Source organism: Acomys minous, assembly GCF_964271855.1.
Source record: "Acomys minous genome assembly, chromosome: 11".
Classification (NCBI taxonomy): Eukaryota; Metazoa; Chordata; class Mammalia; order Rodentia; family Muridae; genus Acomys; species Acomys minous.
The window spans coordinates 96,445,060-96,733,417 of NC_140492.1; the positions used below are offsets into that span (position 1 = coordinate 96,445,060).

General features: G+C 43.2%; 6 protein-coding genes across 12 annotated transcripts in view; 4 read left to right on the top strand and 2 right to left on the bottom strand.

Annotated features, from left to right (window-relative positions):
• Window positions 1-17,031, top strand: part of LOC311609455 (baculoviral IAP repeat-containing protein 1b-like) — a 107,215-nt gene extending 90,184 nt beyond the window's left edge. For 4 of the 5 annotated variants that reach the window (XM_084802571.1, XM_084802570.1, XM_084802573.1 and 1 more), the window contains exons 12-16: window positions 1,566-1,733; window positions 2,984-3,136; window positions 3,386-3,472; window positions 7,803-7,967; window positions 11,971-14,014. In XM_084802571.1, coding sequence (XP_084658697.1) covers window positions 1,566-1,733; window positions 2,984-3,136; window positions 3,386-3,472; window positions 7,803-7,967; window positions 11,971-12,335 — 938 coding nt within the window. In that variant the 3' untranslated portion in view covers window positions 12,336-14,014. Of the gene's footprint in view, window positions 1-1,565; window positions 1,734-2,983; window positions 3,137-3,385; window positions 3,473-7,802; window positions 7,968-11,970; window positions 14,015-15,830 lie in introns of those variants that run through there. The other variant, XR_014783393.1, reaches the window with a different exon arrangement.
• A 1,126-nt stretch (window positions 17,032-18,157) lies between these two features.
• LOC311609456 (survival motor neuron protein) lies at window positions 18,158-29,900 on the bottom strand. The gene is made up of 9 exons (XM_084802574.1): window positions 29,781-29,900; window positions 28,062-28,133; window positions 27,766-27,885; window positions 26,749-26,949; window positions 26,388-26,534; window positions 24,211-24,303; window positions 23,143-23,253; window positions 20,788-20,838; window positions 18,158-18,463 (listed from the first exon to the last, which is right to left on the bottom strand). The coding sequence occupies exons 1-8, from the start codon at window positions 29,850-29,852 to the stop codon at window positions 20,791-20,793; spliced, it is 864 nt and encodes a 287-aa protein (XP_084658700.1). The 5' UTR covers window positions 29,853-29,900; the 3' UTR covers window positions 18,158-18,463; window positions 20,788-20,790.
• Window positions 29,901-35,827: 5,927 nt separating this feature from the next.
• Window positions 35,828-41,161, bottom strand: LOC311608717 (small EDRK-rich factor 1). Its single transcript, XM_084801341.1, has 3 exons — window positions 40,985-41,161; window positions 40,059-40,167; window positions 35,828-36,103 (listed from the first exon to the last, which is right to left on the bottom strand). The coding sequence occupies exons 1-3, from the start codon at window positions 40,989-40,991 to the stop codon at window positions 36,031-36,033; spliced, it is 189 nt and encodes a 62-aa protein (XP_084657467.1). The 5' UTR covers window positions 40,992-41,161; the 3' UTR covers window positions 35,828-36,030.
• A 5,625-nt stretch (window positions 41,162-46,786) lies between these two features.
• On the top strand, window positions 46,787-143,115 carry BDP1 (BDP1 general transcription factor IIIB subunit). The gene is made up of 40 exons (XM_084801342.1): window positions 46,787-47,242; window positions 51,995-52,451; window positions 53,772-53,881; window positions 55,222-55,281; window positions 57,229-57,360; window positions 59,295-59,428; window positions 62,533-62,627; window positions 71,123-71,177; window positions 77,812-77,952; window positions 79,220-79,495; window positions 83,706-83,841; window positions 84,942-85,100; window positions 86,833-86,992; window positions 87,643-87,734; window positions 87,829-87,981; window positions 90,097-90,316; window positions 91,778-91,908; window positions 96,827-97,982; window positions 99,005-99,186; window positions 99,758-99,980; window positions 102,013-102,191; window positions 103,449-103,653; window positions 105,463-105,596; window positions 106,492-106,693; window positions 106,989-107,182; window positions 108,002-108,389; window positions 111,163-111,282; window positions 113,503-113,539; window positions 114,156-114,248; window positions 115,842-116,070; window positions 116,623-116,792; window positions 119,908-120,058; window positions 120,255-120,444; window positions 121,160-121,223; window positions 121,671-121,857; window positions 127,971-128,172; window positions 131,932-131,968; window positions 133,934-134,201; window positions 136,139-136,385; window positions 140,242-143,115. Exons 1-40 carry the CDS (start codon window positions 47,031-47,033, stop codon window positions 140,371-140,373), a joined length of 7,713 nt encoding a protein of 2,570 aa, XP_084657468.1. The 5' UTR covers window positions 46,787-47,030; the 3' UTR covers window positions 140,374-143,115.
• A 4,411-nt stretch (window positions 143,116-147,526) lies between these two features.
• MCCC2 (methylcrotonyl-CoA carboxylase subunit 2) lies at window positions 147,527-212,104 on the top strand. Its single transcript, XM_084801155.1, has 17 exons — window positions 147,527-147,799; window positions 166,913-166,979; window positions 170,072-170,156; window positions 171,512-171,613; window positions 174,039-174,166; window positions 176,011-176,123; window positions 186,942-187,055; window positions 189,674-189,738; window positions 194,385-194,484; window positions 194,588-194,683; window positions 198,195-198,267; window positions 201,386-201,462; window positions 203,626-203,692; window positions 205,390-205,546; window positions 205,921-206,035; window positions 207,840-207,925; window positions 211,676-212,104. Exons 1-17 carry the CDS (start codon window positions 147,671-147,673, stop codon window positions 211,791-211,793), a joined length of 1,692 nt encoding a protein of 563 aa, XP_084657281.1. The 5' UTR covers window positions 147,527-147,670; the 3' UTR covers window positions 211,794-212,104.
• A 3,889-nt stretch (window positions 212,105-215,993) lies between these two features.
• CARTPT (CART prepropeptide) lies at window positions 215,994-277,062 on the top strand. Of its 3 annotated transcripts, XM_084801157.1 has the most exons (5): window positions 215,994-216,165; window positions 274,491-274,600; window positions 275,047-275,265; window positions 275,676-275,798; window positions 276,777-277,062. In XM_084801157.1, the coding sequence occupies exons 3-5, from the start codon at window positions 275,107-275,109 to the stop codon at window positions 276,882-276,884; spliced, it is 390 nt and encodes a 129-aa protein (XP_084657283.1). In that variant the 5' UTR covers window positions 215,994-216,165; window positions 274,491-274,600; window positions 275,047-275,106; the 3' UTR covers window positions 276,885-277,062. The 3 variants fall into 3 exon arrangements, with proteins under 3 accessions (XP_084657283.1, XP_084657282.1, XP_084657284.1); XM_084801156.1 differs by having other exon boundaries at window positions 274,491-275,265; XM_084801158.1 differs by having other exon boundaries at window positions 215,998-216,165; window positions 274,491-275,265; window positions 275,715-275,798.
• Window positions 277,063-288,358: the final 11,296 nt, after the last annotated feature.

Genomic DNA, 288,358 nt, shown 5'->3' on the forward strand with positions numbered 1-288,358 from the left:
CATGTAAAACAGAGACAAAGCAGAGCTGAGGATGCTCCTTGGAGGGTAGAAGGCTTCCCTACAATGCTCTGTGTTCAGCCAAGCGCTGCAGAAACTGATTGGTGATGCATGTGCACTCAGGAGGCAGAGGCAGAGGACCAGGATTTCTAGAGTCAACACTATTCCAGGGTGTGCATATCTATCCTGGTGTGTGCTACATTCTGTTCATCCTTTCATCCATTATGAACAGCGGTTGCTTCCATCTCCTGGTTGCTATGACGAACGCTGTCATGACCATGTGTGTTACAAGTGTCAGTTAGATCCCTGCTGTTCATTGGCTTAGGTATATGTCCAAGAGTGGAATTGCCTGCTAATATGGCATTTCTAATGGTTTTAAGACAGTCTCACTCTATAGCCTGGGCTTCCCTGGAACTTACTATACAACACAGGCTAGCCTTGAGCTGTGGTAACCCTCCCGGACACTGGGGTTACATCTGTGAGCCACCACACCTTCTTTGTGTCTCACTTTTGAGGACATTCCCAACTGTGCTCCATGGTGGCTACTCCATGGTACCTCCCCAACTCCAATGTGCAAGTCTTCCCTTTTTCCACATCTCCTTTAGTCTCATTTTCCCTTTGCTTTGCTTCATCATAAACATATTCCTGTAAGTCAGTGTTCTCTGCTGTGGCAGGGATTTACATTTGCCTGCTGACTGAATAAGACTGAGAAGATTCTCAACTGCTCATAATGGCTTTTTCTTTTCTTTTAGAAATCTCTATTCGAATTCTTTGTAATTTAAAAGATTTGAGAAGGCATTGCAGGTTGTGCTTTTAATCGTGACACTCCAGAAACTATAGGAGGATTGCCATGGGTCTGAGGCCATCTCGACAGTAGAGTGAGAACCTTTCCCAAACAAAACAATGCTGCTCTACTGTAGGAGTCCTTTGTTACTGTGCATATTAACCCTTATGTTACAGGGAGGGTATCTCACTAGAACAGCATTTGCCTACCTAGGTTCCATCTGCAGCATGATAATAGTATCAAACACATGGTTTGAAAACCTTTTTCTCTCATTCTGTAAATTGTCATTTCACCTCTTTATTCTGATGCATGAATAACTGTCAATTTTGATGAAGTCTAATTTTTCTTTTTTTTCCCTGCTGCCTTTTATAGCATATCTAAGTATCCATGGTGAAGTCCGAAGTCGTGAAGATGACCTGTTTTCTTCTAAGAGTTCTATAGTTTTAGCTCTTACATGTGTCATTAATCCATTTTTTATCTTTTTATGAGTTGGAAGCAGGAACCCAACTGTGTTCTTTTGCATGTGCAAACCAGATGTTTCCACACTGTCAGTTGGGGAGATGTCTCATTTATTTTGTGATCCAGAGACCAGCACAGGGCTCCCCTATAGTCTATGATCAGCAGATGCTGCAGCTGGCACCATCTTCATGATGTGCTTCCTGGACAGATGTTAGGATGTCTGAGAACTTCCATCTTGAAAGTATGGAATGGATGAAGGTCACAGCACACTTGAGGACTCCCCCTTGGGACTCTTGAGTGATGGGAACTGTGTGCTGCTTTCCAGATCAACTCCTCTCTAACTTGGACACGTTTCTGGGCCTGAAAGAACTGTCTGTGAGACTTTGTGACAAAGCTGATGTGCTTTCAGTCCTTCCTGAAGAGTTCCCAAACCTCCACCACATGGAGACCTTATCCATCCAAACTTCCACCGAGTCTGACCCCTCCAGACTAGGTAAGGATGGGGCTTGGGTCTCCAGTTCATGTCTCAGCTGGAAAAGCTACTTGGCTAGTAACTGCTGGATGCAGTAAGTCATCATTAGGGAAAACATTGCTGGGCCTGACATGTGAACCGTGTCCATGGGAAGATACGGGAACAGTGTTCTTCCTCATTAAGAGGGCAGAGATTCATTTGTTGCCTGAGTCTTTAACGAACCAGGAACTGTTCTGAGCACTTCACAAATACTAACTCACTCTTCAGACCCAGTGTGTGAGAGAAGCCACGGTGACTGTTGTTGATTATCAACCGGGGAAGTTGAGGTCTGCAATTGCTCAGCTAAGAAAATGCATCTTCAAACAGAGAAGGTTTGCATTCATGCCTGAGCTTTACACTCCTAACACTTCCTCTCCAAAGCAGTGTATGGAGTTCTCTGCTGCTGCTGTGTTTTAGTGGCGTGTGCCACTGAGGGAGAAGGAATCTAGCTGGGAGGAGCTTGGACCTTTCCTCCATTTCTGTCCATTCAGCCTCCTGTTGCTGGACAGCTGTGCAGCCATCTTTTGAGAACATGTCATTTAACAAAGTGACGAAAGCACCATGAGATCCTTAACTTTTAAAACACTGAACACTAAGTAAATGTAAACCAGGAACTGACATGGCAGATCTGCATGCAAAACAGTCACTAGGGTGGGGCGCGGTGGCTCCTGCCTGTAACCCCCAGTGCTTGGGAGGCTGAGACAGGAGGACTGTCCCATCCATTAGATTGGAACTGTGGAATCCCATGTCAAAAGGATAAAACAGATTTCTTCAAAGCTGTCCTCTGACTACCACATGTGAGCTATGGTACTTTGTGTCTCACACACACACACACACACCAAATACTTTAATTAAAAAACATTTTTAAGTTGTACTTCAGAGTTGCCCTCCCCTTTCTGTCACTCCGTACAGAATTCCTATTGTGTCAGAGCAGGGTGCACACACAGTGACCTTAGGATGCTGACACTGCTGGTGAGATATAGGGAACAAAAAACGGATCCAGAGAGGGTCAGGAACTTGCCCCAGGTCATCTGCTCAGTAGTCAGTTGCAGAAGCTGAGCAAAAGCCCAACATAGTCTGAGCCGTAGAATCTGTGCCACGGCATCACTACAGTATGTGCCATGTGTTACTGCTTGTATAATCAGTGAGGCTGGAGCTGGTGGATTGAGGGTCTACTTGAGATAGAATTTTGTAGCCTTCTCTAATTTCCGAAAATCCTTCATCTGTTCCAGTTGAATTGATTCAGAACTCTCCAGATCTACATGTCTTCCATCTGAAATGTGATTTCCATTCGAATTGTGAGTCTCTCATGGCTGTGCTTTCTTCCTGCAAGAAACTCAGAGAGATTGAGTTTTCTGGAAGATGCTTTGAACCCATGCCATTTGGTAAGAACTGTACAACTTTGACTTCAGATGCACCTGATCTTCAATGAGGCTTTCATAACCATGAAGTGCATCTCTGACTACAAATTAAACCTTTCATTTTCAGAGTTATGCCCTTTGCTTAGTCATAATAGTTTGATTTGCATATTGTATCACCTTTCATCACATTTGAAGTACTCTTTATTTCAACAGTGCCCCTCTGTGTCATAGGAAATGTATCTGACCTGACACTATTTTATTTCTTTTTCATAGTCACCATTTTGCCAAATTTTGTTTCTCTGAAGATTTTGAATCTTAAACGCCAACAATTCTCAGATAAGGAAACTTCAGAACTGTTTGGTAAGTTTATAAAACAGTGTTTTTTAATTTATTCTTTATCTCTTTTCCTCCCCCTCCTTCTCTTCCAGTACAAAGCAAGCTGTGTACACTTGTCCCTTTACTTTCATGGCAACTGGGTCCAAGCCCTGCCTCTGCTGCAAGCACTAGGAGATCCTCCATGGTATAAAATGGTGCAGTGTTTTCCTATGACCCCACACATCCTCTTTATATTTTAAACCACGTCTCCATTGCCTGCAATACCTAATGCCATGTAATTGCTATGTAAACAAATGTGTCGTTCTGGGAATAATGAGGAAGGGGAAATATCTGGACACATTTAGCACAGACACAATTTTTAGAAATTGAACGTGTGGTCGGCAGAATGTGCTGATACACAGGTCACGCACCCGCCATGCTGGTCCTTAGGCTGACATCATAGTGATGCTCAGTCTCACCCCCCGCCCCAGATGCTATTGATCCCACACATCCTCATGCGTGATCTCATAAAACACACTACTATCAGACTCACTGGCATCCTAGGGTAGAAGTTGGTCATAGTGGCACCATGTAACTTTATTGTTGGGCATCCACTCTAAATATGCTGCATCCGTTTTGTTTCAAAGGTTTCAGAATACATATAAAAACTTCTACCTACATTAAGAAAACTACTCCGTGATGAACCATATTAAACACAATGATAAGTATAGAGAGTTGATATATACTTTTAGAGTTAAAAATGTTTAGTAAAGTGATATGCTTTTGTGGGAAATACTAGCAGGGAGAAAAGGGGGAGAGTGGTGATATGGGGTGCAGACTTCTGTGGGAATGAAAGAGGCTAGGCCCCTCCTTCCTCTTCCCTTCTGTGGAGGCAGCTGCTGTGTGTGTTTGCTTTGGCCTTGGAGGTGCTGGTAAAGCAGCAGAGACCAGGCATTACAAAAGCCACTGTCATTGCCTCAGGTTAACTGTGTAAAAGGCACACTGACTATAAGAGAGTCAGGTTTCCACACTGCTAGAAAAGAAAACTACAAATATTAAAGCAGAAGGCTAATCAGTCTCAGACATAAGGAAACAACACTTTGGATTCTTGTGCCTCGCTTGAAAACGAAGCCTTAATGAAGCAAATTATATTTCTTCTTGAAAAATGGATGCAAATATATTGTCATAAAGTGAATTTCAAGATTTTCCTCACAGAGAATAGCCAAAATTATAGATTTGTCAGGAAAAAAGGCCTGAGAGATGGCTCAGTGCGCAAGAGGCCTGGCACTAAGGCTGATGACCTGAGTTGGATCCCTGGGACCAATGTGATGGATGAAGAAAGATCCCACTTCCAAAAGCTGTCCTCTGACCTCTAAACCCTAACCCCATACCATGCTACACATATGCCAGCACGCACACACACACACACACACACACACACACACACACACACACACGCTATATATATATACACATATACACACAGAGATGTGTGTTGGAGTCCAGCCTCGGCAGGGCTCAGACCCGGAAGAAGGATGTGTGCAATCGGTGAAAGAAGACTGGAAGCACGAGGTGCCGTTCACATACTCTGGCACCGAGACAGCTCAGGCCACCTTTATCTACACATCTGTTTCCTCATAGCTGGAGAGGTATACATTCATTTTCTCACGTACAGTCTCTTTTAAGAATTTCCTATGTTTAACAATAATGGGTTCCCTCCCTTCTCCTCCTCAATTCCTGTGGTTTCTTGCTAACCCATGAACTGTATCAAGAAAGAGGAAACATAGCTTCAGCAAGCACACTAGCCCAGCACACTGCCACATAATCAAGTGACTGTGGTTGGCAGCAGTGGCTGACATTAGCTGATATACCCAGACTAGGCCCTTGTGTTGACTCAGCCGTGTCATCACTATTACAAACAGAGGAGCAGTGATCAGAGACAAACAAGAACGAACCATGCCTGAGCTTTCTTTTCTAATTCTGGGGAAACATCTGTCACGGACAAAGTGAAAGTAACAACTGCCAATAGCAAAGCCAAAAATGCAAACTCAAGGCAAAAACTCAAGGCAAAAAGCAAGCATTCCCTCAGGAAAGGCCAGGAGAGTCTGCAGGAGCAACCCCACAGGTCCTTGCCACGTGGGCACGCAACTTCTCAGGGCTTGCCGGGAGAACCGTCTGAATTATACTCGCACACCATTCCCAGAAGACACTTTGCCACTGTCAGGTGTAATTTGTTTTTCAAATGTCAGAAAGAAAGAAAGAAAGAAAGAGAGAAAAGAAAGAAAGAACCACAAATTGGAAACATTGGTGGAAACTCATGTTTGTTATTCCACAAACATACATGGATCTGTATTCATATATAGAATCTAAGTTTCTATACACAGGTGTCTCAGGACAGTCGCGTGAGAGACCAGAAAGCACTTTACTACTAATGGACACCAGTGCTCAGCTGCTTGTTTCTGTTCTATTTTGAACAGTTTTGTTTTCTGTACACAGAGATAGGATAATTTCTTTCAGTGGGTACCTGTCTTAAGTAACCCATTTAAGAAAGATCACTTAGAACCTGTGTTGGAGGTTGGTCTGATCTATGTATTTTGATGCTAATTACTGGCTCACAAGCTCTAGTTAGTGCCCTCAACTTTGCCTCCCTGATTGGCTGAATACCTGGGCAAGGCAGAAAGAAGGGACGGAGTGAAGGTTTGTGACCTTTGAGCAGAGAGGATCTTCGGAGAGAGGCAGACTGGACAGAAAAGGACAAAAGAAGAATAGCCATGGGATAGGAAAAGAGCCAGAACCCAGAGGAGGAACTCTGAGGTTCCTTGTGGACAGAGATGGCCAAAATGAACAAGCCTAGCGAGTATTTTGGGATCATGGAGAGGAGGTAGCCCATATAGAAATTAATGGAAGCAGATGGAATGGGATGGCGACTGGGAGATAATGGAGGATAGTTTAGGAGGAAATAGGCTATTCTAAAATACATCAGGTGTCTGTATCTTTATTGATGGTAAAAGTGGGTTAGATAATACTGCCATAATAATTATAAGCCTAGCCGGGTGTAGTGGCGCACGCCTTTAACCCAGGCACTCAGAAGGCAGAGGCAGGCAGATCTCTGAGTTTGAGACCAGTCTGGTCTACAAAGTGAGTCCAGGACAGCCAAGGCTACACAGAGAAACTCTGTCTTGAACCCCCACCCCCAAAAGCATCTAATAGTAAACATTTATTATTTATTAGGTCATACCTTAAACTAACACCAACAAAACTGAGAGTGGTAGCATATGCTCCTAATTCCACCACAGGGAGAATGTGGCGGGGGTGGGGGTGGGGTTATGAGTTCATAGCTATCCTGAGTTATAGAGTGGGACTCTGTCTTTTAAAAGCCCCAAAATAAATCATTTAACCCAACTAAATGAAACTTATATCCTGTGCATACTAATATAACTACCATCAGTACATATTGAAAGTAAAATTTTATATCCAGCTTTGCTGGCTTAAACAGATATGACAAAAAAAAAAAACAAAAAAACAAAAACAAAAAACAAAAAAAAACTCCTTGAGTTTTCATAGGTGGCTCAGTAAAACTGCTGGCTACCCATCTTGCTTTGCTTTTATAGAAACAATGGAACAAAACCAAAGTTCAGTTATTTAGTATGTTTGTGCCTGTGTACATGTATGCGTGTCAGAAGCGTGGGTATGGGTCCCAGGGTCTGAAGCATGCTCAGCAAGCACCGTGCCACTGTGTCGACTGCCCAAATACCTGGGCTGGGCTCCTAAATACTCTTCCCTGAAAGCATCAGAGTCTGTGGAGACACATGTCACTCAAGGACTGAAACAGGGAAAGCCAAAGGTAAATCTGGAACATTGGTCCATGCCAGAAAGTTTTCAAAATAGTTTCTATGGGGCCTCGGAAATAGACATAGTGATCATGTGATCTACAAAATGTCCTGCTGAGCAGGGGTAAACTTGGGAAGGAAGGCTGCCACGGTGGTGGGCCGTGATTTAGTGTCTGGTGTGGGTCTCCTCGGTGTGACCTCACTGGGGTGATGGCGGGAGGTAGAGTGATAGCAAAGAGGCGAGCTGAAGAATCTGTGCGATCAGCAGAGTGACCTGCAGCTGGAGAGAGCTGGCTGCTGCAGAGGACGTGGGAACGGAGAGACAGCCTGCACCTGGGTGAAGAGGTGGATTAGGGGAGATGGAGGAAGCAGCTGCAGAGAGCACAGGGAGCTGCTGTGTGCTGACCCCTTCTCTAGCCTGAGGAGAGGACAGTGATAAAGATGACCTCTGTTGGGTTGGGCCTCTAGGACTCCAGAGTGTCACGGGCACACGCTGCTCATGGTTGGAACACCCACAGGAGATGGCTTTGTTGTGTCTCCCACAGCACAGGCCCTGGGCTCTCTCAGGGACCTGGAGGAACTGCTCCTTCCCACTGGGGACGGGATTCACCAAGTGGCCAAACTGATTGTCCAGCAGTGTCTGCAGCTTCAGCGTCTCCGAGTCCTTGCCTTTGGGGAGACTTTGGATGATGACAGTGTGATGGAAATTGGTGAGTGTAAGAGGGTTTCCCGTTGTGCGGCAGCCTTTAGCATTGCTAGAGCTGCCCGCTCCATCTGGCCTTCCAGACGGTCCCGCCTACCTCACGTCCTCTATCATGCCGCATCCTCTCACGCTGGCCAGGCTGGCAAGGTCAACAGCCTTGGTTTTGTGGGGGTGGGTGGGCTGGGAGTGGGGGAAGGGAAATAGAGAAGCATCCAGTCTGTGGTTCTGTTTTCCCAGTGCTGGGGACTGACCCCAGTGCCTCACTCACGCATGCTAGGCCAGGGCGCAACCCCTGCGCCACAGCCCAGTCAAGTCTGCATGGCATTTGATGGTCCACAAACCTGGCAGGGCACTCCTTTTATGACTTGAGTATTTACAATGTGCATAGGAAGGTGTTAAAGTCCCTAGTGGAGAGCCCAACAAGACTCCAGTTTGTGGTCCTGGGGATTTGGTTACCTTAGCACAAAAAAGCTAGAATTGGAACACAAACCGTCACCAACACCAGAAGCCCAGGGTCAATCGCCCAATAAATAATCAATCTATCGATCCATCTCTGCTACCTTGTCCACCTTCCTTATAGTTGGAGTTTTCTTTTATATCTTTAATCTAGGTGCACAGCACGTGTAGATTGGTATGACCTTTCTGGTAGACCAGTGCTCTTCACCTGTGGGGGCACTTCTTGCTTTATGCTCACTTCCTGCATATTAATATTGGCATCCAGTATCATTTTCATGTCTTTTTTCCTACCTTTTAAGCTAAAGTCTGTCTCTCCCACAGTTACATAGTTAGACTTAAAAGTTGACCCTAGGAAGGAGTTCAGTTGGTAAAGTGCTTGCCTGGCATGTATGAAGCCCTGGCTTGGTCCCTAGCACCACATACAAGCAGGGCTGGTGGGTATAACTGCACATCTCTGTATGCCAGAACTCAAGAGGGAGAGGCAAGGGGATGACCATCATCCAGATCATCACCATTGGCCACACAGCGAGCTAAAGGCCAGTACGTGCTATAGGAGACCCCGTCTCAAAACAAACAAAAAACTCACACTCACCAAAGTAGTGCATGACACGAATCCAAGATTGCAGAGATGGCTTAGTCTGTAAAGTGCATCCAGTCCATGCAAAAGGCTCTCAGTGTGTTATGCAGCAAGTGCCACAAAGAGAAGCCACTGAGGAGCTGGGGACGGGAGAAGTGGTGGCACTGACTAGCCACACCATCCAGTGGAACCTTCCGTCCTCAGGCTCAGTGAAAACTGGACCCAAAAAGTAAGGTGCAGGGCTCCTGAGAAGACAGTTAACTGCTGGTCTCCACAACCTACATGTGCATGATGTGCCACCACATACACACTTAGACACACTCACACACGTACACATACAAACATTTAAAAGTAAAAACCCAACCCATTAATCTTTTATCTATATTTAATATACTATATTATTTAAGTATGTTATATTACTATAGTTAAATTTTTACTTTTTTTTTTAGAGTGTCTGTTGATTAATAATCCAGTCTGGACTTTAACTTGCTATGTAGCCCTTGATGGCCCTGAACTTGTGATCCTCCTGCCTCAGCCTCCCCAATTAAGATGACAGGAGTGTGTCAGCCCTCTGTGTATTTTTATTTGGTATTGATTTCTTTATTTCTTCCATAGGATATATTTTTTCTCTGTTTTTTTTTGCTTCCTACATTTATTAGCTTATTAAATGCACATATTTTTTTCTTCAGGGGTTGTTAGGTAGTGTAAATGTAACTTTTATTCCCCTGTTATTATTGTCATCTCATAGGCTTACTGCTGAATTGAATAAACTCACTCTTTCTAGCTCTTTCTGAGATCTGGTTTGGTGGTGCAATTCAGCTGTTCTGGCTCAAACTACTCTCCAAGCTGACTGATTTAATTTGGCTTCTCTCAGCTTCTCACTGAATTGCTCTGCTCAGCCTCACACTAACTTTGGCAATTTGTTATAATCTCTTGGCTCCTTCTTATCCTCTGGCTTCAATTGCCTCTGCAGGAACTCATGAACAAGCTCAATTCCACTGCAGTGCACTGCACTAACAACTGATTGACTCTCTCTGCTTGCACTGCTCTTAAGTAGCCTCCCCTTCCTCATGGGAGTTGGGCTTATGCCTTCTCTGACTCACTCAGTCAAATCTTTCTCTGATTAGTCACTTTGTCTGCTCCCCAATTAGTTGTCATTGTTTTGGATTAAAGGTGAGTACTAAGGGAGTGTTTGTATTCCAGCTGGATCACACAGACCTAGGTCTTTGGATGTGATCTCTTGCCAGAGCTGGATTAAAATTCCTCTACAAGGTAGGGCCTGCTCTGTAACCCAGGCTGGATTCAAATTCACTATGTAAGTCAGGTTGGCTTTGAACCCATAGCCATCCTCCTGCTTCAGATAGCAAGGCTTACGTGGCCATGCATAGTTCCAGCTCTACATTTTCTTCCTTCGCTCTTATCTTGGATAATATTTGCAATTTGAATAACAATGTAAATTAATATATGAATGGTTTTGCCACTTTATGAATCAGGTAGGCGCCCGTGGAATATTTAAGCTGTATTTATCTGGGTTGTTGAGATGGCTCAGCAGGTAAGGTGTTTACTGCCTGAACACTTGAATGTGATCCCAGAAGGTGAAAGAATTGACTGTTCAGAATTGTCTCCGACCTTCATACACATGCTGTGGCACGCAGACACATACAAACACACAGATACACGCACACAAGGAAAATCAAAACACTTACATGATGCGTACGTCCTAGCCTTTTACGTGCCCCTTATTTTAATTTCTACATGCCTTTTGACCCTTCAATTACTATTTCAAACAGTTCTGTGTTTAGTATTCACGAACTAGGTTTGCTTATTGATTTATGGTTTATTGTTGTTGTTTTTGAGGCAGGGTGTTCTGGGTAGCCCAGACTGGTAACAAACCTGCAGTAATCTTCCCCTCCGCGTCCTAAGTGCTACAATGGAATGATTGGCAGCCGCCTTTGCTGCAGAGCCTCTCATGTTTCCCGTCACCAGGGTCCTTTTCCTCCTCCCTGAAGGACTCTGTTAGCATCTCATTTCTTCTACTCTGGGCTAGCCGGCCGTGACTTTTCTCCCATTTCCATGAGGAGGAAATGGCTTTTGCTTCATCTTTGAAAACTTTTCTATGATATTCTATTTTGAATTGCTTTCACTTAAATTTCTGGCCAGTATCGTTTCTTTTGTTTAGTGTCAGTTCTCAATGTTCTCTTGTTAGGATACCTTTAAGGGTGTGGTGTCTTTTTCCTCTCCTGGGTAGCTTTTAAGATTTTTTTTTTTTCCTGATAAAGCTATGTAGTCCAGGCTGGCTTAAAACTCCTGATCCTGCTTTGGCATCCAAAGCATCAGGAACTAGAGGCTTTGCTTTGTGGAAGTCAACATAAACTTCATTTTGTCTTTTCAAAGTCCACCTGATGAAGCCCTAAGTGACTGCACTTGCAAACAGATTTGTTATGGCCACCATGCCAACTAACACAGCACTTGTGTTCTGCGTGGCTAGGGGTGGTTACTGGACTTGGGGTTTGCAGAACTAATGGGGGAGGTGGGCTAGTAGCTTTTTGTCAGTTTTAGGGCATTCTTAGCCAATAATACCTTCTACCCAGTTCTCCTTCACCATTGGCTCCTGCATTCGGCCAGAGACCTCAACCTGATTTGGGGTCAGGGAAAGTCTCTGGAAGTGAGATTACTGATAAGACCTTATAAAGATGGTGGTGGCACAGCTGGGAGAGGAGGGAATTGAACTTGGGACCTTTGGAAGGGCAGGCAGTGCTTTGAGCCATCTCTCCAGCCCATAAATAAATCTTAAAAAAACAAACAAAAAAAAAAACTGAAGCAAAACCAGTTAGGTCCCCACTTTCAGTCATGGACTTGGATTAAGAACGTACCCAGTGTGTGTGAGGTTAACTACAAATAACCTTATAATCTTTACTCAAGTCTTTATAGCATTTTGTCTTCATGAATATTTTTGGTTGGTTTGTTTGTTTTCCAGCCAAGGTAGCAACCAGAGGCGGTTTCCAGAAACTTGAGAACTTAGATCTTTCAATGAATCACAAGATTACAGAGGAAGGATACAGACATTTCTTTCAAGCCCTGGACAACCTGCCAAACTTGCAAGACCTGGATGTTTCTAGGCATATCCCAGAACGCATCCAAGTTCAGGCCGCCACTGTCAAGGCTCTGAGTCAGTGTGTGTCCCGCCTGCCCAGCCTCACCAGGCTCGGGATGCTCAGTTGGCTCCTGGATGACGAGGACATGAAAGTGATCAATGCTGTGAAGGAAAGACACCCCCAGTCCAAACGCTTGCTTGTTCACTGGAAATGGGTAGTGCCCTTCTCTCCTGTCATTCAGAAGTGACGGGTGCAGTGGAAGATTACTGGCAGGTCTGAAACCCTGATTTCCTAGTACATTTCACTCCAGACAGTCATGGTGTAATCCCAGTACTGAGAAAACTGAGGAAAAAAGATCAAGAGGTTGAGTCCACCTTGGGTTACACTACAAGACCTCACTCTAGACCTAAATCGAAATCAACTGTATATACAAAAATATTCATTCCAAGACTGTGTCAGGCTGGCAACTGTCTGAAAGTCTGCATGCCCACACTGTGCTATAGCGAACAGTGCCTTGGCAGTCTTTCTGTGGTCCTGTCTAAAGATTACAGCTTCAGTCAAGCTTATCAGAAAACTTTCTATTGCCAAGGTCAACAGGAAGGGGCTGGAAAAAAAAACATTGACCTATGTTAAAGCTACAAGGAAGGAATATTTGATGAAGGTAAGAAACAGGTTTTTTTGTTTGTTTTGGTAGACAGGGTTTCTTTGTGTAGCCTTGGATGTCCTGGACCCACTTTGTAGACTAGGCTGGCCTTGCACTCACAGAGATCCACCTGCCTCTGCCTCCCAGAGTGTTGGGATTACAGGTGTGCACCACTGCTTCCAGTCAAACAGACTGGTTTAGTACGGAATCAGTCCCACACATGAAGCACACGTTGACTTTACCACAAGATGCAACTGACTCTTCCTGGGAGATGCTTTTTAGTTTTTGCAGAACTTTTGTGAATTCGCCAGCCTTGGTGTGGCTGTGCTGGCTTACACAATCTCATTGCCAATGTGAGGAAAAATTGGGCTTAACGAAAACTGCTTTTGTTCCAGAGGCTTTTAGGAGTTACATATATTAATAGTTTTATAATTTTGTTGGAAATCCACTTTGTTTAGGGTATATGATTTAGTTTTGTAAGTATCTCTGGATATATTAACTTGATCATGATAATTATTTGTCATTTTGTAACTGTCACCTCTCTAGAGGAAGTGGGACCTGGAAGAATGGAGTCAGTAAATGAGGCAGACTAAAGTCTTATGCAGTAGCCAAGTTTATTCAGAGCATCAGACAATTCCATGCTCTGAGAGTTAAGAGAACCCACCTGAGTAAAGTTCTGAGTTCAAGCTGTATACAATCATAAGGACAAGTGGAAGAACATGTTTTTCTATAGAATAGTGGTTCTGAAACTGGGATCAAATGACCCTGTCACAGGGGTCATTTAAGACCACCAAAACCATAAATATGTATATTATGATTCATAACAGTAGCAAAATTACAGTTATGAAGCAGCAATGAAAATAAATTTATGGTTCGGGGTCACCACAGCACGAGGAACTGTATTAAAGGGTCATTGCATTAGGGAGGCTGAGAACTGCTGGTCTAGAGGTAGATAAAGGGTAAACATTTAACTGAATAACAGCAGCAAGCAATGAGTAATCTGATGTAAGCTCACTCCTATCCACTACACCTGGGAGAGGCGTGAAAACACACACCAAAAACAGTTTCATGTTTTGAAGAAACTGAGGTCACAATCTTCGGACTGTTCTCACAAGCACTCAGAATTTCTCCTTCCACAACTCCATTCTTGGACCATGTTTCAACACATAATGTATAAAAAAATACCTTTACAGCTTAATTATATGCTTTTTATTTTTCAGTTATAAAATGAAGCTTGGAAAAGATTTCTAATGTTGAAAATAAAAAAAAAAATTAGCACTGGTTATCTCTGAGTACCGAAGCAGGTGGCATTCCTGATCATCATCTTCTCCTTTTTATTTATTTTTTGCTTTATAATTGCCTGTTATTTTGATATTTAAAGTAAAAGTTTAGGCTTGGGGTGTAGCTCAAAAGTGCATGCCTCCAGAGTATTTTTGAGACCCTAAGCACCAATCTCCAGCACCACCAAAAAATACATAAGAAAGTTAGTGTAAGATTTAAGAAAGTTAGGGTTAGAGGGATGGCTCAGCAGTTAAGAGCACTGGCTGCTCTTCCAGAAGACTTGGGTTCAATTCCCCAGCAGTCACATAGAGGTTCCACATAGACATATATACAGACAAAACACCCATCCACATATGTAATTTAATAAGTTAAAGTATCTTGTCATCAAAACAGTAACACAACCTCCCTCTGCAGGAACCTGACCACACTCAGGATATTCACGCTTGGTTGAGAAAACCCTGGTGTTTAGAGCAATGCCTTGCAGGACAAAACCATGACACCAAAGCTTGCAGGGCCCTGAAGCTGCAGTCTAGGAGCTGCTGGGCTGTTTGGCTACAGGAGGCCTCAGAAGGAGCAGCTAGCCACTGTGTGCTGCCCTAGGTGCCTGCAGATGGAGCTGGTGCTGCAGGGACCTCCTCCCCAGCTCTCCAGCACCAGCAGGAGCCCCTGGCGCCCTAAGTGTCTCAGCAGCGCCCTCTACTGCCAGCACTGTGCGTGCAGCGATGACAGGGCAGTGATGTTGAGAACAGGAAGCCCGGAACTGCATGGATGCTTAACTTAAAAAGAGGAGTTTGGTAGCTGATTTAACTCATTAAAGTTAGTAGCACGAGTGGAAAGGAACCTAGGTGAGCTGTGTACAGCAGCACACGTGTGTAAACCCAGCTACTCTGGAGGCTGAGGCAGGAGAAGCACAAGTTCAAGGCCAGCCTGCAAAATCTAGAGAGACGCTGTCTCAAAATAAAGTCAAGGACGAGCTGGGGAGGCTGTTCAGTGGCCCAGCCTGTGCAAGGCCCTGGGTTTGATCCTTAGTACTGCAAGGACAAAAGAAACAGGGGCTGGCGAGATGGCTCAGTGGTTAAAAGCAGTGGTGGTTCTTGCAGAGGACCAGGCTCCATTTCCAGCACCCACATGGCAGGTTGCGACCATCTGTAACTGCAGTTCCAGTGCCCTTTCCTGGCCTCTCTGAACACCAAACACATGGTACACATGTGTATGCAGACAAAACACCCACATCCATAAAACAAAAATAGAAATATTTTAAAGGAAACAGTTCTAAGAATTCAATGGTTCCAGTTTATTCCTCAGCACTTAAAAGGAAGAACAAAGCTACTGCAACATCTGATCACGTACTCCATATATCCCAACTCCCCAAATCCGTCAAATGGGCTGCTTTTCTGAACGCTGCCTGTGCCTTCTTAGAACACGTGCTGTATCTTTACGTCAAAAACAACAACAACAAACAAAACAGGAAGTCAATTTTACACCAAAGCATAGTGCACACAGAGTACAACTGATACAAGTAACAAATAACTGTGAACTCAAGAAAATGGATATTAAATATTTTATTAAGCTCCAAATATAACAAGTCTAGAAACAACTTTCACTGGAAGAGTTCTTTACAAGCACTGGTGTGTGTTTTTTCATTTATATCCTCTCCCCCAAGCTCTCACGCCTTCCACTGCACCAGAGACCTCCACTCGGGTACATCCAGTGACTGTGGTGCGGTCTGCATCTTACCTGTCCAGTTCCCAGCAGCTGAGCTGCTGACGGGGCTCCTCACTCCTGCCCTGAGGGCATCACTCCTCCTCTCCTCCTCAGGCAGCTCCAGCTCAGCCCTCTGCTCTCTCCTCTCTCACCACGGAGGTCTGCGTTCTCCTGACTTTCCTTCTATGGAAGTGCACTTCCTGGACCACCTCACCCAGCTGAATGGCTGTAAGTTCCATGCCTACGCTACCTCCTCCAGGTCCATCTCTAGCCCCGGACTCTTTACATAACTCTAACGGGCACTGAAATTTCACATCTCCAAACCACTAACGTTCCTCCTCACCAAAATACTCTCTACGCTGGCTTTCATCTCCCAAAACTCCTACTTCACTCCTCCACTTGCTTACTGAAACCCATAGAGTTATCCTTGGCTCTTCTCTTACACCATATATAATCTACTGACAAATTCTGGCAATTCCACATGGTCCCCCATGGCTAGCCCACTTCTGTGACATGTGTGGTGTATCATGCAGTCAGAGGCTCCTCCTGGAGGTCAGATCATGCTTCACCTCTGCCTCAGTCTTCTCCACTGGGCTCCCAGTTCAAGGGAAACGCTGTTGACCGCACAGTGGCTATGTATGGCCTGCCTCTTGGCTCCTGCTTATCCCCATCTCCTTAATCTCTCCTTCCTCACTCAGCCCCAGGCCTCCTCGCTGGTCCTTGAATATCCCACACACTTTATTTATTTGAGACAGTGTTTCTCTCTGTCGCCCTGGCTGTCCTGGAACTCGCTGTGCAGACCAGGCTGGTCCTGAACTCACAGAGTGCACACGAGAGTGTGCATATGCAGTTCCCTCCTGCACAAAGGCCACTGGTGTCGTTGTCACTGGCTGTGTTATTCCCTTGAGAACCTGGAACCTGTGGGTTTGGGGCTAGGCTGACGGCCAGCAAAGCACAGTGATCCTCTTGCTGTACCTCTCTCCTATCCTTTCCCTGTGCTTTTACTCGCTGAGACATCTTTACTGCCTTGTTTTCTTTGCTGTTACTGTATTACATGTGGTCTCATTATGACGGCCAGGCTGGTCTCAAACGATAAATCCTACCACCTCAGCTTTCCAGGCAGCTGGAAGTGCACCACACGCCAACACTCAATGCATCCTTCTAGTTACACCAAGCGCCATGCCCAGCATATGAATGACATTGACTATTTGCTGGAATGAATGACCTCAGTCCAGTTAATGTATTGGGTGCTAACGGGAGTTAAAATAAGTGTTAATATCTAATGTCCGGTGAGAAGGTTAACTGGATATGTTAATAATTAAACAATCTGCAAATTAACCAAGTTATGTTGAATCTATAACAGAAAATAGTCATGAAAGGTAATACTCTCTTCTAAAAGCTCAAGTCATAGAACATACTTTTACAAAGCTACTTACTAGCTTTGTAATAGTATTGACTATTTATTAATTTAATAATATTTACTTGGTGGCTAATATGCTAGGCTTAATTTAGTTCACCTAGCAGAAACTTAGGAAAGGCCAGCATTCACCATATTCTGTTTTATAGTAGTGGAGATGCACACCAGGCAGTGTTCTACCAACGGGCTCCATCTTCAGCATAAAATACTGATCGCATTAACCTCTTCTTCTAAAGGTAACTAAACCAGGGAGAACCCAATGGTGATAGCACGTGGAACTTCAAGGTCACAATGAGAGAGATGGCATGAGCACTGGGTTAGGAAGTGTACATGATGAGGTAAGGGACACCGAGGGGAGAGAGGGAGACTAGAGACAGGCAAGGGAAGGTGCCAGGGCAACAACACAGTTAGGTGTGGCAGGCCCTGCGATGCCAGCCTCTGGGAGGCTATGTCAAGAGCCCTGTGAATCACACAGAGGCCATGTGAAAACAAGACTCTTTCAATAAAGTAGAGAACAGGGCTGGTGAGAAAGAAAGCTCAACAGGTAAAGGCGCCTGCCACCAGATGACCTCAATCCAATCCCTAGAACCTACATAGCAAAAAGTAATGAGCTGGGTGTGGGGCGCGCACGTTTGACTCAGGCACTCAGGGAGACAGAGGCAGGAGGATCAACAGGAGTTTGAGGCCAGCCTGGTCCAGAATGCAAGTCCAGGACAGCTGCACAGAGAAACCCTGTCTCAAAAAACAAACAACAAAAACAAACAAACAAACAAACAAAACAGCAAGCAAGAAAGAAAGGTCTTTATAAGTTGTTCTTTGACTCCATATTTGAGAAATGGAAAACACACACACTAAAGAACAACAAAAAAAAAACAACAGATCACACAATGGTTGGAATATCAATTTGTTCTACTTTCAGAAATTACCCTTTACCCAAGTAATAAGTTTGAGTAGTTTTCTTTCTATATCTTTAGACGCAACTTCACTGGATATATCCCAAAAGAAAACATTTATAAAGTCAAGATTTCAAAAAAGGACTTTTATTTATCTTTAAAGGAATGAATAGAAATCTTAACACACTGAGAAAATTACTGCTCTACAACTGTGCTCAATCAGTTTTGGCAGATTGGCGTCTACGCACTCACATTTCCCCCGTCTGGTTCCTCAGACTGCTTATGCTCTAAACACGCTCCACTGGTGATTTAGGCATGGACCCCAGACTGGGAAAACGCTGGTGATGCCATTCAAAGAAAGAGTCCACAAAGATGACGATGAGACTTCTGTTCTTATCGGCCAGGGAAACCAACCTCTCCTTGGGAGAGAGCTGAACCTGAATTTGAAAGAAAAAAGTTTAGGCAGTTATAAGATATAAAAAAGAAATCGCATGTGTGCATATGTATCTAAGTGTGGAGGTCAGAGACAACTAGGAAGAGTTGGTTCTTTCCTTCCACCCTGGGGACTGAATTCAGGTCATTAGCCCTTTGGCCTCTATAGCATCTTGTCAGTTCCCAAATCATATTTTTATACAGAATGCAAAAACTAAAACTATGTTGACATAATATTAGTTTAAAAATTAAGGAGTACTGTATTTGATCTCTATTATGGTTTAAACATACTTCATATTATCAAATCATGTGTTTTCATTAAAAAATAGTGACTGAGCCAGGCGTGATGGTGCACGCCTTTAATCCCAGCACTTGGGAGGCAGAGACAAGCAGATCACTGTGAGTTCAAGGCCAGCCAGGCCAACAAAATGAGTTATAGGACAGCCAAAAGTACAGACACTCTGTCTCGGAAAAAAAAATAGTGACCGCAACAGTTTAATAAACATTTTTTTTCAATGTAGTAAAGCTAGAAATTAAGTCACTTGGATTATAATATCAAGTACCTCTAGAGTTAAAAATGAACTCAAATTTCTAGGGCCTCCAGAAAGTTACAGTAAGAATGACAGGTACATAAGCAGCATTCCAGAGCCATGCCTGTCTGCTGCATGATATCTGAGCACGCTGTGAACTCTGCGGGGGTGTTATTTACTGGAAAAATCTATTTCTAGTTGTGGTGTGGCTCAGCCTTAGCACACACATCTTTAATCCAAGAGCTTTCTGCCTAAATATTGTAAACAGGATTCATTGGCTCAATAAAGTCAACCATAGGTCAAGATGTAGAGCAAGCAACCACTTGACAGGGAGTGAACACAGGATTAAGAAAAAGCCATAGAAAGTAGGAGGAAGTAGGAGGATGGGGAGAGAGAAGCACAGGAAGTAGAAGGCAGGGACACTCAGTTTAAAGAAGGTTGTTTGAGACAGCATGGGGGAGAGGCGCCTGCTGAGGAGGAAGGTCAGCTGGGTGCTTTCTCTGCCTCTCTGAGAGAGCAGGTCTTCACCCCAGCATCTGGCTCCCGAGTCTTTGTTGGTAAAATTAAACGATTGATATTTTGTTAAAAGCAATGCCTGTCTGCTTCCTGCCGTGATGATCACGGGCCCACCCTAGTTTCTGTTAGGAGGTGCCTTCATCACAGTGTCTCTTCTAAGCAACAGGTCAGTAACTAAGACAACAGATAATGCAATGTACTGTACACTGCAGCATATCAAAAGAGGGGGTGGGTCTAGAGAGATGGCTCGATGGTTATAGCACTTACTCTTCTTGTTAGAGCACCCAACCACCTTATATCCGCCTATACATATCTCAAGTTTCATGGGATCCAATACCTTCTTCTGGCCTCAAGGGCACCAGGCATGCACATGGTACATAAACATACATGTACACAAAATCTCCATACACACAAAAAACATGTAAACCTGATGATATGGCTCAGTGGCAGAATGTTTGCTTACTACTTTTGTGTGAGGCCCAAGGTTCACTCCCTATTACCACACCTTAACACACACACACACACTCCTGAGTGCAATGACACTGCAATTATCTTCACACTCTATGCCAGATTCTAAAGCAGGTATGGTGGTGCGTATCTACAATCCTTGCACTACAGAGACTGAGGCAGAACAGCAAAGAGTTCAAGGCCAGCTTAAGAGTCTGTTTTGCCAACATAATCAAACCAACCACCAAGTATTTGGGGGATGATACTTTGATACCATGAGAATTTGATTATGTGAATATAATTCAATATTTAATCTAATTTTTGGCTGTCTTTAGTGGGGCTGGAGAAGAGGGCTCAGCAGTTAAGAACACTTGCTGTTCTTCTAGACTACAGTTCTGTTCGTTACACCAGGTCACGCCACTGACAAACACACGTAACTCAAGTAACTCAAGCCCCAGGGGATCTAATGTCCTGTTCTGGCAGTCATGCATACCCCACCCCCACCACAGCACACAGGGACACAGGCACATGTGCAAATCTTAAAAAAGAAACTATCTTTAGTAGTTTTAAATGTCCAAAACACTCATTTCCCATATAAAAGTTATACAAGGCTAAATCAGCTTTTTTTTTTAAAGATTTATTTATCATATATAGTGTTTTTGCCTGCATGTACACTTGCCCACCAGAAGAGGGCACCGTATCTCATTCTAGATGGTTGTAAGCCACCATGTGGTTGCTGGGAATTGAACTCAGGTCCTTTGGAAGAGCAGGCAGTGCTCTTAACCTCTGAGCCATCTCTCCAGCCCCTAAATCAGCTTTTTAAAAAACAGACTTACTGCTTAATTTGTATGTGAGCACTTTCCTTCTTTTTTATTTTGTCTGAAACCCTGTAAAAAACACAAATAAAAGGTTAAAAGAACAGAGTACACGGTAGATAAATGTGTGAATAAACATTTCAGGCCAAGCTGGATGCCGAGTGTGGTGATGCATGTCTACACTGGGAGGCAGAGGAAGGAGGACCAGGAGTTCAAAGTCATCTTCAGATCCACAGTGAACCTAAAGTCAGCCAGTGCTACAGTAGCCCCCGTCTCATGTCAGGAGCCCATGCCTTAATTCCAGCACTTGGAAGATAGAGGCAGGTGGATCTCTGAGTTCAAGACTAGCCTGGTCTCTCCTTTAAAATCAAAACACAACAAAACAATAATTCTTAAACCCAACTTAGTGATGTATACCTAATGACCCTGGTGCTTAGGAGACAAAAGCAAGAAGTCCTTGATTTCAAGGTTAGCCTGGGCCAGTAAAAGGCTGAGCTATACAGTAAGACTCTGCCACAAAAACCATGAGACTAGGAACAGTTTGATGCTAGAGCATTTGCCTAACATGTGCAGTGCCGTGGGTTTCTTCTGCATGGCAAGAGCCAAGTAAGTAGTCTGTTTCATGTCAGGCATTAATTTTATTTAATAAAATGCCATCAGAAAATAAGTTTATATATTTAAAAACGTAACTTATACTACTCCAATACACTTTAACAGTCACTGATCCAAGCCAGGCATGGTGGCACACACTGTAACCCAGCAACTAGAAAGCTAAGGCAGGAGGACTGGTACAATTTGGAGGCCAGGCCAAGCTACACAGGGATTCAGGGAAGCCTGAGCTACACAGTGAGACCCTGTATTCCCCCTGCAAAACAAACAAACAAACAAACAAATCAAATCAAAAAAGGATCCCAAAGTAAAAATACTAATTTGGAATTAAGTTTTTCTTCCTTTATTACTAGTGATACTCCTGACCTCAGTCACCCACTAAAGCTGAGAGTATGGCTCAGTGGGACAGACTTCCAAGGTCCTGTAGTGTAACCCAGCCCCCAGAAACAATGAACAAACTCCAGAAATCATTAAGCACTAGAACTCACTAAGTGGAAAGTGCTAAAGTTTTGTTTTGTTTTGTTAAAGCTAAGGACTCAAACATTGTCTCTCCTGGTCAGACTAGCCCAACACCTCCTTCTCACTTCAATGCCATCTGCACTTATCTCCACGTACACCTAAACTCACATCTACCCAGCCACGAGATGTAAGCAAAGTGACTTGTGCCTAGTGAGGAGCAAAGCTAGAGCACTTAGGCTACCGCAAATGCTCACTCATTCTTGCTCTGCTTTGATTTCTGCAAGACAGGATGGACGAGGTGAGCCCTGACCTCCTGCTGTGACATGGCAGGAGACACTGTGGCTTGGGCCACACTGGGTGAGGGCTAAGGATTGCTCACCTGAGTCAATGGGCTCCTCACAAGTCTGGGCTACTGGAAAGCCTGACTCACAGGCTTGCTTACTCCCCTCAAAGGTGAACAGCCCTCAGCACTCCTGCTCCAGGAAAGCACACCCCCACACTTCTGAAGGTCATATGCTTTAAACTAAACACACTAATGGAATGAAATGTCCTTATGCACACACACAGCTGCCACTCCTAAGAAGGAGCTCTGAATTTGGGGCCAACACTCTGAGGACCATGGCTATCTAAAACTGCTTCTTAGGCTGGAGTGAAAAGTACTGACCAGCGAGTGGGCTGAGCCAGTGTGCCAGTTAGAGCCAGGGGAATAGAGGCTGACCTGGAGTACACACAGAAATCCTACCAAAAGGAACTGTGTGGTTGTGGTGTAAGCCTTGGAGGCAGAGGCAAGTAGATTTCTGAGTTCAAGGCCTGCCTAGTCTACAGAGAGAGTTTCATGACAGCGGGCGACACACAGAGAAACTCTGTCTTAAAAAAAGCAAACAAACAACAACAAAAACTAAAAAACAACCAGAGCCAGAAGTTTTAAATGAACTACAACCATATTCAGAAGGGATGATAAAAGAGGACTGTCAATTTTTAAACTTTACGGTAGTCTTAAAAACTGCCCTAGCCGGGCATGGTGGCACAGGCCTTTAATTCCAGCACTCTGGAGGCAGAGGCAGGTGGATCTCTGTGAGTTCAAGGTCAGCCTGGCCTACAAAGTGAGTCCAGGACAGCCAAGTCTACACAGAAAAAGCCTGTCTCAAAATAAATAAATAAATAAACAAATAAAATAAAATAAAATAACAGCCTTAAATTTTTAGGCTCCACATTACAAACCACACTTTTAGTCATGCAATAGTTCTAGGTGCAAAACTTGGCACCAAAAGTTGTACAGCTGCAAAAAGGATGTCAGGGAATCCTTACCATATAGTAGCCAGTATGATAGCCACTCATGTACCAAGAGATTAGCATACTGCCCAGAGCATCAGTGTCATCCAGACAGTCTGGAGATATGGGAGGAGGCGGAGGAATTATCTGGAAAGGGAAGAAATCCTGTTAGGAAAATAATGAAATCCAGGGTTCATTTTACACAGAGAATAATGGATATTAATTGAACCTTTCCCATACACCATGAGATGCCTTCTACTTCATTTTTTAGAAATCTAGCACTACAACAATAAATAAACTTAACAAAGATCAAAAGCATTTAATAAATAGTATGATTAGACTATTTTTGTTCCATTATGAAGCTATGCATAAGATACAAAACAGAGACTCAGTTTCTCCACAAAACAAAATGCGCACGCACACGCACATACTGAGAATTTAAGGACACTAAAAGGAAAGATTTGGGAAAGGACGCCTGCCTGACTCCCACACAAATACAGTCTGCCCAAAAATATCCTGTTAACTACTGTTAAGATCTTTTAAACATCTACCATTAAATTCCATTAGGGCCTGATGGTGGTGGGGCATGCCTTTAATCCCAGCATTAGGAAAGCAGAGGCAGTTGGATCTCTGTGAGTTCAAGGACAACCTGTTCACAGAAAGAAAGCCTGTTTCAAAAACCAAACCAAATCAAACCAAACTAACAAAAACAAAAAGCAAAAACAAAACCCCCAAACAAACAAACAAATAAAAACAAGAATAAAGCAGTGAGAAATTCCAGGCCCAGAAGCTTGCATCCAAGAACTCCAGAAGACACAGAATCTATCTTCTGTGTGTTGAGCACGGTCCTTTCTAACAGAATCCAGCACCAGTAAACTGGGTACCAACTACTGAGGGAGGAAACACACACGACACAACTTGGAGACGAGCCTGGGCAAGCACTGTGTCTGGGTAAGAGGGCTGCACAACAAAAACTTGAGGTTTACATTTTTACTTGTTATAATCCAACATTGGGGTGGCCGAAGCTAGCACACGCCAATTTCCTATATTCTGAAAAATTCCTAACCCCATATAAAAGTTTAATCTAAATTCTTTTATACTTACTGGTGGTCCTGAAGGGAACGGAGGCATCCAACACGGCAGGAAGGGGGGAGGGGGAGGCAGTGGTGGTGGGGGGCCATTGAATCTTACACCCGGCTGCAAAGAGGATTCCGAAGGAAGTTAATACTTTAAAGAAAAATTCCTTCCTTCACAAAAGAAAGAGTATTCAAAACCAAAATAATGAAAATAGGAACTGGAGAGATGGCTCAGTAGCTAAATGCACCTGTATTACATTCACACAGACATGCACACATACACATAATTAAAAATAAAGCAAATCTTAAGTGGTAGCCTCTAGATTTCTTCATTTCGTTTCTACATAAACATTCAGAAAATAAAATCACAGTAAAGATTTGTAACTGCCTAATAAATCGGAGACAATGCACTTACTAAAATAACTTAATCACAAGATTATATTCTTCCCCTACTGTCACAATAACACGGTGTTATACTGGGCTCACAAGATGGCTCAGCAGATAAAAGGTGCTTGTCACCAAGTCTGAAAGCCCAAGTTCAATTCCCAGGACCCACATGGAGGAAGAGAGCCAACTCCAACAAGTTGTCCTTTAACCTCCGAATGTACACAGTACCCACCCCAAGTAAATAAATGTAAAAAAAGAAAAAGTTTTAGTGGTCCTATCACTTACATATGCTAAAGTACATTGTACAAACTACCAGAAAGACAAATATTTCAGACTCAAGAAACTCTAATATAATACAACCTTCAATTAGGAAATTATCATAGAGAGTCTTTTTTTTTTTTTTTTTAAATTTTCTAAAACATTAATTTATTTAGTGGTGTGTGCCTGCATGGGTGGAGCATGTGTCATGGTACTCATGTGGAACCCAGAGACAACCTTTGGGACTTGTTTCTCCCCTTCTATCAAGAGGACTTGGGGGAATCAAACTCAGGTTAGCAGCTTGGGGCAGATGCCTTACCCACTAAACCGCTTTATGTCACTTTTTTAATTCTAGGTTTTAGTTTTGTCCTTTAAAACAACAACAACAACGACAAAACAAAACAAAACATGTCACTATGTAGCCCAGGCTGGTTCCAAACTCAGTAACTGTCTCCTCACAGCCTCTCCAGTGCTCAGAGCTGACAAGCCACTACTGTGCTCATTTCTCTTGATTTTTAAAAATTACTAACTAGGGGTGAAGAGATGGTTCAGCTGGTAAAGCACCTGCCTCACAAGCATGAAGGCCTGATTTTGGGTCCCCAGCACCCACACAGCCAAGCAGGACAAGGCAGCACACAGCTCCAGCGCCATCCCTGGGAAGATGGAGACAGGGTCCCTGGGGTTCAATGGCCTGCCAGACTAGCTGAGTCAGCAAGCTCTGAGCTCACTGACATGCTCTGTCCCAGAAAATGAGGTGGAGAAGTGACTGTAGAGCTTTGGCCAACACATGCACCAGTGCCCACACATAACATGAACATACACAAACTTATGTGTGCACACACATGAATTATCGAAGTAGCAGTTTCTCTGAGGAGAAACACTGTGGCTTAGTACAAAACAAACTAGGTAGTTATGGTTCTAGCCTTATTCTTTTTAAAGTTAACTTCTTCTACTTACAACCAAAGAGGCCATAAAAAGTGTTTACATCTTAACCCTGTAATATACTCTGGGACAAACCAGGTGTGGTGGCTGGCACATGCCTATAATCCCATAGTACTTAGCACATAGAGCACAAGGATCTGTGCAAGTCAGAAGTCAACTTGCAGAATAGGCTCTTTCCTTCCACCATGTGGGTCTCATGCACACACTCCATGATGCAATAAAGGTCTTTAAAACAGAAAGTATAGCTGGGCGTGGTGGCGCACGCCTTTAATCCCAGCACTCAGGAGGCAGAGGCAGGCGGATCGCTGTGAGTTCGAGGCCAGCCTGGTCTACAAAGTGAGTCTAGGACAGCCAAGGCTACCCAGAGAAATCCTGTCTCGAAAAACCAGCCAAATAAACAACAACAAAAAAACCCAGAAAGTATACTAGGTACTAGCCTACTATGCCATGGCAGTTGGAAGAGCCTTTTGCTCCCAACACCCTCACTACTACACTTTCTTTTTAAAGATACTGGCCTGGAAAAACTAGTTTCATAGGAAAGCTATAAATTAATGGAAAAGTTAGGGTCCCAATATTAATTACTTCCTACATACATAATGTTCTCAACAGAACATTTACCTTTCCTGGTCCCAAACCTGGCCCTGGCATTGGGGGTGGTGGAGGGAAAAACGCATTCCACGGAGCCGCTTTGGACTTGCTGTGTGGTTTGCCCCCGACAGATCTGGAGGAGTTTTCGCTGTCATCTGTTGAGGCTTGACTTTCATTCTTAAAAAAGAAAAACAATCATTTTGTTATGCAAAGGCAAGACACTTGCCTAGCATCTGTAGGGCCCTGGCCTCGTTTCCTAGCAAGGAGAATGAGACGACAAGACAGAATGAGACTATTATTTAACGGCTTGGTGGGTCAGAGTGACAACTGATTATAATGCTTTTTCCTTATTTAGCGTCTACTTTAGGAACGGACTCTTTCATGACCTTACCTCCTGAGCGCTCTGTTCTACATTATTAGCTACGTCACAGGTTGGGGACAGTAAATCAGACAGATTGTGCTCCTCTCTGTTTCCATATCCAGTATAAACCACCACACAGGTGTCTCTCTTAAAATCAACTGACGCAATGGTAGCTGGGTAAATGCAGCCATCTTCTGACCAAACGGCAGAACATTTGTCACCAACTTTCCACTAGAAGAGAAATGAAAGACTCAGACATACAGTACGTCTTTTGAATAGAACAAACCCTAACCCAGCTCTCCAGCTGAAATTCCTATCCCCCATCTACTCAGTCAGACACTACTTAGTCACTTCTTTTCTCAGTATATGAATGGTTGTAATGTATTTTACCACTTAAACTTGTCACTAAGAACAAAAGAGACCCAAAGTGCATCCAGCACTCTAGCTAAATAAAAGCAAATGCTCTCCAAATACGAACACCTTCCCTTTTGGTATAATGAGCTGGCTAATGAGGCATTAGACTACTTTCCCAAACAAACAAACACACAAACACACACACACACACACACACACACACACACACACACACACAGCAAACAGAATATGAGAAAAAAAAAATGATCATCTAGTCTCCAGGGTTTGTTCTGATTTAGTGTGGGTGTAATGCGGGACACACAGGGCTGGGCCTGCACCCAGCAGGTGCTCTATCAGTGCACTGCCCTCCCACCCTGGGGCCTCTGTTCTTGAATTAGCAGACCTAGTTACCCAGAAGTTTTGGTTTCTCATAATGATTTTTAAATTGTTGAAAGGTGTATGTGTGTATGCGTATGCATGCGCATGTGCGCTAGAGTTACAGATCAGGAATACAGCACATACTCAGGATAGAAGGAGCTCTGGGTTAAATGCCCAGCATGTCCATGTACGCATGTATGTGTGCCTGTGCATGTGTACACTGCTGACTCAGTTCACAGCTCTCAGGCACTCTAAACAGCATCATCAACCCTTTCCCCCAGACCGGGCAAGACTCTGTTTAAATAAATAAGTAACCTGTTTCAAGGGAGTTGTGGCATTCTTCTTTTGGTTTTTATTCTTCTTAGCAGGTTTTCTTCTAGCTGTGCCTTTTGGCTTATCTGAAGTTTCACAAATGTCACCATTCTTTAGAGCATTCTATGAAAACAGTGACAGAAATGTGTGTGTTAGGAAGGATGCATTTCTAGAGACTCAACACTTTCTAACATAACAGGTCCCAACTCCTAAGAAAGCCTCCATTTACTTTAGTTTTTTTTTTCCCCTAAATGTATGACAAGAGAAAATAAGGAAAAGAATGATTAAACGTTTCATACCTTAAAGGAAGCCACTGCTTTATCATAAGCTTTTATCAGTGCTGTATCATCCCAAATGTCAGAATCATCGCTCTGAAATGGGAAAGGAATACAAACAATTTATAGATAGATGTGTTTAATAAGGAAAAAAATATATATATATAATAGAAAGTACTGGGGATGTAGTCCAAAGCCCCAGTTCAACCCCTAGCACATGCCTACAGTCCAAATACTCAAAATGTATGTGTTACAGAGGTCTGCATTTTTAGGAAGTTACCACTTACTGGCATAATAGGTCCCATAACCAAAGAAAGCCTCAGTTTACTCAGCAGAGGCAGGAGGATTGCCAGGCCTGGCCTGGGCTACACAGAGTGGATTCCAAGACAGTGCAGACTACAACATAAGACCTTATCTCAAGAAAAAAAAAATCCAAACCACAAACTACAAATTATAATGGGGAGGTAGAGCCAGAAGGACGGCCAAGAGTTTCAAGCCAGCCTCGTCTATGTATTGAATTCTAGGCCAATTTAGGCCATGGAATTCAGCCCTGATTCAAAAATAAAAAAAAAGAGCCAGACAAACTTCAAAACCAGGTGTGGTGGTGGACCCCTTTAGCCCAGCACATGGGAGGCTGAGGCAGGTCAATCTCTGTGAGTTTGACACCAGCTCGGCCTACATGGAGAGTTCCAGGTCTGCTAGGGCTACATGGTGAGACCTGTCTCAAAACAAAACAACAACAACAACAAAACAAACCAATAACAACAACAACAACAAAACAAACCAATAAGTAAGATTACACCCGGGGCTTGAAGAAGATACCTAGATGACAAATAGCCACAGGGAAGTGTGTGGCTTAAGAAGAGAACCAGACCACCAGGGCTATGCTGAGGCGAAAGGCAAGGCTTTCCTCAGGCTAGGAACTGCAGGGCTGTTCAGAGAGAGGGAAGGGAGCATCATCAAATGTTGCCATGAATTCTCTTCGCCCGTCCTAGGCTCCGAGCAGAAATCGCACACCAACCTATACCAAGGCTGAACTCCTAATGTTTTAAACTTTGTTTTTTAGGCGGAGTAGTATGTTGTTTCTCAGGCTAGCCTCAGCCTCACAATCCTGCCTCAGTAGCTGGGATTGGTCACAGGCACGGCCTGTAGCTCTCCTTTCCCCTCCCATTTAAGAGCGTTTGTTTTTTACGGAGTCTCACTACAGTTTAGGCTGGCCTCGCGTTCACACCGACGACAGGCTTGAAATCCTGATCCTCCTGCCTCGGTCTCCCCAGTGCCTCCCGAGCGCACCACCAAGCCTGGCTCTGATCTTCCGGCTCACACACTGTAAGCCTTTCTCGTCTTCCCCACCTGGGTGGACGGCTGTCAACAGCAGCTTTTCAACCACCCGGGCCATCTTTAGATATCCTCAGAAACTTGGTCCTTCTAGTCACAAAACTATATCCAGAGCCCAAGACGCTAGTCTAAATTCACTGTTAACAACATCTTGATCCTGACCTAAATTTGGAGCATTTCAATGACTCCTAACTGGTTTCATCGCTTTCGGTCAGCCTGTCCCCCGCACACGCCATCACAGTCACACAGCACCGAAGCGTGGCTCCCAGCCTCCCAGGCGCCCAAACTGCACCCGGAGCCGCCTGCGGGTGGAATAGCAGCACGCAGCCCGAGCGAGCGCGCACTGGCTCGGTCCCCGGCAGCTCTCCGAGCGCTGGCGCCGTCCTGCGCCACCTGCGACCTCACCTGACCGGTGCCACGCCGGAACAGGACCGCGTCTTCCTGTTCAGAGACCGCGCCACCGCTGCCCATCGCCATGGCGAGCTACCACGGACGCTACCGGGCCCGCCCAGGGACGACTTCCGCCGCGTGGGGGCTTCTGGGACCGGAAGAGCACGGTGGCCGGGAAGCAGGGAGAGCCCGTCCGCACGCTTTAGGCAAATGGCTAGTAAGCTCCCAACTTGCTCCTTTCAAGGCTCTCGCTTTCTCCCCTCCCCTTTCTTCTAGCTCTTTCTCGTTTACCTCTTATTTTCTTCCAGCTTATTTTCCTTCCTCCACAGCCCCCTCTCCCTTTTTATTTCGTTTTTCAAGTCAGGGTCCCACACTGTAGCTCAGCCTCGCTATATAGCCCAGGCTGACCATTACTCCGTCAGTTTCCACAGTTCGGGGATTACAGTTTCTGTTTGCTTCCTATACAAACAAACAAACAAACAGTAGATTTCATATAAAATAATTGTAACAGCGGGTAGCTGGAGATGGCTCAGAGGTTAAAAACACTGCCTGTTCTTCCAAAGGTCCCGAGTTCAATTCCCAGCAACCACGTGGTGGCTCACAACCACCTATAATAAGATCTGGTGTTCAGGTGTACATGCAGGCAAAACGTTGTATACTTAATAAATAAATAAATCTTAAAAAGAAATAGAAGTTACCACGCCAAGATGAAGCTCCACTATAAGGGTGTCCTGTGTTGGTGCTCGACGAACACACCAGTCATTAGATGATGGCCTGGTATAGGGCTTTCCATTGCACTGTTAGGTGCCCATTTGGTAGTAGGTACCAGGTGAGGGTGGTTGACCCTTTTCTTGGTCTGGCATGTCTGGTAAGTTGTTGGGTCTGGTTTTCCTGATAGGAGTTTGATACAGCCATGCACAGCCATAGTTGCTCTTCATAGTTACAGACTGCCTGCCTTTCTTCTCTCAGGAACGAGTCACTTATCAGTCTGTACCAGATAGTTCCTGACAGGTGGTGCTAGGTCTGTTGTACCTAGAGGCTGCAGTTACCTTCCTGTGGGATCAGAAGCCGCTTGTAAGGGTAGAGTTTCCAGAGGAAAGCAGGTATGAGTTGGGAGCCAGCCTGGTCTACATAGGAGGTTCTATGATGGTTCATTATCAACCTTCGATCAAGAATGGCTCAGAGGTTAAGAGCACTGCCTGCTCTTCTAAAGGTCCTGAGTTCAATTCCCAGCAAGCACATGGTGGCTCATAACCATCTACAATGAGAGCTGGTGCCCTCTTCTGGCGGGTAGGCACACATGCAAGGAGAGTATGTTTAAATAATAAATTTTAACAAAAACAAAAACAAAAAAAAAAGATTTCTCACAACCAACCATCTACAATGAGATCTGGTTCCCTCGTCTAGTGTGCGAGCATACATGTAGTCAGAACACTGTATACATAATAAATAAATCTTTAAAAAAAAGATTTCTAGGTTCGTGTGTCCCAGAATTTAAAAAAAAATTTTTTTTGAAATAGGGACACACCAATGGAGATCGTTTGTTAAGGAAGAATGGCCAGGCAGTGGTGAGGCACGCCTTTAATCCCACACTTGGGAGGCAGAGGCAGGCAGATCTCCATGAGTTCGAGGCCAGCCTGGTCTACAAAGTGAGTCCAGGACAGCCAAGGCTACACAGAGAAACTCTGTCTCAAGAAAAAAAGAAGAAGAAGAAGAAGAAGAAGTAAAGAAAGAATGATCCCAGCTGTGGAAGTGGGCAAAATAATCTAGAGCAGTACCCCAGTGTTCTGGCACAATCCTCTGGAGAGCTGTGGTTCCACACCTCTTTTTAAGGAGCTGAAAGATGATCGGTCTTCTACCAATTCTATGCTAACAAGGGGAGTAGTCCCTGCCGAAGAAAGACCATAAACCTCCCCCAGCTGGCTGGAGAGGAGGCTTTGGCTTCTCTGTAGTAGGCGTTGGGAACCTTGTATCATAAGGCCCTGAGTTTGAAACTGTCATAGCCAAAAGATAAACATTTTACAAGACTAAAAATGTGATGCTTCAGCGAGAGTCATACGATGATGCTACCAGCGGCTCCACAAAGGGCCAGAGCGAGAGACCACGCTGCCATGCTTGTGTCAGGAGAGCGATCTTTGTGTTGCTTGCTCTCTGAGGTATCATCCCTCAGAGAAGGAACTGGTGAACGTGGAGAGCAGTGAAACCCTCACACGTTCATGGAGGGACTGTGAAATGGCTTGGTTAATAAACATCAAGCTAAAACAACAAAATACAACAATTTCATGGTACAGTAACATGTGACCCAACACACTAGGGACTTCTATTCTGAGAAATGTGATAGACTATTTTCTCATTGTGTAAACATATGGCATCCTTACATAAACTCAGATGCCTACATGTTGCTGCTGCTGCTAATTTAACTAAGGGACTTCTTTAAGATTTTTTTATTTATTATGTATTATCACTGCATGTACCCTGCACGCAAGAAGAAGACACCAGATCTCATTATAGATGGTTGGGAGCCACCATGTGGTTGCTGGGAATTGAACTTAGGACCTTTGGAAGAGCAGCCAGTGCTCTTAGCCTCTGAGCCATCTCTCCAGCCCCATAATAGGAGTTTTATAGTATAGGTTTGTCTCAAGTTCATGATCTTTCACAGCCTCCTCAGTATGGGATTACAGGACTACAGTAGTTCTGTGCCCAGCATTAGGCAATAAGGATTTTAGGAGACAATTGCTAAATATGTGGCCTATAACTTACTTCAAAGTCATTATATAGCAAATGACTACCTTTAGAAAGAGCACATACACTTCACGCTTAAGAAATTCCACTGCTAGGTATTTTTCAATAATTATGATTGCTATGACCACCAAATTTCTAATATATAAATGTTTATGTGGTGCTGTGTGTTAGTGGTAAAATGTTTGTTTAGTATGCAAAAGAGCCTGGGGTTGGTCCTCAGTGTTGCATGGAGAAAAAAAACTATGCTAGTATTATTCATAATATTCACAATAACCTTAGGCTGGGAGCACTGTCAGAGTCAGTGAAAAGCAGAGTGCCTTAGCTAAACTAGGGAATATTCACCCAGCAGAACACTGGAACAACGTCTCAAAACAACAACAATAACATGATTTATTTTTAAAACCGGTGTGTAAGGTAAAAATTGTAGGGAGATTTAAGTAATTTTAGAATTTAGACCTTTGTAGAATTTAAGCTGTTTGCCAGTCTGCTTCTCCGGTGGTTTTTGTTTGGGACAGGGCCTTGATAGGTGGCCCAAGCATCATCATCCTACTGCATCAGCCTCCCAAGTCCTGGGCTTATGAGTGTTCACCACCATGTCTGGTTTCAGTGGTATTTTTAGAGATGGGCCATTTCTAAAATGTGTTCCAGTTTGCAATTACTGATAGTTATTCTGCCTGATGAAATGTGCCCATTCAAGCCAAGTCAGAGCTTATAAATGCAGGTTTACTAGGGACAGTTTTCAGTGCGTTCACTGGTCCCAAGGAATGGGGCCAGGGAAGTTGCCATTCAGGGGAAGACAGAAAAGCAGGGAGTCATTATCATTTAAGGAAATCATGGATTTAATTAAGTAAGTTAATACTTTCCCTGTTTAGGGTGCACCTCTAGAAAACCCTGACAAAGATGATAGTATATACAAATCTCATAATCTGGTCAAGTCTATATTAGGGGAATATTGCTTCAGGACTATGCTTGTTTTCATTTTATTTGTAGTTGTAAGTGTGCAAGTGTGTTTGTCTGTGTTTGCACTCCCTACCCCCATGGGAGGAAGCCCATGGAGGCCAGAAGAAGTGTTAGGTCCCCTGAAGCTGGAGTTCCAGTTGGGGGTGACGTGGGTGCTAGGACACGAGGAAACCTGGAGGTGCAGGAAGCACTCCTAACCACGGAACCATCTCCCACCTCCCACGCCTCAAGCCTTTAGCTGCTTGATGTTTATATGTTTTCTAATTTATAATAGCCATCAGATCCTATTAAGCTTTTGTTTAAACATTTTATTGCATTTGTGTATTCACTTATTGTGTGGGAAGGTGTGCATCTGTGGAGGTCAGAGGTCAACTCAAGGGTTAGTTCTCTCCGTGTGGTTTCCAAGGATCGAACTCAGATCGTCAGGCTTGAGCAGCAAGGGCCTTTACCTGCTGAGACGTCCTTCCTGCCCCAAGTCACATTGTGTGGTGTGTGTGTGTGTTGGTGGTGGTGGTGGTTGGTAGACTGTCCAGCATGGACCAAGTCCTGTGTTCACACCATAGCACCATATAAACTGAGCATAGTGGGAGGTCTGTCTTCTCAGGTCTTGGGAGGTAGTCAGGAGGATCAGCCTTTGAAGGTCAGCTTCAGCAAAACCATCAAGTTCACAATCAGCCTGGGATACTAGAGGCCTTATGTGAAACAAAACTCAGATACCCAGCCCCAAGCCCCAGGTTTTTGTGTATGGATGTGTGTGGAGGTCAGAGGTCAGAGGTTGATATAATGAGTCTTCCTCAATCGGTATTTGCTTTTTTAACCAGTTTCTCATTGAACCTGAAGCTAGCCGATTATGCTAGTCTGGCTGTCCAGGACACTCCAGGGTTCCTCCTGTCTGTTTGTCCAGTGCTGGGATGATAGGTGCACCCCCACACTTCGAGCCTTTCCTGGGGTTGCTAGGCATCTGAACTCAGATCCTCATGCTTGGCTGGTAACCATTTTACCCACTGAGCCACCTCCCCAGATCCTCAAGGCCTGGGATTTTGAAAACATTAAGAATATAACATTTTAAAAAAGAAATGTCAAAGTCTAAGTAGACCTCTTGCAGAGTCCTCATTTGGTTCCCACCCATTTGGTTGGTCTTCCTGGTTTGTACTAGTGTGAATTATTGTAGTAAAGCAGCTGGTTACAAAGCAAAACAGTATCTAACACGAACGCACACAGTTTGTGTGTGGTGCCGGACACTGAACTAGGGCAAGCACTCTAATGGTGCTGGACCCCAGCCTCTCCAGAGAAAACCTCAAGACTGGGGCTCAGCTGGTGAAGGCACAAGTACAGGCGAGACAACCTAAGCTCAATTGCCAGAAGCCATGTGAAAACGCTAGATGTGGAGCTCTGCCAATGCACCTTTAACGCTCATGCTGCAGATAGGGAGGTGGGCATAGAACCACCAGGACAACGGTGCACAAACAATGGTCCTATAAAAAGGAAGGAAAGAACTGACTCCTCAAATGTATCCTTTGATTTCCTTCAGGTGCCATCTCACACACACACACACACCATAAATAGTTAAAATTTTAAGAAAATGTGTAACAAGCAGAAACTTCAACGATCTACTTTAGTCTAGAATTGTAGCCACACTTAATGAACTTCTAGAACTCAGAAGGCCAAGGCAGGAGGATTACTGTGTGTTTAATAATGGCCTGGGCTACAGAAAGAAACTGTTTCTGAAAACAACAAAACCAGGCAGGCATGGTGGCACTTGCCTTTAAACCTAGCACTAGGTAGGCAGAGGCAGGCCAATCTCTGAAAGCTCAAGGAGAGCCTGGTTTACAAAGCAAGTCCAGGACAGCCAGGACTACACAGAGAAACCCTGTCTTGAAAAACAAAACAAAAAAACCAAATCAAACTACTTAACAAAGCGTAAGACCAAACAAAATTCTAGATTTCTATGAGAGACCCTACTCTTGAATCCCGTCGCCCATGGTGCTGGCATCTCAAGTATCTCCAGAGCTCACAGTTTGGTGCTTGCCCCCCACTGGGGTCCTGTTTGGGAGGCTATGGGAGCTTTAGGAGACGAGGCCTACTGGACAGAGTAGGACTCTCAATGTTAAGCAGGTTCCTGCCCAGGCGTGGACTGCTGCTGTGACCTGACAGCCCTGCTATGTGCTCCGACTACCATGGACCGAGCTGCTCTGCTCTCCTATGAAGGAGTGAATCCTCTGAAGCCATGAGCCAATTTGTTCCTCCCTCGACTTCTTAGTCAGGGACTGTGGTCCTAGCAGTGCAAATGTAACACATAATCTATTTAATAAATTACAAACATGTTCTCTTCTGATAAAAAAATAATATTCACCAAGATGTCACATGCATGGTCAGTACTTTATTCCTCGAAGATGGTCTTAAATCATCACATTAAGTAAGGATAAAAATTAAAGTTTCAAATAGAGAGTTTTATGGGGTAAGTTATAACCCATGTAACATAGTCACTCTGAGAAATTTTGATCTTAGAGCCTATGATGCATCCCGCTGGCTGTAGCACCCGGGCTTTCCAGAAGGCCAGTCTTCACTTCTCTCTTGTCTGCATAGATTTCTTCTCATTGGCTGCCTTCTGCTTCTGCTGCATGATCTCCGAGTCCCTGCAATAGAGAAAAGGGTATTAAGTCTTCACAGGAAACTGATATTATGCTCTCATTGTTTCCTATATATAACCCCTTTGGTGCATTAGAAGAAGACATAAAGTCATGTTTTCCCATGACAGTTGGAAAAGCAAAGGCTAGAAAGCCATTCAAGTCAGACCAGGCTACACTTGTCACAGCTTTGGGCAAACAACCTCAGAGCTCTTTCATTTGGGTGGGAAGGGGGAAGGGAGAAGACAGTCTCACTGTGTAGCCATGGCTGCCCTTGAGTTCACTATGGAGACCAGACTGGCCTCCAACTCATGGAAACCCACCCGCCATTGCCTCTGCGTTTAGCAGTCCCCCATATGCCCTGACAGACACATAGGACTACGGCATAGATGTTGTAATTCTTTTCTTTTTTGAGGCAGTGTCTCATGCAGCCAGGGATGGCCTTCAAGTTGATAGCTAGCCAAGAAGACTGTGCGCTCTTGACCCTGTTGCCTCCGTTTCCTCGGTACTGGAATGACAACAATCCAGCTTTTTTTTAAAGCCCCAAATCAAATAGTCAACACTTAGTGGATTCCTCTAATGAAATACAAGGTATTTGAAGAGCTTTCTTAATCCTTGTGTCTCCCTGGTTGAATCTTTATATGTCATGTATGAACTCTAACCCAGCTGCCTGAGGCTGGGGGTCTCTGAGTTAGTGGGGCCCATACTTACATGTATATTTTTTAAATGCCTTTTTTTATAGTTAGTGGTTGCTAAGTGTGGTGATGCGCTCCCATAACCCAAGCACTTGGGAGAAGCAAGAGGATCAGAAATTCAAGGTCTGACTCGATTACACAGGAAGTTCCAGGCTAACCTGGAGCAGGTGAGTGCTTATAAATATTTTTCTTTTTTAAAAAAATCCCACAAAACAGAAGAATAGTATTTAGTGACAGTAGACATCAAATTCAGGGCCTCATTCACAGGCACAGGACTCCGTATCGTTAAAATATACTACATAGCTATGAATCCAGCATCCCCGGCTGGGTGTGGTGGATCACGCAGTGACTCCAGGACATGACAGGCAAATATTACTACCAGTTTTAGGCCAGTCTGAGCTGCATAATGAGTTCCAGTCAAGCCAGAGATACAGTATGAGGCCTTGTCTCAAAAAAAAAAGAGAGAGAGAGAGAGAGAGAGAGAGAGAAATCAAGCCAAGCCAAAGCCACCTTCTACTATGTGCCTAGCACTGTGTTTTATTTTTATTTTTTTGCCTAAGTCCAACAACTCTTAAGTTATTATTATTATCATGTTTCATATTTAAAAAACAGAAAGGGGGGCAAGATGGCTCAGCAGTTAGTTGCCCTTGCTGCTGTTGCAGAGGACCAGAGTTCTGTTTCCAGAACCCACATGTTGGCTTGCCACTGTCTGTAACTTCAGTTCCAGAAGATCCAATGACTTTTCTGACTCCATGAGCATCAGGCATGCAGGTAGCAAACATACATACATGCAGGGAAAATACTCGTATACATAAAATAAAAATAAATATATTTTTAAAAGTCTATATATAAAAGTAGGCACAAGACTGAATAATTTGCCCAAATCACATTTCAAAATCAGGGGTCTTTCCTTTGTTAACATATAAATTGTGAATGAGGCTTTAGTTCACTATTGGCTACATCTAAGATAAGAAGACTTTTCTATAAATACAATAGAAAAAGAAAGGGGAATCTACAGAGAAACCAATCACATGGAAAATAACAATGAAAGTTACTCTTCTGTTTCAAACCAAGCTCTGCAGTATTTGCTGTATGACCTTAGTAATACTCAGGTTCAGAGCCCCAAGCCAGACGTGGCAGCTAACGCCTGGTGCCCAGAATCTGCAAAGCCGAGGCAGAGGAATCCCAAGTGCAACTGTGCAGGATAGTGATACTCGGGGTCTCAAACAAACCAAACCAAACCAGAGTTTCACTTCCCTGTTCTTCACACTGGTGTGAACACTATTTTAGGGTGATAACGGATAGAGGTGACATGTCACATCTAGCACATTTTAAGGGATTGGGTACTAGCTAAACAATGACTATTTCTAAACAGGCTAGAATAGGGTCACTGATCTATGCTCTTTACTCCAAGGTGAACTAACAGAAACTTAAGGTGAGCTTATTGCTTTTTTAGTAAGTGTCACTGTGGCTGGGGAGATTTGTCAGTTATTAAAGTGCTTGCCATACAAATCCGTGTAAAGTCAGGGCATGGTAACATGATCTAAAGGCTCAGTGCTGGAGGCGCAGGGCTTAGGTGAAGCACGCATACACACATAAGCACACCTTGACAGTCATAAAGGAAAAGAAAGTGACATTTAAGGTGCAGGGTCTCTGTGACCACCAAAGCCAGCAAAGTAATTACTACTGCATGAGATAAGACTGCACTCTGGTTCAGAACAGCTCAGGAACCAGTGTTGGCTCAAACTTTGAGGGTCTACAATTGGGTAGTTTATTTTAGGCATAGTAAGCACAGCACAATCTGGAAAAGAGTTTCCTGGTGATACAATTAACTTAATTCTGTGTATACAACAAAACTTAAGACATGACTATGTTAAAAACTCTTAGTAAAGTACAAGTGACATTTTCCATAAAGATAAGTTCTATAGATTAACTAAGGAAATGGGCTCAAGATAAACAAGCTCATGATAAAGGTCTGGAAGAGGACAGAGCTACAGACTGACTGACCAAAAAGCTTGAGATAAGGGTCTTGGGGAGCCCCTGTGTCCTGGCCACCCAGATAGCACAAAGGTTATTCCCAGCCTTCTGGGCAGAAAACAATTTATACATCTCTCCCGGTGAAGAGACAACCCTGTGTGTCTAACACTCCCATTTCCCATGTTTATCTGTGAGCACAAGGACCTGCATGCCTCCTACATTAAGGGATTTGATCTCCTTAAGAAGTTTCAACTGTGGTTTAGTATCCACAGATAGGTATAATAAAACTGATTTAGTGTGCTTTGTGGGGAGGAGAGAGAGTAAGGATCAAGTTCAGAGCCTGGTGTGTGTGTGTGTGTGTGTGTGTGTGTGTGTGTGTGTGTGTGTGTGTGTGTGTGTGTGTGTGTGTGTGTGTGTGTTGGTTCCTGAGAATTGAACCTGCAGCTCAAGTATGGAAAGCATCTGTAACCTATTAAATAATTTTCTTGGGCCAACAAGACACATGCACCTCAAACACACACACAATAAATGTAAAAAAAGAAAATAGAAACATTTATCTTTTCTTGAGACAGTATCTTGTCATATATTCCAGGGTGGCCTCAAACTCTGGATTCTCTTACAACAGGCTCCTGAGTCCTAGGATTACAACTGATCAACACTATGCCCAGAGCATTATAGTGCTAATGTGGCTGTCATGTATTACTTGTCATACAAAGACATCTGAAGTGTAGGGATGGAACTTGGGGCTTTACAGATGTTAAGCAAGTGTCTTCTACTGCTGAGCTACATCCTCAGTGCGCAACTCCCCTGGATTTGAGACAAGGTCTGTAGGTCTCTTTAGCCTGTGCTGGTCTCTTGAGTAGCATAGGGTCTTCTATCAATCCTGTGTCTAAACACTCTCCCTGCAGGGGACCTCCAGAGCCCATACATTGTTTCCGTATTTTCACAACACTCATGTCTATAATTGTTAATCTGACTCCTTGGACAAGCTGTCCACTTTGGAAACACTGTATCCTGAGCAGTAACAGTGCTTACACAAGAAAAATGTTTGTTATTTTTCTACAGTAAAACTCTTAAAGAGTTTGTGGGAGCTGTTAAGATTCTCTGCAAACAGATGACAGCTTGGGGGCTTGAAATTCAGTGTGGTTTCAGCGTACTCAAGAGCTACACAGACACACAGTGTTCACTCTTACTGTAGGCGAGGCTCAGGTCTAGGGAGGGTTTAAACATGTTCTTCATTCATTCTGGAAACATGGCAATCATGACTTGAAAACCGTATCAGCACTACTCACCTCTGCTTTCTCTGAGAGGTAGTCAAGCTATCCTCTTTTCTTTTTCCTTTGCTAATTTCCTGGGTCTTTTTCATGTTTTTCTGGCGGGCAAGTTCCCTTTGATTTCCACCTACAACGATAAACAGTCACGCTCTTTTCCCATCCTCAAAAGTATTATTAATATTCAAGAGTCATTTTTACATAAGCCTTAAAGTTTTATTTATATTTATTAGTAAGAAACCGGAGTATTCCACAGTTATTCCCAGACTAGCAAGGAGAAAGCTTGAGTGGAACCTTCAAGAACTTAAGTATATTATCACATCGGTGTAGGTGTTAACTAGTCACCTTTAATCCCAGCACTCGGGAGGCAGAGACAGGTGCATCTCTGAATGCGAAGGCAGTTTCGTCTACAGAGATAATTCCAGGATAAAGCCAGGGGTACACAGGGAAATCGAAAAATCCAAAATAAAACAAAATAATAAGGAATAAAATATTTTTAAAAATAGCCATCGCAGTGGTTGTGTACACAGGTCACACTCGAAATAAATTCAGGCTTCTGATGGGTGCGGAGGGAAATGCACAGAAGATGCCCTCGCCAGTCCCCACCTTCAGCCCCCGCATCAGTTTGTCAGTTTCACGCCAGCAGAGGCTGAGCTCAAGGAACGTTCCCTTCGACGACCAAACAAAAGAGCTGGCGGGGACCCTGGGTTCCTCACCAGGCTTTCAGACCTCAGGCGCCCGCTGCGACTCGGCGGCCCGCCACACAGAATCTCGGCAGGTGCTGTCCTCAGGGACACCTGAGAGCCCGTACCTGTCCCTCCCGGAGCCACCGTCCCGCCCTGTGTCCCCCCTCCTCCCTCTCCTCCAGCTCCCGCTCCTCCCCCCAGCCGCTGGGCGCCCTCCCTCCCCGCGACCCCCCGCGTCCCCCAAACGGTCCGCGCACTCACGGGCCATGCCGACCACCGGCTGGAGCCTGGAAGACAGCGACCTGGAGAAGCAGCCCGGCAGCAGCCGTCGCCGCCCGGCGCCGAGGAAGCCTGCGCCCCGCGAGGGCCCTCGGTGCGGCGACGCCTCGCTCTGTCAGCCCGCCGCCCCGCCCACCGACCCACAACAGCCGCGGCGTGGCCCGTGAGCCACTGCGCGTGCGCGCCCGGGACCGCTCGTGGAAGAGCATCCTCGCCCACCGCCCCGCTCCGGGTGGGCTGAGGCCGGGGTTGGGGGGTTGGGGGCGGGGCGCGTCCTGTGTCAGAGCAGCGTCCGTGGGCTCCCTCGCTTCCAGGCGCCGAGCCACTTGTTTAATAACAAACAGAAACACTTTGCGCCCAACTGTCCGCCCACAAAGGACTCCAGCATTTGTTTACCCACCCACCCCCATCCCCAAACCCCCAGTGGCGGATAGGGCAGGAAGGTGGCTGAACCTTGCTTTCTAGCAGCCGCCTTGAAGTGAGGCTCACCGTCCCCACCTGGCAGGAATAACCTAACAAGGCGGAGACAGACTTCATGCAGGCTCAAAAGCCTGTTCCTCGCTCATTAATCCCGACCACCTCCTCCGGGTGGGCAGAACTTTAGGCGTCTTAAACTCAGGCTCTGTGCTTGAGTGGGATCCAAAATAGCTCAGAATAACTTCACAGCCTACATAAAAGCTGAGAAAGTGAGTGAAAGTGCTTGCATGGGCTTGGGGGCTGTGCAGCTCGGCTCGTGGGAGGCTTTTCGCCCAGCCTGAGCTCCATGCCCCGCATTCCGTTCTTGAGCTGACTTTTATTTTCTTACCTGCCCATCACTCCAAAATGAGATGGTCTAAACGCCCGAATTTGCCAATGTAGACTATTTTAAATACATACAAAAGTATAGATGATGCTATGGCGTACCCCAACGTATATGTTACCTATCTCTTACAATTATTAATGTATACTGTCAACTAGTTTAGAGAAAGTGTTGAGAGACGGAATGGCTGGATTGAAAGCGCAGCCCTAAAAGAGGAAAGAAGGAAGGAAGAAAAAAAAGAAAGAAAAGAAAAAAAAGTAAAAAAAAAAAAGTAGTCCAGTTTTACCAATTAGTCTTGTGAACTGGGGCACGTTATCTCATGGTAGAAATCACCTTTACCTAGAAAATGAGGAGGCAATTTTTCTTTCTTTGCTAATGGATGAATAGGAGTCTGGCAAAGTGACAATGACGTGAGTTCTTCCCAGAACCTGTGTTGAAGGAAGGATATGGTAGCTGCCTGATAGTGATCCCAGCACTGAGAGGCAGAGTCAGGTATGGATGCCTGGGGCCCCGTGGCCAGCCATCCTAGGCTGCTTGCTGAGTTCCAGGCCAGTGAGAGACCCTGTCTAATAGAATATGAACAGTTCCTGAAGAGTGACACCCACGGCTGTTCTATGACCTACAAATGCACTTGTGCACAGAGGAAGATACACATGTGTATATACATCTGCACATATGAAAAGAGAAATACCTGGTCAAGTGCAGCATACAGTAGCACTCAGTTTGCTACCTATTATTTATTGGTCTTTTTTTTTTTAACTTCAGAGACCCTTAAACACTTATTACTCCCCTCACATTATACCCTAGTCTGCTGCAAACAGCTTCTACTCAGCAAACCCTTTCTTAAGTACCCACGGAGGAGGAAGGTCTCTGGCCCAGTTGTATATAGAGATAAAAGATCATCTATGGGTCAGGAATACAGCTCAGTGGTGGATACTTTTTTAGAGTTTGCAAAGCCCTGGGTTTGAATCCCAACACCTAAAAAAATCACATTAAGAAGAAAGAGGAACCCAGTGTGGTATAGTGTGACTGTGATCCTAGGGCTTGGAAGACTGAGGCCGTAGGAGTGCACATTGGAGGCTAACTTGGGCTGCACACTGAGACTCTCTCTCTTGCTCAACAAAGCGATTATATTTTAAACTATATCTATATGATTGATGTTTACATGTATAGGTTTTGACTGCATATATGTCTGAAATTATATATATATATATATTTTGAGGGGTTGTGAGCTTACAACTGTGTACACATGTGCACAGAATACATTGAGAGCTCGTGCCAGAATGCCAGGAACATGCCTATAATTCCAGAGGGACAGGCAGGACGGTCTTGGTGAGTTTGAGTTCGAGGGCAGCCTGGTTTACATAGTATGCCCAGGTCTAGGGCAGCCGAGGCTACATAGAGAGACCCTGAAGGAGATTGAGAACACTAGAGAAAACTAGACTGTTTGTTTGTTTGGTACGTGTGTGTGTGTGTGTGTGTGTGTGTGTGTGTGTGTGTGTACGTACTACCTGACATAGGTACTGGAATGCAAATTCTGGTGCTTATGAATGAGCGCCGAGTGTTTAACTGCTGGCCACCTCTCCAGCCTCCAAATTGTAGAATTTGAAAATTACCGATGACACTAGCAACCTACTTCACAAAATTAGGTAACAACTGTCTGTGATATATTTAGTAGTAAAAATTAGTTTGGGCCGGGAGTGGTGGTACACATCTTTAATCCCAGAGGCAGAGGCAGGTGAATCTCTGTGAGTTCGAGGCCAGCCAAGGCTACACAGAGAAACCCTGTCTCAACATCCCTCCATTGATTTGGGTGGGGGAGCTGGAGAGAAGACTCAGTAGTAAAGAGTAAAAATGTTGTTTAACACCCACAGAGTGTCTCACAGCCCCCCATAACTTCAATACCAGAGACTCTGATTGTCTTTTTTATCATCCCAAGGCACAGGCACATGCAGGGTGCACATGCATACATGCAAGCAAACTTACTCATGCATATATAAATAAATACATCTATAAAAAACAAAAGAAAAATAATAAAACCTTTATAAATTTTTTGCTTTGTGCCTTTACTAATAGGGAGTTAAGTCTAAATAATTTTGATTTTCTTATCTACAAAATTGTGACAGTGTCTTAGATTCTTAGGTGGAACATAGGATTTATGAAAAGGCATGAGAACTTGCTGTGGAAAGCTGTATGTCCCAGCAGGGATACAGGATTCCTGAGATATCTTTGGCATGGTATTCTTTCACAGGTATTTATTTATTAATGAAGTCTCAGTGTGTAACCTTAGCTGGCCTGGTACTGACTACTCAGAACAGGCTATTTTCAAACAAATGAAATTCCCTGCCTCGGCCTCTGGAGTGATGGGGTTACAAACATGTGTCAGCACTCCTGGCATTTTGAGATTTCTTGAACATCTTCATATATTTTAGTATTGCTGACTGAACTCAAGACCTTGCATGTGCTCAGTACTGAACTGCACTCCCAGACTTCAGCCTTCAGTCCTCTCCCTCCCTCTCTCTCTCCCTCCCTCCCTCCCTCTCTCTCTCTCTCCCTCCCTCCCTCCCTCCCTCTCTCTCTCTCTCCCTCCCTCCCTCCCTCTCTCTCTCTCCCTCCCCCCTCTTGTGTGTGTTTACCTTTCTATTTTCTTTTGAAATAATTTTTAAAAGATTTATTTATTATTATGTACACAGTGCTCTGCCTGCATGTACACCTGCAGGCCAGAAAAGGGCATCCTATCACATTATAGATGGTTGTGAGCCACCATCTGGTTGCTGGGAATTGAACTCAGGACCTCTGGAGGTACAGTCAGTACCCTTAACTTCTGAGCCATCTCTCCAACCCTACCTTTCTATTTTCAAAAAGATTTGTGGACCCTGTGTGGTGGCTCATACCCTTAATCCCAGCACTAAGAAGGCAGTGGTATTTCTTTGAGCCCAGCCTGGTCTGCATAGCTCCAGATCAGCCAGGGCTACACAGAGAGACTCTGTCCTCCTCTTTTCCCCAAAATGTATCCTGTCAGCCTCTGGATGACCTATTTCTCCTATTTCTCCATCTAGTACAGGCTTTTGTTCCTTCCCCCTTTTTATGAATATGGCAGAATTTCTCTCTTTCTCTACCACCCACCCCATCCTTCCTCCTTCCCTCCTTCCCCTCCCCTCCCCCCCTCTCCTCTCCTTTGTCTCTCTGAAAGGGTTTCGTGTAGCCCAGGCTAGCTCGGAACTTAATACAAAGCTGAGGATGACCTTGAACTTCTGATCCTCCTGCCTCTATCTCTCAAGTATTGGGGTCAAGACACTTTCTACCATACCCAGCTAGGATGTTTTTTACAGAATCTTCCTTTCAAGTAGAGAGAGCTTTATATTTTTCTGTGTCATGAGTTTGTACCACAGGTTCAATACTGCCTCATTACTATAGTAGGGTTGCCCATTTTTCCTCTCATCATAAAGGCCTTGTCAAACTGCCTTACTGCCAGTACCCCGGGCTCTGAAATCTCATTAAATTGCATACATTTCTAATTATCTTGCTCATTTGTTTTATATTTTCTCCTCTGCAACATAGAATGTCTTATTTTTTGCTCTGTTGCTATCTCTGGAAGCAGATTAAGACTAATCACATTAGTGTGTAAAGTTATTGTATAATAATATTTGGGGGTGGTCCGAGACAGGGTTTCTTTGTGTAGCCTTGGCTGTGCTGAATTTGCTTTGTACACCAAGATGTCCTCGAATTCACAGAAATCCGCCTGCCTCTGCCTCCTTGAGTATTATTTTTAAAAAGATTTATTATATACACAGTGCTCTGCCTGCATGTACACCTGCTGGCCAGAAGAGGGCATCAGATCACATTCTAGATGGTCGTGAGGCACTAAGTAGTTTCTGGGAGTTGAATTTAGGACCTCTGGAGGAGCAGTTAGTGCCCTTCGCTTTTGAGCCATCTCTCCAGCCCGAGTATAATAATTTTTGACAAGCAACGTGTTCTTTATTTTAAAGTGTACAAAAGTACATAATGTATTTTTCCTATCAAGTGTTTTCTCTTTCAATAGGTGACCATTTGCAATTTCTTTATATAGAATTTAAAACTGTTTTACTCAATTGAAAATGTCTCGGTGGAGGTAGAGGGTTGGAGAAATGGCTCAATAGTCAAGATAATTTCCTGGTCTTTCAGTGATCCCTAGTTTGGTTCCCAGCACCTATATCAGGAGTCGGTCAACTACCTGTAACTTTCTGGAGTCCCCGGCACCCACACATACACACCCTTCATACTCATACTTAAACTTTTTATTTATTTATTTATTTTAATCTAGTAGGGTATGGTAGCACTTCCACGCCTGCAATCTCAGCCCGTGGAGGCAGGAGGAACAAAAATTGAAGGTCGGCATTGGCTATAAGAGACCCTGTCCCCCAAACCTAAAACAAACAGGTCTGTGCGCTGGGGATGCACAGGTAGTGTGGCACGTCTCTCATACTATTTTATCTTACTGTCTTTTTGAGATTAGGTCTTGCTAGACAGTCCAGGCCGCCCTGGAACTCTTCGCCATCTCTCTACTTCAGTCTCTCCACTGCTGGAACTGCAGGCATGCACCCTAGGCTCTTCAATTCTGCACACTTTGATTCTTCTAGGGAACTCCCTAATAGTCCATAAAAGATTCAGTTTAACAGGCTGCGGGCGAAGTTCCGCGGTAGCGTCCATGCCGTGCACGCTAGAGGTCCTGGGTTCAAACCCTAGAACCACGGGGAGGGGGAAGTTTGAGCCGGAGGATTCAGTTGCTTCCACTATCTCTCTCTCTCTTTTAAACAACTCCCAAGGTCTTACAGGAGAAAGAATATCTATCTTAGAATTAAAACAAACAAACAAACAAAACAAAACAAAACAAAAAAAACTCGGGTTCACAGGCAACCGAAACTATAGAGCGTTGCAGTTGCTATGGCTCCCGGCGCCCGGAACCTGACGTCATCAGAGGCGCCGAGTGATTACGCAATGGCTTCCGGCTCCTTTTTGAGAGCCGGGACGCGAGGAGGAGAAACTTAGCTATTAGTGTGGCAGGGTCATGAAGAGGAGGCGGTGGCGGGAGAGCGGAGGAGGCGGAGGGGGCGCGAAACTCCGGTAGCCAGCGCTGGGCTGGTGGCTGTGGCCGTGTGGGAGGGCGAGTGTCCCAGCCCTCGGGCAGCGGCCAGGGCTCTGGGCTGAGCGCGGCCGTGGAGCCGCCGCTCCCGGCCCCCTGGCTCCGCCATGTTCCGCCGGGCACGCCTTAGCGTGAAGCCGAATGTCAGGCCTGGTGTAAGCACCAGGGGCTCTGCCGCTCCCAATCCCCGGGGTGGACCAGGAGCTTCCAGGCCTCCCGAGCCTGCCACCAAGTCAGCTCCGAAGCCAGCGGAACCCACAGATGTGCCTGCGGTGGATTCCGGGGCAGCGGAGTCCCAGAGAAAGGTTCCAGGGAGCAGGTAAGGTCTGGTAGAAGCTGAGCTGTTGCGTTTTTACCACGGCGTACCTCTCCTGCAACAAGCCTTTGCTTTGAGTTGGATGGAACCATTCCTACCTTCGATTTTATTCCGTGATTAGAGGGTGCGACTACTATGATTCTGTCACTATCTTAAGCTTCTCGAGGAGACCGTGACTTAAAGGGATGGGAATCCAGCTTTAACACTTCTGAAGTCAAGAACAGACACACCACCAATTAGAAATTTAATTCATTCTAGAGTACCTAACACTGAAAACATTCTCAGTGCGATTTTCGTTTTGTGAATATTTATTTTTAAAGGGGGAGAGCAGCAGTGTGCCGATTGAGGTTTTTTCCCTCGCTACACGCGGTGATGCGGTTGAGCTGAGCGCCTCCACGCGTGTTAGGTTAGCACCCTGTCATTGAGCTGCGCTTGCAGCATTTGCCGAAAGGAAGAAGCTCAGGTTGCTGGCTTTGGTTGAGTCTGTACTCCTTTATAGTTACTTTGTTTCCCGAATTAGACACCTGGCCGAAGCGTCAAACATCACGTTAGGCTTTAGGGCTCTCCTACATAAATAACTTCAAGTAGGTTTTCCTCAGGGAAAAGTTAGTCCTCTGTTGAGGATGTGTTTATTTGCACGACGAAAGGGGACACCAGATCACATTATAGATGGTTGTGAGCCACCATGTGGTGGCTGGGAATTGAACTCAGGACCTCTGGAAGAGCAGTCAGCGTTCTTAACCACTGAGCCATCTCTCCAGCCCCTGTTTCTCTGTTAGATGAAGTTAATAGTACCTCCTTTGAGGCGATATTGTAAGATCAGATATGGTTATGTAAACTGCCTTGCTCATGACGTGGCAGGGTAGTTCCCCCAAATTTACTAGTTTCAGAAAACCTGGTGCCCTGTCACTCCTTTAGCCCTAACAGTTGGGAGGCAGAGGGCAGCCTGGTCTACATAAGTGATTTCTAGGACAGCCAGAGCTAGATAGTGAGACCCTGTCTGAAAAGACCAAAACATACAGAAGACCATGGTACAAATTAAAGACGTGACAGGTTAACATGGTGATTGTAGTTTTATACTACACAGAGAGGAAGCCAGTAAACCACAGTAAGCGACAGGGAGGCAACAAGAACTGTGTTTGCCTAGTCACAGTGTTCTTCTGTTGATCCAACTGGATGCTGTGTGTTAACTAGATATTTCAACGATGCATCATCATTTCAAAGTTTCTTACTTGAACCTGTTTGAAAACTTCTGCTTAAGAGGAAAATATAAATGTTGGTCACTGCTCAAAAGACTTTGGAGATTTTTTGGGAGCTATGTAGGAATTTGTGATTGCTATTTTGTAAATTACCCATAGGCCATGGTCTCAAAAACGTGCTCTAGAACTAGAATAGGTCACATACATGAATATGTGTGTATATACATGTATGTACACACACATACATTTGTTTGATTGTTTTTATTTGAGACAAGATTTCACTATGTAGCCTCTGCCCCTTGAGTGCTAGGATTAAAGGCATATGCCACCATACCCAGCAACTTTTTTTTTAAAGACAAGAGTTTCAGGCTCGAAAGATGGCTTAGAGGTTAAGAACACTGCCTGTTCTTCCGAAGATCCTGAGTTCAATTCCCAGCAACCACATAGTGGCTCACAACCATCTATAATGAGATCTGGTGCCCTCATCTGGTGTGCAGGTGTACATGCAGGCAAAACACTGTATACTTAATAAATAAAATCTTAAAAAAAAAAAAAAAAGAAGACAGATTCATTTAGCTCAGGTTGGCCTAGAACTCACTGTGCTTGAAAAGACACTTTTAAATTCCTAATCTTCCTGCTAGGTGTGGTGGCGCACACGTTTAATCCCAGCACTCGGGAGGCAGAGGCAGGTGGGTTGCTGTGAGTTCGAGGCCAGCCTGGTCTACAACGTGAGTCCAGGACAGCCAAGGCTACACAGAGAAACCCTGTCTCGAAAAACCAAACCAGCCAAACAATGAAACAAATTCCTAATCTTTCTGAGTTACCTGTAGAATATGCTGAGACTGTAGATATGTGCCAGCCATTATGCCTAGCTTATGTAGTGCTGGGCATGAAAGCCAGGGCTCTGTTGTGCGCTGTCCAAGCACTCTACCAGCTTAACAGCAGCCCTAGGCCCTGCTCCCTATTTGATGACATCATCTGTTTTGCTAGTTATAGAAACCAACTGAATATACATTTAACATATAAAATGCCAGTGGCTCAGGTGCTACATTGTTCTAAGAGCCACAGTTTTTGGATAGACGGTGGAGTGCTAGGGACTGGACCTCAGGGCCTGGTGCAAGTTAGAGAAGCAGTCTGCCATTGAGTTTCATCTGTCTTTGGCTTTAAGGAAAGAGCTTAAAAGACCGCAGAGAGACTAATTCATAGGTTAAGGCAGTTTTAATTTTTATATGGAACTAATGGTAAAATATGGTAAAACTAGACTTAAATTCTTGATTTATGGTTCCCTTTTACTACTACTACTACTACCACCACTACTACTGCTAATAATAATAATAATAACTACTATTATTTATGTGCATTGGTGTTTTGCTTGTGTGTATGTGTAAAGATCTTCGATCCCCTGGAACGCTAGTTACAGACATGAGCTGCCATGTGGTTGCTGGGAATTGAACCTGGGTCCTCTGGAAGAGCAGCCAGTGCACTGAACCACTGAGCCATCTCTCCAGCCCCTGTACTTCCTTTTAACATTAAAATTTCACTGGATACAAAGTAATTGTACATAGTTATGGAGTATAATGTGTTAGTTCAGTATGTATTTACAATGTGTTACAGTAATGGTATATCACCTTAATTTTTTTTTTAAATTTCTTTGTGTTTTGAACATTCCAGATCTTTTCTATAATTATCTTGGGATTAAAAAGTTGACAACTATGGTTATCCTACCATGCTATAGTCTATTATTAGAAACAGATGTTAATTCTATTTAGCTACATCCCTGTTCTCTTTTTCTTTTCTTTTTTGTTTCTCTTCTTTTTTGAGACAGGGTATCTCTACATGTAGCCCTGGAATCACTCTGTAGATCAGGTTGGCTTCAAGCTCACACAGATCCGCCTGCCTCTGCCTCCTGAGTGCTGGGATTAAAGGCGTTTACATTTTCTTTTTAAAAATGTTATGTATTCGAGTGTTTTGCCATCTTGTGTGTCTCTGCACCACTTGCATGCCTGGTGTCCATGGTAACTAGAGGAGGACTGCGGATCCCCTGGAATTAGGATTATAGACAGCTGTGAGCGGCCATGTCGGTGCTGGGAATTGAACCTAGGTTCTCTGGAAGAACAGCCAGCGCTCTTAACCTTGACTCCAGCCCCTTTTCTGAGTGATTTGTATCTAATCTGTCCCATAGCCAATATTTGATCTAAAGTGACTGGAGACTATCTTTTTGAGCCAGGGTCTCACATAGCCTAAGCTGGCCTCAAACTCACTATGTTGCTGAGGGTGAGCTTGAACTTCTTGGTTTTGTTTTGTTTGTTGGTTGGTTTTTTATTTGTTGGGTTTTTTGTTTTATTTATTTATTTTTTTCGAGACAGGGTTTCTCTGTGTAGCTTTGGCTGTCCTGGACTTGATTTGTAGACCAGGCTGGCCTTGAACTCACAGTGATCCTCCCGCCTCTGCCTCCTGGGTGGGTGCTGGGGTGACAGGTGTGCCCTACTGTGCCTGGCGATTGTGAACTTCTGACCTTCCTGCCTTCAGCCCTGAGTGTCGGGAGTTTAGACATGTAGCAAAAACAGCTTCAAACATCCAAACCTGTAGTCATTCACCATGGCGAGTTCAGCTCTGCTCTGCGACTTAGTTATTTTATTATTATTATTATTATTATTATTATTATTATTATTATTATTATTATTATTAATTTGGTACTTCAAGGTGCTCAGCATAATATTAATGTTTTTGATTGTGTGTAGGAACTGAAATTTGAAAAAGATTAAATATCCTTCCTTAGAATTTACATATATTAAAAATTGATACTTGCTTGGTTTTTTGTTTTGTTTTTCAAGCCAGGGTTTCTCTCTGTAACAGCCCTGCCTGTTCTGGAACTCACTCTCTAGACCAGGCTGGCTTCGAACTCACAGAGTTCTGCCTGCCTCTCTCTGCCTCCCAAGTGCTGGGATTAAAGGTGTGCGCTACCACCGTCTGGTGATACTTGTTTAGTTTTTATTTTGTTTTTGTTAAAGATTGCGTGTGTGTGTGTGTGTGTGTGTGTGTGTGTGTGTGTGTGTGTGTGTGTATGTGTGTGAATGCCACTTGTATGCAGGTGTCCGTGGAAGCCAGACAGTGTCAGATCTTTAGAGCTAGAGTTCAGGTGTTTGTGTCCACGTGATGTCAGTGCTGGGCACTGACTCAGGTCCTCTGGAAGAGTCGAAGTGCTTAACCACTGAGCTAGCCCACTCATTCCTTTTTGTTTATTTTGAGACAGTCTTGCCTGGTAGGTAGCTCACGCTGGTGGGAATTCCCTGTGTAACCCAGACTGGTTCAAACTCATGGTAATCTACCTACCTCATCCTGCCTAGTGCTAGGAATAGAATTGTGAGCTACAACTTCAGCTAAGAAAGTTTTAAACAAGTGTTTTATTACAATGCTGCCATAATCAACATAAATCTCAGTAGTTACTGGTTTTATGTTTGTTTTTCTTTTTGTTTACATCGACTTTACTGTTTTAAAGCAAGTGTATAAAAAAAGAAGTCACGATGCCTCCCTCTTTTCTTTTTAATTTCAATAGTGATGAGACGACTGGTGATGAAAATAATGTTGAAGAGTCCAGGAAATTGTCCTCTACTGTTTCACAGAGAAGAAAGCGAGTGTCAAGTACTTCTAGTGCTGTGCGGCCTGCTGTCAGTGTTCCTTTACAGAGCCATCCGTTATCTACAGTTAATCACGATGCTCCACAGCCAAGCCCTGCCCCAGCTAAAGACAGACAGCCAAGCCCTGCTCCAGCTAAAGACAGACAGCCAAGCCCTGCTCCAGCTAAAGACAGACAGCCAAGCCCTGCCCCAGCTAAAGACAGACAGCCAAGCCCTGCTCCAGCTAAAGACAGACAGCCAAGCTCTGCTCCAGCTAAAGACAGACAGCCAAGCTCTGCTCTAGCTAAAGACAAACAGCCATGTTCAGATAGATATCGAATATATAAAGCCCGGAAACTGAGAGAAATGTTGAAAGAAGAGTTGAGAAAGGAAAAGGTAAGTGAGTAAACTGTGTATCTAGGCAGCCCTCCTGACCCAGCCTTTCGGACCTTGTAATAGTCATCTTAAAATAGTTTATTCATTTATACTTTTTACTGGCTTAGGTTTGTTTTTGAGAGTGACTTTCTCTGTGTAGCCTTGGCTGTCCTGGAATGTGCCCTGTAGACCAAGCTGGCCTCAAACTGACAGAGATCTACCTGTGTCTGCTTCCCGAGTCCTGGGATTAAAGATGTGCGCCATCACAACCCAGCTATTTAACTAGTTTTTTGTTTTTGTTTTTGTTTTTGTTTTCAGAACAGGTTTTCTCTGGGTAGCCTTGGCTGTCCTGGACTCAATTTGTAGACCAGGCTGGCCTCGATCCACCTGCCTCTGCCTCCCAAGTGCTGGGATTAAAGGTGTGCGCCACCACTGCCTAGCTATTTCACTAGTTTTGGTGACAGTGATACTAAGTTTTTTTGAACATGGAGATAGATACACAAGCATATGAAAATGTTTTCATAAACATGTCTAATTGATATGGAATATTTATTTGAATTAAAATAATTATAATTGAGCAATATTAATTGGTACTGTTTTAAAGTGAACTAGACATAAAACTTAATTCAGAGTACCTCTCTTATCTCTTGTTGTGAAGCCCATATTAAAATGTCTGTAATTAAAATATGGGCCTGGAGAGGTGTTTCAGTACCTGAAGTGCTTGCTTTTCCATCTGGAGGCTGGAGTTTGGATCCCAGCACTTACGTAACAAGTCAGGCGCCCACTGATGGCTATAATCTCAGCTCTGAGGGGCCTAGGGTTGCTGGTGCTCGCTGGCTTCCACTCCAGGCAGGCCCCTGCCTCAAGGGGCAAGTAGAAAGTGTTAGAAGACCACCACACTCAGTGCCCTTCTGGCCTTCATGGGCCAGTGCATAGGCACACATACCCATGCCCACACATGTGTTGATATACACAAATAAAAATGCATCATAATAAAATTTAATAAAATTTCTAATTCACCTTCATTAAAAAGAAAAAAGCTATGGGTTGGACATGGAATCCCAGTACTCAGGAGGCAGAAGCAGGTGGATCTCTAAGATTGAGGCCAGCCTGGTCTACAAAGTGAGTCCAGGATAGCCAAGGGTACACAAAGAAACCCTGTCTGGAAAGAGAACAAACAAAAAACAAACATGAAGTTACTATATAATACAATATTTGAGTTATAAATGGTTTGTTAAAATTAGGCATAATTATTATATTAAAGTAGTTCAGGACAGTTGGTTGTATATTTGAGTTTAGTGCATCTGAAATTAATTCTGTTTATAAAATTTCTGTATATAGAAACAATGGAAAAACAAATTTGCCACAAATGAAAGCCAGGGGCCACCAGACCGTTCAAAAATGACTATGAGAGACTTCATATATTACCTGCCAGATAACAATCCAATGACGTAAGGAAAATGTGTTTATATTTTGTTTTATTGGAAATGTAGTAATATGCTATTTTTAGAGTACAGCTTCATTTTTTAAAAAGTTATTTTTATTTTATGTGCATTGGTGTTTTGCTTGTTTGTATGTCTGTTTGAGGGTGTCAGATCTTGGAGTTAGAGACAGTTGTGAACTGCCATGTGGGTGCTGGGAATTGAACCTCGGTCCTTTGGAAGAAGAGCTGGGTTCTCTTAACTGCTGAGCTATCTGTCTAGCACCCTAAGGTACAGGTTCGTGTTGTTCAGAAGTGTGTTGACAAAATTCAAAGCATTTATGTTATCTTTTTTTTTTTTTTAAAGATTTATTTATTGTTTTGTATACAGTATTCTGCCTGCATGTACAGCTGCAGGCCAGAAGAGGGCATCAGATCACATTACAGATGGTTGTGAGCCACCATGTGGTTGCTGGGAATTGAACTCGGGACCTCCAGAAGTGCAGTCCATGTGCTTAACCTCTGAGCCATCTCTCCAGCCCCCTATGTTATCTTTTAAAGACAAAATTATAACAAAATGAGTATAGATACTTATTCCTCTATGGTGCTAGGTCTAAGCTTATGCTCTTCTGATGTGTGGAACTCATAGTCAGGCTAGAGCAAGTAGCTCCTTTCTGGGGGATAACTAGATGCTCTTCCTCTTATTTCTGAGATTTAAAGGGGCTCCTTTATTGTTTTAGTTATCGGCCTATAGTGTAATTTCTGTTATGCGCTATAATATGATATAAAGGAATGTGTAGTTTTTATGCTCTATTTCATTAGTAATGGTACAGTTTGAGTAACAAGCTCTTCGTTAACAAAGCTTTAATTCTTTAATTAAAGTTAGCTTGAGATAGAAGGCAGACCTCTTATAAATCTGCTCTTTGTGTTTTTTGGTGTAGCAAGTGGAATTAGCATATTCTACAGGATAGGCCTCTTTTGCGTTCACTAGGTCTTTGGCCTTGTTGAAGGAAGGTCTGGAGATGCACCACCTGCCTTCGTTTCCCAGGACTGTGAGTCTCTCCTCATTAAGGAGTTAGAGAGTAAAGCATTTCTGCTTTGGGCCCAGCAGATTATTTGTACTTGATAAGTTTTTGAATGAAAAATTCTATTATTTGCTTTTGGCTGGTTTGTGCTGGGAATCAAACTCATTCTGAGCTGTCACTGAGCTAATTTCATAGTCACAAGTGAAAAAATGATTGCTAAGCATTATTAATGAGATGCTATAGTATATTGTATTAAAAATGGAAGCTAATATAATTTTTTCTTGCTATATGTACACCTGATAAATATCAATGTATTAAAAAGTATTCTTTTACTTGTACTTAACAGTTCTTCCTTGGAACAAGAAAAGAAAACTGAGAAACCCCTGGCTCCCAGCCCAGCGAGAGAGTGAGTAGCTTCTGTTACCTTCAGTCTGTGCGCTTAGGGCTGTGCCTGCTGTTGCTGGGCACCAGGTCGTGGCCACACAGTTCCACCACTGGCCTACACCCTGCCTTGGATACACTTTCTAAGTGAAACCTAATGGTCCTTTTTCTTTTCTTAGTGTGTGTGTGTGTGTGTGTGTGTGGGCGCGCGCGCGCGCGCGTGCGCGTGTGCATGCGTGTGTTTGTACATGTGTGTCTTGTATAAGCTCATGTGTTTGTCTTCCTCAGTTGTGCTTCACTTTATTTAATGAGGCAAAGTCTCCTGCTGATTTTGCCTTGTCCGTCTAGTCAGCTGGCCTTCTCTGTAGTTTTCATGTGTTTCTAAATGAGTTAAGAGGTAATGGGGCTAAAGAGATGGCTCAGCAGTTAAGAGTGTTGGCTACTCCTCCAGAGGACCTAGGCTCAATGGCTAGCACTCATGTGGTGACTCATAACCATCTGTAACTCCAGTTCTTCAGAAGGCCTTCCCGGAGCTAGGTGTGCACATGGTGCACAGAGATACATGCAGACAAAACACCCTGACAGGTGAAATAATAAAATAAAACTAGCTCCCGAAAAGATAAAGATTTTGCTTGGCTTTTAGTTCTGTTCTTTCTGATGTGCAGTCCAGAGCGAAGGCTCTCTAAGTCTCAGCTGAGCACAGCACTACTAACCCTGTGGGACTGGTCGGAAATGAGGTTATAGTCACAAGGATGTTGTTAATCCTGTCGTAACCGTGGCTTACTTGATATTCTATTGGGTAGAAAGATAACATTTGTTAAGTTACTTTTATTATTGGTCTCAAACCCAAGGTATACTATGTACCACCAAATTATATGTCTGATAACATTGCTTTGTTTTAAAAGAGAGTAAAGATTCCTTATAAAATAATTTCTTTAATTTTATTTGATGTGCACAGATGTGAGGGGATCAGATCCCCTGGAACTGGAGTTAGGGGCAGTTGTGAGCTGCCGTGTGCGTGCTGGGGACTGAAGGTGGGAATTCAGCCAGTGCCCAGAGCCCCTGAGTCACCTCTCCAACTCCCTTGTTTTTAAGATTCCTTATTAAATACCACCAAATAGCCAGGTGGTGGTGGCACATGTCTTTAATCCTAGCATTCAGGATGGCATAGGCAGGAGGAACTCTTGTGAGTTAGGGGCCAGCCTGGTCTATAGGGTGAGTTCCAGGATAGCCAGGGCTACACAGTGAACCCCTGTCTTGAAAAACAGAACAAAGAAACAAAAAGCTACTAAATACAATTTGAAAGAAAAGACCCCAGCGCAGTGGCGCATGCCTGTCATCCTAATACTTGGGAGGCAGCGGCAGAGGCAGATAGATTTCTGTGAGTTCGAGGCCTGCCTGGTCTACAAAGTGAGTCCAAGACAATCAGGGCGACATAGAGAAACTCTGTCTCAAGAAAAACAAAAACAAACAAACAAAAAACAAAAGAAAAATCTTCTGCCCCCACTCCCACCCTCCACCTCCCCCCCCACCCCCACCCCAGTTTTTCTGCCTGACTGTCCATCCATCCAATCATTTATTTTGAGTCAGGATCTTTTTTGTTTTTGTCTTTTGTTTTTTCAAGATAGGGTTTCTCTGTGTAGCTTTTCTTATAAACCAGGCTGGCTTTGAACTCACATCAATTGCCTGCCTCTGCCTCCCAATTACTGGGATTACAGGTGTGGGCCACCATGCCCAGCTGGAGTCAGAGCCTTAGTGTCAAGTGTATGTTAACCTAGAACTCTAGTCCTTTGCATTGGTGTCCTTCGTGCCAGAACTACATTGCGTACCACCATGCCTGGCAGGCTAACTGTATTTTCAGTTAAGTTATAGGGAAAGATTGAAATAGCTGGGATGCTGCTTGTTTTGAATTCCTACCACTCAGCATATACTGTGCTTTGTTGCTAAGACACTTAACTGTGTTTTCATTTAGTAAACAAGATAATCAGAGCACTCAGGATGCTGATGACAATGAAGACGTGGAAGAGGAGGCGGATGATGGGCCCCTGCTGGTGCCTCGCGTAAAAGTGGCAGAAGATGGGTCTATTATTTTAGATGAAGAAAGGTGAGTTAAGGGATGGGGAAGCAGGGAGGGATGGAGGTGATGGTAGAACACAGATGTGCTTTATCTAAGGAGAGAGTCTTCCTCCGTCTGTCAGCCTAACTTTTTAACAAACCCCCACTGTGCAGATTTACATCATGATGTTTTAAGCAGAACAGTGGACTAAGTTAATTGTAGTTTTAGCATGCTTGCATGAGATGGCTTCACTGTCCTCTCTGTCCACCTAACTGTTTTACCTGTCACCGTGCTGCTAATGCAGTCCAGCTGCCGAGGCAACTGCACTGTTATCCACTGAAGGTGGATTTCCAGGACTGAGAAAGTCTTGAAGTTAGTGTGTAGGTTTTTCAATATTATTCATTAATTTTACTTTGATTTTTTTTTCCTTCTGTTTTTGAGACAGCTCTCTCACTGTGTAGCTACCGCCAGGACTCATTCTGTAGGCCAGATTGGCCTAGAACTTAGGGGAACCACCTTTCTCTGCCTCCCGTGCTAGGATTAAAGGTGTGCATCACCATACCTTGCTTTAATTTTGAGTTTTAGTATATGTTCGTAATGGGCTATCTTTAGGAACCTGAGTTATATGTGGTTGTGAGCTGTCTGCTGGGGTCTGAATTTAGGTCCTCTGGAAAAGCAGCAAGCACTGTTTTTGCCTTTGTTACACACACACACACACACACACACACACACACACAATCATATTTATTTATTTATTTATTTAAGAGTTTTAAGTTTTGTACATGTTTGGTTCTATTTCCAGATCTACTTCCTTCCTTTGTGTCCTGTTTTTTTAAGCCCTAGTGAGTGCTACCCAGGCATTTCCAGGTGTATGGCACTCCACTGGAGCATGGCTAACTTACTAGGAGATAAACTCTTAGAGAAAGCTGTTTGTCAAGCAGCTGTCAGTTGCTCTTGGCTGCTCAGCTGGCGTGGGATTCTGTGCTCATCTCCCCTCAGTGTGCTGGGACTTAGTCTAGTTTGGGCTTGCACAGGTTTTGTGCAGGTGTCACGGTCACTGTGAGTTCCTAAGTGCAGCCGCTGCCTTGCTCTATGTCCAGAGGTTTCCTTGTCATCCTGGCTCTTACACTCTTCCCACCCTCTCTTCCATAGTGGTTCTTGACCTGTAGCAGGGGTGTGTGCTGCACATGTTCCATTGAGGGCTGATGTGTTGTCCTCTCTTCCCTGCACTTTGGCCTTGTGGGTCATTGTTAGCCATCAATGACTACGGATAGGTTTGCCAGGTGACGGTTGGGAGTTTCATTGATCTATAAGTCCTTATAATGATCTCCAAGTCAAATAATGATGGATGTAACAATAAGTCATTAGAACCATTAAGCAATTCTGAAATGAAACATTTTTGCAGTTTAATTAGTAAAAATAAATTCGACTATAATAAATATAAATGTGGTGCTGATTAGTTTTTATATGTGATGCTGATTTTATACGTCACTAATAGTTAAAGAGCTCTTAGCCCAGGAGACATTTAGGAATCAACAAAACAAAAGCAGATGGGATACACATGCCTAGAGTCTCCACCTTTGGGAAGTGGAGGCAGGAGAATAGGAAGTCAAGGCTATCTTCTCAGCTATATAGCAAGTTCAGGCTAGCCTGGACAGCATAACGCCTGGTTTGAAAAACAGACAGACAGACACACAGACAGGCAAAAAAGGTAATACAACAGTTCTGTTTTCAAGTGGTCCAAAAATATTTTGAAAATGCTGTAATACTGAAAACAGGCTGGCATTTATTTCTGCCTCTTAAGGATCATGTTTGGAAAATATATATTTCAAATTTACATATATTTTTCAAATTTCAAATATTTGCAATATTTCTGATATTACTCCTGTGGTAAATTTTAGAATACAGCCAATTAAATCTCATTTGCTATTTTTTTTATACTTGCTTTAGTGTGACTGTATTTGAAAATATCTTTCTTTCAGTTTAACTGTAGAAGTTTTGAGAACAAAAGGCCCCTCTGTTGTTGAGGAAAATGATCCTATATTTGAACGTGGCTCAACAACTACTTATTCCAGCTTTCGGAAAAATTACTACTCAAAACCATGGTCAAATAAAGGTAACTAATTCTCACTAAAATTTCTTCTGTTGTTCTTTTGAAATGAAGTGAGCTGTTCTGTTTCTGACTGAAATCAGACCTTGTAAATACATTGTAAACTGTCATATTGTTTTCCATCCAGTTAATTTTACTGGTTCCCCTCCCCCTTTCCCTACTATATCTCTGACTTTATCCTAAAAATCATTTTAAGAATTAACATTTTGATTATTTTGCCTGGAATCTTCATCTTCTTCAAACTGTACAAAGAAGCACCATTTAAGTCAATAATTGACAGTGTTCCTGTATAAGCACTGAGCGTTTGTGCCAGTGGACCATTCGGTTTCTAGTATTTCTAATCATAGCCCTTTCCTTGAAAACGTGGCATGGTAACTTTGTGCAGGCATCCCCGGCAGTGAAGGTGCCTGCAAGCCTGCAATGTAGGTAGGCATTGAGCACGCTTAGGCGGGGTGGGGGCGGGGCATAACTGTGAGGCCAGGCTGGGCTACATAAAGAATCTTACGTAAAACAAACCCACACACACAAAAAGCATGACAACAACAAAGCCTACACGATGTTTATATTTCATGATGGTACTTACTGCTTATATTTTAGTATAAAAATAGAGCTTTTTATATACTAAGAACTATTTTAATATAGCGTTTTTAAGCATGGCAGGATATAAGCCAAAGAATGACTCTGTAATTTCTTTCTCTGACTATTACCAACCCTTTTTTCTTCTTGACAAATTCTGTCAGGCTTGTCACATTTTCCCTTCCTTCCTCCCTCCCTTTCCCAATATGTTAGAAAACCATGGTCCTTTTGGTTCACTGAACAGTTTTTCAAGAAGAGTTTGTCTGTCTGTCTGTTTCTTTCTTTCTGCTACTCGCTGAGTATTTTATTTCTTATAGGTAGCCAAACACAAAAAGCCCCATTAAAGCCGGGCGTGGTGGCGCACGCCTTTAATCCCAGCACTCGGAAGGCAGAGGCAGGTGGATCGCTGTGAGTTCGAGGCCAGCCTGGTCTACAAAGCGAATCCAGGACAGCCAAGGCTACACAGAGAAACCCTGTCTCAAAAAACCAAAAAAAAAAAGCCCCATTAATTTTTAGTTTTACCAAATGTCTGCAAAAAGTGTTATTTTTCTCACAGCTTTGTCAATAATAATTTTCTAAGTTTTGTTAGCTTATGGAGGTCTAATATTCCAAAATATATTTTTTAAAGATTGATTTGTTTTTTATTTATTATATTCTGCCCGCATGTACACCTGCAGGCCAGAAAAGGGCACCAGATCTTCTTATAGATTGTGGTGAGCTACCGTATGATTGCTGGGAATTGAACTCAGGACCTTTGGAAGAACAGACAGTGCTCTTAACCTCTGAGCCGTCTCTCCAGCCGTCATGCCAAAATACTTCTTTATATTAATATACATTATATACATTTGTTTGATAGCAATAAGATCCAGCATCTACTATTTTTAAGTCTTTTAAAATATGTATCATCATCATTATTATTAAACATTTCTTACTTTTCAAGACAGAGTTTCTCTGTAGCCTTGGCTGTCCTGGGCTTGTTTTATAGACTAGGTTAATCTTGAACTCACGAAGATCAGCTTGCTTCTGCGTCCTAGGACTACAGGCATGTACCACTGCACCCTGCTGTGTTTTATTATTTAAAACAGTTTTAAATTTAAATACATTTTGATCACATTCTTCTCTTCCCCCAAATTTGTCTAGATCTTCTCCTGACCCACCCAACTCTTAGGTTTTTTTTTTTTCAAAAAAATAAACAAAAAATCCAATACAACAACAAAACTCCCCAAAGCAAAATGCATTATTCAAAAAGAAAAAAAAAACCCACAACATGCAGTTCACCAAACTGTAACCTAATAAAAGCACACGCATAAAAACTGAATTGTGGTGTGCATTATTTGTTGGTCAACTACTGCTGAACATGAGATCTGCCCTGGAGTGTTGATAGACCGAGCAGAGAAAACTGGGTTCCCTTCTCCCAGCAGGTATAAGTGAGAGTTAAGATAACCTTTACCCTAGTAGCTTGTCAGTCATTCATTTTTAAATATGTAACAAAATAGCTGAGCACGCACACCTGTAACACACACACACACACACACACACACACACACACACACACACACACACTATTATCAAAATATAATAAGATAAAAACTGTCACAGCAAAGTTGTGACAAACAGAAGAAAAAAAGCCCGAGGTCTTTAACTCCTTGTTCCCACCTGCTGATGATGGCTGAGCAAGGAGATGATCTATGAGCATAACAGGGTATCATTAGGAGTCATTTTCTCTCTACGTTGGTTTTTCCTTTTAAACCAGTATTTGATTGTGCCCCAGGGCTGTCTAGTCTCAGGTTCATGGTTAGCCGAGCAGTGTCCGTTATGGCTTCCATCTCCCAGAGTGGGCTGTAAGTCAGATCAGTTATTGGTTGGTTACTCCCTTCAAGTGCTTTTTATTGTGCTGCTGGTAGCTGTGGGAAGCTGACCCAGGACTGGCCCTTCATTTCTGCCTAGCATCTGCATGGTTCCATAAACTATTTTCAGAGACCCCTTTGTCTAGTTTGGTTTAATACCTGGCTGGGTAGCCCTCTGCCGCAGCAGGTGCATATGATGATCAAGCTTGTAGGGCCACTTTGGAATGGGAGTCTCCTGGACCACCTACTTCACTTTTCAGTTGTCCCTATGAGCTGCAGCACAAGAATCAGTAGTGGTCAGTGTAGACCAAGTTGGAGGTGTTACATTGGGCAAGGTACTACCAAGAACTCTGGTCCTGCCACGTGGGGTTCACAAACTATGGCTCATATTCCATGCTTGCAGAACTCAGGCCTAGAATCAAGAGTCCTGGAACTCATAGCAGTTCTTGTTAGCAGTTCTGGGATTATGGAATGTACCACCACGTTTTTGTTTTAATGTTTTATGGTGTTTGAGTTTCTTTTCAGTAAAATTAAGTACTGTATAACTTATTTTACTGTTTTTATATATAGTTTTGTAAGTTTGTATAATTTAATTAACTAAGTTTTTATATATAGTGTTATATAACTAATTTAGGTTATTTTGTTTGAACAGAAAATTAATTTGGAGTTAATCTTTTATTGTTACAGAAACAGATATGTTTTTTTTAGCCATCAGCATGGTAGGAACTGACTTTTCTATGATTGGACAACTTTTTCCTCACAGAGCAAGAATAGAAATTAAGGTAAAGTATACCTTTAACGTTTTTTGGTTAGAAAAGGTAAAAAAACTACTAAGAGTTCTTTCTTTTATCTTAGTTCACAGTCATTAGTTCCCTGTTATTATTTGTGAGTGTGTGTGTGTGAGTGTGTTTGTGTGTGTGAGTGTGTGTGTGAGTGAGTGTGTGTGTGTGTGTCTGTGACATTAACTTTTGTAAGATTTTTCAACTTTTGAATAGTTATAGCTTCAGAACTTTTGTATTACTTTTAAAATGTATTTGAGAACTACAGATAAAGATACTGAAATTAAGAACTAAAGAAGAGAAGGTAGATATATCAGAATACTTAGAGTAAGTGTAGCTTTATGATTATAAAAGTATCTTTTAGATTTTCTAGAATGACATGAAAAGTACTGAGTTGTATGTAGCTGAACTGACTATTGCTGTCTTAGTGCCCCTTGGCCTTGTGAGTGACCACAGACATGATGCCAGATAGAGATGTGCTTCTGCCTGAGAAGATGAGCTTTGCTTGTTGCTGAGAAAGCGCATGTAGGTTTCCTGGGGTGGAAAGTGTGTCAGCCCCTTCATATTGTAATGCCATAGTGCATTCCCAGGTAATAATGAGAGATTTGCCCCAACCTTTCCCTTAGTTCCGTCTCATCATGTTTGCTCCATTAGTGAAAATAACCAATCGGAAAGAAAAAGTTTGGGTGTCTTTAAAGTAGACCAGACTTGACTGTCTGGGAAAATAATGTAGTGGGCATCCTGTAATATAGTGCTATAGCCTTACTGTGTTGCTGCAAGAGTCAAGGAGCCTGCTTGGATCTATCTTATATCTGTCTATCTAGTCAGTCTGTCTGTCCATCCGTCCGTCCGTCCGTCCATCCATCCATCCATCCATCCATCCATCCATCTAATTATCTATTTATTCCTTCATTTGAGACAGAATTTCTCTGTGTAGCTTTGGCTGTCCTCAAACTCATTCTATAGGCCAAGCGGTCTTCAAATTTAGAGATAACCTGCATATGAGAGCTGGGATTAAAGGTGTGCTCCTGCAGGCCTCCTTCTGCTTGTATTCCTTTTTGGTTTTTTGAGACAGGGTTTCTCTGTGTAGCCTTGGCTGTCCTGTACTTGCTTTGTAGACTGGGCTAGCCTCAAACTCAGAGGGACCCACCTGCCTCTGCCTCCCTCATTTCTGCATGTTGAACTAACCTTCGATTCATGGGATCTATTCCATGTGGTTATACTATATTCCATTTATGTTTTGCAGAGGCTACTATATTTTTTCTTGTTTTAAAATTATTTTATGTGTATGGATGTTTTGCCTGCATGTATGCCTGAGAACCACATGTGTGCCTGGTGCCCGTGGAAACCAGAAAAAGTCATTGGATCACCTAGGACTGGAGTTATAGACAGTTAAGAGCTACCATGTGGGGCTAGAGAGATGGCTCAGTAGTTAAAGAGCACTGACTGCTCTTTCAGAGGTCATGAGTTCAATTCCCAGCAACCATGGTGGCTCACAACCATCTATAATGTGATCTGATGCCCTCTTCTGGCCTGCAGGTGTACATGCAGACAGAGTATTCATATACATTAACTAAACAGACAAACAAACAAGCAAATAAATAATAAATAGATAAATCTTAAATTAAAAAAGCCACCATGTGGGGGTTGGAAATTGAGCCCACGTCCTCTGGAAGAGTAGTGGTGCTTTTAACCCTTGGGCTGCTGCTCCCACAGACCAGCTCCGGAAGCAGTGAAGAGGAGAGACAAGAGGTGGATCCCCAGTAGGGAGAACTGAGCTGGCGGAGAATGGCTGGTTAGGGAACCACCTGTTGGTTGAACAACTAGCCAGAGGAACTAGTTGTTGAGGAGAGGTTGAGGAATGGAGGAAAAAGAAATTCTTAGAGACTCGGGTATATGTGATACATGCTGAAGGTCTTAAAGCCCAGGAAAGCTTTATTTTCTATCTCTCTGTCTGTGTCTCTTCTTGCTTGCTGTTAACATCTTTCTATCTCTCTCCTTGCTTTCTGTTCCCCATTTATCTCTCTTCTTGTTTGCTGTTCCCCGTCTCTCTCTCTCTCTCTCTCTCTCTCTCTCTCTCTCTCTCTCTCTTGTGCTGTCTCCTTGGACCAACCCCAGTGTTTTATTAAAATGAAGTTCAATTTTTTTCATTACAGATTACATCATGCTTTTTCTCATCTTTTACAATCAATAGGGCATTCAAAAATAAAGTAAGAGAACGGTCTAACAAGGAAATACAAAAAGTTCTGTATAATCTACAATAAAGCAATGGTCAGCATAACCTGATTATTAGTTCTTAAACAATACTCAGGAAAGTTTAATCATAAATTTCCTTGGGCTAAAGCCATTGTGGTTACAAGATTGTCATAGCAACATAGCTTGAGCTAAATGTTCTTTAATAAAAAACTTGACTTACTCCCAGTCCCAAATCAACACATGTGCTATCCAAGCCTAGGCTAACTACCAAAGGGTCCTTTATTGTAAAGTATCTGTAAAGCATGACTTTCCAAGCATACCTTCTAATGTTCTCAAAGCAGATTCTAAAGAAACTTCTACAGCTAACAGTAACTAGCCAGGTACTGTTATGCCAAGGTCTTAACTTTCTTGAAGTTTCTGCTTGGGTGCTCACAGTAGAGCAGAAAGCTCTCTCATTGTCTCAAGCCTTTGGCCAGATGCCCTCTTTCAATATTCTCTGTGGGAAAAAGTTTTCCCTGTATGATTTTCCTTAGGGCTCGGAAATAAAGAGAAAAGACTGTTTTAGGAGAAAAAAAGCAGATTTTTAGATAAAATTACACTTGGGCCATAGATAATATTTACGGACAATGGTGATCTTTGGAACTTCGTCAAGCAAAGCCTCAACAGCTGTTCTAGCTGTCTAGAGGTCATGTTGGAGTCGGAGATTTCTGGAACTTTGTCAAACAAATCCTCTGTGACTTGTCCTCATGTCTGCGACGTTGGACCATCTCTCCAGCCTCATTACATTTTCTTGAGGAATTTTTACAACTTCAATCATGAGGAATATTGTTTTGCATTTTTCTTTTTTCTTTTCCTTTCTTTTCTTTTCTTTTTTTGAGTGCTGGTGCTGAATATGTGTCTTATTGCTGAGCCATACCCCTGATCCCTGTAACTGTCTTTCCAAGTCCTTGAGATGAGCAGAGAGGTGTACCTTCTACTGTTTATTTAACAGTTTAAGATTAGCACTGTTTCTTTTTTAGTGTTTGGTGGGACTTACCAGTGAGACCCAAGTCGGATGATTTTGTGTGTGTGTGTGTGTGTGTGTGTGTGTGAAAGTGTTAGATTATAAATTAAGTTTTTTCTTACATACAGAGACATTCAGGTTTAGTTTTACTGAGCCTGTAGTCCCTGCTTTGAGGAGGCCGAGGCTAGAGGATCTCTGGAGCCTAGGAATTTAAGCCAAATTGGACAACACAGATCCTACACAGATCCTTTTCCCTCCACAAATAAAAATTCTTGTGTTGCTGGGCAGTGGTGGCTTTAGAGATGGAGCTTTGAGTGTGAGGCCAGCCTAGTCTATGGAGTACTAGGAGAATTCCAGGATAGCTAGGGCTGTGGCTAGAGAACCCATGTCTTGGAGGCGGGTAGGGAAGAGGTTCCTGTGTCAATTTTGATACTAAGCTGTGGAGTTCATATCTATAAATATTTCTTCCTGCTCTGTTATCGTTTTAACATTTGTAGGGTCTGTAGTAATAGCCCTCTTTGCTTTGCTTTCTTTTTCTCCACCACTCATCTGTCTTCTTTAAATGTGTTCTTGTTTATGGTGCTTTGAGACAGAGTTTCATTTTTAAGCAGGCTAGCTTCTAACTTATGATCTCAGCTGCCTAATCCTTCTCGAAGAGCTTATTCACTTTAAGAAAATAATAAACTTTAAAAAATATTAAAATGTTTATAAAATTTATAAAATGTTTATAAAAGAAAAATATTAAACTTTGAAATAAACTAGATGTGGTATGTGCCTATAATTGCAGCACTCAGGAGGGGGCAGGAGAGTCACTGGGTGCATGAGATCCTGCCTAACAGACCACAGATAAACAGACAAAACTCTCAGAACAGGCCTGGGGCAGTAACTTAGCTGGGAAAGCCCATGCTTTGAAATATCTGAGTTTGAATCCTGAAACCCATGTAAAATGTGGGGTGATGGCATATGCCTGTAACCTCAAAACTCAAGAGGTAGAGACAGGAAGATTAGGAGTTCAAGCTTATCTTTGAGTTGAATAGTGAGCTTGAGGCCGTCTGTATTGGAGAACATTAGTCCTTGTCTCAAAAAATAATCTTATACAATATATGTTATTTTACACAGATAGATGTATCAAGAGCCATATATTAATGAGATAAACTTGGGTATAAATTTTTGCTTACTTATTTCTGTATAGACTCTTCCCTATTACAATTAAAAACGTTTTGGAATATTGTAAGAAGTGTAACATTAGCAATATTTTAGGTTGCATAAAGTAAGTGTTAGCTTAATTGGCTCTGTTTTATCCGTTTGTGTGCTATTAATTTTGTAAAATTACAAACTGTTTAGCATGTGTGTGTGTGTGTGTGTGTGTGTGCGAGTATGTATGTGTATAGGCCCACTTACACCTGCTGTGTGTGTGAGTATGTATGTGCATAGGCCCACTTACACCTGCTGTGTGTGTGTGAGTATGTATGTGCATAGGCCCACTTACACCTACTGTGTGTGTGAGTATGTATGTGCATAGACCCACTTATACCTACTGTGTGTGTGTGAGTATGTATGTGCATAGGCCCACTTACACCTGCTGTGTGTATGAGTATGTATGTGCATAGGCCCACGTACACCTGCTGTGTGTGTGAGTATATATGTGCATAGGCCCACTTACACCTGCTGTGTGTGTGTGAGTATGTATGTGCATAGGCCCACTTACACCTACTGTGTGTGTTTGAGTATGTATGTGCATAGGCCCACGTACACCTGCTGTGTGTGTGAGTATGTATGTGCATAGGCCCACGTACACCTGCTGTGTGTGTGTGAGTATGTATGTGCATAGGCCCACTTACACCTTCTGTGTGTGTGTGAGTATGTATGTGCATAGGCCCACGTACACCTGCTGTGTGTGTGTGAGTATGTATGTGCATAGGCCCACGTACACCTGCTGTGTGTGTGTGAGTATGTATGTGCATAGGCCCACTTACACCTTCTGTGTGTGTGTGAGTATGTATGTGCATAGGCCCACGTACACCTGCTGTGTGTGTGTGAGTATGTATGTGCATAGGCCCACGTACACCTGCTGTGTGTGTGTGAGTATGTATGTGCATAGGCCCACGTACACCTGCTGTGTGTGTGTGAGTATGTATGTGCATAGGCCCACTTACACCTTCTGTGTGTGTGTGAGTATGTATGTGCATAGGCCCACGTACACCTGCTGTGTGTGTGGGAGTATGTATGTGCATAGGCCCACGTACACCTGCTCTGTGTGTGAGTATGTATGTGCATAGGCCCACTTACACCTACTGTGTGTGTGTGAGTTTGTATGTGCATAGGCCCACGTACACCTGCTGTGTGTGTGTGAGTATGTATGTGCATAGGCCCACGTACACCTACTGTGTGTGTGTGAGTATGTATGTGCATAGGCCCACGTACACCTACTGTGTGTGTGAGCATGTATGTGCATAGGCCCACTTACACCTTCTGTGTGTGTGTGAGTATGTATGTGCATAGGCCCACGTACACCTGCTGTGTGTGTGTGAGTATGTATGTGCATAGGCCCACGTACACCTGCTGTGTGTGTGAGTATGTATGTGTATAGGCCCAATTACACCTACTGTGTGTGTGAGTATGTATGTGCACAGGCCCACTTACACCTACTGTGTGTGTGTGAGTATGTATGTGCATAGGCCCACTTACACCTGCTGTGTGTGTGAGTATGTATGTGCATAGGCCCACTTACACCTACTGTGTGTGTGTGAGTATGTATGTGCATAGGCCCACTTACACCTGCTGTGTGTGTGTGAGTATGTATGTGCATAGGCCCTCGTACACCTACTGTGTGTGTGTGAGTATGTATGTGTATAGGCCCACTTACACCTGCTGTGTGTGTGTGGGAGTATGTATGTGCATAGGCCCACTTACACCTGCTGTGTGTGTGTGGGAGTATGTATGTGCATAGGCCCACGTACACCTGCTGTGTGTGTGTGAGTATGTATGTGCATAGGCCCACTTACACCTGCTGTGTGTGTGTGAGTATGTATGTGTATAGGCCCACTTACACCTACTGTGTGTGTGTGAGTATGTATGTGCATAGGCCCACTTACACCTGCTGTGTGTGTGTGAGTATGTATGTGTATAGGCCCAATTACACCTACTGTGTGTGTGTGAGTATGTATGTGCACAGGCCCACTTACACCTACTGTGTGTGTGTGAGTATGTATGTGCATAGGCCCACTTACACCTGCTGTGTGTGTGTGAGTATGTATGTGTATAGGCCCACTTACACCTACTGTGTGTGTGTGAGTATGTATGTGCACAGGCCCACTTACACCTACTGTGTGTGTGTGAGTATGTATGTGCATAGGCCCACTTACACCTGCTGTGTGTGTGAGTATGTATGTGCATAGGCCCACTTACACCTACTGTGTGTGTGTGATTATGTATGTGCATAGGCCCACTTACACCTGCTGTGTGTGTGTGAGTATGTATGTGTATAGGCCCACTTACACCTACTGTGTGTGTGTGAGTATGTATGTGCATAGGCCCACTTACACCTGCTGTGTGTGTGTGGGAGTATGTATGTGCATAGGCCCACGTACACCTGCTGTGTGTGTGTGAGTATGTATGTGCATAGGCCCACTTACACCTGCTGTGTGTGTGTGAGTATGTATGTGCATAGGCCCACGTACACCTGCTGTGTGTGTGTGAGTATGTATGTGCATAGGCCCACGTACACCTGCTGTGTGTGTGTGAGTATGTATGTGCATAGGCCCACGTACACCTGCTGTGTGTGTGTGAGTATGTATGTGCATAGGCCCATGTACACCTACTGTGTGTGTGTGAGTATATATGTGCATAGGCCCACTTACACCTGCTGTGTGTGTGAGTATGTATGTGCATAGGCCCACTTACACCTGCTGTGTGTGTGTGAGTATGTATGTGCATAGGCCCACTTACACCTGCTGTGTGTGTGTGATTATGTATGTGCATAGGCCGCACTTACACCTGCTGTGTGTGTGTGAGTATGTATGTGCATAGGCCCACTTACACCTACTGTGTGTGTGTGAGTATGTATGTGCATAGGCCCACTTACACCTGCTGTGTGTGTGTGAGTATGTATGTGCATAGGCCCACTTACACCTGCTGTGTGTGTGTGAGTATGTATGTGCATAGGCCCACTTACACCTGCTGTGTGTGTGTGAGTATGTATGTGCATAGGCCCACTTACACCTACTGTGTGTGTGTGAGTATGTATGTGCATAGGCCCACTTACACCTGCTGTGTGTGTGTGAGTATGTATGTGCATAGGCCCACTTATACCTACTGTGTGTGTGAGTATGTATGTGCATAGGCCCACTTACACCTGCTGAGTACATGCAAGTAATAGGCTCGCTCATGGGAGGTGGTTTTCCTTTCACCTTACATCAGGGCTGGATATTGAAATGCAGCGTCAAGCTTGACCTGTACTCCTCTCTCTGTGCGTCAATATACCTTTCATTGTTGTATTTTCATTGCTGTTGATAGCAAAGATAAATCAGGTAAATGTGTATGATTTTCATCTTTATTGGAGAGAGAGAGAGAGAGAGAGAGAGAGAGAGAGAGAGAGAGAGAGACTGTGCACACATGTTTATGTTCATTTGAAGGTCAGAAGTCAGCTTCTGGGTGTGTCAGTTCCTCCTTCCACCAAGTGGGTTCTGTGGATCAGATGCACATCATCTTTCACACGCTGAGCCAGTCTTGCCAGCTCCTCAGTCCTCATTAAAAATTTTAAAACATTGTTCTATATGTAGCTGTGTTCTGCCTGCTTCTGTGTGTGTGTTTGCGCCACATGTGTGCAGTGCCCTGAGGAGGCTGTTAATTCTCTGTGCTAGACTTATACATGGGTGTGAGCACCATGAGGCTGCAGTGTAGTGAACTCAGGTCCCTGGAAGAGCAGCCTGTGGTCTTACCCACTGAGCCATCTCTCCAGCCCTCAGTTCTTTATTTTGTTTGTTTGTTTTTTGTTTTGTTTTTTGAGACAGGGTTTCTCTGTGTAGCCCTGGCTATCCTGGACTCACTTTGTAGACCAGGCTGGCCTGGAACACACAAAGATCTGCCTGCCTTCCAAGCGCTGGGATTAAAGGGGTGCACCATCACGCCCAGCTTCATTTTTAAGAAACTAAAGTTTTAAGTAAGTTAGCCCATTGGCAAAGATACACCATTTAACAGGGAATAGTATGTTTTATAGAGTTTGACATTAATGCTTACTAATTAGAAAAATCCTTGTTTAATGGCAGAACATTACTATAGATCTTTTTGTTATTAACAGAATAAATTTAAACGTGAAGAAAAAGCAAATGGATGGAGAATAGACAAAGCATTCCGTAAGTATTAAAGCATTCCTTCACAAAGTATTTAATTAAATAACTAACTAATTATTCACCTTACATCAGGAACACACTGCTTTCACCCTTTCCCTGGGCCCACCTTCCCGCCCTCTTCCCCATTTCCCCACTTCACAAAATATTATTTGTAGAGATTGAAAAGTGACCAGTACTTTGTCTTTGGCTCTAGTGTATTTAGAGTCATCCTCATTTTGCCATAAAAATAAGAGTGAAAGCCTTTCCTTTTTTGCTTTGTGAAGATAAGGTCTTGCTGTATATTCCAGGCTAGTCTGGAACATTTGATCCTTAACAGTATGATTTTAGTAGTCGCCACAAATCTGATAGCAAAGAATTAGCCTGAATATCCAGAAGCAGGTAAGGGAGTTTTAAGTTCATGAATTATGATGGTGAAAAGGGGCTTTGTGTCTATGCATGTAGGGATGTGCACAAGCATGTGTATTAGAGGATAACTCGTAGAAGCTGGTCTTCTCCTCCATCGTGTGGTTCTGGGCTAAATTTAGGCTGCCAGCCTTGCTAGTAAGTGCCTTTATAAACTGTGCTGTCTCACTGGCCCCTGAGCTGTTTCTTTATTGGGAAGGAACTGTGTTCAAGAGGTAGTTCATGGAATGCCCTGAGATTAAATGATGAGGAATATTGCTAAGCAAGTTTCAGGTAGTGATTGAGTTCTTAGGAAGGAAAAGGAATTAGGTCTCAGTGTTTATATTGAGCTCAGTGAAGTTCTTTATAAACAGGTAACATTTGAATTTAGATCTGATTTAAAGGAGCAGTGGGAACTTCTCCCCCCTAACTATACCTTCATTAACATCAGTTTTTTTTTCTTTCTGTAAGTCTAAAGAAAGACTACAAGATATCTGTAAATAAAAAATTTACTGTTTAAGATAGTTTTAAAAAAATGTTTTAGAAAGTTTATTCTTTTTATGAACAAATAATTATCAGCATTTTATAATGTGTCTGTTTATTTAGCCATGAAATTAGCTGTAGTGCTAAATTTACTTATTTCTAGATTAAATTTTCAAAATTAATTTTTAAGACAGAGTCTCCTTATTTGTCTCTGGCTGCCCTGGAACTCTCTACATAGAGCAGGCTGGACTCAAACTCAGAGATCCTCCTGCTTCTGCCCCTCAAGTGCTAGGGGTAAAGGTCTGCACCATTATGCCTATCTAAAAAAGTGTGTTTTTTAAATATTTATTTTATTTTGCGTGTATATGTTGAGTGCTTCCCTATATGTGTGTGTGCCATGAGTGTAGCTGGTGTCCACAGAGGACAGAAGAGGGTATTGTACCCCTGGAACTGAAGTTTTTGGGTGGTTGTGAACTGCTATGTGGGTTCTGGAAACTCAACCCATCCCTCTCCAAGGGCAGCAAGAACTCTTTTTTTTTTTTTTTTTACCACCTCCGAGTTTTCAAGACAGAGTTTCTCTGTGTAACCTTGGCTGTATAGGACTCATTTTGTAGACCAGGTTGACTTTGAACTCACAGAGATCCACCTGCAAGTGCCAGGATTAATGGCATGCACCATGCATCACCACATCTGGCTTGCAGCAAGTACTCTTAACTGCCAAGCCATTTCTAAAGCTCCAAAATAACATTTTCTGTCCCCTCCCCTAATCCAATCCTATGGGGTCTCTTTATGTAGCCCTAGTGTGCTTAGAGCTTAGTATGTACCTCAGATGCACAGAGATTCATTGCCTGTTTCCTGAGTTCTGGGATTAAAGTTGTGAATCATCATGCCTAACTCAAAACAAAGTTTCTTAGTTAGTCATAGGGCTGGTTTTAGAGGAGACTAATCCATGTGTGGTTTAGAGAACACTCACTGTGTAGCATGTGAGTTTATTTTATGAGTAGACACTGATGGACGAGTGGGTCTGATGCCCAGGGTTGTAGTGTGTCTTCAGGGACAGTGTGCTTCAGAATGGCTCCAGAAAGATCTGGAATACTGTAAATAGAGGAGGTTCTCCATTTAAGAAAGGAAGGAACTTTCCACTGGCCTTAATATATTATCAGAAAATAATTTATAGATCTCATAGGTTTGTTTGTTTGTTAAATTTTATCTTTTGAAGTAGGAAATTAAAGAATTAAAGAAAAACTTCGGCTTTAAAAAAAAGATTTATTTTATGTATATAAATGTATGCATATGTTTATGTTCACCACATGTGTGTGTAGTATCTGTGGAGGTTAGGAGAGGGCATTGCATCCTTTTGAACTATAGTTAAGGATGGTTGTGGCCCACCATGTGGCTGCTGGGAACTGTACATGGGTTCTCTGTAAGAGCAATAAGTTCTCTAAACCTCTGAGCTATCTCTCCAGCTTTCTTTATGTTTTTTTTAAAAAAAGATTTATTTATTTATTTATTAAGTATACAGTGTTTTGCATGCATGCATGCCTGCATGCCAGAAGAGTGCACCAGATCTCATTATAGATGGTTGTGAGCCACCATGTGGTAGCTGGGAACTGAACTCAGGACCTTTGGAAGAGCAGACATTGCTCTTAACCCCTGAGCCATCTCTCCAGCCCGGATCCTAGGTTTTTAAGTCCTCTAGAACTACGTAACGATTCTTTATGGATTCCTTGAGTGCTAGTTTATTGTTGTGTACATTCAGAACAGACTAGCACTTTACATGTGCCGCTTTTCCTGAGGCATTTTTGTGATCTCTATGCACATTTACCAGAGTTTAGAGGTAAAGTCCTCCCCTCCCCCCCAACACCGTGTTTCTCTGTGTAGCCTTGGCTGTCTTGGACTCACTTTGTATACCAGGCTGGCCTCGAACTCACAGAGATCCAGCAGCCTCTGCTTCCCGAGTGCTGGGATTAAAGGGGTGTGCCACCACGCCTGACCTAGAGGTAAAGTTTAAGGAAGGATTTTTTTACAGATTCATTCCTGATTTGTTTACCAATTGTCTAATATTGTACAGTTGACATTTACAATATTTTTTATTTCATTGAATTGCTTTACATTTTATTGATGCTAAGAAGAATACATAGTGAAATGGTTGTAGTATAAAAGAGTGAATGTTGTAATTGTAAGGCATTTGGAGTATGTTTTAATTACCTTCAGTTATATTTAGGGGCTGAAAATTGAACCCAGGTTCTTGTGCCAGCTAATGCATGTACTCTACCACTAAATTACCTCCTGGCCCTATCCTTGCCACTTATAATAATTGATACATAGTTGAAAGTATAATTTAAATTTTAACAAAGATATATCCTAATAACCAGCACCCTGAGTTATACATAGAATATTTTTCTCAACTCAGAAGTCCCTTTGTTCCCTTGCTTTGGTAGCCCAAGAACACTGCTATTTCAATTTGAATTACCATGGACTAGTTTAGCATGTTTTAAATCATCTAATTCATTGAATCATACAATGTTTGAGGTCTGATTTCTTTTACTTTCATTTTTGAAATTCACTCATTTTATTGCTTGTATCAGTAGTTTGATCTGCTTATTAGGTTGGTGTAAAAGTAATTTTTTTTGCATTGTTAAAATTATCATTTTATATTGATTGCATTCTTAAATATGGTTATATTATATATCTTTTTAATACATGTTTCACTTTATGATCTTGTACTGATCACTTATTGCCTGTTTATACTATGGAAATCATATTAGACAAAAAGCAAATTCAACATATACTTTTAAATTGTTTGAAGATTTATTTTTATATGACTGAATGCCTGTCTGTGCAGTCCATGCATGCAGTTCCTACAGAGAGCAGAAGTGGGTATCAGATTCCCTGGAATTGGAGTTACACATGGTTGTGAACTACTCTGAGGATGCTGGGAATTTAGTCTTTGAAGAGCAGTGTCTTAGTTAGGGTTACTATTGATGTGATGGAACACCATGAGCAAAGCTACTTCAGGAGGAAACAGTTTATTTGGCTAACACTTCCATATTACTGTTCATTATTGAAGGAGGTCAGGACAGGAACCTGGAGGCAGGAGCTGATGCAGAGGTCTTGGAGGAAGACTGCCCACTGGCTTGTTCTTCATGGCTTGCTCAGTTGCTTTCTTACAGAACCCAGGACCACCAGCCCATGGTGTCCCCACCAACAGTGGGCTGGACCCTTTCCCATCACTCACTAATTAAGAGCATAGGCTTGCCTCAGCCTGATTTTTATGGAGGCATTTTCTTAGTTGAGTCTCCTTCCTTTTCAATGACCCAGGCTTGTGTCAAGTTGATGTAAAACTAGCCAGCATGGGCAGCCAGTGCTCTTAACTGTTGAGCCAGGTCTACTGCCTCTCAAGTGTTTTCTTCCTTGAATTCAAAATGGGTCAAGTGTATGGAAAAAATGCAACAATAACAATGCATTTGGTCCAGGAACTGTTAAGGAATATACAATTGCAATAATGGTTCAAGAAGGTTTGCAAAGAAGAGGAGAGTCCCGAAGGTGAGGAATGTAACAAACTGAGCAGTTCGTCAATCTGAAAATGCTTCATTAAAAAAAAAATCATCATTTTGAACTGTTGTTCTGATTCTACATACAACAATGTTCTCTCTCTCTCTCTCTCTCTCTCTCTCTCTCTCTCTCTCTCTCTCTCTCTCTCTCTCTCTTTCTAGACAGGCTTTTTCTGTATAGCCTTGGCTGTCTTGGATTTCACTCTGTAGACCAAACAGGCCTTGAACTCACAGAGATCCACCTGCTCCGCCTCCCCGAGTACTGGGATTAAAGATGTGCACCACCACCTCCCAACTAATGTACCATTCCTTAATTGGATTGTGAAATGCAATGAAAAGTGGATGGTGTTGTGGATAATGTAAGACAGCTAAGCAGTGACCAACACAGTGTTGGGCTGAAAAGGAGCTTCAGAGCACTTCCCAGTCATATTTGAGCTCTGCCCCAAAAAGGAGGGGGGCTGTACATTTAGTTTTCATTCACCTGAGGTAATTGTTGTCTTGGATGCTTACTGCTTCCTTCTCCTAACGTAGGCCTAGCTAGTCCTAGAAGTTTCTAGCCTCCCAACACTCTAATCTAGGCCCAGAACGGTTTCAGCCTCTGAGACTTCCTGCTGAATAAACTCACCCTTTCTAGTTCTTTCTGAACTCTGGCTGGCTGGTTCAACTCAGTTGTTCTGGCTCAAACTCCCCTCTAAGCTCATTGGTTCAATCTGGTTTCTCTCTCGGCTGCTGAGTTGCTCTGCTTGGTCTCAAACTAGCTTTAGTGATCTGTTCTAACCTTCTGGCTCCTTGTTCCCTGGCTCACTCTGCCTTCATGCGTGTCTAGCTTGTTCTCCCTTCAGCCTCTCTCTGTCAGCTCTCCTGGTGAACCTGCCTCCTCTCCCTGTCCTCTGTCAGGTAGCCTCTCCTTCTTGTGTTCTCCTGAGAGTTGGGCATGCCTTACTCTGTTAAGTCTTTCTCTGGTGAGTCACTTTGTCTGCCTCTCAATTAGATGTCATTTTCAAACATGTCTGCTTCCTTCTACATTGTTTGGGATTAAAGACGTGTACAAAGGATGTGTCTGTATTCCAGCCAGACTAGCTATGTTGCTGGATTAAAATCCCTGTACAGGGAGCTTATGATTACTGCCTGGTGGTTTGTCACTAGTCTGATCCACAGCTTTCTGAAGTTTGATGAAACTATTACATCTGAGAAATATGCCAAACAAATTTGTGAGCTATGCAGTCAGCACTGGTCAGCAGAAAGGGCTTGATTCTCCACAATGCCCAACCGTGTATCATACGACCAATACTTCAGAAGCTGAAACTTGAGCAAATTAGGCAAATCTGTTGCTTTGAGTCAAGGTCTCTCTGTAGAACTTTAGCTGATCTGGAGCTTGCTATGCAAGGCAAGGTTGCCTTAAACTCAGAGATAAGATCCCTTTGGCATCAGAGGTGTGTGCCACCACACCCGGCTCAGGCTACGAAGGTTTGCTTTATCTCCTATGTTCACCTGACCCTTGTCAGTTTACTGCTACTTCTTCAAGCATCTCAATATTTTTTTAAGGAAAATGTTTTCCAAGAGTTAACTGAATTCCAAGTATGAATTTTACACTACTGTAATAAAAACAAAACAAAACAGAACACCTTAATTTTAACTGACAAAAATGTTGATTGGAATGGATTCTATCTTGATTAAGAAAGATGTATTTGAGCTTATTTATTTATTTATTATGTACAGTGTTCTGCCTGCATATATGCTAGCACAACAGAAGAGGGCACTGGATCTCATTATAGATGGTTGTGAGCCACCCTGTGGTTGCTGGGAATTGAACTCAGGGCCTTTGGAAGAGCAGCCAGTGCTCTTAACCTGAGCCATCTCTCCAGCCATAAACCTATTTATAATGACATAAAATGCACTGTCTAAAACAGCAGTTCCTTTTTCACCAACCTAATATTTTAATTTAATTTACTTTTTACTGCTAGGGCTTGAACCCAGGGCATGCTATATAAGTTCTGTGCATCTAAGCTTTTCTACACTTAGCCCTTATTTGTTAAATTACCATTTCTTTTATTATTTGATGATGTTATATATTTATTTATCCATGCTCTGTCTAATAAATCAGTCCATTTGCTTTGGATGTTGTAATACTTTGAAAACAGAAAGCTTTTTTTGTTTGTTTTAGAAAGCTCTTTTTTAAAAAATAAAAAACTTAAAAATTTTCCCTTCTTTTTAAACAGAGGAAAAACGCCCTTTTGACTTCGATTTTTTTGCTCATTTGCTTCAGAAAGTTCTTGCTGAAGAGGAAAAAAGAAAGCAAAAATCTACTAAATGTCAGAGTTTAAAGGAAAAGACCTCCAAACCACAGAAAAACACAAAAGGTATTGATTGTGCAGTTTGATTTAGTGGTGAGTTTACAGTATTGCTTCTTAGGCATTGAGAGCTCAGGGTTACTCAGGTAGTTGACACTATCAGAGTGCACAGTTGGAGGCAATCAGTAACAATAACATTCATCATCTTCATCATCATCATCAGTAATGCTTTGCCAGTTATCTGGGCTGAGATAGCAGCTCCCTATTAATGGTTTATTTTTTTGTTTGTGTGTTAACATGTATGTATGTGTGTGTATCAGTTGGCGCTTTGCAGAGAGGCTTGAAATGGGCTGAAGAAATGGCTCAGAGGTTAAGAACGCTTTGTTGCTCTTATATCTGACTGGAATTTGGTTCCCAGCAATTGTGTTGGTGTGGCTTACAGTTCTGTGGCATTTGATGCCCTCTTCTAGCTTCTCAGATACCCACATACTGTGTGTGCATGCTCTCACACAAACACGTTTAAAAGAAAAAGAAAGATATTTCAGTCTGGGGATGTAATTTAGTACTTGTGAAAAATGCACAAGACTGCCTGGATTTGATCCCCAGCTCTGCAAAACAATAAAAAAGAACCTTGGTTCGGGCAGGAGGATCAGAAGTTCATACCTAGTTTCAGTTACATAGTTTGAAGCAACCTGGGGTGCATCAGACCTTGTCCCAAGATTGGCCAACCAAGCAACCAACCAACCAACCAACCCCAGATAATAAAAAAATAGAATTCTAGAACTCTTTGTTCTATCTGGCTATCTGATTAAAGTAAATTCTTCTGACATCCCAGAAATTACTGACACCAAGCCATTTCCTGTGCTGCACATTGTGTGTGTGTGTGTATGTATGTATGTATGTATGTATGTATGTATGTATGTATGTTTGTTTGTTTTTAAATGGAAATGTAAGCTCATGAATATGCAAACATTTCTTCCACTTGAAGTTTTTAAATAATATACTTTGCATCCCATCACATTACTACATCTAACCCTACTTTATTTTGTATGTATGAGTTTTTTTTTCCATTGGGGGAGGCAATGCTGGCAGTTGAACCCATGGCCTTGTGTATGCTAATAAGGATGCACTTTACCACTGGGCCATGCTCTAGCCTGCACCTGCATGGAGCTTTATGGTGTGACTGTTAAAACTGGCTTCCTATATTTTAGTCTGTCTTCAGTTTTTTACACAAAAGTAACATGACAGAATAAACTTCTGGGCATTTATCATCTTTCCTTTCAATAAGTTTTCTGTAAGTAGTTCATATAGTTATAACAATTTCTCTTGTTTTTAGCAAAAAAAGTAACTACTGAAGAAGTCAATGATGATCCAGATGAGTCTGTAAATAGTAACGTTTCAGACCCAGAAAGATCTCAAAAGGATGCCGAGACAGTGGATGAAGAGGAATCACCGAGCTCATCGGGACAGCAATTAGAACAAGTGGTGTTAGAGCAGGACCAAGGTCACGAGAAGAGGAGGGCCCAAGATGAAGCTAAGCAGCAGGAAGCAACAAGTCTTTCAGGAAATGTCCTTGTTCATTCAAGCTCTCCTGAAGCAGAAATACACAACAGTAGGTTTCTAACACATTCTAGAAACCTCTGTTTTACTTAAAAAGACAAGAGTAGTAATGTGTATAACAGATGCTATCCTTGTGGATGACAGCAACTGCTAATGCTTCCTGAGCGTTTGTGTGCTCAGTACTATGTTACATCTTGCCATCTTACTTTTAGTTAAAGGGAAAAACATAACTATAGAAAACAAAAAGGCGAAACGGAGAGTTTTTTCAAGATTACTCCAAAGATGTATTTCCCATGTGTTCCCATTTACAGTCATTGGTAATCACATTATGCTAATGAAACTCAGGATTTTATGGTCTGCCTTCATGCGATACTTCTGAGCCTGTATTATGTTCCTTATTGTGAAAGGAGCTAGTAGAATTTGCTGTTAAGAGTTATTTTGATAATACTGTGTTTGTTTCTCATTGAGACTCTATGATATTATTTGTTTAACAAGCTTCACAGCACAATATGAGCAGTTACTACTCTATTCTTCACCCTTTAAGCTAATCTCGCTTCCTCTCAGCTTAAATCCCAGAGATACTTGACCTTGATGGCCTTTCCTGCTTAGCTGAATTTCTCCTGATGTTTCCTGGACCTCAGCCTATGACTCAATCCCCTACTTCTTCCTCTAACTCCTCCTCCCTGGCTGACAGGAAGTCCAACGCTATGCTCTCCCCTGCTCAGTGATTGGCTATAAGCTGCTTTATTGGCATCTGGGGGATAATTGGGGAGCAGATACAACATTGAGACAGGAGATTTTCAGATCAAGGGTTGCAGCCAGATATGGAGCCATACAGAAGTCAGCCATTGAATTACGTAGTAACTGTATGTCTACAGTTTGCATTTCTGTTTTCCTTCTTATACTTTTAGTAGGCAAACTAACTAAAATTTAAGTGTTTCTTGGAGACAAACACTAAATCCTGGGAGGAGACTTGGGTCCTTCTTAAGAGTTTTAAGTGTTGCGAGTGCTTAGAGCCAACAGTAAGGCTGGAGACACTGCTCAGTAGTAGAGCATGTGCTTAGCGTGTGCAGGGTCCTGGGCTTACTGCCTGGGTCCACTCTGCCTGCCCCTACCCCAGAAGTAAGACAATGAGGCAAAGACAGAGGAAAGCTAGTACCAAACTGCAGCAACCTTTTGTTAGTTTATCTAGTTTTTACTAATATGATTTTTTTTCTTTAAAAAAGGCTATTTTTATTCCTTGGGAATTTCATAAATACGTAGAATGTAGTTGGATCATTTTCAAGCCTCGGCTCCTCCTGGACCCTCCCCAGTGTATCTTTCCCTCAGTTTCATGTCCTTTTTAAAACAAAGCAAAACACAACAAAACAAAAAACCCAAAATAAAACAAGAAAACAACACAGTGAGTCCAGTCAGTGTTGCTCATATGTGCATGGGTGTGGGTAACTGACTATAGCATAGGCAACCTTACCAGAGACCACAACCCTGAAAAAACTAACTCCCTTCCCCATAGCCATCACATGCTAGTAGCTCCTCAGGTGAGGGCAGGGTCTGTTGTGAACACCCCCTCCCCTCATGCTGCAACTGTTGACTCGCTTAATCTTGTGTTTGTAAATAGAGCTGTGAGTTCATAAGTAAAAGTCCTCCATCATGTCCAGAAGATAATCAACAATTTTTCTCGACCTCTGGTTCTTAGAAACTTTCTGTGACCTCTGTGATGTTCCCCAAGTTTGGGGGTGGTGGGGCTGGGTGACTTTGTTGTACATTTAAGACAGAACACTCAGCAGTCACTTACATTTGTGCATTTTGACCACTTCTGAGTCTTTGTATTGGCTGTGCTAACTGCAAAAGAAGCTTCTTTGATGAGGATTGAGAGCTGTAGTAATCTTTAGCTATGAAGATAAATATTTAGAAGGCAGTTGATACTATGTCTAGTTAGCCTTAGGCTGTCTCCTATGGTTTATGACATCCATAGCCATGGGCTCCTAGACAGGTTTTTTTCTGCCCAAGCATGAGGTCTCTGCTGTGCATCTGGCTATAAACCACATCTGGCTATAAACCAGACGCAGTTACTATCTCAGTTGTTATCTCTGTAGCGTTTGTGCCACTGTTGTACCAGTGGACTTACCTTGTCAATTCTGTTGTTTGCAGCGTTTGTAACAGTAAGACTTGCTAATAACTTTCTCCCTTGGTAGCCTATACAGAGAGCACCTTCCTACACTAGGAGAAGTAGCCAGCAGAGAGGGAAGTCAGTAATAGTTTAATAGACCAGTTCTGGTAGATGAGGTAATAGGATTTTTTTTTTCCTTTTGAGATAGGGTCTGATGTAGCCCAGGCTGGACTAGAACTTGCTGTGTAGCTAAGGATGATCTTGAACTCCTGCTTCTGCTTCTACAGTTTAAGAGCTGGGATTGCATGCATGTGCTTTTGTGTGCTGCTTATGGCTGCCTGCCTGCCTGTCTGCCTGCCTGCCTTCCTTCCTTTCTTCCCTCCTTCCCTTCCTCCCTCCCTCCTTCCCTCCCTCCCTCCCTCCCTTCCTTCCTTCCTTCCATCCTTCCTTCCTTCCTTTCTTTCTGTTTTTCAAGACAGCGTTTCTCTGTGTAGCCCTGGCTGTCCTGGACCTTTCTCTATAGACCAGGCTTGCCTTGAGTTCAGAGATCCCCCTGCCTCTGCAGCCTGAGTGCTGGGGTTAAAGGCATGTGCCACAACTCCTGCCTGACAGTTGTCTCATTTATAAGTATTAGAATATTATACTCTTGTTGTTTACCATTAACAAGAAACATATGTCGAGGCCCATGAGATAGCTCAGTGGATAAAGGTGCTTAAGTTTGACCCCAGGGACCCACAAAGGAGAAAACCAACTCCTTTTAGTTGCTTTCTGATCTCCAAATGTCCACTGTGCTAAAACGCATGCACACATGCACGCACGCACGCGCGCACGCATACGCAGAATAGATGAATAAATAAATAAATGAAAAATATTTTTAAATTAAAGAAAACTGAGTAAAGTTGCAAGTGCTTGTAATCCCACCATTTAGGTGGTAAAGATATAAGTAAGTAAATTCCGAAGTTCAAGATTATCCTTGTCTATCTAGTGAGTTCGAGGCTAGCCTAGTACATTAGCATCTGTCTCAAACAAAAGAAAAAGAGAGCTCTTGCGTATAAAGCAGAGGAACTTAGGTATCAGTTCTAGCTCTTTCTCCGTCTCAAGTACTGGTGAGTCATTTGAGATACTGAAACTCAGGTGTCCTCCTTTATCACAGGGTAAATATTAATACTTTTGTTACATATATTTATTTTGTTTCTGTTTGCATGCTTGTGATGCTCAGCAGGGAAAAGACACTTGGCATGAATTCTGACAACTTGAATTCAGTTCCCCAATCCTCAAATGTGAAGGAGAGAAGCAGCTATGCAGAGTTGTCTTCTGACCTCCGTGTGCCTGTGATAGAACATGTGGGCACTCGTGCACACAAATGATAATAAATAATAAAAACTTAAAAGAGGGCTGGAGAGATGCTGAGCTATTAGAAGCTAAGGCTTATAACGACAACAACAACAAAATGTCCAAGAAAAAATAAAACTGAAGTGTTAAGTGGATTAATGTTTTGTAAGAAAAGACAAATGTTACATGTAAATTCCTTATGCTTTAAATCTAGATGATGTCTGTTGAATGATTATTAATATTTAATATTGATTTATTTTAATAAACAGCGGTTATTCCTTAATTAGCTTTATGCCCAAATAACAAAAGAGAGACTAGGATCTATTCAATTAGCCTAGAGTACAGTGTTGCTCAATAATTGCTCCATCTTAAACCTCCAACCTAGTATAGTTTGCTCCTGTTCAGATTTCCCACATTATTCTGGTTTTTTTTTAAAACTCATCCTCTAGATCCAGCTCCTTTCTCTTGGTGCTTCCCCGTCCTCTCCACAAGCATCCCTCCTGTCCTTCCTGCTCTTTCTCCTTCCCTCACTGGACCCGCATGACCCACCCAATGTCTTGCTCAGCATTGGCTAGTTGGTTTTTATTGGCAATACAAAAAAAAAAAAAGAAAAAAAAAAGTAACACATTTACACAAACTTGAGACAGGAAATAATTAGAATAAACATCAGAATGCAAGGTCCAGATTGAAATCTGATAGTGGGGTGGAGAAACCAGCTTTTGAATGAACAAGGGCAAACTGTACACAGTCCACAGGAACGTTATGTCAACAAATATCTTTGCCATTTTTTTTTGCAATAATGTCTCTTTTATATTCCTAGATACATGTCCTGAGGAAAATGAAAGTGAATGCAATGTGGAAGAGATACCCTCCTTTACACAAAACACAGATGACATGGCAGGTTTAGCATCCAGTGAAAAGATGGAGATGAGGATGGAGCCCATCTCTTCCACATGGTACTCTCTACCTCTTAATTGGCTTTATCTACGTCTTCTGAGGAAGGAGTATTGAAGTCTTCAACTGTCATTCTGGATTTACACTTTTTTTTCCCCTGAGACATGGTTTCTCTGTGTAATCTTAGCTGTCCTTGACTTACTTTGTAGACCAGGCTGGCTTCTAACTGACAGCGATCTGCCTGCCTCTGCCTCCCTAAGTGCTGAGATTACAGGCGTGCACCACCACACGCAGTTTGATTTATACTTTTTTTTTTGTTTGTTTGCTTTCCTTTATTTATTTTCAAACTTTTTTGTTAGGCTCCTAAATAACTAAGATTGTTGTGTCTTGATGAATTTTTTAAAAAAGATTTATTTCTGTTATTTAGTTATTTGTGCATGTGTGTGCATCTGTGTGGATGTATGCATGCACATGAATGCAGGTGCTCACAGAGGCTGAACACGAGACCGCTGCCAGAACAGTATGTACCGGAACTGCTGAGCCCTTTTTCCAGCTGCTTGGTTAATTTTCTTTGTATAGTCATTGTGTATTATGTTTATGCTTGTGCACACCTAAAATGCCAGCACTGAGGATGCTGCGGCAGGAAGATTGCAAGGTCAGGGTGAGCTTGGGTGACCTAGCAGGCTCTAGGTTTCCTTGGACTATTCAGTAGTTTCTGCTCCTGAGACAAATAAGCACACAAACAAACAAATCCTCCTTTTGTAGCCTCCCAGGTGCTGGGATTACAGGCATGGACCACTGATCAAGTTTCATTCCCAGCACCCGTATAAAAGGCCAGGTATAGTGGCACACAGTGATCATGGCAGTGTGTAGGAGGCAGAGGTGAGATAATGCCCTTGGGCTTGCTTCCCAGCCATCCCAGGCTAATTGATAAGCCTCAGGCCAGTGAAAGATCCTGTCTCAAAAACACAATGGAGATAGTTCCTCAACAACGACGAGAGGTTTCATACCATACTAATATGTACGCGCATGCGCGCGTGCGCGCGCGCACACACACACACACACACACACACACACACACACACACACAGAGTATCTGTTAGCGGTGTGAAAACTTAACTCCAGGAATTCCTTTCTTCCTGATGCATTCTTCCTTCCTCAGTGATCAGCATGACATCATGCCACTAGCAAGTGAGTCCTCAGGGTCACCTGTTGCGGCTGTGCCTGTGTCCGGAGCCGGAGGGGCTGCCTCTAGTGAGGTGAAGAGTGCCGAGCATGCCTGTACAGAGGGGGGAAGTGCCGGCCCAGACAACAAGTCACCGTAAGTACTGTCTACACTAGCACCTCTTGTAAAAAACCATTTCATTCTTTTTCTGATTCTGAGATTCAACCCAGGACCTCACACATATTGGCAAGCCTTCGAAGATTTAAGGCTGAGCTGTATCTTCAGCCTTTGAGAACTTCTTTTTAAAAGATATGTATTTACCATTTTGAAGTGTGTGTGTGTGTGTGTGTGTGTGTGTGTGTGTGTATCTGCCTGCCTGCCTGCCTGCTTGTCTATGTATGTATGTGGATTTTAGTTAATTCCAGATGGAATCAAGATGACAACCCAAAATAGCCACCACAGGCCTACACCCCCACCCACGTCCACACACACACATGAATACACATGTATACCATATGCATATGAAAAGAAAAAGAAAACCTGTTCAGCTCATGAGTGCTTATTTTCATCAGTAAAGCATGCCACATTGAGAATCAATTTTTTTAAGATTAATTTTTGGAATAAACTGTGTTTGTTCAGCTAAACATAACAAAGCATAAAAAGACACAGACACCCTGTCTTCTCTCATCCTAACAAGTAAGCTGGGTTATGTCTTTTGTGTGTGTATGTTGAGACAAGTATGAGTTTCTTAAAAATATTTTAAAGGCTAATTGCACCATACTTATATAACATCTTACATGGTTCCCCCATGCCTTTCTGTAAAAGTTGCCTCCCTCCCCCCCTTCCTTTTTCTGGTCTTTTGAGGCAGGGCTTCTCTCTGTAGCGCTGGTTGTGCTGGACCTAGCTCTGTAGACCCGGCTGGCTTCGCGCTCAGAGATCCGCCTGCTTCCGCCTCCTGAGTGCTGAGATTAAAGGTGTGCGCCACCACCGCCTGGATGGAAAAGTCTCTTTATTTTTATAATTTGGTAGTGTTTCATTGTATGAATGTGTCCTGGTTTGTGGTGTTTGTTCTCTACTCGTGGCCACTGAGGTTGTTTATTCAAACAACGCCCATGATCTTGCAATCTTATGCTTTCACTTTTATGCCAGATTGCAAGTATGTTTTTAAGTGAAGGTTTTAAAAATTAAACTATTTCTGTAAAGGATGTAGCCCCTGTGTGTGTGTGTGTGTGTGTGTGTGTGTGTGTGCGTGCGCGTGCATGCATACTAGGACTATATTGTCAGCATAGAACAAGGAATGGAGCCAGCTTTATTTTACTTGTTAAACAATTTTCCCATCAGAATTTTGTTTTTTTTGTAGTGGTTATTTTAATTTTGATTTTTTGTTTTGTTTTTGTGTTTTGACATAGGGTCTTGCTGGGTAGTTCTGGCTGTACTGGAACTTATTGTGTATTTCAGGCTGGCCTCAAACTCAGATTCACTTCTCTGTTCTTCCTGAGAGCTTGGTGGAAAGATGTGCACTGTTGAACAAACTATTTTTAAGAATTCTGTGTTATGCATTTCAATTTTACTATTTTGAGATACTATCTTTATTCTGTTATAAAATCCGGTGTGTTTTGAAGTAATTTTTTATTTCATTTCATTTATATGTTTATACGTTTGTTCCACTATGCATCTTAACTAGTGATGGTGACGGTAATTCTTAACATCTGATCGAATGAGTCTGTTTTCAGTTCTCTTTGCTATTCTCTCTCATCCTCGGTAAGCTTTAAGGAGCTCTTCAAACCCACCTGCCTCTCTTTTTCTAGCTTTTTAGAGTTCCATTTGATTATGATTACTTGTTGGTTGCAATGTAAATAATACTACTCTTTTTTTTTTTCCCCTTAAGAGAGACTGAACAAGCAGAAAATGTTAAACCAAAATCAAGAGGTCGGCTCCAGAGACCTAAGCCTAATCTGTCCAGGGCAGTTGGGAAGAAATCAGTTGTTTCACAAGATAAACAAGATGAAAGGAGCAAGAATTCACCGTCAGAATCTTCAGCTGAAAAGGTGTGGCTTAAGAGATGGTGTGAAATTAAAATTATGAAAATACTTTCTAAGTTATTACAAATATTAGCTTGTAATTTCAAGCTATTGTTACGAATAGAAAAACATGAAAATCTAAGATCATATTTGTTTTTATTGGTCTTGGTTTCATTGTTTACTTTAAAATGTGGCCTATGACATTTGAAAAAAAAAATCTCCTTGATGATAAATTTGATGTTTATGTGCTGTTAGGGGTTGAGCCTGGCTCATGCTAGGCAAACATTTTACCACTGACCTACATCCCCCAGCTCACTTTTTAAATTGTATAAAATGTTTATTTATATTATTTGTGTGTGTGATTTCATGTTTGTGTTCCATGCATTTGTGTGTGTACATATATGTGCACATGTGTGTAGAGGCTGGAGATCAGCTTCAGTGTTAGTTCTCGGTAGCCATCTAGCTTGCTTCTGAGAAGCTTTTCTTTAAGCTAGGACAGCTGACTGATGAGTTTTAGGTGTCTGCTAGTCTCCCCACCTTACCAGGACTATAAGCACCCTGTGTACTGAGCCATGTCTTTGGCCTCAGGTTTTTTTTTTCCCCTTTTTGTTGTTTGTTTAATTAGTAAGTAAAGTACTTTTAGTAAATAGCTTAAATGTGAAAAATTACATTTACAGAATCACATGGAAAAGGAGAGAAGGAATGTATCTGAAAATTTTGGGACAGATAATACAGAAAGAGAGAACTCAGGTGCTGAAACTGTGTCTGAGTAAGTACTTGGGAAGAAATGACCTTCAGGAGTCGTTGTAATTATTAGGTTCTTCTTTCTTTTTAAAAAAGATTTATTTATTTTATGTATACAGTGTTCTGCTTGCATGTATACCTGCATGCCAGAAGAGGGCACCAGATCTCATTATAGATGGTCGTGAGCCATCATGTGGTTGCTGGGAATTGAACTCAGGACCTTTGGAAGAGCAGCCAGTGCTCTTAACCTCTGAGCCATCTCTCCAGCCCCCATAATTATTAGTTTTCATTTTAATGAAGTCTGAATTTTTCAACTAGGGTATATCATCTATTTTCATTTTAGATAGTAGCAAGAAATTTTCTAGTGCTCTGTGTGCTTGATATCATAGGTAGAAATGATGGTGTGGGTAGGACTAGGGCTGTGTCCCATTGCCTGGCCTGTGCAAAGCTCTGGGTTCAGTCGGGAAGCCCATGTAAACTAGGTATGGTAGCATATGCTTATGATGCCAGCTCTTGAGGTACAGAGGTGAGAGAATCAGACATTTAAGGTTATCTTCTGTATCTACAGAGTGATTTGGGGGCCAACCTGTGATACAGGAGACCAGTCTCAAAAATAAGTAAATAAAACTTTTAAATGACCATATGAATCCATAGGTAGCAGTTTTGTGCTTTCTTTCTTTTCTTTCTTTTTTTAAAAAAAGATTTATTTATTAAGTATACAGTATTGTCTGCTTGTAGGCCAGATGAGGGCATCAGGTTACATTATCGATGGTTCTGACCCACCATGTGGTTCCTGGGAATTGAACTCAGGACCTTTGGAAGAGCAGGCAGTGCTCTTAACCACTGAGCCATCTCTCCAGCCCCAGTTTTGTGCTTTCTTTAATTTCCTAATCTTTGCTAGTAAGTCTTGTCAAGTAAATGAATGATTAAGATATATCTGTGAATGGTTATATTTGTATCAAGTGACTTCTAAAGGACGATTTAACTTAATAGGGATATAAGCCAGCTTATCCACAGATATGGTTGTGATCAGTCGAGTCTGGGCTAATAGTGGGATGCTATTCAATAAGTTAGCACTTTTCCCTAGCGTGTTGAATGATTATTAATATCCAATATTGATTTATAATTTTAGTATAATCATGGTTACCCCTTAGCCAGGTATATACTCAAATATCCAAACACACTAGGATATACTTAATTAGCCTATAGCATAATGCTGTGCAATACTTGCTCCATACTAAATCTCCAGGATAATATCACTTCCTCCCATTCAGATTTCCCACATTATACTTTTATTTTTAACTCTTCTAGGTCTGGTTCGTTTTCCAGTCTTCTCCATCTGCATCCTCCTTTCCTTCCTGCTCTTTCTCCTCCCCTCACCGGACCCAGATGTCCCACCCTATTCTCTGTATTGCTCAGCATTGGCTAGTTGGTTTTTATTGACAGTACAGAGAGCAAATAATGACATGTTTACACCGAGGAGATAGGAGATACTTAGAAAAACACCACAATGCAGTGTCCTGATTGAAACTAGATAGTGGGGTGGAGAAATTAGCACTTGAATGAACAAGGGCAAACTCTACACAGTGCACAGGAACATTATGCCAACACTGGCATTATACGCTGATAGCCTGAAAGAAGTAATCATATCACAGGTTTTTCCATTTTTGATGTGAGATTTTGATGGTTGTTAAATACTTTTGGTTTTATTATGCATCATTAATGAATATACCAAATAACATTTTCTCAAATGGGAAATCAGGCATGAATAACGTTTCTCTTTGGTTCTCCTGAGAGCCTCAATATCACCTATCTTTTGGAGAAATTACTTTTTTACGATGTCTATGATCATTATGTCTGTAAAAATCAACAACACTGCTTACTTAAGAACATTTTGCTAAGCTGCTTATCAGGGTTTTGCTCAAGGTCTTCACCTATTCTCATGGTTTTTAGCATGTGACCACATGTTTCTTCATCATACACACACGAGGCCTGGTTGGGGGATATGTTTTATCTATTCATATGGAATGTCCAGAGAAGGTGGTGATAGTGTATGGCTTTCTTATCATCAGCTGTCAGAGTAAGTTCTACTGTACAGTTACATTTTCAGAGGGATTTCATCATCCCTCATCGATGGTGGGGAAGCATATTGGTAGTGGCAGATTTGTCTGTTGGGAGAGGCATGAGGTGGTATCTGTGGTTCTTATAGCTGGGCTTCCAGGATTATCTGTGAAAGAATGGGTTGTAGATGTCTAGTAAATATCTTTCAGTATACTCTTGAGAATACTTGGGAAATATTTTTTATTTAACATGATTTATTTACATATGTAACCAAGCAACTTTATGGCTTTGCTGCAATCATTGCTTTCATTTCTTTATAATTATAGTTTCAGTGAAAAATCTCATATACAGGAGGATAGTCAACCAAAGGTCTTAAGACCTGCACGACTAATGAGGAGCCGAATGCAAAGACCAAAACCAAATGTAGAGAAAGCTGCAGAAAGAAAAGAAATTCTCACATTGCAGGACAAAATTGGGGCTCATGTAGAGAAGAGTAAAGTGGATGAATCCTGTGTTGATAGAGAAAAAAATGAATCCTGTGTTGGGGTATGTTGATTCTGATAACATTTATTAAGCAATTACATAAGCCTTAATGTAAACTTTTTGCATTTTTAAAATAAGCTTTTGAGTTTGTTTTTGTTTTTTTGTTTGTTTTGTTTTTTTATGACATTTGTGGCCAAAATCTTAGAGTGAAGAGTTTTATGTTACGTCATTTCTGATATTTGAGCATTGTACATGACTATTTATTTGCTCTCAGCTTACTTCATATTTGGATGTGGTTTTCCCTATGGTTGAGATTGAGATCAAGCATGGTAAGGCAGGTACTCTACCCTTGAGCCATATTCTCAGCCTCCTTTTAAAAAAGTAGTCACATATGTGATTTTAACATTGGCTTAACTAAAATATTGAAAGTTCCTTTCAAGCGTAATTCCAAAAACGGAAATAATGAATATGTGTTTGACTACATGCATGTGTGCATGCAACGTGTAAAGGACCAAACTAGGAAAGCACCCTTGCTACCAAACTATGTCCCTGGCTCATTGAGTTCTAGATTATTTATATAGTCCTTGGAAAAAAGCAAGGCATTATTATTATTTAAGATTTGCTTTTCTTCTGGTATAATTTATTTCTTTTATTTTTGTTTCTTCACTTATTTTCATTTTATGTGCATAGATGTTTTGCCTACATGTGTCTGTATGAGGGTGTCAGATCCTTGGAACTGGAGTTACAGACAGTTGTGAGCCGTTATGTGGTTGCTGGGAATTGAACCCAGGTCCTCTGGAAGAGCAGCCAGTGCCCTTAAACTCTGAGCCATCTCTCTAGCCCGTCTTTCTTATATTTTGGACAGAATCTTATGTAGCCCTGGCTGGCTTCCAACCCATTGAATAACCGAGGATAACATTGAATTCTGATCCTCCTGCCTCCACATAAGCGCTAAGATTGTAGGCATGTGCCGCCATGCTTGTTCTTTATGCTGGGCTTTGTGCGTGCCAGACAAGCACTCTTTCCAACTGAGCTACATCCCTAGCACTGTCTAATGTACTTATAACAGTAAGACTTTAGAAATACAAATGCTAGAGGATTCTGACGAAAGAGATGGAAACAGACTGAAATAGATGTGTCTGAAACATTGTTTTCTGATTGGGCAGAAAAGAATAGGACTGTGAGATGAGTTAAAGTTGTAGCTTATGTAATTTTCTAAGATAGCTAACAGAAAAACACTAAAAGGTGTTTTTTGATTGTTACTTTATAATTTTGTCTTTTTCTTTTTTTTTTTTAACCATTTATTTAAACACAAATGAGCTGGAATCTCTTGTAGTTGGGGTGTTCTCAAATTCCGTATGTAGCCTAGGCTTGTTTGGGAATGTGATTGTCCTACACTTACTGCCCAGGTGTTGGAAAACAGCATGCATCATGATACCTGGCTAAGATGGACTTTTCAGTAAAAACTTCAAAAGTTTTGTGTTTCATTGTGAAATCTAAAATATGATCATTTTTGTTATTAAGATTCCTCAACAAATGGAAAATGAGTCAAATAAAAACTGCCAATGCGAAGATACCCTGTCACAGCCTGAAAAAAAGGATACTTTGGAACATGTGCAGTCTGATGAGCCCAAAGTTCTTAATGACTGTCCAAGGTAAACATTGTTTTTTCAGTTACATAATTTTGAAATTTTCATTAAGGCCTTAGAGCATAACAAATTATTTTAAACAAGTCAAGCTAATTATATTTATTTATTCTGTGTTAGACAGGTGGAGTGTGCGTGTGATAGCATGCATGGGGAGGCCAGTGAACAACTTGAGGCAGTCGGTCCCCCTCCCGCCACATGTTCCTTGGGAATGGCACTCAGGTCATCAGGCTTGGAAGCGCTTTACCTCCCGAGCCAGCTCCCTGACTGTACAAAAACAAACAAAATGGCCTCTCCATCTGTGTACCTATATTATGTTTAAAAGTAGTTAAGGTGCTAGAGAGAAGCCTCAGCTGTTAAGATTGCGTACTGCTCTTGCAGAGGAGCCAAGTTCTGTTCCCATCACTATACCATCCAGCTCACAACTAAGGCATTCGATACCCTCTGGCCTCCTTGGGCACCAAAATCCATGTGGTATATATACACACACATACACATAAAAATAAACCCTTTAAGCCCCTAAAAGGTGGGTAAGCTGGTTCACTGGGGAAAGAGCACTTGCTGTCAAGTCTGATGACCTGAGGTCCATCTCTGAGTCCCACATGGTGGGACAAGGACCAGTGCCCATAAGTTGTCCTCTGACCTCCATGTGCGTGTGGCAGTGCTTGTGCCCCACTGTCCCATTAAATCCACGTAAGGGTGAGTTGTCATTATGTAAAGCTTTATTTTAAAAATGTTGAAGAGTAACTCTTTTCAAGGATTTTATGTCATAGCGTTCATGTTAATGCTAAGCTGTAGGTGATTTGAAGAAGGCTAGTTAGTATAGACTAGGAGCTGAGTTAATAGGAATAGCTTTCCACTTAACATGCTGTGTTAATTAGGTGTCTGTGTCTAAAGAAGTGCTACTTCCTGGTAATGTCTGATTTTCTAAAATGAGGTCAATTGGATGGAGAGCCCATCCTCTCATAGCCAGGGTTCCTGTTTATTATTTTACCTGTGGTTTTACTAAACCAGACTGATGGAATTGTTAGGGTGCTTATAGTGTGGTTGTCTTAGTCAGAGTTTCTATTGCTTCATTAAAACTCCATGACCAGAAAGCGAGGTGGGCAGGAAAGGGTTTATTTGGCTTACACTTCATGTTGTTTATCATCAAAGGAGGTCAGGACAGGAACTCAAGCAGGGCAGGAACCTGGAGGCAGGAGCTGATGCAGAAGCCATGGAGGGGTGTGGCTCACTGTCCTGCTTTCTTATAGAACCCAGGGCCACCCAGGGATGGCCCCACCCACATGGGCTGAGACTGCCCTTATTAATCACTAACTGAGAAAATGCCGTACATCTGGATCTTATGGAGGTCTTTTTTCAATTGAGGCTCTTTCTTCTCTGATGACTCCAACATGTGTCAAGTTGACAAACAAAAGCAGCCAGTACAGTGGTACTATTTGTACACAGATGCAGAGATAACAGTGTGGACTTCATGTTTCTGTTCTCTCACATTTACATTTGCAGTTCAGCCTATGGTTCACTAACTTGAAGTATAGGCCTCCTTCACTTCAGGAATTCCCCTTATTCCTTCCTTCATCTATTTCTTTTCTTCATCTTGCTCCTCATGGCACGTTCAGAAGACAGCACTTTATAGCACTCTTCCTCATCCTCTGGCTCGTACGTTCTTTCTGTCCCTTTCATGATGTCCTCAAGTCTTGAGGGGGTTCATGTAGGTGTCCCCGTTCAGGGTTAGCACCAACAGTCACTTGTTTTGAACACTTTGACCAGGTAAGAGAGAATTACCTGCTACCCACTGCAGAAAAACTTTTCTGACCAAAGTTGACAGCAGCCCTAATAGGTGTGTCTAAATATAAGTACTTAGAAGACAGTTTGACACATACCCATTTAGGAAAACAACAGTAGAAGGTCCAAGCCGGAGCCTACAACCTCCTCAGTGATGGGTTTTCAAGCAGGTTTACAGTACCAAGTACAATTTCTTCCTGTGGTGGAGGACTCAGATCCAATCAGAAAGTTATTAGTTCACACACATGCTTGTGTGCCAACACACACACACACACACACACACACACACACACACACACCTTTATGGCACTGTTGTACCAGTGGGCACACCTTGGCAGGTCAGTATTGTAACCTTCAGGGTTCTCTGGGTAAGACCATTGATGACTTTCTTTTCCATGTCTGCGTAACATCTTGTAGCCATCAGAGAGGATGTTTCTGCTCAGTGCCAATTTGATTTCTCTGTGTCCTGCAACCATAGTGTATTGTGTCTTTAGCAATAGGGTCTTACCATCTACTTAGGGAGAACAGAGAGCAGTGGTGATAGCTTTTCCTGTTTGAGGGGCCCCGGAAGCCTTGCTGACCAATAACTCATAAAGAAGTATCTCATATCTGGCACTGAGGTTTCATTTAATAACCTTTGTCCTTGGGAAAGCATTGTCTACCCATACAAGGTGCCTATGTTAAAACTTCTTTAAAATGTGTATGTGAGTGTGTGCCTGTGTGTGTGTGTGTGTGCACGCGTGCACTCAATGTTCATGTTCCTATCGTGTGCTTTGGCATGTGTGTGGAAGTCAGTGAATAGCTTTCCCAAGTCTTTCTCCTATCTAGCATTCTCAGAATCACACTCAGGCCATCAAGTTTGTGGAGCAAGCATTTTTCCCCTCTGAGTCATCTTGTTGTCCCAGAACTTTTTTTTTGAAGATCTTGCCTTGGTTTTATTTGTAAAAACAGCATAGGACACTGGTCATCTGTAAATAGTGTGTAGGTAGGAGTGTCACACCAGTCCGTCGGTCTTGACATTGGCAGATAGAAGCCTTTTCTATGGGGCCTTCGCAGGGGCCTGGGCAGCCTTGGGAGCCTGAGCTGGGGCTGCAGCCTGGGCCTGAGCTGGAGCTGCGGCCTCTGCCTTGGTTTGAACCTTGGGCTTTGGTTGGCAGAGCCTGTGACCCTTGGCCATGTAGCTTCGAATCCATTCCCCCAGCTTGGGGTGAACGATGAAAGCAAGCTGGCTGAGTTTGCGGCTGGGGCCCTTTGGCATCTTGGCTTAATGGCCTCAGGCTTCACTAGGCCTTAATGGCCTCTGCTTGGGCACTCATTGCCTTTGTGTTGTTTGCCTGCGTCTTCTTCAGGCCTTTCTTGTTGTGTTTCTTGGCAAAGCGCATGTTCCTCAGGAGCTTGGGGTCAGCCCCCTTAAGAGATTCGTATCTTTGGGACCAGGGTTTCTTGATGCCATTTCTGTGCCATTTGTGGGACTGGTTGTGTGCGGTGTGGTTCTCGGACTTGGCCATGTCTGCATGATAACCCGCGCTTCCTCAGCGCCTAGAACCAGAAGAGTGTGTCAGAATATTTTAAAGCTCAGTAAATAGCTATACAGTTGTTCAGTATGACCTACTGAGTAAATGTAGTGTTTTATTTAGTGTAGTTTGTACCCAACCAAGATTACTGATTTTCCTCCTCTCCTGCTTCCCTTCTCTACTTCTCTTTCCCTTCTTTCCTTCTTCCTGCCACTGTCTTTCCAGAGTCTGGCTAAGTAGCCCCAGCAGTCCTCAGGGTTGTAATTCTCTTGCCTCCACAGCCTAATGCTGGGATTTTGGCTTATACAGTTCAATGACCTTTGATCTGCCTTTCTTCCTCCCTTCCTTCCTTCCTTCCTTCCTTCCTTCCTTCCTTCCTTCCTCCCTCCTCCCTCCCTCCCTCCTTCCCTCCCTTCCTTCCTTCCTTCCTTCCTTCTCCCTCCCCCCTCCCCCCTGCCATCCTCCCAAACACTGTGCAGTATTGGCTGGCTTGGAACTGCCTGTGGAGACCAGACTAGGGTGGAAGTCACAGAGGTCCGCTAGCTTCTTCTAAGTGCTGAGACTAAAGCCCTGCTCTACTTTACCCCACTGATGACTCTATTCAGTAGCTCTCTTCATAGATTTATTGGGTTTGCCGTCCGTTGTGATGACGAAAATACAAAGCAAAGAGTGCTGCTGCTCTTCTGGTGTGCAGGCCCTTGATATAAATGTGTGTATGCTCAGTAGAATCAGCAGAACTCTGCGTTTCCTGTCCTTCTGTCTGGAGCATGTGCTCTTAAGGAACTAAAGTAGCACACTCAAACTGTCTTATAAAGTGTAAAGGGCAGGCCTTGTTCTTGGTCATAGGCAACTTCCTATTAGAGTCATGCTTCACCTCACTGTTGACGTCGTCAGGGCCGTTATGACTCTGTATGGCTAGGTAAGAGATAGTAGGAGTAAACAGGTAAAAGTGCAGACACAACTTGAGCTAGCACCACTGCAGGTTTCTGTGTTTTTCCTAACCATTGTTTGCCTAGGATGAAATAACAATTGCAAAAGGGACATTGTGGGTGACTGTTCAAGGACAATTAGCTGATGTTCTCGTTGGCCTCAGTAATAGTTCTAAACATTATCTATGTGTAAATGCTACCACACTGGGTCTTATATTTTATTAAAACCTTATTTTTATTTTATCTTTTTGAGACAAGGTTTCTCTATATAGCCCTGGCTGTCCTGGACTCATTCTCTAGGCTGGCCTCAGAATCATAGACATTCTCCTGCTTCCACTGCCTGAGCCCTGGGATTAAAGGCACATGCCACTTTGCCTAGCGATTTTGTCTTTTTAAAAATTTGTTGGTTTTTAGTGTTTCTATAGAGATTTCTTTCTTTTTAATTTTTAAAAAAGATTTATTTATTTATTTTGAATACAGTGTTCTGCATGCACACCAAAAGAGGGCATCGGATCTCATTATAGATGGTTGTGAGCTACCATGTGTTTGCTGGGAATTGAACTCAAGACCTCTGGAAGAGCAGTCAGTGCTCTTAACCCCTGAGCTAGCTCCCCAGCCCCTGTATAGAGATTTCTTAGCTGTTATCTGTTCAACTGGTAATAGTCTTTCTTTCTTTCTTTTTCTTCCTTTCTTTCCAAGTATTCAAGAGGGTAATAAAGCAGATAAAGTGAAACAAGCCCCAGTTCTAAGGATTCGATTTCAGAAACCAAAACCCAATACAACAAGAAGAAGAGTATCCTCCAAGGATGGGGTACCAGAGGAGATTCCTGAATCTGGAGAAATAGCATTAACTTTGGAAGAAATTGCAAGACCAGACACGTCGCCCAGGGAAAAGGCACCAGATGTCGCTAGTCTTATTGCTACTCCTTCCATGAAGGAATTGGACTCAGATTTAAAAGACACTGGAAGAAATGACACATCTTCTAGTATAAAGATGTCAGAAATGACAGATGTCACTATGGAAATGGAGACAGGTTTGGAAACAGTTGGAAGAGATACTTCCCCAGGGCAGATGGGAGCAGAAATGATTGACGTCCCCATGGAAACAGAGACAGGTTTGAAAGCAACTTTAAATGAGAGTTCTCCTATGGAGAAGGTGCCAGAGCTAATTGATACCACTGAGGAAATTTACACAAATTTAGGAGAAACTGGAAGAAAAGAAATATTTTTACAGGAAAATGGCTCCAATGAGGTCAGCCCAGTTAGTGAAACGGAGACAGGTTTGCAAGAAGCTGGAGAAGAGTTGCCGACAAAAGAGAGGACCCCTGATAGCACTGAAGACAGGGAGGCACAGTCAGAAGACACTGAAAGACTAGAAGTTTCTGCTGCAATGGAAGACGCCGAGGAGGCCAAAGCCACGGCAGAAATGGAGCCGCCCCTGGAAGAGATGGGAACAGAGACTTCCCAAAGACAACAGGCTTTGGGAGCACCAGTGGAGCAGAGGGCGGGTGAGGTGCACATCTGCAGCAGCGCAAGCAGGGAAGAGGCAGAAGTGGAGGTGAGCCCTGCAGAAGAGAAAGACCTGACTTCCTTGATGGTCGTGGCTCCGGGGGAGATGACTGCCATTGAGGAAACAAACGAAGATTTGAAAGAAACAGAAAGAGAGAGTTCTGTCTCGCAGGAGAGAAGGTCTGGAGAAGTCTGCGTTGGTGAGGAAATGGCGGCAGATGTAGAAAAGATAGATGCTTCTCCCAGAGACCGTGAAGCAGAGGATCTCACTTCAGCGCAGCCTAAGACAGATGTGACCCAGAGCAGGAAGGATGACAGCAGCGCCGGGCCCTCACTGCACGGAAAAGTATGTATTTCTCTGTCTTACAGTGTTTTAGAAACATTTCTCAGCAAGGCTGCCAAGATAATTTTATTTTTACTACCCTTATGTCCAAAAATACTTAAAAATCTCTTAGCCAGGCATGGTGGTGCATACCCTTAATCCCAGCACTCCAGAGGCTGAGGCAGAGGCAGGCGGTTTTCTGAGTTTGAGGCCAGCCTGGTCTACAGAGTGAGTTCCAGGGCTATACAGAGAAACCCTGTCTAAAAAAGGAAAGAAAAAGAAAAATTGAAAATCTTTTCCAACGCTATTTTTTTTATTTGTTTGTTTTAGGTTCTGAAACACCTGTTTTTTCACTTAAAAATTTTAAAACGTTTTCTAATTGTGGAAAAGTTACTACTAATAATGGCAATTTGAAGTTACTCACTTAGATAAAAAGTACATAGAAAATTAGACTAAATTTGTATCAGTCTTAGTGTAAACATGGGCTGACAATTAATTATTTTGATCATAAAAACCTGTATATGTTTTCATTCTCCCTGCCACTTCACTGCTTCCACTTTTAAACCTTCTGGTAAAAATTTCCTTTTGTTTGTAGTTCATATTCTTTTTTAAAAAAAGATTTATTTATTTATTATGTATACAGTATTGTGTTTGCATGTACAACTGCAGGCCAGAAGAGGGCACTAGATTGCATTTATAGATGGTTATGAGCCATCAGATTGTTGCTGGGAATTGAACTCAGGACCTCTGGGAGAGTAGCCAATGTTCTTAACCTCTGAGCCATCTCTCCAGCCCTTTAGTTCATATTCTTAACACTTTTTGAGGATTTCTTCTTAGCATAGATAATGATGTCTGTGGTTTGGAATAGTCATAATATATAACATGAAAGGAAAGCATTCCTGAATCCTAAGTTTTAGTACTTGTGCTTTTTATATTTAACACTTAAAAACAAGCTTCTGTATGCACTGATTTAGGAAGCTTTGTTTAAAATGTATGAAATGCTTACAGAATTACTGTTTGTGATATATTGTGATTCTTTTTTCAAGAATATTAGCAGTAAAGTATCAGTGACGCCTACATTTGTGGAAGAACAAGAAAATGCTGATAAGGAAGTATCAAATCACTTACATCATGTGGAGTCTTCCTCACAGAATTCTGAACACCATAAAACAGACCAAGGGATACAACTTCCAGATGTTCAAGAAGAGTTTCCAGATGCTAACTTAAGGTACGATTAAGTAGATGTGCATGCCTTTAAGGGAAAAGACTGTAAGGTTCTGTTTGCAGATCATGTTAAAGGAAGTGAGCTTTTACGCCATAACAAGTACACGACAGTGTTAGAAGTTTTCAGATAGTGTATGGACGATTGGGAGAGAAGATAAGTCCATTCTGCTTGCCAGAGGTGAGATTTAATAACAAATTACATGTAACACATACTCATTAGTCAACATGGGTCTGACCAGTGTTTTCTTCATGCAAAAAACGATGTACCTGGATCGTACAACTCAATGTGTCATAGTTTAATGAATCATTCCATTGTTTCCCGTTAAAGATTGGAATTAAGGCTACGATTGTGCATGCCCACACTTGTGAGGTGGAGGCAGGAGAATGAAGGGGGATTGAAGGCGCGTCTGGCCTAACAGAGCCTGTTCCAAACCAGCCTGGGTCACATCGGAAGACCCTGTGTAAACCAAAACAAAAGCACATAGAAGCTTACCACCAGCCCAGGGCTGTTCTAGTGCTGCTCACGTTGACGCGTCACTGCATTCTAATCAAGTCTGATGTGCTTGTTCCAAAAGCACGCAGCCTCCTCAAGGGCCGAAGCCACTGGAAGTTAAACCAGCTCCTTTTCTGAGAAGTCGCTTCAAAAAACCAAAACCAAACTTGTCAAGAGCAGCTTTAAAGAGGGCACACACAGAAGCAGAGCCCTGTGTGCCTGGGAAGAAGTCAGAAGCGGACAGGATGGGGGGCCTCATACTCCAGCAGGACAGCGAACAAGCCGAGTCTCCCTCTCCTCACCACGTGAGTAATGGTTAAGGCGGAGGTCACCTTTCTGGGCTCTTGTTTTTACTGTGGTTATTAAACCACTGCAAGTTCATATAATGTTTACTGTGTGTGTTATTGCTCTGTGCTTGCTGCCGTTATTCCATCTAGTTTATGATAAGACACTGGCCTTCTGTGGGCAGGCCTGGGCAGTGTGTGTCTGACAGCCACCTACGGCATTTAGGCTCTACTGACTTAGGGCTTTGTCACCATGGGAGGACTACGTAACAAGTTCCTCCTTAGGGAAAATGGGAATAATACTGCTTTGTTTTATTCTCTTGTCAAGCTAATGTGAAAAACGGAATGGTCGGCATGAGTTGAAGTAGTTATTTTATTTCCTTACCTCATTACCTTAGTCCATAACAAGTTAAGATTGTATGTCAGAAACTAAAATGAAATGTTAATATTCAAACTGGTTCTTTGTTTTTGTTTTGTTCCTCGCAGATATTAGAGAGAAAGAAGCTATATCCTCAGCCTTCTTAAATTCTATTTTGAGACAGGTTCTCATAAAGTTTCCCCAGGCAGGCCTAGAACTTACACTATGACCTAGGCAAATCTTGAATATGTGACCTTCCTGTCTCCCAAGTAACTTACAGAACCTTTTATAAATAAAATTCCTATTTTGCATTTTAGAATCACATTCTATATTTGCACTTTCTTTAACTTTATAAAAGTTAAACTACTTTTCCTATTTTATTGTATGGATGGGTGTTTAGCCATGTGTGCAGTGCCCGCACAAGCCAGAAGGGGGCCTCAGATCCCCTGGGATTGAAGTTACAAATGGTTGTGAGTCACCATGTGGGTGCTGGAAATAGATCCTGAGTCTTCTGCGGACCCAGCTGGTGTGTTTAATGGCTAAGCCATCTCTTCTGTCTCATAGAGAAACTATTTTTTATTTACTATGTTTTCATTATGGAATCTTAAATTTGGAAAGCTATGTCTGTATTTCAAATGAGAGCTCCATGTTCTATTTATTTTTCTTCCCTAATTAATCTGGCCATTTTGAATATATACATGTAGCTGTATAAGTATTACATGCCACGAATGTCATCATTCCTTAGCATCTGATATTTCCACTTAATATAATATTTTAACCATCTTTTGGGCTTAGTACAAAGAAAAGAATTGTTAGTGTGGTTATGTACTGGAATATATCAGGTTGAACTTGGGTGTGGTACAGAGTCTAGCTATTTCAGAGGCTAAAGCAGGAGAGTTGCAGTTCAAGGCCAGTCTAAGAAATAGGCAGCAGGGTGAGACCCTGTCTCTTCATTGTAAAGAAGCTCAAGAGCCAGTGGTGGCGGCACACACCTTTAATCTCAACACTGGAAGGTAGAGGGAGGAGGGTGTCTGAGTTCCACACCAGCCAGAGCTATACAGTGAAATTTATCTCCAAAAAAAAAGGAAGAAAGGGCCCTGGAGAGATGGTTCAGAGGTTAAGAGCACTGACTGCTCTTCTAGAGGTCCTGAGTTCAATTCCCAGCAACCTTGTGGTGGCTCAAAGCCATCTATAAAGTGATCTGATGCCCTCTTCTGGCCTGTAGGTGTGTATGCAGGCAGACCACTGTCTACATGATGATGATGATGATGATGATCATCATCATCATCATACACACATACATACATACATACATATATACATACTTTTTTTTAAGAGGTAAAAAAAGGAAAAAAATTTCAGATTTAATTCAGTGGTAATTTGCCTTACATGTATGAGGGCCTGATTTCAGTGCCAATCAGTGTTCTCCCAGAAAATAGAATTTAAATTTAAAATTCTATGATATACTATCTTATTTCTATATTTTGCTTTTCTTTTATATGTGGAGGATGGCCCTAAAATCATATCCTTGCTTATGTGCATGTATGTGTTTGTTTACATAATTCTGTAAGGTGAGTTTCTAGTAGACAAGTAGCTACTGCCCTCTTGTATTCTACAAAGAATGGGTTGGTTCATTCTTACGCTAATAGTCTGTTGTTGGTTGGTTCATTTGTTTGCTTTGTCTTTTTAAACTAGATTGTGCCTTCCCTAATGGCATCAAGAGAAAATGACGAACCAGGTCATGAGGCAGAAGAGGCTGTGATACCACTGGGCGTACAGACTGAGAAGGAGCCTTTACCACCAAATTCATGTGAACCCAAAGAAGGTTCTCAGTTAACACAAAACCAGGAGGATGACTTAGTTGTTCCTATTGGGTAAGCAGTAATATTTCCTTAAAAATCTAAAATCAGAGAGGCTTTTCTTTGAAACATCTCTTTATTATTTAAAAGGGGGAGCGGTGGCTGGAGAGTGATTGGTCTAATTGATAGGGGTGGCCACCTAAAGCTGAAAACCAGATGCTATTGAATGTCTTCTTTCTCTCTTTCTTTCTTTCTTTCTTTCTTCCTTTCTTTCTTCCTTTCTTTGTATTTCTGAGACAGGGTTTCTCTGTAGCCCTGGCTGTCCTGGATTTGCTTTGTAAACCAGGCCACCCTCACTCACAGAGATCCACCTGCCTTTGCCTTCCCAAGTGCTGGTATTAAAGGCATGGCCACTCCACTTACCTGGTATTGAACATCTTTTCAACATACATGCTTACTTACTTGCTTCCTTTTTTGTTTTTTTAACTGTTTAAGATTTATGGCCAGGCGTGGTGGCGCACACTTTTAATCCCAGCACTTGGGAGGCACAGGCACGTGGATCTCTGTGAGTTCGAGGCCAGCCTGGTCTACAAAGTGAGTCCAGGATAGTCAAGGCTACACAGAGAAACTCTGTCTCAAAAAATCAAAAAAAAAGAAAAAAAAAAGAAAAAAAAAAGGGAAAGTAGTACACTAAAAATATGTATGTATATGTGCTATAAATTCACTGACTTTTACAAATTTGGAAAAATACATACATAAAATAAAACTTGTAATTTTAAAACTATTTTTAGTTGTACAAACATGGTGACACAAATTATAAAGCACCACTCCTTGTTTTACAGGCCATACCACCATCCATTTATCCCCAGAACACTTTTTTCTTTCTCATAAATCTTTTAATCTTTGTGCTCAGTAAATACCAACTGCCCGCGTTCCTCCTTCTCCCTTTCCTGTTCTTGGCACCCACCATTCTGTTGTTTGCTTTTTATACATTTGCTTATTTCAGGCACATCGTACAATTTTATTAACACTTGAGAATTACTCCTGCTCCTCTCCCCCACCCCCTTATTTTTTCATCTTTACTGTGCTGGGTTTAAACCTAGGACTTTACACTAGCTACATCCTCTCCTGTGTGGCACATCCTCAAACCTGAAGTAGCTTCCATTTCTCCCGATGGCTCTACCAACTTTTACAATATATTTTTGTAATGAGAAGATACTTTTCTTGAGTAATTTGAAAGAATGTTTTTATGAGAGTTTACTGGAGGAAATTCAAGTTACATATTTTAACAGTTGTCAAGCTTCTTGTCTTCCTCTTTGTCCTTTTTTCTAGAACTCAGAAGATGAACATGAACACACAAGAAGCAAAGCAAAGTGTCCAAATTACTCTGCCCGTGAGGGGTCGATTTCAGAGACCAAGACCAAATATACAAAAGGCCAGACAGAGACAAATAGTAGAAAAAGGCGAAGCTGGAGGCATAGCTAAGAATGAAGGAACAGAGCTGCAAAAAGATGAGACTGAAAAATGCCTGCCGATGGTGAGAGAACTGCTCCTCTGTGCATGCTAAAACAGTGAATGATAGCCCGGCCTGGGCTCGTCTGCTCACATGTCCCTTATATTCACCTTCTCTTAGTACTTAGTAGCTAATTTCTCTATCCAAAAACAACAGTTATATCATTCTTGCTGTATAAATAACAGTGTCTTTTTTTTTTCCTCCAAAGGCAGGGTTTCTCTTTCTTTAAAGAGAAATATTTTTAAAATAATTTATTTTTAATTTATGTGCGGGTGTCAGATCTGGGGGTTACAGACAGTTGTAAGCTGCCATGTCGGTGATGGGAATTGTATCTCAACCTCTGGAAGAGCAGCCAGTGCTCCTAACCCCTGAGCCACCTCTCCAGCCGCCAGTGTACTGTTCTGAATGACAGCTTAGCCCTTTTAAGAATCGTTGTTTTTACCTTTTAAATAGTTTCTCATTATTTAGCTGAGACCAGCTTTTATCCTCCGGCCTTACACGCCTGTGTGCTTCAGTCACAGAACTACACCATCATTCCATTCTGTTTAGCTAATTTCTTGCTCTTTCTTTTACATTCAGTGTATGGCTGAGGCTGCTTTGAATTTCTGAGCCTCTTGCTTTTGCCTCCCAAATGCTGCAATTGTAGGGGTATGCCGCTCTGTCCATATGCCACAGCACACATGCAAGATCAGCTGTGGGGTCCGTTACAGCTCTCTCTCCCTGCACCCCCCTCCCTCCTTTTACCACATGAATTCTGAGGATTGGAGTCAGGTTGCCATCACTGACTCTCTGAGTCATTTTGCTGGCCCTTAATCAATTTCTTAATAAGTCTTTTGATATTAGAAAAGGAAATCTAAGTCCCAAGAAGTTAATTTCCACTAGTCTTTATAGTTTTCTCTCTAGGTGTTATACTAAAACCTAGATTAAAAATAGTTACAAGCCCCATTTGAACAACAACAATAAAAGCACCTTTAAAAAAACCATTAAACTTCTGGTGCTGAGAATCAAACCAGAACTTTGTGCATGCAGTATGCAATGGAACTACACCTCCAGTCATAATCAGTACAAATTACACTCTGTTTCATAACAGAAGACTCTGAGAGCTGCTGGATGTGGTTATGATGAATATACAAGTTCATATATTATACACACATATATACATATGCACATGTGCATGTAGGCATGGGTCAGAGGGTATATGTGGTGTATTTCTTTACTGTTGGAGATGGTCTTCCACTGCGCCTGGAGCTTATTGCTTTAGCTTAGTGGGCTAGTGAGTGCCAGGGGTCCTAGTGCTGGGTTACAAATGTGCTCTGCTATCTCCTCTCTCACCGCTCTCATGTAGGTGCTGGAGATCCTAACTCGGGTCCTCGGATTTGCTGATCAGGTCCCAGCCCCCTCTAGGAGCTTTCGTGGTATTATATAAACCCAGGCTGTAATAAATCATTGCACTTCTTGCTTTGTGTGAGGTGGCTTGTTTTAGCTGCAGAACGTTTGGCTTAGGCATATAGCTCAGTGACAGAGTACATGCTCATCTGTCAGGGTCAATTCCCAGCATCCCAAGGAGGAGAAATAGAAACTGAATATTTATTATATTGATTAAAATATTTTTAAATGTTTTACTTTTCAAAAATAATCACACACCAGGAGGTGGCTTACACCTTTAATTCCAACACTTGGGAGGCAGAGACAGAGGGAGAGGCAGGTGGATCTCTGTGAGGTCAAGGCCAGCCTGTTCTACAGAATGAGTTCCAGGGCTACACAGAGAAATCTTGTCTCAACTCTCCCAGTCCCAACCCCCAAAATCACACTAACCCAGTTTTGTCTTTTCAGGCAAATCACATCGAAAGTGAAGTTGAAGTGTCCTCCAGAATTTCAGAGTGCAGACTGGATGAAAGTCAAGGCCATGTGGTTCCTGTAGAAAACTTAAGTAGTAATAAAACCAGTGTTTCAGATGAACAGATGAGGTGAGTCTGATTTTCACAAGAAAAGCATGAACCTTGTCAAAGACGGTTTTCTGATTGTTACACACTTGAGTTTATGTAAAGGCATTCTGAGGTTGCTTTTGTGTTTTGTGATGCTGTTGGTCGAACCCAGGGCCTTTACATGCCAGGCAAGGGTTCTACTATTGAGCTGTGTACCCCACCCTTTATTATTTTATCTGAGACAGAATTTTGCTATGTTGCCCAGGCTTTAAACTTGCTTATAGGCCAGGCAAAGCATGAATTTGTGATTCTGTGTTGGGCTTAGTAGCTGGGATGAAGCTTGTGCCAGCAGGCCTGGTTTAAAATGGCCTCATTCTGTGCTGGGTGTGCTGGTGCACGCCTTTAATCTCAGCACTTGGGAGGCAGAGACAGGAGGTCCTCTGAGTTCAGGGCCATCCAGGGCACTGCCTGTCAATAAGACCTTTCCGTGAGATTTCAGGAATGTGAAAGAATAGACTCGAGCTGGGAAGTAGGACCATTGTGTATTTGCTCATGTGGAAGGGCTCACTTAAGGCTTTTGTTTAAAATGCTGTTATGAAACCTGTGTTCAGCTTCTGTTGCAAGTTTGGAGTGCCTAATTTTTTTCTCTGTTAATTACTTAAAGTTATATGAAACCAGACTAGAACTAGTAAATGAAAATAAACAAAGATTAATACTATAAACTGTTCCACAGACTGTACAGAAAATGGAAGTTATAAAAGCTTTATTCTTTCCATTTCATATATAAAATGTGATGTTTCATTTTACATGCCTGCCTTTATTTTCCAATTTATATATAATCCTTTAAATTTAGAGTCAATTTGAACCCATACTTGTTAAATGTTGTTATATTGACAGAGAGTTCTGGCCTTCAATATAACTTGTACTTTCACTGTAGGCAAGAAATTAAACCACATGTTTCAAGTCCAGCAACGTTGATAAGAAGGCGGTTCCAAAAGGTTAAACCAAACTTAGGAGGAGCCCTCCGTAAAAGAGAGCAACCAGGTGTAGAAAAAGACACGACACATCCGAGCACAGCACCAAACCCAGAAGATAATGTGCTGCAGAAAGGAGATTTTGACTTACAGTGTTCTCTAAAAGTAAGATTTGAAAAAATGTTTTTGTCAGTATGTCTGCTGGGTCAGGGTCATGAAGGAGAGCAGTGGTGAAAGACCTCACATTTATGTTGCACACATTTCCCTGAACAGTGAGTGATGTCACAAGCTTATACAGATTTGAAAATTGGATCACCTGTGGCTTCTTGAGTTTAGAGGACTAGGCCAGGTTGCTAAACTATATTAGTATAGATTGTGTTCATGGTAACATTTGTGTGCTTTCTTCTCCTTCTCCTCCTCCTCCTTCCTTCTTTCTTCTTCTTTTCTTCTTCTATTTAAGGAAAAGACAGAGATTCCAGCACCTCTGGAGGTTTCAGTGAGAGAAGATTGTGTAGGTCCTGAAGAGCCGGGTTCTGCCAGAAAGGATACTGCGCTGAAAGCTGGACCGTTAGGAGGTGCTCAGGATGAGATTGCAGACGACCGTCCTGCATCTTCTTCAGGGCTTGAAGAACAGGGTCTCAGTAAACAAATTAGGTAATATTTTATTTTAGAGACTCAGAATAGGAAATAAAAAGCACCTATATCTTAAATAAGTTCTACCTTAATGTACTGTTCTTTATTTACAGGTCTTTTTTATTTATAGCAATGTACTTTTTTTCTGATGAAAAGATATTATGCATTACCTCAGTAATTAGAATGCTAATTCTAGTTTGGCTGTAAACAAAAAAAGGGCACTTTCATTCATAATTTTTAAGAAAGTGGGAAGAAACCCAAGTTCTTGAAGAACATTATTGTCCTAAATACTTACCCAGTAAGATAAACTAGTGTCACTGTTTGATTTCATATTCATTATTGGTTGGTTCAGTATATTTTATTTGGTTTACTTTTAGTTATTTCCAATTTTGTGTTTGTTTTACTTCAGTCACTATGTCATGGCTATAAGGCCAGGATTAAAAACTTACTATGCAACATTTATAGATATATAACTGAATAGGACACTAAGTAGTAGTCAGTCCCTTTCTTATATTCATGACATACGTTTTTAAAAGAATGGGTGGGGCTAGGCATAGAGCTCATGAGCACAACCTTTGCATAAGACTTTTGAGGCCCTAGGTTTAATTCTAGCATCATAAAATGAGATGGTATATCATCGTCGCCATCGTCATCATCATCGCTGGGAGTTTAACTTAGGGCTTCCTGTGCTGGCCAGGCGCCCTACCACTGAGCTATCTCCTTAGCCCAGGTCTCTCTTTGACTGGTTGGATCTGAGATTTTACTCTTAACAGTCTGGCTTTCATTGAAATTATCCTGACGCACACACGATGATAACAGTTATTTTGGTTAAACACACAGCAGTCCACAACTATTGAAAGAATCAAATCATTCCAAAACTTCTCCACACCGAAGAACAACCATCTCCTCTGCCTCTGAGTGTGAGACAGATCAACCTGGGAAAAGAACACATAGGAAGATGAAACCGGCCATGACCAAAGGGCGTGCATCAAAACGACTTCGAGGTAAGACTGCTAAGAAGGAGCCTCGAGCCTCCAAGTCCACACTGGTGACTCTTCGGGCTTCTCAGAAAGAGGATGAAGATGATGCTGAGGACTTCGCCTCTGACTATGAGGAGGAAACCTGTCATCTTGCCCCAGAAGAGTTAAACAAAGCACCAGTGTTTGTACCTGTTGGTCTCAGATCCCCCGAACCCGTTTCTGCTCAGATCGAGGAAACAATGGAAGAGGTAGTCTATGTTTTACTTTCACCCCCTTTAATGCACAGTCAGTTCTTCTCTTAGTGGTTATTAGAGTCTGAGGAGCTCTTTCTCTCAGCAGCCTCTGTGAAAAGGAATTTATTTTTAATTTAGTGACTAGCTTCAGGAAATCAGCAGAAGTGGCCTGGATGGCTATCACTCAGTTGTCATAGTCCTTGCTCCACAAGGGACTTGGGAAACTGATAGAAATGTGTGTATTCTGTGTCTGTCTGTAAGCTGTTTAATCTAGCTGTTGATTAATTTGGAAAAAGTCTGAGCAGGTGTTTTCTATTAACTCTAATAGGCTTTCTGTGTTGTAGCTGATAGAAAAGACAGAATCACCCCCACCCCATCCCCTCATTCTGAGGCAGGGTCTCGGTATCTCATGTTGCACATTGCCTTCAAACTTGCTATGTAGTCAAGGATGACCTTGAACTTCTCGGATCCTTCTGTGCCCACCTCTCTAGTCCTGGAATTACAGCCCTTTGCTACTGCAGCCTGTTTAAGAAATGTTGAAGACAGAAGCTACAGCTTGGTGTGTGTGAGGCAAGCGCTTACAGCAGAGCCGTGTCTTCAGCCCTCCCGCCTTTCTCTTTCTTTCTTCTTTATTACTCATTTTCATCATTACCCCTTTCCAAGAGAACGCCTCATTGTTTGAAACTGGAACTCGTGTTTCTCATATAGCCTGGGCTGACCTTGAGTTTTAATCCTCCTGCCTCTACCTCCCAGTTGCTGCAATTACAGGTATGTAGTGCTCGGGATGGATCTCAGGACTGTCCACACTTGGCAAGATCTCTACCAACGCAGCCGTGTGCTCTTAGTTCTGTTGTGGATAAAATCAGAAATGTATTTGCTAGAATAGGTGGTAATTTTGTAGTTAAGTTTCTTTAAGGAAAAAATCGGTTACATCATTTTACCTAAGGTTTTAATTTCCTTCTTTACCACCATCCATTTCCCCCCACTTTCTCCATTCTCAATCTCTTCTGCCTTTTTTCCTCCTTTCCACTCCGTAGCCTCTTATGATAAGTAGTCCTTCTGCAGCTACAGTATGCCCCACTCTTCTGTTTTATTTTTTGGGTTTTTGTTTGTTTTTTTGGTGGTGATGGCACATGCCTTTAATACCAGTACTTGGGAGGCAGAGGCAGGCGGATCTCTTGAGTTTGAGGCCAGCCTGGTCTAAAGAGAAATTTCTAGGACAGCCAAGGCTACACAAAGAAACCCTGTTTCAAAAATTAAGAAGAAAGAAAAGAGGCCGCTGTGGGCACTCTAGCAGTTGGGGTGTGAAGTAGAGGAGCATGCTTGCCTCCTTGTCCTGCCTGGCCTCACGTTCCAACTCTGTAGCTTTGACGTTTTCTGGTCTCATTCAATTCTTAGTCACCCAGCTGGTTTATTGAGCAGAATATCTGAATCAGTTTTGTGTAGGGATTTAGAGTACTTGTTGAGTCATTTAAAATAGAATCAGGAGGTTGCTAAGGTAGTAGTGGTGATGTGTGAAACAATTCAGGTAATGTTATGCTACATCTGTTAAGAAATGATGCAATTCGGAAAGGAAAATCTACCTTTAATTTATTTAAGATTAATAATAGCATGTCATAAAAGTAATGAGTTAGTAGAATTCTTGAAGTTAACTAATACTGAAAGTTTCAAGTAAGTATACTGAATGTAAATTTTAGTAACTCTAAGAAAATACCAAAGGAAAGTGAGATTTCTGGGAGGACGGCTGATTAAACTGCACAGAGTTCACCTGTAGAGTCCCCGCCCCGCCCCCACCACCACCACCACCACTTGGTGAAGGCAAGTTGCTGGTGAAGATAGCGTCCAGTAGTCAGGCTTCAGGGCATGCCTCTGCTGCGCCTCTCTTTTAGCTGCACTGTGTTTTCCCTGCTCCAGCAGTCAGAGTTAGGGCCCTGTCAGCATGCACTGTGGGCTGTGCTCCACCTATCATAGTAGCAATTTTGATGTAGCAGTTAACAGCAAGAATTTACATCGTATTTCCTTTGACCTGGAGAGGTGGCTGGGAAGGTAAGAGTTCCTGCTGCTCTATTGTGAGGACCGCAGTTCAGATCCCAGCACTCACATCCAGCAGACGCCTGTAACTTCAGCTCAAAGGGACACAACCACCTCCACTGCCTCTGTAGGCTCACAGATGTGGTCATCTGCACCAGCCCTTGCACATAATTAAGTCTTTTTTAAAAATTATATTCCTTTTAACTGTCTGTTAAGTAAAGACTGTGTGTGAACCCATTACCTTGGTGTGGTAGAGAGAGGGTTGTTGCACTAGGAGTGATAAGGTGATTGGTGTTTTTAAACACATTAAGTTGTCTCTACTATAATATTTATGGTAGTGTACAGTTAGTTTTATATATGGTTAACATGTAGTTTTCTTGAATTGGAGTCTCTTGAGGGCAGGGCCCCAGTGTATCTATTTTGACTTTGTATCACCATGCTTATATGACTGTATTTTTGAAAACATTACATAAATGTTAGGCAAATGGAAGAAATTGGGACAAAGTGAGAGGAATGGAAAGTGAGATGCCAGCTACTCAAAAGATTAGCTATAGGGATTCTGATTAGTGACTGTAATAGACCCAGAACCCTCAGCAGTGGAGTGTTAAGTCACATAAGAATTACTATAATAGGTTTTTAAGTTGTATAACTAGTGTGTTTCTTCATTTTAATGTTTAATTTTGCTTATTATTGTGGAAAAAGATAATTTTAGAGTTTGTAATTTGTCAAATTGAAATTATAAAACTTCTTATGACAGCTTGAGATCACCATGAACGTTGCAGACATAGGATGTGCAACTGTTGTTGAACATAAAGTTTCAAACATGGATGCGACAACTCAGGATGTGCAGCCAGAAAAAGTTCTGCATCCATCATTTGTAAGTATCTCTGTGTATGTTCAGGTCTTTCATTTCTCTACCTCTTAAAGATACAAGATTGTTTTCATAACTTTGTTTACTTTTTCCTCTCATGTGCGGAACTGTTTTCATGAATAGCCAAAATTTATGAATTATCAAGTATTTTACCTTTGAATGTAAACTTAGATTTGTGTTTGTTTGGTAAAGCTATCACTATCATTGACTTTTACCTCAAAATTCTAAGGCATAAGTCTATTTTAAATAACTTTCTTATTTTTTCTTCCTTTCTTTTTTTTGTGTTTTGTTTTGTTTTTGTTTTTCAAGACAGGGTTTCCCTGTGTAGCCTTGGCCATCCTGGACTCACTTTGTAGACCAGGCTAGCCTCGAACTCACAGAGATCCACCTGCCTGTGCCTCCCAAATACTGGGATTAAAAGGTGTGCACCACTGCACCCGTTAAATAATTTATAGTATCTATAAAACTAACTATACCATCATAAATACTATAGTAAAGTTGAATTTAAAAAACCAATAAAAATTATGTTTGTTGTATTTTGTATATGTGAGTGGTTTGCCTGCATGTATGTATATGTACCACATGTGTGCAGCCCCTTCTAGTAGGTTTTTCTAGTGGATCTGAGAGAGAAACTGTCCCCATCCCCTTCTTGTCAGTTTTCTGGAATTTGCTAGCACTTTGTCATTTCATGACCTTCCCACCTTGGCTTCCATTGCCTTATGACATTCTTCCTGTGTTTGTGTTTGTGTTTCTTGTTGACACATTGAATTAGGGCCAACCCTATGGTTTTGTTTTAAACTGAGTACATTTATGAAGATCTTTTCCAGGCATGATTCATTTATATAGTATTGGAAAATTGAAATTAAATTTATAATACTTTCCAATTTGAGTGTTGTTGTTGTTGTTGTTGACTGTTTTCTTAGATGGTCGCCCTGACTGGAGCCTCTGTTGTAAATCAATTCCTAGACATGGTACAAATGGACATTGTTTTGTTTTGTTTTTTGAGACAGGGTTTCCGTGTGTAGCCTTGGCTGTTCTGGACTTACTCTGTAGACCAGGCTAGACTCGAACTCACAGAGATCCACCTGCCTCTCCCTTCTGGGTCCTGGGATTAAAGGTGTATGCCACCACCACCTGGCTAACAAGTAGACATTGGCGATTTGGTCATAGTCCTAAGGGAAAGCAGCTGAGGGGTTTTCTATATCTATGGTCTATATCAGGCTGAGGAAGTTCCCTTCTCTCCTGATTTGTTGTATGTTTTGTCATGGTAGGGTTTTAGACTTTGTCAGGTATATTTTTTTGAGGGTTTTAATTTTACTTTTGCATTAATACAAATGTGTGTGTGTATATATGTGTGTGTGTGTGTGTGTGTGTATATATATATATATATATATATATATATATATATATATATAAAAATAAAATGTATTTACTTTTTTTACTTTATTGACAAGTTGTATTAAGAAAGGTTTTTGGGTGTTGAACACTTTCTTCCCTGAGGACAAAAGTCCTTGATTATCATGTATGATTTTTTTATGTGTTGTTAACTAGCATTTCAAACGTATTTATGTCTGTATTCATAGTAGATAATATCCATGGGTTTTTGTTGTTAATGATGATGGCATTAGGTACTGAAGTCTTACTCCTCTGGTACCTGTGGCAAAGAGAGAGCCCACAGCAGCTTAGGCACCGTGAGCTGCAGGGAGGCCGCGCTGAGCGCTTGGGCTTCACAGGTGTGGTTTTAGCTACCACTTGATATAGGTTTTGCTGAATAGCTGGTTTTTGTTTGTTTTTAGGTGACACTTGACAGTTTTACTGGGCAGCAGGTCAGTGGTGCGCCTCATGCTGCCTTTTGAACAGCTGTTTCCGGTGTGCTCATCAGTAACAGTCGTTATATTTTAAGCCACACAGTGTAGAAAGTTTATGTCCTCTCCAGACTTCAGTTCTCACTGGGTAAAAACTGGTGTTGAAGGGTTATGCCTGTGAAGACCTGAGAACAGTTAGATGAGGAGACAGGTAAATCAGGAGTGAGAGACAAAAGGCCTTTATATTACTATTTCTGTTCTTATTTGTGACCCTTATGAATAAACATAAGTTAGAACAGTTTTACTATCATAACTAAAAACACAGAAAGACTTGTAAAATGTGATGCTTAAAATAATAATAAATCCAGAGCATTTGTTTGGGGGACATTTAAGATGTTGCTTATCTTTTTCTTTCTTTTAGGAAATGGTCATAGGTGAACAGACCCAAGAAGAACCAGGTAACTGTTAACAAAGAATTGATTAAAACTACTTGGTTAAGCCTGGTGGTGGTTGCGCTGGAGGCGCACATTTTCAATCCCAGCACGTGGGAGGCAGAGGCAAGTGGTTCTCTGAGTTCAAGGCCAGCCTGGTCTACAGAATGAGTTCCAGGACAGCCAGAGCTGTTACCCAGAGAAACCCTGTCTCAAAAAACAAAACAAAAACAAAAGTTCCCTGCTTGGTTAACTGTTGCAGAGTGATTAGCAGTGGCGCTGGATGAGTGGGGCAGCTTGCTAAGCGTAGAACAAAGACATTAACATGGTATCTTGATTGGCACCCGGGCTTCTCAGAAGGGAACCTGAGAAGGTGAGCCGAGAGTTCATGTTCACCAGAGAAGCAGCGCTGTTTCCCCTGGAGCTGCACAGTTAACGCAGGGAAGTGTTTGCAGTAACTACAAGTCAGCATTGGTGATTCTGGTACGCAGTGTATGACCTGAACAGAATGTGACCCTAGTACTGACGCAGTGGTAGGAAGGCTGCTGTAACTCCTTACCAGAAGATAGGAGTCTGAGTACAGCTCCTAAGTAAGGAGTTATACATTCATTTTTCTGTTTTAATACTGGTCTGTTTGCTCAAGGTCTCAGTGATGGAAGCACTGAAGCCGCCATAACTTTACTGACAATGGGAGATATAGTATTGCAGTCAGAGGGCATCACTGAACAGCATGATGGTAAGAATGGAAGAAAAAAACATTTAAAAATCTGCTAAGAAATTATACCTCCATGCTGAGTAACCGCCATCTTTAGTGAGAAGACTTTTACTTTAGAAATTGTTATCAGTGTTGTTTTTCACAAGAAGGAATTGTATTATCATTCATTGTTTAACTAAAGACTCTTTATGTGTAGTGGCAACAGTTGTGAGTTTATACAGTTGGCTTATTAAGTGTAATTGGGGGCTGGAGAGATGGTTCAGAAGTTAAGAGCACTAGCTGCTCTTCCAAAGGTCCTGAGTTCAATTCTCAGCAACTACATGGTGGCTCATTTCTATCTATAATGTGATCTGATGCCCTCTTCTGACATGCAGGTGTACATGCACGTAAAACACTATACGTAATAAATAAATACATCTTTTAAAAAAGAAGAAGAATTTAGGGCTGGAGAGATGGCTCAGCTGTTAAAAAGGCAAGGATCATAACTAAAAATATAAGAATAATTTGGCTGCACTCGATGGTCTTTAATTCCCCAACCACTGGGAAACAGAAGTAGGTAGAGCCCAGTGAGTTTGCAGCCAGCCAGCTGGTCTACATAGTGAGTTCCAGGCCAGCCAAAGCTTGTCTGATATAAAAGTGGGGGAGGGGAAGAGGAGGGGAAAAAGAGAGAGTAATTTATATTCACAGATAGTTATCTAGTAAATCCTTAACCTGTAGTACATCATAAACATTGGATAAGGGAGGAGGTTGATGACTGATGACTTCATAGATATTTCTTTAGCAAAGGGATTCCTGCTGGAGATGATGATCATAGCTGATATAAATCTATGAAGGGGCAAATAGTAGTTACTGAGATGATTTATTCTACTAGGAGCCAAAGGAAGTGCCAGCCTAAGTCTTTTAACACATTAAGCTGAGGTAGAAACTATGTTGTTACTTTAATTTTAATTTTTGTGGTATCGGGAACTGAACCCAGGGCCTTGCTTGCTGGGCAAGTGCTGTGTAACTGAGCTAGATCTCCTACCCCAGAAGCTCAGCTCTTCAGTCATTATCTTTAACTGTAGCTAATTGTGATACTGGCAGTTGTTGTGACTGGTAGTGCCCGTCACTTGTCACTCATTCTCATTGTTAGGCTTGTAAGTTCATAACTGTTTTTCAAGAGAGTCTCTAATAGTTTGTGTCCCAGGCAAGGCTTCCTGCTTCATAACTGTTTTTCAAGAGAGTCTCTAATAGTTTGTGTCCCAGGCAAGGCTTCCTGCTCAGGGGGGATATATAGTGAAGCCTGGCACAGACTTCTAATATATAAAGTATAATTTTAAAAAACTAGTAAGTGAAGATGTCCTGTCTTGAAATTCATTTAGAGTTATATAGTTACTGAAAGTGACAAAAAGACTAACTTTTATTTAGAGTACCCCAAAATTTTAGTGATAAGAATAAGCTTCTTACAAGTCACTTTCTTGAATGAAATGAGATAATGAAATTAAATTTGGATTCTAATAGAACCAACTTTTAATATTGAGATTAAGTTAGACAATTATTGAATGTTGAGAAATTAATTTTATTCAGGTAGCTATTAATATTGGGTCAATTTTAATTTCCTATTTTCTTCTGCAGTAGGAGTATGTGTATTTCCTGATGTTCATTCAAAGGATAAAAGTCATGTTCCTTTTAGCCCAGATAATGTAAATCACAAAATTGTTCACGAATATCAGGAAGTTTCTTCACCTGTCATTAGTATGTCACCTGCATCATTTGAGGAAAGCAAGATAGTCTCAAAGGAACAAAGTACTAGAGAAGAGGCTGATGTGGTGGAAGAAGTGATGGCGGACACTCTGTCAACCAGGTGATTTCAGCATTCCAGTCACAAGTACAGTCAGGCGGCACTGCTGACTTAGTCATTATCTTCTAGTAATGCTAGGATGTAAATTTAAAGTGGACAATGCTAATTTTATACACATTAAATTAAAAATTAGCTGATACTGATAATGGTTTATTGGTTTGCATATAAAACCACAGCAATGTTTTCCGTGTCTTTGAAACTTAAGTGAGATATTTTTATATAAATGTAGCCTGTTTTACAAAAAGTGTTCTCTAGTTTATTAAGTCTCTTGGTAAATTTAACAACTTTTTAATTTTAACATTCAGAAGTTAACATTTTCCAGGTATGGTGGTACTTACCTGTAATTTCAGCCTTCTGGAGGCTTAAGCAGGAGGTAGCTTGAGTGTTAGGGGAGCCTCCTGTCATGTTGATACTCTGTCAAAACAGACAGACAAGCAAGCAGTTAGTTACATATACTGTGGTAGCTAATGGTGGTGTGTTAGCTGTGTTAGTGCCCAGCACAGCACAGCCAAGGGACTCCTGCACAGCTGGCAACTTGCATCTCTTCACTTCTAGGAGTGCAGCTTCTACAGTGACTGCACATCTGAGCGTGGAGAGTGAGTTTGTTGCACCTGTTACACCTAAGCCAAGTTCTGAGGAGATTGTAGAGCCCAGTGGACTTGATGGTCATCAGGAAGTTGCCAGTTTTTGCATAATCAAAGGCACAGAAGTGGAAATTCAAAGAGGTGAGTTTATGCTTGCCAAATTACATTAACAAGTTACCTCATGGGCTTGTGAGATGGCTCAGTGGGTAAAGGCACTTGACACCCAAGCCTCTAGGCCTGAGTTTGCTCTCTGGAACCTAAATAAAGGTGGAAGAGAGAACTGAGTCCACAGAGTTGTTCTCTGACCTTCACATGCTCACTGTGGCACATGCAACTCTTGTAATAATAAGTAGTCTTGAATTTTATTTTAGTGTGTCAATATTTTGTTCACGTCTGTTTTCTTCAGGGGAGAAGAACACCTGCAGTCACTGCACCTGGGAGGTAGAGGCTGTCTAAAGTGTTGTATTTATTTTAAAGCACAGTTTTACTGAGACATTCATAGACAGTACAGCTTACGGCTCGGTGGTGTTCTCTTCCCCAAAGTGTGTAACTGTCACCACTGGCAGCTACTCTCCAACTCTAAGCAACCACTAGTTCATATTTGTCTTTGTACATTTGCTTATTCTAGGCATGTCATCTAAATAGAAACATACACTATATAGTTCGTTCTGGTGTTTTCACTTAGCATAATGTTTTCAGTATTCAGTTATAAGGTATAATATATAAAATACTCTTAAAAACGTTTTGCTCTTATGTGTGTGTGGAGTGGGGAGTGCGTGGGTGGAGGCTGGAAGACAACTTTGTGGAGTTGGTTCCCTTCTCCCACCTTTATAGGCCTCCACCTTTTCCTGGTAAGATCCTTTACTCACTGCCCTTGTTTCTTTTTAGCACCCAGTAAGGCTTCGTTGCATAAATATGCCACATTTTGTTTAGTATCTGTTGAGGAGCTTATGGGAAGTATCTGCCCATCAGTAATGTTGCTGTGAACATGCATGAGAACATGTTTTCACTTCTCCTGGGTTTATATTTACAAAGTAGAATTTTTGGACCATGCAGTATTTCTATTTTGAATCCTTTTTCACCCTCCCTCATGCTAGGGGTTGAATTTAGGCTTTTACACATGCTAAGCTTATACTCTATCACTGTACTATAACCTCAACCTCTGTGTTTAATCTTTGAAGACAAACTATTAAAGTGCTTTAGAAAGATATCAGTTATTTACTTGATAATTTTTATATTTTATGTGGCAGTTAGAAATTAAGAAAAAGAGTAATTATAGCATTTTGTTATTTTTAACCAGCTATCTATGATAGTTTGTCTGTCTGTCTTGCTGTCTGTCTCTCTCTCATACACAGAAACACACATGCACACACACACACAAGCTCACATGAGACAGGATTTCACTATGCATTCAGAGCTGACCAGGAACTCGCTGTATAACTCAGACTGGCCTTGATCTTGGAATCTTTGTTTTAGTCTTCCAACTGTGAAGAATTTTACTCTCTGTCTCCTTCCACACCCCTAATTTTTTAGTGGTGCTGAAGTTTGAACTTAAACCTGGCAAACAAACACTAAAGGGTGCATTATCACATCTATAGCCCTCCCAGACGCCAGACACTGTCACTTTTTTTTTAATATAACTATCTAGGTGTAGGGTTTCATTGTAAATTTGGCTAATGAGACATGCTTGTTTTTGTTTTTTTCTTTTCTATGTATTGTTTTGTGCCTCTGTATACATGTGGAGATCAGAGGGCATGTTTTGTTTTTTTCCTTCTACCATGTTTGCACACCAGTTGCTTAATTTTATTTTATTTTATTTATTTTATTTTATTTTATTTTATTTTATTTTATTTTATTTTATTTTATATGTAGAGTATATTGCCTGAATATATGTCTGTGCACTAAATGTGTGCCTGGTGCCTGCAGAAGCCAGAAGGGTATGTCAGATCCCTGTAACGAGAATAACAGATGGTTGTGAGCCACTGTGAGGGGCTGGGACTCCAACTTGGGTCCTCTGCAGGAGCAACCAGTGTTCTTACCTGTTCAGCTAACTCTCAAGTGTCCTCCTTTTAAAATGTTCTCACTATACTGTGATGTGCATGTTAATTCATTTCCGTTTCCACCTCCTCTTCTTGCCAAACGACTGATTCCTTAGGGAAAGCTGTGGAAGTTGTAGACTTCATAGATTATTGAATTCATGCTTAGAAAACTCTGGATAATTAGCATCATTCCCCCCTAGTTTTGGGTTCCTAATATTTGAGATTTCCTTTCAGCCAGCAATGTCTGACACAGCACATATATGCAGGTAGTTCATTCACTGAACTGGCTCAAACTGTATCCAGAAGTACATATGTGGTCTCTCATTTCATTTAGAAGCATTTTCCTTTCCCTTTCTGATATCATTTAAATATTATATTACATTTAGTGTGTGTGTGTGTGTGTGTGTGTGTGTGTGTGTGTGAATGTGTGTATGTGTGTACATATATGTGCGAGCATGTCTCGCATCTGTTCGTATGCCATGATGCATGTGTGTGGCTAAAGGATAACTTGCTGGAGTCAGTTCTTCTTTCCCAGTGTGAGACCCAGAGGTTGAATTAGGCTTGTCAGGCTTGATGGCAAGTGCGCTTGCCCACTGAGCCATCTCACCTGCCACACAATTAATTACGCCTTCCAGGATAGCCAGTGTAGTGCACTTAGACAGACCCTTCTGTGCTCACTTCTCGTTCTCTTTTGGGTGTGAGTTCGTTACCACTTTTTAGATACTATATTACTATTATTATTATTGCGTGTGTGACAGAGGATGTAAGGACATCCAATAACAACATGCGGGAGTCACTTTTCTCCCTTCATGTGTGGGTCCTGAGGATTGAACGCAGCCTTGGTGGTGAGCACTGTAAGCGGCTGAGCCATCTTGGCAGCCCTTATTTATTGTTCTGCTTTGAATTATGATCCTATCGACTGTCACCACAAATGCAAATGCAGTTGCTTTGACAGCCAGGAATGAAATATGTGCAGTGTAGGGTTCATCGATCGTGGTTTACTTTTCAAAAATCTTGGCAAACCTTATTCTTTTGCTATGTGAATAAGCTGATTTTTGGATTATCAGAAACTTGGAGGGGGTCACCAAATCCATTTTTTTAAGATAGAATATGTTGCTAATATAGAGATTTAGCTATACTTTTTTTGAACTATATCTTAAGTGTATTTTTCTTGTTTTTTTCCCTTCCTTCCTTCTTTCCTTCCTTTCTTTTTAAAGAAACTGAGGAAAATGATTCCAAAGCAGTAGAAGTAGAAGATAAAAGCCTTGAGCCAATTACAATAGCGGAGGCTGAGGAGCAGAACCAGTTGCCCTGTGTGCATGATGCTGAAGGGACCAGTGGTTCTCAAGAAGCAATCCTAAGTGCAAGGTAAGGGAGGGAGGAGATGCTGGCCTTCATTTTATATTGTGCCTTGGCTTTTGCCACAGGTCATAGCTGTAAGAATTGTACTGAAAAAGAATTCCATTGCAGTTAACATTTTTCAACTTTGAAAACATTACGTTAAGTGATAATACTTAGTCCTAAAAATACTTCTTGCTTTGTTAACTGACTTAAAATAATGTAGAAACTATTTCAGAAATGAAGATCACGAAGAGAGCTTGCCGGAGGCTCAGCTGCCAGGCACTGCGATTGCTTCCTCTGCGGCAGGGCTCCCCACACTCGATTCAGGCCCGGCTCTTGGTGAGAGTCCTGCTGAAGAACCCCTCAAAGACAACCCTAAAGGCAGCGGCGTGCTCATGCTTCCTGTCCCAGAGGTAAAGGAATAGACAGTGTGGTTCTCTTTTTCTCCGTTTAGAAAAGCATAGATTCCATATTGTAAACTCTAACCTTTTCAGTTCATGGGTCTTTTATAAATATGTAAGTTGAACCTGGCGTGGAGGCTCACACTTGTAATCCCAACTCTGAGGTAGAGACAGGAGTATTCAAGTTTGAGAGCAACCTGGGCTATATAACACGAATTAGGTTAGCCTGTGTTACATAGCAAGACCCTGTCTCAAAAAGCAGAATTAAGCTGGGTGTGGTGATGCACACATTTGATCCTGGCACTTGGGAGGGAGGGGTTGGCCACGCTGCCCTCAGAGACCTCGTGTTTAAAACAAACAAAAACCCCAGATATGTGGCTTCATTTAACCAGTTTCATCACTGGTTCCCATGCTCTTTGGTGAAGGCCCGCCGTGCTTCCTCCAAGCTCCTCCTATCTGTCCTAGTTTTATCTTGGCCACAGTGGGTTGTGGATTGTGTTGTGGGTGCCCTCGCCTGTGCTGAGGGAAGATGATCTCTGGAGCCCAGGAGCTTGAGGCCAGCCTCAGCTCTATAAGAACGTGCCTCAGAACCGCATACAGGTGTAGATACTGTGTTTTTACCATATGTCAAACTGTCAGAAACATTCTCAAGATTCAGTTTCCTTCCTTCCTTCCTTCCTTCCTTCCTTCCTTCCTTCCTTCCTTTCTTTCTTTTTTTTTTCCCCAGAGTGTACCATCTACTATTCCAGAAGTTCAACAAGAACATATGATCAATCCTCAAGATGAAGCAGGTAGGAAAAACTGCTTCCAGCAAAGTGTGCAGATCATTTGTAGTATAATTTTTAAGCTTAACTGTGCTGGAGCTTGCTAAGTAGACCAGGCTGGCCTTGAACTCACAGAGATCCTCCTGACTCCCAAATGCTGGCATTATAGGTATGTTCCACCACACGTGGCTTTCATGTAACTGTGGGATATGGGGGGGGGGGGGAGTACAAAGCATACTTAAAAATAAGCCAATGACAGTCATAAAATACAAATGTGAAGTTTATCAATTTTATTCAAAGTTATAAATGCTTCCCACAAAGTATCATGTCTTGGGGTTTGCAATTAGAGGGTATATTTTAACTTTTTATTTAGTCTTGGCATTGTAAATTATAAGACTCTTTTCAAAGATGAAGTAATGATTTTATGCTATTTCTTGGCTTAGTTTTTCATTGCTAACTTTTAACTTTTGACAGTGAATCTATTTGCTAGTCTACAGCAAGATGGAGAAGATGAACAAGCATTCATTTTAACTTTGGTGGAAATCCCAACTGCCACCACAGAAGGCTTTACTGATGCCTCCATGCAGCTAATGCCAAGCTCTCTGCTGCCTGCACCTATATTGGTCAGATCTGGGAATACAGTAGAAACAAATGACCTGAGGTAAAAACAAAAAACAAAAAACTGTTTTACCAAGAGGAAAGGCACTTCATGAGTCAAGTATTAAACAAGTCAACTACACTGACATTTTTAACTGCAACTATCAATTTATGTTAATAGTACAAATTAATACTGCTCATTGTGACACTTCCATATATGAATGTGGTGGTTTGGTCTGTTTTCTCTTCTACTGTCTTTTACTTTGCTCTACTCCCTTCTGTCATCTGCCCTAAAGTTCTGCTTTTGCAGGATTTTTTTGTTTCTGGTTTTTCTTTTTTTCCTTCTTTTTTATTTTTATGTCTACATATGAGAAAAAATGTGATTACTTTTCTATTTGTGGGTTATTTGACATAACATAGTGTTCCAGGTCTATTAACTTTTTGCTAGTGACAAATTTTATTTTTCCTTTTGGTTGAGTAACAAATGTGTGTGTGTGTGTGTGTGTGTGTGTGTGTGTGTGTGTGTGTGTGTGTGTGTGCGCGCGCGCACGCGCGCGCACACGCCCCCCCCCACGTGTGCACACGCCCATAACATTTTCTATCTACTCATCTGTTGATGGCTACTTAGCCTGATCCCAAAGATTCTATAATAACTTGACTGTTGCTAATAGCACCACAACAATCAGGGGGATTGGGGTGTCTCTTTTTGCATGCTGACTTCATTTCCTTCAGATCTACATATGTGTGGATCATAAGGTAGGTCTATCTTTAGATTTCTGAGGAACCTCCATCCTGTTTTCTGTAATGGCTGCCCGGATTTATATGCCCACTAGTGGTGTGCAAGGGTTCCTTTTTTCATATCATTGCCAGCATATGTTTTTTGATTTTTGTTTTGTTCAATAATAGCTATTCAGACTGGGATAAGACAGAGTTTTGATATTGCATTTTTTTCCTTAAGTTTGTTGAACCGTTGTGCTTTTGAGAAGTTGAGACCTATTGCAATCAATTGTGCCTTTATAATTTAGTTTTAAAATCAATATATATTGGTTATACAAAGAAAAGTGTTTAATTTTGGCACTTCCATGTATGTATATGGGTCTCACTTTGTGACCTGGCCTGGTTTTTAGCTCTCAATCTTCCTGCCTCAGCCTCCTGATTATAGATATGTATTACACATCTACCTTTTAGAGAGTTGTGTAACGTAGGCTGGCAAGGTAGCAGCACAGCAGGTAAAGCTGCTTGTTCGCAAGCCCGATGACCTGACTGTGATGCCCAGAACCTACATGGTGGAAGAAGAGGGCTCTTGGGAGTTGTCCTATGAACGTGCAACACAGGCTTTGGCACACGTGCCTTCTTCCCCCCCGGCATACAAATAGGTTTTAGAAAATTGTTTGTCTATTTCTGTATTAGACTTACTGTGGTAAAGAGCTTCAAACAATGTCCTGCATTTCTGTAGGGTTCTTCTACTCTGTTTATTTTATTTCAGAAGCTTTATTATTTGATTTAATTCCTTTTTTTTTTAATTGTGTTTGTTTTGGTTTGGTTTTTCCAGACAGGTTTTTGTGTGTGTGTGTGTGTGTGTGTGTGTGTGTGTGTGTGTGTGTGTGTGTGTGTGTGTGTGGCCCTGGCTGTCCTGGACTCACATTGTAGACCAAGACTGGCCTTGAACTTGGAGCTCCACCTGCCTCTGCCTCCTCGAGTGCTGGGATTACAGGCATGTTCATTGATACCTTTGTTTCCTGAGCTATTGGAGCTACATGTTTCTCATATTTCCCTCTTGTATTTTGGAGTTCAGGTTTTACAATTATGGTTTTGGGCCACTTGTCATTGGTTTGTGTAGGATAAGACAAGAGAGTCTAGGTATTTTTGTTTGTTTGGTTTGGTTTTTGAGGGTTTTTATTCTGGTTTGGTTTTAGACTTGTATATGTCTGAGTGCTTTGCTTGCATGTATCTATATGCACCATGAATATGCATCTGATTTCCCTGGAGGCAAAGAGGGCATCAGATTCCCCGGATCTGAAGTTATCAGGTGGTGCTTGTGGACTACCATGTGCTGGAAACTGACCCCAGCTCTTCTGCAACAAGTGCTTTTAACCACACAGTTATCGCTGCAGCCCCAGAGATTCTAGCTTTAAATCTCTATGTGAAGCTGCGTTTTCCCCACACCATTTGTTGAAAAAGCTATGTATTTTACAGTGCATTGCTTTGACACTTGTGCTAAGAAGCAACTGTAGGAATATGGGTTTGTTTGTTTATTCTGTTCTTTGGCCTGTTAATTTTTTGTGTGTACCACTGTCCTGCTGTTTCAGTATATTTTGAAAATGGATATTTTAATACTTGCAGCATTGATCCATTTTCTTAGGATTGCTTTGCCTATCCAGAATGAATGTCTTCGGTATTCTGAAGGGGGATCGCATTGGCTTGTAGATTGCTATTGCTGTCATCAAGCCCTGAAGACACATGCTCTGGTGTCTTCAGTTTCTTCAGTGTTTGTCATTTCAATCATTAAAGTTTTTCACCTGCCGTAGTAGTTTTTTTGTTTTGGTTTTTCTTTAGGCTGTTTTGAATGGGATTCTTTTCCTGGTTTCATTGTTTCATGCTCAGTGAGTTTATTATTGGTGTATAGAAATGTTATTGAAGCTGAGTGGCGGTGGTGGTGGTGGCGCCTTTAATCCCAGTACTTGGAAGGCAGGGGCAGGTGAATCACCGTAAGTTTGAGGACAGCCAGGGCTACACAGAGAAGCCCTGTCTTGAACCCCTTTCCCCCAGAAAAAGGAATGTTATTGAATTTTGTATATATTTTTATATCCTGCTTTGTTGCATGTACCTGTTCTAAGAATCTTTGGGTTGAATATTTAGGATTTTTTATATGTAGAGTCATATTATCTGCACACAGGGATAATTTGACTTCCTTTCCCTTTTCTGTCTCTTTTATCTCTTAATTTTATAGCTATAACTTCAAGTATTATGTTAATCAGAGAGAGTGGAAATCTGTCTTGTTTCTGCTCTTAGATTAAATGCTTTCATTTTTGTTCCATTTGATAGGATTTTCTCTGTGAATCTATCATATATGGCCTTTATTGTGTTACAGTGTCATCTTTCTATATATAATTATTGAATTTTTTTATCATGAAGGTATATAGAATTTTATGAGACTTATTTCTTTATCTATTGAGATGATTCTGTAATATTTATTCTTGATTTATTTACATGCTGTGTTATTGATTTGTATATATTAACCCATCCTTGCTCCTTGGAATGTAATCAGTTAGATCATGGTATATGATCTTTTTAAGATTTTTTTTTTATCTGAGTAAATAAATGTAGGTTAAGAAAAAGTGAGAAAAAACCCAAGAGTATATGAGGGGTTACAAGGGAGGAATTCTTACTTAATTCCATCTGTGAATATTTTATTGAAGATTTCTGCATTGTTTTTAGCCAGGATGTTGGTATAGTTGTCTTTATTTGTGTCATCAGGTTTTGCAAGGTAATACTGGTGTCATAGAGTGAGTTTGAAAGAGCTCGCCCTGTTTCGTTCAGTAGATTGATTTTTCTTTAAATTTGGTAAAATTTAGTAGTGAATTCCTATGTTCTGAGATCTTCTTTCTTGAGTGACTTTTTAGTACTACTTCAATCTTAATTCTATGTTGCTTATTAATCTAATTAGTTTTTAAAAATATCCTCTTGCTTCAGTTTTGGCAGGTCATATGCTCCAGACATTTGTGTATTTCTTCTACAGTTTCCAATGTACTGGTATATAGTTTTTAGAATATTCCTTAATTAGTCCCCTTTTAATTTCAGTGGTATTGTAATATCTCTCTTTCACCATTTTGGGGCAGGCTTTCTCTTTTCTTGATAGGTATATCTAACTGGCAAAGAGCCACCTGCTTTATCTCACTGATTTTTCTTTTCACTTTCCATCATCATTTTTGGATTCAGTTACTGCTTCCCTAAAGCCTTGACTGCACACTGTATTTTGATGTTTCCTTTTGTATGGGAGCTATGTGCGTAGAGGCCAGAATACAGCTTTAGATGACAATTCCCAAATGGCATCCCCTTTGCTTTTGAGACAGTCTATTATGGCCTGGACTTTGCCAACTAGGCCAGTCTGGCTGGTCAACAGGCCCACGCCCCTTGCCCTGGGGTACACGTATGCCACCTTGCATAGCTTTTTATGTCTGTTCTGAACAGTGACCTCATGCTTTTCAGGCAACTGCGTTACCAGTTCTGCTATTACTCCAGCTTTATGTTTCTTTTTAATGTTAATTTATCTGTTTTATCTATACACTTAATGCTTAATACAGCTTTTCCTATAGAGGAACTGGAGTTGCAGATGGTTGTGAGCTACCATGCGGGTGCTGGAAACTAAACCCAGGTCCTTATGAACAAGTATTCTCTCTCACTTCTTGCTCTCTTTCTTCTTCTTCCTCTTTCGCGCCCCCCCCCCCTTTTTTTTCTTCCAGTTTTTCAAGATAGGGTTTCTCTGTGTAGCCTTGGCTGCCATGGCTCGTTTGTAGCCCCGGCTGTCCTGGAACTCTCTTGTGTAGTAGGCTGGCTCTATCTGCCCCTGCCTCCTGAGTGCTGCTGTTAAAGGAGTGCGGCATTCTACCCAACCAGGAAACAAGCACTGCTGACTGCTGAGCCGACTCTCTAGCCCCTGACTCTGTACTTTTTCAGACAGGTATCTCACTGATGTAGACTGACTGGCCAGTGTCTCATTGCCTCCCCTTTCCCCAAAAATAAATAAATAAATAAATAAATAAATAAATAAATAAATAAATAAATAAAAGCTCTAAGGTCGCAGGCTCACACTGCTGCGTCTGCTTAGTTACGTGGGCTCTGAAGCTCTGCCCTCAGTCCTCATTCTTGTGGTGGGCACTTTATTGACTAAGCCATCTTCAGAATTCCTTGATGTTAGGAATTTTTTATTTTCCCTTCTGATTTCTTTAATCAAGCGTTTGTGCAGATTTATTATTAAATCTTCTTTGTAAATCCATTTGATCTTAGTGCAATGTTAAAGTTAATTTTATATAACTGTGTTTGCTTCTCAATTTCTCTCTTAACCTGGCTATTACACAAATAATTGAGACTCTTTTATATTTGTTTAATAATAAGCTTCACAGCACAATAGCTGAGCAGTTATTACTGTATTCTTAACCCTTTAAACTAATCTGGTTTCCTCCTAGCTTAAGTCCCAGAGATACTTGCACTTAGTACCTTTCCTTGCTGAGCTCTGTCCTGGTCCCTCATGGACCTCTCCGGTGGCTGAATCTCCTTCTTTCTCCTTCTTCCGGTACCTGCCACAAACATTGGCCACACCTACCCCGTTCTGCCCTGCCCAGGGTTAGGCCTTTTAATAAACCAATCAGGAATAATTTCTTAGGCAAGGGTAAACAGCAATACGTGAGGTATGTGATAGTTTGCTTGTAAACAGTAAGAATCTCCTGTGGCAATACAAAGCGCCAGACCAGTGCAGCTTAACGTATTTCTTTGTGGGTGCTTTGTCTGTGCATCCATATTGTTGAGAGTTGGGTATGGAAAGACTCACTATTACTGTATTGGGGCCTATCTGTCCTTTACATCAGTGTTATGTGTTTTATAAAAGTGAGTCCTATGACATTCTTGGTGACACTTGTGGAGATCTTATTCAGTAATTATGTGGTCACGTGAAGAATACAACATGTTTTTATATTTGATGCGGATATCATTTAAATGCATATACTTGGGACAGTTATGGTGGAATGTGCCTTTAATCCCAGCACACAGCAGGCTGAGACCATCTAGTTTTTTTAGAGAGTTCCTGGGCATCCAGAGCTACATGAAAGAAACACGAGCAAAAGGAAAAACAAAAATAACCCCCCAAAATCATATGTGTCGTACAGTTTTTGTTGTGTTTGAGACATGATCTGATGTACTACTTTTCATCATGTGAAACTTGTTTGGTATGTTATTTGAGAATGAAAGCTCTGTAGAAAAGAAAAATACTATGTGTTCCTTGGCTCTAAGTTGAATTTAAGTTGTGAGGCTTTAAGTATGAATGCACCCAAACTATTATTTTGTTGCTGTGGCCATTACTTACCAGCTTGTATTTCTGATACTCATTAGGACTTTCATTGGAATAGTCACTTCACTAAGTAACTTCTAATTCACAGGTTTTGCATGATTTGTTTTCTGTAGGAGTTTACAAGCAAATTCCATTGTTGAAGATGCCACGTGTGCATCACCTTCTGGAAGTGGTGATTCTGAGCAGCCTTCTGCTAGTTTGGATCTTACATCTAGGAAGAGATTTCGCTGCAGTCCTGATGAAAGCATTCATGTTCCTCCTGCCAAAAAGTCCTCACTTACTCCAGGAGTTGATCGTGAAGAATGTGCCTCCGAGGTAAGATTAGACTGTTAAGTAAGTGCCTGGTTTCTGTTCTTCCCATGTGTCTCTAAACCTTTACACACACACACACACACACACACACACACACACACACACACACACACACACACACGTGTGCACGCAGTGGACAGACATATGAAAAAATATTTCTCTCACTTCTTGTCATACATAATCCAGGTCAATGTAGTTTGGGGTGGTCATTTTTATCCAGTTCAGAGAAGTAATTGATGAACAGTAATCAGGAAAATAAAGCTGAAAGTAAAGCTACTAACTTCATAGCAATCCGGATCTTCACTCTGCCACCTACGTAGCAACTATGGGCTGTTGACTAACAGCTTGAGGGCTCTGAGTGAACTTTCTGATGTGTAAAAGCCAATAGTAATCTCCCCTTCTTGCTCTCAGGAGTAAAAGATCTTCCAAGGCTTCATGTGCATTTTGTGCTAGTCTCCATCTCAGTTTCTAGCCACAGTGGCTCTCTTTCAATTCCTAGAATGCTCTGTAAATCCATCGTGTCCTGAGGCATTTCATTTGCTCCCCTCTGTGTGGAGCATTTCCTTATAAACATTACAGACGTAGCTCAGTCATCACTACCACAGGGAGTCCAGTCACGCTACAGAGACCAAGGTCCTGTTCACTGTGTCACGAGTTTCCTAGTATCCTCTTGCTTTTGTTATGTTTCTTATATTGGTCATAATCTGTAATGTCACCGTGAAAAGTCAATTTAAAACTATGTTCTTAAAGGAAAAGTTGAAGGCCAACAGTTCTTGCTAACAGACAAAGAAAGTATCACTGTCATTTATCTGATAGGAAAAACTTAGTATTCCATATTCTGTTTGTATGCTGAGACAGGGTTTCTCTATGTATCCCTTGCTGTCCTGGACTCACTTTGTAAACCAGGCTGGCCTCGAACTCACAGTGATCCATCTGCCTCTGCCTCCTGAGTGGTGGAATTAAAGGTGCGTGCCACCATGCCCGGCTTGTATTTCATATTCTTATTTTTTGTGTGATTATTGGTAAAAATTAAGCATCTTTCCATGTGTTTGAAAACTACTTATTTCTGTTTCTTTCTCTGTGAAATGACTTCTATATTCTTTACTTGTTTTTAAAATGTATTGTTGATCTTAATTTATTTTGTATTTTATTTTTCAAGACAGAGTTTCTCTGGGTATTTCTATCTGTCCTGGAACATGCTCTGTTGACCAGGCTGGCCTCAAACTCAGAGATTTGCCTGCTTCTGCCTCCTGAGTGCTGGATTAAAAGCATGACATTTTTTAAATGGATCTTTTTTTTTAATGTATGTTAATGAGATGCAAATATTTAGTTTTTTTTAAACTACCTTTTTTATACAGATTTTTTTTTAAGTTAGCGTTTTCTGCTTTGCTTTTTTTAATGTTATTTGGCATACACTGCACTTCTGATTAGAAGGTAGAAAACAAAAAAGCCAAAAAAAAAAAAAAAGGTAGAAAGCAAAGCTAGATCAGAAAAGTTTTTTTTATTCGTTAGTTGCTAATTTTTGCATTGCTGGGAAATAAGCCTAGGGCCTAGTTTGTGCTAGGCAGGCGCTCTGCCATTGAGCTATATGTGCCCCAGGTCTGCTGATGAACGTTTTTGTTGTCTTATTTCTCTAAGGCAGAGTCTAGCTGTGGAACTTGGGGTAGCCCAGGCTGCCCCCAAACTCACGATTGTCTTGCCCTAGCCTTGCTGGTGGTGAGAGTATAGTTATATTCCATGTCTCTGTATGTGTGTAGGTTTGTTTGGCTGTGATTATTAGGTTGAGATAGGGTCTCTCTGTTTCCTCCGAACTGCGCTCAAACTCATGAATCCCTGCTTTAGTGTCTGGAGCTAGGGTTCTCAACCTTCCTGATGCTGCGGCCCTGTAATATAGTTCCTCATGTTGTGGTGACCTCCAGCTGTAAAATTACTTCATTGCTGCTTCTTTCTGTAATGTTGCTGCTATTATGAATTGTAATGTAAATGTCTGATATGCAGGCTATCTGTAATGTAAATGTCTGATATGCAGGCTGTCTGGTATGTAAATGTCTGATATGCAGGCTGTCTGGTATGTAAATGTCTGATATGCAGGCTGTCTGGTATGTAAATGTCTGATATGCAGGCTGTCTGGTATGTGACCCCCAAGGAGGTTGTGACCAGTGGCTTGAGAACCGCTGGCCTAGAGTATTTAGATTATAGGTGTGTGTCACTATTGTGATCCATTGATTAAACTTTTCTTTGCTATAGAATAAAGTTTTAATTAGTGTACTGTGAGGTGACTTGGTAAGTAACAATAACTTTAATATTGAATGTCATAACTTTATTTTTATTTTGTAAGTGATAAATGTGGGAGCAGGGACTCAGTGGACAAAGTACTTGAGTTAAAGCATGAGGAACTGTGTTCAGTTCCAGTCCTCAAATAAAGATGCTGGGTGTGCTGCGTGTGCTTGTGAGCCTGGGGCGAGGCGGACAGGATCGTGGGCTCAAGCAGCTTAGGCTATTGATGAGTACCAGGCCAGTGAGTGACTTCTCTTCGAAGAGGTGACTAATATTCCTGAGGATGACACCAGAGGTACCCTCTGACTCCACCCACACTCACACTCCACCCTCCCACCCATTTAAAAATGTAAAATACAAATGAAAGGTGCACACTGTTGTCGGTATGTTAGGAAAATAAGATTAGGCCTAAAGAGTTGGCTCATAAGCTAAAAAGCACTGGCCGCTCTTGCAGAGGACCTGGGTGCAATTCCTAGCACCCACATAGCGGTTCACAACTACAGGTAACTTGTGTCCCAGTGGATCTGATGCCTGCTCCTGATCTCCAAGGGCATCTGATATTCACATCATACACAGACATGCATGCAGACAAGATATTATACATAAAAATAATAAATTTTAAGAAGAAAAAATCTGCTGGGTTTATTTGTGATCTTGTGTTATTAGCTTTGTTTTAACCTTTCCAAAAAATACTGTGTATGCAAAGTTTCTCCCCCTTTTTTTTTAAACCCCCACCCCTTTCCTTTTGAGATAAGAACGGTCTAGTTATGTAGCCCAGGCTGGACTCAAAACTCAGGATTATTCTGCCTCTGTGTTCCAGGATGGCATTATAGGTAAGTGCTGCCACAGCCAGCTTTCTCCTGTACTGGTTTCAGCCCACAGTAGCATAAAGAAGATTCTGTTTGTTGAATCTAAGAGTTTGAACTAAGTTTGGACAACATTGCAAAACCCTTAGTCGTTTTGTTAATTTTTTTTCTAACAAATGAATAGTTCTGTAAATAAGTATGATTTTTCTCCTCTTGAATCATATTAGACTTTGTGAAGTCATACAATAGACCTTACATGTTGGATCATCTTTGCATTTTTGAAACAGACTACTAAATAGCCGTGATATAATAGTTTGTTGATCGCCTCTTTTGAAAGGTGCTTGGGTTGGGGGTCAGGGATGCCCCTCAGTGGGGGAGCACTTGCTTAGCTCGTGTGAGGCCCTGACGTGGGTGCTCAGTACTGTAAGAATGAGGGGCTGCTTCACTTGCCGTCTTTGAGATTCGTCAACTGAGATAAGACAGCTGATGCCTTTCGCCTTTCCACTGTGCTCTAGAGCAGACTTAATACCAGCAATATTCTTTTTTCACAAATGTTTAACTTGTGGTATAATTCTGCCTCTGACTCTAGAGCTTTCTCGGAAATGCACATTTTCTCTATAGCATGGTAGAGAGGATAGAATTTTACTTTTCTAAAACCTTGTATGTTTTCTTGAAACAGGTATGTTCAAAGGAATTAAATGTTTTTGAGAAAACAGGTGAGTGAGATAATTTATATTCTGCTAAGTAGTCTTGATTATTTCTGATACATGTGGTAGAACTTAAAGTAAAAGCCCTATTCGTTTTTATCCAATACCTTAAACCACTGAACCCTCTCTTAAACGTTTTTAAGAGCCATTATCATGGGTAGAACAGGTGTCTGAAAAACCTTAGATATACGTTTAAGAGGAATAATATTCTAAAAGTCCTTATCTATGCTTGTATTTTGAAGTATTTTTCTTATATTTCACTCTAGGTATTTCAAACTTACTCTGATACTTTGATACATTTTAAATTGAGTTTTATACAGGATAAAAAAAATAGCTAACTAGCTTCATTCATTCTTCATGACAGTTTTCTCAGCACTATTTGTTGAGCTATTTTTTCTCCAGTGTTTTATTACTTTTGTTGAAATATCAGATGGCTGTAACTGCATATTTGTTTCTATTCCTTTATTCTACTGTACTGCATGACTGTTTTGTGCTAATACATGCTGTTTCTATTGCTACAGTTCTATGCTGTAATTTTATTAATATCTTTGGGAGCAGGATGGTCTGACCTATTGTTAGTGCTTTCCTCTGTAGTTTTAATTTTAATTTATTTTTTGATTTTTAGCATTTTTATTTGTGTTTGTTCTCCTCTGCCTGTCCCTGCTCTCTCTATACCTCCATTCCCATCCCAAATCTCAGTTTCTGTGCCTTCTTTTACATCCATGTTGCTGAGTCTTCCCTGGGCCCTGAATTGATTTCTTTATTTATTTGCTTGCTGTGTTTTTGAAATTGTTGATCATTTTTACCAGTAGACTTGAGTTCCTCATGCCTTTTCCCAGTTCAGGAGGAGTCATGTTGACTTGCCTTTTAATATTTCTTGTGTTTCTGTGTTGTAGTTTGCCAGTTTATACATTGGCGAGGCAGATAATTGTTTTATTTATTTATTTATTTATTTATTTATTTATTTATTTATTATGTATACAGTGTTCTGCCTACATGTACACCTACACACTGCAAGAGGGCACTAGATCTCATTATGGATGGTTGTGAGCCATCATGTGGTTGCTTGGAATTGAACTCAGGACCTCTGGAAGAGCAGCCAGTGCTGTTAACCTCTGAGCCATCTCTCCAGCCCCAGATCATTGTTTTTTAAGACAAGGTTTCATTGTCTCTTCTTGAACTTATGGCAAATTTTCTGCCTTTGCCTCCCAAGTGCTGGGATTCTGGCCATGTATCACCATATGCAGAGTCACAATATGTAGCCCCCTCTATCCTGGAACTCACTGTGTACTCCAGGCTGCTGCCTTCACAGAGATCTTTCTGCCTCTGCCTCCTAATTAATTGCAGGTATTAAAGGCATGCTCCACCATGCCTGGCTTGATTTCTTCTTGTTTTTGCTGCTTAACTTTTCAATTACTGCATGCTTTTCAGTGGTCCTATGATCTCTTTTCCACTGATGCTCTTGTTCTTTTACTCTTCGGTGTAGAGCCTATACTTTGTTTTTCTGACTATTGTCAATCCTGGTGTCACATGGAGGCTGTGTTGATCCACTGTCTTGGCAACCTCCCTTTTCTCCAAGTCATTTTCTTGATCTGTCGTATGTATGTATGTATGTATGTATGTATGTATGTATGTATGACTTATTCTTTTGTCTTTTTGTTTTGTGTTGTTTGGTTTTGTTTTGAGATAGGGTCTCACTCTATTGGCCAGGCTAGCCTGGAACCCTGTGTAGCCTCAGGCTGGCCTCAAGCTCATGCAGCAGTTTTTTAATTTTAGCCTTTGAGTGCTGTGATTATAGGCTCATGCCACCGTTTCCTACTTTAACCAATAATTCCTAATAGGCTGCTCCACTGGGCATAATGTAAATTGTCCTTGGAGAGCTAGGTTTGTATAGAATACGATATTCAGGGTTAATTGACTTTTTTTAAAAAATGTTTCAATATCTGCACTCTCTCCTGTTTTTTCTCTTTGAAGAGGAGTCTTGCATAGGACAAGACATTTCCCCTACCTCAGAGAACACACACACAACCTCAGAACCTCAGAAGGAACACAGTGAACCAACTTTTCAGGAAATGGAATCATCAGGATCACTTGATGCAGTAGGAGATGCACGTGTAGGAATGCCCATGGCTCAACTGCCTCAGGACGAGGTGGTGTCTGGTAAAGAAGCGAAAACTGATCCTGCTTCCAATTCTGCACAAAGGGGCAGCATGGCGTCATCTTCGAAACCCCCTCTGACCAGGTATTGTTTGGGTCTCTTTAGTGACTGTCCCTCTGCCTCCGGGTGAGGAGAAGCTATATGATATGCAGCAGGCATGGCAGGACGTGAAACCCAGGGCCGCGTTGCTCTGTAGATGTAGCCTTGGTCTGTTATGTAAAGGAAGATGGACAGCACAGACCTACAGGTGTACTCCATGTGACTGCAGCTGAGCTTTACAGAAACTGTCAGACAGCAGAGCCTCAGAACACGGTGCGCTCCTTCACCAGCCTGCTTATGGCCACCGTTTTGATGAACACATAACATACTGTGTTGTGTGGAACAAACATGTAGGTGAGATGAGACAACATAGAGTTGTTGTCCTGGCTCTGGAAGTTGCTTTATTCAAATTCCAAATAATGTGTCGTTTTGTTTCCTTGTGGCATTTAGTATGGGCTTCTCTTTGGGTCCATACCTCCTGCTGCCACATTGTTTTCACATACACACTAGAAAGAAGTCTTACAGTAGTTAATAATTACTGTTGTCAGCTGCATCAGAAACTTTAACCCGGTAAGTTTAGGATAACAGGCACTAGCTTTCACTAAGTGGAAAAGGCATGCATGTCTTTTTTTTTTCTTGAGATTTATTTATTTGCTGTTTTTATAGTATTCTGGCTGCATGTGTGCCTGCATGCCAGAAGATCTCATTATAGTTGCTGGGAGTTGAACTCAGGACCTTTGGAAGAGCAGCCGGTGCTCTTAACCTTTGAGCCATCTCTCCAGCCCGACATGTGTGTCTTTACAAGGCTTTATTTCAAGCTGGGCATGGTGGGCTGGACCTTTAGTCCTGACACATAACCTTTAATCCCAACGCTAAACAGATAGATTCCTGTGAGTTTGAGGCCAGCCTGGTCTGCATAATGAGTTCCAGGACAGCCAGAGCTACACAGAGAAACCGTGTCTCAAAAAACCATGGGGAAAAACCAAAACAAACCTACTTCATCTATTAATAATAATAATAATAATAATAATAATAATAATAATTATTATTATTATTATTATTATTATTAATACAGAAAGTAAAACTCATTAACATCTTTCCTGTCCCTTAGGGCTCACTGAAATTAGGAAAGGATAAGAAAGCATTGTCAGGTTTGGGTTGAAGCAAGTTGAGAAGCAGAGGGAGTGCAGGGCCGTGGGCTCTGCCGCACACAGGAGCAGGAGTGTGCTGCGCCACGCAGCCTTGGCTTCGGGGCCATGGGCTTTGCTGCACACAGGAGCAGGCGTGTGCTGCGCTGTGCAGCCTTAGCTTCATGGCCGTGGGCTCTGCCGCACGCAGGAGCAGGTGTGTGCTGCGCCATGTAGCCTTGGCTTTGGGGCCGTGGGCTCTGCCACATGCAGAAGCAGATGTGTGCTGCGCCATCTGCACAGCTGCCTCCTAAACTTAGGGTCCTGGTGCGCTTGACTCCGGCCTCACCTGTTTCAAAGCCAGAGCTCCATTTTTAATAACACCCCCAGCTGACTTATGTACACTTAGACACTTGGGCAGCCTTGCCTCTGTCACCGAGACACATCATACTGTAGTGTCTTTGTTACACTTTATTAACTAGCACTTAACAACGTATACCACTTTAGCCTTAATAGAAATACAGTTACATTAAGAATGTGTCTTTGTTTTAGTTTTTTGAGGCCCAGTCTTCACTGTGTATTCCTGCCTGGCCTGGGACTCAGAGACCCACCTGTCTCTGCCTCTGGAGTACTGGAATTCAGGCGTGTGCCACCATGCCTGATAGGTATAAGAATGTGCCTCGCTAAGTGCGATAACACACACCTGTTAACATAGCGTAATGTACGTAAGAGGCCGACTCGGGGAGATTGTAATACACATAAAAAGGCCTCGTATTAAATCAACAACAAAAATCAGTGTGTGTCTGTGTGTACGTGTACATATTTGTTTCAATATCTTCGCATTTTCATTTCTAGACCTGGAAGAAGACCTTTGGGATTTTTATCTTTAATATGTCCAAAAAATAGTTTAGAATCTGACGAAGTGACTCAGACCCATAGTAAGAAGCGCCTTAAGCCTCAAATACCTATATCACGACGGAATTTGAAGAAATCTAATCCAATTAATGCCAGCCAGAAAAAAAGTCCAGAATCTTCTGCTCCTCTCTCGTCGCCATGTGTTCCCGAAGCGCAGTCGGATAGTGCTGGGAGTTCAGCAGCTCAGGTATGTGAGGGCTGCCGTGCTTTGTGCTGTGTGAGATGTAGCTGGCATCTGAACCAGGACAGACAGAGTTTGTTTGCAGTTGGATGTCAGAAGTTATTTCAGTACAATTCCATTTAACTAACTAACACACATGCACACCTACCTAGCCAGAAAATACCTTGCCATTCCTTCAGTCCGAAGACTCTGTGACCCTTAGAAGCCAAATGAAGTACAGTTTGTAGTTTTACTTGTCTTAGGAAAAAGTGTCCTGACATGTAAAAATTCAAAGAAATATGCGTCCTCAAGCTGTATAATGACAAGTACTAAGATGAAGAAAAACAATCTGTGACCCTCTACATACTGACTTATCACTGCTACAATAATTGTTATTACTAGTTCTCCCACAGTGCTGGGGATGAACTTGGGCTTCATGAGTCCTAGGAAAATGCCTTACAGTGAGCCACTTTATCAGCATCAGCATCGCTGTCAGGTCGTCCTACAGAGCACTTGTCGCAGTTAGCTGTGTGACGGTACCAGTGTAAACACAGCATGACCAGTGTTAAATACTAGTGTCTCAAACAAGTCTATCTTTTTGTTAAATATGATGGAGGAGTGAAAATAGTAGGAATTTGCATTTTCTTAATTACTAGTGACTTGGGTTTTGAAAATATATTTACTAGATTTTTAGTTGTATTTATTAATGTATTTATTTGTGTATTAATGTATTTATTATGTATTAGTTTTTCAGTCTATTTATTTATTGGTTTCTTAGACCTTTTTGATTAGGATTAGTTTGATTCTCCAACTGAGTGGGCATAGTAATTCATCCCTATATATAACAAGCACAAGGGAGGCCAAGGCAGGAGGATTACAGATTCAAGGACAGCCTTGGCTATGTAGGAACATTCAAAACAAAGGTTTTATTAAAAGCTTTTTATATAAAAATTTTAATAATCAGTTTTGAGGGCTTTATTTTGTTCATGGTTATTGACTTCGGTGTATGATGTAAGGCAAAATTCAAGGTTGCTGGGTTTGGGTTTTTTTTTTTTTCCTTTTTTTCAGAATAAAAATACTAACTTTGAATTTTTGTTTCAAAATTACATATTAAAGAATGTATTATTGAAGTGTTCCCTTTCCACAGATTTATGAGATTGCCAGCTCTTGCCATCATATCCAGATCTCTCTCCTTTTTACATAAAGAACATGTTATTTTCTATCTGGTCTTTGTCAAAACAAACAAAAGGCCAATATGTCTTAGAGACCTTTGTGAAATAGTAAAGAGCTTTTTCTCTCTCTTACTTGCTCTTTCTCTCAAAATTTGCATTTTGAGATCATTGTAAATTTAACATGCAGTTGTAAGATATAGTGCCCCCCCCCCCCAAATAAACAAAATTCCATCCACCTCTCACGCAGTTTCCGGTAGTGCTAATATTCCAGGATGCAGAGCACCTACGGAGATCCTTTGCATTGTCCGTACTTGTGGCCTGCCCCCTCCCTCCCCTCCCTTGATAATCGTCACTAAGTCTGTCATCTCAGAGATGTTACCGAAGTTGAGTTACACATTGAAGGTTAGCGCCCCTCCCACTAACATAGCTTCCTGAACATCCACTCAGATAGTTTTGTATAATAATAATAATAATAATAATAATAATAATAATAATAATAATAATAATAATAATAATAATGTGCTCATTTTTCTGGTGGTTTGTTTTATTCCCTCCCACTAACATAGTTTCCTGAATGTCCATTCAGGTAGTTTTGTATAATAATAATAATGTGTCAATTTTTCTGGTGGTTTGTTTTACTTATTTTTATTTTTATTATTTCGAGGTGACATTTCATTATATAGTTCTATCTTGTGAACTCACTGTGTAGCCCAGGTTGGCCTGGAAATTGTGGTCTATTTCTGATTTTAGTAGTTTGTTACCTTTTGTTGCAAAATAGTATTCTGTGGTATGGATATATCACAGACAATTTTTGTTTGTATTTATTTGAAACAGGGGTTTTTGTTTTGTTGTTTTCAAGACAGGGTTTCTCTGTGTAGCCCTGGTTGTCCTGGACTCGCTTTGTAGACCAGGCTGGCCTCAAACTCACAGCGATCCACCTGCCTCTTCCTCCCCGAGTGCTGGGATTAGAGTCGTGCGCCACCATGCCCAGCTTCAGCACATACTGTGTGAGGCTTAACTTCTATGTGAGTCACTTACACTGTTTGCTGGGTATTTAACTTTTTAGAAAAATTGTCTTTACTTTCATAGTGATTCATATAAGATCTCAAGGAAAAGGCACCTTCTGTGATACAGGTTGCAATGTTTCTTATATTCCATATTGTTTTTGCTTTTGCCATGCAGACATTTTTTAGTTTCGTGTAGGTAAATTTGTCAAAATCCTTTTGCCTTTGGATTTTTAAATCATTTCAAAAGACAATCATTTTCCTAATCCAGGAGTTGAAAATATCATTCCATGGCTTGTTATAATAGGTTATTATTGTTTTTTGTTTTTGTTTCTGTGTTTTCCAACACAGGCTTTCTCTGTGAAACAGCTCTGGCTACCCTGGAACTTGCTCCCTTTTGGCTAGCCTTGAACTCATGGAGATCTCTTGCCTCTGCCTCCCAAGTGCTGGGATTAAAGGCATGGACTGCCACTGCCTGCCCATGTTTTTAAATTTAAACCTTTGTGTCATTAGAATTTTTTTGTGTAAGATATAGGTCTAACTTTTCAACATGTGGCTGTATAGTCAGTAATCAAATACCCCAACTTTTTCTCATTTTTATAAAACTTTCATTTTTTTGGAGACAGGGTCCAGTTAGGCCCGCCCATGTGTTCATGGGAGTTCGCCATCTAACAATGGACTCTTGGAGACTGGAGAGCGAGCACTGCTCTTGCAGAGGTCCCAGCACCCACGAGAGGGTGCGGCTGTCTAATTCTAGTTCTGCGTGTGCTGCACATAAAATCATGCGGAGATTCATACATGTGCATGGATTATTTAAAAATAATAAATTTCTATACACATAGATATACGTTAAACTTTTATCTATTTCATTGGTGTATGTATTTGTTCATGTGTTGGTATTTTGCTGCTTTTTTGGTTTTTGTTTTCCTTTTTTTTTTTTTTTCCCAAGACAGGGTCTCTCTGTGTATCCTTGGCTGGCCTGGACTCACTTTGTAGACCAGACTGGCCTGGAACTCACAGCAATCCACCTGCCTCTGCCTCCCAAGTGCTGAGATTAAAGGCGTGCGCCACCACACCTGGCTACTTTTTTGTGTTTTTAGATGTATAAATATGCTAATTTTGATTTTTCTATTGAGCTTCTAGTCTTACTCTAGGAATTGAAACGCTTTAGTTGCAAACTTAACAGTGATTTAGTTTTGTACATTAAAATTTGCTTTCCTGAGAATCAAGATAAAGTAATCATACTATAATTTGCTTAATAATAGATATTAACAATTTAGCTTCCTTCTTTTTTTTCTTTTCTGTGTGTCCACCTGTATGTGCACACCTGTGTAGAGGCTTGAGATTGACCTCTAGCCATCACGCCTACGGAGCACTTGTGTGGGTTCTGGATATCCAGACTATCAACCTCTTGCTTATGCAGCAAGTGCTGTAATCACTGCGCTGTCTCCCCAGGAAGCCCCTTGCTTATGCTACAGAAGTTGCCTTACTATTAAACACTAAAGAGCTTCCTTGTCTAGGATTGGTTCACTCTTTCTTTCTTTCTTTCTTTCTTTCTTTCTTTCTTTCTTTCTTTCTTTCTTTCTTTCTTTCTTTCTTTCTTTCAGATTGAGCCCAGCATCTCATACCAGCTAGGCAAGCAATGTACCAGTCCTCACTAGCAATATATAAACATTGTATTACAGTTTAGTTTCATTATCATCCTAGGTTTCTTCTGATCAGCCATTGCAAAAAGAAAAATGTAAAAATGGGCCAAAACGAGCATCGGAAGAGGAGGTGACCACAGTCTCAGAGTTTGTCTTCGATAACATCTTCATTGAAGTGGATGAAACAGAATAAAACACTCTGGGTTTTTCCTTTTTTTCTTTCTATTTTTGTAATGAGTTTGAAATTTCCAGAGCAGTGTTAGAAAAACACCACTGCCTGTTTTTATTTAGGTCAATTTTGAATATTTATTGAGCTTAATTTGAAGTTTTTATAATCAGTGGAAAGTATTTCATTCTTATTGACCCTGTATTTTGGAAATCCCAAGCAATTAAGACTGTTCTCTGTGCTGACAGACATCGTAACTTGTTTACACTTGACTAGTCCTGTGCAGATCCCATCTGGACTGGGGACTGTGTGGATACATATCTGCAGAAATCACAGTGCTGATGTGCTTCGTGTCTGATTGGTAGGACCTTCTTTTGTAAAGATGGATTTGCTTTGCTTCTAGGTTTTTGGTTTTTTGGTTTTTTGTTTGTTTGTTTGTTTGTTTGTTTTGAGGGTGATGAAGGTCTGTTTAGTTGCCTGTTAAGAATATGAAAGCAAATTGTGAAACTCCACTTTGGTAAAGTTAAAACTTTTCTATTATCAGCTATTTGACTGGAAAAAACTATGTATTTTTCTAATTCATGGTGATGTAACATTGGTGTTAACTGAAGATCTAGTATTTAAACTTGCTACTTATAAAGGTGGCACATCAAAGAGATTATTTATTTTTACATTTTTTATTTAAAAGTATATCCCAACTTAATTATTTTCATTTATCAGATTTGGGTAAAGAAAACATTAACAAATAATTTGTCTCCTTCCTCTTTACTTTTATTGCTGTTTTAAAATGTCATAACTAATGTTAAGGTAGTGTCTATATTTTGAATACTTATACTTTAGTATATTGAATTTGTACTGTGCATTTTGCTTTTCTTATTTCTTCTATTATCTCGGGATTTTCATTGGAAGAAAAAAATTAACAGAAGAGACAAATTGTCCTATAAAACGGAATCTTCTTAAGACACATATAGACATACACAACACATAGACATAAACACACACATGAGTCCTTTAAAAAGACAAAAAGGTTTAGTGATAGATATTTTCCCTACTAAATTCTGCTCATGGGACATGTGTTCCTTTAACCACAGAACATGATTCTGATGTTAACGCAGAAAATAAGACAGGAAGACATAGCAAAGCCAGTGATGTTGTCATTATGAACTTAGGTTAATTTTGAGGCTTATGATTTATGTGTCTTATTTCCCTGTACAGTTTTTCTCTGGTTCAAATTAAACTCTTCAAAGAGTAAATATGTTTGATTTTATTACAAAACCTTATTGAATGATACATTAGCTTGGTAGTTAGAAATTTTTCCACAAAATATGTTTTGAACTGTAAAGTGAGTGGTCTTAGTGGCCGCTGCCCAGTGAAGGAGCAAGGCTGACTAGCACATTAGGCTGTGGTTTTCTTTTTTTCCCATAACACAGGGTTTTCCTTGTTCCAGACTGGCCTGAACTCTGTGTAGAGGAGGGTGTACTTCATTTGTGATCCTCCAGTCTGTGGTTACAGGCATGTAGCACCATGTCCATTTTTAGGCTGTGCTAGTAGTAGAAGCCGCAGGTTCACACATGCTGGGCAAGCACCTTACCAAGTGAGCCTTCCTAGCTCTGGACTCTACTGGTTTTGAGACAGAGTTTCTCTTTTTACCCCTGGCTGTCCTGGACTCACTTTGCAGACCAGGCTGGCCTCGAACTCACAAAGATCCACCTGCCTCTGCCTCCCCAGAGCTGTGTTTATAGGCGTGTGCCATTGTGCCCATCTTACAGTGGTTCTTCTCTGAAGGTGCTGATGTCTGTGTGTAGGAGTTATTTGTAAAATGTGCCTGAGGTTTAAAAAAACAACAAAACTGTTGAATGTGTTATGAAATAATCAATACTTCATTCGGAAAAATAATTTTACATCTTGGTAATCTTTGTCTTTTTCTATTGACAAAATGATGGCAACTTTTCAATTTTCTGAACAAAAGCATAGAACTCAGTGAGTCTAGAGTGATGCTAATTCATTGGACTTACTGTGAGCTTGTTTCTCATTCTATGGCTTAGAGTAAAACTTAGGATTTAATGTCTTTGTTATAAAGGAAGACCTACAAATTAGATGGAAATTCTTGAAAGTACACATTTATTTCGTATGATTAATGTCACAAAATCATGGGTAATTCACATTGCTATTTCAATGCTATTTTGTAAATTTTAAAAATTTTATGTTCTGCAAGATTTTTTTCTTAGTGTTACTTGGGTTAGATCACTGAGACTAAACTATTATTTATCCCTGTATAATATTTATTTTTTTAACCTCTGTATTTTGTTTGTCTGTAACAAACTGATTTTATGGAAGATGTAATTTATTGTATAAAGACTACAAGGGCATTTGTTATATAGAAAATGAAGTCAGTCAACAAATTGTCCTGCTGTTACAGCCTCAAAACAGGTGTTGGAAAGAGAAACACAATCAGTGCTTAGCTTTATAGTGGCCAGATCTGTGATGCCGGAAGGATGATGTCACAAGGAGGTGTGACTAAAGGCCTTTACATCTTAGCAGGTGGCCCAGTCATGGCTTAAAAGTCTAATCGTTGATAAATTATTAAGGCAAGGCATAGAATAAAATATTAATATCCACTGTTTACAAGTGACCGTGTATACCACCTTGCTTGAAGAAGTTTTTGACAAAAAAAGCAATATCTTGTCATTTGTAAATTTTCTTGTTCTAAAGAAAGCAGCTATGTTCTGTAGATAAAACAATTATGTAAATAAAAGTTATTTTATATCATTTTCGTTTTGTCTTTTTCAAATAACTAAAGATTTATGTTTAGTTGACAGGTTTCTGCTTTCAATTATCATCTATACTTCTTCATAAAAATATAGTATTGCCAGGTACCGTGGGTCAAGCCTATAATCCCAGAACATGCAGAGATGTGTGAGTTTGAGGCTAGCCTGGGCTCCATACTAAGCCCCTGTCTCCAAAAAAAGAAAACAAAAACGTGCACACTATAGCTTGATGCTTTTTATGAAATTTTTTTGTAAGAATAAGTGATAGATTTTCCTGACTATGAGGTTTTATCTACTTTTATTTTTTAATGAATTTTAAATATAACTCAAGATCTTTTGCTCCCCCCCCCCCACTCTGTATAAAGAAAGAAATTGGAAGTTTTAGTCCCAGAGATAATAAAAAACAGGATTTTTCGAACTGTTTTTGTTCATTTTGTTTTGTTGGCTTGTCAAGACAGAGTTTCTCTGTGTAGCCCTGGCTATCCTGGATTCACTTTGTAGACCAGGCTGGCCTCGAACTCACAGTGATCCACCTGTCTCTGCCTCCTGAGTGCTGGGATTACAGGTGTGCATCACCACACCTGGTGATTTTTCAAACTGTTTATTGGCAAATAATCCAAAAGTTTTTTTGCCTAGAGAATTAATCTGTGGAAACTTGGTTAGTGTGGACATATCTTCAGCGACAGAAGAGTTTTCTCACAGATTTTTGTCCTACCATCAAAGAGATATGTATATAGCTGTGCAGTTTTGTCTGTTCACTTTTAGAGACATAGTAAAATAGAAAATTTTATTTCTTGGGATGTCATAGTCCATAGTCATTAACTGTATCATCCAATATCCTACTTAGAAAACTTAGCTGGGTGTGTATGATGCTACTTAAGTGAGGGTCATGAGCTTGAGGTCAGCCTGGATCCATGGCAATGTCCTGGCTGTGTGGATTAGTAGTTTTGTGTTGTGTTACTTATTTTTGTCAACCTCACACAAGCTCTGGTTGTTTTGGAATAGAGAGCCTCAACTGAGAAAATGCTTGACAAAGATTGGCCTGTAGGCAAGTCAGTGGGGACATTTTCTTGATTCATCATTGCTGTAGGGAGGACCCAGGCCACTGTGCATGGTGCCGCCTATGGGGAGGTGGTCCTGAGTTATGTGAAAATGCAACCCAAGCAAGGCAGTGCGTTGTGCCGCATTTCTCCATGGCCGCTGCTTCGGCTCCTCCCTTGAGTGCCAGCTGACCTCCCTCAGGGATGGACCGAGGTCAGGACAGGTAAGGCAGCTAGAACACTGTCTGAAACCAAAGGGAGGACAAGAGGTTGATTGCTTGGTGCGTAAGAGCGCTACTCTTGGAGAGAAGCCAAGTTCCCAGGGTTTCCAGCCCTCAGCCACCTGTAACTTCAGCTTGAGGGCATCTATGGCCCTTTTCTGGCCTCCATGTACATGCTTGTGTACAGTCACTCAGGCATATACGGAATTAAATCTTAAAACCCTAATAGTTCAATCCCAAGTATTCAGCCCTACCTACAAACATATGTAACGTTAAATGGACTCAGCACTTTGCATTATATATTTATTCACATACACACATATATGTATATATTTATGAATAAGCCATGATTTTGAGAGGGAGCTGGATACAGATGGGGACTCAGGGAGGGCTAGGAGGGTCAAATGATACGTATTTCTTAATTAAAATTTTATAGTCCAGGCTGGCTTCACACTCACTATGTAGCCTGGGATAATCTTGAACTTCTGACCTCTTAGTTTACTTCTTTAGCGCTGGAGTTGGTAGGATATCTTTTTTGGTATTTTGAGGCAGGGTTTCTCTGTGTAGCCTTGGCTGTCCTGGACTCTGAACTCACAGAGACCCACCTGCCTCTGCTTTCCTGAGTACTGGGATTTTCTGCCTATGCCATTGTTCTTGGCTTGGAAACTAACCCGAATGCCAGGAATAAACATTTCATTCAGTTCAACTACTCCGGTTTGTTTGTTTTTTAAGAGTTTATTATTATTATTATTATTATTATTATTATTATTATTATTATTATTACATATACAGTGTTCTGCCTGCACACCAGAAGAGGACACCAGATCTCATTATAGATGGTGGTGAACCACCATGTGGTTGCTGGCAATTGAACTCAGAACCTCTGGAAAAGCAGATAATGCTCTTAACCGCTGAGCCATCTCTCCAACCCTGATTTGTTTTCTTTTACATGGCTTGTATGCTGTGTGAGTTTTTAAAGCTGTTTCCTTCTACATTGCAAGACCTTATTTGGGGTCAACAGGTAGCAAGGTAAAATACTTAATGTCATTTTATATGGTAAACTCACTTTGGCTTGACTTACACGCTAGAGAGGGCTCAGTGGGTAAGAGCACATGCTGCACATGTGTGGGGATCTGAGTATGCATATGGCACCCGCGTAAAAGCTAGGAATTGCTATATGCACCTGTTAGTTCCAGGACTGTACAGGGGCCAAAGGGTCACAGGCTTTCTAGCTGCAAACCTGGCTGCAAGTTCAGTGAAAGACTGTGTCTCAAGGGAATAAGGCTGAGTGACAACGGGACTTCTGACGTTCTCCAGCCTCCGTGTGTGCACCTGCACACACACCATACACATGTATGTACACACAGAAACTCCCTCCCTCAAAATAATTACTACTTAATACAGTGTGCGTGCTTATCTCCTCCCCTCTCCCATGTGTCACTATTGCTGCAGTGGAGCCTAGAGAATGCCTTTTACATTCTAGGGGAGTATTTCACCCCTTAGCTCTACCCCCCAGCCCAACACTATTTGTGTGGTGATGGTGCCATCAAAATTCACATTGAAACTTTTTTTTTTTTTCAGAAATTGTCTCATTCTGTTGCCCAGACTGGTCTCTAACTTCCTAGGCTCACAAAAGTCCCCAGATCAACTTGATAGGTTGCCGGGGCTCCCAGATGGATGGCATCAAACAGGTGAAATTTTCCAGTGCAAGATTTTTTAGAAGCAGGGTCTCACGGAGGGCGCCTGGTTCATGAGGAGTCTCCTCTCACCAGTGGGACTTAGATGTCCTTATAAAGGGCTGGGAAGGATTCCTTTTCCCTTTCCACCCCTTCTTTTTGGTGGGACTCTGGATGCCGCAGCAGCAGCAGCAGCAGCAGCAGCTGCTAAGCACCATCTTGTAGGTGGAGACTTGGCTCTCAGGGGACACCAGGCTTGCCCAGGATCTTTGTCCTGGACAGCATGTTCTCCAGACAAGTTTCTGTTTGTATAAACTGCTTAGTTTCAGATATTTTTATTTCCCTCATGCTGTCTTTGAGACAAGGTCTCATTATGTAGTCTTTGCTGCCCCCTAACGTTAGAAATCAGCCTGCCTCTGCCTCTCGAATGCTGGTATCAATGGTGTGGGCCACCACTGCCAGAGGTGGCTAGTTTCAGACAGCCTTTTATAGCTGCACAGGCTGGACTGAGACACTGCTACGAAGGATATTCAATTGCACAGCTGTGACATAAACCACCTTATATGGCCTTCCTTCAGATTTGGGGCAAAGAAGGCTGGTGCCGCAATGCTGATGTTTCTGCTGTTTGCTGTGGGGTAATATGGAGTCGTGACGGGTTATTTTCACTCTGAGATGGAGCCCTGCCTCGAGAATGCTAATTGGCTACTTCTGGAACTCATGCCACTTCCCTCCAACGCCCTCCAGGTCTTTGGCTAGATGGGACTCTGAGTAAGCCACTGAAACTTTGACAAGTCTTCTGTCAATTGGCTAGCCATAGTTTTCTATGGGCCAGGCTTCTTCTTTAAAGCTGCCAATTAGGGAAGTCCATGGCCTCCAAGGGAGAAAGAGCGAGCTGTCTGCCGCTCCTGGTTCCCATTTCAGTTGTATTGTGATTAATATTGTGTCCGGATCTGGCTTTTATTCTGTAGTCATTTGTGCTATTCTCTCATAAGCGCCTTTAATTCTGGAACCAAATTTCCTCCCAGGGCATAGCCGACCCTCTCCATCTTTCTAATGTTTCTGGCGTTTTTTACTTGCTCCTCTAAGCAAACATGCTGTTGTAGCATACAGTAGCTGTTCAGTAAGTATGTGAATTGGGGGGAAAAGTAAGTTAAGGCACTTCGTATAGTGTCTTTAATTTTTATGGGTGTGATGAGAGTCTCTTCCTGAAGATCCCAGTACTGAGGTCTACAATTTATCACATTCTTTAAAAGATCAGGCGTGCAGAAACTCTGCACTGCAGAGCTCAGAGAAGCTTCAGCGCAGGACACACGGCAGTCGCCGTCCTGATTTAAGTGGCTCCCTCTAGCCTAGTGCTCCTGGGCTCGCGATGGGACCGAGCCTCGCGGAGCTGCTCTTCTGTTCCTCATTGGCAGTGTCGAAAGGCGTGGCAGGCGGTGCCGACCAATGGGAGGCAGCCCGCGGTGGCACGTGCCTGGGGCTGGCCCGGGGAGCTGGTGGACCAAAGCTGGTTTTGCAAGGACCCCGGGGCGGAGCAGGTGCTCCGACCTGCAAATCTGCTCGGAGAGAATAAAACTCCTGCGCGGGCCGCTCTCACTCTCCTGGCGCTTGCCACCGCCATGTGGGGCGCGCTGAGGTCAGCTCTGCGGCCCTACGCTCGGGCCGCTGTCCCCCGGCAGCGTGCCTATCACGGGGACTCGGTGGCCCGACTGGGCACCCAGCCTGACTCGGCCTCCTCCACCTACCAGGTAGGTTGAGCGAGCCTCCCGGCTGCCTGTTTACCCTGCTGCCTCCCCCGAGTCTTCAGAGGGTGGGCATGCTTGGATCTCTGCTGTCCTTTCCTCTTGCAGTTCCAGGCGTCATTCTGGGATGCAATAGGGTCCTGGGAAGTTTGCAGAAGAAAATCGTTCCAATGAGATTTTTAGTTCACTTTTATGACTGCCATTGGCCTTTTGTGTCATTGAAATAATCGGTTCTCAAAGTCCCACTAAGCATTGTCGCTTGGGCAGATTGTAGATGCCTGAGCCCGATTTGGCAACTTTGGAGTCAGTGAAGTTGGGGTTCTCGTGTTTGCATGGCTAATATATTACCTCAGGGGTCTTGTGGCATCCACCTTTAGGAACTACCTTAGCGCCGTAGCACTGGGCCTTGTTTATCTGCTTCCGTTAAACACATATCCCACGATAGCTTTAAATAGCTTTTCGTGGAATTGAGGGCCTTCCCCAGGCCAAAGATGCAACTCATAACTTGTGAAATAGCAAAAGCTGCAAAGTTTCAATCTGTTCCATGGCTTCTAAGCCTATACAGATAACATTTGACTTGTTCATAGCACCAGCAGGTATTTGTCTGGGAAGAAGTTAATTCAGAAGCACTAAGGTATTTGTGCAATATTTTAAGTAGGAATGGAAACTTAGTGTGTGTGTGTGTGTGTGTGTGTGTGTGTGTGTGTGTGTGTGTGTGTGTGTGTAGGTGTTAACTAGAAGGCATGTAGCTGTGGGGCTGTGTGGTAAGTGGTGTCTACACCCTGAAAGGCGGAAAGCACAGCAAGTTGCAGATACGGGTGAGATGGACTAGATAGGGAAAGGCCGGACAGGTTCAAGGTGAAAGATGGAGGGTAGACTGAAAACAGAGAGTGAGTGTGGATGTCCTTGCCCTTTAAATTAGCATATGTTAGCTGGGTGTGGTGGCCAGAGCCTTTAATCCCAGCCTTATTCCTACTACTGGGGAGGCTGAAGCAGGTGGATCTTTGTGAGTTTGAGTCCATCTTGATCTACAAAGCCAGTTCCAGGATAGCGAGAGTAGTTACAAAGTGAATAAGCTATCACAAGTACCACCACCACAATATAAAATTAATATGTACTAATTCTACAAAAATGATGGATTTCTTTGTGATATGTGTATATATTACTCTCTCTTGACTCCTCTCCATTCTTCAGCTGGTCCCTTTCCTTTTCCCAAATTTCCTTCCACTTTCATGTCCTTATTTTATTTATCAATATAAGACTTATATATTACACACAATATAAATATATAACATTTATATATAATATTAACATTTATATATAATTAATATACCATTGTTTAATATAATATATTATATAAAATAACTATAATGTATGTTTATTATATATTTATATAAATATATAATCTAGACTATGCATACGAAAAAATGTGGTATTTGTTTCCCTGACTCTAGTTCTTTTACCTAACATGATTTTTAGTTTCAACCATTTTCCCTTTTTTTTTAAGATTTATCTATTATTTATAAGGTATTGTGCTCACGTGTGCTCACCAGAAGAGGGCACCAGGTCTCATTATAGATGGTTGTGAGCCACCATGTGGTTGCTGGAAATTAATTCAGGACCTTTGGAAGGACAGTGGTCTTAACCTCTGAGCCATCTTTCCAGACCTCAACCATTTTCTTGAACGAAACTATTTTACTATTTTTAGGACTCCTACCTTTTTTTTTTTTTTGACAGTTTCATACCCAAATACAGTGTATCTTTTTGTTTGTTTGTTTGTTTTGAGACAAGGTTTTTCTGGGTAGCCTTGACTGTCCTGGAACTGGCTTTGTAGATCCGCTCTGTAGAGCAGGCTGGAGCTGGGTGTTCACCTCCTCTGCCTGTGCCTCTGCTATTTACGGCATGTGCTACCACACTCTGCTGGTGGATCTTTCTGGTATCCATTCCCAATTTCCCCCTTGCAGTCTCTCTAGATAGTGTCTTCTACCCTCTCACATTCATGTCCTTTTAATAACCCTCCCTCCCCACCTTTAAAAACTTAATGAGCTCTGTTAGTGCTACTTGCTACAGTGTAGACTGATCTCATTGGCTTGATCTTGTGCAGGTGCTGGTCCCGTAGCCACAGCCAGTGAGTCCATGAGCACAATAGCTCTGTTAGACCCAGAAGACAGTGCTCCCGGTCCTCGGCCTCTTACAGTCTTTCCACCCCCTCTCACATGATGTTGCCTAAACCTGTGTGTATGTGGGTGTGATGCAGATGTATTATTTTTAAATTATCTGTATTATTAGTATGCCTGGCTAGCAATCAATTAAGACACTGACATTTGTTATATATATATATTTTTTTATGTCTTCATTTTCTTTTTTTTTTCCTTTTTTTAAATTAATTTATTCTTGTTACATCTCAATGGTTATCCCATCCCTTGTATTTGTTATATTTTAAAATAGCCTTAGTTAACCTGGGGCAGGGCAGACATTAATCCTCTAAACTACCTCCCATAGTGGGGCAGGCATGTGATGCCTGCTCCAATCCCATGCCATCTGCTTCTAATAACTTCTATCAAGCTACCTCCCGTCCATAATCCCAAATACTTGCTAATGTTCTTCATCTGGGCCGAATCTCCATCCATGCTTGCCATGTGTTTCTCTTCCATCTAACCCATGGTGGCCTTGCTCTTCCTTCTCCTCCTCTGGTCTTTCTCCTTCCTCCTCATGGTGGTCTTTCTCCTTCCCTGGATTCCACGCCCCCCCCCCCTTCTCTCTCTCTCTCTTCTGCTTCTTCTCTCCCCCCCCCCCCCCCCCCCCGCTGCCTCCCCACCCCCACCCCAAGCTGGGAATCTTAGCCCCACCTATCTCATCTACCCTGCCTGGGTGGGATGGCTTTTTATTAATCAAAAGGTGGGCTACAGAGACAGTAAGCAGTAATTAGCATTAGAATGCATGAGACCATCCCACATCATAGACGTCTCATTTAAGGCTGAGCCCTTCTCAGTGCTCACTCATTCTCCGCACTTTGACAGTTATGAGTCTCTGTGTTAATGCTGCCCACTCCATAAAGAAGCTTCTCTGACTGAGGCTGAGAGCAATACTAGTATATGCGAATAAACATAAATATTACAAGACAGTTTGACAATGTGCCTATTCATCAGATCAGCAGTAGTAGGTTCCCCCCACCTAGCCAAGCCAAGGGATTTTGACCAGATATACAGTACCAGGCATGGATTCCATTTTGTGGAATAGACCTCAAATTCCAACCAGACTATGGATGGTTATTACCGAACAGTTATGCCACTGCTGCACCAGTGGGTATGTCTTGCATAGCAGATTGGTATTGCAACGTGCAGAGTCCAACACTGAGTAAGACCATTGAGTTCAGCTGGGCAGTGGTGGCGCACGCCTTTAATCCTAGCACTCGGGAAGCAGAGGCATCGGATCGCTGTGAGTTCGAGACCAGCCTGGTCTACAAAGTGAATCCAGGGCAGCTAAGGCTACACAGAGGAACCCTGTCTTGAAAAACAAACAAACAAACAAAAAAACAAAAAAAAAAAACAAAAAAAGAAAGAAAGAAAGAAACAAGACCATTGAGTTCTTTTCTCCCCAAGCGATCTACATGATGCTTCTGGTATCATGAAAACTAGCCACTGGGTCAGTTCTAGCTGGATTTTTTAAGTCATGCACTCAAAATAGTGAAAATAGGTACATTAAACTTAAGATATTAAAGTGTAAACTGGGCATGGCGTTGTGTAGTTATAGTAGTCAAGAGGCTGAGAATGGGAGCACCTCTTGAGAGTAGGAGTTTGAGGTCAGCCAAGGCAACATAATGGGGCCCAGTTTCAAAATCAAGTGCCAAGGCTGGAGAGATGGCTCAGTGGTTAAGAGCACTAGCTGTTCTTCCAGAGGTCGTGAGTTCAGTTCCCGGCACCTACATGGCAGCTCCCAGCTGTGTATAACTCCACTTCCAGAGGATCTGACACCCTCTCTCTGGCGTACGTGTAGGCGAAACACCAATGCAAATAAAGTAAGTAAATGACAAAACTGAGAGCCTAGGCTAGGAAGATGGTTCAGTGGTAAAAGACGCTTTTCCACTGAGCCTGTTGATTTGAGTTTGATATCTGGGGCTCAGATGGAAGAGAGACCTGGCCCCTGAAAGTTGTTCTCTGACCTCCACGTGTGTGCTGTGGCAAGCATGAGCTCCCTCTCCCCCATAAGCCACATTTAGATTTAATTTTGCAAATCATCCTTAAAATATTTAAAGGGAGAAGCAGCCTGATTCTGTGGACATGGAGAGAAGAGGCCAGATGTAAGTCCTGGTGGGCAGAATTGTCTTCTCAGAGAGTGAAGGGCCGGCACTGTGGAGCACCTGGGGATGGATGTTGGAATGGGAGGAGAGGAAGTGAGTCTTGGAGGATGTTGGAGTTTCTTAGTCCAGGAAGGACACTGAGGAAAAGGATAGCAGCCCGATACAAGCCCAGGACTGAGCTTGCTGCTCAGAAGAGAGATGGTATTTGATGATGTGTTTGTTTGAATCATCTGTTAGCATGTGCTTTGTGACAAGTATTAGTCACTCACAGCAGCAAGGGCTTCTTTCTCCCATCATCTGTTGGTGGCTTCGGGGCAGCTGGTATGGCTGAAGAAAGGGCAAAACTATGGCAGTTTAGCTTAAACATCTTAATTGACTTTATTTACTTGTGATTCTTGAATCAAACCATTTCAATTCTTTTGGCTACTTTTGCATAGACTGTTTTTCCTTCTTTTTCCGCTTCTAACTTCTGTGTCCTTATAAAACGAGACATAGAAAGTGTAAGTTTAGCTACTTCAACATTTTATTTTTTATATTATATGTCCGAGTGCTTGCCTGAATGTATTTATTTATAGGCACTGTGTATGTGCTTGGTGTCTGTGAAAGCCAGAAGAGGGCATTAGATCTCCTGGAACTAGGATTATAGTTGTGAACTTCTGTGTGGCTTTTGAAAACAGAACCAATGGCCCTCTGCAAGAGCAGCAAGTGCTCTTGACTACTGAGCCATCGCTCTAGTGCCTTCCCCCCTCCCCTAATTCCTCCCCTCGCCCCTTTAAAAAAATATTTATTCATTATGTATATAGTGTTCTCCCTGCATGTATGCCTGCAGGCCAGAAGAGGGCACCAGATCTCATCAGAGATGGCTGTGAGCCACCATGTGGTTGCAGAGAATTGAACTCAAGACCTTTGGAAGAGCAGCCAGTGCTCTTAGCCTCTGAGCCATCTTTCTAGCCCCTACCCCCCATTTTTTAATGTAGAGTCTCATAATATAACCAAACTTGACCTCAGATTTTTATATCTCTTGCCTCAGCCTTCTGAGTTCTGAGGTTATAGACATCTGACACCACACTCAGCTCTGAATCATATATTTTAAATCTTTATTTTATTTTACCCTGTAACTAATTTTTGTGAGAGGCAGGATCTTGATGTGTTGTTCCCCAGAATGTTCCTGAACTCCTAGGCTTGTGCAGTCTTCCTGCCTTAGTTAGCCCCCTGAGCTGGAATGACAGGCATAGCCCATCACACCTGGAGTGACAATGTATTCTGAATTGATACAAATTTGACTCATCTGCATACAGCAACTCCTTTTACAATTTTGATTTTTAATTGTGTGTGAACGTGTGTGTGAGGACACACACAGAATCACATGCAGACACACACACACACACACACACACACACACACACACGCACACACACACATACACACGAGAGTGGGTGCCCAAAGAGTCCAGAAGAGGGCGCTGGGTACCCTGGAACTGGAGGTACAGACTGTGATCCACTGTGTGATTGGTAGGAATTGAACCTAGGCCCTCTGTAAGAGCAGCCAGTGCTCTTAAAACTACTGAGCCAGCTTTCCCACTCACCACCCCCCTGATCCCCTCAACCTGCCCCCCCCCCCACCCTGAGACAGGGTTTCTCTATGTAGACCTGGCTGTCTTAGAACTCTCTTTGTAGACCAGGCTGACCTCAAACTCACAGAGATCCACTTGTCTCTGCAGCCCAACTGCTGGGATTAAAGGCGCGCCACCACACCCCGCTTCTCTCCCTCATTTTTTAAGAATGGTGTTCCTGGGTATTGAATTCTCTGACAGATTTATTAAACACTTTCTCTTCCTACTTCAGCTCTTCCTATTCCCCTGCCCCCAACTCTTCAGCTTCATGACTTCTTTTAAATTTGTTGTTGCATACACACATGCACACACGGACAGGCTCGCATGCACAGGCGCACACACATGCGCACAGGGACGGCTTGTGGCGTTAGGTCTCTCCACTCACCTTTTGGTGGGTCCCAGGGTTAGAACTCAGGTCACCAAGCTTGCATAGCAAGCACCCTTACCTGCTGGGCCCAGTCTGGTTTTGATGAGGGTTGTTAAATAGGGGGAAGGTAGCATGCTCCTGAGAATTACTTCCTTCTTGAAGGTTTATCTGTTAAGGCCTAGTCGTGTGTGTGTGTGTGTGTGTGTGTGTGTGTGTGTGTGTGTGTGTGTGTATGTGTGTGTGTGTGTGTATGTGTGTGGTGTGTCAGTAATTAATAGAGCAAGGAAGCCACTGGAGGCAAAAATGGAGCCTAGTATGTCATATGTGTTTAAACTGACATATTTCCATGGGAAACACTGGGGGGGAAGTATGCTAAATGTTAGCAATTGCCCTGACAGTGACAGGGAGAGGCAGTGTATCATGCTAACTATTTAGAACAGTGTCTGGGATATATATGCCCTCGAGAACCGTTAGCTCTGTTTTTACAGGAGCATGTGCACCACTGCCAGTGCCACAGCTGTACCGCTGATCCCGAGAACTTCCGGCATTTCCTGGTACTCAGAACCAATAAGAATGGGCTGGAAGCTCTAGCCTTTGGCCTTTGCCACCTCTTCTGTTGGACATGTGTCCTAGCAGTGTGGAGGAAGGCACACGTTGACCTCATCAAGAGAGCTATGAACTCGCCAAGAATGAGATGGAAGGTGTGATCTTTGCTTTGTAGCATCCATACCAGTATCTGGTTCGTACACAGAGGACATAAAGGATGGAATGTGGGCCCAAGTTCTGGCAGATGGGTCTGACAACAAACTCTGGCTGCCTGCAGCAGCTGCGGGAGGGTCAGGCTTCTAGAGAGCTGAGCTGCTTCAGGAGCCTTCGTGTTTGAGGGCAGAACACCGGGTTGACAGAGCACATCCAAGAGGAAACAAGCCTAAAAGCCTTCTCTGTTCGTAAATAGTATGTCTACCTCAGAAAAACCTAGCTGTTGCCATACTTTCCCTCCTCGAGGTTGTCTCACTGTGCATTCAGCCAGCAGCATGTTTCTGGTGATCCCAGACCTCAGGGCCGAATGAACAAGTATTTGCTTTGACTCCTGGATCTATGGGTTTGTTGTGACAATTCTATGTGAGGCAATAACAGGTCTGCTCTGTTGTTCTTACTCCAGGAACCAGGTTGAAGAGGCATTGGCTATAGGGGAATGCTATATGTCCTGCCTATAAGGAGGGTGAGGGCATGGGACAGTCTGGAACATTCAATCCCATTAAAGCCTCTGCTTGGCAATGGCGCAGTGAGTTTGCACACATCCCCTGGATAGATTCAAAGACCATGGGGATGCTGTGTTGGTTACCATGGCAAGCATCATCGGGGAGAAAGAGTCTATTTTGGCTTACAGTTTAAGGGGCAGCCCTGGTGGCATGGGTGTGGGGCAGCTGGTCACATTGAATCTGCTGTCAGGAAGCAGAAAAAAAAAATGGATGCTGCTGCTCAGGCCTCTGTCTCCCTGTTATTCCAGGAACTGGCTGTGAAATGGTGCGGGCCACATTTAGAGCAGTCTTTTACTGTCAATGAACCCAACCTAGAAGCTCCCACACAGTCTTGCCCAGAGACGAAGGTTGTCTAGAAAATTCCTCGCAGGGATGCTTGGGCTCCTTTTCCATTTAATTCTAGATAGTGTCAGTACGAACCACCACAGATAGGGAGGCCCAGCTGGATTTAGCTTAGCTGCTCACTGTTTTCTCTGAGTTCCAAAGAAGAGGAAAGGTGTGCAGACAAGGCAGCAACGTCACATGCAACTTTAACTGCACATGTATATGTACGTGCATGTGTGTGTGTGTGAGTGTGTGTGTGTGTGTGTGTGTCCGTCCACTCCAGGTGCACATGGAGGCCAGAGGTCAACTTCGGGTATCCTTCCTCAATATTCCTCACTCACTGTGTACTTCCGCTTTTGAGTGACGTCTTGCCCTGAAGCTTGCCCGTGAGGCTAGGCTAGCCCGCCAGTGATCCCCCGGAATCCGCCTGTCCTCACCGTCCCTGCACTGGGATCACAAGTGCACACCACCACCACTCCTGGATTTTTCACGTGGGCTCTGTGGGATTGAACTCAGGCTCTCATATGTTACTCACTGGGGTATCTCCCTGGCCCCCGCTGACTTCTTAGGGAGCCTTGTCAGACGTCAGTGGTTAAAGTTAGTAACGTGCTCACGCCTACCTACAAAAGGAAGCTAGGCTTTGTTTAGTCGTGGGGAGATGTCACCTGGAATACAGTTGGGATTCAAACACTGAGGAAGATGTCAAGAATAGGTAGGGACAGCGGCTGGCAAGCTCTGCCTCGGCAGTAAATATGGAAATAGTGGTGGCCGCTGCTTAAGCTGTGTTAATGGCCTGAGATAGGACAGAATTTCCATAAGAAGAAAGATGTGTGGCTGATAAATATTTTTAAATGCTCAGTGTCCTTAGCTATCAGTAAATGAAAAAAAAAAAATGCTGTGAGAGTCTTTCTTACCTTGCCAGGATGCTGCTATCAAGAAAGCCAATGGCAACAAATACTGGTGAGGTCATAGGGCAGAGGGGGCTCTTATTTATTGTTGGCGGGCTGTGGAAATCACTGTGGAGGCTTCTCACAAACCTAAAAATAAGAGTTTCCATATGACCTAGGTATTCCAGTCCTGGGCATATACCAGCAGGAAGAGCCTACAACAGAGAGATTTGTACATCCATGTTCGATGCTGTTCTATTCACAGTAGCAGGGATGGAATGAGCCTGTCTCCATCAGCTGATGAACGGAAAATGGAGATGTGGTTCACATTCACAACGGAGTTTTATGCAGCTGTAAATAAAAATAAACTTACGAGACTTACAGGAAATTGGATAGAACCAGACAGTCCTGTATTGAGTGAAAAAGCTCAGGCTCAGAAGACAGCCTTTTTTTTTTTCTTAATTTCTTCAGACCCTAGTTTCTATTTTTATGTATGTGCATTTATGTGGGAGTGAGTATGTGTGTGTAGAGCCCAGGAAATCAAACTAGAAAGGGACCCATGAGAGGGGAGGGAAAGGGTTTCTTTAAGATGTGTGTGTGTGGGGGGGGGAGGCACATAGAGCGTATATAAGAGAGCACACCTGTAATCCCAGCACTCAGGGAGGCAGAGGCAAGTGGATCTCTGTGAGTTCAAGGCCAGCCTAGTCTACAAAGTGAGTCCAGGATAGCCAGAGAAACCCTGTGTCAGAGAGAGACAGAGACAGAGAGAGAGAGGGAGGGAGGGAGCGTGCTCGCGCATGTGTGTGTGTATGTGTGTGTGTGTGTGTGTGTGTGTGTGTGTGTGTGTGTGTGTAGGGGGGAGGATGGCAGGAAGAGGTAGGAGAGAAGGTTAGCCCAAATAACGTAGGAAAAAACCTTAAGGAGCGTGTTACTTCAGTGGTGTAGCCTGGTAAAGTGCCCATGCTCTGTCATTGAACCCTTAACCTGTGTGACAAGCAACAAACCTCCAAACTATGAAAGAACAAGAAGGCTGCCTTGTAGGGAAGAGGAAGGGTGTTCATTAGTGGGAGTAGGAGAGAGACCATCGGGGTCATAAGACGGGAGCGGATGCCGTCAGGATACATTGTGTATGTGTATGAAAATAAAGTGACGCCCACTATTATGTGTAATTAATATCTGGGGGCCAGCAAGATGGCGCAGTGCATAAAGGCACTTGCTGTACAAGCCTGAGGCCTGCATTTGAGCCCCTGAACCTACGTAAAGATGGAAGAAGAGAAGTGACCCTGACTCTGTGTGTATGCCATGCCATGCCCTCCCTGGCCCCTAGTAATAAGAAATTAAAATATATTTGCTAAAGGAAAACAAGTCTTAGGCTGCCCCTGGTGGTGAATGCTTCTAATCCCACCGCTTGGGAGAGTGGAGTCAGGGGGCCCAGAAGTTCATGATCACCCCTCACTTGCACTGACTTACCTGGTGAGTTCTAGAACAGTCTGGAATCTCTCGGATTCTGCCTCCAAACAACAGCAGGCGGCTGGAGAGATGGCTCAGCGATTAAGAGCACTTGCTGTTCAGTTTCCAGCACCCACATGGTGCTTCACCTGTGGTTCCAGTTCTGGGACATCTGGCATGCATGTGGTGTGTGTACATACATGCATCTTACGCAAAATAAATAAGCACATAAAATCAAAAAGAAATTAAAATAACAACAAGACAATAGGCAAGGTCTTATCTCCTGGGATCTCCACTGATAGCAGCGACTCTGATGCAAACACACCCGTAAAGGGGAGACAAGAGAGGCCTGCCAAGGGTAAGGAAAGATGTACAGAGGTTGCCTAACAATCCTGAGCCATGGCCCGAGGCTTGGGCCTGTTTATTTCCTCACAGAGAAGTGATGTATTCTTCCTTAATCTCCCACGACAGGCACTTCAGAAGACCTTTATTTTTTTTAAGTTAGCTTTTCTGTTCTTTTTTTTTTTTTTTTCAGTCAAGTGTTCATGATGTAGCCCTGGCTGGCCTTAAATTCCCTAACTTGCCTCAGCATCCCCTACTGGCCATGTGCTTGGCCTCTTTCCCTGTTTCTCAACAAAAGGCTGGCTTAGCTAAGGTAAAGATCTAGTGCCTTGGTTCTCAACCTTACCAATGCTGTGGCCCTCAATACATACAGTTCCTTGTGTTGTGGTGGCCCCAAGCCATAAAATCTTCATTGCTACTTTCATAACTGTAACTTTGCTACTGTTGTGAACTGTAATATAAATATCTGTGTTTTCCAGTGGTCTTAAGTGACCACCATGAAAGGATCAATCCACTGCCAAAGGGGTGGTGGCCCACAGGTTGAGAGCCACTGGTCTGGAGGCTGCTAGGCAGCTTTGGTTTGGATCGACTCTGTTCTAGATTGGGCAGCATGTTGCTGCAGAGATTGTACCTTGAGTCTGGGATACTATGACAGGGGGCACCTGATGTCCCTGTATGTGTGCGAGCTGTTCTCATCAGCTGTTCACTTTAGTGTCTGTGGTTTACAAAAAGAGTAAGAGACCCAGAGTTACAATACATGTGTGTGTGTGTGAGGGGGGTGAGGGGCAGGTAGTCAGCTAAATCTCTGTTTGATGGGGGCAAACAGCTAAAAACAACAGCCAGGTGTGGTGGTGCACCCCTGTAACCTCAGCACTCAGGAAAGCAGAGGCAGGTGGATCTTTGTGAGTTCGAGGCCAGCCTGGTCTACAAATCTAGTCCAGGGCAGCCAAGGCTACACAGAGACACCCTACCTTCAAAACAAAACAAAACAAAACAAAAGCAAGCAAGCAAGCAAACTAACTAAATAAATAAGCGCTTAAAACAACAACAACAATAATAACAACAAAACCCCCACTAATCCCGAAGGAACAAGAGAATCCATCTCACTGGCCTCAGATCTCTACGGGAAGAAGCAAGTTCAAGGACACTGTGAGGACACGGTAATGGAAGCATCTACAGACAGAGCTTTAAAGATGAAGGCAGGAAGAGTGTAAAGGAACACATTGAGCCATTGGGGCCACAGAGACCTTGCTGTGTAGAACCCAAATCTGGCAGAGGGGAAATGTCACCACTAACTGGATATTTGGTGAAATTCTCAGACGAGTGGTAAGGGGTACTAGTTCGGATCTTTGGGCTCGTGGAAATTACAGGTGTAACAGCAGGCCTGGGATTTCCTGCAAAATAATTGAGAATGGCTAGGTGTAACGTAGGGCTGTAATCCCAGCACTCAGGAAGTGGAGGCAGGAGAATCAGCGGCTAGCCTGGCCTATGTATGGGGTGAGACCTTACCTCAAAACCTTCTTTAATAAAGAAGGGGACAGATGCAGCAAGTACTTTGTAGTGATGTCTGCTGACTTCTTCTTGGAGTGTAGTAGCAACTTTAAAAATGAGCTATTTGGTCTTCCAGAAGCCAGGAAAGAATTTGCTATGTGTGGTAGGTTTTTTTACAGGATAAATAAGATACAGAATTTGAAAACAAAAATACAAATTAAAAAAAGAAGCAGCATTGGCCATATTTGGGCTACTCTAGTCTTTTCTGTTGTGTCTGAAGATCTCCATCAAAGGTAGCTACGATCCATGCAAACTACAAGGGTACCGGAAATGGCCCGTGGCACCCAGACTAGCAGTCGACACAGATGCTCCTCTTCTTCTTTTTCTTCTCCATTCATATATTTATTTAGTCACTTTACCACCTGATTGCATCCTCTCCCTCCTTTCCTCCCAGTTGCTCCCCCTCCCTTCCCCCACCCCCTTCAGAGAAGGGGAGACCCCTACCATGGGTAATAACCCACCCTGGCACATGAAGTCACAGCAGGACTAAGGGCGTCCTCTCCCACTGAGGCCAGACAAAGCAGCCCAGCTAGGGGAAAGTGATCCAAAGACAGGCAACAGAGTCAGCAACTACCCCTACTCCAACTATTAGGGGACCCATAGGATGACCAAAGCTGCACATCTGGTATATATGTGTAGGGGGTCTGGGTCCAGACCGTGCATGCTCTTTGCTTGGTCGTCCAGTCTCTGTGAGCCTCATGAGCTCAGGTTAGTTGACTTTGTAGGGCTTCTTGTGGTGTCCTTGACCCTTCTGGATCCCTCCATCCTTCCTCCCACTCTTCCACAAAACTCCCCAAGCTCTGCCTATTGTTTGGCTGTGGGTCTCTATATCTGTTTCCATCAGCTGCTGGATGAAGCCTCTCAGAAGATGGTTCTACTAGGCTTCTGTCTGCAGGCACAGAGCGTCATTAATAGTGTCAGGGGTTGGCTCGCTCCCATGGGGTGTGTCTCAAGTTGGGCCAGTCATTGGTCAGCCAATCCCCTACACTTCTTGTAGGCAAGACAACTTTTGGGTCGAAGGTTTTATGGGTGGCTTGGTGTCCCCCTCCCTTCATTGGAAGTCCCACCTGGCTCCAGGTGGTGGTGACTTCAGGCTCCATATCCCTTGCTGCCAGGAGTCTCAGCTAGGGTCACCCCATTGATTCAAGGAGCCTCTCCTGGTCCCCCCCCCTCTCCCACTCAGTTCCCTTCCCTGTTGCAGGATATTTGATCCTGTCGTGAACTCTGAGGTTGTGAACTGTGAAAACCTGTTTCTTGTTCAGTGTGGCTCAGCCCCAACGCATACCTTTAACCCAAGAGCTCTCTGTTTATTGTAAACAGGTAGACCAGGCTGGCCTCAAATTCACCGAGATCTACCAGCCTCTGCCTCCCTGAGTGCTGGGATTACAGGTGTGTGCCACCACACCTGGCTAGGATTTTAATTCTTAATAACAACATCTTCATCTACTTCAGATGTCTATTTTATTTCCCCTTCTGAGTGAGAATCAAGCATCTTCCCGTGGACCATCTTTGTTTCTTAGCTTCTTTGGGTCTTTGCATGGTTGGTTATCCTATGGCTAATATCCAAAACATATAAAGAACTCAAGAAAGTAAACACCAACAAACCAAATAACCCAACTAAAAATGGGGTACAGGCCTAAACAGGGAATTCTCAACAGAGGAATATCAAATGGATGAGAAACCCTCAAAGAAACTCTCGATACCCTTAGTCATCAGGGAAATGCAAATCAAAGTGACTCTGAGATTCCATCTTACACCCATCAGAATGGCCACGATCAAAAGCTCAAGTGACAGCACGTGCTGGTGAGGATGTGGAGAAAGGATCAACCCTCCCCTTTCCTGGTGGGAGTACAAACTTGTACAACCACTTTGGAAATCAATCTGGCGCTTTCTCAGAAAATTGTGACCAGTTCTACATCAGAACCCATCGATACCACTCCTGGGTATATACCCAAAAGATGCTTTACCATACGACAAGGACATTTGCTCAACTTGACCACATTTGGACATATAGTTAATTAAAACTTAGGAATTTTTTTACCCAATGGTTTCAGGCAACAGGAAACCACAGTGGAGGATGATGGGACTTACTTCCATCCAGTGCTGCTAAGTCAATGGAACCAGAGAAGAGAAAGATGAGGTACTTAGCGTCTTTGGGTCTGTGGATTGTAGCATGGTTGGTTATCCTGAACTTTGTGGAATATCTGCTTATGAGTGAGTACATACCATTTTATCTTTCTGAGTCTGGGTTACCTCACTCAGAATGATCTTTTCTAGTTTCATTCATTTGCCTGCAAATTTCATGATGTCTTTGTTTTTTTTTAACAGCTGAGTAGTATTCCATAGTGTAAATGTACCACAGTTCATATATATATTTAATTTATTCAGGTTACATCTCAATTGTATCCCCTCACTTGTATCCTCCCTCCCTCCCTCCCTCCCTCTTTCATCCTATTCCCCTCCCCTAGGTCTGTGACAGAAGGGGACCCCCTCCCCCACCATATGGTCACAGCCTATCAAGTCTCGGTAGCCTGCTTATCCTTTCTCCGAGTGCCACCAGGCCTCCCCACCAAGGGGAAGTGGTCAGATAGCGGGCACCAGAGCTCATGTCTGAGTCAGTCCCCGCTCTTCATAGTTTCTTTATCCGCTCTTCAGTTGAAGGGACATTTGGTTGTTTCCAGCTTCTGGCTGTTATGAACAAAGCTCTTTTCCCTTTGTCTTTATCGACTTTTAATATATTACTTTACTAATTCCTATTCTGTGTGTTTGAGGTGTGTGGGGCATGCCATGGCACATGTGTGGCAGAGGACAACCCTGCAGAGTTGGTTCCTTCTTTTCTCCTTGAGGTAGGTCCTAGGGATTGAAGTTGGGTCGTCAGCAAGTACCTTACCCAATGAGCCGTCTCGCCACCCGAGCTCTTCAGTTCAAACAGGTGAAAGCTTGCTCTTCGGTGTGCGTGCACCTTACCGAGGTTCTCAGTGTGTGGGGTTTTATTCGGTGGTGGCTCTCAACCCGTAACTTGGAAATACCCAAGGCCCATCTTTCTAGCAGTGTGTGTTTTCAGGGTGTCTGTTAACCCTGACTGTTGGAAGTCTGAAAGGCACAAGGGTTGACAGGATGGATGAAGAGCTTTTCTAGAACTTCTTTAAATTCAGAGTGAGTGTGTGGCTTGCAGAAGTTGCTCTCAGTAGTGTCACAAAGTGGGGGTCTCGAACACTGGGTTATTGAAGAGAGCTAGCCTGCCACCTCAGCAACACCCTTTTACAGCACATAGGCCGTCTTCTCTTCAGCTAACTTTTGAAGTTGACACAGAAATCACTTTTCATAGGCTGTCATGTGGAGTTCGGTCCATGTATATACTGCAAGGTGTTCTATCAGAGGAGTGTAACTCTCTAACATTTATGTTGCTTTCATTTGCGTGTTTGTGATAAGGTGTTGCTATGTAGCCCAGGCTGGACCGGCTATCCTTCTGCTGCTGCCTCTTGAATGCTGGGATTATGGGTGTGCACCATCACATAGCCAGCCTAATATTTATGATTTATATATTTAGTAAGAGATACTAAATTCCATCTTCTAGCTTTTTTTGAAATATGTAATAGTGTTTTTAAAAAAATCTGTCACCACTCTACTGTGCAGAGTTATTTCTCTCATCTAATTATAAATGGTGTTGACACCTTTCCCCATTCCTCTTTTTCCTCCTGAGAATGAAACCTTAATATCAAGGTGTTTTGTTTTGTTTTGCTTTTTAATATTTAAGCATTACTTAGGTGGTTTTAACCCTATAGTGCGGGACAGCAAGGTGGCTCGGGGTATAAAGGTGCTTGCCACCAAGCCTTACCACCATATGATGTGGAGAGAGCTGACTTGTGCTGTGAGGTGTGTGTGTGTAAATAAATAAATGAAAATAAACTCAAATAAATAAAATTTTTAAATGAAATAGAATGGACCTTAGGTACTCAACTAAAACAAAGTGTCTGCACCTCTCTTTGGTGAAATACACCATTTCCTTTCCGCCTAGCAGCGTTCTGAGAAGTGAACAGGAACAGTGCCGGGTCACGTGGAAGCGGGGGTCAGGCTGCTGCATCAGGAGCAGTGCCGGGTCACGTGGGTGCGGGGGTCAGGCTGCTGCATCAGGAGCAGTGCCGGGTCACGTGGGTGCGGGGGTCCGAGCGGAGACCCGGCTGCTGCTTGGGCCGCTGAGCTGCACTGTGGTGGATGCAGCCTGAGGTTATGATGAGCTCTTTCACGAGAAAAGAGAGACTCCGTGTCAGATATGGAGACTGCTTTTGGCTGCACCGCCCCGAGTCCCTGTCTGCCACTGTCTTGTTTATACACACGAGGCTCGTCCCGTCCCTACGCCAGGGTTCTTTCAGATGACAAAACGGTCCAGGACAGTTCCAGACAGTTCTAGACACAGCCCTTGTTATTAGATGGTTCCACAGAGCTTCCGAAAGGCAGCTGTGTGTGGCTTTAGGCATTTCAGGTGACATCGCTCTAATGCCACCTGTTGGTGACTGGCGGAACACACATGCTCTGGGGATTCGCTTCCTTGCAGGGCAGCAACTTCCACATTGTCTCCTGGGTTTATTAATAGCCGAGCTTTCTGCTTGCATTTCCCTGCCGCCTGTTACTACCAGCAGACACTAGACAGTCTAGAAGCGTCCTGTGGGAAAGACAACTTGCCACGTACTAACTGCTGGATTTCAAACCCGGGAACCTGAGCCCTAACCGCAACCCTGTTAATATACTGACAATTTCACTGATCTGCTCTCAGGCGTCCGCTAGGTATGTCAGGTGTGTGCTGTGGATAAAAGGACCGGAAAGGACCCTCCAGTCACCCTAGGCAAGCGCCCCCCTTCCATCCATTCAAGTAATATGCTGAATGAACAAAATTTGAAAATGCAGGAGTGTTGTGGAGGTTTTGGTTTATATGTACACATGTTTTTGTTTCAATCCCAGGTGTGGGATATGGGGGCTGCTGGAGTTTGTCCGCAGCTGATGGTTGCCTCTTGAGAGAGCTCATGATGTTTGTCAGCTGTGAACTACCGTGGGGGGGGGGGCGTGGTCTTTGTCAGTGGGGATAAAAGCCAGACCAGGAGCGAGCCTGGGGGCTCTGAGAAAGAAGAAAGCTCCTGGTTGTTGTTGATGCAGTTGGATGAGAAGAAGCCGTAGCCATCCTGATTGGACTTGCCCCATAGAAAGACCCTTACGACCCTGAACAGCAGGAAACAGCTAAGAAAAACTGCACCCTTTCTCCCCACTAACCTTCTTTCTCCCCTACCTGGTGTTGGGGTGTTGGAAGGGATTGAGGTGCAGTAGGGAGAAAGAGATTTAAGGAACTCAAGATAAAAAATAGTTGTTTTTTTTTTTTAAACACGCCAACATAGGGAAGGCGGGGGAGGTGAAAAGTGTGTCCCCTTTACCCTGTTTTGCTTCTCAGGGTTAATATTTTCATCTGAGCCACTCAGAAGATATCTAAGCTGTGCAAGCGCATAGTTATGTTCTTAATTTACACCATTCCCTCCTGCTTGACCTACCTCCTCCCAGTCTCTCCTTTCTCCCCTCCCCCCCATTGGACTTTAAATATCCTTATCAGCAATTGAAAATTATATATATATGTCCTTTTTTTTTTTTTTTTTTTTTGGTTTTTCAAGACAGAGTCTCTCTGTGTAGCCTTGGCTGTCCTGGATTCACTTTGTAGACCAGGCTGGCCTCGAACTCACAGCAAACCACCTGCCTCTGCCTCCTGAGTGCAGCAATTGAATATTTTGCGTTGGTTAGTCTCAGGATAGTGCCTGATGATGATATGGGGCAAAGTAGATGGTGAACAAAAAGGACAGCTTCTGACCCTTAAAGAGTACGTTGTCAAGGCAGAGGGCGTGGTGGGGCACCCCTGGAATTCTTGTACTTGGGTGGTAGATGCTGGAGGGTATGAAGTTCAAGGTCATGCTCAGGTACGTAGTGAGTTTAGGCCAGCCCAGGCTAAGTGAGACCCTGTCCAAAACAAACAAACAAACAAACACCCTCTGGGTGAGCCAGGCAATGGTAGTGCATGCTTTCAGTTACTGTACTTAGGGGAGAGAGGCTTGCAGATATGAGTTCCAGGGCAGCCTGGTCTACAGAGCAATTTCCAAGACAGCCAAGGTTACACACACACACACACAAAAAACCCTGTTTCAGAAAACAAAACAACAACCAAAGGGGAAAAAAAAAAAGGTGGTGGTGGCGGCGGCAAGTATATGCCAATTAAATTTAGCAGGTGTTTAAAGAAAGAGGGTAGGGGTGGCCAGAATGGCACTGTTAGGACTGTAAAGCAGGCCCAGCCTTGGAGAGGTGGGCCAGCAGGGCCAGTGGTCCTGAAAGAGAGCTGAGCAAGTGGGTAGGAAATAATCTTTTGACAGGATGGAGTGGCCACATAGAGTGGGGGTGGTGAGTGGCCTCGTGTGGCGGTCACTCAGAGATGGCATAGGTTGGTATTTTTCTCTCCTGTTTTTGCAGTCTGGGTTTGCACCCAGTGCTTCCCATTTGGTAGGCAGGTTCTCCACCTCTGGCCACACTCTTAGCCTTAGTTTATTTATTTATTTTTTCCTTCAAGACAGGGTTTCTCTGTGTAGCCCTGGCTGTCCTGGAACTCTCTCTGTAGACCAGGCTGGCCTCAAACTCCGAGATCCGCCTGCCTCTGCCTCCCAAGTGCTGGGATGAAAGGCATGCGCCACTGTGTCTGGCTAGCCTTTGAATTTAAAAAAAAGTACTTATGTATTTATTATTTTTATGTGCGCGTGTGTGTGCCTGAATAAGATTGTGTGTCGCGTGCTCGTAGGAGCCCACTGAGGCCAGAAGAGAGTATCAGGTCTCTTGGAGTTACAGGTTTGTTGTGAGCTGCCCTGTGGGTGCTGGGAACCGAACCTGTGTCCTCCACAGGAGCATCAGAGCTCTGAACAGCCGAGGAGCCATTTCCTGACTCTCACTTTGGTTAAAGGATAAAGGCTTTGTAACCTCCCCCTCCCTCTGTGCTTTTGTTTCAGGAGAACTACGAGCAGATGAAAGCGCTAGTGAGTCAACTTCATGAACGAGCCCAGCATGTAAGACTAGGTAAGCACTGTGTCTGTCTGTCTGTCTGTCTTACAGCTTGGTATGTACCCCAGGCTGGTCTTGAACTCATGCTCTTCTTGCCTCAATCTCCCAAACACTGTGATTACAGCCATTGGCTACCACTTCCAGCTACAAAGTAAGATTTTTAATATATTACATGTATCTAGTTTAGAAGGAGCAATGTGAATTTTACAGCCCTCTTTATATTTTTTTGGTTATGAGCCTAGCCATCTTTCCAGCCCCTTTATAGCCCTCATTAAAAGATATTTTCCCCATTTTTACCATAACCTGTGTTCTGAGAGTATTGGTGCATTCTTTGGTATTATTATGTCTAGGAGACAGGTTTTGTCTGTTTAAATAATTAGAGAAGTAAAAATACAGAAAATATCCTATGTATCTTTTTTTTTTTTTTTTTTAAAGGAGTTCAATCAGGAAAGGTGGCCTGTGAGCAGAGAGGTCACCTTAAGTTGCCCATTCCATTATGTACTGTGTTAGGGAAGAGCCTCGATGTTGGTCCTGGAAAAAAAGTGTTGAGAGATGTGCCAGATGTTAGTTTTACTACTAAGCCCATTGGTTAAATTGGTTACTTTTGACAATAGATGTCTTTTGGTTGGTCAAGACAGGATTTCTCTGTAGAGTCCTGGCTGTCCTGGACGCCACTCTGTCATTCTGGAGGCAGAGAAGGGACCACCCCCCCCCTGTGGTGCTGTCATAAAAGCCAGAACCGAGCATATTGATTAACCCGCATTACTTGAAGGACTTTAAGTGTTTTGATAAATTTAGAAGTACTTTGTTTTTATCCTGTTTTATTTTTGTTCTTAACCCTGGGGAATGTCTTTATGAAGGTAAACATCAATAAACGGTTTTGGTGGTTGAGGCAGGGGGTTCTTGTATTTTGTTTTAAGGCATTTAAAAATGGAAGACAAGCTCCACTCACATTTGTTTCACGATGAGTGTCCCATGGGAGGTGACAGCAGTGAGACCTCAGTGAGGGCACCCAGAAGCAGACAGTGGGGGGCCTGGCCCGCCCCTGGCAGACAGCCTTTGATGGAAGTTGGAATCCTGCTGTAAATGTTTCCTGTTTTCAGGGATGCTAACGTACAAACACAATTCAAATCTTAAAGACTCAATGTGATTTGATGAATTATACGCAATAAGAGCTTAATAAAAACAGCCTTAAGGGAAATGGAGAGTTTTCCCAACCCAAAGTCTGTGAGAGTGTGTTTTGTTTGTTTGTTTCTTAATTTATATTAAATGGAATCTTACTCTATAGCTCAGGCTGGTCTGGACCAGTCTTCCTGCTTCAGCTCCTGAAATACCAGGGTTACAGGCATAAACTATGTCACCTAGCTAACATAATAGTCTTTGGAAAACTAAGATGCTCTATTGTGTGGTCATGTGGTCAGTTTCCTATAGAGGAGCCAGGCCCAGACAGTTGTGTCTGTATAATGCTATCACGGGAAGTAGAGGCAAGAAGACACAGACTTCATGGGTAGTTAGGGCTCTGTGGCAAACCGAAGGCCTGCCGAGCTACATGAGACCCCGTCTCGAAAACTAAAACGGGTAAACACATAAAAACCCAGAGGAGCTTCGTTCTCTGCTTTTGAGGAGCCTGCATCAAGGACCGCTTGCTGATGGCTCTTTATGAAGCCATAGTATCACCAGCTGCTGTAACAGGCTGAGTCAAACACCAGAGAGGACTGAGAAGTCCTGCTGTCTTAAGTACCCTTTTCCATCACCCCCTCTTTGTCACCCACCTCCCCCTTTTAATCCTCAACTATCGGGCCCCCCTTAATGAACACGGATATCCCCCGACTCTCCGAAGGCCTTTGCCCGAGCCTTGCTTTCTTTATTTTCTTTAAACATCACGCAGGCAGTCCTTTTGTTTGTTTTTAAATACTTAAGGAAACTAGTGCACACTAAGCTGCATTAAAGTTTGTGGTTGGAAGCATTTTGGCCCCTGTAGCAACACCAGAATCGAGATGGCATCCCCGTAGAATTTCTGCTTTTCACAACTCCTTTATCCCTCTTCCCCTGCCCCTGAGCACACTTCATTAGGGACTTGGCCAGTAGTTGGCAGAAGAGAAAGAGCAATTTAAGTCATACTATCTTGCATCTAACTCATTCTGAAAGGAGAAATAATTTTTTTTAGTAACCTGAAAGTGGATTTACTCTCAAGAATTTTCTGTGTATCTCATCAGGAGAAAAAAAAAAAGCCTCTATCCGCGATTTGAAAATTGAGGCTGTGACAGGTACTAGTGAAATCAGACCATGTATGACATATCCTCTAGGATCAGGGATAGGTAGGTGTGTACATGCACATACACATGTGTGTGTATTGGGGGGGAGCATGCATATTTACATGCAGAGGCCAGAGATTACCGTTGCATCTGTCACGTTCCACCTTAGTTTTTGAGGCAGGGTCTCTCGCTGAACCTGGGTTCATCAGTTGGCATAGGCTGCCTTGCCAGTGGGTCCTGGGATGTGTCAGCCCACCATTGCTAGGGTTAGAGGTCACGCTACTGTGTCTGGCTTTTACACCGGTGCTGGCAATCCAAACTCAGGTCCTCAGGCTTGTATGGCAGGCCCTTGATTGAACCACCTCCCCAGCTGTGTGTGTGTGTGTGTGTGTGTGTGTGTGTGTGTGTGTGTGTGTGTATCTGTGTATGTATCTCTGTGTGTTATGTGTGTGTGTCTGTGTATGTGTTTAATGCATATGCTACTTAAAAAGCTCAGTTTATTTACTGCAGAGAATTGGCATCTGGTATATCAAATGAGAAAAAAAGAATAATTTGCTCTTTTTCACAGTGTACTCTGAACCTGTTTTATTGTTTGATATTTCAAGACAGAGTTTCTCTGTGTAGCCCTGGCTGTCCTGGAACTCGCTTTGTAGACCAGGCTGGCCTTGAACTCTAACTGCCTCTGCCTACTGTGTGCTGGGATTAAAGGTGTGCGCTGCCAGCACTCAGCCCACAGAACCTTTTTTTAAAGCACCATGTTTGGAGAGGAGCATTGCATATGTCCCTGGCATTAAGTGAGGTGGAGGCCTATCTCTTCTGCTCTAATCTAATCTAATCATGCTTTCACTGTAGGAGGCAGCGAGAAAGCCCGGGCACGGCACACATCAAGAGGAAAGCTGTTACCCAGAGACAGAATCGACAATCTCATAGACCCAGGGTTGGTACTAGCGCCTGCCACCTCGACATGGGGTCCTCCAGTCTGGTGGATAGTCCCATCAACAAATGGCTTTAAATTGGGTTTCTTATAGGGTCCAAAGAGCACCACGCCTTTATCGAGAACCTGCTGCACGCCAGTCCCTTTAGAGGCAGTGAAACTGGAACAAAGGAAACGGGGAAGGAAATAGACATCTCTGTTCTACTGCAGCAGGTCCTGTCAGGTCAGAGGGAAATAGGAAATAAGCAGCAAGCCACCGGAACTGTGTAGAATATACTGGAATGAGACAGGTGTTGCGGGGAAAAGAAACAACCAGTGCAAAAGCTATGCAGTGAGAGGCAAGTGGCCAAGAAGCCAGTATAGCTAAACCCTCACTGAGATACAGCCCCAGCCCAGCCTCGAACTTCTGAGCCCCCCTCCTCTGTCTCCCTGGGGATGGCATTACAGGTGTGTGCCACCGTACTTGGTTTATGTGGTGCTGGGCATTGAACCCAGGGCTTTGCTCATGCAAGGTAAATACTTGGTCACTGGGCTATCTCTCTCTCCCAGCAACTGCTTTTTCTTACGACATCCACGCTTGGTTGGGAGTATGCGTGCGTGCATGAGCCCAGGTGCAGGTGTGTTGTGGCATATGTGTGGCAGTCAGAGGACAGCCCTCAGGAGTCTTTTCAGGTCAGTTTCAGGTCGTCAGGCCTGTGTGTAAATGTTTCTATCTGCTGGGCCATCTCACAACCCCTGACACATATCATACACACACACACACACACACACACATCCGGCACCTGTATCAGAAAATCAAATCAGCACCCTAGACCTCTTTTTCCACAGTTGTATCTTGAACACACGTGTAGAAGAACAGACCGTACAGTCCTGGACAAGAGCCTGGTATACCTGGGAACACTTTGCTCATGGAGGTCCCAGATCTGCCAGTCTCTCCCTGGGTGACCTTAAGAGTAGTGGCTGGGTTTTGGTTTCCTCTTTAGCAAATGCGATAGTGTTTATGAAGCTCTTAGAGGAGAGCCAGGTATGTGGGAAATGTTACCTGTGATTCTTTTCTGCAGTAACATGCACCTTTGCATAGCACTTTAACAGTAAGTCTCCAGTATTTTATTGTAGCCCATTACAGGGCTATACCATAAAATTCATATCCTATAAAACACTTGTCAGGTCCTATTTTAGAAATCTTTTCTTTCTTTCTTTCTTTCTTTCTTTCTTTTTTTTGGGGGGGGCAGATTTTTATTTGTAGCATGCATATTTGAAATACTGGCCTGTTTTAAAAAAACTGTCCATACTTTTATGTGCTACTTATTAAATATAGATATTTAATTTAGACAATATTCTTTTTTTTTTCCCCTTAGGTCTCCCTTTCTGGAATTCTCCCAGTTTGCAGGTTACCAGTTATATGGCGATGAGGAAGTCCCTGCAGGGGGCGTCATTACAGGCATTGGGCGAGTGTCAGGGTGAGTATCTATCCCACCTGGGCCCAGTTGTGAAGGGCAGGAAGACTTGCAAGAATGGAATGTGTGTGTGCATATTTTTTTTTGAGGCATCTTGATTTTTGAGGCCAGCCTGGTCTACAGAGTGAATTCCAGCAGCTAGGGCTATGTAGAGAAACCCTGTCTCAAAAACATTTTTTTTTAAAGGAAAGAAAAAGAAAACCAGTAAGGCAAAATCTGTACAGAAGAGGAAGCAGAGAGACTAAAACAGCCAGGGGTGTTGGATAATCCCAAGGAAACGGTATCTTTTAGCCTCAACAGGGCTGACGCACATGTAAACTCTGTAAACTCACAGAGACTGTGACAGTGCGCCTAAGACCTGCACATGTTTAAACCAGAGTCCCAGTGCTGAGTCGGGCAAGTGGGCACATGTTCCCACCCCTAAGGAAGGAACTTTGCAAGCGATACCTGCTGGGAGAGGGAAAATGAATCTCTCTCGTCCTGCTGAGCTTTTAGAAGCTTTCTGTCTCATCTCTTGCACAGCTGGCAAGTACAGCTGCGTCAGAGGAGCAGGTGTCCTTTGTGGTCCCCGGACTGCATCACCATGACCTAGGACTTTAGGCACAGCAGGTTCTTGGGCCTTCCCCAGAAGCATGGAGTCATCCCTGCATTCTGTGTTTTAACAAGCCCTGTAGATTTTCCTGATGCTGGTATAGGGGACCAGTTTAGAGTTCAGGACTCTAGTCTGCCCAGTGTTAAATATACTCCTGCGCTTATGTGTGATGTTGAACTTACCATTGTCAGTGCTGTGCCAGGCACCGTGTGATGGATCCTCACTATAGCTGAGTGAGAGAGGGGCTGCAGGGGTCGTCACATTGTGCAGAGAAGGACACAGGCTTAGAGAGGCCGATGCCTTGCTCCGGATCAAGGGACCTGAGAAGCCTGGCTTTGGTCATCCTGGCCTCTCCCGGTGCGCTTGTCATCGGCTCAGATGTTGCCTCATGGCACATGTTCCTCTAACCCCATGACCTGTGACTTCAGAAGAACAGTCAGTGGGAAGGTCCGGTTCATGTGCTTAGTGGTGGGGTGTGCCGCTTGGACCATGTGCTTAAAAACAGAAGCAGCTTCTAAGAGTTCTGGCATCAGATGGCACATGATGAATGGGCAAAGCCACAGCTGGTGTGCATCACAGTATTTTTGTGAACTGAGTTGATTTCTCCTGTAACATGTCCATGTGGGTATTGCGTAGAGACATATACCACCACACCAGCTGTATGTGGTACTGGGAATCCAACTGTTTGCTCTTCCAGAGGTCCTGAGTTCAATTCCTAGCAACCACATGGTGGCTCACAACCATCTATAATGTGATCTGATGCCCTCTTCTGGCCTGCAGGTGTACATGCAGACAGAGCATTGTATATAATAATAATAATAATAATAATAATAATAATAATAATAATAATAATAATAATAATAATAACAACAACAACAACAACAACAACAACAATAACAATAATAATAAATCTTTTTTTAAAAAAAGAAATATAAAAAACGTATCTTAGTACTCCTAACAGTTTATTTTCATTTCTAGTTTATTTTTTTACTTTATTTTTTTAAATTAAAAAATATGTGTATGAGTGTTTTTGCCTGAATGTATGTCTGCGCACCATGTGTGTGCCTAGTTCCTAGGGAGGCCAGCAAGGGTGTTGGAGCCCATGTAACTGGAGTTAAAGATGCCTGTGAGCCACCATGTGGGTCCTGTTCTTACCTGCTGAGCCATCTCTCTGGCCCCATTTCGTTTCTCCTTCAAAAGAACACTTTAAAGATCGGTGGGAGAGTTCTTTGCCCTAGAAAATTGGATTTTAAAAAAGACATCATCATTTTGCTAGGTTCCTTTCATTTCAGGGACCACATTACGGGTGGGAGAGATGGCTCAGTGGTTAAGGCCACTGCCCACTCTTCCAGAGGACTGGGAATCAGTTCTCAGCACCAACATGTGCCTAACAACTGTCTGTAACTCCAGTTCAGAGGATCAGCGTTCCCTTCTGGCCTCTATTGGCACTGTATGTATGTGGTACACAGATATATGTGAAGGCAAAACACCCAGATCCACAAAATACAAAGAAGTAAAACCTTAAAAAAAAAAAAAAGAGAGAGAGAGAGAACCGTACTGAACAGTGGCTTTGTTAATATCTCGGCACTCACAGAGGACTAACGGCTTCTTAAAAATCACTGTGAGTGTGTAATCTCATTAAAAGTAATCATTTTCTATTGAATAAATGAATCTGAACCATGATTAAAGCTTGCTTTTATAGCATGAGGCCGTCACCTAGCGAGTAGCATTAAAGGTACACGCTAGAAGTCGGTGCCATGCCTTATAAAAAAGCTTAAGTGCATTTAGTTTTGCAGAAATCTCATAGCCTCTCCCAACGTACTTCCTGCTTTTCAGAGTAGAGTGCATGATCGTGGCCAACGATGCCACCGTCAAAGGAGGGACCTACTACCCAGTGACTGTGAAAAAGCACGTACGGGCACAAGAGATCGCGCTGCAGAACAGGCTCCCGTGCATCTACCTGGGCAAGTCGCAAGTGCGCTGTGCACTGCTTTAGCTGGTAAAATGGAAGATGGTGCAGAAGGCCGTGTGGATGACGTCACTGCGGGGTGGTTCCTCCTGTAGTTAGAAAAGAATGTAGCGTTTGCCGAGAACTGCGGGGGAGGGTAACTATTGTCCATTGCACCACAGAGGTCCATTAACAGTTCAGTGTGTGCCAGCTATTTCTATGGATATTTTCTTTTTCTGTAAACTATATAATTAACTCAAACTATTAAAAAATAGCTCATATTTATGAGTCTCTTGAGAGTCAGACACTGTGTTAAATACTTGAGTATTACATAATCTGAATAGATTGTAATTTAAGGTACAGTTAATTTCCAGAGAGAGTCAGTCATCATTTGAAAGTACAATACGTTTGCACTAAAGGCCATTTTGAACAGAATCTAAAAGCAGAGCAATTTAGAATTGGCAGCTTCTGGATACTGGTTTAATATGCTAAGACCCCAGCACATGTTATTCGTTTGTGTAAACATTTGATCAAGTCATAATATAGATATGCTTTTTTCTTTTTCTGGGAAAGTGAATTTCCCAGAAAGTTGAGTCATAATGTGAATTTCTTTGCGCACATAGAAAATGGCAAGTGAAGCTGAGCTGTGTGCAGGAACGGGCCAGTCACCACAGGGGTGGGTTCACTGCACAGTCTTTGTTTGTTTGTTTGTTTCTTGAGGCAGGGTTTCTCTGTGTAGCCTTGGCTGTCCTGGACTCGCATTGTAGACCAAGCTGGCCTCGAACTTACAGGAAATCCACCTGCCTCTGCCTCCCAAGTACTGGAGTTAAAGGCCTGTGCTATCCACTGCCCGGTGCACAGTTTTAACATTGTCTCTGTCTTCAGAGAGGTCATGTTGCTTGGGAGACAGGATACAAAGTATTAAATAATAAAAGACAACGATTGTAGGCAACAATAGTAGGTATAGGACTGGTTAATTTCTAATTCTTTCTTTTTTGAGACATGACTATGTAGCCTTGGCTAGCTTGGAACTGACAGAGATCCTCCGGCTTCCTCTTCCTGAGTGCTAGGAAGCACCCTGCTCTTATTTTTCTTAACATTTATTCTATACACTCAGAGTATATGGTAGACTAAAGGCATTTTACACACATGGTTTCATGCCCTCCTGAAAACGATATGAAATGGTTGCTGTTGCTCATTTCATGCCTAAGGAAGTTTGAGGTGTTTAGAATGGCCAGGAAAGACACCTTGATCTCATAATCTCACAACTAGGAAATAATGAGTTCTCTTTTGAGACAAGAGTCTCCCTGTGTAGCCCATGTTGGCCTCACATTCCTCACCATCCTGAGTGATGCTAGGCATTCTTGCCCCTCACTTCAGTGTGTAGTAACATTAGTCTCAATACTTAGGAAGCTGAGACAGGAGGATCACAGTTTGAGACCGGGATGAGCCATACATCTAGACTGATCCCACACACGTACACAAAAGCCCAACCCCCTCCCCCACTAAAAGTCAACAGAAACAGTACAAGAAAGCAGCATACAAATTACCCATGAATCCTTTAATGGTGTTTGTGTTGATCTAGGAAGATTTGCTTTCAGTCCCACTGGTGAATTCATGGTGTTTGTAGGTCTTTTGCTGCGCTTTAAAGGACAGGGTGTCCTGAGAGGTTCCTGTGCAGTTTTGAACAAAGGTTAGGAAGCCTAAAGAGTTGAGAGGAAACCTTTTGGTTGTGTTGGGGGATCAGAGACTCTAGGACACGTTAAAGGGAGAGGGCAAGCTTTTGTGCCCGTGACTGAGATCTAATCAGCACTGTGGCTGTTTGTCGGGCTTTGCTCATTTCTCATTTTCCCCATTCAGTTGACTCAGGAGGGGCTAACTTACCTCGGCAAGCGGACACCTTTCCGGACCGGGACCACTTTGGACGCATATTCTATAATCAGGCAATTATGTCTTCTAAAAATATCACACAGGTAATTTCTCATTAGTGAAACATTGTTTGTCTGTTTGGTGTTTTGAGTCAGGTGTTTGTTTGTTTGTTTAAAACTTCAAATGTCATTGCTATTACTCAATCCAGATGAATTAAGAAAAAAAAAAAAACCAGAATTTGGTCAGGTAAAATGACTCAGAAAACCAGATTCTTTTTTTTGAAAACCAGATTCTTGCCACCAAGCCTGATGCTGTGAGTGCAAGCTCCTCTTCCCCAGCAGGAAGGAAGAACACACCCTCATGAGGGTTTGCCTCTGATCTGCTCATGTGTAGTGTGGCACTGTACCCCCTGCTACACACTAAAGAAGTAAATAAATGTAATAAAAATTTCAAACAAAACAACAATAACAACAACAAAAAACCCACCAGAATTTAATATTGAATATAAGAAAATTTTGTAAGCTTGTCTTTAGTTTGAACTTTGACTAGCAGCAGGAGTGTTCCTGAATTATAATGAATGCTAATTATCCAAGGAAAAAGGTTTGAAAAGAAAATCATTCTTTTTAAGGCCTGATCTATGAGTACAGGGAAGACTTTAGTGTGTGGGTAGAAAGATGAATGGAGCTAAGGTCACACTGACATAGCTTATTAGAGCAAGCGATAATTAGCCGATGGGCATCAGTAGAAGACTCATAATGATGTTTAGCTGTTAAAACCAAGGAACTAAAATGCATGCATCAACATAAATAAACCTCAAAGTTGCACTGACAGAAAAAAAAAAACCCAACCAGGAAGCTAAATGCAGAGCCAGTGCCCGAAGGGGTGACAGTTGTGTGCCTGAGACCTCGCTGTGACATGCTTGTATGTACGTGCGCATTGGGGAGTGGCACACGCAGTTATGACCAGTGTGGCCACTGAGGAGGGAAGGAGGAAAAAAGGGGATCATTCAAGAGGAATGTGGGGACTTAAGTCATATCTGAAATACTTATTTAATTGAAATCCTCAGACTGTGTGAATGTAAAGTCATTATAAAGGGTCTTGCTATATGTAAATACATTAAGGACTGTGAGACGCTTCTAGATTCTCTTGGTGGGGCTTAAATCCAAGGGTATGTGTCCTATGGAGACAGAGTAGACATAGCCATCCAGAGAACGTAGTCCGCCGGCTCCACAGTTGCCCTCCGACTTTAGCATGCACACATGGTCTGTTCTGGATTGCAGCCTTCTTAAGGGTGGCCAGTGACCTATATTTTCACTTCTGGCACTCAACCTCCCCTCTTTATTTTTGTTTGTTTGTTAGTTAGTTTGTTTTTCGAGACAGGGTTTCTCTGTGTAGCCTTGGCTGTCCTAGACGCGCTTTGTAGACCAGTCTGGCCCCCAGTCTGCACCCCACCCCCTACCCCACCCTCCCCGTTCCTGGTTGGGAAAAGTTCGCATGTTTGGTCTCCATCCTGTTCATAAGACAGAGCCTTCTAGATGAGGGCGCCAGGGAGGTCTTTTTGTTTTAATGGTTGGTCTTTGGTTCCTGGTGCAAAAGTCCTAAATCCCTTGGGCTTTCCCGGGCAACTGGAGCATGCTCTCTTCTAATGAGGCGGCTCCTGATGGAGAGTGGCAGCCAGAAAGACCAAGCTGTGATCAGAAGCTTTGAGCCTCCAGGCCCCGCTCCCCACAGTCTCCTTGAGGCGATGACTCCTCATGCCTGCGTGGTGAAGCTGCTGTACAGGCCTCTCCTGCAAACCCTGTGGGCCTTTTCAAGATCTCCCCACTCGTCAAACACATCTGAGTGCTGGGAGGACGGCAAACCTCAGCTCCATAGAGACAGAGGCTCCTGGGCTCAGACCTCTTCTGGGCCCTGCCTGTGTTCCCCCATCTGGCTGTTTCCTGTGGGCTTCATTAATTAACCAGCGGGCAGAGGAGTACAGCATTTGAGTTCTGTGGGCCATGCTAGCACAGTAAATGCAGGGAGAGGGCAATAGGGAAGCTCCAGTCTATGATTAGGCAGCCAGAATCTGATGCCTCTGCCTGATGGACAGTCTCGCCGGACCTGTCGCTAACTCCAGATAGTGTTGAACTGAACTGGATAAGGGGACCCCCAGCTGGGGTCCAGGGGAGGCCTGATCACTTGGTGTTGGAAGGACTCCCGCCCCCATCTAATAAGGCAGAAGTGTTCAGCGACTGTATGACGGAGCAGGCAAAAACACAGTTTTCTAGGTTCTCTTGGGTCAACCAGACCTGCGCACCTTCCCCAGCTCCGCTGCTTCATGTTATGTCCTGATTGCTTTGTGTGTGTGTTTGTGAGAGAGAGAGCCTGCACGCATGTGTGTGTACCACCTGCGCGCCCGGTGCTGGTGGAGGCTAGAAAAGAGCGTCAGATTCCCCAGCGCTAGAGTTACAAGTGGTTATGGGCTGTGTTGTGAGCGCCAGGATTGCACCACCACGGGTTCTCCTCAAGAGCAGCGTGTGCCCTTAACCAAGGAGCCATCTTTCAAGTTCCGATGCCCCTTTCCTGTCCTGGGATTGTTGCTTTGATATCAAGGATCAAGAAGCCTTGGTTCTTTACTTTTCCCCTTGCCTTTTTGGGTCAGGATATTTATCTTTCTTGTTCCTTCAATCTCCAGCAGCTCATTCTTAACTCCTCTCCCCAGACACATCCTCGCTGATTTCTCCTGGCCTCCTATCTTGTCATATGCCCTTTCTTCCTGCCACACGTGTCTGCCATGATGCCACCTGCCACATTGTGATGTCGTTAGAAAGTTCTCACCAGAGACCAAAGAGGTGGAGTTGCCTGATCTTTCACCCTCCAAAACTTTGAACCAGATAAACCTTTTTTCCCCCACTGGGTAAAATATCCAGTCTCGGGTGTTGTATTACAGGACAACACAGGACAGATTAAGATATAACTCTGGTTATGTTATTTATGCATGTTGACAATGATCAATGCTTACCTCACTCCAATTCTATTTTCTACCCCAAGATTGTTTTTATTTAACGTTATTAACCTCGCCCACTGTAGATCTATTTATCCACTTATCTCTAAGAATATATCTCTTACATTCTTACGTCATTTCCTGTATATTCTCAGATATAAAAATAATGTTGACAGGTATCTAGACCTTTCAGGCTTAACATTTAAATTTGCTTTGGAAAAAAAAAAGATTTTTTTTTAGGTCAGAATATTTATCTTTCATTCTTTGAGTCTCTAGCAGCTGTTCTTAACTCCTCTCTCTACTTAGGTCCTGGCTGATTTCTCCTGCTTTATTGTTGGCTCTTTGTGATTAAAACAATAGCAGATGAATTTTTATCTCCACAGATTTCCCTGAGATGAGGCATGTTAGTATTATTAAAAGATGACCTCTTGTAACTGTTACGGCAAATGCCGACACATTGACAGCTGGAGTACATACTTGCCTTTGTAGTCTCTTTTTTCTTTACTGCATTGTGGGCCGTGTGACACCCCCTCTCCCTGTCCCCCCCTCAGAGGTTGGGGAGTTTAGTCTTTCTGAGCTCCCGTCCTGAAGTCACTCAGTGTGGAGCAGTTTGTGCACACTCAGGATGACCCCCACCAGCCCTTGCAGTGTGCAGCAACCTGTGCACACTCAGGATGACCCCCACCAGCCCTTGCAGTGTGCAGCAGCCTGTGCACACTCAGGATGACCCCCGCCAGCCCTTGCAGTGTGCAGCAGCCTGTGCACACTCAGCATGACCCCCGCCGGCCCTTGCACTCTGCTGCTTTCACGTTAGGGATTTATAATCTTCAGCAGAAACCTCGCTTTCCTGGTAATTTTTACTGCGAGCCATCATCCACTTGCTGTAGCTTGATCTCTGGTGCAGAAAGTCCCTTTCTTTTCCCTCTTCAGCAGCAAAGTGCTTTTGTTTTGACCGGACGGCCTTTTCTGTTGGGATAGGCTTCCTTTATCTAGCAGTGTCAAAGTGCAATTTCTCCGACCTCTTTTTTCCCCCCCTTTGTGCTTTTTCCTATTTGCTCTAAATTTTGGAGATTTTAGGTGATTGTCAGGGGTCCCCTCCTCATGTGTAACCACTCCCCCCAATTCTCCTTGGTTTGGCTCATTATATTTGTGAAAGTGACCTCAATGGCTGCTTTTGTTTCAGATGTCTTTACTCGTTCTGAGGGGGCTTAAAGAAGCTGGTGCCGTCATTTTAAAAGCGCAGTCTATAAAGATGAGCAGAGGCTGGGAGAGAGCGCGTGAAAGCAATGTATTAGGTTACACCCAGGCTCTCTAATAAAAAGGCTGAGGAAGAGGCACTGTGGGTAAGGTGGACGTCCTGTGTTCTGTGTTCAGTGGATACCTGTTGGCACAGGTGAGCCATAAGTGCCTCAGCAGAGGGTTGAGAGGCGACAGTGTGGGTGACAATGCTCTGAACTTCTGGCCAGCTATTCAACTGGGATGTGCACCTTGTGACTTTTATTTACTTATTTATTTTTGTTTTGTTTTGTTGGGGGGGGGGAGTTCATTTGGTTGATTGGTTGGTTTTGGTTTTTTGAGACAAGGTTTCCCTGTGTAGCCTTGGCTGTCCTGGATCCCCTTTGTAGACCAGACCTGGCCGGGAACTCACAGAGATCCACCTGCCTCTACCTCCCCGAGTGTGCTGGGATTACAGGTGTGCGCCACCACACCCGGCTGTGACCTTTACTTTTAGTGGTGGCTCTTCAGGTGAGGGTGGGGACCGTAGGACACAGGAAGAATCTGCTTTTCACAATTACTTTGAATGGAAGAGGCAGTGAGATGGGAGACTGAACTGAGTGGGTCCTTCCCTCGCTGTTGCGTTTATCTCAGTGTGTGCTGAAGTGGAAAATGGTCCCCTGCTCTGTATCGGGATGCAGGAGGTAGAGATTCACGTGACTTTGCAGAATGGGGTGTAAGGCCTCCCTGGAAAGCCTCCCTGTTGGTTTCCTGGCAAAGCCCTTTGCACTGAGCAGCCTGCTGGGCTACATTGTGTGTAATTCACTTTGTTACAGTGAGAATCGATCCCTGTTTGCCCTGGGAAGACCTGGAGGGTAATGGATTTGTCTAAAGAGGTCTGTGATTGTCTGTGGTTTGCAGCAACTTGTTTCTGTGCGTTGCCTGTCGCCCATGGCCACTGTCTACTTTCTTGCTCATGATTTATCTCATCGGATGGTGCTGGGTCTCCTTCTCCCTTTATCTCTATTGCATAGCAGGCTGCCTCTCTGGTGATGGAGGGGTTGTTGCCTCTCGGAGTTCTTGGAGTTCACCTTTGTCCTAGATGTTCCCTTTTGGCACAGTTCTGATGATGTGCCCACAACCCAAGCCGAGTCCACACCTCATAGTGTAGCCATGCGCTTTATGACATTTTTAGTTCTTAGTGGAGAGCGGAGCAGAATTTTCTCTGCAGTTCCAAACACTTTGGATCCCAGAGTGGGCCTTGCATAGGACGTGCACAGGGGCACGCACACTTTAGGCTAGGAGCAGTGATGCTGGACTCTGGGACCCCTGGATTCTGTGAGCAGAGGATGGAGTATCAGGATGCTTCTGTGGCTGTCCTCCCTGTCCCCTGTTGTGGGTGACAAGCAACTCAGAGTTAAACGATGGGACGAGTCTGTGCGGCACTGACCAGTGTGGCTGGTGACTTACTTGTGCTCTTTTTGTCTGTATCGCTATCATCAGCATCTGCTTGCATAGCATCAAATTTTTACTTATTTAAATACTTGAAAGTAGGGGGCTAGAAAGATGGGTAAGCCATCAATAACTTCCTCTAACCCCTGTTGCAAAGGGATCTGATTCCCTTTTCTGGTCTCTATGGGCTCTTGCATACACACAGTGCACACACAACTCACACAGGCACACACATACATGTAAATAAAAGTAGATGAATAGGCTGGGCATAGTGGCTCACACCTTTAATCCCAGCCTTTAATTCAGAGGTGGAGGCAAGTGGGTCTCCATGAGTTTGAGGCCAGCCTAGTCTATATATTGATATATTGAGTTCTAACCCAGCCAGGACTACATGGGAAGATCTTATCACAGTCAATCAATCGATATCTTTTAAAACAAATTAAAAATATGAATAGAAAAGCTTTCTTTGTTATTGATGAAACATTTGAGAATCTTAGTTCTTATGGGCATAGAGACTATAATTCTTGTGAGTATTTGTGTGTGTGTGTGTGTGTGTGTGTGTGTGTGCGCGCACACTTTTAAAGATTTTAATTATTAGCCTGCACTCCCAGCATATTCACGTTCTCAAGTTTCTGATGGAGTTGAAGACCAGGTAGCTTAGTTTTATAATGAAGCTTAGTTGTTTAGGGGCTAAGATGTCTTTAGGTCTAGATAGGTGTTCTAAGTTGATAATGACAAGATGTGATGGAGATTGGTTTACATTCAGAAATTTAGATGCCCCAAGATAGGAAAGATGTCTTCTTCAAGGCTGTCAAATACAAATAGCCAAAACACTAAGAGTGTAACATTTATATAACTCCTGATTGTGTCATGGTTCTTCTTGCTATAGGTACTTTACTATATATGTGTGTGTATGTAATAATATAAACATATGTGTAAAATATATATGAAAAATAAGATTTTAATTGTTTATTTTATATGTATGAGTATTTTGCCTTCATATTCTGTGTACCACATGTGTGCCCATTGCTCTCAGAGGCCAGAAACAGGTGTCTGACATCCCTCCCATGCCTGTGTTTTTAAAATTATGTAACAGCTTTGTGAAAATACCATACAGCTCATCCATTAACTGTGAAGTGTTAGTTGTATTTTGGGTACCACTGAGTTGAATCGAGCTTCTTATGGTTTTATGTTCCAGGTAGCAATCTCTCTTTCTGCCTAGTCCTCACAGCCACAGAGCCCCTTTGCTTCTGTGGCTTTGTCTGTTTGAACATTTTGTGTAACTTTGTATCTGGTCTCCTTCTTTTAATATGATGGCTGTGTAACTTTGTATCTGGTCTCCTTCCTTCAGTATGATGGCTGTACCACCCTCTGGGATGGCGCAGCATTCTATTTGGTCTTTGTCTTCCATGTCAACAGATGAGTAGTTTACAGGTGGAGTCTTTCAAAGACTGGGAAGGTCTAGTCATTCCTTCCAACCTGATGCTTCGGTGAGTGGTAGGCTTACCAGATGAAGGTGGTCCTGAGGCTGTATCGCCCACAGACTTGGCCATCTGTTTGCAGAATTCCACTCCTTGACATTTGCCCAATGATGAAGTTGCCTAGCTTTGCACTCCTCATAATTTATCCATGCCGTTAATTGACACTCGGCTACACTAGCAAAGTCAGATTTGCCTCCATTATATTCGCTTGAGACAGACCTTTTTTTTTTATTTTATTTTTTATTATTATTTTTTATTTTTTGTCTCTATCTACAAGGACCTTGATACCATGATGGGCTCCACCCTTGTGACCATCTAACCCCAGTTGCCTCCCTCTTCCCCTCCTCCGCCCCCCTCCCCCAGGCTTCCCCTCCAACTCATACTGTGGACTAGGGCTTTAGCGTGAATTTGGGAGGGGATGCAAACACAACTCATAGCAGATGGCATGATGGCATTCTGACAAAACCATCCCTCCCGTCTTCTCCCGCCCCCCTGCCCCGCCCCTGCCCCGCCCTCACCATCCGTCCAGCACTTGATGACAGTTGCTATTCCTTCCTCTCCTTTGCTCTCTAGTTGTCGGATCTCCACTCTGCCTGGTGTGGTTTTTTGTTTGTTTGTTTTGTGGGGTTTTTTTTGTTTGTTTGTTTTTATTTTTGAAAATTGTTCTCTTTTAGAATCTTACATCACTGCAGCTCTGCTCTAAGTTTTTTGAGCCTTTTCTTTCTGGAGCACTGAGATAGTTTGAGGTGAACCTGGTGTTGTCATGGAGAGTACAGAGCACTGAGGTAAATCTGTCCCTTGTTCCCTTAGAGCAGTGGCTCCCACCCTTCCTGATGCTGCGACCCTTTAACACAGTTCCTGCTCTTGTGCCGACCCTCCCCCTCCAACCATAAAACTATTTTTGTTGCTATTTCATAACTGTAATTTTGCTACTGTTATGAATTGTAATCCAAATATCTGTGTTTTCCGATGGCCTAAGGTGACCCCTGTGAAAGGGTCATTTGACCTCTGGAGGGATTGTGAGCCACTGCCTTAGAACCATAACAAAAGGCTGAGAATGTCTCAGATATTCATGAAGTGCAGAGATAGTTAAAACACTTGGGCACACCATGCGGATTTATTGTTTTGGCATTTCATTTTATTATTTTGCCACACTTTAAAGGAACGTATTCAGATACTAGCAATCTGTTCATCCATAATTCATTTATTCCTCGGACATGGTAGGCCACTGATGTCTGTCTGCTATTGTAAACTTGGCTACAATGAGTGATGCTGCCTTTTGTGCACGAGGAAGGATTTCTGTAGCTGTAAATATCTGGAAAGCACATCTCTGGGGGTTTGATAACCCAAACGATAAGAGAAAACACTGCTGAGTTATGTTAACAATTAAGTGTTGTAGACAGTTTAGTAGCAAATACAAAACGTTAAGGGAAAGGGGCTTTTTGTGATGGCCATGTAGTTGTAGAATCGTTTACCTGCAGTGCTCTCCCTTGGACTTACTATGAGTGTGACATGCTGTTTATCAGAGCAGATTCTGGCGTGAAAACAAGGCAAGTTGATGGAATATTGGGATTAGAAACAAAAACTGTTTCATGTGGTACTTTAAAAAAAATCCATTATATACTTATTTTCCTTTGGTGATATTTTTATTCCTGTCAAGGGGCATTAGCTAAACTCTTATGTATTATTCTTTGCCATACTAATCTTTGATAAGGATTTTCTTAAGCTTTTTCTCAAATGAAAAGCTTTTGAACACCCAAGAGTTTACTGTTAATTCCTTGTATGCATCACCCAGCTTCAACAGAATTAATTTTTTAAAAAATTGTATTTATTAATGTCTTATTTGTGTGTGTGTGTACATACATGCGTTCATGCCACTGTATGCATATGGAAGTCAGAAGACATTTAAATATATATATATTTAAATTTTATGTGTATGTGTGTTTGACCTGCACGTATGTATGCATGCCATGTGCATGCCTGGTGTCTGTGGAGGTCCAGTATGTTGTTGGATCCCCTGGAACTGGACTTATAGTTATGAGCTGCTCTGTTCGATCCAGGAACCAAATCTGGGTCCTCTGCAAGAACAGCAAGTGTTCTCAGCCACTGATCCATCTCTCCAGCACCAGTGGACAACTTTGGGAGGGTTGGTTCTCCTTCCACCATCGGTTCTAGGGACTGAACTTGGGTCGTCAGGCTTGGTGGCAAGTGCCTTGACTCACTGAGCCATCTTGGCAAGCTAGCATAGTTCACTGTCTTCTAGCAACGTTATGTTTGTTGTGTGTACACAGGCTTTTGTGTTGTATGTGGGTGGTGCCCACGCATGCACGTGTGTGCATGTATGTGTGGAGGCCTGAGGTCAATATTGGGTCATTCTCTACTTTATTTATTTATTTATTTATTTGTGTGTGTGTGTGTGTGTGTGTGTGTCTGAGTTGGTGCTCACACGTGCAGAGCGCAGAGCAGGACAGCATCAGGTCCATTTCTGTCGCATCCTTGACTTATTACCTTTAGACAGGATCTCTCACTAAGTAGCGGGCTCACAAACTCATCATTTCAGCTAGGCTATCCAGCCATCAAGTTCTTGGGACCCACTCCTCCATCCTGGGGTCATGGGCATCCATAGCTGTGCCTGGCTTTTTATATGAGTGCTAGGAATTCAAACTCAGGTTAAGCAGGAAGCACTTTCACCCAGTGCACCATCTCTCTAATCCTTCCTCCTTATTTTCTGAGGCAGGGTTTTCCCCTTTCATTGAATTCACCAATTTGACTAGGCTAGCGGAACAGTGAACCAGAGAGCCAGCGTCCTCTGTCTCCGCCGCTCTGGCATTCTGGGCATACACACCACACCCACTTTTTCACATGGGTATTGGGATCACTTTTCCAGCTGAGCCATCTCTTCAGCCATTTGGGCGAACTTCTGAAATACAAATGTTAAACATTAGTTTTGTATTTAGAAGATACCATATTTGTGCTAGTACAAAATAGTAATAAAGAATTATCTCAATGTCCCCATGAGCTCAGTAAAGATTTAGGTACACTATTGTTATTAGTTCCCCTCTGAGGCAGTTTTATGGATGTGGTTGTATAGTAGAAGGTTTTTTCTTTGCTTCTTCTTCTTCTTCTTCTTCTTCTTCTTCTTCTTCTTCTTCTTCTTCTTCTTCTTCTTCCTCCTCCTCCTCCTCCTCCTCTTCTTCCTCCTCCTCCTCCTCCTCCTTCTTCTTCTCTTTCTCAGACTAGTAGTTTATGAGGCTATCATTCTCCTTTTAGACTCTTCATGTGTATGTTTTGTAAGAGTGTGACATATGGCCTTCAGAATGGTTTGTACAAGAACTCAAAACATTATTCTAAGAGGCTGGAGAGAGAGCTCAAATGGTTGAGAGCACTTGCTACTCTTCCAGAGGACCTGAGTTCAGTTCCGAGCACCCATACCAGGGTGCTCACAGACTTGTAACTCCATCTCCAACGGATCAGATCAGATGGCCTCTTTGGGTACCTGCACACATACTTCGGATACACACAGAAAGACACATATACATACACATAAAATAAGAACGGAAAAGATACTGTCATGGGGGTGGTGTGAGCCTGGAGTCTCTGGGTTCAGAAGAGAGGGGGAGTGTGAGTTCTAGGCTAGCCTAGGCAACATAAGAAGAACCATTTCTAAAGTGATGCCCAGGGGTCAGCTATTAGCAGCACCAAGGCATTGCAGTGTTTGTAGGGATGTCATGCCGATGTTGTTCCCTGTTGGAGTGTCACCTCATGGCTTGTCTATGCCTCCCTTGCAGATAGCTGTGGTCATGGGCTCTTGTACGGCAGGAGGCGCATATGTGCCTGCAATGGCAGATGAAAACATCATCGTACGAAAGCAGGGTACCATCTTCTTGGCTGGACCACCCTTGGTAAGAATATTATCTTGGTTGATTGATTACTGATGTATTGAAGTTAAATATATGACACATAAATTATTCTATGCTTTTAAAATATGGAAAATATAATGCATCGCATGAATTTACTGTGTAATAAATCCTAATTGTTTGCTTCATATTGGTATTGTCATGTGGTCATTGCCATATTCAACTCTATAACTTTTTCTTGATTTTCTGCAAATGTTGTCGCCTTGGCAACCACCATTCTCTTTTTCTTTTGGGGGTGTGTGGTGGGGAGAGGGGACAGGGACACACAGTGTAGTCCAAGCTGGCCTAGCCTTTGTAGACCAGGCTCTGTAGAAAAGGCAGGCCTTTAACTTATAGAAATCCACCTGTCTCTGCTGGGATTAAAGGTATGTGCCATGTCTGGCTCCACCATTCTCTTTTTTGCCTCCTAAGAATTTGACTACTCACACCGGGCAGTGGTGGAGCACACCTTTAATCCCAGCACTTGGGAGGCAGAGGTAGGCGGATCGCTGTGAATTCGAAGCCAGCCTGGTCTACAAAGTGAGTCCAGGACAGTCAAGGCTACACAGAGAAACCCTGACTCGAAAAACAAAACAACAACAACAACAACAAAGAATTTGACTACTCTGGGTTATATATTATATATTAATTTTGGGCAAAGTGTGGGGAAATATACATTTGTGTGACTCTATGTACATAACAAAATTCTGGAAAAGGTAATAAATGTACAGTGAAAGAATCATAGTGGGAGAAATACCTTTGGCTTTTTGAGACTTTTGAATGCCTGGTTTATTCTAGAAGGTGTTTCGAGCTGGATATCATGACAGACAACTGTAGTCCTAGCAAGTACAAAATAGAGGCAGAGTGCCAGGTCAAGGTCATTCTCAATTATCTAGCAGGACCAGCCTGAGCTACCTGAAATCTTGTTCAATCCCCTACCTGACTGCATCCTCAGCTGGCGCACATGACCCACAGTGCCACCCCAAGACACTGCCAGCCTCCCTTCACTCCTCCCTGACAGGCGATCCTCCTTGTGCTAGCTATGTCCCCACTCAGGGCATATATGACAGACCTAACTTGACTCAGTGGCCATGAAAGCCTGAAGCTCTCCAGACCTGAATCTCTGTCAGATCTCATGAGAGGCTGTGTTGGGAGTGGGGGTGGGGGTGAACCCCCGCAGACTGAGAATTTGGTATCCTGACACTAGTTTGTAGTCAGATGAAAAAGACTTTAAAGAGTGGAGTTCAGGCACTGATAGTTGAAGCTGTTTACTGTGATTGAAGCAAACGGCTAGTAAGAAGAGGGTTTGGGGGAACTTTTTGTTCTCATGGCTTCGTTACCCCCCCTACTTTGCTGTTTACTAGAATGAACCCCTTTTATTGTTTCTGACTTTTGTCATCTTTGTACTTGTCACCGCATCAAACATGTTGTGGGTGTCAGTAAACATTAACTGATGACAATGCTATTTTCCCCCACTGGGAATTAGTCAGAGCCCTGAGAATAAATTTATCTGTTGTTTATCTCTTCTTATGACTTTAAATATTCAGACACTTCTTATAATTAGTTATTGTCTGGACTGAAAGCCATTTAGTGCGGAGTTTTTTGAAAGTGAACCAATAACTGACTTCTGAGGGTGAATAATTGGAGGTGAAAACTTTAATTGCATCTCTCTGTGGAAAGGTATTTTATTTAAAACAGAGCTTTTGATATAGTTAAGAATAGCCATGCCTGTACTATTTCTTAGATTAAGTCTCATTGTTTTAATAAAATCTTTTTATCTTTATCTCAAGAAACAGATTAGTCAACCCAGTAAGTAGGAGCCAACAAGCAGTTCCCATCAGATGACGTTGGCATTTAATTCTAAATGATTTTTCCCTCACTTTTTTAATTGTAATTTCTCAGGCTAGAATTAAGTCATTTTTAATTTATTGTTTGATTTCTTTCCTTTTTGGCTTCATTCCGCCTGACCATAGATTTGATAATTTATGTAGGTGAATTTTGTTCCCACTTTAAAGATAAAATAATTGGATTGGACAGCCCTGGTTATTTGAAGATGAATGAATATCCTGAGGAACTCAGGGTATAGAGATGATAAAAGAAACATGTACAGAGTTGTTGACCTACTAACTAGAAAGTCACATGTAGACATGTTAAGTGGGGCTCTCTTCTTGGACCGTGGATAGATAGGCCAGCATTGCTTGGTTAATACCATAGGGTGTCATCACCCTGAGGACTGCTGAGAACCAAGTGGGAGCTCACCAGGTAGGTGAAAGAAGAAGGGATCCCAGGCAGTAAGGGAGTGAGTGCTCCCGACTCAAAGCCCTTAAGGTGTGGTGGGCAGCATCATGAAGCCTAGTGCGCTCCCAGGCTCCGTCATTACTCAGGAGCTGTGGGCAGCTCTTAGTGAGTCTGGGGATTCTCATGGGAGCCTGGGGACAGTGTTCTCTCATTTTGCCTGGATGTGGGATGGAAAAGCACAGCGGACTTCAGCTCTGAGGAAGGAAGAATGTGGGTGTAGCCAGGTTAGGCGACGCTAGTATTGTTAGTAGTGATGTTAGGCGATTGTTAGTGCCGCGTTTTGTGTCTTCAGTGGACCGGTCTCACTGTGGCTTCTATCCTTGTAGGTGAAGGCAGCGACTGGTGAAGAGGTGTCCGCTGAGGATCTTGGAGGTGCTGACCTCCACTGCAGGTAAGAGAGGAGCAGGAGCAGTTATTTCCTTCCAGGATCAGTGGCCATTTTGTTTGTTTTAAGGAAGATTTACATTATTCTTCTTCCCCCCTTGGCGCTTATCTTGGGAACAAGCTTATTGTTCCCAATCAGCTGTTCTGGACTATAGAGTTGTGTTTCAAGTGAGAGTGCTGGCTTCTTAAAAACAAACAAATGGAAAACCTTACTGTGTGTTTATAATCATGCAGATGTGGATACACTCATGTATGTGGGTGTGTACATGCCATGAGGGCACGTGTGGAGGCCAGAGGCCAGCTTGTGAGAGTCACATGGGTTCTGGGAATTGGCTCAGGTTCTCAGGCTCAGAGAAAGCACCTTCTCCTCAGAGCCATCTTATCAGCCCCAGTGTGGGCACAGGGCCCATGCTAATCTTCCTGTATCATTCCAATTTTAGTGTAGTGTTGCCGAAGCAAGCCCACTACCTTAGTTTTTCACTGAAGCCGGAGAGGCAGTTTCTCACTGACTTAACAAGGCTTATTTGGATGGTTCTTATATATCAGCCATGATTTTATATTTCCACTTGGATTGAGGGCCTTTCCAGGGTGGGGGTAAGAGAGCAGATTTGAAGCTGGAGCAGGGGTTCAGACATTCTTGTAGGCTGGAGAAGTTAGGGGTTCTTGAGAGACTGCTTAGTAGGTATTTGGCTGTGAGAAATCAGTGTCTTGTTAGAAAGCAACTGACTAGAGGTGGCACTGCACTCAGACTGCACAGTTCACCTTACCCTGTGTGCTCACAGAGATGGGGCCCAGCGCCATGTCCTAAAGGATAGGTAGATCTGGCCATCAATCAGGGCCAAGAAGGCCTGTGTTCTGTGATGTCAAGGAACCCAGTGACGATGGGAGGAATCCAGGGCGAGAAAAGGGACGATTTTTTGCTATGAAAATTCCATGCGGTTGACTAACTTAAGGGGCCTTCACCTCAGTCTTTGTCTCATTCCTGTCTCATTCAGTGCTTGTTGAGGTTGGTTGGTTGTGTCGTTATTTGTGGTATAGAAAAAATTCAGAGGAAGGATAGCAGGCTACCAAGAAGAGACTTGATACCCTATGAGCATATACAGGGGGAGGAGGTCCCCCTCAGTTACAGTCATAGGGGGAAAGTGAGAGGGAGGGAGGAATGGGAGATTACAAGGGATGGGCTAACAATTGAGATGTAATATGAATAAATTAATAAAATATATCTTTAAAAAAGAAAGAAAAAAATTCAGACCCAGTCCTTGACTTCAAGAACTCGTTTGTTTAAGCTGGTGAGAGAAATATAGGACCTACGCAATTACGAAGGAAGCTTGTGGACATGCTCCCAGTCTCTCCTAAAGGCTAAGAGAAAAATGGCTCCCAACATCCTAGGGCAGAACTGGTGTAGTCAGCCATGGTTATAGAGACCTGCTTGCTCTGTTTCAGGGAGCTCAGAGAGCTCAGAGCAGTGCTGCAGTGCATCTGTTCAATTTCTGACTATAAAGTGAGATTGGCAGGTGGTCTGCTTGGCTGGGGCGATGCATCTATCTGGAGAGACCTGACCAAAGGAAGAAAAGGAGTGAGTTAGGGGCACAGATCAAAATTAATTTGGGTTTGTTGTTGTTTCATCAGGAGAAAGACAAGAAGAGAGTCCTTGGGGAGCATTAATTTTTGTAAAAATTTGGCAATTTTAAAAGGGCGAGATGGTAGGTAGTGTATCAAGCTCAGGGTATGGACTGTGGAATTTACTTCCATTTGTCTCCCTGGTTACCACTGTGATTTAGAGGAGGTGCTCAACTTCTCTGAGGCCCATCTTCTCAGACTTCCCTGTTAGTGCTCATCAAATATTCTGTTAGCATTACCTCTTGTCAATCATGATAACCTGTTGACAATCATGGGGAAACGGTCAGGTGGTGGCAGCTTTTTGACAAAACAGCATTGACCCAGCAAGATGCCTTAGCAAGTAGAAGAGCTTGCCTTGCAAGCCTGACACCTTCAGTTCCAGGCTTGGAGCCGTGGTGGAGAGAGGACTGAGTCCTGAAACTTATTCTCCGCCCGTTGCTTTGGGCCTTGGCATGAGTGCTTCCACATGACACACACACACACACACACACACACACACACACACACACACACACCACATGCCCATACAGACACACACACACACACACACACACACACACACACACACACACCACATGCCCATACAGACACACACACACACACACCCCACATGCCCATACAGACACACACACACACACACACACACCCCACATGCCCATACACACACACACACACACCCCACATGCCCATACAGACACACACACACACACACACACACACACACACACACACACATGCCCATACACACACACACACACACACCCCACATGCCCATACAGACATACACACACACCACACACATATACCACACCACAGGCCACACCCCCCACCACCACATAGCCCCACACACCACACCACCATCCACACACATACACATACACACCAATACAATGAATAAGTAAATAAAATCTATAAAAGCAAACAATGTTAGAGCTGGGCATATCTGTAATCCCAGCACTCAAGAGGCTCAGGAGGATTACCTGTTTCAGCTCAAAAAGAAACACAAGACGAGTCATAAATTGCTTTAGGTTCTCTGTCATTTTATTTTACTTCTTTATTTTTTATTTTTGTTTTTGTTTTTGTTTTGAAACAGGGTCTCTCTGTGTAGCCTTGGCTGTTCTGGACTCGCTTTGTAGACCAGGCTGGCCTTGAACTCACAGCAATCCTCCTGCCTCTGCCTCCCGAGTGCTGGGATTAAAGGTGTGCGCCACCACGCCTGGCTTCTCTGTCATTTTAACTATATATTTATACCTGCTTAGTCACTATTGAGAGTTAATTTTAAGCAAAGACTTACATAGTGTCTTTCCTGTCACGGTGAATGTTAGGCATCTTTCATAGGAAAGCATTGCACTTTAAAGTTTGGCTGAATTAGAACCTTCCTTCTGTTTCCATTTCTACTGAACCACAGGGCAGGTAGGAGCCAGTAGCTACCGCTGCCATTCTGTGTGAAGCATTTGGGGCTGCGGTGTGCTCTGGAGGAGTAAATGTGGTCTCTGCTCTCCTTTCGAGACCATCAGAATGACTCCCAAAAGGTGGACAGGTTCCCTAGACACCAAAACCACTTGTAATGGTTTCCCCATACTGTCTTAGTTAGGGTTTTATTGCTGTGAGGAGACACCATGGCCATGGCAGCTCTTATAAAGGACAGCATTTAACTGGGGCTGGCTTACAGTTTCAGAGGTTTAGTCCATTATCGTCGTGGTGGAAAGGGGACGACTTTGGGTGTGCCAGTCCTTGCCATCTGACCTGTTTAAGGCAGGGCCCTGTTTTGGTTTGTTTTGTTTTCTTTCAGTTTATCTGCTATGCTAGCTGGTACCCACTTCCCCGGGTTCTCCTGCCTCCGCCTCCTGAGCCTCTTAGTAGGAGGCCGGGGAACACAAATGCTTCCACTGCACATCCCACTGTCCTGCGGGTTGTGTAGATTTATTTATGCTCTCACGACAAGTGCTTTTACCTCCTGAGCCATCTCTTCAGCCTGCTTTTGGGCAGCCCACACCCACTCTTGGGAATATACAGTCCTTTGATGTCTGTACTATAAATCTTTTTTTTTTTGTACTATAAATCTTAAGTTAGAGCCTTTTCTTTGATTTAAAAAAAATGATTTTATGTATACGGATGTTTTGCCTGCATGTATGTCTGTGTGCTACATGCATCCATGTCGTTTATGGGGGCTAGAAGGTGACATCAGGTTGCCCTGAAACTGGAGTTAGAGTGCTGTGAGCTGCCGTGTGGGTGCTGGGAACTAAACCCTGGGTTCCCTGGAAGGTCCTCAAGCAGAGCTCTTGACTGCTGAGCTCTCTCTCTAGTCCTCAAGAAAACCTTTTCTTAATAAACTCCGTGTGTGGGGGGGGGGGTAGGGTGGGGGGGAAGAGAGCAAGCTATGTGCATTTGTATCTGAAATAGCAAGCCAGTGGTTGGGACAGAGCTGACCCCCAGCACCTAGCCCAGGCCTCAGGTACTACACTTGAAACTGACTGAGAACTCCCACGGCCTTCACCACAGAGCCACTTACAATTGCCATCTTAACCTGTTGTCCGAGGGTCAATGTGTCCAAGCCTTTTTGTTTAGTACATGTGAGAGGCAACCCTCACGTTTGACTTAGAAGGAAGGCCGCTCAGCAGTCAGAGAGGAGAAAGCACTGTGGGCATCTGCACCAGAGCCTCAGCAGGTATTACTGCTACTGCGTGTGCACATGTGCTGGCTGTGGCTAGGTGTCACACATGACACTGTTGTTCAAGGTACATTGATGTCCCATGAACAAGGCCTGCAGTCTTGTAGAAGGTCCAGGTGAGAAATCCAAGGCATGACCTGGTTTTGGTCCTAGGACGGGACACTTCGTCTCTGTCCCTCTGGCTTTGCTCTCTTTGTAGGGAGAGGCTGATGCTCTCTTGCCAGGGACATTATGGAAATACAATAAGGTGGCATGTATTCAGGTGTTTAGGAAGCAAAGGTGCCACCATGCTTAGGTTAGCACTTAAGATAGTTACTTTCCTTTTCCAGGTTCTGATTGTAGGCGTGTGCTTTCCTCTGCAGAAAGTCTGGGGTCACTGACCACTATGCTTTGGACGACCACCATGCCCTTCACTTAACAAGACAGGTTGTGAGGAGTCTCAATTATCAGAAGAAACTGGATGTGAGTAGGAACCCTTCTTCTATCTTTCCTTTTCCTGTGGAGCACATCTGTGCTACCCAAACCCTGCCCTTAAACACAGTGCGTTTGTCCTGAATTTCTGTAGGTAACCGTTGAGCCTTCTGAAGAGCCCTTGTACCCTGCGGATGAACTGTATGGGATAGTCGGAGCGAACCTTAAGAGGAGCTTTGATGTCCGAGAGGTAATGTGGGAGGCGGGGCCAAGCTGTGATCGAGTCGCGATCCCATCCCTTAAGTTTGTGTCCATGCAGAGGGACATCTGTGGGTCTCATGAAGGAGCAGTGACATCCAGGAGCACCGGCTTGGCATGGTACCAGGTGTTGCTGGTCTACAGTAAGCAGCAAGCGAGGGGAGGCTCACAGTGGTGGGGACGTTTTTCACAGTGGTGGGACGTTTTTCACGGTGGCACAAGGAGCTTGGTTTGTTCACGGCTGGGACTGGATGTTCCCGTGTGCAGTGAGGACTGATCGAGGGCAGCTGCCCCATTTTCAGCTGTTTTCCTCATCGTTCTTATTTTGCCAAATAGGCAAAGTGTCAGTAAGTTGTTGGGAGGGAGAAACATACCTTTTTAGATCAGGATGACATTAGCAGAGAGTAGACAATTATAGTTGGAGATGTTGCTATGGTTACAGATGGTGACACAGCCTTCTGTAATCCAGAGTGACAGTTTCCAGTGTTTGCTTAGAGTGTGTAGGCTTTGATTTTCTTCAGTTCCCCATAGCTGGCAGAATACACTTTAAATTAGGAAATCATCTTAATGAGATTCTATGCTAGAGGCATATTTTAAGATACTTCCCCCCTCGGCTATAAGACTATTTCGTATTGGTTATGGGAGGGAGGGTAGGAAACACAGAAAATAAAATAAAATTGCCTCTTATATCATTCAGAAAGAACCGCTAATATTTTGACATTTTTGCCTTAATCTGTATATGCAGTTAGCTCTCCGTATCTGGGGATTCTGTGTCCCTGGATTCCACCAACCACAACTCAGAAATCCCTTGAAAAGGATATTTTTATGTATTGATAATGTACAGATTTTTTTGGTCATTATTTTTTAAACAGCATAGTATAAAAGCTATTCATATGGTGCATTTTTCTTCTGTTACCTATTAAAAGTAAACTAGAAATGATTCAAAGTTTATAGGCATATGTATATTAAAATATATGCAAATATGCAAATACTAAGGCATTCTGTACAGGGACTTCAGCACCTGTGGATTTGGATATGGGACATAGAACAAATCCTCATGGGTGAAGGATGGCTGTATACATTTATATATAGTCTAAATAATGTCTTTTTGGTATATGTATGTATACACATATGGGTAATTTCCTCTCTGTGTATATACATTTTTTAAAATTCTACTTTTTTCTGGTATTATAAATTATATATTACTCCTTATCCTTAAAAATCTCCCCAGTAACTGTTTCTCTATGGCAAGCTCCCAATTCCCATGGTGGTATCTGGTGATGTGGTAGGCAGACTTATTTTATTTTTGCATGAATTGGTGAGGGTGTTGTTACACTGTAGAGATTCTACAGATATTTAAATAATACTTTGTTATTGCTCTAAGATCTTGGATTTTATAGAAATCCCACTGGTACTTCGCTTTTGCAACATGACTCAGCTACAAAGTTTTTAGCCCGACTTTTAATTAAGTACAGACAAAGAAAAACATGGCACTCACGATCTGCTGAGCTGGCTGAGAGCCATCTTTTTAGATTAGCCCCGACTTCACTTACCCCACAGCGTTTACTGAGTACATATTCCGAGCATCAAAGGTACAGAAGTGAGCAGCAGACCCCAGTCCCTGCCTTTGTGTGCTTCGTATTGTGTTTTAATGGGAATCTTCTGTTTGTTTGTTTGTTTGTTTGTTTGTTTTACCACTTCTTGCTGGTCATTTATTATGATGTTTCCATTTTTCCTGTAATAAATAAGCCTCACAAGAGGCCTCAATAACACATGCAGCTGTGGTTTTGCCAGAACCTGAGTTGGGAAACCTGGCCTCTGGGGCTTACTCGCTCAGTCAGGCGCAGAGTATTGGTTTCTGCCCCTAGAATTGAAACTATTATCCTATTACTTGTCTGTTGCTGACGTTTGAGTCCTTCTGAAGATAACTAATATACTTTATGTATAAGAGTGGTATTAATTATAAAGCCAGTCAGAGCAGAGCTTGTTTCATATTAAGTGGCCCTGCATTGCTGGGGCCTCTGGGAGGCTTCCTCCTCACGTAGAAGGACCGCAGCTGTGATGTGTTGATTGCTTGTCAAAAGGTTTGCTTTACGGGGCTGCAGCACCAAAAATGGTTTCACTTCCATCTTTAGAAAGATAATGTAAAGTAACGTAAGGTAAGCTTTTACTTTCTGCAGAGGCAGATGCTGAGATGAGCCCCTCGTTTTTCAGCTGAGGGAGCACACACATCCTTGAGTACTACCTACTGTCTCAGATGGGCTCCAGAGAAGCTCAGAGCAGGCTTTGTGTGTGGGAGTCTTCTCCTTTGGTACTGGGATTGAGGTCAGGGCGTCCAGCATGCTTAGCATGAGTCGACAGAAAGAGCTGTGTGAGGGAGACTCAAGGATAAACCGTCTAGAAATGTCAGCTCCTTCCACATTAACAGTGTAGCCAGCTCTTCAACTGGCTCATATTGAGACTGGATGAACATTCACTGTAGCTTATTAGGAACAATAGCTACTTTTGCCCGGAATGGGGGCACACGTCTTTAATCCCAGCACTTGGGAGGCAGAAGCAGGCGGATCTCTGGGGGTTCGAGGCCAGCCTAGTCTACAAAGCGAATCCAGGACAGCCAAGGCTACACAGAGAAACCTTGTCTCGAATAACAAAAAACAAACAAACAAACAAAGCTACTTTTTAATCAGAGACCATGTGTGTTAGTTAAATGTTATCCTCTGTTGAGGGCAGGGTCACCAACAGGCTTAGGTGTTGCAGACCGTCTCAGTTGGGTATACCTCAAACCGGGGAAGTTTGAGTCTGTCGCTTGCCTATCTTCTGCCCACCGACGCTTCGAGAACTCCTGACCCCAAGGACCTATACCTGATCGAGATGGTCCACGGCACTTAGAGTACTTTATGAACTGTTTGGGGGAGGGGGGCAGTGCTGGGGATGGGTCTCAGAGCTTTATACATGCTCACCAAGTAGCTCTTCCCCTAAGCTGCACCCCAGGACTTGAAGGGTTTTGAGATTAGTTTCCCTGTGGTAGAGCTGGGGTCAGAGCCAGCTGCTTCTTCAGTACCGACTCATCCATTTCCCCAGATGTCAGAACCCCGTCTCTATCTACGCAATGGCATTGAGTATGTGACAGTGTTTGCTACTAAGTGACTTAACCCTGGACCGTCGGGTCACCTGTGGAGCCCGCCAGCATTTCTCACTCCGAGGTCTGAGCTGTGCTCTGGTTTTTCATTGGCTCTTTGAACCCCTGCCAAGGCGCCAAAAAAGCCTCTGGAGCTCCGGGCCAAGCTACCAGCCCCCAGATTCTCTCACTGTGGAGTTTACACTCCATCACAGTATGGGATGACTTGGGGTATTAACCATGCATGTTAAGGGAAATTCTGAAGAGATTTTCTATGTAGCATGAGACTGAAAGTGACATCACTGTGAATTGCTTTCTGTATAAATAACTTACAAATGCTTCTGCGATGTCATTTCTCAGAAGCTTTTGTTATTTTTCCTCTTAGGTCATCGCCAGGATTGTGGATGGAAGCAGATTCAACGAGTTCAAGGCCTTATATGGAGACACACTAGTTACAGGTACAAAAGCGAAGAGTTGAAAATGCGAACGTTTTCCGATGCTTCAGAAATAAGTCATCACTCATCTCAAGGCTCCATGCGCCTGGCACGGGCTTTGTTACCCAGAGAAGGCGCAAGCATGTGAGTCAGCTGTCAGGAGCTGCTGCTTCCTGAATGTGGTTTGTACCTGAACGGTTTCCTGCATCCAAGGAACTTACAATGACGATGGCCTAATGCTGTGGTGGTGTGGACTCTTTATCTGTGACTTGTAGTGACAGGAGCAGAGAGAATTTGTCACACTTTTTGTTCCCTGGGAAGTAATTATTTTCAAGACTTGGCCTTGTCCCCTGTCATCTAGCTCCAGTTCACCAGGAGTCCTATGAAATGTGTAGTTCCACAGAAGGCTGTTGAGTGAGTTTAGACTTCACACAGCCTCCTTGTAGAGAACTCTTGTTTTCTAAGCTTTATTTATCTTCTATGTGTATGATGTTTGCCTCCATATGTTTCTGTATGACCTAATGTAGCCTGGTGACCATGGAGGCTACACTAGGGCATTGGATACCCTGTGAGCCACCTGATGGGGCACTTGGGTTGAACCCATGTCTTCCTCAAGGGCAGCAAGTGTTCTTAACCTCGGAGGCATCTCTAGCCCCCTCCTAATGGACGCATTCAAACACCAAATTGAAAATTGAGGACAGTATGCCATATTGGGAAATGCAGAAAGTGTATACAAGTTAGTTCTTTGGTCTAAGGTGTTAGCATTACCAGCCTCTGACAATGCTAACAGACGCTAGACTCATAGTAACCTAATGGGAAATGGCAGAACAAATTTTATGAGTTTTATTAGACTGTAAAAAGCCTAAAAATACAGCACTTACTCAGAATAAAACTTAGCAGAACCAGGAAAGAAAAGCTACAAAAATCCAAATTGCAACCGTACATGAAGGCTTAGCACTAAATCTTGGCAATTTCTCCTAGCTCGATTTATGAGCGAGAGACTGGCTCATGCTGGAAGGGGAATTTATGGTTTTCTGTTTAGGTGTTTAAGTGATTAAGAGCTTTTTGTTTGATATATAGACGGGATTTGTCTGCCAGCAGTGCAGGATGTAGCCCCCATCGTACAGCAGGTTAAAAACAAGCCAGGGTGCCTCTGCTTGCTCTCAGATGGATGGGCTGTCCCTGTCATCTCCTATGTGTTTGCCTGTGACACTCTTATATCCCTGCATCAGGGACACAGCCAGTCCTCTTCCTCCCCGCCCCCCCCCCCCCCCCGCCCCCCATGTCTTCTCCATTGTACCGGAGTTCATGTAAGGCTGGGGTCACGGGAGGGAGAAATGAGGCCTAAAGCAGGAGAGTGGAGACCAGATGTCAGAGGTGTGGGTGAGTCCGCAAGCTCTTTAAAGTCTCCTCCGGCCTCCCCACTCACCTTTGGGCCTAGGAGGTTTCTGTGACATACTGCTGTCCTGTTTGGTTCATATAATTACTAAAGGCCCTTCCTTCATCAAGAGGCTGACACAAGTGGGAGCATATGCCCTACTCAGCCAATCTGTCTATGCTGACCCCCACTCCTACCCCTACAGGACATACAGAAGGCTGAATGGATAAGTGGTTAAGAGAGTCTGCAGGGGTAGGCATCATGTGCTAAATTTTCATCCTTTATGGGCGGGGCAGGACTAAGGGTGGATCACTACACAGACCTCTTTTTGGCCGTTTCTAAAGGGTCAGTACGCTTAGGGTGTTTATCATATATAAGCCTCTGGCTAGGACTGTAGGCCTGAAAAACACAGAGACGCCTATGTGGCTATCAAAGCTTGTTCTATCTCAATTTAAAAAAAAAAATCATGACAATTAAAAAAAACCAGCCAAGGCTAGAGTAAAGAACAAAAGCATGCCATTCAAAAGTTGGCATTATGACTCGGCCCATGTGTTGACACACCCTTTGTTCGTTTTCTTTGTGTGATGCTTGGAAGACCTGCTTTGTGGGGGGCCGCCTAGGTGTGCACTGGAGCTTAGGGGATGAGTCCAGGTGTGTGTGCATGGGATGGGGGTGGGGTGCCAGGTGCCAGGTGCCTTTGACTCACACAGTCCAAGCATAGTCAGCAAGTTCTTGGGTTCCGAGCACTTTATGCCTGTTTCTAGTTGGACTCACATTTGTTGAAAGGGGAAAGAATTTTTCTCTAAGCAAGTTCTTCTGTTTCGCAAATTACATTTGCAAATTACATTAAGCACCGCCTCTCAAAATGACAGGCTGTGTTTTTCCCCTTTCTTGTATGTGTGTCCACAGTGTGTGTGTGTGTGTGTGTGTGTGTGTGTGTGTGGTGGGTATTTGGAGTCCTAATGGCATAGAGACAATAGCACCTAGGGACAAAGGTAGAAGAAAAAAAAATCAGAATATTTTTTTCAAAGAATCTCTTTAAAGTTTTTTTTTTGATTGTTTTTTTTTTTTCATAGAAAGTTATTTTATTTTCAGAACAGTATGCTTCCTTACGTTGAGACAGCGTTTCTCTGTGTAGTCTTGGCTGTCCTAGACTCACTTTGTAGACCAGGCTGACCTCGAACTCACAGAGATTCGCCTGCCACTGCCTCCCAGAGTGCTGGGTGGTGTGTGCCATCACAGCCAGCATCTTTTTTTGTTTGTTTGTTTTGGTTTGGTTTGGCTTTTCGAGACAGGGTTTCTTTGTGTATTCTTAGCTGTCCTGGACTCGCTTTGTAGACCAGGCTGGCCTCGAACTCACAGCGATCCACCTGCCTTTGCTTCCCGAGTGCTGGGATTAAAGGCGTGCACCACCACGCCCGGCTGCATCTTTTAAACTTTAAAAAGAAGTACTTCAGAACAGCCTGGTTTCTGGTACATTGGGATACTCATATGTGGTAAGTGCGTGTTGTGAACCAGTCACATAATCAAGCTAAGTAAACATAGGTAACCTTACACAGAGCGTGGCCTCGGGAAGCACAAATAGAACAAGAATCCTAGTACCTAAGGACTCAAAACCGCAAGCTGTTTTATACTTTGGACGACCCCTATTCACATTTTAACCCTTGCTCTCAAATTAAGGAATACATAGTACGCCTGCCTCCGATGCAAACAGACAGCTCCCTGAAAAGCATAACTCTTTTTTTTTTTTCATTTTCTCTTGAGGATTTGCTCGAATATTTGGATACCCCGTTGGCATCATTGGAAACAACGGAGTTTTGTTTTCTGAATCTGCAAAAAAGGCAAGTGCTGTTAAATGCATTAAGATTTTCTGCTTTAAGATAATTAATTTTGGGGGTCATTTAAAAGATTAAAATGTATTTGCCTGAGAGCTTTAGAGTATTACCTGATCTCGTAGCATGCAGAACCCCATGTGTGTGCTTGTGCACAAGTGCTGGTGTTGGACACGGTTTCTAAGGTGGTTTACAGTCAAAGTGGTGCAAGGGGCTGGCTGCAGCACTGTTCAAGTCTATCAGGTGTTTTAGGAAGATCCCTGTGAGGGGCTGGGATTATAATGCTAACATGGGAGTGTTCTGAGAATGCAGGGAATTCTAGCCCCGAGAGTGTCTCACTCCATGGGCCCTGCGCGCTGGAGAGGTTCTGACATCCTGTGCAGGTGGTTCTGAGATGCGGCCTCTTCGGGCATCCCTCAAACTTTATTTTCTCTCTTGGGGACTGTGCAGGTAGTGAGCCGTTGTTACTGCAGCTGCAGCATCAGATGTGGGGAGGCGGGGAGAGGGGGGGGAAGGATTCCCAGTGCTCTGAGCTTGTCTCAGATGGCCTAAAATTGTGGAAATGTAACTCTGTGCGCTTTGATAAACACTGTAACAACAACAACAACAACAACAAAGTGCTAGTCTTTCCTTTTCAGCAAATAAAGTGCTGCCCCTTCCTGGTGGAGAACAGGCTATTAAGCTCTTAGGCTAATTGAAGATGGATTTATCTTTAAAGAGACATTTTAGCAATAAAGCTACTTTTGTATTCTCCTGTTCATATACTTCCCTCAACTCAATTATGAAATGAAAACAAACTCAAGGAAAATAAGTTAGCTGGGCATGTGGTTTACCCTTGTAGCCCCATGGGAGGCTGAGATAGGAGGGTAGCTCAAGGTCAGCCCAAGCTGTCTGGAAAGACCTGTCTCAGAACAAATTACCCACAATCATATTACAAAGGACCTTTAATATTCTTAAAACAATGCACTACTTTCTTTCCATTTTTTTTCCTTTTAAAAAATTGACTTTTGCCACATATGGGGGTTTCGCTGATTTTAATTTACTAGTTTATGTTTTAAAAGATATTAAATATTCCTGAAATAGCAGCTTAAAGAATACATATATACATAAAATAGTGTACATGAAGCCGAGTGTGCTGGTGCATGCTTTTCGTCCCACTATTTGGGAGGCAGAGGCAAGAGGATCTCTTTGAGTTCCAGGCCTCCTGCTTAGTTTACACGAAAGTTCCAGAACAGCCAGAACTACAAAGAAATATTCTGTCTAAAAAGAAAAGAAAAGACACACACACACACATACACACTTCTACTCACTCCCATAGAGTAAATATCAGGCCAGGCCAGATTAGACAGACAATCTGGCTTTGTCTGCCAGCTTGGCACAGGCAAGCCCTACAGAAGTCATATTTGGCCCTAGTCTGACATTTCATTTATTGAAATAAGCCCCAAAGGTCCCTGTGATTTCCTTACTTCTATAAACGTAGCCATACCGCGGATGAGCAATTACCTTGCAATTTTGTGCCTGCTGGGGCCTTTCTAGAAGAGGTAAAGGGATTTGCAAATACTGAAGAAAACATAAGGGAATGGTTAATAAGATAGGGAAAGAATACATTTTGGGATTATTAAATAGCTTCTTAACCTCAAGGCCAGAAGTCCCTAACATTGACCTAATCAAAAAATTCTAATACGTACTTGGATTGTATCGGTTGGAGAGATGTCTGTTTAACATAGTCTTGAGGCCTGAAGGAATTTCATATGGTCCCAAATGCAGTCATCAGCCTTGATGCCTAAAAGGCTCAAATTCTTCCTGTTCTGCAGAGGAGAACTGGAGAGCAAGAGTGGAAGGTTCCTGCCATTCGCGTTGGCAGCATCCTTTCTTTCTGTTAGCTGAGCTTCACTTGCTTGACTGTGGCATTGATCTCAGTCCTGACACAGCAGCTGCCTCACAGCCACACGCTTGGGACCTCACAGGCAGTTAGGTAAAGCGAGGAAAGCACAGACCCACAGTTGCTTACGTCCTATTGGTGACAGGACAGCACTAAACTGTTATTATGTAATTGGGAGATCAGACTAGCCAGGCAAGGGCCATGCGCTCTCCTATCTCTGACGGCAAGTGTGGGCTTGGTAGGAGTTCGTTTGTTTTTAAAGAACAGGTGTTTTTGTGTTGTGTTCACAGGGTGCTCACTTCGTCCAGCTGTGCTGCCAAAGAAATATCCCCCTGCTGTTCCTCCAGAATATCACGGGTGAGGCAGTCGTCCTTGTGTGCGCTTGGTCCAGGACTGCGCCGTCCCCTATGGCTCATGTGTTAATGCAGGGTTTCCTTCATGGTTATGGAATAGCCAAGATTGTCTTATGTGTTCTAAGTGAAGCAGTCTCTGAATATTGCGTATCACAAGCTTTCAAATGGCTTCTCCTGACTCCTGTTCATGTTTGCCACTCACCCAGGGAGCAGTAGGCTGTCCCCTGTCATATCGCTGCCAGAGATGGTGTCAGACCCACTGGCTCAGTAGTACCCTAATGGGTCCAAGCACATGCTGTGGCATCCTCTTTGCCTTTTCCCATCAGTTAATTCCATCTAAAATAATGTCAATCAATTGTCTGTCTGTCTGTCATTCTGTCTCTGTCATTCTGTCTGTCTCTGTTTCTGTCTCTCGTCTGTCTCTTTCTCTTCTGTGTCTATCTGTCTGTCTCTGTCTCTCTCTGCGTGTGTGTGTTTACGTGGTAGAAAGGAGGATTTGAGAAAACCAGATGAGGTGGCTTCTTCTCTTTGGAGGCAGATGGTCTGTAGAGTTGGTCAGATAAGGGCTTGAAGAAAACCGGTTGTTGGGGGGCAGCTGTGGTAGTGTTCCAGAGACCCAGATGCATTGGCTAAAGAAGTTCTGGGCTGCTCTAATTAAAAGCTGGCTTAGAATGGTGACTGGACTGGCAGATCTTACCAGCAAAGGGAGGGGGCTCTGCTGTGGTCCCTCAGCGTCCCAGCATGTCCAGCTCCTCTCTCGGGATTGCTGGACCGAATCGGATGACATGATACTGGAGATTTGCCAACCAAGAGCAGAGAGTCAGACAAGCAAATCTGCCTGTGCAGGGGAATGGAATGCCTCCCCTGGGGCCTGAGGTGGGGGTGGCGATGGAGACCCTGAAACCAGACTTCGTGCTTCTCAAAAAAAGGGTACACCCCTGTTATAGAGGGGGTATTATAGCTGCAGAACACTTTCCTCAGAGTTGGGGCTTAAAGAAACAGAGGAATCCTGTAATTAGAAAGGGCTTCCTCCTTGAAATCTTACTGTTGAGCCTCTTGGGACTTAGCACCCCCCCCCCCCATGAAACATTAATCTTTATTTCATCAAAGTTTTAGGCAGTGCTGCAAATGTAACAGTGTCTAGTTTAAACCAGGTCAGTGGATGTGGAAATCTTCCAGGCTGGCTTGCCTGGCGGAACCTTTCCTGTGGTAATGTCACAGTCTCTCCCCATCAAGTCTCTGTTATGAGATGCTCTTAAGACAGACTGCTTCCTTCTGTTACTCAAAGGTTTGTGTGTATTGAAGTAAAGTGTTTTAAGGACATCTAAAAAGTGAAAAGAGCTGGGCGGTGGTGGTGCACACCTTTAACCCCAGCACTGGGGCGGGGGGGGGGGGGGGGCAGGGCATGGGAGAGGGCAGAGGCAGGCGGATCTCTGTGACTTTGATCAACAGAGTGAGTTCCGGGATAGCCAAGGCTACACAGAAACCCTGTCTCAAAAAAACAAAGAGTTAAGAGGTTTTTATTTCAACCCTTTAACCCTTTAAAGCACACTTTGGGGTGTGCACTCCCTGTGGGACTGTTTTGCCACGATGAGAAACACAGTAAATTTAGCATGAGCCAGGACTTGACAGTACCTTGGCGGATTTGACTTCTGTATACTCGTCTGCCGCTAAAGGCTGTGTTTCTGTTCTCTCTTCAAGGATTCATGGTCGGTAGGGACTACGAAGCTGAAGGGATTGCCAAGGACGGTGCCAAGATGGTAGCTGCTGTAGCCTGTGCCAAAGTGCCTAAGATAACTGTCATTATTGGGGGGTCATATGGAGCTGGAAACTACGGGATGTGCGGCAGAGCGTATAGGTGGGTAGTTGCCACAGCTTTCTTTGGAGGCAAGAACTGTGTTCCAAGTGTAATTAAAAAATGGTCATGTTAAAGCCTGGCAGTGGTGGCACATATGCCTGTAATCCTAGCTCTTAGCAGGTGGAGATAAAATCAGGAATTCAAGCCCAGCCTTCCTACACAGCAAATTTAAGTCCAGCTTGCACAAAAGAGGACCCTGTCTTCCAACAAAACACAAATAAATTACCCCTGTGTCCCAGGTTTGGGCTATAAGATGACATTGGGCACACTCTGTCATTTATACTTTAATCTGCAGTGGTGTTCAGCTCACAGGCCTTTGCCACCATGCCTAATTGTACTGCATGAACTTGGGTGATTCTTTTCTTTTCTCCCAGCCCAAGGTTTCTCTACATGTGGCCAAATGCCCGCATCTCAGTCATGGGAGGAGAACAGGCAGCCACCGTGTTAGCCACAGTGGCAAGAGACCAGAAAGCACGGGAGGGCAAACAGGTAAGTGACTTTCTTCTTTGTTGTTTTTATAGTATCTGTATTACTAGTATGCCCGGCTAGCAATCAATCAAAACACTCACATTTGTCATATTTTAAAATAGCCTTAGTTAACCTGGGCAGGGCAGATATCAATCCTCTAAACTACCTCCCATAGTGGGGCAGGCATGAGATCCCGGCCTCAATCCCATGCATCTGTTTTTAATCATTTCTATCAAGCTACCTCCCATCCATAATCCCAAATACTTGCTAATGTTCTTCATCTGGGCCAAATCCTCCATCCACGCTGGCCATGTGCTTCTCTCCCATCTAACCAACCCATGGTGGCCTTGCTCTCTCTCCTCTTGGGACTCTCCTTGGTCGTCTTCTTCTTTCTCCTTCCCAGAATCCCTCTCTGTCCCTAAGCCAGGGACCCTTAGCCACACCTGTATCAGTTGCCCTGCCCAGGTGGGATGGCTTTTAATTAATAAGCATCAAAATACATCAGACCAACCTCCAACATTTCACCTTACAACTCACAGCCCATCATGAAGGGAACTCAGAGTTGGAAGTCAGGATGAAGCAGAGCCTATGGAGGAATGTTACTTACTTCATATGGGTTTGACCAGCACCAGCAAACCCCCTGCAGCGCAGGAGCAGAACATCCAAGCTACCTGTCTGTCCAGCAAGGCTCCAGTACCCAGCCTTAAGCGTGCCGGCCATGTGCTGTACCACTGACCTGTACCTGTGGGTGGAGAAATTCCTGAGTGCCAGACAGACACCCAGGACCCTTACTCTTTTGCAACTAGTGGATCTAAGGAAATGCAGTTTACTCCTTTGTTGTTAAGGGTCCCTTGAGAGAGCTGCAGTCACCTACTGAGAACTGAATAGCGTTAGTATTCTGTGACAGTATAACTGTGCAGATATGGAAGGGAAGATACGCAAATATAATGAAAGACAAGTCAGGATGGCTGCTCTTGATGGATTCTTTGTGTCTCTGTTAGTCTTCAGAGTTTTGTATGAATGTATGAATGTTTGGTTATTGCTTTTTTTTTTTTTGGTGGTTTTTCTGTGTATCAGCCCTAGCTGTCCTGAACTCAACTTTGTAGACCAGGCTGCCCCCGAACTCACAGAGCTCCACCTGCCTCTGCCTCTGCCTCCTGAGTGCTGGGATTAAAGGCGTATGCCACCATACCCAGCCCTAGTTTTTTAAGGACTTTGTTTAAGTAGCTAATGTGCACCATTGGCTCATCATAGGAAAGATAATGTGTTGGGCTGGAGAGATGACTCAGAGGTTAAGAGCACTGTCTGCTCTCCCAGAGGTCCTGAGTTCAATTCCCAGCAATTATATGGTGGCTCACAATCATCTGTAATGTGATCTAATACCCTCTTCTGGTGTGCAGGTGTATACACAGGCAGAGCACTGTATATATAATAAATAAATCTTAAAAAAAAAAAAAAAAGATAATGTGGACGCCTCCTTGGTGTGACACGGACTTTGCCCTGCTAGCAGGGATCATGGGGTCAACCATGAGGTCTGTTGACCTGGGATGATACAAAACCACTTGTGTCTGTCAATATTCCTTATCTTTGTGTGTCTATGTGTGTGCACTCGTGTGCTGGGTTTACAGCTTGTGCAATGTGGCCTCAGTGAGTTGTCTTTGCTGACAACTAAACCTGTGTCCCAGGCAAGGCCAAGGCAAGGCAAATCATCATTTGCAATCTGTCTCACCCTGTGCAAATGTTAGTTGCACTATAATTGTCTTTATGAGGTCAGCTAAAGGAATCTGTTCCAGCAAAGCTGACTTACTGGCTCTTTTTCTTTCAGTTTTCCAGTGCTGAGGAGGCAGCTCTGAAAGAGCCCATCGTGAAGAGGTTCGAAGAGGAAGGAAACCCCTACTACTCCAGTGCAAGGTGAGAACGGGGCTTCTCTCCACTCTCAGCCGCAGCTTCCCGTGAGCGCCGGGGATGATGGTCTTCATAGGAGACCATCCTATGTCCCCTGTGTCTCCTAGGTCTTCACGTAGTGTCTGCTGAGCGTGATGGTGCAAATCCTGCTCTTTGAGCATCTGTGGCAGGAGAGTGAGGTTTGAGGTCAGCCTGCGCTACATAGAAAGACCTTGTTTAAAATACAAAAGTGCCGCCTGCGTAAATGGTTACTTTGTTGTTTGTTGGTTGGTTGGGGTTTTTTTGTTTTTTGAGACAAGGTTTTTCTGTGTAGCCTTGGCTGTCCTGGGCTGGCTTTGTAGACCAGGCTGGCCTCGAACTCACAGCGATCCATCTGCCTCTGCCTCTCTGGGTGCTGGGATCACAGGCGTGCGCCACCTCGCTAGGCTGTAAACCGTTACTTTTATACTATCATTTGTTTATGCTGAACTGTCTTCCTCCTCACAGGCTTCCTTGCGCTGTAGCTCCACCTCCGTTGCTCCCACGGCCCACCCCAGTTAGGGTATCCATGTCTTGGTGCAGCCCCATAGCTGAAGGTGGCCAGTGTCATCAGCAGAGAATCAGAGTTCTGATCCTGGGTGTTACACATTCAGGACTTGACCCTACTCTTTGCCTAAGCACATGGATTTCTGTGGGGCCCTCCTTCTGAGGGGTTGGCTGCTACCCTACTCTAAGCATACGATTGGCTGATTACGTATGGGCATTGGTTAACAAGTGTGCTTGCATCCTCGGAAGGCGATTAGTCACAGCCAGGGCGCACCTGTCAGTGCCAAGTAATTACCTCAGACACCATCGCCTCTGGTGCCTGTTTTTTTGTGAAGCATAACTATAATGAGGTAATAAATTCTCGCAGCCTGTCCCAGCTGGAGACCGCTGGTACATGCTTTCAAATGGTTTTTCCAATAGCTGAAATGTTCAGTATTATGAAGACAGATCTAAGCCATGCCTTCTTTCTTCCCTTGGGCAGATGGAGAGCAGAATAAATACTAGTGTCTTTTAAAATTAAGTTATCCATCCCTTCACTGGTAAGGAAAAACTGGAGAGAAGGGAGGAAGGAAATAAGAACGTTAGACTCCACTTTGGTTTTTAGAATTCATCCCCCATGGCCCAGCATTGCTCTTGGCAGCAGGGTACAAAGACGGAAGCGTGTTGGTAATCAGTGTGAATTCAAATAATAGCACTTGAGGTTTTTTGTTGTTTGACAACAGGGTCTCATTAGAGCCCAGACTCTCTGAGAACTGGCTAAGTCTAAGGGTTGGTCTTGAATTCCTGGTCTCCCTGGTTCCGCCTCTGGACTGCTGGGATACAGTTCCATGTGTCACCACCCCAGTTTATGCACTGCTGGGTGGACCTGAACCCTGCAGGGTAGATAGATCAGCGCTTCCCCATCTGAGCTACATCCTGAACACATTTGTCACTTTTCTTTTTTTTTTTTTTTTTTTTTTTTTTTTTTTTTTTTTTTTTTTTTTTTTTTTGTTTTTTGTTTTTCGAGACAGGGTTTCTCTGTGGAGCCTTGGCCATCCTGGACTCACTTTGTAGGCCAGGCTGGCCTCGAACTCACAGTGATCCGCCTGCCTCTGCCTCCCGAGTGCTGGGATTAAAGGCGTGCGCCACCACGCCCGGCTTGTCACTTTTCAAAACTCCTATTTGTCTTCCTGCTGATTGTGGCTTTTTTCCCCCCACAGACAGATTTACAATATTTTGTAGTGGGTCATTGGTTCATTTAATTAGCAACAAAATACTTCATACTCTTTGGTTTGAGCAGCAAAGTTGTACCTCATTTTACCACTATGCCACCAGACAATTCCATACTAGCTGTCAGCAGAGAGACAGGAGTTATAGAGAGCCATGGAAGAGATTTAAAGTAAATACAAAGTGAGTGTATAAGCTCGCTGATGGTTCTTCACATGAGGGAGGGTTTGGCTGGAACGCTCACAGACAGTTGGAATATTTAACTTTGACAAATAAGAGTTAAATGAGCCGTAAATGTATTTGTTTTCTTATGACTAAGATGACTTGTCTGTTGGGAAAGATTGAATCTATTACTATTGCTATTCTAACATTAATGCTTGTTAATAGGTTGCATTCAAGGCCTCAGCGAGCATGGCTGGATGGATATATCTTTGCAAATAGATGTTGAGAGACAGGGCAGGCTTCTCTATTAATCTGTAGGAGCTTAATCCTACTGTGAGGCAATTGTTGGCCTGGAGACGGCAACCTCCTTATAAAGATGAAGAGACTCTCAAGCTGGCTTGGGGTGCCGGTCTTGGGTTTGGTAAACCCCAGCCTTAATGGTGGTTCCCTGGCTTGCTGAAGCTTGAACATGGTAGAAGGCAGCTTTCTGGAGTATGTCCTGTTACTGGAACCTCTGTTTCATTGCCTGTTGCTCTGGGCCTCACACCTCAAACCTGCTAGGCCAGTGTTGTGCTCCTCAGCCCCAGTTCGTGTTCCCTAAATCCTTTACGGCATGCACGTACATCTGCACTCAAAACTCTCCCAGGCATTTGATTGACCCTCTTCCTTGGCCAGCCTTTAGTAGCTGTCACTCAAAAGCCAAGCCATCGTTGCTTGGGGGAGGGCATTCTGCTGGTCACAGGCTCCCAAGGGATAATCAGTCCACCTGGTCACAGTTCCAAGAACAGCCTTCTTCTGATTGGCCATTGGCACTTTAGGGTCCCTGTGATGAATGTTTCATGAGAAAAGGTTCAGTTCCCGTCTGCCAGTGTGAAGACCATTTAATAATCGATGTGACGTCCAGATGCCAGGAGAAGTTTGTGTAGAGACGGCAAAACTGCCATTAACTAATAACCCCCCAAAAATGGCACTCCCCATTTGGCAAGGTGGTTCACAGCTGTAGAAGCCTGAGGCAGGAGGATCACCATAAGTTCTAGGTAAACCTGGCCTACAGAGTAAGACCTAGCTTTAAAAAAAGCAACTAAATTTCAAAAGTGTTCTTTCTCACTCACTTCAAACAAAAAATTGGACATTTTCAGTTACTTATTAATGAAATGCAGCAGGGCTGGCTGTGCAGTGATTGTCGGTTTGCTAAGAGTTTTGGGTAGTTTGCAAGTCGCCAAGTTGAGACTATTACCTGGGTCTGTGAGACTCTCTATGTTAACAACAGAATCTCTATGTGATTGCTACATTTCTGTGAGTAGCAAAAGAAATGAAAAAAAAAAAATGAAGTCATTCCTAAAGCCTGAAGCGCCCAGTGGGAGCACTGCCCTTTGTTTGCTGTGTTCCACTCTCGAACATGACTTCTGATAGGTCACTCCCATACATAGGCACTAGCCAGGAGCTCTCTGTACTTTATGACGAACTCCTCTTGATTTTAATATTTATTTTTTACATATACACTTATATTATTATAAATATATACAATAAACTACCTACAGCAAGAAGAACCATGACACAATCAAGAATTATATAAATGTTACATTCTTAGTATTTTGCCTATTTGTATTTCCCAACCTTGCTATCATATCTTCTCATTATCAACTTAAAACATCCATCTAGACCTAAAAACATCTTCACCACTAAACAGCTAAGCTTAATTGTAAAACTAGCCTATCTGGTCTTCAGCTCCATCAGAGACTTGAGAAGGAATAAAATTGATTACCTGAGTAGACAGGGGGTTCCTCTTGGTGACTCTGAGCATGTAATGGAGGGATGTGGCTTGACAGCACGTCTGCAGTGACTGTTTTTGTTTTTTCACAGGCTGTGGGATGATGGCATCATCGATCCTGTGGACACCAGGCTGGTTCTGGGACTCAGCCTCAGTGCCGCCCTCAATGCACCCATCCAGAAGACTGACTTTGGCATCTTCAGGATGTAACCTGATATGGAATATGTTGCCACACCGTTACAAAAATCAACACATGCAACTAACTAGCCTTAAAACTGGAGATTTCCTGGACCTGTAGCTGCCACAGGGATTCTTTTCTTAATACAATGTACCTTTTTTTAAAACTGTAAAAATCAATGAAAATATCTGCTTGATGAGCTTTGATTTTTAAAAAAAAAAAAATTCCTTGGATACATTTTTCATGGCTCATTTTTACCACCCATGAAATGAAGAGAGTAATTTGCAGTTATCCTTTGAGTACCACAAACAGTATGAAAAATAAAATTCTTATTACATTCTAAGGTTGTTGAGATGATTGATATAAAATTATTTTACCCCTGAAGTTGTTTTCATGATTATTTTTGAGATGTGTGTGTGCATGTGTGCGCATGTGCATGTAGAGACCAAAGACCAGCTTTATTCTTCCTCTGCATCTATCTACCTTTTAAAAAAAGATTTATTTTTTCATGTGTATGTATTTTCTCTCTCATTCTCTCTCTCCCTCTCTCCCCCCCTCTGTGTGTGTGCATGTGTGTATGGACAAAAGCATAGGCTGTCCTGGAGTTGCACTTAGAGGCAGTTGTGAACTTTTTTATGTGGTTGTTGGGAATTGAACTTATGTCCTCTGGAAGAGCAGCAAGTACTATTAACTACTAAGCCATCTCTCCAGCCCCAGATGGGACTTGGTTTTTTGAGGGAGGGTCTCTCAGTGAGCCTCTGTCATTTTCCAGCTGTGTAGGCTTTGACATTTTCTTTGATACATATACCTCCCTTCCAACCTACCTACCCTAGATAGGAGAGAAAAGAGGTTAATGGGAACAGAAGAAACAGACCTTTTTGGACTCAGTTCCTGGGAGTGATTCCCCTGGCATGTTCAGCAGGATTTCAGCAGACGAGCAATTCCACCAAAGTTGCTACTGGAACCTGGAACAGCAGCCAGAACCTGGGACCCTAAAGCGTTCTCTGGAGCAGTTCTCTCCAGGAACATCTCGAAGTGGAGTGATGAACAGCCAAACAATACTAAGACCAAAAAAGCCCTTGCCTTCTGTTTTGGACTCATGTGTGAATACACACACACACACACACACACACACACACACACACACACACACATATATATGTATATATATATATATATATATGTATATGTATATATATACTCTCTCAGAGTCTGTATAAGATGTGTTTCAGAAAAAAAAGATGTTTCAGCTGGTGTAAACCAAGCCCCCTCACAAGGTGGTTCGTCTTCTAGTGGATAAGCATCCCCTGTTCTCTCACAAGTCTGTTCCCCATCCCACACTTGGGATCAAAACAAAAACATGTTTACAGCCACTACATATCCCCCTTTCTGTTAAATAGAATAAACTATATACAAGAAAAATAATGAGAATTATCCAGTAAAAGTTACATTTACAAGGACCACTATCTATCCTATTCTACTGAGTCCTGTCACAGTGTCCAAAGTTTTCCTAAATCACTTTATTATAATTTATATTTATCAACTTCTAAACATGTTTTTAGCCCTTAAACTAAAGCTTATAGTAATACAATGGCTATCTAGTCTTCAACCCCATCAGAGACTTAAGAAGGAAATATTCTCTAATATGTAGGAAGTGCAGGCAGGCAACTTCCAAAAGTATAGATGGGACAGAGTGTTCACTGTCTGGGCAGTCACAGGCTTTTTTTTTTTTTTTGCTATCATTGGTGCATCCAGTTTTCAGCTTGCCAGCCCAAAATATCTGACAGAGTTTTCTATTGAGGCAGGAGTTTTGAAGAACTGGCCCACCTAGTCTCTGGAAAGCTGGACAGCCAATTTCTCTGTCCTGCTTGATCACAGTTTGGACAGTCAGTCAGCTATCAGCAGTAGAGATAAGAACAGTCCCTCCGTCCAGTGGCTACTCTGCCACACTTGTTTCTTTGATGCTCATCATCTTCATTGAAGAAGATTAGAGATGCTGGCAGGAGCAGATGTTATCTCTGTCAGAAAAGTCCTTTATCATTAAATGCCACAGTCTGTAGCTCTCTGAAGTGTTTGAAGACCATCTATCTATTTACAATAGTGCATAATATTTATCTATCTACCTATCTACCTATGTATCTATTTATTGGTCAATTGACTTGTCTATCTCAGTATATCTAAATAGGCAAGCATTAGATGTTTTTTTTTTAGCTATGCACCAGCTGCTTAACCTTGAAAACATACAAGAAATAAAGCTATTCTGTAATTAAGTAAAATCGTATCTGACAAGAGTACAAGTAAGATTTGTAAGTGACTAACTACTAACTTGTATCTCCAACCATCCTGAACAGTTTGTAATAGTTAGCTGTGGAGCCCGCGCCACCGCAGTACCGAGTCGAGGGCGAGGGGCTGCAGATTTAACTCATGCACACACACACACAGTAACACAGCGGGTCCTTCGTGCTAAGAGAGCAGCAGCTGCGGCGGCAGCAGCCGCAGCAGTGGTTTGTTATCCATCATCCCAGAGTTCCAAAGAGCTTTCTTATAGGCAGCCAAACAGGAATCCTCCTCCCAGGTGAAATCCCTCAAGAGGTGATTGCACACAGGAGGAAAAGTCTCGAGGAAGGGAGGGGCGCGTTCTCAGAGCAGTAAACACGACTAGCTAACCAAGATAAACACAGACATGGAAGCTGCTAGAAACAGAACATGAAACAGCAAGACAGGCAGGCAGCCCAGTCGGGCCTGGTTCCTACAGGTCCCCCCTTTATATAAAATACAAATGAGTTCCTGTCTTAGTTTGCCAGGACAGTTTCCTATCTAACCCGTCATTGGAAAGGCTTTGTACTTCAAAAACTCTCCTGTCATAGGTTGATTAGGAACCTCCATGGTCTTACCCGTCATTGGATACTCATTTATCAAGGCTCAGCCAAGCCAGGGCAGTGGGGTTATCCCCTGCCAAAGGCACGAGGACCTGTTGTGCATGGAACTGTTGAAATGCCTGTTGCGTTCTTAAGCGGCAGAGGCTCCAGAACAGAAAACCTCCTAAGCCACATAGCAGGATGCCTAGCACGATAGCATCACTTCAGCCTTTTAGCAAGTTTCCCACATCTGCAGGCCCTTTATGAAGGCATCTCCCATAACGGGTAGAACTCCAGTCTCCTGTAATAAGGGTGTTCACTGATTAAGATTTTAGATAGCCAATTGTATCATACAATTTAGAGAATTCTGAGTAACCAACGCACTGGCCACCTCTCCTGAGAGTTTATCCATCAGTGAACAGTAGTTAACCGACTGAGAAATGGCAATGCCCGCAGCAGCGGTGGCGGCAGCAGCTGCTACAGCAATGGTCACAATAACAGCGGCAGTAGTTCCGAAATCTCTCCTTTCACGATAGATCACCAGGCCTCGCCAGCCGTCATGCGTCACAGGAAAGGGGACCACTCCAGGTGTCCGTGCCACCACGGCAGTTTTCTCATCATTCCAGCAACTTCTTATATGGCAAACCTGCAGGGAACAATTTAAAGTCTCCCCGTCAAGGGAGTCATTAGTGACAACAACAAGGAAAGGCGCTACAGCACAGATAGCTGAACTTACGATATTTTTACTCCTTTCCAGATCCTCAGGCATAGCAGCCGTGCCCAGGCTGCAATTAGTCAAATATGGCCATGCTGGTCTGCTCAGACCTACTGGCATCAGGATGGGTGGGGGGGGCTCTTCACCAGAGCCCAAACCGTCTCCTGTAGGCTGGGCTGACTCTTGTGGACCAACAGGATGCACATAACGCCCAGGAACCCAGATTGGTACTTCATCGTCCTGTGGAAAGACACAAGCAGACCCTCGGGCCCACACCAGTATGGGGTCCTGAGGAGAACTGCTACTTAGTATCGGCCTGAAAGGGTTAACTAAGGATTTTGGGGAAAAGCTCAGGGGCTGCCCCTCCTGGAAGGGTTGGGCAGCTCTGGCTCTGCTCCCAAAAGTCTTGGCAGTAATTCCTTGAAAACTTCTTGATAAAGTTAAACAGCTATTGGTTCAAGGAGAGGGAAGGCTTATGGTTATCTTCTTTCTTGTTCGTGAAATTTTCTCCCTTGACTGATTCCCAGAAGGTGTTTAGTCTAATAGGTATGGGAACCAAGTTTGTTATTGGTAATATTAATGAATAACTAATGTTGTGCGCCAAGCCAGCAATATGCTACTTTAGAATAGTATAAAAGCTGTGCTTAAGAAATAAACTGTTGCTATTTCCCACCAGAGCAGTAGTCCACCCGTTTCTTAAGGCTACTTGCCATCAGAGCAGTAGTCCACCTGTTTCTTAAGACGTTCGCGGAGCTGGTCTCCGTCATTTGGTGCCGAAACCCGGGAACTCGGAACCAAGGAACGCCGTGTGCCTCAAACAGCCACTGTTGGGTGAGTAGTATCTGAGGCAAGGAATAGCATTTTTAACAGGCGATAAAATGGGTATAAATGCAAGTACTGAAAGAAATATGTAATAAGAGTTTTTTACAGGCAATAAAACAGGTGTAAATGCAAGTACTGAAAGAAATGTTTGTTGATGTGGTTAAATTTTTGCTTACTGCTAGAGGTACTGCAGTAGGTTCTAAACAAGTTTCTCGTTTTCTTGAATTTGTTGATGAAGTATGCCCATGGTTCCCTAAGGAAGGGACAATTAATATTGAAACCTGGAATAAAGTAGGAGAACGAATCAAGGGGTTTTATACTGCTCATGGACCAGAGAAAGTTCCCATAGATGCTTTTACCCTCTGGCCACTTATAAAGGAAAAACCTTATAGAATCCAACTTGACTCAAGGTCTCAGTCTGTGCTCAGGGTCCAGCTGGACTCAAGGACAACCAGCTGTGTTTAAAATTTCCACTACCCCTCCCCAACTAAAAAAGTTCCTAAATGCCCCCTGTGACTGCTTCAACCAGTCTTTCCCATAGGCTAACTTGCCCGTCCACCCGTTATCCAACCACCAAACGCCAAGACTAATAACTCCCTGCTTACAGCTTTTCTGCCCAAATGCCAACCAATTACATACTGTAAAACTCATTTCTTTGTCTAAAACCTATAAAAGGCCTGTGCCTCTGTTTCTCGGTGTCTACAGCTTAAAAGAACTGGACAGACCCCATCGCGATGGCTCAATAAATTCCTATTCCTATGCATTTGCATCGACAATGGACTCCGTCTCTTGGTGGGGACTCCGGGAATAGACTAGAAATCTCTCTAGAGGTCTCAGTCTTACATTGGAGGTCCCACCGAGATCACCAAGTCCCCTCCAAGACCCGGATTTCAGTCGAAGAATTAGGTAAGGCGGCCGCCACTCTTCTTTGTCTGTCTTCTTTATCTGTCTCTCTGTCTCTCTTAGTTTCACTTTAGAGCTCGAGCATTTGGGTTAGTCACAGTGTCAAGGTGGCTCCTTGCCTGTGCCAGGAGATGGTGTACCTCCTGACGGGGAGGCTGGAAGAAGTTCCTGACCTCCAGGAAGGGAGTCTATCTCCCTCCACTTGGGGAGCGCCCTCGGCTCGCCTGATCACCGGGTCGACCACTCATTTGGTTCTGGTTTTGGTATAGTCTGGACTACTATGACTTTTGGCGCCCTTTTCTGTCTTTATTTGTATCTATTTGTGCAGATAAGTGGCCTCCATCCACTGGTCTAGTTTTCTTCCCCCCTGCCAGTGACAAAGGCATTTCTGTATCTGTCTATTTGTTTATCTGTTTGCTTGTGGACTGAGACTGATGATATTTTTGGACATGGGACAAGGCAGGTTGCTCCCACAGCCAGCATGTGGTCGGTGTTATTTTATATTTTATATTCTGGTGTAAAAAAGGGCAAAATTTCATCTGTTGGCCATTAGTTCTAACTCATTTAAAAGATTCTCAAAAAAGGCAGTAAAAAACTGACCAACTAGCTTTGTCTTTGGAGTGGACTGAGAGTCTCCTATTTAGATCAAACTGGCAACAAGCCCAGAGCTGCCTGAACTTCTGATGATGTGCTCTGAACTCCAACAAGCCTAGAAGCCTCAACATGGTGAGTACAGGGTCACTACACCCAACAATAAATAAATAAATAAATAAATAAAAGACTGAACCCTAGCAGCTAATGTGATGGGTCTTTCCAGGAACTGGGTGGTAAACAGTGACCAGATAAAGCCACGGGTAAGGTCTTTTTCAGTCCTAGTCACTCCTTGGACTCCTTGGTGATGGGCTCTGAACCACTTTCACTATAAGGCTGTGCATTTTCAAAAAAAAATGTTTCACACACAAGAAACATTCTGGGCAAGATGCCAAACTCGGATACTCTTAGTTTCTTTATTATCTTTAACAGGTTCTGCCTTTAACATTTAACATTTAGGTATAAGATTCTTTTAAATTGTGCTATAAAATTAAGAAACATTTTGTCTCTTTTACTACATGTTTGTTTCTTATTGACTTTAAAGGTATTAAAAATTACATCTCCAACATATATCTGTGAACTTTTATCTAAGGATTAATAATTTGCTTATTGACTATGATGTTTAAAATTTAAGTTCAAACTCTTGTTTAAAATATATGAGTGCATGTGCATTTGTACTACAGATATTATATAATTCAATCCTAGTTCAAAACATTGTAAAAAAATTTGGTTTTAAGTTCTAAAAATTACGGTTATACTCTATGACTTCATTCTTAAACAAATGTAACAGGACTCATTTGTATTAATTATATACTATCAATATAAAATATTAATAACTTAAAACTTATATAAATTATAAGTTAAACATATTAGTAACACTGATAAATTTTCTTTAAAACTGCTGTATTCTATAATAATATGCCATATGGAAACCAAAAAAAGTTTCCAACCCCTATATTTATAGATCTTGATGCTGAAGTAACTTCTCAAGGTCCTATTGTGCATCCTGGTATTATAAAATATAATTATAAAAAAATCATAGTATATGTAAAACAGAAAATGCAAATTAATGCAAGAAATAAAATTACTCAGTTATTACTATATGCTTACATTAAGGGTAAAGCCGCTCCAGTAAAATGAAGGGGTACATTTAAAAATACAAAAAATATATAAAAAACAATGGTATATATTCATGTATAAATAAATATTAGCCCAGCATAGATGTTCTCAGAGACTCCACCGAGTAGGGGATTGGGACAGATACTGGGAATCATTGCCAAACTCTGGGCAAAGAGCTGTAAGTTATATAAAAGAGTGGCCCAGATTAAAAAAAAAAATTAACAAATATTTAAGATTATAGATAAAAGGTAACTTAATAAAAATTATTAAAAACAGATGATATGAGATTGAGACAAGGATCCCATACCTGCCCCACTATAAAAAGATAGCTTAATTAATTAATATCTGCAATATCTGCTGTGACTCAGGCTAACTAAGCCTATTTTAAAAGTAATAATAAAAGGTGTCTATGTCTTGATTGGTTGTTAGTGGATTAAAAAATACAACAGTAATAATAATTATAGACATAATAGTAAACACTCTTAAGCCATACTGGTACTCTAACTACAACTGGTATGTAAAGTTAAGAGCTACTATCACAAACTGTTTAAAATAATTAAAGCTCATGGTTTTGTTAGGTACTAGCTCAGTTAATCACAGGTGTTTTCTAAAATAATCAGCCAATATATAGCTAAAAACAAGCAATTCAGATACACTAAAATTAAACAGATGTAGTTCTCTAGCACTTATCTGCAGACTATAGATTATAACGTTACTTTATGTTTATAAGATGTAAGTTAGGACAGACAACTAAAGACAGACAAGGACTGAGCTTTGCATCTTACCATAGTACAGTCTTTCCTAAAATAGTTAAGAAGACACCCTTAACCCCAGCAGTTGCTGCCTTTACTGATGGCTCATCTAATGGTAATGCTGTTTTGATCCTTGACGATCGAAGATATACATGAAAATTGCAGGACATTTCTGCTCAGATGGCAAAACTTTATGCAGTTTATCAAGCATTATTGCAAGTTCCTGATTCTTTAAATATTTATTCGGATAGTCTTTATATAGTGCAAGCTTTACAATGGTTAGAAACTGTTACTTTAATTCTTCAGTTTCCTTTACTCAAAAACATTTAAGTCTTATTCAATCCTTGTTATTGCAGCATTCTTATCCTTTATTTATAGGACATATTCGTAGTCACTCCGGCCTTCCTGGGCCTTTAGCTGAAAATAATGCTCTTGCTGATTCTCTTAATAGAATTTATAATATTAATATTGAAAGTGCACAATGTTCTCATTCTTTACATCATCAATCTGCTTTATCACTACAAAAGCAATTTGATTTAACCAGAGAACAGGCTAGACATATCTTTAAACCTTTGTTGCCTGTTCCTCATTATGGGGTAAATCCTCGAGGGCTACAACCTAATTATTTATGGCAAATGGATGTGACATATATACCCTCTTTTGGAAAATTATCATTTGTACATGTTACTATAGATACTTTTATATATACTTACATATATACTTATATATGTTATAACTCACTTATTACAATGCTTTTCTATTTTAGGAATACCCAAAGTTATTAAAACTGATAACGCCCCTGCGTATACTAGTAAATCTTTTTAAAAATTTTGTCATCAATTCTCAATACAACATAAGACCGGAATTCTTTATAATCCACAGGGGCAAGGGATTATAGAAAAGGCAAATCATTTACTTAAAAATCATTTAAGAAAAATCAAAGGGGGAATATGGGGTATAAAGGATACTCCAAAAACCCTATTATCACTTAACTTTGGATAAAGATGGATTATCAGCAGCAGATCGCCATTGGCGTCCTTTAGATAAGGTAAAGCCATTGGTATACTGGAAGGACCCACTAGATGGGAAAATTTATGGCCCTGACCCTGTATTAGTATGGGGGCGTGGGTATGTTTGTGTTTATCCTACAGATGCTCCTGCACCTCGGTGGATACCTGAGCGGTGTATTAAGCATGCCGAAAACAAGGATGGGAAAACTGAGGAGACGGATGGCTCGACTATCCCTGCAGCATGTTCCGGAGCAGAGGATGCCCATGCTTAATATGAAGATACTCGCAGCCTTGCTTAGCATTATTTGGCTGCTTCAAAGAGGATGCCATGCAGAAGTATATTGGGCTTACGTTCCCAATCCGCCAGTTATTCATCCTGTAACATGGAATGAAACTTTTGACATCCCTGTATATGTTAACCAGACAAAATTTTTGGGACAATACTCCAATTAATATTCCTGTTTGTCAAAATGTAGTGCCTCCTAAATCAGACTTTGCTCCCTTTTGGAAAGTGTGTCACAATAATGAGACTGTTTGTCCCAACACATCCTTTTGCGATTGGAATATGCTGGATGCCACTGGTCAACGACCCATAAATCTGGTATCTGGAATTTGGACCTTTAATAATAAAACATATTTTACATCTTTGTGGAAGGCAGTAGCCGCTTTGTGGGAAATAAAAGTCAAAAGACGTAATATTACTTGGATTCAAATAGGGGATAGTATGGGTCTTACTGAGAATCAAAATCAAATAAGTGTGTTTAATAGGGCCTGTGTACCCAAACCTTATGCATTTTTAAGCGGAAATATTACCATAGGACAAACCCAAATTAATTGTTCAGATTGTCAAATTACTAATTGTATTAACCATACTATTGATAATTTCTTGATTGTGAAACAGCCAGGGTGTGTTTATGTTCCTGTTAATTTGTCCCAAGGATGGTATGAGGAAAGAGGGGCTGAACTTATTCATCAAGCTTCTGCACAATTATTACGAAGAGAAAAAAGAATGATTGGACTTATAATTGCTGGAATAGCTGCTCTTATTGTTGCCATTACTGTTACTGCTGTTGCCTCTGTATCATTAGTTCAAAGTATTCAAACTGCTGCCTATGTGAACGGTTTGGCTATAAATGTTACTAAATCATTACAAGCACAAGAACAATGGGATGAAAAAGTGGAATTGAGACTTAACTCTTTAAAAGATACAGTTGATTTAATGGGGTGACAATTACAAATTCTAGCCACTAGGGAATCTCTCCCTTGCCATGCTGATTATAAAATAATATGTGTTACTCCTGTACCATATAACGCTACACAATTCTCTTGGGATAAAATACAGCAGCATCTTCAGTGGATATGGGATAATTCTAATACTTTGTTAGATTTAGAGGAGCTTAAAAATCACATTCAAGAGGTATTGAACGCTCCAAAAACTAAAGTAGGCTTAGCAGAACAAGCGAAGCATTTTGTGGATACATTAAAGTCTGTGTTTCCATCCTTTTCCTCCTTTAAACATTGGGTGTTTGGTGTTGTTGCTATAGTTATTATTATTGAGTTGCCTCCTTCTGCCTATAATTTTGAAAATGTTAACTACTCAGCTTAATAGAAGTTTTATAGAAATGAAGAAACTTAAGTTATATCAAGACAAGGATAAGTCGCCCTCCATGTTTATTTAATAAAAGAAAAAAGATAATGAGAACTGCTACTTAGTATCGGCCTGAAAGGGTTAACTAAGGATTTTGGGGAAGAGCTCAGGGGCTGCCCCTCCTGGAAGGGTTGGGCAGCTCTGGCTCTGCTCCCAAAAGTCTTGGCAGTAATTCCTTGAAAACTTCTTGATAAAGTTAAACAGCTATTGGTTCAAGGAGAGGGAAGGCTTATAGTTATCTTCTTTCTTGTTCGTGAAATTTTCTCCCTTGACTGATTCCCAGAATGTGTTTAGTCTAATAGGTATGGGAACCAAGTTTGTTATTGGTAATATTAATGAATAACTAATGTTATGTGCCAAGCCAGAAATATGCTGCTTTAGAATAGTATAAAAGCTGTGCTTAAGAAATAAACCATTGCTATTTGCCACCAGAGCAGTAGTCCGCCTGTTTCTTAAGACGTTCGCGGAGCTGGTCTCCATCAGGGTCTGGACCCTTTCACTGACCAGTGGAAAGATCTTTTCATTTAACCAGTCCTTTAGTGACTTGCGAGGTCTCCAATGTCTATCCACAGCAGATAAGCCTGAATCATCCACAGTTAAAAAATTGAGAATATACAAAATATATGCTAATTGAGAATGCAGGGAGGATTTTCCTCCATACTCCCCCTTCTTTATTTTAGCAAGAGAAGCCTTAATGGTGTGTTGTGCACGTTCTACCAATGCTTGTCCCTGGGGATTATATGGAATCCCGGTTTTATGAATGATCTCATAGTCATCTAGAAACTTGGCAAGGCCAGCACTAGTATATGCAGGGCCATTATCAGTTTTTATTTGCTTGGCAGTGCCCATACAGGCCAAAGCCAAGAGCAGATGTGCCTTAAGGTCTCGTATCTTTTCCTGAGTGAGCTGAAGCAAAAAGTAAGCCTGAGTATGTGTCTATAGATACATGAACATATTGTAATTTACCAAAGCTGGGAAAGTGAGTTACATCCGTTTGCCAAATATGATTCGGCAGGAGTCCTTTAGGATTGACCCCAGTTTGCAGAATTGGAAGGCACTCTGCGCAAGATGGACAGTCTTTAACTATTTGGGTGGCTTGATCTTTGGTAACGCCAGTATGATAACGTAAGGACTTGGCATTGAGGTGGAATTTATGGTGTAGTTGCTGAGCTTTATCCACCCCAGTGATTACTGTCAGAGCTATGGGCTCTTGAGTAAGGGCATCCACCATCCTATTTCCCTCACTCAAGGGTCCAGGCAGGGATGCGTGCGCTCTTAAGTGTCCAATAAAAAGAGAATCCTGTCTTGGCCAAATTAACCCCTGACTCTGTAAGAGAAGGATCATGTACCGAAGAAATGGGAGCTACATAGGCAGATGTTTCCAGGGGAGGGAGAATGTAACTTACATATTTACTATCAGAACAGATGTTTATAGATGTATTAGGAAATAACTGTAGAGCCAAAAGAACAGCCTGCAGTTCTGCCACCTGAGCAGAAAGGGTGGCGACCGAAATTCACTTGATTACCTCCCGGAAAAAGACTGCTGCAATACCTTTAGAAGTTCCATCAGTAAAGACCACCCTAGCATGAGAAATAGGCTGCTTCTGTATAATTTTAGAAAAATCCACAGGGTGAATTTTAAAAAAATTCAACTAACTTACTTGGGGGATAATGATTGTCAAATTTGCTGAAGGTAGAAGACATAAAAATTGCCCAGTCATCATTATTTTGAAGCCATGTTACTTGGGCCGAAGAAAAAGGAGAGATTACTATATATCAGGCTCTTTTCCAAAAATGTGCAGGCTGGATTTCTGGGCCTGAAATAATAGCATTAATACAGCTGAGGACAAGGAATTACTACTCTAGCAGGTGAAGCCTGTGAATGCACCCACAAGATAGGCCCGGTCTGCCAAAAACTGCAGTAGGAGCATGGGCTGTGCAGGATATCAATAGCAATAAGGGTTGGTTATAATCTATATAATTAACATGGACCTGAGATAGGGCCTTTTGCAGAAGTTCTATGCAAGTACGACCCTCCGGTGTTAAATGTTGGGCAGAAGTAGGATCAGGATCTCCTTGCAAAATATCAAACAGTGCTTTTAATTGGCCGGAAGTAATTCCTAAGCTGGGACGAATCCAATTAATATCTCCCAGAAGCTTCTGAAAACCACTGAGAGTGGAAAGAGAATCCGATCTTAAAGTAACCTTTAACACCATTCTGCAACAACTGATGACCTAAATATTGATAAGGAATTTGCTTTTGAATTTTCTCAGGTGAGATCTGTAAATTAGCCCATTTCAGCATCTCCTGTAAGTCAGCTAAAGCAGAGTATACCTCCTCCTCTGTCTGTGCAGCCAGCAAAATATCATCCATATAATGAATAATATATACAGCAGGGAAAGGCATCCTGACAGGCTCTATGGCAGATGCCACATAATTCTGGCAAATGGTGGGACTATTAGCCATACCCTGAGGCAATACTACCCTTTGATATCTTTTATAAGGTTCTCGCAAATTAACAGAGGGAACACTAAAGGCAAACCGTGGTGAGTCATTGGGATGTAGGGGAATAGTAAAGAAACAATCTTTCAAGTCAATTACAATCATATGCCAATGCTTAGGAATGGCTACTGGAACAGGGAGGCCAGGTTGAGTGGCCCCCATCACTACCATCGTAGCATTGACAGCTCTAAGGTCCTGTAACAATCTCCATTTTCCTGATTTCTTTTTTATAACAAAAATAGGTGTGTTCCAAGGGGATGTAGAATGTGTAATATGACCTAGAGCGAGCTGCTCTTGTACAAGCATATTGGCAGCCTCCAACTTCTCTTTAGACAGGGGCCATTGTTCAACCCAAATTGGGGTATCATTTTTCCAGTTAATAGGAATAGCAGGAATTGGAGGCTGTTCAACACTGGCCCCTATGGAAAATACCCTAGCCCCTGTTTATCAGAAGGGTGGCAGAGAGTTATCTCTTGGTCTGAGACAGGACGGTTATTGCCCTATAGGTTTTTGCCTAAACCTTGTCCTGGACAAAATCCTTGTTGATTTAACATTCTTTGTACTGGCTGTGTGGTCAATACAGCCCCCATTCCTTCCAGTATATCCCTTCCCCATAAATTAATAGGAATATGAGGGAGGACATATGGCTGAAATATTCCCTGATGTCCCTCCTCATCCTTCCAAGTCAACATCTTAGTACTGCAAAAAGGAGTGTTGGCTGTGCCCACTCCTTGCAATTGGGTATTTGTTTGTTGCAGCGGCCAGGCCATAGGCCAATGAGAGAGAGAGAGAGAGAGAGAGAGAGAGAGAGAGAGAGAGAGAGAGAGAGAGAGAAAGGACAGAGGTGTCCGCTCCTGTGTCCAGTAGGCCTTTAAAGTCTCTGCTATCAATTTTCAGTGTAAGCATAGGGCGGTCATTAAGGGTTGCACTTCAATAAGCCACTGGACCAGTAGAGCCGAACCCTCCCTTGTCTCTTTTCCTTTAAAAATGGGTTGGTTGCTTGGAATTGAGGTACTAGGATTATTTGAGCTATATGGGCTCCTTGGGGAATCACCATAATTTTTATTTCTCCCCTTGTATTAGCATCAGTGACTCCAGGAATAACTTTAAGACCTCTCATAAGGGCACTACTTCGACCCAGCAACAGTCCCAATGAACCATCAGGTAATGGACCAAAAATTCCTGTCCCAGTGGCCTGGGGACCAATCTGAGATGTTAATATGACTCTGGTGGAGGTACAGAGGGCCAATCCTGCCCTGCCTGCTGTCCCCCGGGTGAGATTGTAAGACTGAGACCTCTAGAGAGATCTATAGTCTATTTCCGGAGTCTCCACTAAGAGATGAAGTTCATTGTTGATGCAAATGCATAGGAATAGGAATTTATTGAGCCATCGCGATGGGGTCTGTCCAGCTCTTTCAAGTTGCAGACCCTGAGAAACAGAGGCACAGGCCTTTTATAGGTTTTAGACAAAGAAATGAGTTTTACAGTATGTAATTGGTTGGCATTTGGGCAGAAAAGCTGTAGGCAGGGAGTTACAAGTCTTGGCATTTGGTGGTTGGATAATGGGTGGAGGGTCAAGCTGACCTATGGGAAAGATTGGTTGAAGCAATCACAGGGGCACTTAGGAACTCTTTTAGTTGGGGAGGGGCAGTGGAAATTTTGAACACAGCTGGTTATCCTTGAGTCTAGCTGAACCCTGAGCACAGACTGAGACCTTGAGTCAAGTTGGACTCTTCAAGGTTTTTCCTGTCCCTGCCACACACATACAGTGATCTGATATCTGTCTGTCCTTGGTTCAAGCTGGACCCCCTAGAAATGTACATGCTTTGGCCTTAATGGGGGTCTTTAAGGGAGGAGTGAGTAGGCCGACTTTTACATTTTCCCAGACTTTGGCTTTAATGGGGGTCCTTAAGGGGGCCGGTTCCTTCATTCCCCCCTTCTTCTTGTAACTGCTTCAATCTTGAAGCAGGTCTAGAGATTGTTTACATGATCTGAGAGTCTTTTATAGTTTTATATTTTTGTCTTAGTACCATATTTTGCACCATAGAATGTAGGGACCAAAAGTCAGTAGACATTAGGGTAGTCAGTCAAGGAGAACAATTGAACGGACATAACATAAAGTCTATCATATAAGGGGTACAAGCATGACTTGGAGAAATAGAAGTAAAGGTTCAAGTTTGTCTCTTATGTCAGAGAGTTGCCCTTGACTTAGCATTTCAGTCTATAAAGTGGGAAACTGGGTGGAGTTACTTTTTTCTGTAGTTTTTTTTTTTTTTTTTTGGCTGACATTAGGGGCGCTGTTATTAGGACCTAGAAAGGCTGAAAAGCTATTTAAGGGCCACTGGGGCACTTATCAAGAGCATCTGTTTAGCTGATCTAGTTGAAGAGACAAGGAGCAGTTATCTCTGTGGGGCTGGTTTATATCAGCTTGTAGGTCTAGATTTCAGCAGGTTGTAATGTACAGGTCAGGTAAAAATCTGTTGAGATAAACAAACTTGGAACAGGATTAAAATTTTTTTAGTAAGTGGGGAAGCAGAAGAATTTTAAGACCAGGGAAAGTTTTTATTTTATTTATCTGGAGTTTATTTGATCTGTGGCAGGTGGATCTAGTTTTTATGACCTTTTGATTTTTTTTAAACTTATAAAAAGTATATTAATTTTATAATTGTAAATGACAGTAGCAGCAGACTCATACCTTTGAGACCCAGTACAAGCATGAACAATTTTTTTTAGTCCAGAAGACTTGATATATAGATTGGACAGACTCATTTTTAGCATGATGAGAAGCACCCTTAAATTTATATTTAGAATACAACAAAAGAAAATTAAACTCTTGATCTTGGGACTGATTTATAAGCAGCCAGTACTTTACCAGTTTATTATAACCATTGATCTTACTTTAAATCTGCAACTTGTACTTATCAACATTTAAACACTTTTTTAGACCCTTAAATATTAAACATTTTTTTAGACCTTTAAACACTTGCATTTATCAACTTGAAACATTTTTTTTATACACAACCTTAAAACACCTTTTTGGATCAGGGTTTTTTTTTTTTAATCTTGCATGTATCAACTTTTAAATGCTTTTTTGAACCCTCAAATATTTTAGACTTGCCTAACTTAAGCTTTTAGATCCTTAGAACTTATATAAACTATATCTTTTTTATCTAGTTATATACCAAGAGACACAGGCAGTTGAGTTACACTAAAAACTGTTTATCATTTAATATGAAGCCTGTGAGCAAGGCAAGCCTGTTTGTCTTTTTAAATAAGAGAAGAGACCTAGTACCTAGTAGTTTTAACTAGCTAATGAACTGACTAGTGTACTAATAGTAGATCTAATTGTCTTCTAGATATTAAGCTACCATTAGCTCAGCCATCAATATAATCAGAGACCCGAGAAGGAAAAAAATGTAACCTAGATGAATCTAAATATTAATTAAAATGAGAGAGATGACTAGCAAGTCCTCCACCTAGACAGTTGTCTTACCCAGGCTCTTGCTGTTTCTTGGTATCATGGGCAAAAGCAGTCTGGCCATCAGGCACAGAAGACGAGAGGCTGTTTCTGTGGAAGAAGAACATGAGAGACCGGCCTCACCTCGTTTTTAGCAATGTGAGACAATAACTTTTTAGATGTCTAGCTTGTTGTCCACAGTCCATGTTGGGCCTAGCACCAGGTGAAGTGTTGGGGCAGTTTTGCCCAGTGGTAGTCATCTACCGTGTCAAAACTCTTTTTGGAGACTTTAGGAAGTCACTGTTAGGATGTGGGAATCTCTGTCTTAATTACTTTAAATATAATTAATGTCATATTTAGCAGATCTCTGATAAGCTTGAGGACCAGCATATCTGTGTTTAATCTTTGTCTGTCTTTAGTTGTCTGTTTTAACTTACATCTTATAAATATAAAACAACATTATAATCTATAGTCTGCAGATAAGTGCTAGAGGACTACATCTGTTTAATTTTAGTGTATCTGAATTGCTTGTTTTTAGCTATATATTGGCTGATTATTTTAGAAAACACCTGTGATTAACTGAGCTAGTACCTAACAAAACCATGAGTTTTATTGTGATAGTAGCTTTTAACTTTACATACCAGTTGTAGTTAGAGTACCAATATGGCTTAAGAGTGTTTACTATTATGTCTATAATTATTATTACTGTTGTATTTTTTTAACTCACTAGCAACCAATCAAGACATAGACACCTGTTATTATTATTTTATATTGACTGTGTATAATTAATACAAATGAGTCCTGTTACATTTGTTTAAGAATGAAGTCATAGAGTATAACCATAAATTTTAGAACTTAAAACCAGATTTTTTTTTTACAGAGTTTTGAACTAGGATTGAATTATATAATATTTGTGTTATAAATGTACATGCACTCATATATTTTAAACAAGAGTTTGAACTTAAATTTTAAACATCATAGTCAATAAGCAAATTACTAATTTTTAGATAAAAGTTCACAGATATATGTTGGAGATGTAGTTTTAATACTTTTAAAGTTAATAAGAAACAAACATGTAGTAAAAGAGACAAAATGTTTCTTAATTTTATAGCATAATTTAAAATCCATCTCTTCCTGGGATTACATCACAGTTCAGGCCAATTACACCATCTCCGGTTACAAATCTCTCTATCTGGTTGGCCTAAACTATATGTCTAATGTCAAAACAGAAATCAGATCGGATGGCAGAGCCTTTCTGCTGTTCGGATTGAGGAGACCGACGACAGTATCATCGGTCTTTTTTCAGACAGCCACCGGAGCGTCTTTCAGGGCAAAGGGGAGAAAGGTCTGAACATGACTGTCTCCTTTTTTTTTTTTAAATACAGATTTGCGTGTTACAGAGGCGAACCGAACGTGATTCGCCAATCGGAAAAGGGAACAACAAAAAGGAGCTCGCAAGAGCTCGCGAACAGACAGAAAGGAGAGCTCGTGGGAGCTCGCGGAGTACAGAAAAAGGACAAAGTAAAAGTAACTCATGGTCTTAGAAGTCAGTCTTACACGTAAATGTTAAATGTTAAAGGCAGAACCTGTTAAAGATAATAGAGAAACTAGGAGTATCTGAGTTTGGCATCTTGCCCAGAATGATTCTTGGGTGTGAAACATTTTTTTTTTTTTGAAAATGTACAGCCTTTATAGTGAAAGTTGTTCAGAGCTCATCACCAAGGAGTCTAAGGAGTGACTAGGACTGAAAAAGACCTTACCAGTGGCTTTATCTGGTCACTGTTTACCACCCAGTTCCCGGAAAGACCCATCACATTAGCTCTCATGGTTCAGTCTTTTTGTTGTCGTTGTTGTTGGGTGTAGTGACCCTGCACTCACCATGTTGAGGCTTTTAGGCTTGTTGGAGTTCGGAGCACATCTTCAGAAGTTCAGGCAGCTCTAGGCTTGTTGCCAATTTGATCTAAGTAGGAGACTCTCAGTCCGGCTCTAAGGACAAAGTTAGTTGATCAGTTTTTTTTTTTACTGCGTTTTTTGAGAATCTTTTAAATGAGTTAGAACTAATGGCCAACAGATGAAATTTCGCCCTCTTTTATACCAGAATATAAAATATAAAACACCGACCTCATGCTGGCTGCGGGAGCAACCTGTCTTGTCTCATGTCCAAAAATATCATCAGTCTCAGTCCACAAGCAAACATAAATAGACAGATACAGAAACGCCTTTGTCACTGGCAGGGGGGAAGAAAACTAGACCAGTGGATGGAGGCCATTTATCTACTACACAAATAGATATAAATAAAGACAGAAAACGACGCCAAAAGTCATAGTAGTCCAGATTATACCAAAACCAGAACCAAATGAGCGGTCAACCCAGTGATCAGACGGGCCGAGGGCGCTCCCCAAGTGGAGAGAGATAGACTCCCTTCCTGGAGGTCAGGAAGGTCTTCCAGCCTCCCCGTCAGGAGGTACACCATCTCCTGGCACAGGCAAGGAGCCACCTTGACACTGTGACTAACCCAAATGCTTGAGCTCTAAAGTGAAACTAAGAGGGACAGAGAGACAGATAAAGAAGACAGACAAAGAAGAGTGGCGGCCGCCTTACCTAATTTTTCGACTGGAGTCCGGGTCTTGGAGGGGACTTGGTGATCTCGGTGGGGCCTCCAATGTAAGACTGAGACCTCTAGAGAGATCTCTAGTCTATTCCCTGAGTCCCCACCAAGAGACGGAGTCCATTGTCGATGCAAATGCATAGGAATAGGAGTTTATTGAGCCATTGCGATGGGGTCTGTCCAGTTCTTTTAAGCTGCAGACCCTGAGAAACAGAGGCACAGGCCTTTTATAGGTTTTAGACAAAGAAATGAGTTTTACAGTATGTGATTGGTTGGCATTTGGGCAGAAAAGCTGTAAGCAGGGAGTTACAAGTCTTGGTGTTTGGTGGTTGGATAACGGGTGGAGGGGCAAGTTAACCTATGGAAAAGATTGGTTGAACCAGTCACAGGGGGCGTTTAGGAACTTTTTTAGTTAGGGAGGGGTAGTGGAAATTTTAAGCACAGTTGGTTGTCCTTGAGTCCAGCTGGACTCTGAGCACAGACTGAGACCTTGAGTCAAGTTGGACTCTTCAAGGTTTTTCCTGTCCCTGCCACACACATACAGTGATCTGATATCTGTCTGTCCTTGGTTGAAGCTGGACCCCCCTAGAAATGTATGTGCTTTGGCCTTAATGGGGGTCTTTAAGGGAGGACTGAGTAGGCTGGCTTTTACATTTTCCCAGACTTTGGCTTTAATGGGGGTCCTTAAGGGGGCTGGTTCCTTCAAGATCTCGGATAAAAATGGGTTTCTTTGGGGGATATAATGCACAGGTTGAATCATTTGAAGGGCAGGTGTCTGCTGTGCTCCGCACACCTGTCTTAACGGGGCCTGGAGCTGACCCCGGGGCCCATTTCCCTGCTGTGGCCTCCCTTGCCTATTTGTCCTAGAGTGGCACTCATTCCTCCAATGACACCCTCTTTGGCAACAAGGACACAAACCTGGCTTAGTATGATCAACTCTATCTCGAACTTGTCCAATCTCCCTTTGGGTACATTCTCTCTTAAGGTGTCCTATCTGGCCACATCTGAAACATGTTTTCGGCCAGACTTCCCCAGAAGGTGACTATTCCTGAACAGCAGAAGCTATTACCTGTCCCATTATGTGAGTGGTATCTATACTTCGGCAAATTTTCAGATAGTCATTCACACTTTTGTATTTATAAGGCTGAAGGGCTTCCTGGCAATACTTATTAGCATTTTCAAAGGCCAATTGTTTAATAATAGGCATGGCTCCTTCCACATCTCCAAAAATCCTTCCTGCCAATTGCATAAGGCAATCTACAAATTCCTGGAAGGGCTCCGAGGGTCCCTGGACCACTTTAGACAGCTGTTCTCCTGCCCGCTTATTAGGCAAGGACTTCCAAGCCCTCGTGGCGCAAGTTGCAATCTGCGCATACACAGCTGGGTCATTTTGTATCTGGGCACTAAGTTCAGTATACAAACCCATGCCTGTTAGCATATCCACGTTTCTCTGTGGAACCCCAGCTGCCGCATTATGTGCGGTGGTCTGCATACACTGATCTTGATAATCACTGCGCCAAAGCAAATAATCACCCCCACTGAGGACTGCTCTACACATTGTTGCCAATCACTAGGTGTTAAGAATTGTCCTGTGAAGGATTCAAAAATGGCAATCGTAAAAGGGGCATGTGGACCATAGACCATAACTGCCTCCTTAAGCTGTTTTATGTCTTTAAACTGGAGGGCTTCATGCTGCCTCTGCGTTTGCCCTGGGTTAGTTGGGTGAGGCACTTCGACTACTGGAAAGACTACTCCCGAGGGGGAGCAGAAGGCTTTGCCAAAGATAACTGACTTTGATAATCTGGGTTATGTGCCAGGGGCCGCTCTCCTCTAGTTTATTTTCCTTCAATCTTACACTCCTTCAACTTCTTCTTTAGGGCCCATATCTCAGAGGTGAAAGTTGCCTCTTCCTCCTCAGAGTTAGAAGATATATCAGAGGCAATCTCAGACAGGGCCAAAGATTTTACAGATTGCTCCTCCTGAACTTCATTTAGGGCAAGTTCCAAACTTCCTAGCTGCTCTCTTATTTTCTCATCCTCGCTCCTAAGCGCCTCTCTAACAAGACGCCATACCGAAAAGGTAGCGATAGGAACACTGTTGGACCCAGAGAAGTCCTCTGGAGGTCAGACTTCACCTGATCCCAATCTTGGATATTTAGCTCTCCTGATACCATAAACCAAGGACTACTCAATTCTATTGTGTGTTTATAAAATCTTTAACACTTTCATACTTAATCCCAGTGCCTTAATCACTAGTCCACCAGAACCGTGGACGAACCTCCCGCACCTATTTCCAAAACGCCATTTCCTACCTCCCTGAGGCGCTGGCCAGCTTCCCTGGGCGATCCGTCAGCTTCCTCCCTTCTTTCCCTGAGCTTGGTGGGACCGCAGTACCGAGTCAAGGGCGAGGGGCTGCAGACACGCACACACGCACACACTCGCACGCACACACAAACACACACACACACACACACACACACACACACACACACACACACACAATAACACAGCGGGTCCTTCGTGCTAAGAGAGCAGCAGCCGCAGCAGTGGTTTAGTATCCATCATCCCAGAGTTCCAAAGAGCCTTCTCATAGGCAGCCACACAGGAATCCTCTCCTCAGGTGAAATCCCTCAAGAGGTGATTGCACACAGGAGGAAAAGTTTCGAGGAAGGGAGGGGCGAGCTCTCAGAGCAGTAAACACGACTAGCTAATCAAGATAAACACAGGCATGGAAGCTGCTAGAAACAGGACATGAAACAGCAAGACAGGCAGGCAGCCCAGTCGGGGCTGGTTCCTACAGTTAGCTCTCATAAGACTATCACTTTATATCACATTTTTAAATGAGTTGCATATGTACAACACATTAAACGAACATTGAACAAAATCTATCAATATACAATATGTACAATACATAAAGCAAAAGTTGAACAAAATAATCTTAGATTTCTATTGATCTATAATACCAATGTAAACTATCTGAGGCTAATAGATCCAATAATCTACCTTTTATCCTATAGTTCTATACCCTCCCCCTTCTCCTCCTTTCCCCTAACACTAGATAGGATAGAAAGATAAGAGAAAGAAGGATAGAGGGGAGAAAGAAAGAAATCCCTAAATGTAACCTTTACTAACTTATAATCAACCCCCCTAGACAATAACAAACATTGGTAACCCACCAAAGACACCCACCCCACCTATTGGAATGGGGGTATCATGTTCTCAAAATTACTTTTTGCTGTCTTGGGGTAAAAACATCTTTTAGGTACCCTTAGGAAAATAAGATATTGGCCAAGCACTGGAAAAGCTAGCTGTGCCCGTTTCTGTCCAGTCTTTTTGGGATCAATCCTTTGGGCTAGCCCTTTTAAAATTGATATGCATGCAAATTCTCGGGGAAACAGTAGCTGAGGCAGTCTTCAAGGTTGAATCACCTAGGTTTACCTGCTTTGTCTTCCTTATTATCTGTTTTTCTGCTCTGAATATAAGCAAACTTTTCAAGGTATTAGTATAGGTACATTTCTACATATATATGGAATGCGCAAGTTGTATAAATTATCTAAAGATAAACCTCTGCCCTATTTTTGAGCAGGTATAAGGCATCAGGTTTTGGTTCTTGCAGCAACAAACCCTAAATGGTAAGGTGCCTCGCAAGCCCAAGAGTACAGAGAATCTTTTTTTTTTTAACTTGATGAAAGATTTTCTGTCTTCCTGACTGCCCCACCCTAAGCCTGGCCTCAAACTCTTGACTGACCTAAGTGCTGGGATTGTGGGCTGTAGGCACATACCACCATGCCCAGCTCCATGGGAACTGAGTATTCAAAAAGAAAGAAAGAAAGAAAGAAAGAAAGAAAGAAAGAGAGAGAGAGAGAGAGAGAAAGAAAGATGCACACAGCAGAGTAGACAGTGGGTGTTGGTCCTCAACACATGAAGCATTCAGAAAAGGAGAGCTCACCCATCACCAGTGAAGGCAAGTATAGTGCTCAGATGGTCACCAAGGAAACTCAGTTTGCTGCAGTATCTGTTTCTGAAGAACATCACTGGACAAGGACTTAGTTACTTTTATTTGGAAATGAGGCTTTACAAATTCTGAATGTCTTCTACTGGGCATCATTTAAAGAGAGCTATGAGACGCTGGCTAGAACCAAGTGAATTCTTAGGTATCCCTTAGTGATCTTTGAAGAGCTTTAAGACCACGGAGAAGGGGGCCTTATATGAAGGGTAAGAAGATTACCCACAATCCTTTAAGAAGTGATGGTGTTGCTCTCACTGTGTAGCTATTGGGAAACACTTGGGAAACTTTTATTTTGGAGCTACTTGTGGTGTAGCTTCACCTTTTTTTTTTATGCCTTGGTTGTAATGCAGCCTGTTTTCCATGCCTCAATTTCCACCACAAACAACATTTAGAAAAGATAAATACAAAATTGGGTTCCTGGGAGAGGACACTGAAAATAAAGACTCAGTGAAGTCTTGAACAATAATTAGGTAAAATTTACACTGGAATAGAATTTGCATCTCTGAGTAGACAATTAGAAGGTCTTGCTAGACAGAGCATTGAATGTGGAGTTGACAGATCTGAGTTCTTTACTATCATGGGAAACCCTACCTAGCCTTCTTCTTCTTCTTCTCTTCCTCCTCTTCCTCCTCCTTCTTCTTCTTGTGTGTTGGGAGGGCATCCCCACATGCCACGGGTTACACGTGGATGTGTGGCTATCCTTTTACCTTGGGTAGATGTAACACTCAGGTGGGCAGGCTGCCCCACTGGGGCCAGCTCACTGCCCTCCTTATCTTGTTCAGAGGTCCTCCTGTCGTGGGTTCTCACTAAAATCAGCTATGGAGGTTTAAAACTATGTTTGAATAAGAATCATTGTGTCATGGGGGAATATTTTTTTAAACCCTTAACTACTCTAGCATAAGGAATCTCAAATCTTCTGTTTTCATCAGCATCACCTTGAATTTGTTTTTTAAAAAGTTTTTATTTAAATAATTTATTCATATTTCATCTTAATTGTTATCCCCTCACTTGTATCTTCCTGTTCCCCCCTCCCTCCCTCTTTCACCTTATTCCCCTCCCCTAGGCCTGTGATAGAAGAGGACCTCCTCCCCCACCATATGGTCATAGCCTATCAGGTCTCTTCCTGGTAACCTGCTTACCCTTCCTCTGAGTGCCACCAGGCCTCCCCACCAAGGAGAAGTGGTCAAATAGGGGGCACCAGAGGTCATGTCAGAGTCAATCCCCGCTCTCCACACAACTGTGGAGAATGTACTGTCCATTGGCTAGATCTGAATAGGAGTTCTAGGTTTACTGCGTGCATTGTCCTTAGTTGGTACAGCAGTTTGAGCAGGCCCCCTTGGATCCAGATCCACCAGCCTTGATGCTCTTCTGGTAGGGTTCCAGGACTCTCTGGTTCCCTCCATTTCCCCATACTCCCATACCCCTCTCACCTGGAGTCCCAATAGGAAGTTCCAGCATCTGTCCCAATTCCCTGCTGAATGAAGACTCTCAGAGGTCATCTCTGTTGGGCTAGTGTCCAATTATAAGTGAGTATCTACCATGTGAGTCTTTCTGCTTCTGGGTTAACTCACTCAGGATGATCATTTCTAGTTCCAGCCATTTGCCTGCAAATTTCAGGATTCTCTTGTTTTTAATAGCTGAGTAGTATTCCCTAGTGTAAATGTACCACAGTTTCTTTATCCATTCTTCTACTGAGGGACACTTAGGCTGTTTCCATGTTCTGGCTACTACGAATAAACCTGCTATGAACATAATTGAGCAAATGTTCTTGTGTGCTGGAGCATCTTCTGGGTATATTCCAAGGAGTGGAATAGCTGGGTCTTGAGGTAGTCCTATTCCCAGTTTTCTGAGAAAGCACCAGATTGATTTCCAAAGTGGTTGTACTAGTTTCCATTGCCACCAGCAATGAAGGAGTGTTTCCCCTTTTTGACATCCTCACCAGCATGTGCTGTCACTTCAGCTTTTTAATCTTGGCCATTCTGATAGGTGTAAGATGGAATCTCACAGTCATTTTGATTTGCATTTCTCTGATGAATAAGGACATTGAGCATTTCTTTAGTGTTTCTCAGCCATTCGATACTCCTCTGTTGAAAGTTCTCTTAGTTCTGAGCCCCATTGGGTTATTTGGTTTGGTGGTGTTTAATTTCTTGAGCTCTTTATATATTTTAGGTATTAGCCCTTTGTCAGATGTAGGGCTGGTGAAGATCTTTTCCCAGTCTGTAGGCTGTTGCTTTGTTCTGTCGACAGTGTCTTCTGCCTTACAGAAGCTTCCCAGCCTCATAAAGTCCCATTTACTAATTGTTGACCTTAGAGCCTGGCCTGTTGGTGTTCTGTTCAGGAAGTTGTCTCCTGTGCCAATAAGTTCCAGGCTTGTCACCATTTTGTCTTCTAACAGATTTAGTGCCTCTGGTTTTATTTTGAGGTCTTTAATCCACTTGGACTTTAGTTTTTGTACAGGGTGATAAATATGGACCTACTTGCATTTTTCTACATGTAGACATCCAGTTAGACCAGCACCATTTTTTGAAGATGCTATCCTTTTTCCATTGAATAGATTTGGCTTCTTTGTCAAAAATCAAGTGTCCATAGGTGTGTGGATTTATTTCTGGGTTTTCTATTTGATTCCATTGATCAACCAGCCTATTGCTATGGCAGTGCCATGCTGTTTTAATTACTGTTGCTCTACAGTACAGCTTGAGATCCGGGATGGAGATTCCTCCAGAGGATCTTTATACAAGGTTGTTTTAGCTATTCTGGGTTTTTTGTTTTTCCATATGAAGGTGAAAATTGATCTTTCAATGTTTTTTTTAAAAATTGTGTCTGGGGCTGAAGAGATGCCTCAGAGGTTAAGGGCACTGACTGCTCCTCCAGAGGTCCTGAGTTCAATTCCCAGCAACCATATGGTGACTCACAACCATCTATAATGTGATCTAATGCCCTCTTCTGGCCTGTAGGTGTACATGCAGGCAGAGCACTATATACATAATAAAAATATTGTGTCTGTATTTTGATAGGGATTGCACAGATAAATCTGTAAATTGCTTTTGCTAAGATGGCCATTTTTATTATGTTAATTCTCCCAATCCATGAACAAGGAGATCTTTCCATCTTCTGATGTCATCTTCAATTTCCTTCTTCAGAGATTTGAAGTTCTTTTCATAAGAGTCTTTCATTTGTTTATCACCTCGGGTTTGTTTCACATTGTTCCTTTTTCTTTTCTGTCACCGCTATTTATTTATTTGTTTATGTGGTGTCTCACTACATGGCCTACACTGGCTCAGACCTTCTGTGCTGGTCTAGAACTTGGCGCAGCTTCCTGACGACTGGGATAGCTGGCCTGTGCAGCCAAGCCCAGTGGGAAGGCTTCTTAACATGCAGGTTGCTAGGCGACCACACCGGAGTTTCTCAACCCTAGGTCTGCAGAGAGCCCCAGAGTGTTTGTTTCTCACAGACTTCCTGATCGCACTGCTGCAGCTGGGCATCTGCATCTGGAGATGCCTCTACTCCTGCTTCTAGTACTTAATTTTAGGACTCCAAGATGCTTTCTGCCTCGGCAATATCACTTATATATACTTCCTGTTATGTAATTGTACATTTCTCTCCTCAGTTTTGGGACAGGGTAAATTTGTCTTAACATCTCAGCAAATGTTAATTAAACTTAGACATTTGGGCCAGTGATAATGGCTCAGCAAGTGAAGCTGCTTGCCGCACAAACCTAAGGACCCAAATTTGATTCCTGGAATGAAGTTGTTCTCTGACCACCAAGTGGGCTTGGGGACAACCCACCCTACCTCACCCCAGCAGTGCCCTATGGCATCATACACCCCCCCCACCCCCCCCACAGAGAGACAGACAGGCAGACAGACAGACACAACACACACACACACACACACACACACACACACACACACACAGAGAGAGAGAGAGAGAGACAGACAGACAGACAGACAGATAGACAGACACAACACATACACACACACACACACACACACACACACACACACACACAGAGACAGACAGACAGACAGACAGACAGACACATACACACACATAGAGTAATAAATGTACAAACAAATAAAACAAAAATTTATATCCTGAGCTATATTTGAGACTCACTGAGGAACTTTTATTAATAAGAACCTCTGGGGTTAGAGAATGGCTCAGCAGCCGGGAGCGCATGCTCTTTCAGAGGACCTGAGCTCATGGCTGGAAATTGCTGTAACTCCAGCCCCATGAGATCCTATGCCATCTGGCCTCAAGTGACACACCCACACACATGGCGAGCGCCACACATGCATACACACACACACACACACACGTGTGTGTGTGTGTGTGTGTGTGTGTGTGTGTGTGTGTAAGATCTTTAAAAGTAAAACAAAAAAGACAAAAGAAAATACTCCTACAGCCTTCTTAGAATAAATTATAAATTGGATATTTTCTCAGGTTGGGACCCACAATTTCTGAAGCTCACTAAGTGGTTAATATGCAGTCAACACCAACACTGAGAGGAAGGACAGCTACATCAGCAGGTCTCAAGCTGTGGCACATGTTGAGGACACCTCCATGAATTTTTAAAATCGTAAATTTCAGATTGTACACAAATTAGGTGCAGCTCACAGCCCCAGCAAAATTCTGCCTTATTTTGACTCCCTTCTGCACTTCCAGCTGTCTGCTAAAAGTGAGTACCAAGGGCCAGGAGTTTCTTACGAGATTTCTCCACAAGTGATGGACAAAAATAACACCAGAGCAAGCCAAACTAGTCTACAAAGCGAGTCCAGGACAGTCAAGGCTACACAGAGAAACCCTGTCTCAAAAAACAAACAAACAAAACAAGAAAGAAAGACAGAAAGAAAGACCAGAGCAAACCAAGTGTTTTATGTAATGGGCTCTAAGAGCAGCAGACACGTCACTTCCCGGGATTGTTCTGAGTCACCGTTCTGCTCTCGTGCCCCTGTTGTGGCTCCTCCGTGGCTTAAAGAGGGGGTTTGGGGTCTCTAAGGATTCCTCCCAGTTCCTCGTTTCCGGCTGAGTAGCTAGACTCTTTCAGAGGGAAAGATTCATCACCCAGATGGTTGGTCATTTGAGATTATTGCTTTGAAAGCCTTTATTCTGGAGAAATGGATGCAGCATACTATTCACCATTATAATAATCTTCAGCTCCTTGGCTTGCATGTTATGGGACCATCTCAGCCATCCATCTTTAGATATCTCCCTGGGGAAAGCGAGTAAAAGTGTATCTCTGAAGCAGTAGTTCGTTCAGCCCCCAGTAACCACTGCCTTCCTTTGTGCGTGTCTATTCCGGGCCCCACAGGAAGTGGGACCATACAGTATCCATCTTTCTGGGCCTTGCTCATTTCGTTTAGTTTAATGTTAGGAGGGGAGGATCTTTGCTAGGTGTCCCTGTGGTGATGGGAAGTCAGCGCTGCTCTTAGCGGCTGCATTCTCCTAGATGTGCGGTCCTGGCTGTCTTTGTGACCCTTCTTCTGCCTGCCTCTGATGTTCAATTGACCAATAGATCTTACTGATCCCACCTTTCAAAAGGCTCCATAATCCCCTTCTTTATCTCCAAACCGGCCTCAACTTGGCTTTTGTGATCACTTCAGCGTCCCAACTCCTCGCCAGCCTTCCTGGTTATCTGCCATCACTCATTATGTCACTAATCCAGTCACCAAATACTACACACGAGCATTTTTTGTCAGGCACTGAGCCGGCTTCTTAGATGACAAAGTTGTCCGTGTAGCCATTTGAGCCATTTATCTAAAAAGAAAGGAAGGAAGGAAGGAAGAAAGAAATCTGATTATCTGATTTTTATCCAAGTGTGTCAAACTCCAGAACCTGCTTTTCCTGGCCTCCCAATAAAGGGCTGGAATGAAGTTCAAAATTCTGAGCAAGATAAGTGAGTGTTCGTAACAACATGGAAACCAAGAGTAAGGAATGTAGGAAAATAAAGAACTGATGTATAGAATTGGGGGCGGGGTCTGGTTTTGCCGTCATAATTAATGTGGAAAAACACAAAGACCCAGGGATTTCAGCTATCACCGAGCTTGAGAGTGTGTCACGAGGCCTTCCATGAACAAGAGGAATTAGACTTTACAGATTTTTAAAGCCTGGGTTTGGGCAGTAATGATCCCTCTTGTTTGCCCTAACCACTGTTGTCTGTTCCACACACTGGCTCCCACAGAGGATATTAACTAGAGGCAGCAACTCTGAGGATGGTAATTGGACCCTGGCTGTACATGGGACCATGCAAACAGTACAGATTTCAAGTGTGGCTACATGGATGACTTTGTCATCTAAGAGGTCAGCTCAGTGCCTGACAAGAAGGGCTCATGCTATGTACTTGGTAAATGAATTAGTGAAATAAGGAGTTTTCAGGTGATTCTAATGCCTGTCTGTACATGTTAGGTTCTCAGCCTTCCTGATGCTGCGAGTCTTTAGTACAGTTCCCTGTGTTATGGTGACTCCTAACCAGAAAATTAATTTTGCTACCGTTATGAATTGTAATGTAAACATCTGTATTTTCCAATGGCCCTAGGCGAACCCTGTGAAAGGGTTATGACCCACAGGTTCAGCGCCATTGCTTAGAAAAATGTCGGAGAAGTAGCTCTTGGGATGAAGAAATGGCTGTCTTTGGAGCAATTGTTGCTCTTGTAGAAGACCCAAGTTCGGTTCCCAGCACCCACATGGTGGCTCATAGCCATCCACAAATTCAGTTCCAAGGGATCTGACACCCTCTCCTGACTTAGATGGATACTATGTATGCAGTACACATATATACGTGCAAATAAAACACTCATATTCATAAAAGTAAAAGAAATCTTTAAAAAACAACAACAGTTCTTTGGTTCACAGAACCAGGACCCCAAGACCTGAAAATCTGCCACATACACTTTGAGATAAAGAGGATTGTGACCATCTCCTGACCCACCCATTTCATCAGTTCCTTATCCAGCCTGTGGAGTGCAGAGGACAATTTTTAGGAATCAGTTGTCTCCTTCTACTATGTGTGTCCCCGGGATTGAATTTAGGTCATCAGACTTGACAACACCTCACCTTTACCACGGAAGCATCTCAGCCCCCTCAGTGAAGTTCCCAGACTTAATCCTGATAGCCCCTGAAAAGGTAACCAAATGTTGCCTCTTTGGCTCTTTCTTGGAGGCAACACATTTGAAAAATTGTTATTCTGTTATTTTACTTTGCAACCTTTCCATTGAGATGGGAAAGAGCAAGAGGAGGGCCATCATCAGCTGTTGCACCTGCCCTACACAGGGCTGTGGGATGTCTGTGGCGTCACATCCTGTACGGCCTTGCTGTTCCTCATTCGTTCTAGTCCCTGACTGTGGAGCCAATGGTAGCAGAAGCTGTCATGCTGGGCACCACATTCCTGCAGCCTGCCTAAGGGCTGCTTTGTACCTCAGGTCCCTAGCTCTTTGCTTCTTTGTTTGGAGGCTTTCTCCTGGCTTGAGGAAACCTTGTTCCACACAACATTAGCTTGAGAGCCTTGGGGATTTCATGGCTCCAAGGGAAAACGTAGCCAATGAGGATGGAAGTTTCTTGTCTTTCCATGTGAGACAGTTCAGAGGTGAATACGGCACTCCCTAGTGACTCACTGCCCACAGCAACAGTCATCGCCATAGTAATTTTCTTCAGTGTTTGCTTGCTTTCTTCCATCTCTCTTTCACTACACCTTGAGTATGCTCTTTTGGGATAACCTCCAAAAAAAAAGCTACCTGGGCAACTTAGAGGCCCATCCCGAGCACTCTTTGTGGACAACTGGCTTGAATGAGAATGACCCCCATAGGCTCATGTGTCTGAACACTCAGGCCGGGCTTGGTGGAGCTGTTTGGGAAGGATTAGGAGGCGTGGCCTTGTTGGAGGAGGTGTGTCACTGGACGCAGGCTTTGAGTCTTCAAAAGGACGTGTAGCATTACTATTGGGCCTCTTTGCTTTCTGTTTGTGGGTCAAGATGTGGGCTCTCAGCTGCTGCTCCAGTGCCATGTCTGCCCCCCGCCCCCCACTGCCTGCTATGATGGTGATGGCTCCTGTCCCTCTGAACCTGTGAGCCCCAAATAATCTCTCCCTTCTATAAGTTGTCCTGGTCATGATGTCCTTTTCACAGCGATAGAAAAGAACCAAACGCAGCTTCCTCTTCCGTTGCACGTGTTCACATCCTTCCCAGTGTTTTCTACCCAGATGAACTATTTTGTACATCACAAACAACCTCCCTCCTCATGCTCCGTGTTTTCTTGATTTATTTCTTTTGTGTTTCCTTCTGTCGTTTCACCGCTGGGTAGAGAGTAAGACTGAGAAATTTGCCTCAAAGGTTAGTTCTTCTGTTGAATCTCCCCTAATTTCCTTCCCCTCTCTTCCAGCTGTTAATAACTATGAGTTCAGATGCACCTCTTCTTCATCCTTACGTGGTCTCTTGTTTGATAGGAGACAGAGAGGGACACTTTATATTCTGTATTATAAGAGCACATTTGCTCTTCATTTGTAGAAGTAGTCCCTACACACTGCTAATGGTCTATTTATTCCGAGTTAACCTTTGACCCGGATGTAACTCAGATGGATTCAGGAAGGAATGCAAACCCCAGTGACACTGGTGTCTGTGAAAAGCCCTCTGGAAAGAGAGAGGGGGCTATAAGGAGAGGAGCACTGTTATCCACGGTCTGGGTCTAGGCCAGGCGTCTCCAGATTCCTGGAACCTTGCTGAAAAGAACTGCAGAAGCGCACACAGATAGCAAAGCCTCGAGGGGTTTCATTCAGAAGCAAAGTGAAAGCACAGGACAGATGCAATGCCAGAGGCAGCTGCGCTGAGCAAGCGTGCAGGTCACAGGAGTCTGATGACTCTGGGAGGAGGTAAAGGATGGGCTTCCTTTTATGCATGGAGGAGAGTTAGTAGGTGTGTGCGTGTGCGTGCGTGCGTGTGTGTGTGTGTGTGTGTGTGTGTGTGTGTGTGTGTGAGGCTTGGGTCATGTAGGCCTCTGTTCATTGTACCTATCCTTTTCCACCATTCACAAGATGAGAAATAGGGATTCCCTAATTCACCCAGAGGGCAGTTTGCCTTACTGCACATGCACATTCAGTCCATACTAGACTAGTGGGCTACCTCTAGCTTTAGGAGGATGTGCTTTGTCACAAAGGGGGAGTTACTAAGGGTTGGTTGCTAGGGAGCTGGGGGTCAGATGACTGATTGCTTTGTCTGGAGAGGGGTGAACACGCAGCTCAGTGCAAGTGGGAGTTCCGGGTTGCTAGGAACTTTGTCAGGAAAGGAATGGGTGTGTGGAACGAGTGTGTGGCTCAAGCCAAGCCAGGTTCCCGATGATATCCTTTGTTTCTCCTCTCTCCGGACAATCTGCCAGCTAAAGATGAGGTGGGAAACATGTTTTAAAGACGTGAACCCGCAGCCCTCTTAGATCGGTGGCTCTCTGAAGAAAACAGCTTTAAGAGTCAGCTCTTGTCTGTGCTTATTGGCTTCTAAATTAGCAATGACCGAATTCACATCTGTTTGTCACTGGATTTCCATACTTTGATATACAACGCACACTCAACGATCACTTGTTAAATGAACAAATTAGCACATTCCTTAGGGATAAGAAACTTGGTGTAGGTTGGCATACCAGCTCCAAGAACAGATCTGCTCAAAGACTGACCTCTGAGAGTGGTGGCAGGGGAGCCACATGTCTCCAACAACACTTTGGGGAAAGAGCTTTGCCAGGGCCACCAGGCCATCTGCTATAGTCAATGGGAGGCTGTGGTGACAGATGTGGTCTTGGAAACATGAAGAAAGGTGGGTTTTGTTTGTTTGTTTCATATTTTCCTGTAGTTTTTGACTATTTGTGTTATTAAGATTTGAATGTGAAATATTCTCCAAAGGCCCATGGGCTTGAGGGCTTGGTCCCCAAGGCAAAGAGATTCAGAGGACTTTTGGAATGCTATTACATCATGAAGGCCCTGAACAAATCAGTGGGTTAATGCATTGATGACCTATTGGAGGGTGACAGAAATGTAGATGGTGGAGCTTAGTTGAAGGTAGTGGGTCCTTAGGTTCTTGCAGGGTGTGACTGTAGGAGATACCCTCTTCCCTTGTTCACTATGACATCAGTAGCAGCTTTGCTCCATCCCCACCAGGCACAGTGGAGCCAAGAGAATATGACCTGAAACCTGTGAAACCAAGGGCCCCAATAAATCTTGTTTCTCCTTTGCCCGTACGGTCTGCAGGTTAAGGGCTGGAGTCCTGGGTGTGAACACTGAACTCTGTCTTTTGCTACTTTGGAGTTCCTTGAACTCCTTTTCACAGTCTCTTCACCTATGGTAAATACCAAGTGACTATATATTATGCATTATTACCTATTTTAGATATGCACTATGAATGATCACTTTGAATCTGTGAAGGCCACATCTAAATCCTATGTGTCATCTATGGTCAATATAACCAGCAATAGCAGACTAATGCAATTTTCAGATGGTTAAGTTGCTTGCTCAAAGTCACCGAGATGATGTGCAGTGGGTGAAGAGTAATGAACTACACAGCTTGAGATTCAAAATCTGTCTTGAAAAGCTCTGAATCCCAGAGATGCAGCTTCTGGCTACACCTCACTAAACACAGTGGGGGGCATGGGGCGGGGGAGGGACTCATCATAGCCTCAGCTCAGTGCCTGGATCAAAGCAACAGGATGGATGATTCAGAAAGCCTGTTTAGTTTCCATCACTGGAGCTCTGATGCGTGTCTGACATCAACAACTGTGAGTCCCTGAAGATTCACTGTAGCCCAAGTCAATGTTTTCTTGTCTGTCTGTCTGTCTGTCTGTCTGTCTGTCTGTCTCTCCCCCTGTCTGTCTATCTATATCATCTACCCATCTATCTATCTATCTATCTATCTATCTATCTATCTATCTATCTATCATCTATTATCTATCACTTATATATATTTATATTTATCATCTATTTATCTACCTATCTATATCATCTATCTATCTATCTATCTATCTATCTATCAATCAATCATCTATCTCTATTATCTATCTATCTATTATCTATCTATCTGTCCTGTAGATATATAGATGCAAAAAGGAACTGAATCACTGAAATATTGATCCCTTGCTATTGAAAATGCCAGTATGTGTCCTTTGGTTTTTAACATATCACACTGCATTAAAGAGTGATCTAAAAAAAACATCTCTTCTGTGGTGTTAGCATCTAGGTGAAAAGGAGAGGCGGTCAGCTTCAGGGCTCAGGACCTGTGGTGCTCCGGCCAGGTCATGGCTGGTGAGGAAGCTTGGAGTTCATGCACTCCAGGTCTCTCTAGCCCCTCAGGGTTACTTGCTTACGTCCAGTGCCTTTTGACTAGGCTTGCAGCCTCCACATCTTCAAAACAAGGGGTGAGACCAAGGGCTTGGAGCAGGATCAAGGTGTTTCAAGATGGTTTTCTATTCTGGAGCAGCAACAGATGGGATGTTGGAGGAGTCTGGTGCTCTTCAGTCCTTTGTGAAGACCTGCCCTCTGGAATAGCTCTTCTTTGGCCTGTTGCCAGCAGACAAATACCACACACCCTCACACATGGCTGTTTCACACCCTACACTTGGGATCAAAACAAAAACATATTTGCATCCACTACAGGTATCCCAAGCTGGCTTTGAGCTTGCTATGTATGTAGCTGAAGATGACCTTAAACTTCCTTTTTCTTTTAAGTTTTGTTTTAATTTTTATTTATGTGTATGTTGTGAATCATGTGTGTGTCTTTGTGTGTGTGTCTGTGTGTGTGTGTGTGTGTGTGTGTGTGCGCGCCACATGTGTGCTGGTACCCCGAAAAGCCAGAAGAAGACCTCAGGTTCCCTGGAGCTGGAGCTGCAGGTGATTGTGAGCCACCAAACATGGAACTGAACTGTGGTCCTCTGGAACCTTCCACAGGAAGACTTTGTAACCTCCAAGCCATTTCTCTAGCCCCAGCCTTGAGCTTTAGTGATCCTCCTGCCTCTATCTCTGGAGTGCTGGAGTCACGGGTGGGTTCTTCTACACACAGCTTATGCAGTGCCGAGGGCAGAGCCTGGGATTTTGTTCATCCTGGGGAGCCTGGCTATCAACAGGTACATCCATAGCCCTGTAACCAGATTCATTCCCCTGAAACCTTGTGGATGTCTTCACACACAAGAAACTATTTTTCCCTAAGGCTCAGTACTGTTTCCCCTGGGTTGGTTTCTATGATAGTGGTAGCTCTCACCCTGCCTTAGGTATATACAATTTCACAGGGTATTTATAGACTTGTTTTATTATTATTATTATTATTATTGTTGTTGTTGTTGTTGTAGCTTTTTGCTGGTAATGTGTGGAGCTTGTTGAAGTTCTTAGAGCATGGATTGATATTGTTTAATAAAACCTGGAAACCTTTTGACTATTATTTGCTTATTTTTTTATGGCATTGGGGCTTAAGCTAGGGATCTCATAGGTTCTAGGCAAGAGTGATACTACAGAGATACATTGCCCTTTAAATGTTTTAAAAATCATTTTAGTGTGTTGTTGTTGTATATGTGTGTGTATGTGTATAAGAGAGAAGAGACAGAGACACACACAGAGAGAGACAGAGACAGAGAGACAGAAAGTGAAAGATGAGGGAGGCACATGCCACGATGAAGTGTTAATGACCTGCTACAAGGACCCTCAGAGAAGCTGAGAAAGACCCCACTCAGCACACTGATAAGAACACCTGCCTGCCAGAGCATCCGCTGAGCTCACCGTGGAACTATAAAGAACGCATTCAGTGAGCCAGGCCTGGTGGCACATGCCTGAATCCCAGCACTCGGGAGGTAGAGGCAGGCAGATCACTGTGAAGTTGAGGCCAGCCTGGTCTACGAAGTGAGTCCAGGACAGCCAGGGCTACACAGAGAAACTCTGTCTCAAAAGACAAATACAAAACCACAAAAACAAGAATGCATTCATTGATAAAAACTTTCTTCTCCCAAATCCCTTTCTCTGCCAGTGTACAGTCTCCCTTCTCAGCAGCCGCTGCCTCACACTGCTCTCATTGAGGGTCGGTTGGCTCCAGTTGAGACTGATCTCTTTTATTTTCTCATCGCCTTGATCAATAGCGATCTAATACGAGGCACATGGGTGGAGGTCAGAGGTCAACTTTAGGGAATTACTTCTGTCCTTTTACCTTCCTGTGGGTTCTGGGGGGGGGGGGGAGGTCAAACTCAGGCTGTTAGGCTTGAACAGAAAGCACCTTTATCTGCCAAGTCATCTCCCTGGACCTCTTTAAATATTTTTATCCTGTATACCTTCTTCCTCTCTGTCTGCTAGTCCTGTCCACACCACGGCTTCTGCAGTCACTGAGGCCACTCTCATTTGCCTGGCTCTGTAGGTGTGCACACGTTCTTTGCTTCAGCTTGGACAGTTTAAATAGTTCAAACCATCCCACCTTTAAAGTTCACTGAGTTTCCGATAGTGTCACTTTTAATTAAGCTCAGTCAACATTTCATTTCCGATGCTTCCTCTTTCTCAGCTGAGAACTTGTTGGTTTTTTAAAAAGAGTGTTTATTTCCTTTCGGTTGTTAATATTTTCCTTTTAATCATTGATAATACTGCTTTAAAGGTCTTGCCTGATGCTGGGTGGTGTGACTGCCTAAAACATACTCTCTCGGGAGTTTTCAACTATATAATAATAGATCATTATTAGCTATATGGTCACCACTGTGGGGAGCCGAGGAAGCCCCGAGTGAACGTGTATCGTTGACATGCTCAGCCATGTCAAGGGCCCTAATGCCTTAGACCGTTGGGAATTGTCAAAGCCTTCCTCTGGATGAGGCTCAAAGGAATGGCAAATCCTTCCTCTGATCTAAGACTGACCAGTGTGTGCAAAAACTAGCCAGGCATGGTGGCATATGCCTTTAATCCCAGCACTCGGGAGGCAGAGGCAGGTGGATTTCTGTTTGTTTGAGGCCAGCCTGGCCTACAAAGACAGTCTAGGACAGCCAAGGCTACATAGAGGAACCCTGTCTCGAAAAACCAAAACCAACCAACCAAAAATCAACTAGCAACTGCTGCTTCCTCTTCCCAGATGACTGCACCAGAGTCCTCTTGCCTACAGAGACCTCCCACTGAGAGCAGCTAACTTCTTCCTGTGTTGTTCATAATAAAGAGTCTGGTTTTCCAGTTTGATGCATAGTTGGCTCTCCAGCAGAGCAAGCATAGCTCACCTGATCTCAGCCTTTCTGTGCACGCGTCTGTCCTTTTGTTCATTCTCTGGTTGTCCCAGTCAAGTTTCCAGAACCAAGTCTTGGTGGACAAGGCTACCGCAGGGTACCATTAGAATTCTTAGATGCAAATGGTAAAAGCCAAGCTGGCTGGTTGATTGACTCTCAGAACTGTCAAGATCCAGGAGAAACAAGCCTGAAAAATGAGGAGGATCTAAGGTCAGCTGGGTGGCAGAAGGCCCCGAGGTGCCATAGTTGTGTGGTTGCTGCTGTCACTCACATGCTGGGTGGCGTGGCTGCTGCCAACAGAGTCAGCTGTGAGTGGCCCTGCTTCTCTTCAACTCTTGTCTAGAGCAAGGGTCCCATCTGGCCCCACTCTGTCATCGGCCTACGGCCCAGGTGCCAGGTATATCAGGGGACAGTGCTTGGCTTTGTTGCTTCTACGGAAGGCACTGGAGGCCAGCCTTCCATCAAGACTTCCACAGAGGTAAATTTCCCAAGCACAGGAAGAAGCTATTCCATGGACCAGGTACTTACTGGTGGGATGACTAATCAGAAGGAAAGGGAGGAGGAGAAGGAGGAGGAGGAGGGAGAGGAGGAGGAGGAGGAAGAGAATGAGAATTAGAACAAGAACAAGAACAAGAAAAAGAAAATAAATAAAGTCAGGGTCTTGCTATGGGCTCAATGCTCTTCCTGCCTCACCCTCCAAAGTAGCCAGGGCTACAGGCAGATTCCACTAGCTTTTCTTTTCAAGAAGATTAGGCATTAGAGAGAGCAGCTAAATCTCTTCTATTAACTCCCCTATCTCTTTCCCTAGGGAGCTGATCTTGGGAGTCAGAAATAGCTGCCTCCAGTCCACTTAGAAATGCTCCAACACAAGGCGTTTCTACATTAGCAGTCAACACCTGGGATTATTATAACCTACACATGCTTTTAAGGCTCACATACACACTATCTTACACAAAAGCCTGCATCCCACTGTTTCCCGGATCGCTATATTTGATGCCCATCTGCACTGGTTAAGAGCACTTCTAGGCTGATTTGTAAAGCTTGAATCCCAGCCACAGGCAACGCTCATCATTTTTTGCTGTGTGACCTTGGGAAAAGTTCCTCACTCCACCCTGATATCTTAACTTCTCCACCTGTGAAAGGTAGGTTCTGGTGTGTCTATATTTTTGTGTTGCTGGGAGGATTTATTGAGTTGAAATATACGTAGCATTTAGGGAAGTGCCTGATCCAAAAGCATTCAGTAACTGCTGACCCCTGGATGGTCATCAATAAGGCAAAGGCTGCGTTGTTTACACCCATCACGTGATGTATAGTTCTCAGGGGTAGATTAGGAACACTAGCTTTAAGACAGAAGCGTGTCCTGTTCCTCTGCTGTGAGTACTTGATGTTTCCTGCCGTTACTGAAGTCAGGACCTTTAACCCTTGGATAATATTCTGCCCTATGATACATTTCCTCAGGGACAGGAATTTAGGCTCTTTTCCATGTTTTTCCACTAAGAACAATTCTTCGGCCATCACCGGTATCCTTGACTCTTTGTGGACGTGTGGAGTGTGGAACTGCTGGGCTGAGGTTTGATCAGGCCTGTTGAATGGCAAAGTGCTGTCAGTCTCCTGCTTGCAGAGCCATACATAGAGGCAAACAGGGAATCCCAAGGGCAATGATACAGGGCCAATGGAGAAATTCCTCAGATGTGCACAGTCCTTAAGGGAGAACAGTCACTCAGAGGCAGCTTTGGGAAGGGAGGCATTAACATTCTTCCCACTCTGTAAATGAATCCACATTGAGCACTTAGCCAAATTTGATGAATATGAAAACAGGAAAGGGGAAAAAAAGATTTATAGGAATTTTGTCGACGCAAAGTTTTTATTCCATTAGAAAAAGGCTTTTAAGGTTATTTTTTAAAAATTTATTCAATGAACACTTAATTACAGACATCTGTGGCAGACTTGGGGAGTGGTGATTTGTGGGGTAAAATGTACTGAGACAATATTTCTTTTTCAGTCTGACATAGTAAGTCTTATTAGTGAGCCAAAAAACAATTTAATTGTCTGTGCATCTAAGAGCGTCAGGAATTATTGGATAGAGGAATAGGATTTTAGACAAGTGGTGGAAAGTTTCAAAATGTCAAGTTGCTGAAGAATTGTAGAAGAGAGCATATCATTGGAGGTGGGGGTGAGGGCGGGGCAGTAGAAACAGTCCTGGCTGAGAGGAGCCAGACTCAGCACCCAAGAGCAAGGACACGAGTTCTCTCATGTAAAATCTATCTCCAGGCCTGGACTCCACCTTTGTCACCCAGACCTTTCTCAGCTTTGTGAAGTCAGAAGAAAGGCACCTGGAAAGCAGGCTTAGTCCCATTTTTTTCTTCAGGCAGGGCTCTGGGGAACCCCAAGGGCAGCACCAAAATCAGCTGAACTCTTGGGGGCTTTAATTTCACCTCCTAAGGCTGAGGGTACAGTATGCATACAGATTCCCTTTCTCCTTCACTCTTCTTTCTGCCCACCCCCATCCTTCCAGACACACTGCCGTGGGGTATGGGGGTAGCTGCCTGTGGTGTCCTTGCTGGTGGGCTCTGGAAACAGCTTGCTTGGTTTTGAACTCCCAGCCTGAGCTTCCTTTCCTGCCTCTGAGAAAAGATACAAGAGGATGTTAGCACCATGGTGTGGGGAAGGGCTCAGCCTTGAGGTGAGTTCTCTCTCTGTAGGAGGGAAGTGCGGTTCCATCAGCTTGCAAAGGAAAGACAGAAAGCAGTCCCTCTCTGACCCTGCTTCGTCACCCCTTAACCCTATCCTTAACCTTACTCCCTAGTCTTTAGTTTGAGAGACACATAGCATTCCCAACAGTAGGCAGTAGGAATGTCGGAGGGGACTGTCCACTGCCCCAGAGCATCTCCTGGGAAGTAGAGGGTCTAGGAACAGGAAGATGTTAGACTCCTAATTCCTCACTCCCAAGTCATCAGTGTTAGTATACAGGCAGCCTGCCTCTAGGTTGCTTAGCAACCTCTTCTGTCATTACCTGCCTTTTCAGGTGTATGCACTTCAGCTGAGCCACAGATATAAGGCTCTCTCTCTCTCTCTCTCTCTCTCTCTCTCTCTCTCTCTGTCTCTCTCTGTCTCTCTCTGTCTCTCTGTCTCTGTCTGTCTGTCTGTCTGTCTGTCTGTCTGTCTCTCTCTCTCTCTCTCTGAGTGTCTGTCTGTCTGTCTGTCTGTCTGTCTCTCTCTCTCTCTCTCTCTCTCTCTCTCTCTCTCTCTCTCTCTCTCTCTCACACACACACACACACACACACACACACACACTGCCTGTCTCTCTGTCCCCCCTGGGGTGCCCCTATCCCCTTCTTTCTCTCCCCATGCTTCTACAGTAGATTTCTCCATATCAAATCTGTTGTGTCTCTCTATTTTTTTATGATAACAGTCAGACCCCGAGGCCAGGCTGCTCAGAGTTGCTCAGAACCGCCTGGATCTCTAACCTTAGGACTATGTTCTTTGCTGTGTGTGCAGTGACATCTGGCAGTGATCTTCAGTGACCTCAGGATTAGCCAGCTAGTCAGCTCAAGCCAGGGGGAACGGTCAAGAGACTTGCCTCCAAGGCGCAGTGAAAGGCAACGGAAAGCGAATTGTGCTTTTTAATTTCCATAAAGCACTGCAAGGAAGACATAACTGACTGGTGGGCATGTCGTTCTGTGACCCAGTTACGACGAGGTCTAAGGGTTTTTCTCGGCTTCCCCCTGGTTTTCTTGCCCGTTCTGCACCCAGAATCCTCTGTCAGTCCCCACTGTGACTGAGACCGTTCCCATGACTAGCAGCAGGAAGGAACTGGATTGCTGTCTTTGCAGATATATTTCCTACAGAACCTCTCTGTTTTGATTGCTGTATATTTTAGTTTCAAAGAACTCATTTAGGGGTAAAAAAAGGGAAAAAGAAATAAAATGGTAACAAACTCATAGGAATACCATAAAATATGAATTCCAAGCCATGGGTGAAAGGCACAGCTCTCACTACAAGGAATAAAAGAGATGGTTTGTTCTGTAGCAATGTTTGAGTGACCATGGGCTAGGAACACAGGGTTAGATCTGTCCAAATACTACGTTCCAGTTCCATAGTCTATGCAATAATCTTTGTATAGAAACAGGACGAAGAAAGCCATAAAAGAACACAGTCTTCACTGGGCGGTGGTGGTGCACACCTTTAATCCCAGCACTTGGGAGGCAGAAGCAGGCAGATCTCTGAGAGTTCAAGGCCAACCTGGTCTACAAAGTGAGTCCAGGACAGCCAAGGCTACACAGAGAGACCCTGTCTTTAAAAACAAAAAAACAAAACAAAACAAAAGAAGAACAGTCTTCAAATACATGACTGTAACACGAAGAGCTGGACGCATTGCAGTTCATCTCTAGAATGGCTCAGACTCAGCGCTGCTGATTCAGCATAGCATGTGTGCAGACGTGCGAGCAACAGGCATGCACAAATGCACACACATTCACATGCATGTGAGCACACACATAGACACATTCACTCATAGACACACGGTGAGAGAGAGAGGGCGGGTGACACTGATTAAATTGTTTGTGTATCTCCCAGATTGGTTGAAATGATTGACTCGTAACTTCATGGACATCCAATAGTCGCATGCACTGTAACTGTCCCTGGTCTGTAGATGGCCATACAACACATCACCTTTAGACACTAATAAGCACTGTATGTAAGCATCGTGGCCTTTCTTTAGTCTTCAGTTAACAGAATCTCTAACCTGACACGAGCACTTACTTTGATCCCAGCATTGTATAAAAAGGCTTCCCATGAATCATCAATAGTTCCGACTGTCAAAGGTCTGACTCTTGCCTAAATTTTCTAAATTCATTTTGCTTTCTGACATTTAAACAATTGCCACATACTTGGCTTTCCTGTCTTGGAGTTCAGCTCTGGGGTCGTTAAGAATCCAGTGCAGCTGGTGCAGCAGACAAGCCTGGAGACCCAAGTTTGATCCCCAGAGCCCACAGAAAGGCGCAAGAAGAGGACTAACTCCACAATGAGCATGCGTGTCCTTCCATACATGCAGCAGTAAAGAGGTCATGAGCTTGGCCTCAAGAAATAGATCATTACCTGAAACCCCATGGCATGCAGCAATCTGAATTTTCATCTGAACAGATGGATAAAAATTTCAATGAAAATGAATGCATAATATATTTTATGATTGCATGCACAATTATTAAGACACTAGTCTGGTAATAATAGGTGGGAGAGGTGTCTCTGTCAGTAAAGTGTTTACCACACAAACGTTGAGGACCTGAGTTAGAGTCCCCAGAAGCCACATTAAAAAGCTGGGCATACAACTAACCAGGGCCCAGGGGCAACTGTGGAGACTGAAGCAGCAACCAGGGACCATGCATGGACTGGACATAGGTCCCCTAGCTGATGGGCCGCTCAGGCTTCATGTGGGTCCCCTAGGAAGGGGAATGTGGGCTGACTCTGACATGGACTCTGTTGCCAGCTTTTCTTTTCTTTTTCTTTTTTTAACTTTATTAATTTATTCTTGTTACATCTCAATGGTTATCCCATCCCTTGTATCCTCCCATTCTTCCCTCTCTCCCATTTTCCCCTTATTCCCCTCCCCTATGACTGTTCCTGAGGGGGATTACCTTCCCCTGTATATGTTCATAGGGTATCAAGTCTCTTCTTGGTAACCTGCTGTCCTTCCTCTGAGTGCCACCAGGTCTCCCCCTCCAGGGGACATGGTCAAAGCTGAGGCACCAGAGTATGTGAGAAAGTAATATCCACTCCTTGGAATATACCCAGAAGATGCTCCAGCACACAACAAGAAAATTTGCTCAACCATGTTCATAGCAGCCTTATTCATAATAGCCAGAACATGGAAACAGCCTAAGTGTCCATCAGTAGAAGAATGGATAAAGAAACTGTGGTACATATACACTATGGAATACTATTCAGCTATTAAAAACAAGGAATTCCCGAAATTTGTGGATAAATGGATTGAGCTAGAAATGATCATAATGAGTGAGTTAACCCAGAAGCAGAAAGACTCAAATGGTATATACTCACTTATATCTGCATATTAGCCCAAGGGGCATGTCCCACGAAAGCCTTCACTTACCAGGAAACTGAGACAGAGGGGAGGACATTCTAGTGGGACTCTAGATGAGAGAATCATGGGAGAATGGCAAAGTAGAAGGATCCAGAGGGTCCTAGAAGCCTACAAGTAGAACATTATGATAGGCAGATTTGGGCCCAGGGGTCCCGTTCAAACTAAGGCACCAGCCAAGGACAATACAGGCGGTAAACCTTAAGCCCCTACCCAGATCTAGACAATGGACAGAACACTCTCCACAGTAGAGTGGAGAGTGGGATATTACTTTCTCACATACTCTGGTGCCTGTTGCCAGCTTTTCAATCACTCCTCCCTGGTGGGGCTGCCTCGCCAGGCCGCAGGGGAAGAGGATGCGCTCAGTCCTGATGGGACTTGATATTCTGGGGAGGAGTAGGGGAGAGGGGAGGGGGGAAACAGGGAGGGAGGGCGGCACTGGGAGAAGAGAAGGGAGGGGGCTATGACCAAGATGGAAAGTAAATAACTAATAATTTTAAAAGGGATTGTTGAACTACTGGGAGAAAAAAGCTGAGCATAGCAGCTGCCTGAATTATGAGTTCCAGGCTCAGTGAGAGAGCCTGTCTCAAAAAAATAAAATGGGATTAGACAGACGGACCACTAGTCTTCTAAAAGAAAAGAATTTATTTCTTGTCTGAACTGTCAATGCCTATCTTTCCAACTTCCCTTTCAGCCAGAAATGGCGGTACATGCCTTTAATCCCAGCACTCAGGAGGCAGAATCAGATGGATCTCTGTGAGTTTGAGGCCAGCCTGATCTATCTAGGGAGTGCCAGGGTAGCCATGGTTTCATAGTGAAACTATGTCTCAAAATACATACATACATACATACATACATACATACATACATACATACATACATACGTGGTCCTGTCAACATTTCATCACGGCAAAGAGAAAGGGTTCATGAGGCCCCACCCACCCCTCCTTGAGTGATAACTGACGGTTAATGGTGGCCAGGTGAAAGGATGCGGTGTCACTTTTTTCAGTGGTGTAGCCACTGTTAAGTTGCTCGGGCTGTAGTAAATGGCCACCCATCCTTATTCATGGAAGCAACGCTAAACTCACTGGTGGATGCACACACAAAGACATGGAAGTAGGAGAAGGATTTGTTGGGAGGAAGGGGTTCAGCAGGAGAGGCATGTGCACACACACACACACACACACACACACACACACACACACACACACATACGTTCATGTGCATCTCCCATGTGCACACAAAAGCACACGCACGTGAAAAGATACTAGAACTAACTATGAAAGTAGTAGCCATTAAAAACATTTATGTATATATATACACATATGTGTGTGTGTGTGTGTGTGTGTGCCGCTTCGGTGCCTTTTGTGAGCTTGACACAAGCTAGAGTCATCTGGGAAGAGGAAATCTCAATTGAGAAGATGCCTGCGCCTGATTAGCCTGTAGGCAAGTCTGTGGGAGCATTCGCTTGAATGTCGACTGATGTGGGGGCGGGGGCACCTCAGGGTGCTCTAAGACAGCGAACTGACCAAGCCATGGGGAGCAAGCCAGTAGGCAGCACTCTTTTGAGGTTCCTGCCTCTGCTTTACCTTGAGATCCTTCCCTGAAGCCCCTCAGTGATGGACTGACATCCGAATGCGTAAACCAAATAAGCCCTTCCCTTCACAAGTTGCTTTTGGCCACAATGTTTATCCCAGCGATAGAAACCAAGCTAAAGCAATATGTACATTGCATTCCCGATACAGCTACCTACGAGAAGGATCTGCGGACAGTGCCTGACACCTATTAGATGTTCGGTAAATGAAAGGCATTGGCTGCTATTATTCTACCAGGAAAGAAGTTTGTGTTAGATTATATTAAAGATATTCATTTGTTCTCACTCCGTCTATGGAGCTTTAAAAGGTGAAGTACTTTGGGACTTGGTAAATGTACTATTAATGGGTCAAAACTACTTCATCTGGTGTCTTGCACAGTGGGAGGCACTGACTGGGGCATTCGGTGCCATGTGAGGAGGTACAGGGAGTGGCCTAGAAGTCTGGGCTTTCGTCCTCCTGCTGTTGGCCCTTTCTGCTCTCACAGGTCCTGATTTGGGGCATGGTGGCCCCTGTGACAAGGCTGGATGGGCAGCTGATGGGGAGTGGCACATCTCAAGTTGTCTTTTCCTTTGGCTTACTCAGTAACCTGTTATAGGAAGACATGGCAGAGCGAAAGATGCACGCCTTACCATTCATAGGCTGTGTGACTGTGCAGCCTTCCTGAACCTTCATCTCCTCATCTGAAAGTGTATGAACAAGTCCTCTAACTGAGAAATACTTTAAGCTAGGCCTGGTGGCGGACTTAAGAGGCAGAGGCAGGAGGACAGTAGAGTTGAGGTCAACCTGGATGGTGTCATGAGTTCAAGACCAGCCTGGAACACAGTGAAACTATCTCATAAAATAAACAAACAAGCAAGGACTGCATTGGTCGTAACTCACTGTTATCAGTATACATAGCAGGGCTGTGCATGTGTATGTGTGTGATTATGTGTGTGTGCATGTGAGTGACTGTACTATGTGTGTGTGCAAGTGTATCTATGTGTGTGAGTGAGTGTGTACATGTCTGTGTAAGTGTGGTGTGTGTACATGGGTGTAAATGTATGTGTGTGAGTGTACATATGTGTGTAAGTGTATGTGTGTGAGTATGTGTATGAGTATGTTAGTGTGTGTTAGTGTGTGTGAGTGTGTTGTTAGTGTGTGTGAGTATGCATGTGTGAGTATGTGTCTATGTGTGTGTGATTGTACATGTGTATGAGTGTATGTGTATGTATGTGTGTGAGTGTGTATGCACATGTGTGAGTGTATGTGTATGTGTGAATATATATTTGCACGTGTATGAATATATGTATATGAATGTATGCCTGCATGTGTGTGCAAGTGTGCTTGTGTATGTCTGTGTGTGTATATTGTTAGTGAGTATATGAGTGTGTGTATGTGTGTGTGTGTGTGTGTGTTACTCCCAAGGCTGCACACATGCTATGCTGAGGCTGAGCTGTTCTGGACACGGGTTGCAATGCTCCCACCTCTTCATGCTACAATCGTAAAAGCTTTTTCCCATTTCTTTAATGACATGTATTTCAGAGCAGCAGTTCCCCAATGGACGCCTCTCTGAAGAAATAAGCTGTCTGATGTGATGTCTGCGCTGAGTTCAGGGACATGGTCCTTGAGATGCAATCAGTGGGTGTTAGCAAGGCCGTTCAGCCGCACCTCGATGATCCCTGGTAAAAGATGGCTCAGCCATTTCATCCTGGGGCATCAAACCAGAGCTTCCTGGATCTTAGGACGAAGCTCTTGCTGTGCTGTATTGAAAGTCTGATGCTTATGATGTCACCCAGCCTTCCACAGTCACTCACTGGCCCTGGCTATAGGTCTGGTTCCACTCAGAATCCTGGCACTGGCAATGCCACGGCTGGGCCTGACTTGTTCGGCAGGTGTCCCAGGGTGAGGCCTAACATCAGCTCCTCTGGGAAACAATGTGGGAATGAGGGATCAGGGCAAATCCAAAACTGTGCCTCCCAGAAGGTGACCCTGGGCAAGTGCGTGACACCTCACCTGGAAATCTAGGTCCTCACCTGGAAATCTAGGTGTGCACCTACAGGCAGGTATGAGGAGGAAGGAGGGGTAGAGAGGAAGAGACCGTTTCTTCCACTCAGGGCACATTTGTGGCTTTTCCTGAGAGTGGAGAGAAGCCTTGAGATACTGCCAAAGTTTTAGGGGACAAAGGTGATTGGTTCAGTCTGGCTGCAGGTAGCACAGTCCTTTTATAAGAGGAGGGATCTGAGTCTGCCTCCCCAAAGGCTGAGCTGCTCGCCCCATTCTGTGTGCACTCTGGTACTAGGTGAGTCAGGCCAGGTCTGGTACTAGGTAAGTCAGACAGCAATGTCATTGAGTTTAGAGCCCAGGGAGGAAAAATCAGCACTCAGGTAAATGAATCGATTATAGAAGACTAAAGATACAGAAACTACGATACAGATGCTAAAAATGAATCAATTATAGAAAACTAAAGATACAGAAACTACAATACAGATGCTAAAAATGAATTGATTCTGGAGGAATAAAGACTAACAAAGTGCAACAGTTTGGAGCCTCTGGAGACGTCTCTTAGAGATGGCAATAGGCCAAAAGCCCTAAAAGAGCTCGGGAATAACACGCAATAAGATGAGCAGAGGCTGGGGTGATGCTCAAGAAAGTGAAGAAGAGAGGAGAGGCCAGCTCAGGCCAGCTCACCCTGTTCACGTAGGCCATTAAGGGAATGCGTCACAAGTACAAAGGGAGCCCTGAGGGCGTTTGAGGAGAGACTGCAAAGCTCAGTGTATGTTTCCAGAAGATTTCTATGGCTGGCTGTGGTGGTGCATGTCTGTTATGCCAGCACACAGGAGGCTAAAGCAGGAAGAGTAAGACGGGGGAGTGGGGGTTTGGGGGTGGCAGGAGGCTAGCATGGGCTACATATTGAGTTCCAGATTACTCTTGGCTACATTAGCAAGACACTGTCACACACACACACACACACACACACACACACACACACACACACACACACATCCGTACATCACTCTAGTAGAAGATGGCATGTGGAGAACCTACAGTTTGGTGTATTTCATATTTTTCTATTTAAATTACCTTTATTACGTGTGTGTGTGTGTGTGTGTGTGTGTGTGTGTGTGTGTGTGTGTTCATGCATGTAGAAGCCAGAGGGGAAAAAGTTGGGTGTTATGTTTTCTTCTACTGTTCCGAAATCTTACTTCCCTGAGGTTGGGTCTTTCACTGAACAAGAACACCCTTGTTTGGACAAGGCTGGCTGGTCACTGAGCTCCTGGGATCGTCCCGTCTCCACCACCCTGCCATGCTGAGGGTGGGGGCATAAGCAGCCAAACTCAGGTTTTTTTTTAAAACATGGGTGCAGGAGCCTTGAACTCAGGTCTTCATGCATGTTCCTCAACTCCGGTTTAGGACTTTAACACAACGGCCTAACAGGGGCAGGGGAATGCTCAGATATCCTCCTTTAGATTTCATTTTATTTTATTTTTTGAGTTCCTTTAAGGTTGTGAAACTAGTGGCACTGCCCCCAAAGTTGTTGGAGAAGCTTCTAGAGTGAGGTCGCCTATCTCAGTCATGGAGTGTGACTCTCCCCTCCTTGCAACCAAAGTCTTGAGGAAGGTCAGTCCAAGATCCATGCAAATGAGAATTGGCCCCAATGCCAGAGCCCTAGTCTCTCTGGGCCTAGTAGGGAGCAGTGTTTGCCAGATGCTCAGGCCAGCTTTGCATTCTTGCTAGTTTTCCTTGGGCAGAGAGAGTCCAAGGGCATCTGGGGACCAAGTGTCAGAAATGGTGAGAACCAACGCTGTCCTCTGCACCTTCAAAGAGTTTCAAGTCTGATGCCAACATTCTAAAACCAGGACGTTTCACATAAAAATCGGAATTTCCATCCTCTTTTGAGCAGCCCAAGTTTCAGGTCTCTCTGTTGGATCTAATCCTCCTCATCTTTGCCATCCTTGCTGGTGCCTAGAGGCATCTCAGCTTGAAACCCCCAGGCTAAAAGGAAGCTAACTGACCCAAATGCCCAGCTAGTGCTTCCAGTGTGGGCCCCAGAAGGGTTGTGCTCACTGAAAAAGCAAAGCAAAGCAAAAGAACCTGAAACACTTCCCAGCTTCCACTCAGGGAGATTTTAAACTTCCATTTATTGGGTACCACTCTGTGCCTAGGTGGTCAAGGTTCATTTGTGAGGATGGGGCCCATATCGCTATTTTTTGAACAGCTTCCCAGGCAGTTTTACTCTGCAGCCAAGTTAAGATCCTCTTTGTTAGAGCTCCCCGTAAGTTGCACTCCTGGCTTCAGACCTTGGTGTCAGACAAACAGGCTTTGCTTGAAACCATTTGTTATGAATAATAAATAAAAAGAAAATAAGATAAGATAATAAGATGCCAGGCAACAGATATTATGTTGTAGAAGAGTTTATTAAATGAGTAATGGGGGGGGGGAGAAGGAAAGGGGCAAAGGGGAGTACCCCAGAGAGACAGAGAAAGAAAGAGGGGGGTAGAGAGAGAGTGAAAGGTTATAGAGTGGAGGCTTGTTCTTTTATCTGGCCCTGGGTAGGGCCACACCCCTGTGGCAGGTAGGCAATGACATCACAGGTAGGCAATGACATCACAGGTAGGCAATGACAGCACAGGTAGGCAATGACATCACAGGTAGGCAATGACATCACAGGTAGGCAATGACAGCACAGGTAGGCAATGACAGCACAGGTAGGCAATGACATCACAGGTAGGCAGACTGAGGCAGAATCCTAACACCATTGCTGGTTTATTCTCTTCCTAGCAGCCCACTTCTGATGTTCAAATGCAGCTTGAGCCTTTCTGCCTTTCCTGTCTGGGCCCATAGAGTTACGAAGCGTGATTATAGAGTTCTAGGTGGGGAAGGCGTCACAGCAAAAGGAACAGATTTCCTTTGAAATGCTTTCAGCGGCAGGATTCTTCTGTGACAAACTGGAAGATTCCTAGGAAGCGTGATGGTGTTTAGAAGCTATTTGCTGTTCCTGTGCACCCCTCCTTAAGTAATAAAAATGCACAAGATGAAATAAAGCAAACTTGACAGCTTCATTTGAAGTTGTTTGTTTGTTTTTTTTTCCTTTCATTCCTAGAGAAGACATTTCATCAGTACTCACAGGGCGAGATTGCCTTCTGTGAGTATCCAACGGTTGCCCTTGGCAAAACCAGACTTACTGTCTAACCCACATGACGGGGCACCGAGTAAAGGCCATGTCTACAAGCGATGCCTTCAATCAGGCCCACCCTGGCCAGAAGTGCAGATGGCAGAAAATGATATTTGCATCTAGGCATAACGCACTGTCAAAGTCCACAGCTGGGCTTCCTCGGGCGTCTCTCCTCAGTTGGGCATGGTGGGGCACGTGTCACACAGGCTGAGATCTTTTGCTCTTCCACCAAATGAGGCCCTTGAAAGGGCCCTCCTTCCTATACAGGGAGTCGGTTTCTGATAGGCCAGCCAGGCGGATTGTAGTTCAAAACTGAAGATCTTCCGCTTAAGATGGCCAGACTCCTTTATTGCTCAGAAATTTGACGTTCATTTACACTTAGAAATGGAACCTGACACCTGACAAACCCTGAGGGAGAAAAACTTAGAATTCTAAGGATCAAAGAGGTTCTTGATCACCAGAAAGTTTTTTTTTTTTCAAGAGTACTTGAGGGGACTCTAGCTGTCCTGATCATGGCAAACCTGGCTCTGGCAGGCCTGGCCCAGCTCCCCCATTCCCTCTGCCTTGCTAAAAACCATTAGGTTACATTCCTAAAGCTAGCCACCAAGGTCTGTCCTCTTATTTGGCCACTTCCTCCTCCTGAGGCTGACCACCAAGGTCCAGCTATCAAAGTATTGGAGTCCAGCAATCAAAAGCCCCTTTGGCTCAACTAATTAACATGGCCAATTAAAACTAAACACCTCATCCTAAGATGGGGTTTTCCCTTGTACCTTTATAAACCACCATTTTCCTATGGACCATGTCTGTCTCCTCTCTATCCTGGGCAGTCCTTTGTTCAGCTCTGGGACAAATATCCCTTCCCTTTTCCTTCCTTTTCTCCTCCCTCTTTTCCTCCTTTCTCTTTACCTCCCCCCCCCCCATCTGTCCTTCTGAGACAGATAAATCTCTTGCGCTGAGAGCTTGGACTTGGGGTTCCTGAACTGACACTTCTCCTTTCAGTGCTGGTTTTATAAAATTTGAGATTTATTTTCTTTTTGTCTTTTTTCCCTGCTGTTCTGTGTTTTTTTTTTTTTTGTTTGTTTGGTTGGTTTTTTTTTTGTAATTGTTCTGTCGGTGATAGAATAAAATACAAGGCTGATGCAGATTTTTAAAAACACTGGGTTTGAAGCTAAGTGCTTCCTGTACGAGGACCAGTGGTCCATCCCTAGCACCTGTGTAAAAAATGAGGCAGAGCCACTTGCTTATACTTCCAGTGTTGGGGTGGAGAAGACCAGAGGCTCCCTGGGCCTCACTGGCCTACTAGCTTAGCCAAATTGGTGAGCCCCTGGCCCTAGTAAGAGACTCCTGAGCATCAACACTCAAGGTTAACTTTTGGCCCGGACATGCAGTAGCAGGTACAGACACGCGCACGCGCGCGCGCGCACACACACACACGTGTTACCTACTCACATACAAACAGGTACATATACCCGTACACTCAGCACCCATGCCCCACACATGATCGGAAAAAGACAACAGCAACTTGGTTTGCAGATGAGCTAAACCCAACCATTTTCAACCTGGACCCAGGTGCTTAAGTGATCATCTCTTTTATCACCTGCAGAATTAGTAGCTCAAGATAAGCAGGAACAAGCCATTCATCAGAATCCACTCACTTATTATGGTTTGGGAGGCATGGCTTCACTGCATGACTGGCATGCTTGAGAAAACCACCAGGGCGCCTTTGTGACCACCTATTCAAATGTGGGGACGATGTAAGTTTCTGGAAAGCCATTTACACTGGCTCAACCATGAGATATTTTATTTTATTTCATTTTATTTTATTTTACTTGTATTTTTTCAAGGGCAGTGAATTGGAATCCCTGAGAAACTTGGCCTTGGATACCTTTGCAGGGCAACATGTGTTTTCTGGCTCTTTACTTAATATCCCTTGTGAGATGACTGGACCATCCCCTTGAGCAGTAGCAGTGCTTAATGAGGGCATTACAGAGGTCACTTATGGCAGGATCTCTTGGTGGGGGTGCAGCTTTTCAGGACTCCCCTCCTCCACTCTGGTACCCCACATTTGGAGACTGGAGCATAAATGCATTGTAGTCTGCTCCACGAAGTCTCCAGCTGATGTTGATGTTTCTACTTGAAGCTAGGAGCCAGTTTCTGAGGGTGACTCTAGGCCGTGTTTCTCCTGGCCTCACACTAGATGCACAGGACACCGGAACCCTCAGTCCTAGACAATGTCACCTGAGAGATCTAGATTGGAGGTGAGTGAGGCTTCAACATTATTTTTTGACACTGCGGGGGGGGGGGGGGATGGGGGTTGGCGGGGGAGGGGTTGGGCCCTGAAGATAGCCTTGTCCTTGGCCTGTGTTTTGCTGATGACACCTCTCTTCTCTGCTCAAACAAAGAATCCCACCCATCAAAGCCTGTAACATGACTTCACTTGTTAAAATAATGGCTTACCTTTGTGATTGCACCAGCTTGAAGAGCTTACCTCCTCTGAACTTTTAATTCACTCACTGTCTGGATGATTTATTTAGTTCAATTAGTGATCGATGCCCTCACGTCTGTCGCAGATGAATGCAATTTGTCTTGTATTGTGGTTTAATTTTTCACTTATCTGTCTAGTGGAAATAGCGGTGCTCTGGGGATTGTTTCTAACTCTGCACCCTAGGCAAGGACACCTGTTTCCCAGGATTCCCTCTCTTTTTATCGCTGACCCATGAGTGTAGCATGGGCACAGTGGATAGGACATGGGAAAGTGATGGCATGCCACTTCTGTGATTGGTTCAGAAGTCCATGACTTCGGCCTTGCTACTATTCTTTCCAGTCTCTTCTTACACATTTGCACCAGGGCAGAAAGCTACCTTGAGTGGACTTGAGAATGGATCCGGGCCAGGAGCCTCCAAGTGCCTGAGGTTCGAGCTGTCAGTGTCTGATAACAAAGGGTGGATCTTGCCCCAGCTGAGCCATGACAGTACAGAAGACCCGGTCAGTGCTTTGTGATTACAGCCTGTGCCCCTAAATTGGTGGCACGATAGTGTCCTCACAGCAGGGTGGGCAGCAGAAGACTGTCTAGGCCATGTCAGGATTTAGGATCCACAGACATGCTAAGACACTGAGCGTGTGTTGTTTAAACCACTGTTTGTAAAGTAACTAGTCACAGAAAAACAATTAATATTATCTATGAGATAGGTTAACAGATAATATGTGTCTCTGTGTTAGCCAGATTAAATTATTCTGCAACAATAAATGACGCCCCCCCCAAATCTCAGTGGCTCATATCTCCAAAAACTTTATTCTTTATTTATAATACATGTCCATTGACAGTTCGTTGTAGCTTGGTATTTTCCCTTTACCATACTCCAGAATTCAGACTGACAAAGCTACCCTACCCAGAACATTACAGATATACCCCAGGAAGAAGAGGGGAACGACCAGGGCTATGTGTTCTTTGGTTTCAGAAGCCTCTCCGTGGGAGGACACGTCATTGTCTTGTGACTGGTGTACATTCACAACTGTACTTTGGGTTTTGAAAAAATATGTAAAAATCAAAAGTACAGGGGCTGGAGAGATGGCTCAGCGGTTAAGAGCACTGACTGCTCTTCCAGAGGTCCTGAGTTCAATTCCCAGCAACCACATGGTGGCTTACAATCATCTGTAATGAGATCTGGTGCCCTCTTCTGGCGTGCAGGCATACATGTAGGCAGAGTACTGTATACATAATAAATAAATACATCTTTAAAAAAAAAGAGAGAGAGAGAGACCTGGAAAAAATCAAAAGTACAAGCCAGGCAGTGGTGGTACATTCCTTTAATCCCAGCACTTGGGAGGCAGAGGCAGGTGGATCTCTGTGAGTTTGAGGACAGTCTGGTCTATAAAGCCAATACAGGACAGCTAGGGTGACACTGAGAAATCCTATCTCAAAAAACAAACAAACAAACAAATCAAAAGTACAAAGAATAAATAGTGAATGACAGAGAATAGCGAGCAAAGCATCACAACACCCAGGAGAAATGACTGGAGTAGCCTGCTTGACAGAGCAAACGATGGCAGCACCATCAAATGAGGAGGCTCCAAACACACAGCCGAAACTGACCGGGTAAGTTGAGGCAGCTAGCTGGAGTTGCCAGTTGCGCTTTCTCTCCAAGGACAAACTTCCGGTGTCTGACCCTCAGCTTCCGGTTCCCCCTGCCGACACTCATGTATCACGGGATAAAAAGGCTTGGAAATGCTTCACCTTCTAGCTGCTTTCCAGGACACAGTGTTGTTACTCTCTGTCCTGTGGCTCTCTTCCCTCTGTGTCGCACAGTTCGAGGAACTAACCCATCCGTGGACAAGGGACCTCACAGGATACTTTCAGACAAACACGCTTGGGGCGGGGGTTAGGGTTGTGGGGGTGGGGTGTGTGTGCGGGGAACAAGCAAGCATCCAGAACCCGACTTCTCAGCAAGCTCAAACCACACATGACAAGTTGCAGATACTATGGACATTACAGCATGACTGTATTGTGATGGCCAAAGCTAGCACAAAGGAGTTTCAAAGGAGCCACCAAAATGTAATCTTCTTCAGGGACGCCACCAGGAACCAAGCGTATTGTACCATATTGTCATGCGTTGGGTCAGAGGCGTGGTCATCACTCACTGTGATGTACAGAGAAGGAAGGGCCAGCTCACAGTTCATAAGCATAGATGTAGAGGTCCCGGAGCCTGAGAGAGGAGAGTGTGACTGAAGGGCTGACTTTCCTAGAGAAAGGTCAAAAATTAAGAGGGCCGGAGGCAGTAAGAGAAACTGAGGGTTTTGCTGTGAGTATAATATTCACCGTCACCTCCCTAGAGTAGTGTAGTGAAAACATCATTCTCACGTCAGTGGCATCTTCAAGACACATCCCTTGGTATCTTTCTGATTGGCTGGCTTGCTTCCCCTAAGCTCTTTAAGCTTCTTCTATCCAGAAAGAACAATCCTGTTCATAAGCTGAACAGGGGCTTCCAACTGTCTCACAGCAATAAATTAGTAGGAGAGGAAAAAAAAATGTTAAGGACCTCTGGCAAGCCTGCTGTTATCCCGGCTCCCATCTTCTCAAAGTCCACCCTAATCTCACCTTCCTGAGGGATAAACGCCCTTCCTGCTGCCAGGGCTTTCTGAATATGTGGGAAGAGTTAAAGGAGTGGTCCCTAGCACATTCACCGCAGAGGTCTTGCCAGCCTGGGCTTAGAGGGGTTAGCTCGATGAGAAGCACAGAGATGGGAAAGGCAATGTGTTCACATGAGGAGCGGAAGTCAGGCCCCTGGTTAAACAAGTAAGCCAAGGCGTCATGATGCCACCCATTGCTAAAACCTGAACCACACTAAACTGCTGATGCGCGGTGGATAGATGTCAAGACCAGATCCCCTAAAAAATGCACGAGAGTCTAGCTGATGATTCCTTTTCTCATAAAATATACTTTTGCCCTCAGGCCCTCTGTGATCTTTGCATCATGCCAGATGGTATTTGGTTTCTCTTGAGGTTATAGTTTATGTCAAAAGCAATAGACGTCATTTGGATGCATTCTGAAGGAAGCGCAGGAGAGCCCCCCCCAGAACTGTGGGTTTTTAACACTGACCTCAGCTGTCCCTGAAGTCTAACCTCTGCCCAGCACAGGAATGGTGGCTTTTGTCGGGACATCAAAATAGTCTAGGGTTTGCTGGTCAAGGGTCATCTTGTCCTGGTTTTCTTCCCATATTGTACCATGGAGAATGTGGGTGGGGCCAGGGCATGGACACAGATGTAGGCCCAGCATCTGTGAAGCCCCCTGCCCCACAGAAAAAGAGGGCGAGGGGAAATCAATGGAACAGAGGCTTGGAATGGGGTCTGGAGTCGTTACTTCTTAGTGACGCGGCAATTTGTGCCTCGGGGGAAGAAATATTTCAATCTGAAAACTGAAATGCACTTAGTTATCACAGGAACCACTAAGCGAAGCTATCATCGTCTGTGTTTCAGAAACTTTGCTTCGGAAATTGGCTAGCTGTTAAACAGTTTTTTAGCCCTTCTGCCACACATTCCCCCCTCCCAGATGTAAGGTCAGTAATGCTGTTCCTAAATAGCAACGCGTTGGTTCTTCTGAGCTGCCTGTGCCGCTCACCTATAATAGCCTGAGCACTTCACCGGGCTGTGGTCTCATTCCTCTTATCTATAGGCTGTCTTCTGTCTCCTAGCAGCCGACTTCAGCCGACACAGCTGTGGATCAGGCACTATCCTGAATAATGGGAATACAGAAACAGTTAGATGCCCTCTCTGCCTTCAAGGATCTCCTTGTCTAGCGAGTGACTTATATATACAATTGCGTACTTACGCTTCTGCCTCCTGTTCACTGGAGCCAAGGTCAGACTGCTTGCTAGTCTGGCCCTTCTGGTTTTTTTGTTCTCCTGTTTCTTTGTGGTCTTGCTTCCCATTACACTTCTCCATCTCTCATGGACCCTACTGTACCAATCTAGGGCACCCATTGTGCAAGGCAGGAGGCAGGAAGTCATGGCACACAGAGCACACTGTGAGTGGGCACAAATCTTTTGAAACCTCAAACCTATCCCCAGTGACACACCTTCTTCAAAAGTATTATCTCCTAATCCTTCCCAAACAGTTCCACCACCTGGAGACCAAGTGTTCAAATATGTGAGCCTATGGAGGCCATTCCTGTTCGCGCCACCATAGCATCCTCATGAAAAATTTCACCTTAGAGACAATTCATCTCTGACTTCCACGAGCTTCCCCTTTCTTTTTTAACTAACCCCCTCCTCCTAAAATGATATATTATAGATGTTTATGCATATAACAGACTCAATGATCCTCAAGATTGATGCTGGCCTGGAGCATCTTTTCGGTCCTCACAAGCACACAACAGTCCTTTGTGCATTTGGGATACCCAGATTCTTTTTTTTTTTTTTTTTTTTTTTTTTTTGGTTTTTCGAGACAAGGTTTCTCTGTGTAGCCTTGGCTGTCCTGGACTAACTTTATAGACCAGGCTGGCCTCGAACTTACAGCGATCCGCCTGCCTCTGCCTCCCGAGTGCTGGGATTAAAGGCGTGCGCCACCACTGCCCGGCTGATACCCAGATTCTTAACAACAGTCATCAAGTTGAAACCCTTTGCATTGAAAGCTTAAAACTGTTTACATTAAAGCTTCAGCTTTTTTTTTTTTTTTTTTTTTTGGTTTTTCGAGACAGGGTTTCTCTGTGTAGCCTTGGCCATCCTGGACTCACTTTGTAGACCAAGCTGGCCTCGAACTCACAGCGATCCGCCTGCCTCTGCCTCCTGAGTGCTGGGATTAAAGGCGTGTGCCACCACGCCCAGCCCACTTCAGCTTTTTCAAACGTGTCTGTAAAACACAATTCTTTCTCTGCCTTCCCAACACCTCCCAGTGCAGCACCAGCTCTAAGTGTCTTTTACTCATAATCGACGGTCAGTGTTTGGAATTTCTAGTTTCTTGGCCTCTTATGCAGAAGCTTCGAATCAAGTCTCATACAGATTTGCAAAAGCAGCGAGGCAACGTTATTGAAATCAAAGCAATAGAACAACAGGTCAGAAACACGGTCGCGTGACAATGGGCCTGGGTGAAGATACTCAGGGTTCTAGGTTACAGCCTAGGGTTTCTTTTTACGGAGTGGAAGAGGACTAGCTTGGGTGTTTCCCTATTCTGGTGGACATATTAGGTTATATGATCATTTCTCTATGTTCATGTCCCATTCCATGATGCATCTGGTTTGAATCATGTCCATATCCAATAGTGCATAGATATAAGATGGGGGGACGGACTATTCTCCCTAAAAGTTCTTTTTGAGGACATAGTCTTGCTTTACTGCATATTCACCCAAAACCAGTTCAAGCCAGGTTGATTTTTTTTTTTCATTTTCTATACTGGATACAGCTAGAGTATGACTGAATAGGATATGCCTAAGTTTGATCTGACATGATAAGATCGTACCTTAGATGCGATCTAAGTTAAGGAGAGGGAAATCTTATTTCATTGTTCAGAGACAGGAATTAATGCAGTTCAGTGCAGCTGGTGGGGCGGGGGGGGGAGTCGTGGGTTGCTAGTAGCCTGCTAGATGCACTGTTCAGAGTGGGATTTGTGCTTACAGAACATTAGAAAAAGGGGATGCGTGCATAGCCCAAACCAAGTGGAGTCCCAGGCTGCTAAACTATTCCGTATGCTTATCTTCCTCACTTCCAGATTGTTTTCTTCCAGATAGTGATACGGATAGAACGTAGAACACAACAGTTCTGTTGGAAAGCTATGAGCTGAAGATTGGTAAATAGAAGATGAATGTCAGTGACAACGAGTCTGTTCCGGAAGCAGGTGGAGCGCAAAGTAGACGGTGCTGAAATAGAACTGGGAGCTAGCTACCTTAGAGCTCACACAGATGTTCCAAGGAGAAGAAAAGTGACGCCTAACTCGGAGGAAGTGAAGCTGATTCAAGGGAAGACAAGATCTTAAAAACGAGTATTTAAGAAGATAATGAGATGACATTTTGCCGTCGAGCAAAACATGATTGGAAGGACGGGTGGAGAGAGGGTTAGTGGGTAATTAGACGGTCTGACATTTGGATAGTATGGCGACCTGGCAGGCCATGAGCTGTGTAGGAAGAGAAAATACCCAAAAATTAAAGGAGAGAGATACAGGAGCTTGAGGGGTAGGGGAAGCCATAATTATCGTGTTTTGTTCTGCCGTGACGCCTTCTCATTTTATCATTCCTCCTCTGGGGACTGTGGGGTCTCATGTAGTAACACCAAATTAGTCTATACAACCAAGGCAATCTCCATCTTATTGACAAGTCGCAGATCAATCAATGGGTTACTATTTATTTTTTTTTTATTTAAAATGCCCCCAGTGAGATAGGAGTAAGACACATTGCCCCAAGTTTGATATTTCTTCTCAGAAAGCAGCTCTTGCTAGTGCTTGTTTCCTGGCTCTCTGCTAATGAGGTCTTTGTACTTGGGGCCTCAGTGAACACACCTGCGTGTGTACTCTATCCCAGGAGCTGTTAAGGGTGTTTGGCCCCCAGTAAATCTCTACGGACGTGTGTGTGTGTGTGTGTGTGTGTGTGTGTGTGTGTGTGTGTGTGCGCGCGCGCGCGCGCGCGCGCTGACCTTTCTTTTTTTATATTTGGGATGAGAAATAGTGATTAATTCCATTGATCACCCTGAAACTATTTAATAGACAAAGGACTACAGGAAACTAAAGGTGGGAGTGGGAAGACTCATTCTTCCCAGGGATGGAGCCCCTTAAAATTGATTATCCAACACCAAGTGGTCAGCACCAAAGTCATATACCTACAGGTGACACCATATGGGCTGGGCAGGTTGTATTTATTTATTTAAGCATCGAACTATAACAACTAAGGAAAAAGACAATGCTACTTTAAGAGGAAGCTAAATGGTATATCTGAGAGAGGTTGGCAGAGGACAGGGGAAATGATGTAAATATATTTTAATTTAAAAGTGAAAGAAATCTTGTTACCTCAGTTCACAAAGATTTCCTTCTAGAAATATTTTTCTTCTAGAAGTGATTTTTCTAGGAGTGTTGTGGTTTTAGCTCTTAAATTTAGGTCTGCAGCCTATTTCAAGTTAGTTTTTTAATGTATGATGTGTTGAATAAATGAGGTTAATTTATTTTATACACATCTGAGTTTGCTCCAACGCAATTTAAACGCTATCTTTTTTCCTCTTTGGATTACTTTGGGCTGAGAAAGGAACTGTCTTATTATAGGAATAAAGAGGAAGTCAGTGTGGCCTGAATACTGTGAGGGAGGGAAGGGGTGTTGGGCGCTAATGCTGAAGAAGACAGAGCCAAATTTTAAATGGACTTATGAGCCTTGGTTTAAAATATATATATTTTAGTCTAAGAAAATTTTAATTGCTTCAAGGGTTTTAAGTGGGACATTGCACAATTCAGTTTACCTCTTTTAAATATAAAGATGTGTTTAAACAAATCCAATAAACTCATCCTGATACTTATCATGAAACATTAAAAAAGGAATTATTATTATTTTGTATTTTCGCATATGTGATGTGTGCAGGAACATGCATCATAATGCACATATAGGACAGTGCTGTGGAATCATTTTCTTTCTTTCATCTTTATGTAGTTTCAGGGATTGAATTCAGATCACCAGGGTCCCTTGGTAAGTCCCTTTACCTGCTTAGACTCTTAACCATCCCCCAATTACTACTGTAATGTACAGATTTTGGGTATCAAGAGTGTCTTTTACCCTTTTAATGGAGTCATTAAAAAGTCAAAATGTATTAGCTGTCGCGATGGCATGATATGAAGGACACAGAACATATCATTCTTTTTTCCTTCTCTGGTCAAATCAACATAAATATTTTTTGGAAGAACATTGCCCAGGATTTACCATACAGAGTTTCGCCAAGAGACTCTAGAACAGTGGTTCTCAACCTGGGGGTCGAATGACCCTTTCACAGGGTTCGCCTAAGATGGTTGGAAAACACAGACATCTGCATTATGATTCAGAACGGTAGCAAAATTACATTTATGAAGTAGCAATGAAAATAATCTTATGGTTGGGGGATCACCACAATATGAGGAACTGTATTAAAGGGCCGCAGCATTAGGAAGGTTGAGAGCCACCGCTGTAGAAGGTCATTGTGCTCAAAAGTGAAAGACTGTGGTTTGGAAATGACCCAGATATGCCTGATTTGCTACACAAGATGACTCATGAGCCCCTCCCCAGATCATTCAACTACAGGTGCCATTTTCCTTAAGTGACCATGAGGCCATCAGCTGAGCATCACCAGAACTGAATGTTTGAGTTGCTTCCTTGCTATAATTGACACAAATGGAAAGCCATTACTTGTGCTTGGGGACAAAATTTGAGAGATAACATTCATTACACTGGTGGAGTTCACATCCTTGTGGAAAGATGAGCTAAGCGGCTATTTAGAGTTATTTTCCTCCTGAAATGTAGACTGCTTTTTGAATCACTGGAGACTTTTTGGAGTGAGTGTCATTGCATCAGTGTAAGGTTTAAACGGTAAAATGAGCTGCTGTTGAAATTCCTGCAGAATTAAAAAGGCATATGGGAAAAGCAGAGCTTTGGGGGAGATGTTAGACACAGTTTCAGGTTGGACCTAACCCCAGAGAAAAATATCAGATGCATGCTATTTATCAGAAGAGCTCTTACTTCTTGGGTTTCACCCAAATGCACATTTGATTGATAAGGAAAAACTTGATTGTTGAAGAAAACTATCAGTTGAAAGATACTTATTCTGCATTTGCTGTTTAAGTTGATACACATCACGTGTTAATAAGGTCGCTGGAGAATAAATAGAAAGATGCCTTAGACTGAGCAGCCATGGAAATGTACAGGTTGAGATTCATGTCACAAGAAACAGTGAGCCAATTAACGACCCAGGGAGACATTTTCAGACAAAGCCATCAGAGTAGGAAAAGATTGGCTTGTAGAGGATCACAAAGGCCAGCAAGGGTGGAGACGAAGGATTTCTGCTGCAAGGGGCTGAGGTGCAGATGACGCTGCCGAGCAGAGTGAGGGTGGCAGATTCCTACTGACAAGCCACTGGTGTGTTTTAAGATACAACACTATGCCTGGTGGTGAACTGTAGATTAGAGGAAGGCAAGAAAAGGGGTGGGCGTTAAGACACCGACAGTAGGGCTGGAGAGATGGCTCAGAGGTTAAGAGCACTGGCTGTTCTTCCAAAGGTCTTAAGTTCACTTCCCAGTAACCATATGGTGGCTCACAACCATCTATAATGAGATCTGGTGCCCTCTTCTGGCTGCAGGCACACATGCAGGCAGATCACTGTATAAATAAATAAAAATAAAAAAAAAGACACCGACAGTAAGCATGCTGCGGGAGCTGACCAGGATTGTGGTGTGGTGAAGGGGGTGACGAAGAGTGGATGAATTTAGGAGTAGTTGAAGGGAAGAGGGTATGATGAAAGAAGCCAGGTCAATAAGCACATGGGATCGCTTCTAGGTCCAAGTGGGGAAGCATCACCTCCACAGGGCCCTTTATTTGCACTCATGGGTCTAAGGTCCTTTCTAATTCACAGTTGGCTTCTGCTCTCTCCCTCCCCCCCCCTCTAAAGATTTTATTTATTATGTATACAGTGTTGTCTGCTTGTAGGCCAGAAGAGGGCATCAGGTTTGGTTGCGGGCAATTGAACTCAGGACCTCTGGAAGAGCAGGCGGCTGGCGGTGCACTTAACCACTGAGCCATCTCCTTCTGGTCTCTTGAGATCTTTCCAGAATCAAGAAGCTGCATTTCCCCCCACACCTTTATTTTCTGGAATAGGAAAGACAAGTTCAGTGGATGGTTAAACTTGCCCTCAGTTAAAGTTGTGACGAGGAACACACAGTCCTTGGAAGGTTTCACAGTTCTGACGGAAGGAACTTTGCACACAGGTGCAGATGCTCTTTAAAAATAAAATATTATTTTAGTTTTACTTATTCGTATATGTCCAGGTATGTGCACACGAGTACAGGTGCCTGTGGTACTAGGAACTGATCTCAGGATTTGTAAGGACAGTATGTGCTCTTAATCGTTGAGCCATCTGTCAGGCCCCTCAGAAACGTTAGCTTTGTTCTAAGGTACAGAGTTTGGAAGTGGCTGGACCAGGACTGGAACCAGGACCGGCTCTCTGGCTCCCACTCTGTTCCTGAGCCGGATAATTCTACGTTTCTTTTCAGGTTATTGACATCACATAGCTTCCACAGAGCCCCTGGGCAGAGGACACAACCTCCCTAGTATGCTGATTGCCTCCCTCACACTCTAGCTCGCCTAGGGTTGTGCTCAGCAGGTAAGTCTGCTGGCATCAATACATCCTTCTTGCTACCACGCCCTGGACTTGCGGGGACGAGAGAGGCTAGGCAGAGCCTGTGAGCAGGACTCTCGCGCATCTACCACGGCTAAGCTAGGAGAAGCAACTCTTCTGCCGGTCCATCGCCCCGAAGACATTTTCCATTTCGCGGGCCCTCCTGTTCGGTACCCCTCACCTTTTGCCCCTCAGTCTCAGCTCTGGCCCCTCGGGGAGCGTCTTTGGCCGCGGGGCTGACAGCATTTGGGGGCACGGGGTCTGGTCCTCTGCGCTTTAGCCCATCTGTGCGCAGAGCCTCGTTCCCGGGCTCCCGGAGCCCGGCGGGCATTGACGTCAAACGGCAGCGGAGCGCTGCCTACAGACGGCTGACCCGGGCCCTCCTCCACACCCCCGTCCTTCCTCGCCCCCTCCCTCTTCCCGGCACCCAGTTCAGCCCGCTATAAGAAGCGGGAGAGAGCGGTGCCCCAGCAGCGACGAGGTCCAGCACCATGGAGAACTCCCGCCTGAGGCTGCTGCCCCTCCTGGGCGCCGCCCTGCTGCTACTGCTACCTTTGCTGGGTGTCGGTGCCCAGGAGGATGCTGAGCTGCAGCCGCGAGCTCTGGACATCTATTCTGCCGCGGAGGACGCGTCCCATGAGAAAGAGCTGGTCAGTATTTCTCTCGCTTCGGGTTTCCCCTGGGCTGGCGCAGGGCCCTGGCTTTGCACGCGTCCTTCCTCCACCTTAGTCCCATCCCAGAGGGCAGAGCCCCTAAACCGGGGAAAAAAGCCTGGATACCCTCTACCAGACAAAGATATTTGAGTTCACGGTCTATGGGTTGCCTGTCGAGCGAATCCCTGGTTGTAGCAGTTCTGGGCACTGTGCACCTTCAAGGCTCTGGAAGATGAGGTCAGGACCAGGGACTTCGCCCGCCTGGTTTCCTCTCCCCCAGTATCTATTCCCTCATATCTTCACCCCCCCCCCGCCCCTCTCCCGCCCCGAGTCCTGCCGCCCCGCCGCTGGGTGTCCCGGGCTCCTTCTAACTGGGCTGAAAGTGAGCACCTGCGCTGGGCTCGCAGCCAAGGCGGCAACTTCGGGCTCCCGGCGCTGTGTTGCAGATCGAAGCGCTGCAGGAAGTGCTGAAGAAGCTCAAGAGTAAACGTATTCCGATCTATGAGAAGAAGTACGGCCAAGTCCCCATGGTAAGGCTCTGGGTCACCCTTCCCTTACTTTTCCGGGAGAAGAGACATGAATCTGTCACATGGTCTTTACTCTAGCAGGTGGCGGAGCAGCTAGGTGATACCTTCTTCTGGGGCGTCCTCTTGGCTTCTCCCCTCACCCCTCCCTCCCTTGCTCTCTAAGAGTAAGGGAAAACAGGCTATTAGAGCCAGGAGACAGTCCTAGGACCCGAGTGGGAGTATTTCCTGAAACATCTCAGTTGCATGAGCCAATTCTCCCTAACTCCTCCTAGAGCACTAGGAGACATTCCTCTGTTTCCCCACTTGGTTGTTTTATTTTTTAAATCCCGTGATAAAAAGTTTTCAGGACTGGTCACCTTCCTTGGGTAGTTCCAGGCAAAAATCACACACACACACACTCAGGGAGAGGGAGAGAGAGAGAGAGAGAGAGAGAGAGAGAGAGAGAGAGAGAGAGAGAGAGAGAGAGAGAGAAGACAGAGAGAGACAGAGACAGAGAGAGACAGAGACAGAGAGACACAGAGAGAGACAGAGACAGAGAGAGACAGAGAGAGAGAGACAGAGAGAGAGAGACAGAGACAGAGACAGAGACAGAGATGGGAGAGACCTACTCTTTACCTTCTTTGAGTGAGGAAGTGGGAAAGTAGAAAACAAAGGTTGTGGAAAAGTATAATGTAGATTTCTTAGATGTAAGGATCTGGGTGGGTTTTTTTTCCTCTTTAGATAAATAAAAAAAAAAGGAAGCTGAAAATGTGGTCTCTCTAAAAGGCAGAAGAACATAGGAGGTGATCAGTCATTTTAAAATTCTTCCTTTAAATATCCTCTTTCTGACATTTTAAGCCCGAGGCAACCTGAGTTTCGGATCTGACTGCTTAGACCTGAGGTGACGGTAGTGGTTTGGTCGTTTCTTTCAAAAGGATGCCCCCCCCCTCCACCCCCCCCCCCCCGTGAGACTGCAGTAACCACCAGTTGTGTTGTTGACAGTGTGATGCCGGAGAGCAGTGTGCAGTGCGGAAAGGGGCCAGGATCGGGAAGCTGTGTGACTGTCCCCGAGGAACTTCCTGCAATTCCTTCCTCTTGAAGTGCTTATGAAGACGTGACAGCCTCCACCTTAAGTCCCCACATATTCCCTTTTCACCCCCCAAGGGAGCACTCCTTTATCCCTGGAGCCTGGCTTTAGCAACAATAAAGTTTGCATTCCCCTTCCAGGGTGAATGGCCTCGTTCCCTGCTGTTTCAAAATAAAAGATCTGATGTTATTGCGTGAAGGATATTGCCTTTCATGGTGTCGGTATGTGTGCAAAGTATTCTTTTCTCGTTTTATTCATCTGACACATTCTTGTGAACCTTTTTGGGAAGAAGAGGAGAGGAACTTCACTTTTAAAACTGTATTTTTGAATGTGGCATGTCAGAATGAAAATTAGACCTAGTTAATTTTGGTAGATGACATCACAACCTGGAAAATAAATTACCATAAGCAACACAAATTGAAGCATGTACAAATTATACATAATAAAGCATTTTTAATAATTGCTCACAGTGCATGGCTGTTTCTACATAAGTAATTTAAGTAGGAATAATGGGATTAATCATGCTGTTGTTTTCAAAGAGATATATTTTAAAAATAGCTGTCTATTGGGAGAGCAGCTCCTCAGCTCCAAGGAGTCTGATCACTAATTAGGAGTGTGCCACACCAGCTTCACCCTACTCCACCGTTCCCTAACTACAGTGGGGTGTGTGTGTGTGTGTGTGTGTGTGTGTGTGTGTGTGTGAGATAGAGAGACAGAGAGACACAAAGAGAGAGACAGGGATGGACACACAGAAAGGAGGGGGCACAGATGGCTGGGTTTGAGATGACATGCTTTTCTTTATCCAGACCTTTAGCTGGACTCCTTAGTTTCAGCAGTGAGCCTTGTCAGAGATTCTTACACATCTGTGTTTGTTGCTACACTATTCGCAATAGCAAGGAAATGGAGTGAACCTGGATGTACATAAAAAAAAAAAAGAATGAACAAAGAATACGTACTACACACACTCAATGGAATTTTTTATGCAGCCATAAAGATAAATGAAATAATATTTTCAGGAAAAAATGATGGACTTGCAAATCATTATGTTAAGTGAAATAAATAAGCCAGACTCAGAAAGAAAATGGCACAAGTATAGAGAACCTATATTTGAAAATGTGTGTGTGTGTGTGTGTGTGTGTGTGTGTGTGTGTGTGTGTAAGTCAATAAGTCCTCTCTATATACAAGAACCTCATTTTAAAGCAAACAAACGGTTTATTCTGAGCCAAACCCACGTGGCTCAAGATGACGTTCTCTGAAATAAAAGAAGTTATATAAACTTTCACAACCACAGAACAAAGAAGACCATAAATCAATATATGCAGCAAGTAAGTTTGTGGAGGGCTTTAGGTAGGCAGGCAACAGCAAAGTGTGGAACGCTATTATAGAGTTCAGCTGCTACCAAAGAGCCTTAGCTTTAGAGTTGGTCAAGGCTAGAGACCTACCAAGCTTAGCGGCACATTCCGAGGGGTTTCTTGACAGCCTCTAGAATGTTAAGCTGGAGGCAAGGGTCAGATATGAGAGCTTACATCAAATGACAGTGATGTCACTTATCTGTGGACTCCATACCAATTAGTAGCTTCTACATAATGCAGAAGGCATTTAAAAAAGAATATTCCATCAGAAAAGCAAGTAGCTATTTTTCTTAAAGATAGCCCAAGGCTTTCTCTTCCAGTCTCAGGGGCTGCGGGAGCTGCGGGAGCTGCGGGTTACCGTGTAGACATAGCCAAGTCCAGGAAGCCACACCACACCACACACAACCAACTCCACAAATGGCACAGAAGTGGCATCAAGAAACACTGATCACAAAGATATGACCCCAGGCTCCCGAGGAACATATGCTTTGCCAAGAAACACAACAGGAGCATCCTGGAGAAGATGCAGGCAAACAACGCAAAGGCAATGGGTGCCCATGCAGAGGCCATTACAGCCTAGTGAAGCCCTAGGCCATTAAGCCAAGATGCCGAAGGGCCCCAGGCACAAACTCAGCCAGCTTGCATTGCCATCCCAAGAGATCCAGCTAAGGCCCAAGCTTCAGCACCAACTCAGGCTCCCAAAGGTGCCCAGGCCCCTGTGAAGGCCCCATAGAAAAGGCTTCTATCTGCCAATGTCAAGACCGACGGACTGGTGTGACACTCCTACTTACACACTATTTACAGGTGACCAGTGTCCTATGCTGTTTTTACAAATAAACCTGAGGCAAAATTAGAAGGAGGAAAGAAGAAAAGATAACCCAAGGCAATTTTGACTGTGTGTATAACGGTTAGTCATTCAAAAATCATGATGGTCTCTCCTTCGCAATGGCCTGGCAGCCTGATTATCTTTTATAGCTGTGGCAACTGAAGAGAAATCCAGCCTTACAGGCCAATAAACAATTCTTTCAAACCTTAGCCATGTTAAAAACAAGATGGAAAAAAAATCTGAACTTTTGTTTGGGCAATTCTTTTTTTTTTTTTTGGAGACAGGGTGTGGTATAACTCGGTCTTGTCTCAAGCCGGTTACGTAGCTGAGGGTGACTCTGAACTTCTGAATTTCCTATCTCTGCCTGTCTGGAGTTACAGGCAAATGCCACCGTAATCACAACCTATGTGGTGTCAAGGATCAAGCCCAGGGTTCTGTTCATGCTAGGTAAGCACAAACATGCTACCAACCGACCTACATCTGAGTCCTATGTAGGCGTCGACCTTTTCCAAGCCTACTTTATTTGAGGTTCTTTAATGCTTACACCTCCCTTCCAACCCACCTACCCTAGACAGGAGAGAAAAGAGGTTAATGGGAACAGGAGAAACAGACCTTTTTGGACTCAGTTCCTGGGAGCAATTCCCCCTGGCGTAGTCAGCAGGATTTCAGCAGAGCAGCAATTCCACCAAAGTCGGTGCAGGAACCTGGAACAGCAGCCCAACCAGTGCCCCAAAGTGTTTCTCTGGAGCGGTCTCTCTAGGAGCGACTTGAAGTGGAGCGATGAACAGCCAAACATACCAAGACCCAAAAAGCCCACACCTCCTATTTTGGGCTTATATATATCTCCGCTCAGCGTCTGTTTCAACTAGCAAAAACCAAGCCCTCCCTGCCTCCCGCCCCCCGCACAAGGTCTTCTAGTGGATAAACATCACCTGTTCTCTCACAAGTCTGTTTCCCATCCCATACTTGGGATCAGAACAAAAACATGGTTACGTCCACTACAGTCCTGAAACTCCTTTACGGGAAAATATACATCCTTTGTAAGTTGCTCATTCTAAGAAAGGGAGTTACTACACCAGACGCTAAAGAGTGTGAGACTTCTTCACGTTCACAGGCAATATGTCTGTGGGGAAACTCCCTATTCAAGACAAAGACAAGTTTCTTAGATATTAGTTTTTAGAGAAAGAAGGGGGAAATTGTGCTCCTCAGAGACTAAATCACACACACAGACAAACACACACACAGACACACAGACACACGGAGTGTCCTGTAGCCCAGGCTGGCCCTTAACTCCCTAAGTAGTTCGAAGCAGTGCTTGAAGTCTGGATGTTCCTGTCTCCACATCCTGGATGCTGAGATCCACAGCCTGCATCACCACCGCCTCTGTGTTAAGGGCCCTTTATGCAGCAGCATTATGAGAGGAGCAGTAGCTAAGAGCTTTGTAACCCAAGCTCAAGAGGCTCGCAGAACGGCAGGATCAAAAGGAAAGCTTTGCAGACTCACGGGGAGGTGGAGCGTGCAGGTAAGAGGCATTCTTCTGAAAAACTGGCCATCTGCCACGTTCTTTCTGCTTTCATTAGCGTGCCTAATCTAATTAATCTTTCAAGTAGACACAGCTACCAGGGCTCACAGTACAAAACAGACGCCAACAGAGATGATAGACTTTGATCATACAATTCTACATCTTTTGGTTTGGTTTGGTTTTGGGGTGGGTTATTTTGTTTTATTGTTGTATTAGGTTTTGTTTTGTTTTGAGACAGGGTTTTTCTGTGTAGTCATGACTGTCCTGGGCTCACTTTATAGACCAGGCTGGCCTCAAACTCACAGAGATTCCCCGTGCCTCTGCCTCCCTGAGTGCTGGGATTACAGGTGTGCTTTTTTTTTTTTTTGTATTTATTTTATTTTATTACAAAAGTTTGCTACAATGTACAATAAGCTCCAGGACAACGCTTCATTCTAGCTGCAGGTGGCAAAGATGTTACGGCAGGGAATCCAGATGTTTACATAGGAGTGGAAGAGGGTCACCGTCACCTCAGGTATGAGGAGCAGCTTACTTTCTGCCAGATCTTTTAATTCCACCTCTGGCCAGGGCGCCTTTCCCCGAGGCCTTGGCTTCTGCTTCTCTTTCTGTCTCTGCTGGAAACCCTTACCTTCCCCATCCATTTCTTTGGCCTGCTTCTTGGCCTGTTTCAAGGCCTGACATGTCACTTACAGCCCCTTCACCAGACCCGGATCTTAACCCTTTTTGATTGCTCCTTATCTTTCCCTTTCATGTCACTCCGGATTTCGCTTGTCATTGGCTTCCCAAAAAGAACTTTGCTTAACAGAAGTTAACTTAGTTGGAGGGCAGTGTGTATTTTAGAGGACACATTTGCATTCAATTCCCCCCTACCCCCATGACAACCTATTTGTGATTATAATTCAGTATGTTTTAATCCTGACACATTACAAATGACTGTTTAATAGCTTCACAGTCTGCTACTTGTCCAGAAATAATTTCAGTTAAAAAACCCTAACTTCCCAGACTCCCTTAAGTGAATCTATTCATGTCAACCCTAAGACTGGGAGAGGACATGGCTTTAGTCAGTGATTGGTGCTCAGGCTGAACTCCTGGGGACAACTTCACTTAGAACTGTCCAGAACGTTTATCCAAAGCAAGAGATCCTGAAGGAATTTCATGCCTTAAAAAAATGAATACAAGGTACTTTAAACACTTTAACTTGCTCCCCCTCCCTTCTGGCTCTATAGCACCACCCTTCCTTCTTGTTTAGTAAGAGTCTGATGGCTAATCTTGGTTGTCAGCTTGGCACACCTGGGAACAGGGAGCTTGGGTTGGGGCGTGGCCTCAGCTAGATTGGCCTGGGCGTGGCCTCAGCTAGATTGGCCTGGGGGCGTTTTCTTTACTGTTAATTGATATGGAAGGAAGGACACGGCCTACCGTCACAGAAAGCTGAAATAAAACACTTTTCCTTCCCACGTTGCTTTTGGTCAGACAGCAACAGAAAGCAGACGATGTATGACAAAGAGGAAAGAGTATTGAAAAAACGTTATGAGCAGTTAATGATGGTGACTTTGTAGGTTGGGTGTGAACAGGCTTTTCCTAAACATTTCATCTAGGGGCCCAGCTTTCAGGTCCATGGTGAGGATGACATTCTACAACAATGATTTAAAAAAAAAAGAAAAAAAAGAAAGAAAGAAAAAAACCCAAAACATTCAATTCTAAATCACTTGTTAAAAGTAACTTTACCTTTTTAGCTCCTCTTCAAATAGAATATTTCATTATGGTTAATTATTGAAGGTCTCTGTGATACAGGAAAAGAAGACTGAAGATTAAGAAAGTTTTAATGAGAAAGAGAGGCACCTACAAGCCAGGCCCAGGGACTGCGTGGGATTGGCTGGCAGATCTGGCTGCTACGGAGGAGAGTTGTAAGGCACATGTGGGGTGATGCGCCTGGAGTGGACCTCCGAGCAGCTGTGTGTATCAAAGCCACTGGAGAGCGATCCCTTGTGTGATTTCCATGAGTCCCGCAATGGTTATAGTTATTGTATGCCTCACATTGTGGAGGGCTATGTGGAGCACATTGTGAGCCCCTGGATCTCAACCCCTTTCTAATCTCAATAGGACACATTGAAATCTGACTATGGAGACTGTAGTCAGGAAAGAGGATTTAGGATTCTGTGTTTTGTTTTACTTAGAGACAGTCTGGTTACATAGCCCAGGCTGGCCTTGAATTTAAGATCCTCTGTATCAGCTTCCTGAAGGCTAAGATTGCAAACATGTACACCACGTCCATCTAAAACCATGTCATTTAAATAAGCCCTTTGGATAGATTCACTAAGCTTCCTAGAGCATCTGGAACACCGAGCTAGTGTGTATATTTCCTCACTCCTTGCACTTCTCTGTTTTGTGCGTATGAGGTGTTGAGAACATACTGGAGAAAGACAGACAGTTCCTGTCCTCCTGGAGTTTATAACCCAGTGGTGAGAATACACAGAACAAGGACAATGAAAACAAAAACAAAACAAAACAAAAAACCCCAAAGCTGTGTCATGACAAGATTTACAAAGGTCATAGTGGGAGCAAATTGTGCCACATGCTCTCAAAGTAGAAAGAGAGGGAGCTAGACATGATTAAAACAAGGGGTTGGGAGGAGGAGGAGGAGGAGGAGGAGGAGGAGGAAGAGGAGGAAGAGGAGAAAGGTGTTCAGAATTCCAAAGGCAACAGAGATGCTGACCCGCATAAGCAACCGGAAGCATTGCTGTGGATTGAATAGAAATGTCCCCCACAGGCTCCTGTATTTGAACACGGTCCCTGGTTCACCACGCTGTTTGGAGGCTTAGGAGGTGTGGCCCCGTTGGATGAAATGTGTCACCAGAGGCAGGTTTCGAGAGTTTAAAGACTGGCAGCGTTTCAGTTTTCTCTCTCTGCTTTTTGCTTGCAGCTGAAAATGTGAGCCCTCATCTTCCTGTTTCTGCCGCCGCCATGCCTGCTGCTTGCCCGCAATGCTGTTTGTGCCTGTCATTATGGACTCATCGAACTCACTGGAACCAGAAGTCAAAATAAACTCTTCTACATGTTGTTTTGGCCACAGGGTTTTTTTTTTTTTCTTCGTCTTTCTTCTCAACAACAGTAAAGTAAGCAATATAACCACAGACACAGAAAGTGATGCCACACTGGGGAAAGCTCACACTGACTACCTCTTTGTCTTGGTCATTTGACCTCCTCCCTCAGGGCTTACAGTGGGGAAGTTGGGGTTGGGGGTGTCTGTCCTTGGCTCAGCTTTCAGTCTTTTTTGTCAAACTGGTGTTTGAATATAATTCCCTTTTAGCAGCTATGACTGTTAATTCTGACAGGATCCTGGCCGGCCAAGCAGTTGAGCCTCTGGGTACGCCTAGGAGGATTCTCTTGACTAGGTCAGAGCTGGGCGCGCCCTGGGAGGGATCTCCTAACTTAGGTTAACTGACCTGGGAAGACCCATCTTGCATTAAGAAATAACTAAGCTGGACTTTTTGCTCCGGACCATTTTTCTATTAGTCTTTTGCTTTTTTGTTATGCTCTTTTAAAGTGTGGCTTCTTTCTTGTTAGTTTCTTTTACTTTTGGTTATTTAGACACGGTCTCATAGTGTGGCTCACACACAACTGTAGCTCTAATTCCAGAGGATCTAATGCCCTCTTCTGGCCTTTGTGGGTATTGCACACAGTGGTGCATGACTATACACACATGCATTCTGGCAAACACGTATGTATATATAGATTTATATGATACTACTTCTATCAATATTCAAGGCTTACTTTTCTCTTTCTTTGTTTATTTGTGTTCTTGCCATTAAAAATTAATATAACAAATAATTAAAATTACAGACTTGATGATAAATATATACAGGATTATATTTACTGACAAGAAGTGTTCCATTAAAACAAACAAACAAACAAACAAAAGGATCTTAAACAGGATAAGAAAGTTCAGAAATAAAAGAATTACATACATGTTGTGCACCTTAGTTTTTTGCCAACTTGTTACAAGCTAGAGTTATTTGGGAAAAAGACCTCTCTTTTTGAGAAACTGTCTCTATCAGAATGGCCCATAGACAAGTCTGTAGAGCATTCTCTTGATTAGTGGTTGATGTGGGCGGGGCCAGCCCACTGTGGGCGGGGCCACCCCTGGGCTGAATAAGACAAAAAGTGAACAAGCCACAGAGAGCAGAGCAGTACCCAGCACTCCTCCATGGCCTCTGCTCCAGTTCCCGCCTCAGGTTCCTGCCTTGAGTTCCTGCTCTGCTTTCCCTCAGTGATGGAAATGTAAATAAAATAAGCCCTGTATCCCCATGTTGCTATGGCTGTGGTGTTCATCACAGTAAGAAAACCCTGAAGACACATGCACTCACTAGTCTTCTAACATATAAAAAGCTAGGTGACTAAAACAAAGCGAGGAGCAACAAGAAACAGACACTGAGCTGCATGTATATTAAAATGATTCTAATAATTAGAAACGGAATCAACAAGCGGAGCGTGAAAACACATAGTGATGTTTGTTTTATAAATACACTTGGAAAATGTGAGGGAGAGGTTACAATTAAAAAAAATACTGGTTTTTAAAGACAGGAAACAATTGTTTAACATAAAGTGCATTTGAAAGACTGAGACTCCAATCTCTGCTGTGACATCATCCCTGGTTTCAATGTTCAGATCCCTGTAGCCAGGCTTGCCTCCCACATGGCCCTTAGTAGGGAGAATCTGAGGGTTCCCTCTAACTTCAAGGGACCGTTCCCAGGTGTGATCCACGAGAGAGAGCTTTTGCATGCAAACCTAAGAATTTAAATAAAAATGGCTGAACTTGTGTGCACTCCAGAACACACACACACACACACACACACACACACACACACACACACACACACACACTGGTCTTCTGCCCACTTTTCCTACTTCCTCAGAGCACTTCCATGCTGTCACCGAGGACAGTCTTACATAGGGCTGACTGCTCTCTGGATGACTGAAACCATTATTAATTCACCCAACTCTAGTCAAGGCTTTCATTATTACCAGGATGCTAATGATGTCCCTCAGGAAAATGGAGACAGACCACATTTCATAAATAAATCAGATGTGGTGTTTTGCCCTGGATTCCTTTGAACTCTTCCTTCATAACGTCAGAAGAAGAGGCAGGGGTGGACATAATAGGACCAAAGGAAGCAGGAAGAGAGGTTTGCATCCAATAGGCTACCAGTATGACTACCATATAGCCTGTCCAGGCTACTCTCTGCCTCCTCCTTCTCCTTCTCCTTCCTTTTCCTCTTCCTCCTTTTCTTCTTCCTTTCCTCCCTTTTCCTCCCTCCTTCTTTTTCCTCCTTCTTATTGAGACAGGGTCTCTCTTTGTAGCTCTGACTGACTTGAAATGTGTTATGTAGCTCAGGCTGGTTTTAACCCTGAGTTCCACCTGCCTCTCCCTCCCAAGTGCTGGGATCAAAGGTGTGCTCCACCACACCCATCTCTCAGATGTCTTCTTAATAGAGGCAGAGACTTTCTTAAAATATGGCACCGTGAACATGGCTGGCCTGGAAAGCAAGGCTGTCTAGTAAGCCACCGACACTCTGCCTAGGCTTCTGCACTTGTGCCTCATAAAGCGGCTTTTCTCCATCGTACCTGACTTTGTTCACCTCAGGACTGATTTAATATATGAGAGACCTTGGACATTACTCAATAAAAATTAGTTATCTTGAAAACCAAAGGCATGTTCTGCATCATTTAATTTTTTTTCTTTTACATTTGCGTTCTCTGAGATGCCCTGTGTGTACACTGGGAGCTCTAACAAGGGCTTCCACTAATGCAACTGGGTACATCTGCTTATTCCTGCTTTCCTTGCGAGGAGTAGATATGCAAATGGTCTATCCTGGATCAACACAAGCAGGAGCTTGAGGCTAACCGCTCTGAAAATGCTACTTGTCCTGGGTCTGGTGTGCAGTTATTATCATATCCTGAATTTGTTTCAGAACTCTAACAGTTGTTTTGAATAGCCAGAAAGGCACACGAATTGAACAAAATTTTGAGTAATAAGCATTCTCCTAGGTGATGAAAATTTCTTTTTTTGTTAAGTTTTCCCAGGCTCAATTCTGTGATTTCTTTTCACACACACAAAAAAATTGAATAAAAGCAAAAACGAGAATGAAATTATACTAGTTTGCCTTTTTATTCCTGTGACCACAATACCTGACAAAAAAACAACTTAAGGAAGCATATTGGGTAGTTCTTGTCAGCTCGACACAGGCCGAGGGTCTCCGCAACCTTCACAAGCATAACAAAGAGACGGCCTGCTGGGAGCAAGAAGGCAGTGCCACTCAGCATGACTAAGTAGCCGCTGTTGGCTCAACCCGGTGGAGTCTGACCCCTAGGAGTTTATTCTAGGCATTATTTAAGCAGAACACAATTTGGCGAAAATTTATTCTAGTGATAATTAACTCAATCCTGGGTTCCCAACAAAGCCTGCATGATTCTTCTTGAGAAACAAAGTAAGCTAAATACAGACCAATCACTGACGACACCAGAGCTCTTTGCAAAGTCCATAGGTAGGTTATATAGAGAAAAACAAGCTTACTATAAGGGTCTGGGGTGGGGGGGGGGGAGGGGAGAGACTATAAGGGATCCGGTGGCAGAAAAGTCTTTAGCCACATAGATAGTCAAAGGTCACCAGGCTAGAAGACATGGCCGCTCCCAGCCTTCTGGTGAATGATTCCTTCCCTTGGAGGAACAACCCTGCGTATTTAACATTCCAGGCTCTCCTAAGGCTTATCCGTGAGCACAAGGACCTCTGTGCCTCCTACAGCTAGGACTTAAATCCGTGTTCAGACTGTGTGCCATCAGTGTAGTTTCTCTGTTCAACACTAGGAACACAGGCAGGACCTGGAGGCAGGAACTGAAGCAAAAGCCAAGCCTGAAGGGAGTGCTGCCTGCTGGCTGGCGCCCCATGGCAGCTTGCTCAGCCTGTTTTCCTTTCCTTTCCTTTTTTCTTTTTTTCTTTTCAGTTTTTTGAGACAGGGTTTCTCTCTGTAACCTTGGCTGTCCTGGACTCACTTTGTAGACCAGGCTGGCCTCGAACTCATATCAATCCACCTGCCCTCTGCCTCCTGAGTGCTGGGATAAAAGGCGTGCACCCAGGATCACCTGCTCAGGTGGATGACGTCAAGGAGACATTGTCTTCCAGACACGGCAGGGCTGACCCACGTATACACTCACAGAGACTGTGGCAGTACGCACAAGACCTGCGCAGCTCCAAGCCAGACAGGGTCCCAGCACTGAGAGCGGAAATGGACAATTGCTAACCAAGAGTCTATTTGCAGTTGACACCTTCTGGCAAAGGGAGAATCTGTTTTCTCCAATGGGGTGTCACTGGGTCTATCAACCTCACTTTAGGGCAGGCCCTATGTTCAGGAGCAGTTAGCTAACACAAAACAAACTCTGTGGTTTATTTTTGTGTTTTGTGTTTGTTTGTTTGTTTGTTTTATCTTTGTTGTTTTGTTTTATTTCCCTTTTTTGTTCTGTTTTTGTTTTTATTTTTGAGGGGGGATGGAGAACAAAGCTGGATGGGTAAAGAGAGGCAGAGGATCTGGAAGGAGTTTTTGAATGGTGAAAACATGATCAAAATATATTGCATGAAAATGTTTTAATAAGAAAAACATTTTAAGCCAGGCATGATGGCACACACTTGTAATCCCAGCACTCGGGAGGCAGAGGCAGCAGGATCTTTGTGAGTTCGAGGCTAGCCTGGTCTACAAAGTGAGAGTCCAGGACAGTCAAGATAACACAGAGAAACACTGTCTCAAA

Excerpts from the sequence above, each read along its gene's own strand:
- LOC311609456 (XM_084802574.1), bottom strand. The coding sequence starts at position 29,852 with ATGGCGATGGGCAGCGGTGGCGCGGTCTCTGAACAGGAAGACGCGGTC. Across the intron at positions 27,886-28,061 it reads AAGCAGTGGCTTCCTTTAAG|AATGCTCTAAAGAATGGTGA; the intron begins GTATGAAACGTT and ends CTGTTTTCATAG. Across the intron at positions 20,839-23,142 it reads ATCATACTGGCTACTATATG|GGTTTCAGACAAAATAAAAA; the intron begins GTAAGGATTCCC and ends TGTTTTTTACAG.
- LOC311608717 (XM_084801341.1), bottom strand. Across the intron at positions 36,104-40,058 it reads ACCTCTCAGAGAAAGCAGAG|GGACTCGGAGATCATGCAGC; the intron begins GTGAGTAGTGCT and ends TCTCTATTGCAG.
- BDP1 (XM_084801342.1), top strand. The coding sequence starts at position 47,031 with ATGTTCCGCCGGGCACGCCTTAGCGTGAAGCCGAATGTCAGGCCTGGT. Across the intron at positions 47,243-51,994 it reads AGAAAGGTTCCAGGGAGCAG|TGATGAGACGACTGGTGATG; the intron begins GTAAGGTCTGGT and ends TAATTTCAATAG. Across the intron at positions 121,858-127,970 it reads GTAGAAACAAATGACCTGAG|GAGTTTACAAGCAAATTCCA; the intron begins GTAAAAACAAAA and ends TGTTTTCTGTAG.
- MCCC2 (XM_084801155.1), top strand. The coding sequence starts at position 147,671 with ATGTGGGGCGCGCTGAGGTCAGCTCTGCGGCCCTACGCTCGGGCCGCT. Across the intron at positions 203,693-205,389 it reads GTTCCTCCAGAATATCACGG|GATTCATGGTCGGTAGGGAC; the intron begins GTGAGGCAGTCG and ends TCTCTCTTCAAG. Across the intron at positions 206,036-207,839 it reads AAGCACGGGAGGGCAAACAG|TTTTCCAGTGCTGAGGAGGC; the intron begins GTAAGTGACTTT and ends TTTTTCTTTCAG.
- CARTPT (XM_084801156.1), top strand. The coding sequence starts at position 275,107 with ATGGAGAACTCCCGCCTGAGGCTGCTGCCCCTCCTGGGCGCCGCCCTG. Across the intron at positions 275,266-275,675 it reads CGTCCCATGAGAAAGAGCTG|CCAAGGCGGCAACTTCGGGC; the intron begins GTCAGTATTTCT and ends CTGGGCTCGCAG. Across the intron at positions 275,799-276,776 it reads AGTACGGCCAAGTCCCCATG|TGTGATGCCGGAGAGCAGTG; the intron begins GTAAGGCTCTGG and ends TGTTGTTGACAG.